Below are 288,358 nucleotides of genomic sequence, written 5' to 3'. Positions count from 1 at the left end.
CCCTCAAGCCAGTGTCTCCACTCTTCCAAGGCCAGCTTGACCGCCAGCAGCTCCCGGTCGCCGACGTCATAGTTCCGCTCTGCCCTGGACAGGCGCCGCGAAAAGAAGGCGCAGGGATGCACCTTCCCGTCCTGTTCCGACCGCTGGGACAGGACTGCCCCAACCCCTTCATTGGAGGCGTCCACCTCGACCACAAACTGCCGCAGAGGATCAGGCATCGTGAGAATGGGAGCCGTGGTGAAGCGGGTCTTGAGGTGCTGAAAGGCTGCCTCTGCCTCCGGAGTCCAGAGGAATGGCTGCTTCGTGGAGGTGAGTGCATGGAGCGGAGCCGCTATAGCACTGAAGTGTCTGATAAACCGCCTGTAAAAGTTAGCAAAGCCGAGGAACTGCTGGACTTTTTTGCGGCTATCAGGCGTGGGCCACTTGGCCACAGCGCTCACTTTAGCCGGATCCATCTGCACCCTTCCAGGGGCTACAATGAAGCCCAGGAAGGAGACGGTGTCGGCATGAAACTCACTTTTTTCTGCTTTGACATAGAGCTTATTCTCCAACAACCGTTGGAGGACCTGGGATACATGGTTTCTGTGAGTTTCTAGATCTGATGAGTAAATGAGAATGTCATCCAAATACACATACACAAACCGGTCTAAAAAATCCCGGAGCACATCATTAATCATAGTCTGGAATACAGCTGGGGCATTAGTGAGACCGAAAGGCATGACTAAGTACTCGTAGTGGCCGCTAGGAGTATTAAACCCTGTTTTCCATTCATCCCCCTCTCTGATCCTGATTAAATGATAGGCATTGCGTAAATCTAGCTTGGTAAATACCTTAGCCTGCTGCAGCTGGTCGAAAACAGACGTCATCAGGGGCAGGGGATAGCGATTTTTGACGGTGATGGCGTTTAGGGGGCTGTAGTCGATGCAGGGCCTGAGAGATCCGTCCTTTTTCCCTACAAAAAAGAATCCGGCCCCAGCTGCTGACGAGGAAGGACGAATAAGCCCCGCCCTCAATGATGACTCTATGTAATCTTTCATGGCTGCTTTCTCTGGCCCGGAGATGGAGTACAACCGGCCCTTGGGTATGGGGGAGCCAGGAATCAAGTCTATGGCGCAGTCGTAGGGCCGGTGTGGGGGAAGTGACAAGGCCTTGCTTTTGTTAAAAACCTCTCGGAGGTGGTGGTAGCAGGAAGGCACGGAGCTCAGGTCGGAGGTTTCAGAGTCTGTGGCAGAGGTGACAGAGAAGTGATTGATAGCAGTCATGTTATTCCCCTGGACCGGAACCGGTTTGCGGTGGTCCACACAATCCTTCCCCCATCCCATAATAGCCCCTGTTACCCAGTTCACGTGGGGGTTGTGTTGACATAACCAAGGGTAACCTAAAACCAGAGACTGAGAGGGTGAAGTAACTAAGTAAAGGGTCAGGAGTTCCCAATGCCCCTGGATCTGCAGATCCAGTGGTTCAGTGGCGTGAGTGATCAAAAACAGTTCTTTACCGTTGAGAGCCCTGGCTTTGATGGGACTGGCCAGGGGGTTCGATTTTAACCCCAATGTCTCCGCCAGCCCCCAGTCAATTAAGCTCTCATCGGCCCCAGAGTCTATGAGTGTCTCAATGTTCATAGTGATGGCATGGTGCGTTACCTTAACAGGCGTCAGGCTGCGCGGAGCGCGGTCCGTGGCTGGGGGTTGACTCACCTCCTGGATCTTTTTGGCCGGACAGGTAGCGACGAGGTGATTAGATTTGCCGCAGTAAAAGCAGCTGCCTTCCTGCTGGCGTCGTCGTCGCTCCTCCGGTGTCAGCCGTGTCCTGCCAAGCTGCATGGGCTCCTCTTCCCTGGTGGGGAAGGAGGGAAAACGGTGCTCAGGCGGTGAATCACGGAGAACTTGCCCCCCCGGGGCAGGAAAACACGGAGCCCTCTCCGACCTCGAACCACTGCTCCGCGGTTGCCGGAGCTCACGAACCCGGTTGTCAGTCCGGATGGCAAGCGAGATGAGTGAATCCAGGTCCGCAGGCAAATCCAGGGGCAACAGCAGCTCCTGGATATGAGTCGCCAGCCCCTTCAGGAAGACATCGTACAGGGCGGTGTTATTCCACCCACTCTCCGCCGCCAGGGTGCGAAAGCGAATAGCATAGTCGCACACCGAGCCCCGGCCCTGTGTCACTCTGCTCAACTCCCTGGCCTTTTCCCTGTCAGTCGACACAGGATCGAAAGTCATCATGAGAGCAGTTTTGAAGTCTGTAAAAGAGGAGCAAAGCGGAGAGTCTCGAGCCCACTCAGCGGCGGCCCAAGCTTTGGCTCTCCCTGTCAGGTAGGAAATCATGAATGCAATTTTCGACTTGTCTGTGATGAATGCGTGCGGGAGCTGTTCAAAATGTATAGAACAATCAATAAGGAAAGCCCTGCATTGTCCTGGTTCCCCCGAGTATCGCTCCGGGGAAGCCAACTTGATTCCCATCCCGGCCACGCCCTGGGACGCGGCCGCAGCAGGAGCTGGGGGTTCCGGCGCCGCTGATGGTGGGGCTGTCTGCCGCAGGTGGTCCGTCAGCTCCCTCACCTGGGCCGAAAGCTGGCCAAGCTGACCCACCATCGCCGTCTGGAACTCCTCCTGACGAGAGATGCGGGCTTCCTGAGCCTGTAACGTGGCCGCCCACCGGCCAGCCTCTGCTGAGTCCATACTGGCCGAAGTGTACTGTCAGGCCCGAACTCAAAACAGGACTCAGGAGCAGAGAATGACAGTGAGCAGACTTTATTTGAGTCAAGACAACCTCTATGCAGAGCAAACAAAGGGGCTATGAAACCTGATCTATGAAAATACTCAACTACTCTAGAGAAAACAAAAAACACTCCAAAGGAGGAAAATATCTCAATCACGGATCTATAAAAATTATCAAAATCAAAATCACTCACAGAGAGGAAAATCAAGAGGCTACAAAACTTTAAACTAAAGTCTCTCCGAATGGAGAAAGAGCTAACAAAGAAACAGAAAGAACAGGACAGAAACAAAAAACTCTCCTAAAAGATGGAGGCTAGACTCACTTCAACTATGAACTATATGAACTGAAAATCACTCCAAAGGGAGGCAAACCAAGAAAGCAAATTACTCAAAAGACTATAAATGCTAAACTAAACTACAGAAGTTACAACAAAAAATCACTCTGACGAGGAAGCAAGACTTACAAATACAGACTGTGGCTGTGAGCTATGATGCAGGCTTTGGTGATCGGACATAAGACGAAACACTTCGGCACAGGACAAAGGGAGACGCAGACTATTTAAACACATGAGGGTAATGGGGAACAGGTGGACACAATCAGGAATCAGGGATGACGAACAGGTGACACAAGAGGAAGGGCAAGTGATCTGAAACGAGAGGAGAGTTAGACTTTCAAAATAAAACAGGAAATGACAAGACAATAACCCAAGACAGGACGACCTCACCGCAGTGTGACAGTTTATTACCTGTGGCATTGGCCACATTGAAGAGAAAGGCTGAGTCATCCCGACATATGCTGCTGCCTTCTGGGAGAAAAAATAGAATAGGTGGAGACATTTTCAGTCATCAAGAAAACTGCTATTACCTGTTGGACTCCAGCCTGTAAATAAATCACTGAGTAATATGTTTTGAAGTGAAAGGATATCCAGCCACTGAAATCCCTCAAGTCCAGAATATCAGCATGTCTGTGTGCTCTTAAACCTAAACTGTTATTCAGAATGCACAGCTGAGGCTCAGGAGACACATTCACACTCAAACATGTATGATTTGGTGCAGCAGAACTCCGACGCATTGACTGTTTTAGACGAGACAGCTGTGCACATTCGGTGTCATCAGATAAATGTGCTGACACAGCTGCAGTCTATACCTTTTTTCCAAGCAAGCTGAGGAATAATATATTTTGAACGGGAACACAGTAAAAACTTTGTCTCACACTACGAATCACAGATGCGCTTTTACAGATATAATGTTGAACACCCACAATGGCCTTCATATCTTTTCCCTGTGCTACTGTAAGCTGGGTGAGTGACCTCCAAGAACACATCCATTCTCTGCAGATAATCTTGTGAATAGTCCTAAATGAGACACATTTAGTGATCAAGACAAATGCTGTGTCCTGATAACTGAGATCTTTGAGTACAAAATGAAGCTGTAGATGAGGCAGGTGAGAGCTGAGCCGTAAGATCTCAGGTGCCCTGAGGTGAACGTCCTGAGTCCTGAGTCGTCTGTGTCCTTTTCTGGGAGAGATGAGTCAGAATTTTAAGTTTAATGTTGACAGAATAAGAAAATCAGAAGAAATCTGAATCTCATTATCTTATCATAGTATAATAAAGCAACAGTTTTTCAGCATTAAGGGGCTATTGATATGATATATTGAATACCACGTGAAGTAAAAAAAAAAAAGCAGCAATGTGAATTACTAGAATTCAATTTAGATCATCTTGTATTATAGCATGTTTTTCTGATGAACTTCAATTGGACTCCTTGCCACGTATGTAGCTGCCTTCATGTTCATTATGCAGCCAGAGACTTACTGCTTACAGTAGAAATGGTTGTTCAAATGCCAAGTGGCACCAAGAATGTGCTGATGATCAGGAGGCAGTTTTTCATTTAAAATATTCACTTCTGCTGGGTATCATCTGACATTGAAAAGGCTGAAAGGTCTGCTGTTACATGGAAGACATGAGAAGAGAAATGTAATTAATCCCAGAGTGAGCACATGACTCACCCGCATAGAGCAACCACAAACTAATGACCAGCGATTTAAAAAATGGAGAATAAGTGTTGATGCACAAAGGGAGAGTGACTTCCACCATATTAAAATTGAATTGAGCCCACAGTGTGAGCTAATCTATTGTATTGTATGTTCCTCTTATATGCTGATGTCTACTGATGAGCTTTGAGGTTGGGTGATGGTGCTTGCTACCAGACAGATGCTTCATGGGCTGGATGAGTCAGAAACAGCTGTTTGTTAATTGGTAGCATAAACATAATGAGCATTTCTACTTTTTCTTTTTTTACTTTACATCCCTCATAATATCATACACACAGTATCAGAGCACTTAAGGTCCTCTGTGTTCCACTGGTCCACATCATGCTGTGATATATATTCACGAAAAGCAAAGAGTGGCCTAATTATATCAGCTGAAGGTCAGTTATTTCCTTCATCTCAGTTCAACTGGCGATGACACTTGTCCTGTCTCCCTTTCTCTCCCTTCAGCCTTATAGTGCTTTCCAAAACCCTGCATTTTTAGGGATTCTTGCAGACCATGGCTTTGCCTGAAATCACTCTGTACTCACAGTATAGCACTATATTTGCCTTCCTGAGTGTGAAATTAATGCAACTTTGGAGTGCCCTCAAGAATTGTCTGGCATGACAACTCTTTCCTACAGTACAACTGCATCACATTTCATTTGTGTCTATTAGAAGGTAGGGAATGAGTGTTTTTGGATTTGGCCCAAGTCATTTCACACCTATCCACCAGTTACCCCAATAGAGTGTTCTGTTGTGTAAACCTGGCCACTACCTGTGGGTTATTTGCCAGTCAGTCACCTGCCTTTTTGGCCATACTGTTGAGTAAACGCTCTGTAATTCTACCTGCTCTACTTCAGTGTCCACAAATCGGTCCCCTTCCATGTTCCTGTACTTTGACAAAATATATAGATTTTTGATGTCTGGATCATACACAAGGCTCATTTTATTGGTGTCGTTTGTATCTGCCATTATCTTGTAGGGATGCACCGATCCGCTTTTTTCACCTCCGATAGCGATACCGATATCTGAGGTTTAGTAATTGGCTGATACCGATCTGATCCAGAAAAATAGCACTGAATTACTTAACAAATGGTATTTCTCATTATGTGGAAAAGACTGACATCATTCTTTTGTGCATCAGACTTGACTTAAGCATTTTTTTCCTATTTTTTAAGCAGAGACAAGGGTCATAAATGACACATAAATTCGTACAAATAAAAACATTATTTATTTCAGCATATTTTAGTGCAGTGGCACGGTTGCGCAAGCAGGTAGTGCGTGTGCCTCACAGCAAGAAGGTTGCCGGTTCGATCCCCGGGCGGGGCCTTTCTGTGTGAAGTTTGCATGTTCTTCCCGTGCATGTGTGGGTTCTCTCCGGGCACTCCGGCTTCCTCCCACAGACCAAAAACATGCTCATTAGGTTGATTGGTGACTCTAAATTGCCCCTAGGTGTGAGTGTGAGTGTGAATGGTTGTCTGTCTTTGCATGTTGCCCTGCAGTCGGCTGGTGACCGGCTCAGGGTGTACCCCGCCTCTCGCCCGTTGAAGCTGGGATAGGCTCCAGCCCCCCTGCAACCCCGAAAGGGATAGGCGGTATAGAAAATGGATGGATGGATATTTTAGTGCAGGTGCGTGTGTGCATGTGCTGTGTCTGTAACCCCTGCCCCTCCCCCTCCTGCTCAGTGCGTACATACTGAAGCCACCACACATCATGTAGTTGACCAGTAACGTGTGGCTTGATCAGAAAAAAAGTTGAGAAAAAACAACAACAACAAAAAAAAACTAAGCAGCTCCCGTTCCGGCTCCCAGGCATGAGACGGCTTTGATCGTTCGCTTCAAAGAGCGGCTCTAGGAACAGTTTCGTCCGCAACCCACATGTCATTAATTCCTCCACCTGTTCCACTGTTACAAAAAATAGCAGCGCAACTTGGTGGGCGTCCTGGTAATTTCCCTGTGTGAGAAATACAAGGTGTGGTGTGTGAACAGGTTGAAATGCATGTCTCACGTCCAATGCATGAGGCTTGAGAGTTTTGTGGTTGTGTTATAACTTGAGGTTTTACCACCGCCCCTCAGAACATTTACTACCCAGGTATTGTAAGTAGCCGTCGAGTTTGTAGGCTGAGATAGTTTGAAAAAGTTCCAGATAACATATCCTTTCGCTCGCTTCATTTTGAAAACAATGCGGTCCACATCATGTGCGCTTCAACAGTGTGTTGCTTGCGAATGACGCCCTCCACAGCACCTATAGCATAACGTTAGACTGAATAGATTGGCCCCTATGTATCGGGCCCAATGTCACCGATATCCGATCTACAATTTTCTTCAATATCGGGACCCATACCAATATCAATATCCAATAGATCAATATATACCAATAGAAGAAACATCACCCATCACTGTAGCAAATAGTGTTGAATTTCAGTTGTGATGCTCCCTGGTAGCTGCATTAGTGACTCTGGCTGGTTAGTGGACACATGCTGGGGGAGTGGGACCACTCTGGTGGAATCTGTCATTCTCAGGTTAAAAATAAACCAAGTGGCTAGTGGCTGTATGTGCATCTGAGGAATCACACGATCCCTGCTGTGTTCCAAGACATGTAGAACTCAAGGGAATTAGCATTAGCTGTGACTAAACTGGGAAGACAAAAAAACAACAGGCTTAACTATTTTGAAATGGTGGACGTCTCATAGGGCCCTCGAGTGAAGTACTGTAATAGAAGTGCATTGTTTTATATGCAATGGTATTGGAAAGCAGGTCTCACAGTGGAAGTTACCCCACAAGTTCCCGTGGACACGTCAGGAAGCTGGATGTCTCCAGAAACTACAAGCTCTCTCTTAAAAGACTCTTTGGCCATTACTGCCCTCAGCGGAGCAAGGCGATAAGAGGAGTATGCATGAGAGTGGCTAACATGCTGTAATGATTCCTGAGGCATGATGGCAGAAAGATGGCTCCCTCAGGGGTCGTGCTACAAAACATGGATATCACATTATTGAGACAAGAGTCAGAGGAGGCTGCCGGGTAGTAAGTCCTCATCTGGGAAGAGAAGCTGGAGGAGGAAAAAGCAAGGAGGATAGAGAATGAAGTTAGACAATCCATCAACAGAGAGAGTTTGTGTTTTTGGGGGGAGGCTTTGCATGAATGTGTGTTTTATGGATGCCTATCGTCTTGGAAGAATTCAGCAACTAACTGTGGTAGGATGAGACAGAGGGAGAGAGGGTAGACGTAGAAGAGACAATTGTTAAAAAAATGACAGCAGCCATTTGTGTATGTCTGTAAGTGTGCAAATGCATGCAAACATGTGTGTTCATGTGTGTGTAAGCAAGGCAGCTTATTCTCAATGGAGAAGAAAACTCTGAGGGGAGATAGAAAGGTAGAGACAAGAGAAAACACTGCAGGTGATGGGAAATAGGTTTATGTGTGTGTGTGTGTGTGCGTGCAGGGTTGTCTATCCTCATTGGGGAAAAAAAGTGCCAGCAATGAAAGGAGAGACAAGGGACACAGAAAAAGTAGTGGAATAGTTTGGAAAGGTAGATAGAAATCAGAAGTCAGGAAGGTGTTTGTGAGAATATTTGCATGTGTGAGTGTTATGGGAGCAGCTTGGTGGTACATTAATCATATACTGTATGAAACACTTTCACAATCATGCAGTGCCTTGGTGTAATTCTAATTATCCATTTGAGGACGGCAACGACTCACCAGTTCGCTGCAGGGCTGAAATCAAAGACGACACAGAGAGAGGCAAGAGGAAGACAAAGTAATGAGGGAGTGAGGGGAAAAAAAAGCAGGCGAGAAGAAGAAGGTGAGGGACAATCTCACAAAGAAAACAATGTGTTGGTTAAATGTTAATTAACCAGAAACAGAAAAGCTGCACACAGGGCACTGCATTATGAAAGCAAGGATGAAAAAAAGGGAAGTATTTAGAAACGGGAAAATGACTGAGTGTGTTCACAACAAATACATGAAGGTGTAGAGGAAGTGAAGGCAGGAGGGAGGCTTAAGTATTAACCTATTAACGCAGCAGGTTTGTCATGCTGTAAGCCTCTTAGGAGGACCTTTCCAAGCCGAGAGGCGGTGAGAATGTCAATTTAGGCACTGTCTCGGCTGGTAATTACGCTCTATCTCTCAGCTAACTGCTTATTTTGCATGCGGATGGACGAGAAGTAGATGTTAAAAAGAAAAGATATTCAAGCAGAGGACACACAGAGGAGAGAGAGGATTCTTCCAGGCAGTCAAGACACAGTGGCTCTCTAATTGGTTGATAATATAAATGTGTAGAACAGGGGTTGTTAAACTCATCCGTGTCTGATTTTTATTCAAGGTCAGAGGTCCAGAACAATTGGCGATAACATAATAACACTTAATCAATTAACTCACGTCACATCAGTTGTGATTGGGCCAGCATGAACCCGAGGCAGAATAGGTTCAGGCAGTTAGTCAGTGTTTATTTCAGAGAGATTCTTACAACTGCTAGAAATGGAGACCCATTCTTTACCTGTGATTTAGGAGCTCATAGACAGTGTTGGGCAAGTTGTGTTCAAAATGTAATATAGTACATATCATTCGTCATTTGAGGGTAATAAGTTACTTTGCAATATCACTTTGATTTAAATAACTGCAGAATTATGACTATCACTATTAGAGCTGAACAATTTTATCGATTCTGCGATTTATATCGATATTTTGTTTCCCCAGAGAGTATCGATTTTTTATCGATTTAAAAACAAGGAAAGCGACTATTTAGACAAAAATATGGCGGTTTGCAAGCTGTGTCACACAAATGTGAAGTACTCAGGAAATACCACCAACCTGCGAGCCCACCTAAAATGTCACTACCTGTACAAGGTAATGCTAACTGAGACCGAGCCCAAGAAGCTGCGGCGCAACCCGAAACAAACCACGCTGGACAGTGACGGCGGTTGTTGCCACAAGTTCCCATCTACTTCACCGAGGTTGCAGAAAGCTACAATTTGCACTCACGGTTGAAATAAATGAAACTAATTTTCTCACCACATGTTTGATTCATTTTGTCCAGCATTTGCAAGCTGCCAGTCAGAGCCATATATTGTGTAATTGATGCTTTCAGTTAAATTTATTAAATCCAAGTCAATGGAACACTCACAAGATGTCACCAAAATCACTGTGTCCCTTTAAAATCTTTCAGAAAATGATGCAAGTATATCAAATTGTATCAAATCATATCGAATTGTATCGTGAGCTGAATATCGTGATCACATTAAAAAGTAAAAATATGGGTATATAACAAATTGACATTAGAATGAACAGGTGACCAAATAAAATGAACCATTAGCTTGAACAAGATAACAGATTTCTCCAGCTCTGAAAATTGTTGGAAACATTTGGGATAATGTAACTTAAAATATGTGATATAGGTCTCATTTGTTGATGTTATTGTGGGAATATATTAAATATTATGGAAATATTCTAACTTTTGTTAACAAAAATCTGATATGGACATCCATGCAGTCCCCTCACACTTTTCTTCAGAAACACTTTTGTACTGTTCTAATAATTATTGTAGCTTATAAATGGGCTTCTAGAGAGACTGTAGACTTTTAGTTTTGTCAATGCCACCACTTGTCCAAACCAAAACAAGTACCTAAGGTCTGAATCCAACACTGTTACTACATGATACTACATGATATATAATATAAAACCAGAGTGGTGAAAAAAGAGGTAATTTGGGGATGCCTCAGTTCCTGTTAACCTTACTCAAGCAATAATGACTACAGATCAAAAATAGTGTAAACAGAAGAGGTTGCTTATTAACCCCGATGTCACACTTTGATCCACCTTCCCACTTTCCTGCTGAAATCCCTGTCAGGTCTGCATATGCGCTCGTTCCAAAGAACACTGATGATGATATTGTACCACCAAATATAACATCACATTTACATACTGTGTTTATTTCTAATTTTATATTTGCATAATGTCTCATCTGTAATGGAATATTTGCATTCTGCTTTAGTTGAAACTGTTTCTTGCATAATTGTTTATGTGTTTTGCTGCTTCCACTGAGGAGTCATGTCAAACTGAATCTTGCTCACTATGAAATGAACCTTTTCTACTTGCCATATCTCAGAGAGCAGCTTTAATGCTTCTTGGCATAGATTCTCCCACACCTGTCAACATTGGAATTTGAAACTAAGGGAAATTTTCCAGTGCCCCATCACATATGTTCATTTGCTTCATAATATCAGGACACCAAGGGTTGGGTTAATTAATCACTACATTAAGTGATTGCATTTAGGTGGTCAGAATCCTGTTGGAGAGTGAAATGCTGTGAACATCCCTGCATTATATGAATGAAAATACAAATTCAACACAGCCTGCTTATGTATTACTTGGAGGATACACATTATGCTTCAGTTGTGATTAAGAGGTTACTCATAATAATATGGATTCAGTGATTCCTTCACTTGTACTGTACTGTATTTCCATGTACAAATATTCATGTAAATAAATCTTTATTCTATATCTATAAAAGGTTTCATGTGAATAAATGTGTAATATACAGTATTTGCTAAGGAAAAACGTATATATATGTTCAAGAAAAGATATGACTGACTTTATTTAGTTTATTATGGCGTATGAACAATGAATTTGGTTAAGATGAAACTCACTGCTCTGTCCCCAATAGCTGTAAAGGACCGTAGTCAACCCTGTAAGTGTTGTATGCACATTTAGGCAAACAGGTTCGAAACCTGGATGGTCAATCATGCCTGGAGGCCTTTCATCGAGCTGCTGCAGCCATCTTGTAACCTGTTATGCATAACATAAGGTCAGTATCTGCAGTGGCATGTTATCTACAATCATACACTGCAGTCATACTGTAAGTGCAGGTAAAGATACTGTGACCTGTGGCACCTCCTGGCAGCGTATGTTCTCAGGCTCAGACTGCATTGTTGTACAATTTCCACATGTGTACTGATACAATCAAATAATAATAATGAAAAGACAATTCATGCATGTATAAAGCTAAAGAAATAAGAAACGTTGCATACCAGCATTTTCAGCCAATAACAGCACCCCTTTTTTTTACATTTGAATGTGTGTGCTCTAGCTAGCTACTTTTCCTCATCCTGAGCTGAATGGTCAGTAGTGCTGCTCAGCAGTGTCGTCTGTGTGCTCTGCCCCGTACTTGTAAATGAGATGGAGCGCTGAAACTAAGAATCTTTTCCTGAAAGCTATTTCCAGCAAACAGCTTCAGAAACATGTTTTATGGAAATCATAGACCTATGTAACTTATTGAAAAAGCTTCATAATATGTCACCTTTAAGTCTCAAGCTCAGTATTTTTGTTTGCTTCCTGGGATCCCAAATATGATATTTTTAGTTAACTAACCAGTAATCAAATGTAAAGAATCAATTCAGATTTATCATTTTCATGTTGTAAAATATCTCTGAAGAAACACAGAAATAGCTAATGATCATTGCACCCTGTCTACCCGTGTGTGTCTGAGTTAATATTGACTCTTGAATTCTGAACAAAACAAAAAAAAATTTTGCCTAGATTTTTCTGTACATCCACGTATCTCACTCTGATGTTGTATTTGCCTTAACCTCACACTAAACCAAAAAGTTGTTTTTACTTTCACCTCATCTACACGAGATGTCTAAGAAAAGCAAGCATGATTGCAGCAAAGCACCTGCAGTCCTTTGTCAATGTATACATATGCATTCACAGTACGCCCGTTTGTGGAAACACAGTTTGGCAAAAAATTACCTGAAATGTGAAGAGATGCCACATGAACTGATAAGTGGCTGTATCATTTCCAAAGAATGGTATCTGTTCCCAGGTGTTTGAGACAGATGGTTGAAAAATGTGGCTGAAACAGCAGAAGAGCCTCTAACAATTAGTTAACCTTATGAGACAAAATTGTTTGCATTTTCTGCATTTGTGCTGATTTCACGAAACTATGAGACGATCTTGTTCCCTCTGTCCTTAATAGAGTCTGATTAGAGGTTTCTTTTTAAGACTGAAGGTTGTTCAGTACATAGTAACGTGCTCAGAGACACAATTTCATCTGGATCCCTCTGACTAATTAGATCCAACCATATTTACTTGTTAGGATGGATTCAGACTGAGTGAAGCACTGCATCTCATTCATTTCAATGAGAACTAAACTACAGGGTCGTCCAGCAAATATAATGGTTGTAAAGTTTTGCCTCAATGTTCCCAGTAGTGTGACGCATTGCACACATCCTACTGGTTAGCCTGCAGACATCAAGACATAGACAGTTAATGCTGCTGTGAAATAAACTTTCTTTTAACTTTTAACAGTTCCATCAGCCTTAAATAAATACAAGTATGGTAAGATGTACAGTGTGTTTATGCCATCTAACGTTTTGCATTTAGTCTTCTCACAAGCAACACACCCATACCACCGCAGCTCCTTGTGTTTTCTTTGATGTTATTTTGAGACTGACAGCAGTCACTCACCTCCTCTCAGCCAGTTTGCTGCCTTCTCAATGGTTACACTCACCGACCCACCCCACTCTACCCATTCTTCCTCAGCCATTCGTACAATGACATAATCAGAATAACGGGGTCGTATCAAGGATAACATGTAGAACATAGCCTCAAGTGGTGACCTTGGTGGGAGTGTGGGGGCATTTATTTTACTGCTGCACCAGCACTGTGTGACTGCGCCGGAACAGTGAAGGCTGAGTGCAGACTACACTCTGACAGTGATGCTATTTAACACAATCATCTGCCCTCAGGGCCAAAGGTCTGTCCACATTATGGTGAAGTTGTGAGCGCAGTCCAAGAGCAGTATGTGTATGTGCCCGTATTTACACACCAACATTGTGCACACATTCACATACAGAAATGTCCATTGTGTGTGAAAACACATTTATGTGTTGCATATCCACTGCCTTTTCATTCTTATCATCACTGAATGTGTTCATCTGTGCTAAGCAGCCTTATGATCACTGCTTATTCTGTGTGAAAGGACACTTCAGTTCACTGAAAAGCCGAGGTCGAGTCAGCTGGAGATGATTATTGTTGTGAGTGTCAATGGCTAAATGCTGGTTCTCTCATCTCTAAATGGTAGATGGCAGAGGAGCTAATTAGCAGAGAGGCCAAGGAATCAAGGAGGAGGGAGGAGATTTTAGAGAAAAGAGAGCGTATGGCATGAAGGAGAACCAGTGTAAAAAAGAGGGAGGATGAGTATATGGAGAGATGAACAAAAAGAAGAAAGCAGAATGGAGAAAAAGTGAGAGAAAAAGGGAAAAGAGAACAGGGAAATGTTATTTTTAGTTTACCCTTGTGAGCTTTTGTGACTCTCAGAGCTGATGCACAGGCCAAATGGTTGCTGACAAACTGTCATGCACATGTAAGAGCTCAGGAAAATATACTGTAAAAACAAACATGCATGTAAAGTTAGCTCATTTCTCACCTTCAACTATAAAAACAGCAGAGAGTCTCTGGAGACTGCACGCTTTGGTGTTTGAATTGCAATTAGAAAGAATGCTCTAATTAAAGCAGCATTGGAAGTTCTGTTGCCCTACCTGTATTTTAAGTGGGTCAGTGGGGGCTTTTTCTGCTCAGCACAACACCTAAAGAGTCTTCTGACATTTTAATTAGTTTTTCAATTAGTAGCTTGAAGGGTGTGTACCTGAGAACAAATGAAAGCATTCCAACAAAGACAGAGTAATCACATACATTAGTCACCAGGAAGCTCTTCACAGAAAATGGTCAGCAAACACACATGCCAGTTCAGTCCACACACAGTTTTAACCCTCGGTTTTAAACTGTGATGTATTCAAATTGTAATTTCACTGCCGTCAGTGTCTGTATGAGTTCATCAGCTCTGTGATATGAGCGTGATTGAATCTGACACGAGTAATCAAACATAATCTGTCTCTCTTTTGACCTGGCTTTTTTCCCCATCTCACTTAATTGCTTCCCACTCACTTCCTTCTTATGTTGTCATGTGAAAACACCAACGTCGTCAGTGTCATGGGAGTGAGGACAGTGGTCAAGTGTGACAGAAATCCACAACACTAGTTGTTCATGGGCTCAATTCACAGACTTTCTTTAAAGTTTAACACTCATGTTTTCATCTTCTGAAATTTCTATCATACCAGATGAAAAGTAACTTCATAACAATATCTGAATGTCTTCAAGCCACAGTGGCAGCATTACAAAGATAATATTATGAAAGTACTCTCCTGGTTAACAAGAGCTGAGGAGGTTGACTCTTCAAATGAGAAGTGGAGAGGAATAACACTAAAGACTCCTAAACTCACTGCAGCACTCCCTATTTGCTTTGTGTGATGTATTATACTTCATGCTGTCGTGTGTGGTTCAATGTGTGCTCAGATGTCAAATGCATGCATCACATAGAAGGCTGCTGTTTTGATCTTGATGTTCCTGATTATTATGTAGGAGATTTGGGGTTCACACTCACCTGCGGTGCTGCTCACACTGCTGTCTGGCAGGTGCTGTGTGCTTTGCACCCAGTACATTATAGTGCAAGGCTACATGACAGCTGAATGTGGTCACAGGCACAATTGACCACACAGAGCTGTGATGGTAGTTGTGGTCAGAATCTCGAACCATAGAGGTCAGCCCAACAATGTCTGTCTTCAAGAGTAGTGTCCTCTTCTACTGATGTAGCATTGGTCAAAATGAAAGAATTGGCTAGAGCTGCGACAATTAGTCGAATGATCAATTTGTCAATTGAAAGAAAATGCCTAATTGTTTCAGTCATTTTTCAAGCAAAAATGTTACATTTGCAAGTTCCAGCTTCTTAATCCCTACATATTCATATTATGTACCTTCACAGTATGGTCCAGTTTATTTCATAACTTTGTCTAGACCAAATTTTGAACCACAGATATATTTAGGACCTATAAACGGACGATTGGACGTTAAGAAACGGATGATTAATCCTTAGTGTTTTAGAGAGAAGGGAGAGTGTGTTTTTCAGGTTTTACACAACTTGTTTTTGGGAAAAAACATCTATCACACAGTATCATGTCCTACCTAATTTATTTTTGTGAATTTTGGGTTACATTAGAAAAGCCTTAAAGAATGATATTTAGGGTGTTTTCACTGCTGTCAAAAGGGGTCAGATTTGACCTGAACAGTATGTCAGGGTTAAATGTGAGGATTTGCTGCCTTTCTTTGTCATGTATGATAGTAAAAGAATGAGTCTTTGGATTTTGGACAAAAGAAATTTGAAGGCATTACTTTAGACCAAAAGAAAATACCTGTCAAACATCGAGTCCAATCGTCACAACCTGCGTTTGTTATTTAAAACCATTGACACTGTTCCTAATGCCCCACAGCCTGTCAGCTTGGAGGCATCTCTTGGAGGCATCTCTTGGAGGCGTCTCCTGAAATGTGCAGTAGCTTTCTGCACTTTTTTCACTGATAAGGTTGCTACTGCTACGCATCTCAGCTCCTGCATCTGATCCCTCTGACCCTGTCCCATTTTCTGCAGCTCTTGATAAGTTTGAGCCTGCGTCTCTGTCGTTTTTATAAGATCTGGTTGGCCATATTAAGCCGTCAGGTTCTCCCCATGACACTGTCTCTTCTCGTCTTTTTAAAGAGGTTTTCCCTAGTATAGGGCAGTCAGTTTTAGCTATCATTAACAGCAGTCTGTCTTCTTGTGTTGTTCCCCTAAGTTTTAAACATGCAGCGGTGCAGCCCCTACTTAAGAAACCTGGCCTTGATCGCAGTGTGTTGGCTAACTTTAGGCCCATCTCCAAGTTGCCTTTTATTTCTAAAATCTCTAAAAAGTTGTTAATGCTCAGTTGAAGTCTTTCCTGGATGAGCATGGTGTCCTGGAGGTCTTTCAATCCGGTTTCTGAATAGCATCGAGTCAGTTTTATTAAGAGTTTTTAACGATATCCTCTTTTTGTTGGACCTAACTGCAGCTTTTGACACTGGACCACATCACCCTAGTGGCTCAGTTACATCACCTAGTGGGCATCTGTGGTATTGCACTGGAGTGGTTTAAATCTTATCTGGCCGACAGGAGTATGAGTGTAAGCCTTGGAAAATCGGAGTCCAGCTCTGCTCCACTACTGTATGGGGTTTCACAGGGGTCGATTTTAGAGCCCCTGCTTTTCTCTCTATCTATGTATTTACTGCCTCTGGGCTCCATCCTGAGAAAGCATGGCATCTCTTTTCATTGTTATGCTGACGACAGTCAGATATATGTGCCGCTGAAAAAGAAAAATGCCTTCTCCCTCACACCACTTCTGTCATGTCTTGAAGACCTCAAAGCCTGGATGGCCGTGAACTTTTTAAATTTCAATGAGAAAAAAACGGAAGTGATGGTGTTTGGCCCCAGTGGCCCCTGTGAACCCCCTCCTGTTGACTTGGGCCCTTTGGCAGGCTATGTAAAGCCAACAGTCTCAAACTTGGGTTTTAAGGTGGACAGTGATTTTAAATTAGATTGGCAAATTAGTGCTGTAGTGAAGTCCAGCTTTTTCCAGATTAGGCAGCTGGCAAAGGTGAAGCCTTTCCTTGCACAACAGCACTCTGAAACAGTAATCCATGGAGTCAGCCAGTCCTCCCTCGCACACCTCCAGCCGGTGCAAAACACAGCCACTCGCCTCTTAATTGGAGTGCCTAAGAGGGAGCACACAACTCCCATCCTGGCCTCCCTCCACTGGCTGCCTGTGCACTGTAGGGTCCATTTTAAGATTCTTTTATTTGTTTTTAAATCTTTAAATGGTCTTGCCCTGCCTTACCTCTCTGAGCTCCTTCACCTCTACGCTCCTGCTTGGTGCCTCAGGTCAGCTGATCTGCTGCACCAGGAGGTACCGAGGTACCTTTCTCTGTGGCGTTACACATTAGACAAGCCCTGTCACTGTCCATTTTTAAAACTCGACTTAAAACCCACTTTTATTCCTTGTCTTTCAACCCCACATGAGACTCTGCTCTTGTTTTAGTTTTTTATGGTTTGCTTTTACTCATTGTTTTATTGTTTTTAATTGTTTTTAAAAACTATTTTATTTTATTCTTTTTATATTGTTTTGTCTATTTATGTACAGCACTTTGTTTCAGCTGTGGTTGTTTTTAAAGCGCTATATAAATAAAGTTGAGTTGAGAAAGTTGAGTAGGCTCTGGAAAATTGTGATGAACACTTTTCATGATTTTTTTGAAATTTTATAATTGGTTAATTATGAAAAGAATTAGCAGATTATTTGATAATGAAAATAATCGTACGTTGCAACGTTAGAAGTTGCAATTGATTTTAGGGCAGATTTTAGGGAGTGATAAAATTAGATTTAAAGCACATTTTTAAAGTGCAGCAAACGAGTGGCAGACTCACAAGACTCACATTTATGCACCTTCTGAGAGCGTTTCTATGTCGATGCCTGTGTTTAGATTAATACTAGACTGACAGGTTGAATTGCAATATTCTGTTTCAAAGTTCATAATGAAATCTATATATAAAAATGTATTAATCTGCCATCATGTTTTTGTTTTGTTTGTTTTCCATGTAAGGTATTTCATTTGGCTCTCCACTGTCTCTCTTTTTGTTTTGAATTACTTCCAGTAACTTCTTTTCTTAGTGTAGGCTAATCCTCATTAAAACAGATTGATTTGTGTTGTACTGAAGGGGAAGGTGGCATTTCCAGTGTGTGTTCGTGTAAGTTTTGTGTATGCATATGTTACTGTATGAATCATCTACAAATAAAAAGGCACATATATACTGCTCTAGTTGCTTACAGCCTACAGGTCTGTGATTGTACTATCTGTTTGTACATGGACAAGTACCCAGAAAAGCTTTTCTGAAGGTGAAAACAATCAAGATCCCATTAGGTCAGTTTGTGACACACATGCACACATAGACACTGTTTGTGTAAAGGAGTGTATCTTGTGTCACAGAAATAGACAGAGTACATTATGAAGACTGTCAGCATTATTATCCACTCGAAAACAGCCAGTCTACACTTACTTTTTCACTGCGTGTTGATGGGAACTCTGGGAACTTGTCATTTGAATTCTCAGCATTACTCAAATTAGAACAAACTTTTCCACGATAAAAGCCAGTGCACTTAGAGCGCAGTGGCTACCTCTCTGAAATACCGACGACTGCAAGTGCAAAGAAAATGTCACATAATTGAAAACTGTTTCAAAAGAAAAGTGCACTCACTGTGGTGTGTGGGTTGTTTTGAAGGCATCTGGTGTACACGTGGCAATTTCTTCACAGGAATTTAGCCATGCTTTTGCTGGATGTTAATTGCTCGGCTTAAGGCTTCAAAGGAGAGTGGCGAGAGAGACTCATTTAAAATGAAAGAACAAGGAAGAACACAAACATAAGAAGATGAAGAGGGAGAGGAGGGTGAGTGATGGTCAGGAGAACAAAGGCTGTATACAGTATTCCTGTTTGCCAGGTCCAGGAAGAGGAAGTGACTCTGCCAACTGGAGACTAGAAATATGTCTCAACTGAGTCTGCAGTTGTTCTGTATGAGTTGGAGGGAAAGTCCAGGCTGATTCTGTACCTGGTTAACTTTTACTTTGTTGAACTTTAAGACCTTGAAAACTGCAATTTGAGAGAACAACTTTAATCAAAGTCCTCTTCCTAGCTTTCAACAGATAGAGCATTTTTATTTAAACATGTTTTAATGTGCATTTTGAGGTATTGCATCAGAAAAGGTTGCTGAAAGTGGCAAAATTCAAAAGAACTTCCTCAATTTCACTGAAAAGTCACTAAAAACACTTGCTTGAAGTAGTTTTCATGTGCTTCATGCAAGAAGAAAGCTTTCTGATCCAAGATTAAGAAGCTATTTCCACAGATTATAATGTCTCTTCATCGGTCCACACAGAGCTGATGTAACCCTCCTCACATCAACGCATGAAGCAAACAAAAGTACTAGTGTCATATTAGTTTTCTACATTATATTCACCATCTTAGGTTAAACTAGCAATCTTTTAATTATGTCTTGTTGTGCCCTCTTCTTCTGCAGTGGTATTAATGGTTTTCCGATGACACTGACACTTTTTCCTGCTTTCCTCAATGAACCAACTCCTAATAATCACATAACGGCAGCATTCATTTTTCAGTCTATTTTTCAAATTTTCTCGAAATTTGGTTAAAATTTGTGCTACATTTGAATGGAAACTCAGGCAATACCACATGTTAAGCCAAAGTGCCTCAATCTCATTCTAGACCTTAACCCCATTTTCCAAAACATCTTAAAAATCCATCTGAAGATCTGTGTTCAAAAAGATGTATGTGCTGTTTGATACGTTTCTCTGTGCTCATCTCAGTTTAAGATCACAACTAGTTTGGAAGCTAACAAATCTCAAGTTTGATGTGGAAATTTACTGGATTTTTCAGAGAGAGGGTGTAGACGGGTCTTCAGGAATTTATTTAACTTTCTGTCATTATATAAAGCAGCGTAATTTCTTATTCCTTAAAAGATGTCTAGAGGTGATCTTTAAAGTGTATGGCTTGCTGGTAAAGTATATATGTAAGTTACTGCATGCTCTTCAGTACCGCAGTCATTCTCACATTTAATCCTGTCCTACTCAAAAGATGTGCACATGTGCAATAATTTTCATGTAGTTTCAGGCTTTAAATTGAAACCACAGTATGTATTGTACAAATACCAAAGAAAGAAACACAAATTAACTGCAGACCATCCTCGGGATGTGATTCAATATTGAAATAATGCGTAGTTGGCTACTTGTAATGCTAATTTTCCTTAATTTTTTTTCTTCATATGTAAATGTTTTACTTTTCTTTCACAATTTGGCATGATGCTTTTGCAAGAACGACTTAACAACGGATATCTAAAAGATTGAAAACATTTTCTCAGTTTTCACATAATATAATGTTGCCAAAACAATTCTCTGCTTCCTCAGTTTCAGCAAATCTTGACGAAAACCCAAACTTATTGTTGATATTATTGTTGTTATTTTCATAGAGTGCTTTTTGAAAATGTCTAGTGAAAATAGATTAAAATGGGCCAAACTGGACCAATAAGAAACATGTGTTGTTACATCAATTTGCCAGAAGAAGACATATTGCAAAATAGCATCCAGAAAGTATTATCCATTGCAAAGCAATGAATGCGGTGACAAATAACAGACAAAATATTGTTTCCAAACACTGCTCTTGGCACCTGTTGGTCTATTTTTTAATGAAAAACTGACATATATGAAAGGAAAGTCTCAATCCAGGTAGTAGCAAGTGAATGATGGACATTGTGGAGAGTGGCCAGAACAAACACATTTTAGCGAGAGATGGACAGACAGTGGGAAGTAAAAGATGTTTGTGTGTAGATTCTGGACATCTGTACACACGCACACACACACACACACACACACACACACACACACACACACACACACACAAATTCAGGAGGTGCTTCTCCATATGTCAGCACCCTTGGAAACTAATAACACCAAATTTCTCTCTCTTTGTGGTAAATTGTGTTAAGTTACCACATGGAGTTTGCACACTGATGTAATCGGAGGTTGAGTGCATTATACTAATACGTTCCACAATCCATCAGTGAGTTAATGTTTATCTTCTGCTTCCTGAACTTCGTATACATTGCAGTTATGTGACATTAAATTCAATCAAAAAACAGACATTTCAGAAAACACAAACGCAAAGAACATTCCAGGAAACAACTACACGTCAAGACACGGCATTTCAGGATAGTTGACAAACACAAAATTAGAAATTAAATTTCCTATTTCTTTTGCGTACCTCTCTCAGCAGTGTCCTTGCATGGATTTTAAACTGACTTTGAAAGGATGGGAGAGCAGATTGAAATCAGAAGGGCATATTTTAACCATTCATATGATGCAATTCCTGATATGCTTTAAACATATCTGGAACCCTGAAAGCACATTTGAAGGAATCTCTTATCAGAGATGGTTAAAAGGCTAATGTGCTAATAGCTGCTAACACATGCCCAGGGGCTTGTTTCAGAAGCAGATTTAATAAATGCTGAGTTTAAACCTGAACTTTTCAGTTCGAGAACAGCTGATCAGAATCAGTCCATTCAACTCTGAGTGACACTCATGTGTTGGGGATAAAAACAATCCATTGTCAAAGGAGTTGCAATAATTCACCACGATAACAGGTGAATAACAAGCTGAGTCTAAATTTCAATGCATGCCAGTGCAGTACCATGAGATCTATCTTACAAAACAGGAGAGGAGAAAGAATTCAGTAATTTAACACTATCACATTTTATTCATTCTGGTCCACTTGTTCATCATGTACCAGCCTTGAATTTACTTAATGTATTAAGAAATACTGGGATCCTACCATATTTTACAATGGGTTTTTAAATGGCCTGTATTCATTCAGCTGTAACCCGATGAGGACAAAGTGCAGGTGGAAGCAACTGAAGATGAAGATATCAAACAGATGACACTTTACTTAGGGACCTAAAGTCAAAGTCCAACCCAATAATAACAGTTTTGGGAATTTGCAGTTGAAATTGTACCATTGCGATCAGTCATAACATGATTGATTTGATCATTGATCGGTATCTGAGCCTCATACAGACTTGTTTAATTTAAACTGTGGTGATTACTACAGTGATGTACAGTAAATGTTTCAGTGCAGGGGAACTGATTGACAACCTGACAGCTGCCTTAATGTCAACATTATGACAAAGGAAAATGTATAGATCATATTCTGAGCTGAGGATGAATCCATGATGAGATTGCTTACTGTGTCTTTACATTGATGACAGATTAACTATAAAAGCGGTCATTTTAAAGATAGTCCTTCACTTATGAACAAATACCTAACCTGGATTTCAGTGTTTCTAAAGGCCGAAACTTCTGCAAATTGATGCATTCCCATATGAGCTCTGATATCGACTCTACAGTATGAATGAGGAAATGAAGCAATCAGTCAGACAGCTCCTTCAAGCTCAGGAGGAAGTTTGTTGAAAGAAACCTGGCAGACAGCAGGTTAGGTTCATAGTAACTGATCCAGAGTTTAAGTTACCTCTCTTTCTGGAATGGAAGGCCCAGAGTTCCCCTCATCTCAGGGTTAACCAACTCCAGAGTTTTCACAAAACCTGCTTTTGGAAACAGGACCTAGAGCATCACCAGTAGCCTGACAGCAAAAGAACCAATCACAGCAGTGTAGAGTTTAGAACTAATTTAATCTAGCGTCAACTCAACTCAACTTATACATGTATAAGTTGGGTTGATGCATGTATGCATTGAATAAACTTTAAATTGATTTATATCCAATCACACATCTTTCCGTCATCTGAAATGTTGCTTTTTCTGAAATGTTGTTGTGTATATATATATTTTTTAAATACTACTTCTTGATCATTAATGCTGTTTTTTTTTTTTTTTGCTACAGCACACTACATGTAATTTTCCAGTACGCCTTCCTTCCCCCTTTGTAGTTGATGAACTGAGCAGCAGCTGAATGGTGGATTACCGCCCACAGCCAAACATTTACTCTGAGTGGGACCTTGGTGTTACTGTATGCATGGCAATACAAGGGTAATTTCCCTGAAATGCTCTTACACCATGTAGATAATCAGACTTTGATTGCCAGCGATACTACCTCCCACTTCCCAACAGTCGCACTAAAAAAACAACCAATGGCATGAGCAATTATCCACAAGTATCCAACAATGAACGTGTGCTCTGAAAGCAGGTGGTTTATTGTTTAAGCAGACAAAAGGCTCAGCTTCTCATCACAGCCCAGGAAGCGAGCAGCCAGATGCAGTGCCCTGCCATGTTTTCAGGGCCATGCTTTTGTGTGCGCATTTGAGAGATAGAAAACACAAGAGAACGAGTGACATTCATTCATTCTGATGTTTATTTCGGATACTCCGCCAGCCTCAGCAGGCAACACCGCAAGATAGTTGTCAAGGTAATCAATTTACAATGCACTAATCACGGCCCTCGTAGTGGTATGCTAATGTGTATGTGGCTAAATGCACTGGTAAGTGATTCCAAAGAGCTGTGCAGGCCAACATGTCAGCGGTTGTTGCTGAGCTGTGTGTGGTAAATGGAGGTGGAATGTTTCCTGATGAATGACTGGGAGAGGCTGTGGGAGGAGGACAGCAGGCGTGATTCATTAAGGAGGCTGGCACCTTTGACCAGCTTTGCAACCGTTACAAATGTTTACCTGTGAGTTATCTCCACCGTGGCTTTCTATGCTGCGCCTGTGTTGTATCTTCTGTCCGGGCATGCATTCTCATATATACATATTTGTTTTCAGATGCATGGGCTGTAAGATTGAGAGAATTCGCAAGAGATTCTTGGTTCTCTGTTCTCTATTCACACACTGAAGAATATCCTTTGAACTTGAAGAAAGACACCTGGTCCAAATTTCTTTTACACTTCAACAGAAGTGTTAAAGTGCTAAAAAAAATTGTATTAAGAAAAGTGGATTGACTTTTTTATTCCACTGACTGACATGAATGATTTTAAAATCATAGGAAAACGTTAAACTCTAATATGCATTTAGTGTTCGTGTGTGAAGGTATGTGGGATCCTCATTGTTGTGATGTATTGAAGCCCTTCATTAATCTTAACCTCAACCAAATGGAATCCTCAGCCTTAAAACCAAGTTTGACCACGCAAGAAGCCTTTTAAAGAAGTAAAGACAGAAGAAAATGTCCTCAGTTTCCTTACATCATCAGTCACAGAGGTCATCTCAAACATAAGCTTATAAGAGCACATGAACACATAATACACGCAGACATTTTATACCTCATTTCATGATTCTCAAGATTTTTTAACGAGGAAGAACACATGATTAAACATTATTTTTTGTATAGGAACTACACTAATTTCCTTTGGCAACTTCAAAGGACGTTCTGTCCCCACGCCTTTTTTTAGAATTTCACCAAAGCCAAACAAATCTTGACAAAGCATGTCGAAAACTTGTAAAGAGGACAGTGTGCCAAAAAAGACTTTTGATGTCGTTCACATCCCTTGAGCTGTAAGCCCAAGACTCAGAAATAAATACCCCACTATATTGTCAGCTCTCAGTTGGAAACCGCCTCTTTGCTTCTGTCTGATGGCCAACTTAAGCCCCCTGATCGCTAGTTGTATAGTGAGAATGGTGATGCAGTGATAGAGACTGTATACTGCAAGAGCTGAATGTGATTGACTGCTGAAAAGGTGGCCTCAACTTTAAAACTCGAGCTGTTTTTCCCTGATTTGACAGTTTGCACAATTCTTCACATTTCTCAGTGGCCTGTAATAGTAAAACAAGCATAGAGGAAGAAAGGAAAGAAACTATTAACATTAGGGACAGTTGATCAGTATGACAGAAAAGATAGGAAATAAAAACTTGTGTTGTACTCCTGGTTAATAAATAATATCTGCAATCTGTTTCATTAGCGTCAGACTTGAAGGAAGCCATGAAATTTATTGTTGCCACCTTCTTTGATAATCTGTTATTCCACTCTTGCCTAATGCAACTTGATGAAATAGTGTAATTATTGGTGTACCTGAAACACTTGTACTGACCTTATTAAATGACTGCTCAGTATTAAATGCTGTTTCTTAGTCACTGGCATTCTGCAGTTGTGTAACAACACAATATTCCAAACCTTCTAAAAGATTATTGGTGCATGAATTGCTCCATTTACAGATAATTATTGATTGCAACATCGTGTTATTACACACAAATTTATCCCAATAAGGTCTACAGTGTGAGCTTTACAGGTTTTAAACTGAAAAAGAAACAAGAACTGATCTCTGTTCAGTTCAGTTTACAATCATTACCAAAGGAGGAAAAGCTGCATTCAATCTTCTAATGTTATCTTACTTATTTACGGATCAGCCTCAGCTTTAGCCTCTGTTGTGCCATGTCACCGGCATACAACCTTTGGACTAGAACACCGTAGTTTGAGTTCTTGTCCCGCATATGATTATGCTCAATCTTCTAAAAACACATCACAGACTTTTTCAATATTTAAAGACCATGATTTTCCCCTTACCCTTGAAGTGCTAAAACACAACTATAAAAATGCATAAGTTGCTACATGCAGATGTTTTAAGGAAAACACATGAAATGTGTTGTCAGTGATAGTAAACACTTTTGATGGTTTTGCGGCAAATTAGTAATATATTAACATAACTTCCAGGAGACAAGGTTGAATTTAGCCACTTGCAATGCATGTGGCTTTAAAGGCTAAAAAATGTGTTTCTTTCCAAGGGCAGTTGAATTTAGTCAAAGGGGAAAATCCTCCACTGCTGCTTTTTCTTTTTGTGCATTTACTTTTAGCAAATGTGTTTTATTCGTCATTATGTGAGTAATAACCTCAATAAATCCATTATGGAGTGTGTGACATTTACAATTCACATCTCTTCTCAGTGACAAGAACAGGCTCTTTGTTGAACAACAACACAAATGTGATAAAATGTCGGGTTTGGTGAAGCCAGGGTGTGGCAGTCGAGTGTGTTTGCGTTAGTGCTGAGACGTTACGCAGCCCAGTGATTTCCATTTAAATTTCCCTTTGGTCCTCTCACCGTGTCTCCTTTGACTGCTGCTGTCCCTGGTGGCTCTCCACAACAACACTTAGTGCATTTGGGAGGTCAGTGCTGTTTTAATAGCCTCTCCACACACTCACAGTCAGCTCAAGGGCTAGGTGCTGGTCCAGTGTTAACCACATTGGGCAGCGGGGTGCTGGTGATGGAAAGGCAGACTGTCCTCCAATAAATACTGAACTTCCCCAAAAGTCAAACAGCAGAATCTGACCTTCACTATATTCAAGGTTCTTACTGAACTTTACGTTCCATATCAACCAAAATTACACCCATAATATTCCCCAGAAGGGTCTACAATCCCTGTTAATGACGTCTCGGGACATGCTAACAGGAACTTTGAGGTGTTTCATATTTTTTCTTGATCTTATTTGCATGCAGCTGAATAAATACCATAACTTACAATAAGGCAATTACCCAGAAGTATTTACTCTATATGCTTGTTGTATAGCATTTGCATGAATGAGTCACAGGCAGCTGTGAAAAACTGCACATCTTTGTGGAAGAAAGCTGCTCTAAATAAACAAAATGACTGAATGAAATGGCATGGCCTCTTTGAGTGATGGCTAGTTGCTAGGTTTCAACAACCAGGCTTCATTCGGCCTACCTCAGCTCCATCCATGCTTCACCTCTTTGTACATTTTTGGATTAGCCAGGAGTTTGGCGGTGACCAGAGTCACTGACACTGAGCTTCACAATGGCCCTTTAGAAACCTGTGGATAACGTTATGGAGACTACATTCATGTTTTAAACAGTCTATGAAACAAATAAACATCATGTTTAGATTCAGGTTTTCTTAGTGCATATTAAACATATTTCCTCCCTCAAAAAATCTTTGCAAACCCAATTTATTCCCATATTTTAAATCATGCATCGTTTGTTATCTCACAGCCTTATCTTACAGCAAATGACATTGAAAACCTGCAATGACTGATTTTTAGGCCACTTCGGGGCAGCAAAAACAAGCCACAAACACAGCAATGACATTTTATTACCTTTTAATCGATATTGTGAACATGGTAGCAAACAGTTGCCCATTTACACATTCAGCAGTTATGAAGAAACATTATGATTCTGGCCATCTGCAGACTCTAGATCCAATACTCAGTCTCTTTTAGATCAAACTTGTCTCATACACATTGTAAACTGTGCTTTGTTGAATGATGTGTTCTTATGATGGCAAAATGGGGTGCGGTTTCACAGTATGAAGGATGCAGTAGGCCTTGCTTCATCCACTATCTGTATCTGTGAGCCCACACTTGTTTTTACTTTGAATGCATCCCTTCATTTCCCTGACTGGAAAGTGTGTGAAGACTGTGTGAAATGTTTATGATTGCACGGTTGTTATGTCCCATTAAATCGATTTGAAGTTACTTCCCCTTCACTCTGCTGTGTGCTGCTGATTTCCTTATGCTGTTTAGCCTTAATTCCTTGAAATATAGTAGGCGAGCAAAACACAGTCCTTTCCTTCCTCCTTTGTTCTGCTTCATGATGGCACCACTGCTACACTTAAAATTTGTGTTAGATGTAACAGATTCATGAAGTCCCTTTTTAAAAATAAATTGAACGCTTTTTAGAGAACTTGGGGAAAACAGAGGAGAGGAGAGGCCTTTGGAAATGGCGACTGTGAAGAGACATAAATGCTGGTTTGCTGCTTCTGTGGGGCTTTTATTAACTGGGCTCAAAATGTTAGACCTAATTTAGCCCCTCTGTTTGAAGAGTTTATTGTGTCCCAATCTCAGAACCCACTGGCTAACTTCTGACCATGATTTAGCCACTGGAGGCAACGGCCAGTGTTTCAGGACTTTTGGACATATGGATAATGGGTATGCAGGCCAGTGTTCCACCTCTTTTGCTGTCTACACAAACCCGCTCAAATGTGATAGCTCAATATTACTCCAAATGAATACTCCTGGTCAATACCACAAAGCGACTGCAAATGGAAATATAGAAATTTCAACAGCAAACTGGTATGACGAGTTCAATTCAAAACTTTAATTCCAGTAGGAACACATTTTCCTGATGCAAATATTGTCTTCACCATCATCAATTTTTCTGCATTAACGTTCAATTGTATGTCACAAAATACACTTTCTTTGTGCGGAATTGTTTAAGTAATGCATTGTTTTATATGAATGGAATGAAACTGATCCTGATAAAGCCGTCTTAGAAGAAAAAAATACTGAATGTGTGCTTGTTGGTGCAAGACAGGGGGAGATTCAGGCCGAATGAAGAAATGAGCTTGTGTGTGAGAGAAAAGGCTTAAGGTGATGTGGAGCGCACCCTGTAGATATTCCTAAGAATATCATGTTATATGCTATGCATGCGTTCTTCTGAAGTTGTAGAATGAGCACGAAGTCTTCTGTGTATGTTATGCAACTGGATTTCAAATTGGCTGTGATTGTAAAGCTCCTGAGATCAATGCACAGTTTTACATTGTGAAAATTGGATGGATTTGGTTGTCAATTGCAGTCCACTGCAAGTCTGATGCCTCTCACTGGTGGAAGCAGAGCAGCACAAGTCGTTCATCAGCATCTGCAGTGGACTGTACCTGAACTTGTGTTATACTGTTTTGCAATATTTCAATGCATTCACATACTTGGCCCACCTGCAACAAAATGGGATGCTGTTGTTAAATCAGATGTGTTAGTGTCCACGGTTACGCCTCTGAAGCATATGCTGTTGCTTAGCAGGTCATTTACATTAGATAAAAAAGACAGACCCCTAAAAAGCATCACTGGGACCAACTTGTGTAGACACCCTATCAGAAAACCTTCCACTCCTCTTCCTCAGCCCCTCTCTCCCTCTGATTGGCTATCTGTCTCCCATGTCCAGTTTCCCACTTCTTGTCCCTCCAAACTGTTGCATCTCTCAGGTTCACTAGCACAGACATGCTTAATGTTTAATCAGCTATATTACGACCCACTCACACATGGCTCTCTCTTTGTTCTGTGTTGTTTGTCCCTCTCCGACTCTCAGCCCTCACTACATCTCCTATCTTGGCCCCCTTGCTTCATCCCCCCCCCCGAGACCTTGTGGCTTTGAGCTGTCCATGTTTGTCAGATCCATTAAGATGAAGGCGCGGTGGAGGACAGGGGGAGCGGCCTCGACGTTTGACCCGCTTTGCCCTCCCCGTCAACAGGCGGCCGTGGCAGAGCCCTCCGGGAGGTTCTGGATGTCTGACTAGGTCCTTGTGGCGTACGCCTGCCTAGACAGTAATTGGCTGGCTTGGAGCTCTGCAACGGGGCCCTCTTCTGACAGCTGGTGGGTGGATGCTGCAAACCAATTAGAAAAACAGAGAGAAACACAGGGTGAGAGACACAGGTTCTGTGATTACACGAGAAAGTGAGAGTTGCTGAAATAGTGAAGAGACAAGAGAGCGCAGTTTGTACTTTTACCCTTCCAAGTACATGCTGGTTGACTGTCACAAGTGAGAACACATGGAGACAGTCCATATATACAATGAACACACACACACACACTTTTTTATTCTCTGCACTTCTCTCCATGGCATCAAAGTCCTTCTCGAAATATGTTATATTTTTTTCACGACAGACTTCTTCAAAAGAACACAAACAGTCTAATATGCTGGCACATAGTGAAACTTCTCACATCGAGTATACACATTTGCACACACACACATCATATTAATTTAACTTGCAAAGGGAAATTCAATACTGTACCAGCATTTACGGAAATACACACCTGTTAATACCTGGACTATATTATTAAAAGCACTGAAGAACCAATAGCACAGCAAATAATACATATATTCTATCGTTTTGAACTGATTATGTGTTTGATTAAAAAATCCAGATCTAGCTTCAACTAATTCTGATTAAAAAATAGCTCAGCTCTTCTGCAAATAGTGGAGAATTTGCTGCAATGCATACAACAAAAAATGGACTTCTGAAATGAATTTATGAACAGAAAAATGCATCAACAGATCCTAATTTCAGTTGATCATGCACGGGGAAAATTAACCCTTGGACATACATGTTACATATGTGCAAAGATATGATAATGTATGTGTGGTCACATGATAAAAAGTGAGAATTACTGCTGGAACGTGTAGAGAAGCGAGTGCAGATTTTATGCTTACTATGCTGGTAGACTGCCATCTGTAGTGAAGCACAATGACAACACACACACACACACACACACACACATGCAGTGTCGCACACATACAGTCACAAACAGTAAAGTTCTTGAGTACAGAGTGTATCCTGTCACTGAGGACCTAGTTGTACTTCAAAGTGGAGAGACATTTTGCATGGTGCAGGCACACACTGACACACACTCTCAATAAAGTTCTTCCCTGCAGACACACTGTTTTCTGTCACTGAGGACCTGAGCTGTATTTCAAGGCAGAGAAACGCTAGACTTTGTATGCCTCTGCAGACACACACACACACACACACACACACACACACACACACACAGTCATGCATTTGTCATGCATGCAATTGATTACTAAGCCCCCCTTTACTCTGTCTCTCGTCCTCTCTGATGTGTGTATTATAGATCTGAATCACTGCTTTAATCTCTTGACTAAATACATGTTTTCTCCGATTTAAAGCTCCAGTCTGCTCTGCTCGGAGAAACAAACTTTGTTCGAACACATGCTGTTGTTTTGCTTGCACACATTGTATTGTATGCCTAATACCGTGCAGCTACCTGTTTGATGAGTTCCTTTGTAATGATGATACAGACTCGAGAGCACGTTGATCTTATCAGTTTAAACCTAAGCAAACCAACCATTAGTGTTATTTCAGGATTTAGGAGCACAAGTTTTTGGGTTTTTTTGGTGACTATATTGACTATATTATTCATTGTGTCTACAGTGTATACTTTAAAGTGACAGCAGTAGATGGTGACATGCTGGTGTACTGCACTGTGGGGGACGGCAATTTGGTTCCACAAACAGGATGAAGTCCAACTGTCTTTATGAATCTCTGCCACTGCCTATTGTGCTTCAGAGGCTTGCCCCATATCAGACTAAATGTAAGTCGGACTATAAATGACAAAAGTCAAGCCCAAAGTATATTTAAAGTGTTCCGTTTTAGAAAAATCAGTGATTGACAACATCTAATACCTAAAGTGAGATTTATTTTCTCACAAGAATCATTTTAAGAACAGGTGTCACATTTTCGAATGAATTTTGGAATTAAACTCTTGCAGAAGCGTTACTGACATGTGCTTTTGGCACAGGCAGCTAGTGTTTTATAAATACCAAAGGCAACGTTTTCTGGATTTGATTTTCAGGTCTAAATTCAAAGTGTGAGAATTAGGCTCTCAGAATGTTTGGAGTGGAAAGCTGAACAGTATTCTGAAAGTTACACAACAAAGACTGTTTGTCTGGTAGATTTTACACCTTAAGGAGTCAGTTTGAAATACAACAAATTCTCTCTTTTGGGATGCATTAGTTGTAATAGTGTCAAATATTGATGCAAGTAAATATTAAGTGATAAGAAGATGAGCAGGACCACACTGCAGTTCACTGCATCACTGTTGTGTTGTAATACCTGACAGGTACCTCACTCATGAACCCAGTTTTGGGAAGTTTTCCTTCACCCAAATCCCCTGCACAACAATGTAAATTCAATATACCTGACCCAGTAGAGGTAGGACAAGTCACTGTAATGAACACACAAAGAAGAGGGCACAGTCAGATGGAGAGGGCTTAGATTGGGTTAACGAGTTAAAACAAGACAATGAGCAGTCAGATCAACACACATGCATGACTTCGGGACAAAATCAAGAAGTAAGCCTAAGGAATGAATCTTAAGGATTCACAAATAACAAAAGGAGTCAAAAGCTTGAACAAATGTGCAACAACTTAAGTTGTCACTTCATCTTTACCTGGCATTTTTTATTATTAAAACAAGTTTGAACAGAGTCCTTTTTAAAATTCAGTCAGTAAACCCCTGAAATACAGAAAGGTGAATTCCTCTTTGTGCCACTTTGGCTTTAACAGGCTTTAAGTGCCAAATGTTCAACATAAATGAACACGTAAAAATTGATTTTCAAGGAAGACAAAGAAGCACAACAAAATGGCTGTTTTTTTTCCCCCCCTTTTGACTGCAACAATAATCTCTGCTTTTAGTTGCTTTCATCATTTCTGAAGAGGGCAAAAAAAGAATACTGAGTCAGGTTTAAAAAATATAATAAAAGATTCAGATGAAGCACTCAAGGTGACCATGATTGCATAAAAGGAATTTTCGTATCCAGCTGAATAAAAAAGGCCACAGTGAGAAGCACTCAGAACTGCCATCCTTCTTTTTTCTGATCTGTGTAATTACTCTTTACTTTTAAGTTGGAGTAATGTACGCGTTTGCTGAACTTTTGTCTGTGGCAAAAACTAATGAAAAGTTTTTGCTCTTCTCTTCCACTTTGTCAACATGACTTTCAAATGCCTCTTTATAGACATAGGCTCATACAAAACCAATTGTGATGTTATCTATTTCTTATTTCTACTATTTAATTGCTTATTTTTATTAGCAATCTTCTTGAATTTAACCTATATCAATGTTGCATAACTACTAGGCAAAAAGAAAACCAACAAATCATCTCTGTTTTCACAGCCATACTGTTGCTTTAAGCAACAAGGGCAGTTCCTCCAGTATTCATACTGGTGCAATAGCATCACACTGTTAGAGCCCCAGGCGACATGAGGAAGAGGAGAAAATGGAGCCAAACAAATAAAATCCAACAAGAATTTTGAAATTTAGAATACTATGGATATGTTACTCATCCAAACATGGTTCAGAAGTCAAAATGTTTTTTTCTGTATTAATACGGAAACTGCATTGAGACGATGCATTAACTGAATACATTTACAGTAGAGCCTGCAAATCCAAGTTGAAGAGTGTGTTACAATGATTAGCAGCAACTAAATAAAAGCTTCAGTACAGCTTCTCTTCATGCTCTGCCTGAATGTCCAGTCGCACCAGAAAGTGGTACAGGGATGTTTATTGAAGTCCTAGTATCCTATGTTTCCATGGTTCCTATGTTCCCCAGATTTATTTGGCACATAGTGGGAATATGGAGAAGGGTCCTATGGTCTTAGGGTTCTTTGTTCCCAGGGTCCTGTGTTCCTCACTTCTACATATGTGCTCTCCAAGGGTTCTGTGTTCCGAAGATTTATATGGCACATACTGGGAATATGACAAAGGGTTCTTTGTTCCCAGGGTTGTAAGTTCCCAAGGCAGTACCCAGGGTTCTATGTTCCCAGGGTCTTATGCTACCCAGTTTTTCAGTTAGGGTTAGTGTTATTTGACCCAAACACAATAGGAGGGTTAACGTTAAAGAATATTGAAGTGGGGAAAATATGATCCTGGGAACATCGGCCCTTGAGTACATAGATACTCTTCCAGTTTACCTGAGTGTCCTTGCAAAATAGGTAGTGATATAGTGACTACTGGCAGGGCTAGTTTGTGGACTACTGCAGCTTGCTAACGAGCCAAACACGCTAGCACTAGACAGTCACAATAGCTCTGAGTTTGTTTATATTTTCTTTGTATTAAGCCGTTTAGTCCCCACTTGGTTTTATTCCTCAGAATTGCAGATCATTTCCTTCAATAAAGAGTTGCTACAGAGAGGAAAGAAGCGCTCCAAGCTAGCACACCCTATCTCTAATTGAACAAAAGTTCACACAGTTTATTTAAAGCACGTATTTCTCCCACATCCTGTCCCATAATAGTCTGAAAGCTCTGCCTCTTTTGAACTTGACACAAAAGATTTACCTCGTGAATCCACTGACTACAGCTTTTCCAATGAAATTAACCGATAACCATGACCTCAAGGGTTTAGTTTACCTGATTTTTCATCTTCAAGTGTTTGAACTAAAGGAGTAATAAATGTTGAATGTTGTTATGTTACATGGTTAACTAACATTTTTTATTATTATTTTCTATCAGTCCTCATAGATAAACATAAACTCAGCACCCTGTTTATTAGGAAGCTAAAACTAATGCAGTATAATACAACATGCCGGCAATCAATTTTACCGTCATGAGGAATGATCAGTCACAAACTGTTGGATTGTATTGCGTTATACTCGGGTTTGATCTTGGCCTAAACTAATTAATTTTTAATTTAAGCAACTCTTTCAGTTTTCCCCTCAGAGTTGGCCAAATGCATTCAATAATTTAAAGTGACAACGTTTTTTTATGCGGGACATACCCCAGAGCCCCAGTAGATGTACACTTTTTATCCCTAACCCGTCTGCATCCTTGGAATGTAAACGAGAGTGACAAATAATTCATAGAAAGTCCCTCATGAGCAGAACGAGCCAAAATCAGATCAGTGCTGAGAAGAAACATCCTCTTGAGTACAGCGAGGCTATCACTAAGTGTGATGATCTTCCTGGAATATGAACAGGATATCTTTCAATGCCAGGGAGGTTCCTCTTTTTACAGTCTTTGACCCACAACAAATGAGAATCCCTCTCTGTCCTCCTGGGCCCAGCATCATGAAACATGCATTTTTCTTGTTAAAGGAGCCTCTACACACCTACACAGGTGTTTTCAGCTGTTCTGATTAAACCTCTGCTCAGGCTGAAGTGGGCAGAGACATGCTGACAACTGCTCTCTGAAAATATGTGGATACCGGATGTGATAATCTTTTGGAGAAACACAATAAAATTGTGCAGAAACTGCCCTGGCAAATGACCTAAATTTAGATTTTACAGATAAATGTAATGTTGAAGATGTAATTAGGGGGCATAGATTACAGAATGCCCAAGTGACCTTTCCTCAAGCTTTATCTGAACTCCACACCAGCCATTTACAGTATACTATGTGTGCTGTGTTGAGTAGACAGTCTCATCAGTCTGCTGTGTCTCCTACCAAAAGGATTGATGATGTTCGATCTTTACATCAAGTTATGGATCAACATGAGCACAGAGGCCGTCTCTTCAACATGACATTGCATTAAGCTCTTTCTTTCCATCTTTCGTGTTCTTCCTCCCTCTTTTCTTTCTCTCTCTTGCTTTGCTAACCAATCACTCTCCTAAATTACATTCAGTGGTCCCATTATGAATGATGACAAGGCAGGGAGAGGACCTGGTCTTCAGAGCAGCTTTAATCATGGAGAAAACGCACAGAGCAATGCACTAAAACTCCAGTCATGTGCTATAGGCTCTCAGCTGTAATTATGTTAGCCACCGACTAAAGTGACAGATATTGGTGGAGCAAACCTTTCTGGCATGCAGCCGTTCGATCTCTGAACATCACGGTTTTGGTTCCAAGTATTGTTTTTTTCTGTTGTTTTAGCCACAGAAGAGACAAGCCTGTTGAGACGAAAGTGTTCAGGAGTCAGTCCATCAGTTCACCATTTTGGCCTGAACTGAAATATCTCAGCCATTCCTGGATGGATTACCGTGATATTTCTACAGATAATTCATAGTCCCCAGAGGATAAATCCTAATCTTCCCCTAAATTACTTAAATATCATCGGTAACTTACAGTAACTTACAGTCAAAGATTTTCGTGAGCTGGGGGGGGGGGGGGGGGGGGCAAAACATTTCAGTTTGTCAAATATGTAAAGTTTAAGACCATGTACCTTCTGAAGTAATTGAAACCTCTGCTTTACTTTGTGTTTTGCATGTAACTCTAAATACACTCAAACAAAGCTGCTAGTGTTGTTTTGCTTTTTCATCCATCCTGAATTAATTTGAAACTTCAAATCTGTTAAAAAAAAAAAAAAAAACATGACGTAATTTCAAAATTGCACGTGTGACAAGTAGGATATCCTCTTCTTCAACAGTGGGGGAAAAAACCTGTTATAGATAACATGGTTTTCATTTAATGCACAAGATTGACAGACCCTCCCCCTGACGTGCACTGTTCCCAGGTAATAATCTGCTTCACTCAAGTAATAAGATGGAGTAATAAGTGGAAAAAAAAAAAAAGAAGAAGAAGAAAACTTGATATATCTGTACAAAAACTTTTGTCAGGAAAAAATATAAATACTGTATTTTCAAAAACCGAGAGTGCTTGATCTTATCCAATTATTTTGTTGGTAGATGGTGCTATTTTTAAACTGATAACAAGCCTCATGCCAGCAAATCATTTTGCATTAGAAAGTGGCATTTATTTATCTGTTTGGTAGTGAAATGAAATGCTAAGCTTTTCTTTATCTTCTGCGAACGCTGACTTGATGGATGGCGATTAAAAACACTCCTTATCTCCAAGATGGTCTAAAGAAGCTACAGCTTTCCAATTAAAGGTAAAGCTTGGTATTTTCAGGCTCATTAGTCTCAGAAAGTTAGTGTCATGAGAGAGAGTGGAGTAGAAAGAAAGAGCAAGAGATGAATGCCTTTGAAACAGCAAATCTTCTCCCCCCCGTCACAACATTTTCTGTCCCGTCTCCAAACTATTTTTGTTTCCCGCCGGGACGATGTGTTCACTGTTTTCAGAGGAGGGTTTTAATTGAAAGCACTTGTCTGTAGCAACAGCAGGTATCATTTATACTGTCATGAATCAGTTTGATTGGAGGGGGGGCTGTTAAATAGTAAACTTTAATAAGCCATATGGATGAGACTTGAACAGTGTTTGTACACACACCAGACAGACAGATATTCAACATGAGGTTTCAATTTTTGGAATTTTTTTGATCCTCAGTTGTTTTAGCGCACACTCTAAAATAACTATGGCATCACTTTTACCTTCAAAATAAGTTACAGTTATGCAACTGTGTATTTATACTTTTATCCTTTAGTAATTTTCATACAGGTTGTTACTTCTGTATCAAGGTTTTCTGCTGAATTAATTCTTCTTTCTTTTGTTTCTTTCAGATGTTTATTTCTTTTTTCATCAATAATCCTGAAGTAGAATGACTTCACCTGTGACCGGCAGAGGCCTGTCCTGTACTCGCTGTGATTGGTTGATTGGTGACTGCTATAATCACACCTGCGACTGTCACCTGTTACAGAGTTGTCCTGAAAGTAGACACAATCATCTGATTGCATTTGGGTATGTAAATGTTGAGTATTACAAATTTACAAATTTAATTTGTACATTACAAGCACACTTTTACTTTTTGTGCTTAATTTAAAGTATGTTTGGTGCATGCTTTGTAATACACTATTAATATGCTAAATTTAAGTGTACTTTCATTTCACACTTAATTTGAAGTTGATTTCACTTAATATTTCCAACACATTGGTGACATAATACAGCTGTACTGCAAGTGTGTTTTGAATGCTCATGGATCATAATTTCCTCTGGTGTCAGTATGCTTAAAGTTTGTAAAAGGTTGTGCCAATTTAGCAACTACTTACACCTCAAGTATTACTTCAGCAGTACTCAAGGACTACTTAAGTACACTTAGAGTTGTCTTGCAATGACAGAAGTAGTGTTCTTTGGTGCTGATAAAGTGGCTGCAATAGAGATCTCCATATTATTGTATGAGACAGACATGATAAACACCACCTGTCAGTATCAGTACAAATTTGAAAGTGTGATACCATGTGCAAGAAACATTTTAAGCTGTTATTTTTTTCTCTCTATTAAGTGAAAAGCTAATGAAAAATGTGGAAAATAATCAAGATAGAGATGTAATAAATACATAAAAGCATAAGAATGTAGCCATAATCAGGTGGATCAGCAGCAGCCGTCGTGATGGTAATAACAGCAAAGTGGCAAACAATATGAAGTAATAACTTACGCTTATCATTTCCTCCCTCATGTTTGCCTTCCCTGCCTGAACTAAAAACTCACCTGCTGTGTTGTTACATGGAGGCCACTGCTCCTATTGGTGCAGAACAGAATCCTTCAGCAGGCACTTTATTATCAGTTATATGATGTCTACAACATGGAATTACATGGAATTATATCTTGAAATTTTAGTGCTAACAGCAATTACAACTCCCAGAGCATTCATGATGATTGACTGTAATTTGGTTCAACCTGAGGGGTCCAAGAGAAATGCCTGAAATAACTCACTATGAATGAATGTGATTCAAGGGTCTGCTCATTTAAAGGCTGATCGATACCAGGGGGGGTGAATACTACATGTAAAAGGCATACCACCTTTTTTTCAGATAGTAGTTTTGCAACTGCTAAAGTTCATGTAGATCAACATTGTGAAATAATGACAAAAAATTATAATGAATGTGTTGTCATTTAATAATGAGTGGCGAGTAAACTCCCACTGAGCACTCAGCTTGATCTTTTGGCACGTTGTTTTTTCGTCACTTCTGCATTCAGTCACTAACCATCATGCAATGCACTCAGCAAGATGGCAATCGAAACTGCACAGGTCCACATCAGTTTCAAATGAGCCTTTTTATTTAAAGTTCATTTGTATAGAGACAAGCATGTAGCATGAACCAATGCCACAGATCACAGCATTTACACCATGAGAGTTTGCAGTGCCCGTGCTCATGAATTCTATTAAACCTGCATTTTCCTTGGAGAACATTGCTGTCCGCATGTTAAAAAATGAATCAATTCAAATGAAAACGCTATTGTTGGCAGTAAAATTCTTGTTGGATCATTGTGTTCAGTTGTTTTTGACCTTATTAAAATAAATAAATGAGAACCTAAGTCCATCATAGTCCTCTACTGAGATTTAAGAGCACAACCGGGATGAACTCACAGAAGCTGCTTGACTTCTTCATTGATCAAGCCAAAATCAGTGCATTCGTTCAAGATAGTCAGCTTTTCTAAATTCTCTTTTCAAGAGGAAATGGCTTGTATATGTGATGAACTGTGAACAACATTTATCCTATTTAGCAAGTCAAAATGATTCTAATGAGTGACAGTGATTAAGTCATCAGCATGCACTAATTTGCCGAGAAAACTTAGAAAAGATTCACTATTTAATGTTAATCAAAACATCATGTTCATCACAGTAATATTGCTGCTTTAATGTTTGTTTCCGAGTTTTTTTGTTCCTAACACGAGCACCTGAAAAGGACAGAAGATTCAAAGCAACAAGAAGCGACTTGTTTTAGTTAATGTTAATTTGATCAAAAATTACTTTAATGTTCTCATAAACGCCGTGGGATCAGTGCAGGTATGTTTTTACATGTACTGCAAGGGTCTACAATACAGTGTACCCACTCACAGCTTAAAGATGATAATAGAAACCCGTTGTAGGAGCTGTGTAAGCAAAGCCCAGCACCGTTGCTTACCAGCAGGGCTACATCACTGCTGTATCCCGCCCACAGAAAGTCCATCAAAGATACAGAGGCTTTTCAAATCCACAGCAGACTCACTGTAAGATTGAAATCAAACTGTACAGAGTTAATCATTAGACTCAATTGGCTTCCTGCTGAGACGCAGACATCTGACAATCTTTGAGACTATGTTTAATTTGGAGTGTAGCTTTCTCATTAAAGGTAAAGTGTGGTATTTTCAGGCTCATTAGCTTTGAAATCTGTGCCAGAAGACAATTTTAAGTGTGTGTGCGACAAGGAAATGCTTTGAAATGCCAGTTTCTCCCTCCTGTCACATAATTTCCTCAAATTCAAAAAGTTTTCAGATTTCTTTTTTATTTTTTATTTTTTTTGTTTGTTTGTTTGTTTATTTCTGGTGATGCCTGCAGATTTTCTTTGAGAGGATTATTATATTTCAAAGTGCTTCTGTCTGATAACAGCAGGCATCTCTTTTTTCATCTCCCTGATCAGTTGATCTGAGTTCCTGTTTTGAGTGCAGACGGTAAACCATATGCAGACACTGAAGCTTTGTGTTGGAAGCTAAATATCATTTTCATATTTAAAGAGGGAAAGCCTGTTCCGGCTGCCAACTTGCACTTGCTCAGATTCTGGCTTCAACTCCACTGCTGGTGCTGCAGGGGCTTGTTTTCTCAATGTGGTCCATTATTGTAGGAAGTGATGAGGAGGCTAATGCTAAATATAATATTTATATGTACTGACTGTTCATTTATACATCACAAGTTAAAAAGACAAATTTATCCTTATATGCTTAAAAATGCGTAAATGCATATTCAGAAAACATGACTGTCTCATAACTTTCTGCAAACTATGCCCTTTCTGTGGAGCAGTTAATACTGCAGCAGAGCAGTTATATAAAGGTGGATAACTAATAAACGATCGACCAAAGTTCCACTTGATGCGAAATGTCTGATTACTGCAAATCCAGTAAAATGAGTTGACTTTCTCACCAAAGGGAGGAAAGGAAGGAAATGTTCTAGGTGAGCATGCAATGTGGCTTGTGTCCTCGAGCAGCAAATTAGCTCAGTTCATGATTGCTTGGCTCCCAGCACTACACTAGATTTTATTCAAATGCATTTAAATGGAAAAATTCTAGAAACCAAATGTTTAAAAACATAATATAAAAAAGCCAGATGAGGCATTTTGGGTGATTTGAGCAAGAGTAGGCCCCTGTTGTAGGTGTTCAGTGGATGTGGATGGAGTCATAATTTTTCTGGTCTTCTCACTCAGCCGGCCCTGTCTGACTCAGTGATGTGTGATGAGTCTGGTTGATGTTCTGTTTGACTAGCTCTCGGCAACAATGAGATTTCCTCTTATATTTCATTTTAAGCCATAAAATCACAATCTATCTCTGTCTGTAAAGAAATGGAAACAGTCACAACTAGTTGATACAAAGACTGTAATTTGTGTCAAAGTATGTGTGCACATGTGCGTGGGTGAGCAGTTGCAACAGCAAAATGCTTTCAAACAATCCTTATAATAGACTGAGTTAAGCACATGGAAGCAAAAAATACAAAAAGGAGTCTGTAACACACATGCAGTCACACACACACACGCACCAGTAGGAGGCAGTAGGCACAACCATCTGTAATCGCTCCACTTGTTAATTAATATGGTTCTGCTCTGTGCACGCCGTCCTGTGTAGCTTGCATTTATCAGCCGGAGATCCACAGCTGCTGCTGCTGCTCATGAGGTCGATTTCAGCAGGCGATCAAGACACTGAGAACATTTGTTCCTGAGCCAGCGAGCAGAAATTATGTCAGCTCTGTAATGAATACCTGTTTTTATTCCCCTTCCTCTGTTTGCAGCTAACATCTTCATTCAAATATTGTGTAATACAGACACAGAAAAAACAGAAATAAGCACATTCTTATTGCAAAAGTCTCACCTCGACGCAATATTGTTGCACATAAAGTTCAAAGATCAGGTTGTGTAGGAAGGAAAGTCTTTTTTTACAACAGGAAAGAAATGATGGAAATAACACACTTGTAAAGCAATTAGTATTACGTTGTCATGGAGAACACACAGTGTAAGTCCTTAGTGGATAAAGCAGAAGCAGTACTGGAATGATAAAGAGGTTAATAAGGGTTTATTATTTTCAAAACAAATATGTTGTGGAATAGAAATCTTTTTATATTTACTGTGTTTTCTGCATGTGCCTTATTTGTCCATTGCCTCCCTCTGCAGACTCCTTAGACTCCATTCATCTTGTGTCATCTTGTCTTCATTTTCCACAGTAGTACATAATGTTGCGCTGGTTCTGAAAATCGAAATGATCTGCTGATTAGATCGTATCCAGGCACAAAGAACGCACCCTTCAGGTATTGTCTGCCGAGTCCATCAGCATGAAATGTTTCTGCTGTAAGGGTGAAACTGCCAGACTGTCAGCATGGTATTATCTGCATATTTCAGCTTCATTTGAAGTTATCCGCATTAACAATCTATAGTTAATAACGAACTTCAGTGCACAAATGCCAAAAACATGTTTGGGTTGACTCACACAGTCTTGCCATTATAGAGCGAGCAAAAGAGACCACTAAGTCAGCAACAAACATTAGTTATTAATGATTATGATATTATTGCCAGTGCCCAGCATGGTTATGGCTGCGAGTCGTAATGGGTGTCTAAGATCTGAGCAGACTTCACGTATCTGCATGCATATGCAGTACATGTACTCAGTTATTAAAACCTCCAAAAACAGTAACGTGTTGCAAGGCAAGTGCACATCACATTCTGAGAGAATCCTTCAAAGTCAAGACTATAAACTACCGTTACCAAACTTAAACAGTTACTCCATTACAGTCCCCATTACTACACTCTCCCAATAGGCTACATCTGATAACACTGCAATGCGTTTAGGAGTCATGGATGGAGAAAGTGAGATGGTGTTCAGTGTTGCTTACTTTACTTGAAGATGAAGTCCATGTGCCTGTCCTATCAAAGATATTGATGACTGCATTGTAAAAGTCTGTCTTGGCCTTCACTTTTATGAGTCTCTCTTCTTCGCCGAGTCTTGTTGTGAGTGTAGATTTTTATGGATTTTAAGGCAGAAAAAGACTTTTCCACTGAAGTGGTGGCTGGGATGGTTATCATAGGTTCAGCAGTTTTGTTTCCTCTGGAACAGCCTTCGATCCATAACAATGAGTGAACATTGTGGGACTTCTTTTCAAATTTTTGCTTGTGCTGCATTTAGGTGTGACAGATAAGATGCAGTAACACTGCAGTTAACATTACTAAAATTAGTTACAAATATAGTGGCCAGATATCAATAGCCGTGTTCAGAATGCTTGATGGAAATGGAAGAATAAAAAAAAAAGAGAACTTTCTCAAAAATTTACTCTCACCTTGCCTTTTTCAATAGATTGTTAATGTGCTAAATGGGAGATGGAAACACCTTTGCTGAATAAGCTCTGACGTAGCGATTACTCACATGACTGATCAGCTGTTTCTTCTACAAAACCTGCAACTTCCAATCACAACTTACCCAAACGAAACAAATTCCTGCAGACCTCTCTGAGTTTTTCTCTCAGGTGGATAAGGAGGCTCAACATTCTTCTTCTTCTATTGTTTATCATAGCCATGCATAACGTAGTTTATTACCACCATCTTCTAATGAAACTGCTGCTTTGCTTTGCGTAGCTTAGTTTATTTGTTTCAAACCAGTTCATGGAAACATGCCTAATTCGCATTTTCATTGTTTTTTTATTTTTTGTAACATTTCAAAATTTGCTGCCAAATTTGCTTGACAATAGATGCAACCATGGCTAATGTGGTCAGCAAATGGTTAAGTGTTGTCATATTTTGCATGTGAATGATGCAGGGCCAAAAAGCAATGTATGGATAGAGGAGACTTACTCTTCTCCTGTCCTGAGATGTAGAATAAAAAATATATTGTTGCTGTCCACTAAGCTTTGTCAAATCAAGGCGTGACCAAAATGTTTGAGCAATTGTCACATTTTTATACAAGTGTTTGTCACCTGTCAAAAGTTTATGCTAGTTTGACTGATGTTATGTTTGTGCAGGATGTTGTCCATGAAGGGACATGTGCTGGAGAGGAAGGTCGAGGCTGGGTGGGCCAAAAAGAAATGAGTGAGCCGCAAGCAGAAAATACAAGGTGAGAGTCTTGATTTGAGTTTAGCACAAAAGAAACATGATGATGGTGATTACTGGTGATGATGCTTGCTTTCTTCAACATTTTAACTCAATTATGATGATCAGATGCCCTTTGTGCATGTTGTTCAGTAGGAATTTAAGGCCTTTCGCACTGGTGTGAGCACTGAGGCAGACGAGGCCACTGCTGCAAACTTAAAGAGGTTTGGCACCATTGATGGGGTGATGAAGCAAAGACCATCTATAAACCCTCCATACCTCATCCCCTCAGCTATGGCACCAAATCCTGCAGCAGTGGTCTCTCCTCCAGAGCAGGAAGTTAGCTCTCTTACCAGCTCCAAGAGGAAATATGAGTCAGAGCGGCTCACAGTTCTTAGAGAGCTCCAGGGAAAGAGGAGAGGAGAGGAGAGACAGAGAGGGGGAGAGGAAAGGAGAGAGGGTAGAATGAGTGGATGAAAGGCAAAGCCAGGGAGGAACAGTGAGAGAGGAAAAGTTGAGGGACAGAGGAAAGAGTATTTATTTCTGAAGGTTTATGAATAGTGAGACACTAATGATAAAACAGTGAAATGAAATGAGGACTTATGTATGTAGGCATCATACCGACAGATGGTGTGGTCTCACATTTGCACTGAGCAAATATCACTCCACATACTCATCTTGAATTACAAGAGGCAAATCTGTTTCAACTTAAATCTCAGTGAGTCAAGAGTTAATCTTTGTGCTTCTCCAAGACACGTATGACAGTATCTCTGCTCATGTCAATGTTGGGATTGTCTGGAGTCCGAAACGTCACAAATTAACCTCATTCTAAAAATAGCACATGCAAGTTTTGTCCCTTGTGAGCTGTTCACAACATAATTAGTGAGCAACCCTCAAACATAGCTGGCAACCATACTCATAGGTTTCCTCCCTTGGCATTGATGAGAGCCAGAGGGCTGGACGTATTTATCAAGCGTGAACTTTTGACTGAAGGTTCGCCGTTGCTCTTCTGCAAAGCACTATGAAATGTGTGACAATAAAGCCAATGAGGCAGGTCTTTTTTTCAGCCTAAGTGGCAGAAAATTAGGTTGAAGTGTGAGATGATTAAAACCATTGATTTTCCAACAAGTAAAATCTATCATTTTTCTTTCTCTTTGGATTTCTTAATAAGATAATTTTACTCAATAATTTATGGTTTTATTTTTCCTATCAAAATTGGTTAAATATTCAATTCAATTCTAAATATTCAATATTCTTTCAAACGACATATAGTCAGTTTTATTGAGTAAATGTTGCTATTATTTCTTTTTTTAATATTAATTCACCACATTCTGTTTTTACAGTGTGTTTTTGTGCACTTAATTGGTGAACACCACGGACAGTGAACTACCAAATAGATCACTGACAATATGTTGATTACAGTCACTTTTCACTAGTCGTGATTTATGGATAATTTATGTACCGCATGGTTTTCTCTTTGTTTGTTTTTCATGTCCTCTTTACACTGCACATTAATACGTCCACTGCTAATAAATAAAGACAAAACTTGAATTCACAGCTTTCTTTACAAAACCTGAAGTGGCTTGACCTGAGCCACATGAGCGAGACGGCAGCTGAGAGATGCTGAGAACATTTAGATGGACTATCTGACTGACTGTCCGCCAACCTGATGCCTCTGAGCAAAGCTCTTAAGGATAATATCTGTCTTTTCTCATATTCAGGGTTTTGTTTTCCTCACTTCAGAATATTTGCTGATGATCATTCTCTAAAAGCAGCAAAACAACTTCCATAGCTTTGACAGCTGCCTCAGCTGGATGGTTCATCGCAGTAAACACAAGGCAGACTCTTTAATGTTTTTCTTTTCTTTTCACATTTGTCACGTTCTGTCAATCACCTGACACCTGATCTGAGGATATAATCGTCACAAACACACTGCCAAACTTTGTTGTCACGTTCAGGTTTTTATGATAAAGCACTGCTGTTGGATGGGACGGCTCAGTCTGGCATCGCTGTGGGAGAGCAGCAGACTCTGGCTGCACTGTGGCAGCTCCCAGATCTAAGTGGATGGAAGAAAGTTGCTGTGAAAAATACTGTCGCTGAAAAAGCACATGCAGGCTAATCAAATCTCCCTTTAACTACGTCAAGGTTAACAAACAAATGAGCAATTGTCAAGCCGCGGGCGGAGATGAAAAAAGTCAGCCATCAATAAACTGCAAGGCAACAGATTCAGCAGCGCTACTGTCTTTACTTTATTCATAGTGATGGATGATAATGTGCTCTCTGAAAGTGAACTTTAAATAACGTTTGTGAGGTGTTGCATAAAACGAGTATCAACCATAGACGTCTCTGGAATCATTAGTTAAAAGTGTTGTGGCTGAATAATTTTATATTAAGATACATAACCCAGGGTTTTAGTATTATTGTGCACAGTCATTCTGCTTTATTCATACCCACCACATGACTTCATCCCAAAACTGAAATTAGATTGTGGAGAATTTTTAGAAACTGGAGATGAAATGGGTGTCCGCTAAAAGAAACAGAGCATGAAACTATAGATTGTCTTAGTAGGAAGGGTCTAAAATACACAAATGTTATCTGAAGAAGAAAGTGAACTCAACATGTTTGTTTGGAACTTTTGGTGACTAACAGTGAAAGTAACTTTTGTTTTCTTTACGGGGAAACTCCATCAGTTCCCTGCAGGTCTCAGATCAGCACCTTGGACAGCAGCCATGACACACTTGGGTGCAGAATGTTGTACTAGAACTATCAGCCGTATGAGACAGCAGGTGGATGCTATTGGATCAAGCTAAATCAGCAGGAGGCTGAAATAAATTGATTAACTTGGGTGTCTGTTGCTCACTTATTGGAAGGTTGGTGGTTCCGTCCCTGGCCTCGGGCAGTATACATGTCAAAGTATCCTTGGGCAAGATACTGAACACCACATTGCTCCTGATGCGTAATGAGCAGGCTTTGACTGGTCGTTAAATACAGTCCCTTTACCATTAAATGTTTCTGTTTTTAAAAAATACTTTGCTTTGCAGTCACTCATTAACAGAATTTGTTTCCACATGAATTCTAAGTTTCATGTAGTTTTATTAACTGAGTTGTCTCTCTCAGTCATGGAGTCCGTCCGTTTTGGACCACTTTACTCAGAGCTGAATGAGAGGAGGTCAACAGTCAATGACCCAAAGTGCCACTATTTCCAGAATTCCCTGCACTGCCTGCAAGGCTCACCTCAGGGCAAAAAAAAATACTCCTATGTTGTGTGCACTGTTAGCTGGCAAGTGAATCAATTATGGAGAGTCACTGTAAGATTCTGTTGGCAGACACGTTGGAGAGTTGGGCCTAAAAGGGAGAGAGAGATGAAAGAGAGGAGAGAGAGGAAGCTGTGGAAAACAAAGGTGAGCCCTGGCGAGAGGTGATGTGGCCTCTTCACGATGGGAAAATCTGAAGGCGGTTTCTGGAGTGATGCTTGAGTTGATCTCATTTGATGGGTCAAATTATTATGTCTAACTAACCACAACTGACAGTTTCATTAATCATTGTGCTCAGAGACGTCAGCTAAGTCCAGAAAATTGCCATATTATCTGTGTAAGAGGGCAGGGATCACTTTGACTTAATCCACCACACATCTTTAAGTAGTCTTTGGTCATCTGCAATGTGACAATGTGTCTCACTTTGTGTAATTTTGCTTTATTTGAGTGAATTTGAGGTAAATCTGATTACTGAGCTATTTACGCTGTTTGTGTTTATTTCACACAAACACCAGACATTAACTGTAGGTTGTGCAGTAAGTGTGCAGAATGCGCCTGTGCTGGTGTGACAGCTGAGCCTGAGTGATCTAAAAACTAAGAAAACTCTTTTGTTAGTATTTTCCCCCAGTTTTCGTCTTCATACTGTCATGACTGAATATTTTTGACTTGTATGGAGCAAATCTGTGTCTGTCTGTTTCCACTTGCATCTTTCCATGGACTTTGGTGTTATTGCACGACCACTCTCTGCAGCTCTGATGTTTCACTATCCTAAATATGTGCAGACAAAATGTCGTAACTTGGACTTGGACTGGTTTCTACCACACACTAATCCTGTGGTTGTAATTACTAAAACCGACCAGATGAACAGTGTGGGAGAGATAATGAGACAAGAAGGAGGATGGTAAAGTGTGTAGAAGCTTGGTACAGTACAACATGTACAGGACAAGAGGAGAGAAGAGGACAATCAGAGGAAGAGGAGGAAACGAGGGTGAACTGAGAATGGTCATATCGAGACAGCTGGGGAAAGATAGGGTGAAGTAGGGAGGAGAAAAAAATGTGATATGGAGAGAGGAGAGGAGGAACGATACCTAGAGATCAGCTGTGGGAAAAGTGAAAATGACAGGTAGAAAGAAAAGGGTAAGAAAGAGTTTACATTGCAGCTCGTATGAGAGGAAAAGGAGGAAGGTGTGTAAGAGACAGCGAGTGTGTAGTTCCCACCAGAAGCCATCCATCATTTCTGCTGTGGATTTCTCTGGGGAACACATCTTATTATAGAGGTGGATGTAATATGTGTATCATGTGTAGTACAGACTTCATTATATGCTTCCTCTACCATGTGTCAGTGTGTTGCAAAACCATCTCAGTTGATATAACGTGTCTACATAGATGGCACTGATGGTAACGTCCTTTACATTTGTTGTGCTTGGAGATGAAACTGATTCAGATTAATATTATTTATTTATTTATTTTTCTCCAGCAGCGACAGCACATTTAATTCTCCAGTCCACTGGAGCGCTCTGCTGGAGCGTCAGGCCAGGATGCCTGATACACTACATGCCTGCGATGCTGTATGTTTACATCTGACATACCCCTTCTTCTGATTTTTTTTTTTTTTCCTCTCAAATTTGAGTTGTTTGATTAGAAAACAGGAAGGGTTTAATCTGCAATGGAGTAATCTCCAAAAACTTCTCAACCTCAGAACAAGTGAGACGCCCTCGCTAAGTTTGGAGATAAAACACAAAGCAGGGAGGATGAGAGGGATGAGTCTTGCATGGCTTATGTAATAAGATGCCATTTTGCTGAGTATCCAAAATGAGCGCAGATATAGTCAGACACTTAAGAGTTTAAAAGCTCCCATGCAAATGGGTTCATCTGCACTGACATTAGCATCATCAAAAGGATAATTCTCCTCTGGAACTGGAGCATCAACGCGCAAAAGGTAATACACAAAACACAATTAGCAAAATGTGATTATAATTCCATTTTAAGACGATAAGGAAGAAAGGGACACACATGAAAGTGCACGAATCTGTTTAATCTATTTCACACGGGGTGAAATGATTCAAAGTAATTACAGTCCATATCATGAGGAAGAATATTCCTTAAGCTAAGCATATATCCTGGAGTCATTATACCAAATTACAGCACACATAAAAGAATGGAAGAGGGATATTAAATAGAAATGCATATACACATATACAGGATGGCACTTCAACCCCCCCCTCCCCCGTGGATCCAAGCCATAGGTTAAATCTATAATACCATAGAATCAACTGTAGCGTACATTTAAATGGATTTTCTCGCCTGTAAATTTGCCCTCTAAGGGTTCTGATTCACATTTAGCTTGTTAATTCTGGACACCCATCCATAGCTTTAATTAAATGGCACATTTAAAAATAAACAAAACACTGCTTAGTCTTGCCGTTTATAAATCTGGATGATTAGAGCAAAACCGGTGTGGCTAAAAAAAAAGGATTATAACAGCCCAGTGTTCATGTTGGGGAAGTTTTCTTTTAAAAGGTTTAGATACACTGGAAGAACTGCTCTCACAGTTTCATGAAGTAAAGTAAAAAAAAACAAAACAAACAAAACAGTTAAAACTACATTGAATACATCATGTCTGTAAAAATAACAAAACAAAAAACTAATTAGAATAAAAAATGTAATTTATTTGAAAAGTTCACAGATTATTCACTGTGATCATGGCTGCCATACTCAGACTTCACATGTGAGAGTTTCCTCAGAGGAGCTACTTTACTCTGCATCATGAGTCTGCTTAATTAGGACCATGGAGGTTTCTCATCAGCGTGAGAATCAAAAGGTTTTACCCGAGACCTGGGGCCCAGATGTGTAAAATATCAAATATTTATATGCACAAAAAGTAACCTATATATTATCCTCTCTGCATAAAAAACTCATTAAAACGTGATATAGTGAGTGACTAATAGAGGAACACTGTCAAAGAGAAAATGAGGAGTATTTAGTTGTCTGGTTACCAACATGCAGTGTTGAAAAAGGCACTCAGATCCATGACTTCAGTATTAATACACTGTGAAAATACTCCACTGTAAGTAAGATGTTTATGGAAGCAAGAAAATTGTAATTCTGCTGTGTAAAATTATGTATTATTTAAATGTTTCAAGAGGCTGGGGAAGTGAAAGGCTTTCTGCTGACAGTCTGCTCGTGTGCAAAGTGAACGCAGTAATGCAATGACAACAATAAATGATGTGTACTGTTTGTAATGGAATTGGTATACTAAGAGAAACAACAATGTCTGATTCATCAATGCAAGTATTTTGTCTTTGTCCGCATACAAACAGAGGCCGCTGCTGGACCCATCGGCGGCAGCAGGGGGTGGCTGTGGAGTTGGGAGGGAGAGTGGGAGAAGCATCATGAAGGTCGAGAAGAGAAATGAGTCGACCCTGATCATGATGGAACATCATCTGACCGGACGACCATCCATTACCGAAAATCCAGCGGGCCGGACTCCATGGGCTGGAGAAGGAATTGGGTGGAGTGTTTGCCGTGTGAACAGCCACCTGAACCATTCGCTGAAGCAAGTCAAGTGCTTCATTCCTGCAACACCTCCTCCTGCGACGATTTCCTCCATCCGCCTGATCCCCCACACATGCCCCTGCTGGTCCTGGAGCCCCCTGTGGCCAGCTCTGCTTGTTAGTTTTGTAAGTGTCCAGTATTGTTTATGTTTTTATTTTTAGGTTGCTAAAATGTTTATTTACATTAAACTTAAAATTAAACACAATCAGTTTGATCAGTTACAGATGATGGAGCTCTTCAGCCAGCTGATCCCTCTGCTCCCGTTCTGCTGCTGGCATATTTGGGTTCATTGACATCGGCACACGCAGTTCAGCATCACGCCTTCCTAAGTCCTGTAAAGTGTCCTCATTTATGCCCAGGAGACCATTACCGTGAGCCATGGCAATGCTATGCAATATGCTGCAAAGTATGCTCTGATCGTCAGAGGGCTGTATATGTCCTGCCTGACCTATCCAAACGTCTGAATCCCGTTTTCAGCAATCCAAACATTATGCGTTTGCCAGTAGAAAGGAGTCGTGGCTTAAGCCAGGATAATTTGTGAATACACAGGTAACCCTACGTGTTGCATTACAGATTGCCTCAGCGGTGATGGAATGGGTTTCCTTGTGGTTCATGTATATCAGACTGTTCTCTGATGGGGCATGTAGTTGCACATACATGCTGTCGCACCTAGGACCCCAAAGAACCCACATTTCACCAAAAACTTGCTGGTAAGCATCCTGGGAATTAACTGAAACCATTGGCATGTTGGACTAGGCTTGATGCAACTGTGTGTATGCCTGAAGTTACAATGCAGTGCATTTGACAGCAACAGGGAGTACACAGGGACAATTGGCATTAGTTTCCAAGTCTTCTGACAGGAGATTACAGATGTCTGCTACAGCCTGGCATGTCAAACAAAGTTTAGAGCAGCACTTGTCCTCACTGAGGGACAGGTACTTGATCCTTGGTTGGTGGATCTTCTGTCCTATCAACAACTCCATTTGAACAAATTCACTGATAGCGATTTGTGATGTTTGAGGTTTCTTCAACACCATTTTTATCAAAACGTTTAGTGAGGAAAAACAGGCCTAATTATTGTGAACTGTCATACAGTATATAAAGGAACAATTCTAACATTTGACTTGTGAGATGAATGCATTAATTCAAGTTTTTTGCATACCCAAAAAGGTGACATTTGTTTAGTGACTTGTAAAATGTCTGAGTCAACTATTCAGAGGTTCTTGTAAATCCTAAAGTATAATGAAAGCAAGCATGTTAGGAGTGCAGAGTATGAAAGCAGGTTTGAACAGCAAAAGTGGGTAAATATATAATTCTTAAAATATATAAATTAAAAATCCTCAATTATTCTTTCTAGAAACAGTTTATAGTCGCAGACAATTTGACTTTACAAAAATGAATACAGTATATAAATTAGAAAGTCACTGAACTACTCTACCACTAGGTTAATTAGAGTTTGTGTATAAATATATGCATGTGTGCACATGGGGCCATGCATATGCTTACGTGCAGTATGTGCCTTTTCTTCCTCAGGTGACTGGTTTCATTTCACACCCGTGGGAATTAACTTGACTGATTAGCCGCAGAGAATTAATCAAAGTAACAAGCCGGGGAAATCCTGGGGAGCAGCCAGACACATCCTTCATCTGGAGGACACACTTCAACGAGGTCCATGGAGACATGGAGCTGCCAAAAGGATTATCAGCTGTTTACCATATGTGTACATGTACATTCCTCAGTATACGAAAAGCCATCAGCTTATTCCCATACTTTGAAACGCCCATCCAAGGCATACCTGCAATAGGTAGGTGTAGGACCCAATTGCAGTACCACCAGTACATGCAAGTCTGACTTCAATTTCAGGCATGACAGAGACAGATAAGCCGTAGTGCGGATCCATGGATCTGCAAATGGATATCTCGTTTTCGAAGAACGGCTGGACTGGACAGGCATCTCTAGGGAGGTGCTGTAGTATCTCCCTTTAAAATGGATAAAGATGGCGAGTAAAACCAGAAGATGGCAGCAAAGCAACATTGTGGATGCCAGCTGCTGTAAACCTTGAAGAAGAAGAAGAAGAAGAAGAAGAAGAAGAAGTGGTGGTGAACAGATGGAAGAAAATGGCAGCAGGTAAGAGACTCAGTATACTGTGACAATACACAATGCAAAAGCTCTTCTTGAACCATTTAGAGTCCTTGCATGATTTTGCTTTCCCTTGAAAGCTAATAGAGCCAAGTGCTACTGGCTTTGAGTAATAAAAAAAAAAAGTAATGCAAGTTTCAACACACTGAAGGAGATGTTTTATCACTGAATTCCTTGATTTGAGGTGTCAGATTTTAGAAATGTGGCTTTTTGCCTGCGAATTTTAGTTTGTGAAAAGAAAAGCAAATTAAGCAAATTGATTAAATAGATGCAGATTAACTTTATATATAGATTTCTGTCATATCCAGTGAATCCAAAAAATGCATTTTTCCACAGCAACATAAATACAGGGTTGATCGGATTGGTAGCGCTTTCAGTGTAGTGTCTGGGCAAAACCAGAACAGATGTATCAGCATTTCCCTGGGCTCCCCACAAAAGTTATAACTTATATCAATGTTACATGATTATCATGTTTTGGACTAAATATTTTTACTGCATTGGATCATCTGGACCTTTGTCGATATTACCAGACCATTTTGTCTGAGTGTCAGTGAGAGACATCAAGAAACTGCAAAGAGTCATAGCAGTGTGAAACCACTGATACGTGATTGTATGGGACACAGAAATATTGCTGAATATTAAACTGTATGTGACTGAAAATTACCTTTATGTCACTTTGATGTTAAGGTTGACCACACAAATAGTTTTGTGTAAATTCTACCTTGATTTAATGCTGCACAAAGCTCAGAAAAAATGGGATAAAGCACATTAAAAGGTCTTTGTATAAAAATCCTGACTTTGGCGATTCCTAATGGCCGTATCAGTGAAACAAAGGGAACGACAGCAGTGCATACTAATATATCACTCAGTGATATTAGCTACAATAATCACATAAATAGTGACTGCACTCTGTTTTCATTTATGTTTCCCACAGCATCCCAACATTTTTGGAATTAAGTTGTACATATGAAAAAATACATTAGTATTGCTACAGTGTAGTTGACTGCTGGTCATCTCTAATTCAATTTGTCAGTCAGTTCTCACTGAGCAGTTTGGCTGTGTGTAAAAATGCCACTAAACAAATACTTAACAGTATTTATGTGCTTTGTTCTGCACCAAATGCGATGCAGCTGACAAATCTACACAACACATGTGGAGCAAATACTGATAAATGTGCAGTTTAAAACATTGTGCTCAGCATGTGATATGCCTGAGAGGAAGCTAACAAGCAGATCAATGCAGAAATAATGCTTTTTGATCGACTGATCAGCCATCCATCTTACGTGTAAATCCCTCTTCCGCACCTCCTCCGCCCCTCCTTTAGCATGGCTTCAGCTCGTTTCCACTCGGGCGACATGGCTTCAACCAGCGTAGGTGAGTTACAATATTTTTCCAGTTGCCACGTGATGCCTGTTGAGGAGTTCTGTGCTCCTCCCCCACTCACTTATTACAACCCCATCGATCCCAGCCTGCACTGGTTTGGTCACATGTCCACACCTTGGGGAACTGAGAGGTAACAGAGGCACATGTGTGTACACACACACACGCACACACACACAAAATGCGCTCACAGTGACATGTGTACAAGTACACAGACACAGTTTGTTCTAACAAATCTATTGATCACATACATCACATTTAACAAGTTACTCCCACTGATATAGAACAAGAGCACATCAGCAGGGAGAAACTGCAGGGTCTCTGTTGCTGTTCTGTCACCTGACTGCAGAGCTTCCATCAGTGGCCATACCCTGGTCATCGTTCAGTGTTCTGTGGATGAATAGGTGTCGAAGGAAAGAACAGGCCTTTACACTCTCAGCAGTAATACAGCCGTTACAGGCAAAACAATGGATACACAGTATAAAATCTGTAATGTCTTTTAGGCACCAATCAATCAATCAATCATACTTTATATGTATAGCACGTTTTATACACAGCAATGTAACACAAAGTGCTTTACAGAATAAAAATACACATAAACCAAAAAAACGCAAAACATTCCCATTAGGGTTGAGCCGGATACTCATTTCAGACAAGTAAAGTTACTTGGTGAACTTGTTTCGTAACGTACGCGGTCCATTTGAGAAGACAGAGCTGAAAACAGCTCATGTCGCGTCGGCAGTATCTGACACTTTCTCACTGCAGTTCAGAAAAATAAATATAATATTATAAATATTACAAATTAAGCTTTATACACTGTATATAGGCTTTTTATAGGCTTTGAATACAGTAGATCTTTTAACTGTTACATAGACACACACACACACACCTTAATCAATATTGTTTAACTTTGTGTGGAGAAAAAAAAATGCCAAGAACGTTAGGTAGTAAAAATAAATAAATAATTAAAAAAAAAAAATCACAGTTTGATCATAAATTTAAAAAAAAATTAAAAAGTTGTGTTGAGTATGACAACTCTTGTTCATGCATACTTAGTAGTTCATAATTTCCTACTGCATGCGTTGTATTCATTCATGCACTTAAAAATATTTATGTTCTGAGTTTATAAAAAAAACTTGTTCTGTAAATAGTTCCTTTACTATTGTGATCAAAAACATTGAATCTCAATTCTGAGGCTGTTCTGCAAATATTCATTCATACACTTAAGAATATTCATGTTCTGAGTTCATAAAAAACTTGTTCTGTAACTAGTTCTCTTGCTTTTGTGATCAAAAACATTGATTTGAATCTCAGTTTTAAGGCTGTTCTGTAAATAGTTTTCAAATAAACAATAAATATAGGAACTTCTGATCAATCCATATCAACTTCAGACTTAAAATAATGTACCAATTTAAGCCCCACCCATAGGCCCTGCCCACTCCTAGTACAGGTAGGGATACAGATAATTTAGATGGTTGAACAGATACAGATACAGATAGTGGTGTACTCGCCCTAATTCCCATCCTGACCACCAACATATCCATTTCCCGCACACCACCCCTGATGTACAAACATTAAATGACTATATTATATATAATACTGACTCAATAAAAATGGGAAATGCTATTATAACTTTTCATGAATCTGCACTGAGAAAACACCAGAGGAAGGATAAAATGTAAACATTTTTAATAACCAAATAAAAAGGAATAAAAGATATTTTCAAAAATCATAAAATATGACAGATAATAAGATATAGTCACTGTAAATAACAATGGAAATAATGAGAAAAAACAAACAATAAAAATAACGAGAGAATAAAATAACTAAGAGGAGATAAACCAGACATTAAACGTAGGTTATGACAAAGGAAACAATCATGAAAACGAAGATAGAATAAAAACGACAGACCAAGTAAAACAGGCTAAAACAAATGAAGGAAAAGTAAATAAATGAAATAAATATGGTTCAATGAAAAGCTAGATTGAAAAGGTAGGTCTTAAATATGCATAACCAAGAACAAAAGAGTCAAAACAAGACAACAGAACTATAAAAGATAAATGGTGTACCGTACAGTATTCTGACTACTCAAGTCAGCTCAAGGCTAATCTGCTCAGTATCGACGACATCAGCTATGACAATTACTACAACTGACAATTTGCCTGTTCTTAACAGGTCTAACTCATAACAGCAATAATGGCTCCGTTCACTTTAGGTGTGCCAACTAGCCAGCATGCGCCACTAACTTCAAAAAAGGGATACTGTACTGAAGTTTATTTTCTGGAAGTACTGTTTAATATTAAGATGTAGTATACTTAGTGTTGCACAACAGAATTTGAACTCCTTGTGTGGAAAATGTCCCGAACTGTCCTGAAGAAACTAAATCCTAGAAATTTTGGATGTTGACAGTGCATTGTTAACAAATTGCCCAGCCTGTGTGTCCTCATAGTGACTGGTAAAGACTGTAAAGGCTGTTGCACATTTCACATATTTTCTCTTGTTCCTGTATATCAGAAATGTGCTCCTTTTTTGGAAAACCACAGAAGCTCAAATGAAAGTGTAGGGGTTAATCTTTTGCCGTTATTATCAAACACTCTTGGATGGTGATCGATTGCTCCATCGAGGAAAAAAACAACTTCAAAAATGAGAGGAATTACCTCCATTACTCTCCTGCACATGACACTTATTGTTGATGGGCCCCATATTGCATTTGTCACCAGATTAGGTGGTGTGGCAACTCTTGCTCATATTGTCCAACTTTTATCTCTTCGTCTCCCCTCGAGGGCTTGATCCCAGACATTCCCTCCAACACACACTGTAAGTTTCCAGCTCAATAACTGCACTAACAACTCTCTCTGTCCCTGCACCATGACTCACTTTGTTTTATTTGCCTTTTAGCTATTGCTTGTGTTTCACTCCTGCTAACATCTGGCGGATGACAGATACGATGTTTGTTTGTCCCAAGCTGTTATCTGCTCATGTTATTTGGATTTTAATTAGCATTTTCTTTCAAAAAACAAAAACGGTATTAAGGGTGATCTGCTGTTACTCTCTCAATTAAGTCAATTTGGATAAATGAGGAGGATTCTGATAAAGGAGCATAATTTATTTTCGCTTTGGCTCTTTTCTCCTTCGTTTCAGCATCTCCTGCTAATTCTACTTCATGTAACCCCATTTTTCCAATAGTGAAGTCCATGTGTGCTTGCTCTTCTTTTAAATGAGCATTTTAATAGTGTGATTTTCATAGAACGTAGTTTCCGTCAGATAATGTGTCCTTTTCCACATATATAATCACCCCAGGTCTCATTATGTGCCTGCAAAATTTACATTTATTCTGAGTAGAGGAACTCCAGGCGAAATTTTTCCAATTATGAAGGGTTTGGCTTTTAACTTAGAGAGTAGATTGTTAAAATAGACAGTCTTCTCGGATTATATTGAGAAACCCTTAACGGATGCTTTTAACTAAACCACTTCAAAACATGACCATAGCATATATTTAATCTAACAGTGTGTGTATGAAAGGCAGGAATTGATCTCATAATCTACAAAGTATCAACCCATTGAGCATCACTTAATTTCAATTCTGCTTTGTGCTATTTTCTGGTTTGGGCCTACAGACGTGGTTGATATTTGCACAAACTGCACAAACATGTCACATGAATGTCAATGTGAATATGACAAATGCACAAATGATGCCCTGCCGATGCAACCAGAAGGCTGGTATTTGAATGCCAAGGCACACGATTGTGCGGAAATGTAAACAAAATATGCTTATCCTCCTGTCATACATTTGAAGGCACTGCACAAGCTTTCATGTTGAATGTGTGTAAATGTGAGGCCTGGTGTGAAGTTGGGTGTAATGCATAGTAGTGAAAGCTTAGCAAGCTTAAATGATGAGATCTGTTGTGCGTCTAGCTGGCTCCATAATGTAGTTTCAGTATCACACACCTAGCAACGCTGCTCCGGTGCAAACCGTCTCCTCACGACAGTCATTACTGTCTGATTGCAAAGTGAATGAAAGAATGTGTGAGCATGGCGCTTTAAGTATTAATGATTACACTGCAGTTGTCTTGATGTGGTAATAAATAAAAATAAAATCCAAGGTCCTTACAAATCCACCTAAAGAAGAAGAAACTAAATATCTAAAACCATTTTTTTCTCTCCTTCTCCTTTTCCTTTTCAACAATGGGTTCCAACAGCAGTAAAGAAAAAGCATCTGAAAATGTACCTCTGATGTGTTCTCCCAATATTCGGTTTATGATCACAAAATATGGTGAACAAACTGACCAAATTAAAATCTGGGTTCAGGAGTGTGGGTTCCCATGTGCTGGCAGTTTTAGCCTAAACCAATTAGAACACTAGAGAGTCCAACTAACAGCAAAGGAAAAAATCAGTCAAAGCAAAAGAAAAAAAGGAAAACTGTTTAAAGCAAATTGGGAAGCTTTTGATTGTTGGTTCACTGAAGCCAACATCAGGGACAGAAGACAAAAGGCAGGGAAAGCTACACTAACCTCTGCATCTTAGTGCCTCAAACAAGATCCTGATCTGGATTCGCCTCCACCCAGAAGACAGCCAGCACCAGCTGCGGACCAAGGAGGAGCAGCCGCCAGTGCTCCAGAAACAACTACAGCCACCACCAAAGCCACACCATCACGGCCTGAGAAACCAATACCTCACCCGAGAGTATTGCACACTCCTCCACGGGATGCGCACACAATAGGACAAGGCACCATTTTCAAGCGAACAGACTCCATTCCTCACTCAGGCCCCGTGTTAATTGCACTGATGGTTAAAGTAGCTGGAGTAGATGGAAACTCTCAGCTAATCTTCAGACCATGGATGTACAACAACATGAAAGAAGCTGCCAAACACCTTCCCTCTGTCCAAAATGGGGAAGATGAGTTTGCAACACAATTGGACATCTTCTGTCAACAATTCAGACCCTCGACCAATGAACTGAAGTGACTGCTCATGATCCAAAGGGGAACAAATGGACAAAAATAGCTGGAAATTCCCCTATAGAAGAGCAAAGATTGACTCACCCGACATGGGCAAATGAAGCGAACATTCAATATAGACAAGCAGTGACTGGGCTCTGTGATGGAATCAGAACAGCTTTCCCTCTAAGACTGGATATGGGGAAGATAACAGCTTGCAGACAGGAGGAGAATGAGACCGTCTGATTATCTCACTCGACTCATGGAGGTCCACAACACACACAGTGGCCTCCAAAGACCAGCTGCCATGGGGGAGACGAACCCAGTTACCCCATGGGAGGCTCACCTGCAAGACCACTTAATTAATTTAATTTATTTATTTATTTTAGGTGGAACGTTGGAAACACTGTCACCTCAAAGCTAGAAGGTCCCAGTTCGATTCCCGCTGGGGGCGTGTCCTCCACCATGCTTTCGGTGCCTGCTGCTGTGTGGAGTTTGCATGTTCTCCCTGTGTTCGCCTGGGGTATCCTCCATAAAATATACCCCCACTAAAAACATGCAAGAAGATCACCACCTGACCAATGGTGACGAAGAGAGTTGGGTACCCGGGCGCCACTGTCGGCTGGCAGCCCACCGCTCCTGGTCTGCCACGGAGGAAGGACAGACCACGGATGGGTTCAACGCGTAGAAAATAATTTCACTGGAAGCATGGCGTGTAGTGTGATGTGATAATAAAAAGTACATTTCCTCTTCTTCTCTAATGGCATGAAATCAGAAATCAGTGAGATGGTTAAACGCAACTGTCTGACATGGGACTATGGCAATCTTGAGACAGTTGAAAGACATGCCATACATGCAGTAAGATTCCTGACAGAAAAGACAAAAAAAAGTTCACAGCTGGTGGACAGATTGCAAATGGCACAGCTCACAGTGTTGGAACACCAAACCAGAGGGAGGGGGCGTGGATGCGGGCGTGGCCAAAGACATCACAACAAAGGGAGAGGGGCAGGCCATGGGGCATCTGATGTTTGTTTTACGTGTAGAATGATGGGACACTGGGCTAGACAGTGTCCGAAAAACAAGGAAGATGAGCCCGAGGCCGTGGCCAATTGACTAGGGACGGAGCAGAGGACAGTGACAGACTCATCTGGTTATGATGCAAGGACTGAGACGGCAGACCACTTTACACAGCAGATAAGTAAAAATGTATCCACTGACATGCAAAACACGGCAGAAATAGACACATACTGCAAGCAACACCTTATTTCACAAGCCATTCAACATCTGAAGTCTCCACAAAAAACTGGTGAAGAAAGAATTTCTGAAATCTACACAAAATTCACACATGAGGCATACAAGAAAATGGCAAAATACACACTCACAGTTGAGGGACAAGACATCATCTTGTTGGTAGATTCAGGTGCCACAGAATCAGTTATCATGCAGAAAGATATCAGCACAACCCCAAAACTAAGCGGCAGATATGCAAAGACAGTGGGTGCATCAGGCACTCACGTTACAGAGAAGTACACAGCCCCACTCTCATGTCAGCATAAAGTTGGGGGGAACCTTAAACATTCATTTTTGCTGTCAAAACGTCGTCCTCTGAATCTGTTAGGGAGAGATTTAATGTGTCAACTAGGCATAGTTTTGGTTTCCACTCCCCAAGGTATTGTTGTGACAAAAATTCCCCAAACAAATTCCTTTGTTGAATACGGTGGGGAGGACCTAGTGTATGCTTATCAGTGTAACGCCCTCAACTCTGTCAACAATACACTGATACAGGAGGCCAATACACTCACTATAGACACACACCCTGACATCATGACATCACAAAACCTGCACTGCACTTCTCACATCTCTCAGGGAGCAGACAGTGAGTTTGAGGAAACTTGGTATCAGGCAGATGACAACAGGGACACACTTGGGCTAGACTGGTTATACTGGACTCATAATCAATGAGATGTGTCAGTAACAGAGCCGTCGCAGGGGGGGTTCGAGGCCCTGTGCAAACTTGAAATGCGAGGCCCTGTTCTTTGACAATTGCGCATGAATAACAGTCACACGGACACAGCTATTCTAGTTCTACTGCAATACATTTTTATCAAGTAGAATAATACAGCATATTCATACACATAGTCTCAGCTATGACCTTTTGCTGTTTATTTCAAGGGGGGGGGGGATCAACTGAGCAACGAGTGGCTTTACATCAAGTCAGCTCTGTCATTTTATTTTTGGCATCTTGACATTAGGTTAGGAAGTAGGTTAGGATACTTTTCATTCATAATATTCATTACATTAGAACTATACACAACATATTTACTGCACTGTAACTCTAACAAGACGGACTCACCATGCATAAATTGTTCCGTGAACTGATCATGTCAGAGTCACTTTCCTTGCCTTCTTGGCTGCAAACTCAGCAATAAGATTTTTAAATTCCAGTGTGGATGCAGAGTCCTTTTCAGTTGATAGCAGGGCAAGTCCACACAGTCTGTCCTGTGACATGGAGGTGCGCAAATAGTTTTTAATCAGTTTCAGCTTTGAAAAGCTTCACTTGCCCGATGCCACCGTTACTGGAGAAATCAACAGGATCCTGAGCGCAGTCTCACAGTTTGGGAATGTTCCTTCAATCGCTTTGAGGTAACAAAGTGTTTTCAGTGCTGCAGTTGTTGTTCCCTTTGGGATTATCTCTCGAAGTATCTTCAACTCCGCAAAGAGGTCCAGTGCGTTTATATCCTGAGATTCAGACATGCTCAGAGCATCACTCAGTCTTGTGCACTGTCTTTGCAGGTCGGTCTCCTCCATTTCACGCAGTTTGGTCAGATCAAAAAGAAATCCAAACATGTTGCCAAACTCTTGCATTTGTTTAAAATGAGCAGGGAGAGCAGTGAGGGCCTGGTCCACTATCACATTAAAATAGTCAGTTATATACACCTGCCCAGGGTCTGGAGTATATTCACTCGCCGTGTTGCTTTAGTTACAGTTTCAGTGTCCATAGCTTTTGCAGACACAAATCCAGTGTCTCTGTATTTTTGCATAAAGTCAATCAATCCATCTAGCTGCAATAAGGTCACGTCAAGCTGCATGTCCTTTGACTGGAGTGTCTTACTGACGGTGTTCACGGCAAACAAAATATCATACCATATCACCATAGACATGATAAATTCAAAGCTTTGCATTTCATTAGCCAGCGACTTGACTTAACTTTTAATTTTGGCGTCATTACAGTCCTCTGACACTTCGAGCAAAGCATCCTTAATATCACTTGTTTGATAACGTATTGCTTTTACGCTCTCTACCCAACATTCCCACCCTGTTTCAGACAGAGGTTTAACCGTGAGATCCGGGACTTTTGCTTTGAGTATTTCCCACCGTTTAGGAGAGCCTGCAAATATGGTATAAAGTTGTTGTACAATACCAAAAAATGACATTTTGGACAGCATTTTGCCATATCTCCCAGTGTTAAATTCAGGTTGTGGCAACGGCATGGCATGAAGTAAGCCCAGGGATTGAGACACAGAATATGGGCTTGGACTCCCTGATTTTGTCCTTTCCTATTCGCCCCGTTATCATATCCTTGGCCCGACAGTCATTTATGCTCAGTCCAAGGGCCTCTACTTCCTCCAAGAGTGTATTTGATAGACCATTTCCAGTTTGGTCGTTCACTGGGATGAAGTCAATGAAATGTTCTTTTACATTCACTTCTTCTAATGATGACATGTTGACAAAACAAGGAATCAGCGACGTTTGCTCCTGATGGCTCATATCCGCTGTGCAATCAAGAAGCACAGAGAAATATTTTGCTCTCTTTGTGTCACTCACAATAGAGTTTTTGACATTTGTGGTCATAAGAGAAATTAACTCATTTTGGATCTGAGGTCCTAGATAATGTGCATGAGTTTCCTCATTTGTTATGCATCTGACATGTTCTTGCATAGTGGGAACAAATTTGGCAATCATCTCTATTAATACCAAAAAGTTACAATTGTTCTCTTCATAAAGCTCTGAATTTGTTCCTCGAAATGCCAAATTATGCTCAGACAAATACTGAACAGCTGCTAAAATGCGTGCTAAAACGTCCTGCCAGTGCGCCTTTTCTCTGTTTATCTCTCTTTGATGTGACCTTGACCGGTCATTTTTCCACAAGTAAATCCACTGTTATGGCATCCAGATGCACGGGCCAATTGCTGTGATCGTTAAGGTCCACAAGATGCGCCGATACTTCACTGCAGTGCTCTTGATAAGGCGTTTTTATTTGACTTATGAAATTCTTCCTTATTTTTAATTTTCTTCCTTTTCTCAGAACCCGATTCGTGCTTGCAAAATCGGTCGCGTTCTCTTGCAGCCGACATGTTAGCTTTCCCCCCTTCCCTCTTCAGTGAGGTCAAATGACGTAGGACAACAAAAGCCTGCTTAATTTTTTGGATTTTTTTTTTTTTTAATTTGTTTGTTTTTAATGTGACCTTGACAGAGACAGACAAAATCATATCATATACCAATGTATTTATTAAAAAGAAAAAAGAAAAAACACACAAAAAAAACCCAGCAGGATTGCAGGCACGAGGCCCCCTAGTGGCGCGAGGCCCTGTGCGGTTGCACAGTTCGCACAGTCCATGCGACGGCTCTGGTCAGTAACTCTGTCTGACCCATGTCTTCAAGATCTGTTCAGGGTACCACACTCCTACCCCCATGTTTCACTGGTCAAACCCAAAAATAAAAGGTGGAAGGACCTTGGATAAAAGCATGCAACGAGGCCTCCGGGTGGAGAAAAACATCAGATCCTGATGTGGATTTCCACCCGCACCTAAAGATGCACTGAAAAAGGTTTTCTACTGCTGTGACCGCGGTACGGACTGTTGAGCTCATTCCAGAAACAGATTTCCAAACAGCAAAAGAGGTAATAGATTTTTTTGATTCATTCTTCAGCAATGATTGAGTAAAAGAGAAGATAAATAATAAGAATTCCCATTACAGGAGTGAGAAGAAGCTGTCCATAAAAGTCTATCAGACAAACCCTGCACATTAGAAATGAATGCCATAAAAGGTGAGGCTAAGGTGTCCTGACTAAGTGTCCTATGTGACAAGTTGGGACGGATCACCAGCTGGCAATAATACACCAAGAAACATAACAGTGTGCCAGCAAAGGAAGGGAAGGAGAGGATTGCAAGCATCTGAACATGCATGTTGATAATGCAGGTTTCAATATGTTGCCTTTGCAAATGGTTTGGCTTTACAAATCTCTTCCAGGATCACTACACACCGATCCACCATCACGACCTCCACCCCCTTACTTTCCACCTGGCTACATAAACGGCGCACTCCCTCCTTACTGCACTGAACATTGGCATGGGTGTAAATCACGAGGTGTGGAATTGTCCAGTACAACTATTTTCTGATGGTAATTGGCTGTGGGCAAACTCCGCCATATCCTTGATGTTCTCTTTTAAAATGTTGCTAGAGCAAAAATATTGATACATAAAACATAAATAAAGCTGTTGGGGCAGAGACTCCTCTCAGAGGTTTTGTAATATTAGAAGTTGAGGCTTTATTGCTGAAGTTCTGTCACTGCTGCGGGTCTGACTGCAAGGCTCCTCGTGTCTGTTTAAAAAAAAGGCGTTGAAATCCCCTCTTATGGTCATTATACCTGAAATCTGCAGTCAGCCTCACTTCAAGCTTGTCTCTGTCTTTCTTTGTCTCTACCCATTCTTTTGCCCGTCTCTCTTCTCATCTCTTTATCTGTCCAGTTACATCAGCACAGTCCAACTAAGGGAAATGTTTCTTCCTTCAGTCTCATTTTTCCCTCCATCCTTCTTCCTGCTGTTTCTCCTCCTTTTTCCACGTGGCCCTGGCATCAATAATTCACAGTCCCCTGCAGAGACAACCGCCTGGTGGACTGATTAAACATGAGAGAGGGAGAAAGACAGAGAGATTGTAGAGGTGTGAGGGGGAAGCAGGGGAGCGGGATTAATGACAAGGAAGATGAATCAGTGTTTGAAACTTTGAAATGCACTAAATACAGACTGGAGATATGCAAGTGGGTAAAAATGACTATATTGTTGATGTCACAAGATATCCAAGCCATCTTTGTGTGTGTGTGCGTGTGTGTGTGTGTGTGTGTGTGTGTGTGTGTGTGTGTGTGTGTGTGTGTGTGTGTGTGTGTGTGTGTGTGTGTGTGTGTGTGTGTGTGTGTGTGTGTGTGTGTTCTTGTACTTTATGAGAATGAGTTTTAGGCCTTCAGAGTGAGAACTTCACTTTTCAGAGGCTATTTTAGGGTGCAGACTTTAGGAATAAATTTAAGGTTAGGTTAATGGGTCAGAGGTGAAGGCTACTGTTAATGTGCATCCTCTGGAGGGTACAAATGCAATCTGTGTGTGTGTGTGTGTGTGTGTGTGTGTGTGTGTGTGTGTGTGTGTGTGTGTGTGTGTGTGTGTGTGTGTGTGTGTGTGTGTGTGTGTGTGCGTGCGCGCTCAACCCAGCCATCCAGAAAGTCCAATATTGTCCCCATCACAAAGTGGGCGTGGGCAGAATAACTCAACCATCTCTGATTTACACAGCCTTGCTAATGTACTGTCGTTAGGTGAAGGAAGCATCACATTAATATTGTCTCCTCTCCTTAAATCTGCCACTTCCTCTCCTTCCCATTTGCCAGGCAGTCACCCATGAAGGGCCTTGTATCTTGAATCTTGTAGTGTTGTTCCTTTGCTGTCATTCTGTTCTCTTCTTGAGTGTGGTAACTTTTTGCTGGCGAAACCACTGTCAGACATTTCCGCATTGATTATTTTAACAATGCTGGAAATGGAAAAGATGCTGTACAAGTAGCTTATTTGTTGTAGGTCTGTGTGAGGACAACAGTTGTACAAGATATACTTTGTATATGTGGCTAAACTGCAAGAGGATTTTCTTCTATTAATATTTACAATTAATGTGTGTCCTGTCATGCATATAGGATGGTTGACATTTCGCTCACAGTTTCTGAATTTCTGTCTATACGCTTCTGGCACTAACTCGTAAGCCCGTAAGACAGTAGCTTTTACCACATCATAATTTAGGCTCTGTTCCACCGACAGAGCAGCACACACTTCCTGGGCTTTCCCAGTCAGTTTACACTGTAGCAATAAAGACCAGACATCTTTTGGCCAATTTAGGGTGGCTGCAATTTTCTTGAAGGTGTTAAAATACGAGTCTACCTCAGCTTCTCTAAATGGTGGCACGAGTGCGATGTGCCGGCTCACGTCGAAACTGTCACGGGGAGAATGGGCAGACTCTGGCAGATTAGGGGACTGTGGAGACATCCTAGGCTGACGCTCCAGCTCTAGGATTTTAACTTGGAGATGCATGGACTCGACCTCCAACTCCCGGTTCCTCACCTCCATTTCCTTGATGCGGAAAGTCAGCCGTAGCTCTTCCGCAGTCATCCCACTCACAGTGGGCGGATCAGTGGGAACGGTTGTATGGTAGGGAGCCGCTGGTGGTAACATGGTGGTTGGCAAGAACTCCTTAGGTCAAGCGCCCAGCGGCAGCTCCTCACGCTCCCCAACGTCTGTTGCCTTAATCAAACCCTTCTGCTGCAGAGCTTTCACGATCAGTTCCCTCAAGTCCGGTTTTCTGGCAGCCGACGGCACATCAACACCCAGCCACGCAGCTATTAACATCAAATCGACCACCCGACAGGCATCTAACTGAGCTAAAGTGGGATTAGCCTTAAATTCCTCCATGTTAAACTCCATAGTGTTGTGAAATTATCAACCAGACATATGGGACAAAAAATTACAAAAATACCTACCAAAAAACTCACCCGACAGAAAAAGAGATTGGCGCTCCCGGGCAAGCCCACAATTTATGTTATGCCCCAGACTAGGGGAACCAGGACACAACACAAAAGGGCTCCCCTCTTCCTCCCAGCTCCCAAGAAAGGCCAGTCACCACTTTCTGCAGTCTAACAAGGTTTTTATTTACTTAATCAAGTAGCAATGTGTCGGGGAGGGCATGACCAAAATAACAAAGAAAAGACTTCCATTTTGTTGAATCTTACCTGTCCAAAGTAAAATAAAATAAATTACAAAACTCTAATCCTCCCTAACCAAAACAGGAGAAAAATCAAGTAAACTTAAACGGCTCCCTCCCCTACAGCTACTCACCTCGTTAGGATAAGGTTAATATTATATTAATAGTATTTACAATACTCACAATAACAGGTAACGAACAAACACAAACTCAGCCACCGGCCACAGCGGCAGCAACACCATTTGACACAGCCCTCTCTTGGAAGCGGAAGGATAAGACGGTCCACCGACCTCCCCCTTAAGTAGCAGCACCGGCCAATCACGCCTCCCCACCTGTAATAAGGGCAGAGAGAGCAGAGTGCACGCACACACACACACACACACACACACACACACACACACACACACACACACACACACACACACACACACACACACACACACACACACCCTCTTGTGCCCAGGATGACACACAGCATCCAGGATACACTAAACAAATGCAACAAAACATTACAATCATAACACCTATTTCAACGGTATGACACAAAAATAATTCATGCATTTTATGAATAAATGATTGGACATCAGTTATTTCATGTTGTAGCATCCTTTCAATATATTTATACATTGACAGTGAAATCAGACTTTAAGTTTGTTTATGTTTTTTAAGCAGTCAGTGCCTCTGAAGTTGAGGGTACATTAATGTCATTAATGTTATTTTCACTTACACTTACTAACTTAAAAGTTCTAAAGGAGATTCCTCATTAACAACTAACTTGCACCATTTGTTGGCAACAGCAACTTCAGCATTAGATGGTGGGCCATGAAGTCATAGGAAATGGGGAACCACTTTAACTTTGAGGCTCATTAAAGATAGAGGAGTCACATTGTTCTTTTCCAAAATGCACTGCAGACATGGTGTTACGGGCGTTATGTGTTTGACCGCAGTTAACTAATTCATTCATTCACTGATTTTTGTTTGTTTTATGATTTGCCGCCACCCGCTGCCCTCTCCCTTTGTTATTCATTGCTTGTGGTTTTTGTTGTCATTTGTTTTTTTTGTGAGTTAAATCATTAAACAATAAACAGCGCTTTTTTTTTTGCTCTTTAACATCATGGCACCGTGTTGCTTCCCTTTATCCCTAGTTTTTTCCATCAGAGGGTTGTAACACATGGCTTCCTGGCTCTGTGACTCAGAAACAGATCTGCTGATCTGTTTTAATGACAGCAGCCAAATGACAGAGTGACCAAATGAAACGAGGCTTCAGAAGACTACATATTGTAGCTAGCTAGTTGTTAGACTGCAGGTCTTCACTTAAACTGACTCCTGCAGGGTCAGTTGTGTCAGGCTCACGTGGTTTTGTCTGGATGGGCGTGTGATGGGATGAATTGGAGCACCCTCTTCTTCCTAATTCTGATTAATGCACTTAAATATGTGATATTTATCTGACACAGTCACAACCAATTCATCTGTAATTAATATACAGAACAATTATCATTCTTTAATGAGATTTCTAACTTAGGCAGTTAATAGTTCACACAGGACCCCTAAGACTATTAAAAAGTTAATTAAAGGCTTTTAGATGTTTTAATACTTTGATATTTTAATAGTCAAATATGCTGTAGTGTAAAATGAGATTTGAATGGTTTCATGTCTCTGACCCCATAAAGACCCACAGAATCAGTCAACATACCTAAACCACTAGATAAAGGTATACTGTATCTGCATAGGGAGATGTCATATAGCTCTTAATGGATGAGGAACTTTGTCTCTTGGAGCCTGGCAGCAGCCATTAAATGTATTTCCGATCTGGAAGATTTAATGAGGGTTTAAAAACATACCACCTGCTTGGGAGGCTTGGAGACGAGGCAGTGGGATTAATATTTATCGGCGGTGCCTTGAAAGCTGTGGCAGATGATAGAAAGTTATGTTTTCATGAATCCCCCACCACCCGCTTGTTAGATTTGTAACAGTGACCATTAACAATTCAGTGGTGGCGATGACTTTGCAGCCACATACTGTACATACACACACACACACACATACACACACACACACACACACACACACACACGTGCTTCTTTTACATTGCTTGACGTGCATCTGTATTGTAAAATAGTGATGTAATAAGACATTGAGCTTACGTTCAATTGCTCACTCACTCACACACGCTGCAAAGTTGAGCAATTTACACGTCTTCTGCCACTCCAGCTTATGCTGCCGAGCCCACTTTTACATGACTGCGAGACGTCATTGCTCCTTAATGATTCCTGCCAATGCCTTAGGCTGCAGATTTATTAGTGTCATATTAGGAGGAAATGGAAAGAATTCACCCAAGGGGGCTAAACAGTTCCATTTATTTATGGACCTGTGAGAATAGTAATATACTGTATCTGACACTGAAACAGGAAATATGATCTGACGCAAGAGGCAGGTGTAGTGAGTGTTTCTCTGCATGTGTTTAATTGTAAGTCTGTGTGTATCTCCATTTTAATGTGTTTGACTGTGCTTAGAGATTCAACCATCATTGAATTTGATACACAGTTACAAAGAGAAAGTACATGCACACATTTAGATCAGACGTTCCCAACCTTATTGGCTTGTGGTCCATTAGAATGAAGCAATGTCTACTTGTGATCCCTTGTCACAGCTGTCATACTCACACCTAGTTGTGAGAAAGAGTGAAAAAATAAATACAGTTTTTGGTAGCAGATCATATTTCACTATTCCTGTAATTATTTTGTGACCCTTAAGATTTTTCTTGTCCCCCCACCTGAAAAGTCTGGATTTGGAACCACTCATTTAGATGTTTTAAATTATGGTTTCTGAGGTGAATTGAGAGAAAATATTTGTGTAATTTGCCAACAAGTTATATTTCACTATGACAAGCCAGCCATAGTAGTAGAAGTAGTTCATGTTTTTAATGATTTCATTTAATCTTTTACGCCAAGCAAATGAAGCCACACTCAATAGCTCCATTCTGAGGAAAAGGTGGCGCAACTTCAGAAAACATGAAAACACAATTCAAAAACACAAAATCCAAAGCAAATACAACAGTGGAAACATGCTGTACATCAAAAAACGTACTGCAGAAAGGCAAATCAAACACATTAACAGCAGCGGTGCTGCAAATACAGAAATGATACCTTTCAAATTGTTTTTCTTGGCTCTCTTGCACTCTCTTGGAAGCACTACACTTATATGAGGTAAGGTAGGTACAGATGAGCTCCAGTTGAATTGCAAGAATACACATAATGTATGGTTATGATTCTGACAATACCCAGTTTATTTTCAGTGACAGCACTTCTGAAAATACCAATGTTTATTTATTCCTATAATATCTGCACACGGCAACCACAGCACAGACCATGATCTTTCCCTAACATTAACCAAGTGGTGTCAGCGCCTAACATAACCATAAAAAAGTTGAGCAATGCTGTTGGCAGTACAAAGGGATAGTGCATTGCAAATACGCCTATTTTGGCAATAGACATTTTACTGATACATTCAATATCATTTTTGCAACTTGTTGGGAAACTAATTAACAATATTTCCTTACCATATTAACAAAAAATTCAGTTGGCATTATGTTTCCTTAAATAAACTGAATTTCTGGCAGGCAGGTCTTTCTACAAATGAGGCTGAAAGTGTTCACTGTCATCCTCATTAAAAGATTTATTACAATCGCCCTTATGACAGAGTTTCCACCCCACATTTGGAGCAGCTAGAAACACTTTTGCCTTTAGACCCTGTGAGACGACATATTTCACAAAGTAAGCCAACTTTCTGTGCAGGTACACAAAGGCCAGAGTACCTCTTCCTTGAACACTGACACTGGACGTAAATCACGCGCTGTAGAATTCTCAATATGACTACAGTTCAGTGAACCACATCCAGGACTTAAGCCAGCTCTTGTGTGTATTAAACATGCTTGATATTTTCACCTTGCAGATCATGTCGCTCCGATCAATAAACTTTCAGCAGACCATGTGACCACGTACATGTTGTTCAACAAATGCAACATGGCTTCTGGCAAAGAATGTTTTGAACACCTCTGATAACAGTTTTCTTTCAGTGCATACAGACATGTCATTGTTCAGCGTCATTATAGTATCTTAAATAGGGATGCACCGATCCGATACTGGTATCTGTATCGGTCCCGATATTGAAGAAAATTCTAGATCGGGTATCGTGACATTGGGCCCAATACATAGGGGCCAATCTATTTAGTCTAACGCTATGCTATAGGCGCTGTGAGCGACATCATACGCAAGCAACACACAGTGCTGAAAAGCACATGATGTTGACCACATTGTTTTCAAAATGAAGCGAGTGAAAGGATCGGCTATCTGGAACTTTTTCACACTACCTCAGCCTACAAACTCGATGACTACTTGCAATACCTGCGCATTAAATGTTCCAAGGGGCGGTGGTAAAACGTCAAGTTATGATACAACCACAAAGCTCTCACGCATTGGGCTTGAGACACATGCATTTGAACCCGTTCACATGCTCAAATGCCACACCTTGTATTTCTCAGGGAGAGAAATTACCAGGATAACGCCCACCAAGTTGTGCCGCTATTTTTTGTAACAGTGGAACAGGTAGAGGAATTAGTGATGCGTCGGTCGTGGACGCTTTTTGAAGTGAGCGATTGGAGCAGGCTCCTGCCCGGGAGCCAGAGCAGGAGCCCCTTTGTTTTTTATTGTTTTTTTCTCGACTTTTTTTCTGTTCAAGCTGGATGTGACTGGTCAACTACATGATGTGTGACGGCTTCTGTGTCTGTGCACTCAGTAGGAGGGGGAGGGGTAGGGGTTACAGACACAGATACACACACACACCTGCACTAAAATATGCTGAATTAAACAAATATTTTTATTGGTACGAATTTATGTGTCATTCATGAGATCAGACCCCCGTCCCCATTTAAAAAATAGGAAAGAAATGTTTAAGTCAAGTCTGATGGACAAAAGAATGATCACAGTCTTTTCTACACAATGAGAAATACCATTTGTTAGGTAATTCAGCGCTGTATCAGTATGGGATCAATATCGGCCGATTACTAAACCTCAGATATCGGTATCGGAGATGAAAAAAGCGGATTGGTGCATCCCTAATCTGAAAGTTACATCACTTACATGATGAACAAAGAATATGATTTCATGCTACATGACGGCGACAACTAAGTCAGAACTTTCTGATGCAATGGCAAAACATTTTTTCCTCTGAGGTTGTAAATATTGTTCCAAATGAGTAGAATTATAGGTTTTGAGGAACAATCAGAGATGAGCCCTCACAGGATGCTGTCAATGCTTCTACAAAAAACAGAGTTTATTGTCAAATAGAGACATACTGTCCCACCGGATGCTGACTGATGTGTCTGGATCAGAATAACACATTACTCAGTCCTTTTATGCCTCAACCTGAATAATTAATACTCGTTCAAAGTGACCCAATACAAATGTAAAATGTTCTAAAGTACCTAACTCTATATTGTGCTTTCAGTCCTTTGTCATGGCAGAATTTCTTCTTTACTGAGGGGTTAAAAAAAAAAGAAGTTACTCTTTTGACTTTACCCAAGTCTCCGGGCTGTAAAGTAGATGATGCCCATCTTAACCTTCTCCACCATCTTCTGTCTCCTTGTGGAGTTGTATCTCTGGACTGTTGGATGTTCACATAAAACTTTGTAAACATCAGTCAAGCTGAGGGAGAAGTGACCAAAGCTACAGCTGAAGGTCCATTTTTAGATTGTATTTGTTCTGGTTGCCCAGATGCCACCAGGAAAAGCATGATTGTAAGGTAGTTGGATTTGTAATTAGAGGTTACTCAACAGATTACATTAAGATAAACCTATAGAATGCACTGTTAAAGATTTAACTAATGGTTCACAACTTTTTTTGGCTTGCCTTACAAAAAGCAGTCGGGCCCCTTGTCATGTTTCAGATGTCTGTGAGTTTGTTATCATTTACACCAGAGAGACATTTTGTATGAAGTAGCAGTTCAGCCAATTTCTCAGATGGTTTCACTCAAATAATTGTTCAGTCATGGGGGATATTTTACTGCAGAATTAATTTTACTTTTGATACTTAAGTACATTTTGCTGCTAATATTTTTATACTCAAGTAAGACATTATTGTATTGTACTTACAGCATGTCAAAGATCTTAATATCACATCCACCTGTTTTTATTTGCTCAGTCTAGTCTGTATGCCTCCAGGCAGCAAAAACAAGTCTCCAGTCTTCCCTAATGAGATGTTATATTGTTACCATTATTCCATTATGATGTCATTGCCAGTAATTCTTCTCTACATGGAGACAGCAACTAATGGAAACTTAACAGCAGAATGCAAACCCACCAGCATAGATTGTCTGTCTCATTATGATTTCTGTTGTTCTAAATTGTGACATAAGTGTGCTCTGTTTGCAGTCCTCTCAAACATAATGTTAGATGATGATGGTGGTTCTCTGGCTGCCATTTGCTGTTGTGAGAATTTCAAGCTACCTGTTAGCATTAAGAGCAGGAAAGATAAGCACCTTACCTCCCAGCATCAAGGTTCTTCACCACTGTCAGTTTTAGGTTCAGTCTGGATGTTATAGCGACACTGCAGAGCATTCTTGGTCTCTTCCGGAAAAGCATCAAGCTTGTACAAGCACAACTGATGTACACCAGAGACACGTCTTGATATATAAATCCAGTTTTCTAAGATTTTCTTTTCCTGGAGCTAATGAGTGAGTATTTTACTTATCACTGTCCAATGAGCCATAGGGTCTGAAAAGATTTCATAAATTTGGAGTGGTCAGGATTTCTCAGCCCACAGAGAATCATGAAAACATGAATATCACCACAGTTAAAGACTTTGACCTCCTGACTGCAAAAAAACAGCCCATCCTCACCAGAAAAATGCTCGTGTAGGTTGTCTGTACAACATCTATTGTTAGGCAGCGACCTCCAGTGGCTGTAGTAGTTATGATGGGAGCAAAGGAAGAAGTCAGGTAGCATAAAGAGCAAGAAAGTCTGAATGGAGAAGATGAAGTGGATTGATGGGTCAAACAAGAATACATGACTTTCATCAAGGAGACTGCTGTTCATTTCCTGTGGGAAACCGTCATTATTGACTTAATTTAACTTACATAATCCTATTTAGGAACCTAACCCAGATATAACCCCCACACACAAAACACCACCCCATGCCCATGTGCGACGCCCTAAAATTACAAAAACCACACAGCTGCCACCAGCTCGACAAGCACGATTTTTTGAGCCCACCCACACCGTTATCCGTCACTAAAAGTGCAACGAGCCCTGCGCCCGATCGACACCAGGTGGCGCAAGACTCATCTGACGGCCACTGATTCGAGGAGGCACTGTCTTGGATGTCTGTGAATAGCCAAAGAAAGCCAGTATGCTAATTTGCTGTTGAATTGCCACACCCCCAACTAGGACCGTGAATTTCCGCTAAAACAAACCAAATTCAAATACAAATACAAAGTTTACGGTTTTAAGGCTCGCAATACTGTTATTTGAAACATTGAGTGGCTTGTTCATGATTTCAATTTACATATTCTGCAAAAAAAAACTAAAATCACTAATTTAAAAAAATAAATAAATTGATTTTTCATTGTTTACTCAACTTCCGCCGGGCCGACTTGTTACTGGATTTTTCGTGGCAGGTCACATTTGTATATAAATTATTTGATCAAAGCAATACTTTTACCTTTTGATATTGTGGTAGCAAAATTTGATTTACATGCTTTTGTGAATAATAATGGTTACTGATCTGACTGCACAAGATTATGAGGATTATCAAACAAATTAGTTTCATGCAAAAGGTGAATAATGTGAAATTTAAGCATAAATCAGATAAGTTTTTTTAATACAACTTTAAAGACACTTCCTTATTTTGTTATTGTCCTTGTGCTGCAGATAATTTAAAAAGGATTTAATGTGATTTTCAGATCTTGCACATCTGTGGTCTTATCAGAATTGTCACGTGAGAAACAGATTGTATTAAATAAACTGAATTGGTTAATCCTTGGGCTGCATGGTGGAGCAGCAGGTAGTGCGCGTGCCTCACAGCAAGAAGGTTGCTGGTTCGATCCCCGGGCGAGGCCTTTCTGTGTGAAGTTTGCATGTTCTTCCCGTGCATGCGTGGGTTCTCTCCGGGTACTGGCTTCCTCCCACAGACCAAAAACATGCTCATTAGGTTAATTGGTGACTCTAAAATTGCCCCTAAGTGTGAGCGTGAATGGTTGTCTGTGTATATATGTTGCCCTGCGATCGACTGGCGACCGGTCCAGGGTGTACCCCGCCTCTCGCCGGTTGACAGCTGGGATAGGCTCCAGCCCCCCCGCAACCCCGAAAGGGATAGGCGGTATAGAAAATGGATGGATGGATGGATGGTTAATCCTTGATTTTGATGTACAACAGCAAAAATATCTTATGGACAAACTGAATTGATGAGACTCTTTTGTGATGTGACAAGTTTGAAAAGAGTCCCAGCACATTTCTTGTGCAAGATGTCAAACACTGTATGACCTTGTTAAACATCTACTCTGTAACAGGTAAGGTTAGCAGTGCTACCTGAATGCAGAAGTCTTTCAGAGTCTTAGGTGAGGCTGGCTTGATGCTCTGCCTGGACCAAGCGACAGTTTCAGAAATTGACAGTCACACTCAGAAGCAGATCTAGGACAGACAAGGCAACAAATGTTGTCAGGCACAGAAGGCTGAGGTAATTACCAGAGTGCAGAAGAGCCGACAAAGTCAAAAGCAGGCAGGGTTAATAATGAGAAGGCAGTCCGTTGGTAATTGCTGGACAGTCTTGCATGAAAGCGAACAGTCTGGAAATGGGTGAGAGTGGGAGAGCCGTTTAAATATTGCACTGATTGAAGATGAGTCTCAGTGTGTGCTCAGGTGATTGGGCAGGTGGGCGTGGCTGAGTGCTCAAGGTTGCTGGCTTAGCAGGTGTGCAGATGAGGGAGAGAGTGGCAGCAGGTTAGGAGCTGGCAGACTGTGACACAACTTGCTTGTTGTCCATATAATAATTATTTTGGAAACCTTAATGTTCTGTTGGACCAAATAGACCCTCGGTCACACGTTGCCCAAAAGTCTCATTTAAAGGGCTCTTGCATTTTGGTAGAAGCAATCTTATTGTACTCTTGATTCTCATTTTAATTATACATCCGAGGCTATGTAAGCAGCTCTATGAGGCTAATCTTAGGCCAGTGGTGCTTTGATGTAAATGCTGATGTCACCGTGCTAACATGCTCACAATGGGAATGCTAATATCCTTATGCTATGCAAGCTACCATGTTCGCATCTGACTTTAACATGTTGCAAGATAATATTTGTGAAGTAGCACTAAAAGTACAGCAGATGTGTGTCTGGGCGTAGCTCTTACACTCAACTACTGTACATTTGCAAAAGACTGAACTCAGTATTTATATTCAGACACACTTAATATTTTTGCCAAACATATCTGGAAGCTGTAACCCTTTTAAAATACTGAAGACTGCAGTATTCGGTAAGGTCAAACAGCTGAAAGGCAAATGTTAAACTGGTTGCTCCAAGTGGTGGAAGTAGACCAAGCAAACCAAGGAATGTCAAAGCCCAGCAAAAGTTTATAAGAACATATGTGTTTGGAATGAATTCTTAATATTACATAGAGTGGTCTCTGTGACATTTCAGAAGTCCAATTATTCAATCAATTAAATAGCCTGGCACTCACAATTTGCACAATTGGAAAAAAAAGATTTATAGAAAGCTTCAATTGATGGCCTAAATGTTGAGTCATTTTCATTGTTTCTTATTTTAATTAAACGCAGGCAGAAAATCAATAGAGACTGTTAGAAAGCTGGGGATAAAAAAGTTGTTTTTGAATTAAATATAATCCTGCTGTTCCCTGTGGCTTTTTTGAGGCATCCAGTCAATGTTGGCGAAGAGTGATGTCCTCTAAATGCAGGGAAAAAGTATAATTTTATGTAATTTAATTTAAAACAGATATTGTCACAGCATAAACACAAATGGACAAAACCCAAATCCAGGGAAGGGTGGATCAGGATAGAGAGCAAGTACTGTCATGATCGGGTCACAGGTTTGGACTAATTAGTGCACAGCTACTTGGCCTCTTGTTAAAGTGTCCTTGAGAAAGACTCTGAACCCTTACAATGCTCACTCACTTAGTAAGACTGCCAAATTAGACATGGATGACACCTTAAACATTAAGCTCCACTGTGAAGCTTTTCACCATACAGCAGTGAAATGTGCTACTAGTCCTAATCTGAGCCTCCTTAGTGGGATCCTGAACCAAAAGTTGTCTCATTTTGATGAGCTGTTCTCTATGACATGATGTAATTTGACCATTACCTGCTGTAGTTTAAAATGATTGTGTAATTTGCACAAATATTTTACTTGGATATAGTGAGGGAATTTGCAAAAGACACATTCAAAAAACAGTTGTAAAAATGAATGCAGCAGAGACTGAGATATCCTAACTTTGAGCCTGTAGTATGGTTCATTCTCCAAAAATCCTAGAACTTACCCTTCCCATACTGCAGTTTAATATCTTTCGCAATACTTCACTGCCTCGGAAAAGTCCACATCTTTCAAATTTTGCATACCATACTAGCAGCTCTGTGAGGCTATACTTAGAAACATCTTATTTTAGCCTGTTAGCATGCTAATGCTTGTTAAGTAGTGCATAGGGAATAGTTAGTTTTGAAGGTATACGCTCATAAATCAGCATTTAGGGAAAATATTATTTTTGATCTGATGATGGTGCTGGGTGAAAACATCAGTGGGGCTAGAGAAAAGGTCACCAGATGCATTAATGGTCATCCTCTAGGGACAATAAACGTCAAAATTCAAAGCTAAGCAAAATTTATGCTAAGCTAGGCTAACCATATCCTGACTTACATACTTAAGGAATAGTTCAACAGTTCATGTGACCTCGGTGACCCCTAGATGTGAATGAGGACCGCCCACCAGTCAGTTAGAACTTAAGCCTCTTGGGTGAGATGCAAAGATGTATTGAGGTTAGTAACAGAGAACATTTTGGGCAATTAGACTTGAACATTTGCATTAAGCGTAGGCTCATATGAAGATAAGAGATAGGACAGGCAACCCTGGAGTCTAGACGCTGCTGGTGGTGGAAGTCGAAGACTGACAAGACTGCTTTAAATTAATGGAATAAATGTTCTTTTACCATGAAAGAAATGTGGCAGGATCCACCTGTGTATCAGCCAGGGGAGTCAGCGGAATGGCCACAAGAGGAGAAAGCATTAGATTAGAGGAAAAAAGAGAAAAAAAAACAAAAAAAACAAGACAAGATGATATATTTTTATTGAACCCAGAGGCAAACTTGAGTGTTATTTTACAGCAAATAAGTCTAAAGAGCACACACTCATCACTAGTGCTAACTAAAGGCAACCAAAACAGCACTCATGCATAATGTAGAGATGTAAAATTGCTCACCCTGACTGATAAAATGTGAAGCCCCACCCCCCACCCCTCAAGGCATTATTGAAGCCCACCTGGTGAACTGCTCTGCTCAGGCACTGCTGGGGTAGCTGGCTGGCTACCGCTGGTCTCTCCTATCTCCTCACTGCCCGCAGGGCCTTAGAGGTTCAGCAGGCCCTTGGGACAATGCTGGGAGTATCGGCAGGAGGAGGAGGTATCATGGGCCTGCTTCTGCATCTGCAGATACTTGCTCCTGGCTGGTAAACACAGAAGCCTGATGAGAAATAGACAGTAAAATAAACTGTAAACAGAAATATGCATTGATTCTTGTTTCAACAACACGTTCATTCATGTAATTTTTGGCCACTGGGCCAAACTTGGATTTTTTGGGGCCTCAAGGCATTCCTGAAGGACATCTCAAGGTCAGCAGAGATAAAGTGGATTCACCAGTCACTTGAATCAGAGGCATAAAACTCATCATTCTGCAGCATACACGCCCCCAGCACACACTCAAATTCCATACGAGATTATTTCCCTTGGGAATAATCTGCAGCATGGTGATATCTATCCATTTTCAAGCATGGAGCTAAAGAGTACTGACATATCATTTATCATGAAACAAGAAGTTGCTCATCTCCAAAAGCTACAATGAGCGGACATGAATGCAAAACAAAACTTCTGAAACGATTAACATACAGATCATGTCAGTGTAATATACTGCTTGGGTCATATGCAATTTATCTGCAAATTACTGCTTTTGAAAGCAGGCTTAAAAGTCAAGATTGTTTTGTCAGCTGACACTAGTATAGAACAGAGGGCATTTCTCAACACAATCATTCTTGAATGGATAACTAATTGGGTCTGCCAGGTACAGATTCAGGGAACCGAGAGCTTAAGGGGTTGTCCAAAACCAGGAAAGCGTCTTGTTGAGGTGTAGTCACTCAAAGTCATGCACAGTTACACACATTAGTAAGCAAAAAGCAAAAATGCTACCATCACATGTTGGGGATGATTCTCCCCTCTGTAGAAACATGTTTAGGCTTGGTTTTCCTGACTGGTGCCATGCAATGGGAAGCGGGAGACTTCAGCCCATCTTCATCAGATCTCTAGTGACTGTGCTAATTATGGTGGAAGTGAGCAGCAAAATTAGGCCAATGCGGAAGTGCCAAAAACTGCAGTTCCGTCAACCACTTGAGGCTGGCACCATAAGCGAGTCAATCTCCATACCCCCATACTAAGGTGTAAAATTATGTATAACTATGGGAATGGCTGCTTTGAGTGACAGTTTGCCACTAGCTTTCAGCAACAAGACTTCATTTGGCCACGCTCCACCTTTTTTCCCGTTTTTGTATTACTGTATCTGAGAGTTTTTCGAGTCAGGTACTGTCACTGAGCTTCATAATGGCTCTTCAGAAACCTATGACTACGTCCATGTTTTATACAGTTCATGGATGGAAGCAGTGTCTCATAATCCATCCATGTGATCAAAAATTGAAACTAGTGCCTTTCTCCTTTAAATTCTACATTACTGTCACTCTCATCCAGTCACATGAAGAGACCTGAGTCATCATGGTTTGGGTCTTTAAGGTGTGAAATAGCACTTTTAGATCACAAACGCATATCTCCTCTTCATCTCATAGTCTAAGAAGTGAACGAATCTTAGGAAGGAGAACCTGCCTCCCAATTGAATTTATTTATTAATCTGGAATTAACCAGCGACAAACTGCAGTGAACATTTACGACTTTCGCAGAGTTGACTGCGTGTATTACTGTGATTATTAATGACTCCTGAAGAGCTTTGTCCCAGTCAGCAGTTTCTGCATGTCACAGAAAAGAATGCATGTGCAATTTACTCAGGGCTTTTATCCACTCATTCATATTTACACTGATACAATACCTACATAATAACTCCTAACCACTTTCATCACAAGTGGTTTATGAAGCAGTTAGCTGGTTGATTGATTAAACATTAAAATGCTGCAATTAATTGGAAATAACTGTCAATGACTAAAAACTCTTCATTAAATGTTAACAATATCTGATTAAAATTTTAAAAATTATCATCAGATTAAAACTATTCACTACTGTTAGCCACTTCATCACAGTGTTTTTCAGACCTTGCCTGCTCCAAGATGCGCCCAAGATGTAGAAAATCTGCATTCAGGTCAAGGATTTTGTGTTGTTTTTTTTTTTTTTTACCTCAATCAGTTAACAGTGCATCATGCGCAAGTGCTAATGGTAGAGTCTCTTCTCAGATGTGTCTTTGAAAGAGTAGTTATGATGACCTTCAGAAAGGCAAGTTGTTACTTATATACTCAAAGCTTTGCAGAAAGGGTTATGAACTGCATTTCTTGGCAAACTTGCTGTGAACTGCAGTTTTGTAATCTGCTGCCTATAAACGACAGTTGTCCTTTGGATGACACTGAATATATCTACAAGCTTTCAACGCAGTCACACACACACACCTGTTAAGAGGTCTCTTCTGACAGTGCAGAGGTCTGGTCCTCTGTCTTGCACTGATCTGAAATGACATTCACTTTAAGGCAGAGATCAAAATAGATCAATCGCTGTGTCCAATGAAAGGAGTGAGAATTAACTGTTATCATACTTCTTCCCTGTATACCTTTAAAGATATTTTTAATACAATCGTGTTACCTAAAAATTCCATTATACACATAATTTCCAGTTTATTAGGTACACCCAGCTATAGCTTCACAGTTTTATTCTCCTCCATTTGCAGCAATGATTAAATCATTATATCATGATGCGAGAGTAATGCCATTTTATATAGAGAAAAACAGATTTGAATACTCACAATACAAGCCACAGGATTGAATTTTGGATAGCATGTCCACACAGCCCAGATGGCAATTTCACAATAACTCTGTGACTTTATTCCATAAAACAGTCATGACCTGACTTCCTCTCTGATTTTCAGCAACTCTGTGTACAAAGGAAAGGTGTTCCACAGCATGGCACCAGTGTAAAAAGGAGCTTCTGGCAACATTATTTACTCAAGGCACTTTACATCAGTGCATGCTGGCCCTGGTATTATAGCAATGCTGAGTGTGTACTATTGTTATCTGTGAACACAAGTATCAAGGAGCATACCCATTAATAATTCATCAACATTAACTCATCACTACCAACATTAGTTCAAGGGGACACATTTAATTATACAGAATAAGATTATTTGCATCACTTGCAGTTTGTTCTTAAATATAGTTGTCAAACCACTATACCAAGCAGAACAGGCATAGTCAAAATGATGACACAAGTTATACAGTACTTGCAGTATATACAACATAAATATAGCTGTCAAAGACTTTCTGCAAATCAGACATTCAGAATTCTTCTTAAAAATACAATGAAAAAAAATAATGAAGCCATTTCCAGATCACATGGGCACGTTCCCTTAGAAAGGTGCTGGAATAAGATCCAATTTAGTTGCTTTGTTAGTGAGCAGTTCCACTGAGATAGGACTTATCTCAAAGTTGCAATCCAAACACATAATAGAAGTATGAAAATAATTTAACTGAACAAGTTTTGCTACAATAGGAGACTCTTAATGCAATACATCTCTAAAGGTTCATAAAAGTTTGTTCATTTAGAAAGTCTTTTACAGATGCCATCAGCAGTTCAATGCCAATTCCAATCCTTCCATCTGAAGATCTGCTTGTGGATTGAATGTTAGATCACTTCTTGTAAACAAACATACCTCACCGCCATTTCTATTTCAGCCACACTAATAGAGCAACCAGTGTGTTAAGTTCCTACATCTTTAATGGAACGATCAACCCATGTCTGTCATTGACAATGGCAGCTTTTGAAATAATTGTGAGGTACTTTATCTCATCAGATTTAGGCAGCAAGCTCGTCACATTAATGTGAATAAAGTGAAGTTCACTCTGATTTAGTGGATCAAATGCTTTCCACGTGTCAAATGATCCTTTTACCAAGACATTGTCTCCTACGGGCTACAAGGATCAAACACATCCGTGGAACACATTTCCTTCAAGGGACTTTTATTGCACACCAGAGGAATGTCAGAGTCACGAATCACCAGGTCACAAGTCTTTCACTTGATGTTTCAACATTTAATATGAACAAATTCATCACAGAAATCACAAGTAAGTGCTTTAGCCTAATCCATCACCGCCTTCCCACAGCTAAGGTTATTTCATGCGTCGTTTGGGCTGAGACACCAGTGAATGCATCCGGAAGGCAATAGGTAGATAGATAGATGTGACGCCACCTGTGTCAACTTGCTGCTTGCCTCTGGATCTAATAGCCTTGCCAGAGAAGCTGGGCTAAAGTTGCACAGTGATCCAGACTTCACTGCCATACCCCTGAGCATTTGCTTTAACTCGACAGTCTTTTCCCAGAGACTCTTGGACAAAGGCACACTTACTAGGACATTGACACATAAACTAACGTTGCTGCCAGCCCTCACTGACACCTGCTGCCATCTTTAAGGCATTAGTGAGAATTTGTTGCGCTACCCAAATGAGCTGTGTGCTGGGGACACATAGAAGGAGCTCCGTATGTCCGTCCACCAACATTTTCATCTAAGAGAGAGCAACTAAATTATTAACTGTGCTGCACTACAGTAGATTTCTTTAAAATATTTGCACTGGCTAATTCATATTTGGAGTTGCTGCAGATTCTTGTGCGCTATCTTTGTGAAACGAATGAAACAGAGCTGTGGAATGAAATGGAGTATGCAGACAGATATTAAGTTTCGAAATATTTTGGTTTATAATTTACAAACTTTTTATGAGTTTTCAGTTAGTTTTTGGTGAGTGAGCAAGAAAATGAATTAAGAATGGAGAGAGAAGGGAGGAAACAACTGACAGGAGATGTGGAGGCTGGTGAAATGAGGTGGATAAATGAGGTCCTAAGAAAAAAGGTGGAGATGGTTAAGAAGTAGGATGAGATGATAATTAGATTACAATGACAATGATAGTGGATTGCAGGAGAAACAAGAGGACAGATAAAATCAACACTTTTTGTTCCTTTTGTAATTTTGTGTTTATAATTGTAAACAAAATGCAAATTCATTGATTTTTTTAACCTTAAAGCGGCATATTAGACTGACCTCTGAATTGCTGACCATATCTCCCATTTGATCAGTGAATCAAAACAGTCTGATGCTGTGCTTATGTTTCCACCGGCTCAAGAAACCAATCACGGCTTCATTGGCAGGATTAAGAATGGGGACGGCAGTGCATAGCTAGCTAGCTTGCTCCCCAGCTGCATCCATGCAATTTGGCAAAAGTCAAAAGGTTGTGGCCTGTAATTAATTGCTCGAGCTGAGTCAAAGACGTGAGAATTTAACAAATCAGCCTCTAGAAAACATATCAATTAAAAACTGGAATCACATCAACAATCCTTACAGACATTTAATACAGAGGAACAGTTCAACAGTTGCCACAACATACACACATTGTTTATTTTTACAACTCATTTGGTCTCTGATTTCTGGTCTAAATTTCAGACAAGAGAATGATTCCCACTTGCAGGTTCACTTGCTGCAAGAATTTGTCTTGTGTCAATATTTTGGCAGAAAAGCAGAGAAAACCATGAATGTGTGTACAAAACTTCATGGTAATCCATCAGATATTTGTTGAAATATTGGACCAGCCTGGACCAAAGTGGTGGACCCTCTGACCACAAAACCAATATTGGCACCCGTAGAGCCACACTGCCACCATAGCCAGAAACTATGACTGATTGGTCATTGTTTGTATTTTGCCATTTAAGATTTTGACAGTAAGTCTATTCACTAGATGTTGAGAGAAATATTTTAAAGTGCAGTGGTCCTGGAAGACAGCCGAAGATGAGATCTCAGATAAAAAACAAATACAGAGCTCTTGACATCTGGCAGACAGAAGAGACAGATACAGGAACACAAGACTTTGCCGACTTTGACTTGGGCACAAAAAGAGAGCCGGATGTAGAGTCTTATCTTGGCTAATGTGTCTAGCTCCCCTTGGCCTTCTGTGTCTGTGGGTGCTCCTTAAGAGCTGGACGAAAGACGACAGACTGGAGGAGAAATACAGAGTAGAGAGAGAGAGAATAACAGCTGAATCAGGGAGAAATGGGGCCAAAAGTGGGAGCCGCCCTCACCTAATGAAGCACCATAAATTTAATAGACAACCTCCTTTTCTCTCTTTCTTCTTTATCCTTAACTCACTCTTTCTACCAGCTGCTGCGGAAACAGCGCGTGTTCGCATACACACACACACACACACACACACACACACACACACACACACATACAGAATTGTATATTCAATAGCTGCCTTTACAGTATCAGCTTTACTGGAAATAATACTGTTCCATGGAAACATGCCAGACCAGTGGCTTCACACTCAAACACTCCGGCAAACATTAATGCCCTGTGACTGGCATGTTCTCATGCATCTGCATCTGAATAAATCCTTACACAACAATGACATCTGCTGGGCAGATGAGTGAAACTATGTTTTGCACACGAGTTGAAGAGATTGCATTTGAGCTTAAAGCTCTACTTGTTCATTTGGAGAAAATAACAAGAACAAATGAGGTTTAAGATCACATTAAGTTCTAATCAAGTCTCATATTAGGAGCATGTATAAGACAAACTCCAGTTACAGGTTTGGATGACAGCCAAAACTGTTGAAAGGGAAAAAGATAGACTCATCTTTATTTATTAACAGGATTATTATTGCTCTAGCAATCCTGAATCACCCCGTGGTTTTATTTATCTTGTGTCTGCTGCAGCTCCTAATAAATCTTGAATCTCTTTGCCTAATTCAAAATGTCTGAACCATTTTGAATGGTGCAGGTTTAAATGGTTGCAAATGAAGAAACCATGTCACTCCAGTGGAAGAATTTTTCTTAAACCCAGCCCAGGGGTCTTCATAAGGACAATGACAAAGATGTCAGTATTAGCTGTCAACAAGTCAAGCCAAGAGCTCTGAGCAGCATGAAATTTTTAAAGTCGGACGAGCCATGTCTTTTAGGCTTATAAAGAATAAAACAAGGCTGCAGAATGTCTGACAGAGAAGCATAAGGTATAGAAAAAAAATCTAAAATCACATTTAATGTACTCATGCATACGTTAAATCATTTAAAACGGCAGAGATTGATTGAGAGGAAAATCACAAGAGTTATTTATGTGATTTGACTTGTCAGTTCAATCTTCCTGATTTAACGTTTAGTAAGCTTCAATTTGTACCTCTGTAGTTTGCTGTTGCTATTATGTGGTAAAACTTTACATTTCCCCTTAAATTTAAATTCATCTCAGGTTGGGAAAGCTGCTAAAACAGGATTTTGACTATAATGGACCACTGAGTAAAAGCCAAACTAATGAAATTCATCTCGGGTTAGCAGCTTTCTAAATCCGGGTGACTCCATTTCACAATAAATCTGCTTAAAGTGTAGACAGCTCAAGTGAATAAATGCTTGTGAAATCCTTCTCTGTTAAAGAACCAAGTCTCCGTCCTTGACTGTGTGAATGTGACTCTGACTGGCTTTTGTGCTGAGCAGCTCATTTCACCAGCCTTTATCCCTTTCATTGGCCATCCTCACAAATCAGCAAATTTGGCTTTAATAACTGATGCGACACATCAGCTTAACATTAAAGGAAGTATTTCTCAGAGATTGAAAAACATAATCCCCAGTGTCTTATTGCTATTATCTGACATAAAACACATTTCAAAAAGTTTTTTTTTTTTTCTTTCAAGAACAAACAAGAGAGTTCATTGTATTGTCACTGATGTCTGTATGCTCATGGAGGGAGAATGCCCGACAGAGGTCCAACAAATGTATCTGTAATGAACTCAGGTGTGGAAATACAAAAACCTTTTTCTTTTACTTGATGTTCACGGGTAAAATGAGAAACTTACTCTGCATGCATAAAGCCATTTTAATGATTAGGTGAAATGAAAGTACAGATGTAGTTTAAAGGAAGAATTTGGGTCTTGTTTTTTATAGTTCATATGCATATCCTATCATTTGCAATAACATTTTGTTGAGATCAGAACATGGCCATATGGCTCGATGTCAAGCTATATAAACTAACCTGAATCATAAAGCTCCCATGTTGTAGAAAGTGAGATGTCTAGATTTTTTAATCATAAAGCAGGTCTAGGTGCAATATAAATACTGTGAAAGTGTCAAACCACTTAGAAACAATGAGTTTCAGACTGAGGGTGAATAAAGTTGCTGGACAGTATTGGAAAAATAATGTGTTTTTCAAAATATTAAAGCATGTAAGTGTCTTTACCCTTTAGATATATCCTTCAATTATCTATTATACTTTAACGATGAATAACTATGAGCATACAGAAAGTGCAGTAGGTCAAAGTTTAACGGGAAAGCTGACATCTAACTTTGTGATTATTGGACTCCAAGATGGCATCAATTTGTTCCAAAAAAAGTTGTTCACCCACCATGCGAAAGTTTTCTACCTTCTTATTACGTACTTTACCATTTTTTCCCCTGAACCTCGCAACTAGGCTCCCTTAGACCAGGCTAATGTAGCATGGTGCAATATGAGAATAATGCTTATTGGACCACTGGGATATCTTGTTGTACTATTGTTGACCAGAAAATATGTTATGTATCTTATTTTTTTTGTCATAGATTTATCATCTGACCTCTTCAGCCATAGTGTCTAATGCTTATCTATTTTCTTTTTACAGTCACATAGTACTCCCCATTTGTTTTCATACTTATTCTCCATTTCATTGTCTCTCTCTTGCCCACTCATGTTTTCAATCAATACACTATTCCTTCTGCCTGTTTTGCTGCCAGCCTATTTCTCTCCATCTGTCTGTCAGTCTGTTTGTTCTTCCTCTCTGTACAGTATATACCACGCTTGGCTTACTCCACTTCCATTCCTGTTGCTCTCCTCTGGCAGATTGTTGTGTTTGTCACACAAATGCTTATTGCAAACAGTTTCTTTGGAGCCAAAAATCATTGCGTTGGCTGAATTAGCCTAGACTGATGGAGTCAAGGACTGTAAACATCAAAGCTGAAAAAGATTAATACTGGTGTTAGCTTTAGCTGTGCTAGCATGCCTTCTGGTTCTCTACTAATTGAAATAACATCATCCAGTCTTGTTTATAAATTCAAGTTATTTATGGTAGATTGGGAAAAAACACTTTCATATTAGTCCCCTGTTTGTAATTGCAACTGGGATATGGAAAGTGTCTGACTCAACATTTTATTTTGGCATAAGCATGTTCTGGAAAAGAGACCAACTCCTTTAATTAGTTAAGGCAGTGTGTGTTTGTGCTCAACTGGTCGCTTTTTGTACAAGAATGATTTAAAACAGTTATAAACCGCCTCCCCCAAAAAAACAGCTGTATAGGATGTCTGTGCAAGCAGTTTATTACAGCCCATATTTTGTTTATTTTTAGGAGATCAGGTGACGTATAAGGAACGCCAAAGTCTGTGAAGGGAGGAGGTCGAGTTGGAATAATGGGTCAAACACAGGACTTTTACCCAGGACATAGCTGTTTGTGCCCCATGTGAAACCAGAAGTCAGTGTTTAACTGTTTTAACTTATGTACGTATGTTACCTTTTGTTATGTACATAAGTTAGCTATATAAGTTCAGTTACATACTTAACGTATCTTTTTCCTGAACCTAGCAAAGTAGTTTTGATGGCTTAAGTTAACAACTTAAACCATATGTTCATTATTGTTACCATGATGTAACCAAACATGACAGTTTCATAATGTTAACCATTATTTTGGTCCAATACACCTGTCACAGGTACTCTCAATGGTCGTATAGTCTGTTGTTTTGGAGAGTGGCCATATACTCTATGTAAATTTGGGGGGGTCATTGGCAAACGTCCTATTCTGACATTTAAGTATACAGTAAGGAAATGTTGTTTAGTTCTGTAGTTGGCCACAGAAAAACTGCAGCACCAGAATAACCTCCATTGATATATATCTGTGGAAACATCTAATGGACAGCAGATAAATCCCAATGCTGAAAGTGTTGTGGCTCAGAGGTTAAACATGTCCTGGACCCAATGTCTCTACTGAATGCTGAGGTGAATTCAGTATTGATCATCTCCTCTAACTCTAGAACTCTAGAAATGTCTTGACTTCCTTTAAAGTGTGTTTCTTCTCACCTTGTTTTTTTAGGCATGTATTTATCATCTGACCTCATATTTTCAACCATACTGTTTAATGCTTATCTATTTTCTTTTTACATTCACATAGTGCTTTTGTTTTGTTGTGTTTTGTTTTTTACTCATTCTCAATATCATTGTCTCTCTCTTGCCCACCCATCTTTTCAATCAATACACTATTCCTTCTGCCTGTTTTGCTGCCAGCCTATTTCTCTCCATCTGTCTGTCAGTCTGTTCTTCCTTTCTGTACAATATACACCACACTTGGCTTGCTCCACTTCCATTCCTGTTGCTCTTCTCCTGCAGATTGTTGTGTTTGTCATACAAATGCTTATCGCAAGCAGTTTCTGTAGAGCCAAAAATCATTGCATTGGCTAAATTAACCTAGATTGAGTCAAGAACTGTAAATATCAATGGACTGAAGCCCACTGAAAAAGACAAACATTGGATTTAGGTGTCCTAGTATGCCACACCAGTCCCCTGGTTGTAATTACAGCTATGATATGGGAAGTGTTTGGATTTGAGCATGTTCTGGAAAAGAGAGCCAACTCTTTTAATTAGTCTAGGCAGTGCGTGTTTTTGTGCTCAACTGGTCACTTTTTATACAATAATGAACTAAATCAGTTAAAACCAGAAAACAGAGCCAAACAGGCTATTAGCAAACTGCTACAAATATTCAGCAGGCTGCCACAATAAAAAAATAAATAAATTTATGCTATGTTTTATCTTCTTTCAATTCTGCTGACATATAATGAAAGCAACATGAACAAGTATTATTTACTAGCCCAGAATAACCAGCCCAAGTTATACCAGTTGCCTTTGTTCAGGAAGGGGAGCAAGTAGGTAGGTAGATTCCACCAAGGACCAGACAACTGGACTTGAAGACATTCTAGAAAATGTTTCATCTCTCATTCAAGAGGCTTCTTCAGTTCTCAATGACTGGTAGGGTGTCCCAGGCATTTGTCCTCTTGCAGAGTCGTTCATGCCTTTGGAGTCGTTGACCTACCCAGCATCATCTGAGTCATTAGGGTCCCAAGAGTCATGTTGTGAGCGGCTGTTAAGCTGCATGGGGAGCATTGTGAGTGGTGTTGTAGACCACCTCCTGTGATGGTCTTTCCAGTTGGTCTTTCCAGTTTGATGGAGATGGCTTCTTTCAATCTTCTTTCAACCATTGTACATTATTGTACTTAGATGAGTGTCCCTTGTTCTTAAGATGTAGGTGAACTGCTGAGTCTTGACCTGAGGTGTTGGCTCTCCTGTGTTGTGCCATGCGGGGGACTGCCACGTCGCAGCGCTTGGAACCTGGAACCACTGCCCATCAGCCCACCAGTCAGCGAGGGACAACATATTGGTGAGGACCGTCGACCGGTGCCTGCTCACGACGCACAGGTAGCCCATGACGTATTCCATGAGGGTGGCGTGTTCCGTAGCCCTCATGCCGAAAGAGGACAACATGCCTGAAAAACAAAACGAGGCGGGCGCATCAGAGAGAGAGAGAGAAAGGAAGGACGCATGGAGAAATAGAGGCATTGCACAGGGCGTCGTTGTCGCCCAGACAGAAGCTCAGCCTCTTCCGTTTGAGCTGCTCCCATCTGTGCAGCATGACCCGGATCTCCTCTGAACTGGTGTCCCTCTGGGAAAAGGCCGGTCCTTCTGACGGCGCCTAGGCCTTCTTCCTGTCCATCCTCAGGGCCTTCATCTTGAGTTTGCACGTCTCTTACGCCACGTCCCTCTCGGGCAGGGCCACATAATAGTTTTCTGCCGTACTGGGGTTGTGGCACATGGCCCGCACCACCTTCCACTTCTCGCTCTCTGCCAGGTGCCTCTCGGCCTAAGATTCAGGGAAAACAGAAAGACCGACGGTGTCCCACTGGGGTACTTGTTCCAATGGGTGTCCTGGAGGTACTTGTCGAGGCGCACCAAGCTCTTAATCCAGAGGGTCCGTGGTCCTAGGGTGGGAAAAAGAAAGATGGGTCAGACAGACGGATGTATGAGTAGATGAGAATGTGGAATCTGCTGTGGCCCTCCAGATTCCACATTCTCATCTACTCAATGTAAAGGGCCTCCCCTGTCGCTGGTGGGAAGGATCTAAGGTTTATGGTCAGAGTCAGGGGCGCATGCAAGTGCTCGTGCACCCACACACACGTACACAAACACATGCCCACACCCCAGACCCCTGACCCCTGAAATGGGCATGGGAAAATGCACGCACGCAGACACACACTCACTCACTCACACACTCCATCATTCACTCACACGCACGAAAGAAAGCAAGCAAGAAAGAAAGAAAGCAAGCAAGCACACACACACTCACTCACAGTGAAAGAAAGAAAGAGTAGTATTAAGATCATGGCACACCGATTTGCCAACCTGCTTCCTCTCCTTTTCAGAGAGGTGTTGGCCTCGAAACTCAAGACATTTAAAAAATGAAAAAAGTCTGTTGAGCATCTGTGTCTGAACACTTTTAATCAAGGTTCCCAATAAATCTATGACATCCACTCAACAGCATCTAAAATGTGTGTACACCAAATTTCGTACTTCTATCTAAAAACAAATGTCAACACATTCTCACTTCCAATTCCAGCCCCCAATCTGAGGATTCCAATTTCCAAATTCTAATGTATGGCCAAATCTCAATTTCCAAATTCTAATCTATGGCCAAATCTCAACTTCCAAATTATAATCTATGGACAGTTTCCAACATATAAAAAATTCTTACTAGAGTAGAGACACTGCTCAGGATCTTGTTGAAGTTGACAGTGCCCTTCATTCCAGCATCTGCCCAAACGAGTTGAAGGTAGTCACAGTCTTCAAAATCTGCTTGCCAAGAGTTGTGTGGAACACGTAGTCACTGCCCTGATCTTGTTTACAGCACTTGCCATTGGTCAGGTATTCAAGCCACCTGAACTCCTCATTGTTGAGGGGAAATGGAGCTTGACCAAATGAACGCAGTTTTGTGCTCATCCACCTTGGTGAATGAAATACAAAAAGTAAGTATATTTCTGAATACTGTGAAATGCTCACCTAAATGAAGATGCTAATGTTAATTTAATAATAATAATAACAATTTAATAATAAAAATATACTAACCTGAATTTGGAACCTCTTGCCATGATTTGAATTCTCATAGTTGGCCACATTTTCCTTGGTCATGTTGGTGAGTACAATGGATCTGTGTCTGCTGAGCACACACAGGTATCCCATGATGTAGCCCATGACCTTAGAATGCTCATCCTTCTGATTTCCATGGCAGGCTAAGCTTTCTGCAAAACATACAAAGATATATTTAAAAGATTACAGATTCACAAGCTACTGAAGATGGAATGCAGTGTAAATAATGACGTGTACTTACCAAGCAGTTGAAGAATTTGTTTCCTGGCAGCCATTGTTAATTCCCTTTCATGGACTGCAAGAAGCTGATCAGCTGTGAAGAGTGCAACATGCATCACAAATTTGAGGCTCCAAGTCTCAATTTATTTAGATGACAAAAAATATACTGGATACGTGTTGCAGCAGCCAAAGACAGGCGGACACCGGGACCTCATTGCAATGATTTTATTACTGTAATGGCTACTTACGTTTTCTATCTCTACAGTAGTCTGCCTGTCGTACACATCTGCTGCCGGAAAAACTACAACCTTGTTGCTAGTTTACTAGTCTACTGCTACAGTACAATACATCTGATTACCAGACGAGAAGAAGAAAACTTCTTCTATAAATTTTGGTCCTCAGCGCTTGACACACACTCACAAACACCACCTGCTGACGAAGACTGTGCAGCAAATTACCAAACTCCCGTTCTTTTAAGAAATAATCATGAACTATGAAAAAAATCTTGTAACAAAAATGAGAAAAAATGTCACTCTTAACAAAAAAAGTCCTGAAAAAAGTTACATTATCCTGAAAGTAAGATTTGTTAAAAACAGTAAAATTATCTGCAAGTGCAGTAAAAATACTCCCCTGGGGTCCCCTATAACCCCGACAAGAAAGGAATCACTCTCTGCCTAGGCACAGCTGAGGACGCCAGCAGCAAGAGACAGAGCGCTGCCACTCGAACCTTATTAATTTTGAAACAAGTTAGCCTGAAGAAGGTCCAGATAGGACTGAAACGTAGCTTTTTTCGGCTTGTTTCATTGACTTTGTTACATTTTTTGTCTTAATAAATAACGAGTGTCGTCCAAAGAAGTCTCCACTTCTCTGTCACTCTTAAGAGAACCAGCCACAAATTAGTGGTTTTTGGACTTTTCCACACACACTGTTCCTCACGCCATGCATTACTTCGACGAGGAAGACGGGTGGACTCGGGTAAGCTACCAGAGAGGCCGGCTACAGCAGCGCACTCAGCAGCCCTGGCGCTCCAACCGCCCGCCGTGAGGACCATCTCCTTACTCCCGCCGTGATCACCAGCCTCCCCCGGTGAAACCATCGTATGCCTCGGTAACCAGAGACTACTCCCGGTCAGCGAGTTCAGCGGACCCAGATATCACCACGCGGCAGCAGAAAGCTTCCCAGCGACACCGCAGCCTCTGTCGCGTAACAATGGATGCACCGTCGGCTATCAACAGAGGTTTCCCAGTCCTGCTGACAACAATCGCCGCAGGTATGACCACCACAATTACGGCGACAACGTCCAGCGACCGATGCAGAGACAGCAGCTGCTCCGCAGACCTGGCAACCGGCAGAGTGCACCCGCTTGGAATGCAGTCCAGTCACAGGACCCAAACTTCACCGATGAGGTTTGTGTTATCCATAAAATTATAAAATCGGCTCACCGTCTTATAAATGTTACGGAGGCTGATCCATCTCCAATAATTCAAAAAACAACTCAGAGTTTGGCTGGCTTTATTAAGCCAGCATCCCCCAATGATAACACGAGAATGTTATTAGAGGGAAATGCCCAAAACTGGCAATTTACTACTCTTCTCATACTACGCCAACAATATGAGGCTAGTACAGATCAAGAAATTTTTTTTTTTTTTTTCCCGACCCTGTTCCAAATCACGTCAGCCGGGGCAGGAAAAATCTGGGACACAGATTAAAAACTGAGACATTGCAGGAGGTCGAGGCTTTTTTACAGGCCAACCTTCCAGGCCGGACCCTGCTTCCCACTCCCACCAATGCCCAGAACATTGTACAGCCCAAGCCAGCTGTTCCTCCAGCGGGGCCCTCCCTCTCAGCCCTCCCACCAGCAGCCAAGCGCACCATCATCACCCAGGCGCAGGCACATACGTGCACGACTGTGGAGACACCGGCATTGGCTGCTCCACCCCCTCCATCATCTCCATCTCGTCCAGCTTTCATATGGGTCTACAATAATATCTGACCTGAGTGGAGGTGACGGCTCTTCATCCATGTTCCTGGGCTCTGAGGAGGATTCTCTCCCTCTCTCTCTTCTTCATTCTCCCTCTCTCCCCCCCCCTCCTCTCCTCCCTCTTCTCTCCCCGCTCCCAGCCCTGAACCTCAGAGACAGCAAGAAGCCAGCAGAGAGGATGAGGAGGTCGAGTGATTGGAGGAGGAGCCAAGGTCCTTTTAACCTAATACCACCATCAGGTTTGAGCCCCCCACATTAACTTACATCCCCTAGGTTTCCCAGTCCCACCTGGGATCTCCATATTCTCACCCCTGACATTACGTAAGACCAACCGGGACAATTCGACTCCTCAGGAGGACATCATTCGATCCACAGAAGAACTTGCAGTGGATATCCAGCGACGGCGAACTCTACACTCAGCATCTGTGGTATCCACATTCAAACCTAAAAGACTGAGAAGCAAACCTAAGGTATAATAAGGACATTGAATATTATCATTAGAAATATTAGTATTATAATTAGCACTATTGCTGTGATATTTATCATCATTGTCATTTTTCTTTCTCGACGCGATCCAAAATCCCTCTTTCCAAACAAGAAAGTGAAAACATTTACCTATTTTATTGTGCAACACTTTCTGTCGGTGGACAACCGCTTTCCTCTGGACCTTAGACATGAGTCTCTTCAGTTCATATAGAATTTTTGTGAAGTCTTTCTGTTTGAGCTCACTAGCCTTTTGGAATGAGTTTTCAATGTGTTTGAAGAACTTGCTCACTTGGATCAACATATTTTTGATTGTTGTAGATCCATAGCACTTCTCAAACAGGTATGTTGGCCAACTATGGAAAAAAGATTAGAAGTTACAAGTGAGTAAAGTTCCACCACCAGATTCCATATTCCAACTTTTCAAAATATCATAGATCCTAATTAGGAATTCATAGATAAGAATTTGTATTTGTTAGTATTGTGTGACAATGTCCACCTGCAACTGTGAGCAATTTGCTTCCAGCTGCTGCAACCTGGAAGCAAATTGCTCACAGTTGCATGTGGACATTGTTCATGGAACCACTCAAGACTTCATTTTGGCCACTCAAGTGCCCTCACAGGATGAATGACGAAAGCCCACTGTCACAGGACGGGGATGGATGGATGGACCCAGGCAGAGTGGTGTAAGGGAGTTGTTGACCCATAGTTAAACAAGAGCAACTGGAAGAGGACTTGTGGAACCCAGAAACAGGGGTGGAAGGAAGTAGCTGACTGATAGTTTCATAAGGGCCACTGGAGGAGGCTACGTTTTCATCATTCACATGATTCTCGACATGGGGGTGGAACATTGGTGAGTGGAATCATTTCCTGTGGGAAGATGATGATCATCACTCATTGAACCATCCAGAGAAAGGAAATTCTTCTTGCAAATATGTTGTCCACATTTGTTGCAACGGCGCGGGGGCACTTTTCTGCTGCGGTGGGATTGCTGCAGGTATTTAATAAACTCAGAAAAATATTTTATTTTCCTCATTAATAATGTATTATTTCACCCACCAGCAACTCATCCGCTATTAATCATAATGTTCATTTTTCTGGCCCGATCAGCTGATCCACAGACTGACCACAGATAATGATGGGACAAATGACTCGAGGCGTCGGAGCGTCTATCGAGCAAAAGTGGACGTGCCACATGAAGCCCCGATTTGAGGCTTGTATCGTTCTTGTGGAAATCACGTGACCGATGACAAACAAGGCCTCGGTTTGTGTGGGTGACATCACTGTCTCATTCCGAGTATCGCTTCCGTACAAAGCGGGTTCGAAATTCGTGCTTCTTTGTGGGTGTGTCTGCGTTTATGGTGGCATGGAGTGGAGTGTTTCAGGGTGTCTGTTGTGTAGAGTGAGTGCGTGTTCAGTAAATTATATAGGTAGATTATTAGTGAGTGAAATATATGATAGATAGATAGATAGATAGATAGATAGATAGATAGATAGATAGATAGATAGATAGATAGATAGATCAGTACTAGTGCCATTATCACAATTATTATTATTCATATTAGCTTCTGTTAGTTAAGGTACAATTACACCAAACCTAGCTGGAGGGCTTCTTCCTCTCTTTCTGTGGAGCCTCCAAGAAAAAGGAAGTCTTCTCCTGTCTGGGAGTATTTTGAAATGGTTGCTCACAACAAGGTATATGTCAATGATTATATGTTATTTGCACATCATCACAATATGGCCATATAATCTTAATTATTGTGTATTATTTTATGTCAAAGGTGAAATGCCTGCTGTGTCAGAAGGAGCTGACAAACAGCAACAATACATCCTCCATGCTGAGGCATTATAGAGCACTGCATGAGCATGTTCAACCTTCCAGCAGACCAGACAACAGCCAAAGTAATTAATGATCTTTTTAATCTTGTCATGTGTTTGGCACTTACAATTGACCAGTATTTCATTTTTCTCTTTAGATTCCAGTAAGCAACTGGTTGATGAGGCCCTGGTGAACATGGTCATTAAAGATATTCAACCATTTTCTATTGTGGAGGATGAGGGATTTAGGGAGCTCATCTGTGTGTTGGATCCCACCTATGTTCTCCCATCTAGAAAAGTAAGTGAATAAAGTGTTTTGTTGTTGCTCATGTAGTTTGAAATGAATAGTAACTACATTTCATTCCATCAGGCCTTGAAGCAAATGGTTGAGAAAAGATACCAAGAGGCCAAGGAGAAGGTGAAGGAACAGCTGCAAAATGCTGTAGCCGTTAGCCTCACTTCAGATATGTGGACCTCAATCAATATGGAGGCATACTTGGCAGTGACCTGTCATTACATTAATAACAATGACGAGCTCCACACAGTTTTGCTTGGAGTGCAGCACTTCCCTGAATGCCACACTGCTGACAATTTAGCTGCGGAGCACAAGAAAGTCATGGAGGAATGGGGCATAAATGGCAAGGTGAAATGCCTGGTGACCGATGGTGCAGCCAACATGGCTGCCTGTGTGCGAGCACTGAATATCAGGCATTCACTTTGCATAGCACATGTCATGAATTTAATGGTTAAAAAATCATTTGATGACGTAGCTGCCCTCAGTGACATGAGAAACAAGTGTATAATATATTTCAGAACAAGTATCACAGCAAGAGACAGCTGGTGCAAGTACAGCAACAGATGGGGAGACCAACACTGAAGTTGGTAATGGAAGTTGACACTCGCTGGAACAGCACTTTTCTGATGCTGGAGAGGCTTTTCCAGCTGAGAGAGCCAGTGGGGGCGGCCCTTGCCTCCTTGAGGACTGATCTCATGGCGCCAACTGTGTTGGAGAATGACACAGTAAAAAGACGCACTTCATGTTCTTGCCCCATTCCACCAGGCCACAGTTGAGCTTTCTGGTGAAAAGAGGGTGTCTGCTTCAAAAGTGATTCCACTGCTGAAGATGCTGAACCACACCATAATCAGCAAGTCAGAAGGCCTCATTTCAGACAGTGGAAGACAGCTGAGTGAGAACCTTCTCCAACGGGTCAATGCACATTCCTCACACGTTGAATCACAAAGTGTGATGACATTACCCACCTTATTGGACCCAAGGTTTAAAAAAACTGGGCTTCAAGGAAGACTTCAAGAGGCTATTACAAGGCTGAAATATGAATGTGCAAATATAATCAGGAACTCTGCAGCAAATTCTGCTAGTGGCACAACTTCAGCTAAGGTAGCAGCCTCTTCAGCAACAGCAACACCATCAACATCCATAACCAACAGTAAGAAGTCTGTTTCTTTGTTTTGTCAAAATTATCATTGATTGGTAGTAATGTGATTTGTTAATACCATTGTTAATGGGTTTTTTTCTTTTAACATTTATTAGATGACCTTTGGCATCTGCTGGACACAACAGTGAATCAAAGCTGAAGAAGCTCAAGTGACACAGCAGGTGCCACAGTGGAAGTGGATCGTTACTTAGCAGAGGTGAACCTCACAAGAACAGAAGACCCCCTTGCCTACTGGAGTAGACAAAAACACCAACATCCACACCATCACAAGCTGGCTCTCATGTTTTTATGTTGTCCTGCATCTTCTGAGAGATCATTGGCCTACGTGTGTCGGGGTGTTGCAGTAAACATTAATCAGAATCAGAAATCCTTTATTAATCCCCGAGGGGAAATTGTTTAAACTGGCGACCTGCACATTGTGCATTTGAGAAAAACGCGCGGGCCACACCAACACTAAACTTTGATGTCAAGTAGGGGGCCACAAAATATCTTTCATGAGTTTGAGACCCCTGATGTATGGGAACTCAAAAGTAATTAACCAATTTAGTCATCTGCATTCATGTGCATAAGTAAATTAAGCACATCCAGAAATTGTGATTTTTTTTTTTCCGCCATTTCCAGAAAGTTATGCAAAACAGTTTTTATTACTTACTAGTATTACTGTGTTTTTTAAAGACAGATATTGTTGATAATGACAATGACATACTGTCTCACTCATATTCTAACACTTTTGATCTGCCAACACCAGTAGAATATTTTTTTTTACAATTGTGTGTTACTGACTATACATTTTTATAATTTTAACAGATCTGTGATACAATCCTGGGCCATGCCAAAGACAGGTTCTCCTTCACAAGGCACCTTGTGAGTGCCATGCTGCTAGAGGGAGAGCTGTTTGACCGGCATCTGAAAACATTCCCTGAAGAGGCTCTGAATACCACCATGAGGGCATACCCTATTCTACACAAGGAGAAGCTCAGGACTGAACGAAAGTCCAGACTTCAGGGGCTGCTGCAACGCACTGGCTCTGTACCAAGTTCTATAGAGCTACAACCTCCAGGAAACCTCTGAGACTGTGGTGCTGTTGAACATCTTTGTCACCACTCAGCTGAAGCTGAGAGGTGTTTCTCCACCTTAAAGAGAATCAAGAGTTCCTGAGAAATAAAATGGAACAGGAACATCAGTGCATTGGCCATGCTTTCCATGGAGAGAGAACTTGTCAGGAACATGCCTGATATCAGTGAGAGGGTAACTGATCACTTTGCCTGCTTGAAAGAGAGGCGAGCAAAATTTCAATACAAGTGATGAGTGAGTGTGTTTATTAAATGGTGAGTTGTGTTATCTTATACTCAACAAATGTTGAATTGTAAATAGTTGTATTGATTGCATATTGCCAGCCAAATACTGTATATACTGAATATGTTCTGGAAAGATTTGATTCATTACAGTTTTGATGATAGTATATTTTGATTTGATTTAATTATTGCTATGGCATCCATGGTGCCTGTAAATTGTAGTTAACAAAGACTAACAGTGATTTCATGAACAAACTAGTAGATGACAATGTATCTGTTGATAGCCACGGTGGAAGTGTTTTATTGTGGAACCTAATTTATTGTATTTGAGACATTTAAATTGATATGCTATACAAAAATACTGTACAGTATGTACAATTCATGTCTGGTGTTGCCATCTAGTGGTTGAACAGGAAAACCAAATTAAACAATACAATGTAACACTGTAAAGTTAGCTATCTGACTTTTATTTATTATTATTTTACTCATTGAACGGGTCATCTTAGCCATCATTGCAACAGTTGCCCCCCCTGAGAAATTTGCCAGGAGCCACCACTGCTTGTTTTCTAGATGAGAAACTGGGTTGGAATCTTGGAAATCAGCCTTTTTTATTCATTCCTTGTGAAGAAACCCCTAACCTTATCGGGAATGTGACTGTGTAAACAGATTTTTGTCCCCACAACATGTGTAATACATGGGCACGCACACACACACACACACACACACACACATTCAGAAGCTGAAAACAATGATGATGTCTTGATTAAAATATAACCATTTGCTAACAATTCTGTTTAAGATTTGATCATATGAAGTGTTTTTTGAATATGAATTCTTTTCATATCTTTCCCCTGCCAGAGATATTCTGTGGTCATAGAGCTGACTCACAGCATCACCTTGCTTTCAGCTGCTTGTAATATTTGTTGCAGACAATTCAGTGTTATCCTTTTCACTGCACTTCCGTTTGTATGAACTGAAATGTAAAACAGAGAACTTTACATGAACTCTGGACACTGAAGTTGCTGACAGCTCAGTCTGAGCTTGGCATCACACTGAATACATCTCTGCCCTTTCAGAATCTCCAGTAAATAAATAATGAAGTCATTTCATGTCATGCATGAGATGAAACAATGACTTTGCATATGTTAACAGCGAGCCCATTACGTCCTGCAGACTTGGTGATGAGGCCCTCACACTGCCTGGTGTGGAAGCCAATAAAACCAAAGGGAGATGGGGTGAATAACTGTTGCTGGCGTGAATCTATCAGGGGAGACGAGTTTCAAAAAGCAGTCAGGATGAATACACAAAGGGAAAAGAGACACGGTGCAAGTTGTTGTTTATAATACTTTCATAAATTGTTGGAGTGCAACCTTGAGACGCCCCCCCTCATACATTCATCAAGTCATTCATTGATCCTAGGCTCTGCATCAAAGACCGTTCTTATTTCCATTTTTATACCATCTGGGTGAATGCCACCTGTGAAAATGAGCTGACAAGTTCACAGAGGGAGACTTTGATTGAAATGCTACCAAAGCAGTCAGCTGTTACAGTCTACCATATTAAGGCATGGGGTGTTTGAAAACAATTATGACTGGAAGGCTTACTCTTTCTGAACTATTGAACAACTTTGATTGAAAGCCCTTTGTATCAATAGTGGGCTGCCGTGCAAAGTGTCCCAAAGCCATAAAAAAAGTTTCTTGTGAGTGTTGCTGTAAAAGTAATTTCACATCTCATTCCACAGCTTCCTGTTGGTGATCATCCACTCAACTGTCAACCAATATACTGCCATGTGTGAGGCAAAACTTTAACAAGATCACTTTCAGTATATCTGTCAATTGTGGGGAATAAAGCCATGTTTTGTCCTGTCATGTCATACAAACTGACTTTCTTTCTAATTTCAGCATCTGGAGAACTTAAAAGGATTCTTTCAGTGTTGGAGAGCCTCCTTCAGGTTTTACCACTTTTACATTTTTCTTTCTTAACCTTCAGTGGCTTACATTTTGTTTCTGGACGCTATACAATCGAAGTCTAATATTCATTCTCCTATTAGCTCTGGATTGGTCTCCACTATGGCTAAGCCCTAATGAACCAGAGTCAACACAGCACTGCAGGATAGTAGCGAGACAGACTGTCAGCTTTTACAAACTGAGTCTTCTCTCAAAATTTCCAGACTACAAAACTGAGATGGAAATGAAGGGCAGCACGACGCCGAGCACAGCGACTTGTTTCTGTCGGCTACTCTGATGCCAAATGTTGACGTGTAAACTACTTCTGAACCCGACACTGAGTCGATGAACAAAGACATCACAAAGTCTTCAAGGGAAAACATGAGACACACACTGTGACAGGAGATGAGTGTGGTGCGCCGAAGTGTACTGTAACTTTGTGGAGGCTGTTAATATTCTCATAATCGTATGTGAGGTTACTGAAAAACCTCAGTAACAATGTACAGAAGAAAAAGCATGCACCAATGTTAAATTTTGTAGCTTTCAGTACTGGGCAGGTTGTGTACAGTGTGTTTATATTTTGTGAAACCAGCTGGCTGCTGTGACTGTAAGCAAGGCTGATGAAGAGTTATCTATTTCCATGGGTATGAAAAAGCAGAAACACAAATATCCTCTGCTGATGATGTGACTTTTGATGTGCTCTGAAGTGACTTTGATGTTGTACACAGCCAGCAATACCATGAACTGGGTCAAACAGCATCTAAAAGCTCTTAATATAGAATGCTTGCTGGGTAATGGCAGCATATACTCATCCAAAGGAATTGTGCAATGTTATTATGTATGGAAAAATAAAGCAAAAATGTCCTAATAGCCTCCGTTCAGCTCAATCCTGTTAAGATGCAATTTGCAGTAATCTGGCTAACAGCATCAGCTGAATGCCAAATATGAAAAGTATTACCCAAATGTCCGTTTTCTAGAACATCTTTATTTGAAAAGATTTACAACACAAACTGGCATCACTTAATTTAAATGACATCTGTTTTTTGTTTTTTTTAACCCTCAGTTTTTCTGCACAAGTTACACACATACAAAATCTGTCCCTTCCAACAAACCAAAGGAAACAATTTGTCAGGTTTTAAAAAAGCGAAAGTAAAATAGGGGGAAATAAGCTCAAAAGGGCTCAAAAGAGACCTCAACTGCCTCGAAATCAAAAACCACTGGGGTCCAGTTCAGTAACGACTTAATTAACTGCTTAACTGCTAGAAAGTGAAGCTGCTTAGTGGCCAGCAGTAAAACGCAGAAGCTGCTCCAGAGCAGCTTCTGCGTTTTACAGGTGTGACTGTGAAACCCTGAACATAAATAAGATGGCACTGAAGAGGAGCTGAAGTGATGAAGTTAAGAAAGAGCAGAAACCAACAGCAAAACAGCATCCAAGCTGCACCAAGCCACTCCCACCATCACCATGCCTTTCCATATATATGAACGTTTGATCCGTGACATGGAGAGAACGTACAAAGAAGAACAAGGGGAACTAAAGTGAATAATGAAGTTAGTGAGGGCAATGAAGCCAAACTAGAATTAGAGACAGAACACTACCTCCACCTACACGTTGGGATTTGCATGCATTATAAAACTGATTATAAAGTTAGGAAACTCATATCACATCCAAAAGTTTCTGAATAATTGTCCTTTTCAGAAGATTTTAAAAATTTTGAGTCAGGTTGTCTATGTGCTCTTTTTGCAACACGTAAAAAATGTTAAATGTTCTGTGATTCGGCCAAAATCTTATCCCACAAACCTTTTTGAGGGCAAAGGACGCCATCTGGCCGGCAATGGGGATGAAGGTGCCCAGCGGGTCTGGGCCTAAGAGTCGTATCATTCCACGTAACTTAGTCCCTGAAACGACTGTGCCCACACCCTGCCAAGAGAATTTCAGCAGTGGGTCAGATTGGTTCCTGGCCCTTCTTCCCCTTGTTACTGCTGCAGACAGTCTCCATTAGTGTGGAGCATTGAAAGTTGACTTCAGTGCAATTTTTGTCTGCGCAGAGGAGTTTCTACTAGAGTGTAAAGCTATGAAACTTCACACCTTATCATGACTTTTCACACAAAACCCACAAAGTAGTATTTCACCACTATGTCAGCTGCCACTGCTTTCACCCACAGTGAAAGGTGTCGAGGAAGTGTTCATAATGTGCTTGGTTTTATATTCTGCTCTGCTGTTAATAGCAGTAACGGTCTCTGCACTCACATTTACATGGAAGTTTTTGCCAGTGAAGGCACAGATTCAGTTCAGTGTTTTTGCTCAAAGACATTAAAGCATGGGCGGTTAGGAGCCTCTCCTTCTTATTCATTCCTTGAAGAAGCCGTGGTAAGGCTAAATGTCTGGATTTTGTCATTTATTATCCTACTTTTAATTTCTCTTTTACTTGTTTTTATGGCAAGCTTTTCAAAGTCTCTGAAGGATTTTTAATGACTGCTGTTTTTAGCAGTGGAAAGACTCACAGGACATCAGCATAAATAACCCGCAAACAACCAAGAATCCAGGAGAGACACAAGGTGAAAAACCATCGGACCATCATATCAACAGCGTGTGCACACTGAAGACACCCTGAAACACACCACCATGAACTCCGTTTATAAACTTGGAAGCGGTTACTTGAATTAAACAGCTGATATCAGGGATTTAAACCACAAACAGTGGCCCCCCATCCTTCCTCTTGGTTCAGTCAAAAAACAAGGACAAAGCCAAACACCAGGCCACCGAACAGTGAGTTTTTAACTGCTTTTATTACGGTATGAATGTCTTTTATTATTTTTTTTTATCCACAGCAACAGAGAAACACACGTGCCATAATTTTAACTTTTCTCCCACCCTCTTTAATCTCTCTTTTAACTATCTTAACCTTCATTTTTTATTCCCAGCTTGCTCTTAACATCTTTTATTTGCAGGTGGCTTCCTCCGCATCTTCCTTTTTTCCCCCATCCCCCCTCTTTTTTCAGTCAGTCTCCGTGGAGTTATTCCCATTGTATAACACCCTTGGAAAGTTTTACGATCAGCTGCATTCCCTTGCCCACCCAATCCCCAACTTCTCCAGCTCCACAGCAACATAAACATGACAATAACCCTTACTAACAGATTTTCACTACTGGCAGTTCCCCCAAAGGAGACACAAGGGGAAATGGGCACCCGCCTACCCCGTGCCAATCTGCCGGAGCACAGCCGTCAGCCCTCAAACACAAATCATACATCTCTGGAAATCCACCTACAAACAAAAAAAATATTTCTATTTACTTCAGGCCATTCACCACTCAGAAATCATTAATAAAACACTTAACAACAACATATATCCACAGGGAATGATAAAGAAAGCACATAGACTTACATCTTTTATCATTTATTACTTACTTACTTATAAGTTTGCCTGAAGAAGGTCCAATTAGGACCAAAACGTTGCATTTGTAACTCGTTACGCTGGATTTGTTACTTTTTGGAATTTCGTGTAATAAATACCAAGTGTCAATAGAAGAAGTCTCCTCTTTGTTACAGCTATGAGTATTAGCCTTTTTGACACCATAGATTAGCTGTGTTTTAAGTTTTTCATTTTTTCATTATTATACACACAATTTTCAACATCATGGACTACTCCAACAAGGAAGACAGCTGGACCCGGCTAAGTTACCGCAGAGGCCGACTGCAGTCATGGTGCTCCGATCAGCCGGCCCAAAGAGCAGACTCCTACCCCTGTCGGCACCGGCAGCCTCTGCCAATGACACACTCCTACGCCTCCGTTACCAGAGGTAATCAGCGGCCCCACGGCAACTATTCAACTTATCCTACCGGCAGCAGCGGACCCAGCTATCACCGCACTCCTGTGGCTCCAGCGAGCTTTCCAGTGGCGCCGCGCGTCCAGGCACGCAGCGGCTCGTATGGTAGAGGATGCCAGCAGGTGATCGCCGGCCTGTCCTACAACCAGCGCCTGTACATCAACCACAACAACAGCAGCAATAACTACCAGCCGTAGCAGAACCAGCAGCACGTCCACAAGCCCAATAACGGCCAGAATACACCGGCCCAGAACAGGATCCGGACTTCACACAAAAGGTCTGTATTATTCATAAAATTATCAAATCATCATCTTAAAAATGCTTAAAAATTAGGAAGACCACGCAAAACCTGGCCAGTTTCATTAAGCCAGCATCCCCTAATAACATCACACAGACGCTGCTTGAGGGCAATGCTAGAAATTGGGAACACACTGCCATGGTCATATTGTGTCAACATTATGAGGACAATATGAACAAAGACATTCAAGATCTGGCAGACTTCCCCAGCCAAGACTGGAAAGGCCCCTTCCAGGTTGCCACCGCTTGGGCCAGGAAAAATCTGGGCTGCAGATTAAAGCCTGAAACAATACAAGAGGTTGAGGCTTTTCTTGAGGCCAACCTCCTGGGACAGGCCCCCACTCACACCCAGGTCAGTCTGCAGACTCAGACAGTTGACCTCCCCTGCCCCCCCACCAGCGGTGACGCGCTCCACCGTCATCCAGGCTCAGGTGCACACATGCACGCCTCACCTCCTCTTCCGCCTTCTCGAGCCACAACCACATCTGTGTCCACCGTGACAGACCAGAGAGGGGATGACTGGTCCCCCTTCCTCCCGGTGGATGCAGAGGAGGATTCTCTCTCTCTCTCTCTCTCCTCCCCTCCCTCCCCTCCCTCCCTCCCTCCCTCTTCCCCCTCCTCCCCTTCTCCCCCTTCCCCCTCCTCCTCCTCATCCTTTCTTTACTCCTTCCAGGCCGCCACCTCCCCAGGGGGCAACATCCAAGCCCAAGCCTTAGAGGCAGCAGAGGGCCAGCAGTAGGGGGGGCAACAGTTGGCACTCCAACAGCCACCCGTCCTCCCCCACACGGCCCCTGTGTGCTCCTCCCCCACATGGCCCCTTTGTGCTCCTGGGGGATTCCGGGGATCCTGCTCTTCAACACTTCCACACAAGGACCAACTCAACCTGCAGGTATTAAACAACCACATCATGAAAAACTGTGACTTCATTCCAAAACTCCCCAGCAAAGACTTTAATACAGAAATGGACAAGGTCCACCGGACCCATCCCACAGCCTCTAAAATGTTTGACCATTGGATGCACCAGGTAAACTAGAGGTCCCTGAGAGACTGTTTTTTCAGGAGAGGTACAAAAATGTTATGATTTTAGCAAAACAGATTAACAAATGCACAGTTATCTATGTTCAGTAGAGGCCTTATATTTCCCCCCTGTCTGATGTACCCCTGTCTTGAAAACATATATACACTTTAAGCGAAGGTCTCTTCGCTTAAAGTCCTCAAGCAGGACTAGTATATGATACTGGACACGCTTGATGAAGCAATAGCGGGGGCCTCAAAACACACATCTTTGACAGTCCTTATCACCCTGACAAAATTTGGCCAAAAGGATCCAGACGGGCTGGATTGCTATATTTTGGCTGAACATGCGAAACAGATGTCTGTCCACATGGCTGTGGTCATGGCCTCTGTTGATCCCAACACCCACCTCCTCTGGTCCAGGGTGGGTATGGAAACCCTTGGAGATGCATGGGGGAGATATTACTCAGCACTCTCCATGCACGAGAGGGTTAATTACTCCTCCAGCCTCGACAGTCAATCTCCTTATTGGCACCAGAAACTGCAGGGTGTCCTGGAGGTCGTGGACATGACCTTTATTCAGTGCTATGCAGATTCACCACATCGCCATGGAAAGTGCATTCATAAGCACCCAGGAACCGGATGTCTGGCCACCTTGGGACTCATGCACCCAAACACTGACAAGATGATGAGAAACAGGGCCCAAGAGTACATGACTGAACATATGGAGGAGCTCGCTGCTCCAATGGTGGGTCAGCTCCACCTAAGAATGGAGGCAGTGATTCTCTTTGAGCGTGAGAAAGAGTTGCCGTGCATGTTTCACCCAAAGGGTGCCTTCAGGCTGGCCAGCCTGAACCACCTGCTGCTGAACAACCCGTTGGTTATCCCATTTAGGGACACTCCGGATGGAAAGGGTCTGCTGTCAGTTTCAAGGGAAGTTTTGACTTTCCTGTTGGGTCAGCTGAGGCAAAAAATTACCACTCCCACTTGGGAAAGGGAGGCTTCCTGCCATGCTGGACAACATACGAAGCAGAGCTGGCAGTTTAGCTGTTCCTGTGGGGTCACCCACTCACCCCTGAAGAGTAGGTCTGGAGTGCAAGTTTGGGGACTAGCTCAATCAACCCAAATAGCTTGACATGTCAGAAGGGCTTTTTGGGCTTGGCTCCCTTGAACAGTGCCGCCACTGGGCTGGAGCCACCACCACTCACTAACTGTACAAAAGAGCCTCTCCAGAAAATGAGGATAGAAAGGCTTTTTCCAGTGTGCAAGAGTGTCAACACTTCCTCTGCGGTCTTAGGAGCAACAATGATCAAGGCACTGCTGGGTGATCTTTTGAAAAGGAATGCCCCTATTCCTGTTGGAAGCCTGCAGAGCACAGACCCACCTGGCATGTTGAAAGGGCCCATCTCTTTTGACACGCTAATAAAAAACCTTGCAACTAAAAACTGCTTCTGGCCACTAGCTACCTTTGGAAGAGCGAGAGAGATCATTGAACAGGCTGGAAGGGATGTTGAGGAGGTCTTGTGGGCTGGCTTTGACAAGCTGAATGTCCACCATTTTTTCACCGTGACATACCGTGATATTCGGAAAAAGAGTCATCCATTGGAATGGAAGGTCATGGTGGCAGGTCCTCAGACAGGGTGAAACCCTGTCTACAGTGTGTCGCAAAGCTGCCTGTACGCAGGCTTTCTGTGTGGAAAGGGTTGTCATGGACGCGGAACTTGGAAATTTACCAGGACCACCATAGTGTATGTTGTACTTATCTATCTGTCCTGTTGATTGCATGATTGTATGTTGTACTGTGCCCTGTCTCGATGCATCTATTGTCCTGTTGATTGTATGTTGTTGTGTGACATGGCTTGGTGGCAAATGAATTTCCCCCTTGGGGATTATTAAAGTGCAATCAATCAATCAATCAAAGAAGAAAAACAAGTCCAAGCCCAAAATCACAATTTACATCACCCCACTGGGCTTTACAGTCTGTACAAAGTATGACATACTCTGTCCTTAGACCCAGCAAGCCTGAAGTGGTGTTGCATCTAGGTTTATAGCTTTTGTTCACTGTTCATCAGAAATTGTTCATTAAACTGTTGTTCACAATTACAGTTCTATTCATAACACTCAGAAAAAACATGTTGTTGTTGACATGTTTTGCAGTGATTAGTGTGTGTTCATAAGCAACTGAGAAAGTTGTTAAGTGGAGATTTATCACAGTTTGTTGTTTACTTGTGTATGTCTTTGTGTTTTTTGTACATAAGCCTGAAGTGGTATTGCATCTAGATTTTATTACTTTGAAATCACAATATCATCTTGACTTTTCATTTCACTTTCATGAAAAACATTGTGACTTTTAATAAATACAATTCATACAATTATCACTCATTATTGTTCAATTCCACATACAGAGAGGGAGGAAGAAAGAGGGACAGACAGACAGACAGGCGCTCAGTCTTTTGGCCTATCCTGCTTTTGCGACTAAGTTTGTAGTTTGCACTGTTGACCAGTAGATGGAGGCAAATGATAAGGACTGGCAGCTGGGACACACTCAGCAAGTCCTCTGGAGCAAGCGCCTAAGAGATTTATGAATAATAGAAATCAGGTAAAGCACACTAGATTAACCAGCTGTATGTGCCGTGACAGACAAAGAGACCCACCCTCTTTTGTGTTTGTTTTATTTCCTCACCTGTCAAATCTTTCTATTCTTTGACGTTTTGATTTCCAATGTTATTTCATTACTTTGTGTGTGCTTCATTTTTTAACCTTTACTGTTATTGTTATTACCTCAATCTGATTGGCCAAGAGGGTGCGTGATCAATAAGTGATGTTGTGTAGGGTGGGCTAAAACTTTCCAGAAGGAGTTGGAAGATGAAAAGGTAAGATGGGGCCCTGTCAGCTCTTCAAATAGTCAACATTTTAAGGGTATTCTGTGTGTCTGAATGCATTTTTATGTGAAATTAGACTGATTCTATTGTATTTCTGTCTGTCTTGAGATTGATTAAGAGTGATTGACAGAGTCTTTTTAGGCATTTCAACCCACTGACATGCTCACACGTCACGCCCACCAAGTTGCACCGCTATTTTTTAATAACAGTGGAATAGGTAGAGGAATTAGTAATGTGTCGGTCGCAAATTTATGTGTCATTTATCAGATCAGAGCCACCCCTCCGCCCCCTGCCAGGGAGTGTCACTGGGGACATTTAGTGTTACAAAAACATCATAGACAATGTAATGTACAGTAATGTATGTGCCCTTTATCCTCTGTTATAGGTCAACAAGCCATATGGAGAGAAACTGTGTCTTCTGCCTGCTGTGCAACAAGCCCCAACAGTCCATTTCAGCGCAACACATGAGGAAAGGGGGCAAGAAGCATCAAGAACAATTGCCTGGCAGAACTTATTTGCCAGAGAGGGCAGAGTTTGGGACTTCTCAGAGCTCGAGGAGTATTGCGAAGAGATATATATGTGTGTGTGTGTGTGTGTGTGTGTGTGTGTGTGTGTGTGTGTGTGTGTGTGTGTGTGTGTGTGTGTGTGTGTGTGTGTATGTATATATATATACACACACACACAAACACACACACACACACACACACACACACTTTGAGTGAGAGAGAAATTTGAAGAGAAATGGTTTGGTTCTTTCATGCCATGAATATAATTTGTCTGTTTACTTGTCTAACTGATTAGAAATGAACAAAGAAGACTTTATTTTATCCTTGTCACTGTGTTTGTTCTTTTCTGTTATCACATGGTCATCATTTACAGAGAAACAAAGTCCACTGAACTGACTGATATCAGTGGCCAGAGGTCTAAGGTCAGTGCAGACTGAAGAACTGATTCTGCTGAAACTGCACAAAGAAGATAGAGAGCCGGGTGGAGGAAGAGAAAGGAAAGAGGATTTAAAGAAACGTGACAGACAAACAGGAAGACACATTTCACAACGGACATGAGAGAAAAAACTGATTGAAGAAGAATTAACGAGACAGCACTTTAAGTTAAGAGGAGCTGGCCGAGCATTGCAACAACTGACTGAACATTCAACAAACTGTCGGAAGATTTCATAGAAACCTGACTGAGCATTTAGCAAACTGACTCGTGAGACAGTACTTTAACTCAACCTACTTTAAAGTTAGGTTAAAGCTGGTAGTTGTGGAGTTTTAGCCAACTGGAACAAATAGTGGATGAAATGGACGGAAACAGGAACAGTAAGACAGCATCTGGGGAATACTGAGAGAACATTTGGGCCTGCTGTTATCCTGCAAAACACTCAAGGTAAATAGTGTTTTGTTTTTTTGTTTTTTTTACTCTGACTGAACAATCAAGTTCATTTTGTTATTTGTAATAATCATGACATATTCTTAATTTATTAATGATTTTGTGAATGATTATTTAAAAATATAGAGTACAGTATACAGTAGCAGTACAAGTAGTAGTGCTAGTAGTAGCATATAAGTAGTACAGTATTAGTAGTACTATAGTAACAGTAGTAGTAGCAGTGTTGCAGTTGTAGATTAGTTGTGTAATATAGCAGCAGTTTAATATGCTATAAACAATACAATGCTTAATGTTTACACAGTTGTACGTTTTCTCAGTAAAAAATTGTTTGCTCTACTTCTCCAAGCAACTTGTTGCTTTCCCCTAAACTAGCTTTCAGTCTAACCAACACCCCCATCTACTGATGGTGTTGATAATCAAAATCAAAATCACTTCATGTACAAAACATACAGTGTTCACAGAAATTTGACTTAGTGATACAGCACAGTGAAATGATTAAAAATCAAAAGATGAAGTAAAAAGTTACAGGAATTTAAAAAAAGTTATCTGTTCGCAACTTAGGAATAATACAGAAAATAAACTGCATTATACAATATTTGCAGATATTGCACAGTCCTGGCAAATATTGTACATTTAATTTTACTGACCTTTTAAAACTTTGTTTCTGGATCTAGAGTTAGTATTTGGTCTTCATCTGCCTTTTCATCGATTACCCCATATTGGTCTTTACTGTCAGCTGGTTCAACAGCCGTGGCAGCAAGGGAGTATTATTTATGGGTGTTTAAGTTTGTGCAAATGTTTAATGTAATTTGCAGTTCTGTTGTAAAGGTGAACAACCAACCAACAACTGATCTACAGTTTTGTAAAACTCTTGGACTCGCTGACAAGAGCTGCTGATAGCCGCTGTGTGGAAACTGCAACACAGCTCATGCTAACAGGGCTAACAACTAACCTTGACTTTAGAAAAGCCTCTCTGGTTTGATATTATTATGCCCAGACATGACTGCCAAAAAAGAAAATAAATAAACAGATGACAAATGCACTTCCACTGTTAGCTGTGCCCTCTTTGACTGAGATCTCTAGCTAATAAAAAAAACTTTTTATCCTTAACAACTTTATCTCAAGCAGTAAATTAGACTTTTGCAAGGAGGAACACGGGATGGAACCCAAATGCAGAACAAACAAAAGGCAGAGCTTGTGTAATTCAATTAATGTGGTAAACAAACAAAGACTTACAGGAGGGTGAGGCTGGTGACAGTCAAAAGCAAAACGAGCGAGGTCCAAAGAAACAACCAGAACAAAAATCCAAAACTCTGAAAAAGACCAGAAAACTCACAGGGAAGGTAGGAAGGTTTGACACAGGAGGAATGATGACAATCTGGCAAATACACGGGGAAAACACCAGCCTCAGTATACTGGGGAGGGGAGGGAAGACTAACAAGGAACAGGTGAACACAGTCACACAAATAGGAAAATACAGGAAGTAAAGCCAACATGACACACAAGGTAACCCTTCAACATAAAACAGGAAATACAAAACCAAACAAACTAGATCATGGCACTTTCTCTTCTTAACTGAAATGTGGCTTTGAGCTGGCAACAAAAGTGCATGTTTATTAATCCATCTGACTGCTTTATGAATTCACTGATCTATTGGTTCATTCATTTCCTGATCAGGTTTGTTTTCAGGTCTTCAATTGATCAGGTCTTCAGAGAAAAATGGCCGTCAGCACACCAACAGACAAGTGAGTCAAAAACAACTCAAAAGAAAACAAAAGGTTTTCACTATTTAGTAATATATCGACAAATCATTATGAAGCACTAATCAGTACTTCAGAATGTTACATATGTTCACATGAACACAAGAACATTTCACTTTCCAGTCAAAGTTTGAAAATTAAAGACAAAATCTGTGATCGATCAGAGGCTGCTGTCAATCTTATTCATTGAAATTCAAAAGCAAATCAGTTATTTAAAGTTAGGTTAAAGCTGGTAGTTGTGGAGTATGCTGTTACATATTTGTTTACATCAGCAGTGAACTGGTGTCTTCTAAAAGACTGAAAGTGATGGACACAAAATTAAGTGTCTTAAAAGGGTTCATTAAAATCAATGGACTATTACAATAATGATGACCAAGACATTTTGTTTACCAAGTACTGCTATTTGATTCCTCATACTGAGATTTATCGTCTAAGGACAGGGAATTGGAGGGACTTGTCACAGATATTTATTGGTGTTTACAATAGCCAATAGCGCTGAACATGCTTTATGTCTCCTTCTCTAACTAATTGGGAACTCAGTAAAATTGCCCCATTTCTTATACACTGGCATTGCACAATTGTCAATATAATGACTAGTAGTGAATATAGTGAATTGTCAGGTTAGTGCCATGTTTTTCCAAGCTAGGACCCAAAGGACTGTACACAGACACCCAGACAGGGAGGTTTGCAATGAGCAATGTCTTTTATTCAATAAAGAATGTTACTGAAATGTGCAACAGAAGAATCAGACGATTCAACAGTAACTTGAGATGAGGCAGGAGAGGAGTCCAGAATACATTCTCACAATTGATTAATTCACACTAAGCACACTCCAAAGCAGGATGAAAATAGAATCTGAAGTAGGTGAGAAAAAAAGTCAAGCAGGCAGGAAAACAACTTGTACAGACAAGCAAACCACAGAGACTTGTGACAGCTGTTACTGTTCACAAATACTTGGTGCAGAGCTGAGGTTTAAGTACTGGAGAGGTGGTGGATAATTGGCTGATGCATCTCAGGTGCGCTCAAGTGATGAGGAGGTGCGGCCAGGTGGAGCAAATCCTGTTGATGTGCGTGACGCAGCCACACAGAGAGAGAGAGAGAGAGAGAGAGAGAGAGAGAGAGAGAGAGTCAATGATTTGATTAATGTTGTGTTGTCATAAAGATATCTTTAATAATGTCAATTTTGCATTAAAAATGACATAATGATTGAGTGCTGTCATTAAATGTCATTTAAACATTCATGAAGAGATGTTCAGGTATCATCTAATGAACACTTCTTCAAATAAAGTATTGCCCACACAAGTAAAAACACACACCACAGTCTGCTGCTCAAAGTCTTTCTGTCTTGCATGGGACCCAGACAAATCTGTGAGCTCATGTCTGATTTGCTCTGGCAGATGAGCCTGGCATCTCTCCTGTTCAGACAAATTTCCCTCTGTCCTGGTTTGAGATAAGCCACTCACAACCATTTATCTAATATGGAGCAGGTTTTATACATTGGCTTTATGTCTACGTTTGATATGATGTTCTGTGAGACAAGGGCAGTTTGAGCATGACTTGTAGGGTTCTCTTGTGAGGCAGGCCTAGCAGTAAGTAAGCTGTCACTTCTTTCACCTTATTAGTCCATCAAAATCTATTTCTGAACAAATTTGAGCTCAGAAATAAGCAACCCAGCTGCTTAATCCTCATTCATGTTATATCTACAACGCCTAATTTAAAAGTCTTCCTAGTTTCCCACAGCAAGGGCACTACTGGACTGTTGGTGTTTCAGTTTAATGAGTGAATATGTGTCCATGGTTACCATGGATGGAAGATAGCTCACTAGCAATTGAATTTTGTTGAGTGTTGAATTGGCAACATTATAACAACACCAATGCAAGCATCATAGCGGGCTAAAATTCACATTGCTCCTTCTATTAACATTAGTAGTAGCTAGCTAGCTTCCCTACAATACAATTCAGTGCAAGCTAATAAGTTTACATTTTATCTGTACCTTGGGCTGTCTTGTTCACTAGCTCAGTGCTATGTCACAGTTTCATTGCTCTGATTGGTTATAAGTCTATCCAGTTGTCTCGAGAGGCACTTTGGTCGGCACCTTTGATAACACTCAATCGAAAATGGGCTGAGAGGTTAATGATGTCAGGCTAGTTCCTGTCACGTCCACTAAAAAATTATCATTTCATTTTGAAAACATCCTCCTGCAGGTACTTTGGTGTCTGGCTGATCTTCTTCATGCTCGGTTTGGGGACGCTGCTTCCCTGGAACTTCTTCATGACTGCTACTGTGGTATGACATCACTTACTGTCTGTTGTCTATCCATCCCATCTTCTGTTCTTAACCATCTTTTATTTTGAAGGAGAAAAAATGTAAACACTGACATGTCGAGGACTAACAAAAACTGAAGACAGCTGCTGTAGAAATTGCTGGACACAAGTGTTTCATATAATATTTAGACATCATACATTGTATTACATTTTGTTCTATTATATGATATCATATTGAATTACATTAAATTAAACTGCAATTAATGGCTGTAAAACAAGACGACAAAGGCAACAAGAACCATCCTTTGGAGATCTGTAATGAATACTGAACTGTAGTTCATTTAAACTATAACTGGTGATTTACTATATGTAATCTCATGTTCACAATAACAATGAATGTTTCTACAACAAAGTATCGTGTGTATGAAAGATACATCTTCTTCCTCTGGGCAATTAAAAACATCAGTGAATGGATTACTCCATCGGATTCGAATCGGATTCGGGTCCTCAGGAGGAACCGATGGGCTAAGAGTTGAGAACCTCAGACAGGAAGTCAGAAAGTATCTAGAGATGCACCTTGCTGATTTGAGTCTGACCATAGGATTTGATAATGATATAAACAGATGAATACCATAGTCTGTCTGTCTGTGTCTTCAGTACTTCACCAGCCGCCTGAAGGACTCCACATTGGTCAATTCTTCAGCCAATCAGACAGAGATAGCAGGTGAACATCGTAGTGTTCTAGAGGCCAAATTCAACAATGTGATGACGCTATGTGCCATGCTGCCACTGCTCCTCTGCACCTGCCTCAACACCTTCCTGCACTCACTGTGAGTACTACAAAAAAACGTCAATGACGAAACAAAAACAACACACTGAAACAAACAAAGAAGAGTACTGGAGGCCAGGGTGTCTCCAGGGCTCCTTAGGGGTAGAGGTGTTTTCATCAGGGTTCAGAGAGTTGTAGAGATTGTGATGGAAAAGGTCTTTATGGTTTTCTAACTCAGCAGCCTTATGTTGTTCAGGAGGATCCAGGGACTTTGCGGTGATCCTTGAGAGGGGTGTAGTGCTAATTCAGGGGACTCACACTTTGTTGAAAGATGCAAGATTGTTTTTTAAAGGGCTTTCTGTGGCATTCTTCAGATTCAGAAGCCTTTTAGGGGTTTGCAGCTGAAAGGGTTTCAGTATTTTGGTCTCCATATTCTCTATGTAATACCTGCTGTTGTCTGAACTTCACTCTTTGATCATTAAAGTTTTCTTCTCTTTGTTTGATGTCTCGGCTCAGAGGTTATCAGACAGTCTAATCCTGATTCAGTTTGTTAGACTCTGTAAATAACTGCTTTTCTTCTTCATGTAACTCCCTTCTTCTGGTGTCAGTATTTCTCAGCGCCTGCGTGTGATGGGCAGCTTGCTCATCATCATGTTTGTCTTCACTGTCACCGCTGTCCTCGTCAAAGTACCTCTGGAACCACTGCCCTTCTTCTCCATTACAATGGTGAAGATTATCATCATCAACTGTGAGTCTGTTCATTTGTTGACTAGTCTGTTTTTATTTGTTTGTCGACAGCCTTAGGGGCAGTGCTTCATGGCAGTCTGTTGATCAGTTTATTGTTTGTTTGTTTGTTGATAGCCTTCGGGGCAGTGCTGCAGGGTAGTCTGTTTGGGATGGCTGGGTTGCTGCCAACTTCATATACAACTCCCATCATGAGTGGTCAGGGACTCGCCGGAACGTTCGCTGCCTTCGCTATGATCTGCGCCATCGCAAGTCCGCTCAATTACTCATCAATAATTCATCTGATTTAGATTTATTAAAGAAATTAGAAAAACTGTTCTCTTTACTAATGATGTAAAACATTTTGTGACTATTGAATTCAGACTTTTAAACATAACATGAAAAAAATCATTAAAAATAATGCCTTCTTTCCTCTCTTCCTTCCTTCTCTCCTTCTCTCCTTCCTTTATCCCATCCTCTCTTTTTTCCTTTCTTCCTTCCTTCCTTCCTCTCCTATAGGTGGATCGGAGCTTCAGGATGCAGCGTTTGGTTATTTCATCACAGCCTGTGCTGTCATTTTTCTGTCTGTCCTCGCCTATGTCCTGCTGCCTAAACTGGTAACTAACACACACACACAGACATACCACTCCCACAGGAAGTGACACAAGAGCCCCTAATATCCCAACACGATTGAATTACAGACTCGAATAAGATAAGATAAAACTGTATTGACCCCACACTGGAGAAATTTAGTTGTTACAGACAGCAAGAATAAAAGAGAGACATAGAAAAATAAACAAAAGACATCAACTATATACATATGTACATTATATACAAGAGTATAAGTATACTATTCTGAGGAGGATGGCTGTGTTCTCAAAGGAAAAATTTTAAATTGCACAAGTCGGATATGGATAATAAAATACAGTGTCATTCCAACGGTCTGACAGCTGTTGGAATGAAGGAGCTGCTTAAGGTCTCCAACGTCTGATATATGACAAAGTGAAAGCTGAGCTGTGATTAGCCAAGACAGCTGTGATATTAACTTTTATTTTTATTCACACTGGTAATTTTTACATGTTCATTCTGAACATGTGGACGTGTTGTATGAGTTTGTTTTCTACTTTCTTCACAGTCTGATCGGATGAAAGGTGAGGTAAACAGACCATGTTCTGATGGTTTGTGGTCTCTAATTTCTGACGGTATTTCATTTTTTGTTTATTTTCAGGAGTTTTACCAGTTTTATCAGGAGAAAAACAGGAAACAGAGATCAGACAAGGAGAACTCTGTAAATCTGATGAACAGACGTAAATAAACACACTGATCCACAACACCTGCCACACAAAAATCTTTTTTAAATTTAACACTTTGAGTTTAGTTTAGTTACGTTTAGCTTGGCAAGAAGACTGTTCTATTGAAGTAGTTCAAGTTATGTTTTGTTTTGTTTTTTTCCAGTTATACTTTTTGTGGTGTGATTCTTCTGAAGTCAAATCTTCCATTTTACTCACGTCCACTTTACTGAAGTTTTTAAATATTTGGAGTCCATTTTATAAACTGCTCTTACTTGATAAAAAGTTGTCAAAAATTTGAATACATCAATCTTCTTCTTCTTCTTCTTCTCCAGAAAGTAAAGATGAACCAGCTGATCAGAGCAGACAGCAGGACGTCTCCATGATGATAATATTTAAGAAGGTCAGATACACAACAATCACTTTTCACTGATTTATCAATAGCATCATTATGTCATCAATGAATGATGTGAGGAAAAATCTCAAACCACAAATCTGTCAGTAATCAATCAGGGGTATTGTTGAGGGACACTGTCAGTTTGTTTGATTCAAAGTGATTTGAAATGTTTCTTTGTTGCAGTGAGAGTTTAAAACGTGTAAATCTGCTAAATGATGAACAATCCTTTAAAGAGGCAGATGACACAAACAGTGTCTCTCTCTTTCTCTTCCTTTCTCACCATTATCATACACATCTATTAAACACATCTAGGCCTCCTTTTGCACTATGACCCTCCATGCTTTTCATATTTTGTTTGGTTCTATGTTGTTTTTCATTATTTACATCAGTGTTTCTCAAGTCTGGTCCTCGGGCCCCACTGCCCTGCGTGTTTAGATGTTTCCTGCTCCAACACACCTGATTCAAATGGGTGGCTCATTATCAGGCCACTGCAGAGCTTGATGACGAGCTGATCATTTGAATCAGGTGTGGAGGAGGAGGGAAACATCAGTAATATCAGTCAGGGACGGACTGGGACAAGAAATCGGCCCTATATCGGCATATTGGACCAGACCGGCCCACCACATTTGATAACGCACACAGTTTCAGTCTTTTCAGTCTCTTGAATGTGTATATCAACTGTGCAACTCTTTAAAACCACGTACCTTAAGCCATGCAATGAGTTAACTGGAATCAATGAGAGTGGACACATTAAATATTTCCAAAAAGTCTAATTTATTAACACTACAAAAAAGTACACTCCACCACTCCATCACAGCAATGGATCATTAAGCAGAATTCATCCTATTGGGTGTACCTATGTGTTTCAGGGAGGAAGAAAAAAGAAAGAATAGAGATGAGAAATGATGGATCAGATGCTAACTCTTCCAAGAGTAGTACTCAATAAACTGTGAAGTGACCCAGTCCAAAAGGATGAATGTAGCTGAACTCCTGAATGAACTTTGAACTCTGTGTATGTATGTTTGATAGATAGATAGATAGATAGATAGATAGATAGATAGATAGATAGATAGATAGATAGATAGATAGATAGATAGATAGATAGATAGATAGATAGATAGACTTAATTATTGGTCAATCTTCAAGATAAAAATAGCAGCTTAGAAACTAAAAACTTAATAGGGATGATGACACATGAATGAGGGAGAGGGCTACATACACAATGTCTTAAAAACTTGCATATACAGGTATTATAATCTAACTAGAATACAAACTAACCTGGACATAGAACATTAGCCAGAAATATGTTATTGATGTTTTATCATTATCAGATTTACCAAGGCGTTAGGTTGCTTTCCTCATGACAAGTGTTCTGAAAGCAGTCCAGCTCCCTGTTCAATGTCGCCAACAGCACCGCTGTCATCGGCCACGGGAGCTGATGAAGGCCCTGACGTGGCACACATAGCAGAATGTTTTGCGCATTTGGCAGCGTTGGCTTGAAGAGCCAGCTTCTTTTTCTCTCGCAGTTTCTCTGCACCTCCTTTTCGTTTTCTCTCCATTCTCGCAGATCCTAACACATTACGTTACCGACGTGAAAGAAGGGAAGTGTTTCATGATATGATTGGACGAGATGACATTCTCATGTCAGAGAAGAAAATAACCTATCGGCCGCAGAACTGCGTGTGTCGAGGGCCGGTCGGTGTTTACAAACAAACTCATGCGCTGACTTTTTTTTCGCCGAATGCATTACGCCACAGGGCCAAAGCGAATAACGACAATCGTTAATCGGGCCGCTGATCAACTGTCTGTATGGGCCGGTCAGACCAATATTTAAAAAAATAAAAATATATATATAAAAAAAAAAGTGGCCGACTGTCGGTATGCCAGATGGTCAGTCCGTCCCTGCCTACATATATCTGCACTTTGCGCACTTCAGGGGTGAGACACTGTGTTAAGGACACCTTATCAATACATATCATACTTATAGTCATCATCACCCCTGACAAACAGCTGGGCCAGTTTGAATTAAAGGCATGAATCAGTTTTTCAGCATCCGACCCGGGATCCGACCTGGTACCTACCCGGGTCGGTCCCGGGTAAGTTCCGGGTCGGTCCCGGCAATGTCCCGGGAAATTTCCGGGTCGGTCCCGGGTAAGTTCCGGGTCGGTCCCGGTAAAGTCCCGGGAAATTTCCGGGTCGGTCCCGGATAAGTTCCGGGTTAAATTCCCGGGACTTACCCGAGTCCGACCCGGGACCAGACCCGGATCCGACCCAGACACGCACACACTAATAATAATAATAACGACAATCCGGGCCGGGATCCGACCGGGGACACACACACACACCAATGATATTACTACTACTACTACTACTACTACTACTAATAATAATAATAATAATAATAATAATAATAATAATAATAATAACCCGGGAAGGGATCCGACCCGGGACACACACTAATAATAATAATAATAATAATAATAGTAACAACAACAACAACAACAACGACAAGCTGAGAAAGAAAGGAGTAAAGGAGTCCAGCTTAACGCAGGTTTTACTGCATGTCGCATGTCCCTGTTCAGTGTCGCCATCAACCGCTGTCATCGGCCACGGGAGCTGATGAAGGCCCTGACGTGGCAAACATAGCAGAAATTTTGCGCATCTGGCAGCGTTGGCTTCTTCTTGTCTCGCAGTTTCTCTGCACCTCCTTTTCGTTTTCTCTCAATTTTCAAAGATCCTAACAGATTGCGTTACCGACGTAAAAGAGGGGAAGTGATGATGAGATGAGTCCCGTCAAATGTCAGTGAAGAAAATAACCTATAGGCCGCAGAACTGCGTGTGTCGAGGGCCGGTCGGTGGTTATGAACAAACTCTTGCTCTGACTATTTATTTATTTATTTATTTACCGAATGCATTATGCCAAAGCGAAAGCGGTTGGTGTTTAACGATGTGATTGGGCCAGCCCAATGTCAATCGGGTCGCTGATCGATTGTCTGGTATTATGGGCTAGTCAGACCAATATTTATTTATTTATTTTTACACCAGGAAAATGCCCGCTATGCCAGATGGTCAGTCCGTCCCTGATATCAGTAATCATTTCCTTGAGTACCAACAATTCAAATCTTCCATTCAAACTAAATTAGACATGGGGGAAAACTCATGAAACTTTCCTACCGCAACATTAGATTTATTGATCATCACTTCTTCAAACAAAATCCTATCTAAAATACACAGAGTTACATCATAATCTAACAAAACAATACCCTGACCTTGAATGAAATGGGAATACCATACAAAACCAATATGCAAGGGTTAGGACTGGGTCCTTTCAAACACCCTTTCTAAAGGTCTGGGGCTGGCCCAAAGCGATCACAGCCAAGAGAGATAAGAATAAAAAAAAAACAGTTAAACACAATAAATAAATAAATAAATGAAACAAAGAGGGGAAAAAAACAAAACCCCAAAGAGGGTGGACACTTCGCAACTTCGCCCCATCACTATTAGCATTAAGATGGTATATACATATATGTGTGCATGTGCAACATGTATGTATTTTCATTTTCACCACTTTTTTTTATTTCTTCTATGAACTAACCCTCAACAACACTATAATTATGTGTGACAGGAGATACATTTACCTTTAACCATATTTATTCTTGCCAATATTTAAATTGACTATCTGTGTCAGTAACCTTTAACCTCTTCCTCCCTGCTGATTTTTGGCCTTCAGATCTGGCTCTTGGCTCTGTCAGTCTGTTTCACCTTCACTGTCACCATTGGCACATTTCCAGCCATTGCCGCTGACACCAAATCCACCCTGGCTGACGGAGGCTCCTGGGGTGAGTCGACACATCACTTCCATTTTTCAGATGAGAGATTTAGCTTTTGTATACTGATATAACCCTTCACCAGAGACTGATTGAAGTGCTAGAACCTTGTATTTGTCATATTTAGACAACATTAAAGTAAGACAAACCAACACTTTGAATCATGTTTCTTTTATTTGCTCTCAAGACCTTTTGACACTGTCAAGGCTGTAGCTGAAAGAACAAAGTTAAAATATCCGTGCATGCCATAAGACTACAAACTAAGAAGCACATCAATTGAATACAATACACATATACTCAGATCTACTCGTGCTCTAATCATGGGGCAGTGATATTATTGGTCAGTTAACTTAAGCATTTACATAGTTGGCTGCTCTTCCTGCATGTGGCAGCTGTAGCTGCTTTTAGCCTGGGTTCTGCATTTAATGTCTTTGTATTTGCCTGATATTATAGTTTGCTCTTTTTGTGTGTGCCCATGCTCATGGCTAGATTGGGAAAACCTGGGTTCACTTCCTGAGTTAATAAGTGCTGTCTTGTGACGTGTAGGTTGATTGTGTAACAGGTGTGTTTAGGACCCAAGTGTAGGACAGACAATGAGGAAACTGAGCTGACAGTGTACCGTACTAAGCAGAGAGTGACAGATTTGCTGTAATGAAATTGTTTTGGTGTACAAAATCACTGACAGACTTTGAACAGTGGGAAGTGAATCTCAGTTTTGGAGTTTGCTCTTTCACTTCCGTGAAGGAAGGAGATGTGGTTCGCCACAGGTTCCCCACGACTGGTGAAGCTTAACAGGCAAGGACTGAGGATGCTGACAGGAGAGTCTGGGAAATCAAGAAAAGGAATACGCTGAGATGATCAAACAAAGAGTTGACAAGACTGCTGAAGAATCTGGCAGTGAGCTGAGGAGAAGCTGCTCCTTAAATACCCCGGCTGATGAGGCTGATGATAACCAGGTGTGCAGGTGAGCAGGTGAGCAGGGTGTGGCTAAGGAGACTCTGGTGGCAGGTAAGAGCAGCGATGGATTGTGACAAGTTGTTTGGTTCAGTGAAGTGGTGGGACCTCACCACATGGATGAACTAAGACAGGCATATATGTAAAGCCAGAAGCCTTAACCAAGGCCTAAGTACAAAATCCAAAGCCTCATAACAAACTCAGAACCATCATGTCTTGCAAGTCATATACAAGTGTCACATTTAGTGTGAAGCCAAATCCTAGTTTCCCAGTGGATGAGACCCACTGGGACTCAGGGGATCCCCCATGACACAGCCATGACATCATCCAGGAAATAACAATCGGTACTCCCCGCCTCACCCTGCCGCTGCTGCAACATGAGCTGCTACAGGAGGTGCTCACTGAATACATTTGGATCCTCAGAAAGATCAGCTGGCAGGCGATCTTTACCTGCAGACAGAAGACACAGACTGACCATTTCTCTTTGAGCTATATCAACTCTCAGCTGTTTCCTCCACTGCCTGCAAGGATCAGCCTGCCATTAAACCACTGACAAAGAGAGATAGCAACTCAGGCCCTTGTTGTTTTTATACTTGTACTTGTTTTTGTCTTTGTTTTCTTGTTCGTTTTGTTTTCTCCTTCATGTGATCGTCTCTTGTTTTTTGTTAATCTTGCTCTTGTTGTGGTTGTAAACATCTCTCAGTTGTTTACACATTTTACTTACATTCAGGGCTGATCTCTCTCCCAGTCCAAACACGCAGTAGAGCTGATGTCCACTGACACTGATTTGGTAACTGACAATAACACCAGAACATGCTCTGCACTTTCTCATTTTAGTTGCTACAATAACATTTTAACTATTGTAAAGTAACAACTGTCCACACACTAATGAACTACGAGTTCTCTCATTCACACAAATCAGTCTGGTCAGATCTAATCAACGCTGTCGTTGATGTTTGCCACAGATCTCTTGATGTTGTTCATATGTGCAGTATATAATCAAAAGGGGGTCATTGTAAAAGATTCAGATTTTGCTGTAATCTTCAGTCTATAAGTACACCGTCCTCAGACACAGTCAACTTGTCTTAACTTCACAACTTAACAACTTGCCTCCTTAAAATCACACTATTAATAATTTCTTCAACTTGCAAACACAGATCAATTTGCTGTTAGAATAAAAATGTTTGAATTTGTTTGGTTTCTTTAACAGACCAGTACTTCATCCCAGTCAGCTGTTTCCTGCTCTTTAACTTGTGTGACTGGGCAGGCCGAAGTTTTACAGCCATTTGTATGTGGGTGAGTTTAATATCAAACATTAAACAATGAGTATTAAACATCAACCAGCTCCTGCATCGGTTTGAATGATCCACAGAGACACTAAACACACCACACACTTCCTTGTTTGTACAGTCTGCCTGCACCCAGGATGAAGGACAGACAGCAGCAAAATTATGTAACTGATCAGTTATTGTCTCTGTTTCCAGCCGGAGAAGGACAGTCTGTTACTTCCTGTGTCCATCGTGTGTCGTCTCGTCTTCGTCCCTCTCTTTATGTTGTGTAACGTTCAGCCTCGTCTTCACTTACCTGTCTTCTTCCATCATGATGGCTGGTTCATCTTGTTCATGATCCTCTTTGCCTTCAGTAACGGATACCTGGCCAGCCTCTGCATGTGCTTTGGACCAAAGTAAGAAACTGACAAGAAGTAACACATACTAAAACACAAAAACCCTACATACACATGAAACAAAACAAACTCATCAACACACCCAAACTCAGGAAACCTTCCACACACACCAAACTTTTTCCCTGAGGGGTCGTCCGAAAGGGATCAATAAAGTTCAATCTAATCTAAAACTGATTAAACACATACATTTACTTTGTAATATATTATTAGATTTTGTAATAGACTAATAATCATCTTTTTTGTTCTTCAGGAAAGTTCTTCCTCATGAAGCAGAAACAGCTGGAGCCATCATGGCTTTCTTTCTGTCTCTGGGTTTGGCTTCAGGAGCTGCCATGTCCTTCATCTTCAGAGCACTGGTTTAAGTGGGAACTACATCTTTATTACTGGTTCAACTGCAACACTGCAATGTTATTTGTGGTCTAACCGCCTGTTTACTACTGGATTAACCTGGAAGACAGATTGTTACTGGTCTGACTGGGAACAAGTGCTTTATTAAAAGAATTCTGTTCGGGAATCAGGGCTAAAGTTCCAGTCGACTGTCAAACCTTCAGATGCTGCAGCATCACTGAGTATTTCAAAATGAACCTGAGAACAAGTTGTGTAGCTCAAAATTGTGTCCTGATGGCGGTGCTACAGGAAACATCATCAGGAACATAAATATCTGAACTACACATCATATCTGTCTGTTCAAGACTGACATCATGAGGCCTCTGACAGGACTAAGACAGATGAGAACAGACACTACAGATCTGATATTTATGAACACATGTATTTACAGTATCTATAGACACAACATAATGAGTCAGACAGTTTTATCACAGCTTTATTACATTATTAAAATATAAATTATTAAAATAAAAAAAATTTCTGTGGAAACTGGAATAATTTAATTATGCCCTGGTTTACTTAGTCATTTTTACTGTTATAGTCGTTATAGCAATGATAAATGAAATACTACATAATGCAAAAATTTCCCTGAGAAACATTTTTGATCATATTCTCATGTTTCCTGTCTGCAAATAATGAATCAGCATTTTGTTTTGTCCAGATGATGTGGTGGTTTGTAAAAGTTGTTTGAGAGTTTTAACATTAACATCCCACTGTCTGATGAACTCACCTGTTGATTTTCCTGAGCTTTCATTTTTTCTTTACGGATGTTTTTTCCTTCACCATTTATTCTAAACTAATACATTGTTGAAATCTCTCTCCCTCTTCTGTTTTTCTGCATTAAAGAATCATTTTAATCAGTTTTAACATTTGTAAGAAACATGTTTTGTGTGTTTTGTCGCTAAGTGGTTACTCAAGAGGGCATTGTTGGGTCTCTGTAGATAAAAGAGTTTGGTCACAAGAGTTTGGCGACAGTGTTTCCACCGTTCCACCGTGCCATTACACCTGAAACACAGGTAAAAGAGGACTAGGCAGGTTAAAAGACAGCAAGAGGAAACTGCAGAGAACCAGGAGAGTTTAAATACTGCAGGCTTCAGGTGTAGTTGATTAGTGGATTGGCAGCAGGTGTGTAGGTGAGTTAGCGGTAAAAGGAAAAAATGTTGCCATGCCCTGATTGAAACAAACTCACACACTGAGAGAAAACAGTAGAAACATTAGGGATGATGGAGGAGTACTGCTAGACCATACCACCTTATCACACATAAAAAAATGACAGATTACTCTTATCCTACTATGTGTAAGTCATAGGATATACCTTACATACCCTATAGTCCTTCCTCTTCATCTCTGAGTAATGAAATACTGGCCAGCAAAGGAGAATAAAAGTGTATAGATAGAGTGCTATATAGGAAAATGTGAATCTGTGTATTTTGGTTGCAATACTAAGACAGTCCAGGAGTTGAATGGTCACCCTGTGGCCTACTCTGTAATAGTAACAGAATAGGAATTCAGTAGTTAAATAGTAACTACAGTATCAATTCTAAATTCCTTCCAAACATCCAGATTATACATACATACATACATACATACATACATACATACATACATACATACATACATACATACATACATACATCTTAACCGTTTGGCTGGAATAGTGTTGTGTGGCTTAGTCTGAGTCACTTCGTTTGTTTCCTATTTACCCAGCCTTTTTTTTTTTTTTTTTTTTTCCAGCACACAGATAGAATGGACAGTAGTCTCATGAGATTTCAATTTCATCTTTATTCTGGCATAAATTACTTACGAGACTGTTATTCTGACAGGCATTTACAGGAACTTGTTCTGCTGTTGTCACAGATGACTGCAATATAGATTATTTTCAAAATGAGTTCATTATAATCAGTGAAATCTTTTAATACATTTTTTGTTCAATCATGATGCTTTTACTTTGAAAGACATTACAGGGAGTTGCTCTTATTTTGACAGTGGTGTCAGATATCAGAGATAAAAATAAAAGCTGCTGAGTGCAGAATTGAATTTAAGGTGGACAGACATGTCTCTGCGTATGCTTTTATTATGTCTCTTTAACTTTGTCATGGCCGAAAACAAACTGACTTCTGTGGATTTTGAGATTTTTGGGAATGTGCAGGGTAGGTCATGTGTCACATGTCATGTGTCACATCTTACTTTACTTTGTATGCATAAAGTCATATAATGTCTAAAGTTACAGACATGTGGGGTGTTGATTTGTTTCTGTCTGTATGTAGATTACATAAAGATTCTCTTTAACATTTCTGTAGTGTTGTAAGATTAAGTGTTAAAGCTAAAAAAAATTCATGAATATATAAAAAAATATTCCTGCATACACTGACTGACAGTAAGCTGTAGATTTTATTCAGAAATGATTAATATCACCTGAACAACATCACTGCAGATTCATAGTTTCTTATTTAGAAAAGGGCTATAAAGTTTCAGAATCATGTATATATTATATCAGTTGTATATCATTATGTTTATGAGAGAGTAACCAGGTGTTTGTCTGTTTTCAGGTGTTTGCTTCAGAATGGTGAGCTTCATGTTAAACTTTGCTCCAATGTTCATAATCCATAATCATGATTCAGTGATATAATATTCTGATATAATGTCAGAATGATGAAATTTTGGGGGGGCAGAGTCATGATACTGTTTCACACTGATTCACTTCAACGTCAGAAATTTGTGTTGAAATTTTTAGTCACTTCAGATCTAAAAAAAACAACAACAAAAAAACTAATAGATGATCAATGATTGATTGATGGATGGATGAATTTTGGAATGAGAAATGATAAATGATTGGACATTCACTTAAGTTTTACTGGCTTTTATTTCTAGTAGTATTTGTGATTGTCTTAACTAGTATGTATGTTTATTATTGATTCAGGAAGTGTCAATGGGACTTAATAAAGTTAAGTAAACATGAACATGTTTTTCTGATGATGTGAATCTGTTAGTACACAGAGGATCAGGGCCGCAGTCTAGGACTCAGTGGCTGGGTGAAGAACACCAGACAAGGAACTGTGATTGGCCAAATCCAAGGACTTCCGGACAAAGTCCACGACATGTAAGTCCAAACTGTCCAATCAGAGAAGAGGGTTTAACTGCTGACAGCAAATCTGAGTGCCACCTCCACACATAGAATCTATAAACAACACAGTGAGACTAGACTAGGTGGGAAGTATTTGGCTGGTGATGTGAATTCCTGGATATTAAAGCAGAATTTCACCAATGGAAAGATAGTGTTATGATAGAACTGGTCTGTCCAAACAGTAGAAAGGAAGTAGAACATGACCAGAGAAAACATAGGTAAAGGCCTGTGGCATTCCCTTTTGCTCCAAAGGTAGAAAACCACAACAACCAGAATGCACTATGCTTGATACCTTCAGAGGCCTCCCCCAGGCTGCTCCTATTGAAAAGGCTTCAAAGGAGCTTCCAGACCAGTCCACACCAGCATCAGCACTTGCTCTGTCCCAGCCTGTACTGGCAGCCAACATTGCACAAATGCCCAGACCTTCAAAGGGAGCTCCAGTAAGCCAATTTCAAACCGGCGATGTGGGCGTCATTGACAAAGGCTGCATCCCTGATTTTCTTTAGACTCTTTCTGAAATCTTCACAATAAACCAGCAGCAGACGATCACAGTGTTCTTGAAGGTAAATAACAAGGGAGTTAGCGATGTAGCTTGGTGGTAGTCCATTAAAGGCTTTATATACAAGGAGGAGGACCTTAAAATCAGTCCTGAATGTTACAGAAAGCCAGTGCAGAACAGCTAAAATGGAACTTCATATGTGAAAGATGCTATACAAATACAGTTTGTTGTTGTTGTTGTTGTTGTTGTTGTTGTTGTTGTTGTTGTTGTTCTATGCAGTTAATGGTTGAGTTTCCATGGTGTGGAGCTGCATTCTCAATTTACAAAAAGCATTTATCAAAAGCTGTTAGGTCTCTATCAGGGAGTTTATAGGTTATTATTAGTATTTACTATTTCATAATGTAACAAGTTATACTATATAGTGTGGATTTTTTTTATTTTTTTGGTGTTGTAACATTATTATAGAAAACATAACCAATTTAATCATGATTATTTGCTGGACGGCATTAAAAACTACTTTACAAAAAACAGTCCCCTTGAAAACACCTGAGACTACCTGTTTGCACCTTCACCTTGAATGACGTGGACTCTGTTGAACCTCCTCTGAGTTAAACAGTTCATCTTTGACACAGATTATCCACATTTCTTCTTCTTCTTCTTCTTGTGTTTTTCAGGAAACTCTGGTTGAAAAGTGTTGGCAGCCCGAGCTCTCGAATTGACCGAGCTGTCTTCTCCAACGAGAGAGACATTTCTAAACTCGAAATCCACGGCTTCTCTACCCGCTACTGAACACACTCAGACAGCTCCGAGGTCACATCATCAATGACTGTCACACCTACAAAAACAGAATTTCTGTCACTGAAATAGGGCTGAAACAGTTAATTGATCGATTAGTCAGTCCACAGGTCATGTTTATGATTGACTATTGAACCCATTTATCAATAAAACTTTGACTTTCCTCTGGTATCTCCATTGTCTCAAATTGTTCTTAGTTTTAAAAACATTCATGACATTTTATCATCTGTTTGTTTAAAAAATATATATCTAAAGATTAACCCATAATGAAAGTAAAAATTTGTTGCTGCATTAAAATGTTTTGTGTTAAAGTTGTTTGTTGGTTGTGCTGAAAAACATCTAAAAGTGAAATGGAAGGGCAGTAAAAGAGACATGTTTGTAGGTTGTTGTTGGTATCACGGTATTTGGCTGTTCACTCAGTTCACTAGAATAGTCCCTGATATTTCTGTTTTTTGATCCATGTTTTGCTTTCCTGGAGCTTGCTTTTCTTTTTGGATTTTTTGAACTCAGTAGGATTTGGTTTGCCTTATTTTAGTTAAATAAATCATTTGAACAGTTTCCGCTTCAAGTCAGCATCATTGGGTTCACTTCCTTATTTTTTCAATGGTCACACATCGTAACACGGGAAGCCCTAAATTTGCAGCGTCCCACCAGCATCTAAAGAAACCTGATGCATTTAGGAGACAAGTCCTGTCGATGACGTTCAAATAGAACTACAACTTCAAATAGCCACAATGAGCAAAGTTATGTTTGTAGAAAGAGTTTATTATTGACGTTCGAGATAAATGTTTGTCTTATCTCAAGGTCCACTTACTGGCTTTTACCGGAGTTTTTAACTGCATCTCGACATTTCAGTCAGCTGTTTGCTTGGTTGTCATGGAGATTATTTCCAGTTGATGCAGTCTAGATATTGTCGCACATTTTTTTTTTATGTTTAACACTCTAAACTTTGATAATAGGATAAACATTTGATTATATTTTAGTTTAATTCAGGTATATTAGGTGTCACTCAGTTTCTGCCTCATTGTTTCCACCAGATTCTTTGTTTTCCAGGTTTCTGTTTAGGTTCAGTTTTGTGTTTGACTGTCCTGTGATTCAGTTATTATCACACTCAGTGTCATAAAGATGTTCTCATGTTTACTTCCTGTATAGGACGTTTAGTTTTATCGTGTTATTTCCACATACTGGCACTCTGAGAATGTGGCAGGTAGAAACAGATTACAGAAACAGTCCAGTACAAATATGCAAGAGGACTAAATTAAAATATGAGCTTTTCCTTGAAACAAAAGCACAAATAGGGACAGACATAATAAAACAAACCATCAGACAGCTTCACTGTTTCTTATCATTCAGGACTTTATTAAAACACTTTCAGAATAAATTCAGAGGTGAGTCACTGACAAATGGACCAATCAGAGGAGGGTGGGGAGCCACAGATGGTCACTCAGCTTTGGTCTTTTTCACAGCTCCAGGTAACCTGTCCTGAAGCCTGAAAACACACACAAATGCTCTGTTAGGAGGTTTAGTCCTTCCTGTGCAACCTCTCGCCGCAGGCTGGAGGTCAGGAAGAGTTACACAAGGAACACCCTGTCATGCGGTGTAGCACCATGTAGCTCCTAGTGATGAAAAATGATCTGATCCTGATGGATCCTGATCTGCTGTTTCACATGTTTGCTGGAGATGTCTAATGTTGCAAGTTATCAGTTATTTAGATTAACAAACTGAATTTGAACACTTTTTACTCAATCAACAACTTAGTTTAACTGAAAATATGTGAAACGTTAACTGTAGCTAACCAGCAGCTAAGCTAGCACTGTCTGGTAGTAAGGAACATGTTTTGTTTGTGTTTGTCAGTCTGTACAAACACACAAATGGAACATTTAACATATGTTCACAGTGAATCTGACATGAACTCACTTGTGCAGCATCTCCTCCACTCTTGACTGAATCAACTCGATGTAGTGATCAATCTGTGTCTGAACACCACACACACACACACACACACACACACACACACACACACACACACACACACACACACACACACACACACACACACACACACACACACACAATAAATCCTGTGTTTCCAACTTCTTATTCATTCAAGTGGAGCTGTACGTAAGATATAATCAATGTGATTTTTCAAATGTTTTTCCTTTTCTCCTGTTCAAGATCATTTTAGTATCAAAATCAATCCACAGAAACTCTCAATGCATACATACAATGCATCATAATGAAACACAACCTGCACTGGTTTTCATTAACGTTACTTAAACGTAGAATTGTACTGGTGTTAAACTAGTCTGTCTGTCCTGGTGGTGCACTCAGGTGCTGAAGTAAAGGTCAACAGAGCATTAAGCTGTCACATAGGTCTGGATTCATGTGGTATATGTTATTTTTGGACATCAACAGGAAAACAAAAACTGTTGGACAAGTGGACCAAAGGTCCTTTGTTCATGCAGGTTCTGTTAACAGGATGGTCGGAGAGAAACCAGCAGTACCTTTTTCTTCTGGTAAATCAGTGGAGTCGTGAAGAAAATGATGTCAGCTGGATGGAGAGAAGACTGTTTAGTTTCTTTGAATTGAAAATCAAATTAAATCAGTGGGTTATTAAAAAGAAGCCTCACCAAGGATCAGGATGGTGACTCCATTAAAGATGGCACCAACATAAGTCATGATCCACATGACTGCAGCCAGCTGAAACATTTAGAAAACAGATGAGACATTTAGAGAACAAACTAAAGAAACGTTTAGAGAACAGATGGAACGTTTAGAGAACAAACAGATGAAACGTTTGGAGAACAGATGAGACATTTAGAGAACAAACAGATGAAACATTTAGAGAACAGATGGAACGTTTAGAGAACAAACAGATGAAACGTTTAGAGAACAAACAGATGAAACGTTTAGAGAACAAATGGAACGTTTAGAGAACAAACATGAAATGTTTAGAGCACAGATGGAACTTGTGGGGACGGATGGAACATTTAGAGAACAAACAGATGAAACGTTTAGAGAACACACAGATGAAATGTTTAGAGAACAAACAGATGAAACGTTTAGAGAACAGATGAAACGTTTAGAGAACAAACAGATGAAATGTTTAGAGAACAGATGAAATGTTTAGAGAAGAAACAGATGAAACATTTAGAGAACAAACAGATGAAACATTTAGAGAACATATTAAACATTTAGAGAACAAACAGATGGAACATTTAGAGAACAGACAGATGAAACGTTTAGAGAACAGAATAAACATTTAGAGAACAAACAGATGAAACGTTTAGAGAACAAACAGATGAAATGTTCTGCATGCCATGCAAGAGTTCGGGTCTTAGGAGGTTAAATGACATGGTCGAACACTTCGACAACACGTCATCTGCTTTACATGCTGTTGCTCCGCTAAAGTTTAAAGAGGTCAACTGACAGAATCTCCCCATGGTTAACAACAGCAATTATATGAGATGAAGAGAATCTGTTGATCAGCTGAAAGAAAATAGAGGAAAACTGGGCTCACAGGTAGACTGTGAGGGGTCATTGTTCTGATGACCCCTCACAGTTGGGCCCAGTGTAGTCTCAGGGATATAGGGGGGATCTGACCAGTTTGATGAACCCTCACGCCACTCACATGGTATTGCAGCTCTCTTTATTTGTTTGATTTCATCATTGTGCATGCGCCGCCATCTATGTAGACTGAAATGTCTACTAGAAAGGTATCCATGCTTATTTGGTGTAGGCCATCTCTCAAGCCTATCAGACAAAGCTTTTATTGGATTTGTGAGGAGAAGCGTAAAATAATGGATGCGTGCATGCTTGAAAATAATATTGCTAAACCATCGTCTTCAAGTTGGGCTTCTCCTTGTTTGATAGTGGAGAAATCAGACAAAAGTCCTAGATTCTGTATAGAGTGTTGCAAAGTGAATAGTGTGTCTAAGCCAGATTCCTACCCACTTCCTCCCACTAAAGTCTGTGTGGGAGCTTGTGAAATATCTGCCTTTATTTTGGGGACTGGACTTTACTCCTGCACTGTGATGTGCTTTAGGCTGTGAAATGTGCCTGCAATATTTTAGTGCTTTGTGAATATAGTGTGTCTGTGTCTGTAGTGAGCGTATATTTTCATCTGTGTTAAAGGATTTTGTAGATGAATATATAAAGATGAATATATAAATTCTGTAAAGATGGTTTCAGTGCAAATGAACTCTTTCCTTAAAGAAATTAACACGAGGATGAATTTCAGTCAGACTTCAGAACAAACAGCTCTGAAACTGCTCTGACTAAAACCATCAGACTAAACTCTGATGAAAGAAGCTCTCCGTTCTGTCCTGTTGAACCTCAGAGCAGCGTTTGATACAGCTGATCACGATGTCTGAATCAACAGTCTTGATCAGTTGTTGGTCTTCGACTGAGTGTTAAGTTGGTTTTCAAACATCAAAGGCACAGAGTTGGACGTCAGTCTTGGAGATCATGTGTCTGACAAACATGACGTCTGTTTGAGGTTGCAGGGAGCTGACTGGTCCATTACTGTTGTCACATGTTGCCACTGGGTGGCGTCATTACAGAGCACAAAGTATGTTTCTATGCAGACGACGCACGACTGAACATCTGTGCTGAACCAGATGATGCTGCAGCTACAGACTCCATCACTGACCATCTCTTAATCAATAAATCAATGGATGAGAAAGAATTTAAGAAGAAGTTAAATGAAGACAAAGTGAAATCCTTCCAGTCTGCCCTGAAACAACAACAGAAATGCTGTTTGATAATCTGTGAGATGAACTCTCTGGATTAAATCTGAGCTTTCAGTCTTCAAGTCTCACATCAACAAGGTGACCAAAACTTCAAGTGTCACCTCAGAAACAGCTAAAGAATGTCCATTTATAAATCAAAAAGATGCTGAAGTGTAAAACAAATAAATGATTATTTCCCTACACTGCTTTCTGCTTTCTGCATCATGGAAGTCAAAGGGCGCTAAAAAAGAGAAAAGCGACAGAGAATCCATGAATGAAACTTGATTCCAGCTGCTCCGCAACAGCTCAGAAACATCACACAGCTGTTCTGCACTGACGAAAGAAAATGCCAGGGCCAAAGGATGATGTGGATGATTGACGCTACATTTAAGACATGGAGAGAGCAAGGTAAAAAACATGCGAGGGAACGTTCTGCGTTTGTTTCGGTGTGACATGTTCAGTGCAAATTACTACTTTTGCATCCAAAACATTTATTTTCCCCTTTGCCCCTGCTAACATATTCTCTGTAAATCTGACCTTCAGAGAGTCAACCAGGTCCTCAACCAGCAGCAGCCTCCTGGTCTGATTACTGAACCAGTTCAGGTGGATCAGAGACTGATCAGCTAGCAGTCGAACCGACTCCGAGGATACAGAGATGTCCCTCTCCAACAGAGCTCTGAAAGAGGACAGAGGTGGACAGAGGAGGTCACAGGACAGAAGAGGAGGACAGAGGACATCAGAGGAGGACAGAAGAGGTCACAGGACAGAAGAGTAGAGAAGAGGACAGAGAAGGACAGAAGAGAATTAATGTAACCTGTAACCTCAAATGTGTTTTTGCTGAATTCATTTCTCATTGGTTCAATTTGGTGTTTTGTGCATTTCTTAAAAAAAATTACTGAAATTGTATCTTTAATGAAGTTCACATTTCAGCCACTGTTTTCCGATAAGTTTTACACTAATCAAGTTTTTAAAAGTTAATAATGTTTAGATAAACAAGTCATATGTTTTACCCTCAAGGCTCATCTGCTCCCTTTTTTAGTCCAAATCTGAGCAACTGAATAAAGAACAAATTCCATTCAAAATAATATGTGTGTGTGTGTGTGTGTGTGTGTGTGTGTGTGTGTGTGTGTGTGTGTGTGTGTGTGTGTGTGTGTGTGTGTGTGTGTGTGTGTGTGTGTGTGTGTGTTACCTGAATGGATGACCTTCATTTGATTTCTGGATGGCCTGGATCACTGATTTATAAACCCTACAGACAGGAAGCAGACGGATAACATCATTTCCTGTTTCCATGGTCCCAGTTCTTTGGAGTTGTCGAGATCCTACTTCTGTGCTGTTTTCTGGTAACTTCCAGAGTTTGGTAATTAATCAGACTCATTAACACACAGCTGATGAATAAGGACTTCTTGTCATTCGTACAAATACTGAATATGTCTGCTGGTTTTATCTGATTTATACAGGATGAGCTGAGAATGAGAAACTCACACTGAGCAGCAAAGAGGAGAAATACAGTTAGAAATTAAATGAATTCATCTAAAAGCACATAGATCTAAACTTTAAAGACATTTTCTCAGCAGACTGGTGCACTGTGGGATTCACGGAGTTCTGAGGAGCAGTGTTCATCAGTTTGCTGGTATATTTAAGACGTGGACACGCCTGAAGTGTGTTTGAGATGGACTTGTTCTTCACTCTGGTTTCAGTATTTAGAGACACGATCAAACATGCAGCAGCATTGTTTTCATGCTGAACAACAGGTCCTGCTCTCATTGGCTGCCGACACATTCAGTGTACATTTCGACTGGTCACTGACAGACCAGGTGACCCACCCCCTCACCTGAAGGTGATGGTGACACAGAGGCAAGTCAGTAGCAGGTAGGACACCACACTGATGACAGACAGCGTTGCTACGGAGACAAGAACCAGCAACGACAGGCCAAATGCTGCCGCCGTCTTCTTCGGTTCCTTCCAGTGGACAAGCTGTAAGGCTGGGGGGGGGGGCAAGATTTATAGTAAACACATAATGTTCTCACAGAGACAGATAAACATATTCATCAGACACATAAAACAAGCACAGTGAAAATACATCTAATGCATGACTTTCATGAATAACAACAATCCATAAAAAGTCATTGAGCCGAGGACCCAACCAATCATCACTGAAGTAGCTCATTCTTTCAAGAACAACGTACATATTTTGGACAGGGAGGACAGATGGTTTGGAAGAGGAGGGAAGGAGGCTGTTTAAATCATATCCCTCAATAGAGGAGGAGGTCAATGACACCATTTATCCTCCACCTCCAATGCTGCCCCTCCCAGCAGATTTAACAACCATTCACAGCTGACCTCAAGTAACGACTCTGTCTGTCATTTACTGCCAATTGTTGGAGTAAACGACTGTCCGTCGACTCTAACGAGTACTAATACACAGCCAGCGACACCCAAGGTGTCTCCCAGGGTTCAGTACTTGATCCCCCGCTGTTCATCCTCTACACGTCCCCCTCTGAAACATCATCATCATCAGTATCCATGTCCATTCCCATGTCCACTGCGACACAGGCGATATCCGACCCAACATCTGCATCATCACTGCATCACTCTCTCCATCCTAACCCCTTGGAACTTCAACAAACAAAGTTGATTTTATCACTGTGGATATTGCTAAAGGCCACACGCTCCATCAGTAAAGACTCAGTATAACCAGTTTAAAGGTTTGTCCTGAACATGTCTGCGCTCAGCAGAGCAGCACTTAAAGCATGTGATACATTTAAGCATATTAAGGGTTAAAAAGTCCTGAGCTCTTCGAGTGATTAAAAACCAGCAGCAGCAATAAGAACCTTGTTACAGAAGCATAACGACCTGAATAATAACACCGAGGCAGTCAGCTGAGCAGGTTAGCTAACACCAGGACAATAGAGCTTTGTGTGTGAGCACAACTTCATCCACATGCTAACCAAGCGGCTGCAGGACAGGATGGTTCAACAGCTGGTCTATGAGCGAGCTGGAAACAGAATTTGAGACTGTATTCATCATCATACATCATTGTTTAAATGTTATTATTCAGCAGCACAAATGAACTTCACCTCCATAGTGAAAATACAAAAAGCTTGAAGTATTAAACAGTAAGTGTTGACCTGGAACACAGCCAAGCTCACCAACAGTTTGATATGTGATGTTTGTGGTTAATGACTAAAAACACGCATTCAGTTTAAATAACATCCATCAAACGATCCAACTGATGAACTGACACTGAACGCAAATACAGACACCAATCAGTGGCTCAGCTCAGCGATCAGCTGATCAGGCTGTTTCTGACCCTGGAGCAGCAGCGCTCAGCCGTCTCCTGGACAACAGAGCATCTGTCGAATGAAGACTATGACATACGGCTGAAAGACGGTGGGTTCTCATTATGCTGGCGTTCGTTTGAAGATTGAGGACAAGCTCACCTAAAGACCCATTTAGTAGACATTCTGGAGCTTTTGACTGTGTCACATGAGCTTCCCAGTTCAGTGAATGTAACCTGTGAACATGTTGAACAGGTGAGTCCTACCTGAATGTGTGAGGTCTCTGAGTGAAGAGGAGGAGGAGTTCTTGCATGATGATAATGATGAACAGTCAGAGGGGCTGCTACTGGTTGAGTCGGCCATCTTCTCCTTCGTCTTCTTCTTCTTCTGTGTGTGTGTGGAGCTGCCGTTTCTCTGCTCAGTATGACTCTCAGTCTGAGCTGCTGCTGATGGATGGATTTATGATGTCATCGCAGGGCGGGTCTTATAGAAAGGGGCGTATCCACACATCAGTCTCAGTCAACCTCACGTAACATTGAGCTGTTCAATGTGAATCCACTGTTGCATGAAAGGGTTTGAAAAGACGGACTTTGATTGTCAGCGCCGACCTATAAAAACCAAATGCCCGGCCAGTTACTTTCCTCCCACTGGTAAACAAGTTACTGAGGTTTGTGTTTGACCAATCAGAGATCTTCAACTACACCAAGAAACTGCCTGACCCATCAGATGGTTTAATGCTGCGCCCATGTCAGCGTCAGTATTTAACCATCCGAATCTGTGACGTCACAAACATGAAAATCTTCCATCTGTACCAGCAGCATGACCCCCCTGGTACAAGTGGAACCGTTCTACAGGAACCTAATTCGGGTTCTTCAGGTCGAAATGCGGCTGAAGTTCGTGTTCATGTGGTGAACATGTCAAACAACACGACTGATTGATCACTGATCTGAACACTGTGATGGATCATTTGTCTCCAGGCTGTCAAAGTATGACTGATTACTAAGTATGATCTAAAACACATAGAATCACCAGTTATTATTATTATCAGTCTGCAGTGTCTCAGTCGGGCTCAGCTGGAGCCTCACATCAGAGAAGGGTGATGTCTCAGGTGTGATAATCGTCATAGTTACCTGCTCCTCTGGCTCCGGCAGCTGCAGCGGTGACAGTCGTAGGCGTAGTGACTCTTCTCCCCACATTCATAAAATTTATCGTCAGGGTCAAACGGTTGTCTGGCGGGAGGTCGGTCAAACCGAGAGCACCGAGGACTCCCGGTGGAGAGTTCGACTCGCACGCAGCTCCCACAGACCAATCTGCAGTAATCAATACAATATATTAGAGACATGATCAGACATGAAAGAATCATTATGCTCAGATAGGCTGTTCGTTCAGTCCTACAGATTCTACAAAGTGATTCTGAGCTGAAGCCATTACTCAAAAAAAGTTCTAGATTTCAAACAGAATTCTGCAAAGTGATGATGATGATGACATCCAACACAATATAAACATATTTTATGCTACAGTGCCCTCAAGTCGATTTTACGAGGCCGTCACGTTCGATTCTTTCAAACTAAGACAGAAACTTCATCAGTCCTGAATCATCGAACACTCGTATCCGAACAGCATCAACGCTCAATTTTAACTTTTTTTAAGTCATTTTCCACTGAAGACTGAAGAGCTGCATTAATGTGTTCCAGGTCTTCAGTATAATCTTATCAGAACCAGGTGAGTACCCAGGTGTGCATTCAGGTAAATGTTTTGAATACTGACTTTCCATCTAAGCCTTGGATGGCATCGGCGGCAGCATCTCATGGATCTTGAAACTCGACAAAGGCGAAACCTGGCGGGTTCCTGGCAATCCAGACAGTTCTGAGGGGTCCATAGAGCCCAAAGGCTCGCTCCACCTCCCCTCTCCCCGACCCCAGGTTCCCCACATACACCTTAGTCTCCATGGAGGACACAGGTACTGCATCAACCAATCAGACGCCTGCTCCAGTGCTTAATTATTAATGACTCCTCTGTAAGTGAGGCTGAACAAAATAAAAGTCTTCTACAAATATTATTCAAATGTTGCCTGATACTCGGGTCCATTGTGACTCTCGAGTATAACCACACTCCATTCAAAAGTTTAAAGCTTTTGCCTCCAGATTAGACATGAAATTAAGATTCAAAACAGGAGAATTTAGTAACATAAAGCCTTTACAAAGCTAAAATTACAGGAGAAATCTATGTAGAGTGTCAAATATATCACAAATTACAAATTAATGTTTTACCATCTCTTCATTTGTTAGAGTGAGATTAACATAATATCACTTCAAAAATACAACAAAAATTTTACTGGTAAATTTGGTTTTCGAAGGTCACCTTTTGCCTTAATAAGGGTTAAACGACAAAGGCTCAGATGATCCTGAGATGATGTTTTTGCAGATTTAATGTATCATCATGTACAAATATGACATATTTTCATGGTGACAATCTTAAAGTAGCAAACAATAAAGTCAGTGTTAAACAGCAGGAGACACAAACTGATCCACTAGAACAAGTTACGAACTGCTAACTGCGGCTAACTGAGGCTAGCAGACCTGCTGCTTTCACTTATCGGAGTTTCTTTCAGGCTATGTTTACGCGTAGTAGAGTATTTCGGAAAACGGACGTTTTCAAAAATGTTGTCGTTTACATGAACCGGATAAATACGCCGTCGACCGCCATCATAACTATGCCAAACCTGTGGGCGCGAGTGTAAACATAGGTCGCTCACATGACGTTATGTATTTTCAGTCGCATGTTGTGACGTTTCGGAACCTTAAACGCCGTTTAACCCTGTTTGCACGCCAACACATCTGTCCGGTGTTTTCAGAAATCTCTACTTTGGCCGGAGTTTTTTTTTAAAATGATCGTTTTCCATGAAACAAAACAACTCTGTTTGCGTGTAAACGAGATGCCAAACCGCATGAAAACATATGCTTTTTCCCTAAATGTAAACGTAGCCTCAGTTTCAACAGTAAATTTGCTTCTAAAGTTTAACTTTTAATAATAAAAAACCAGCGCAGAGTGATCATCACTCGTCGCTGTTCGCCGCAGCTGATTGTTATTAGCTAATCAGCTGTCTGCAGTCAGCGTCACATTTCGGCTATTGTTTCCATCACGGTACCATTTAACACACCTGAAGCAGCCCAGGTCCATGCTAACAGCCCTGACCGAGCCAACCTGACAGACTGTTCGCTACCTCAGTATAACAGCTCCGGTACCGACACGTGAAAACACAGAGCAGGTGGCAGTTACCTCCTCCGTACCGACCGTGTCCCCACATCCTCACAACGAGTCCGCTCACTGAGCAACTTAGCTTAGCTGTTGGCTGGGTGACTATCACTGTAGAGGAAGTGAAGCCAGAAAAAGTTACAACAAACCACTTCCTGATAGGATTTCAAAATTGTAGCTGATTTTTTATGTCACTTTTATTTCTGAAATTTGAGGCTGACACAAAGGTATTAATACACGTTAACAGTACTTTCTTGGGACACTGTGTAATTTAATTTTTTACGTCATTGTTACTTTTTCTAATTTTATTTTCCTTTTTGATGTGATTTAAAACGTTTTTACTGAATTTCTCTCTGTTGTATTTCTTAGAAACTGTCATGAATCTTCTGCTGTCTTCGTTTATTTATTTTAGTAGTCGTTTGTTTTTGTGGTTTATTGTCGTTGTTTGCGCTTTATAAAATCAGTCAACAGGGACATGGCATTGACACGAGTGTTCTGCTATCCACCTGCAGGGGGCAACAGCGACTCACTTTAAACACTCGAGCGGGCTAGGAACCTTTATTTCTACCTCCTGTTTCCTCCGGAGGGTTTTAAAGGTCGTGCAGCGGCGGCAGGTTGCAGCGTTTGTGTTGTATTCACTAGTATCCTCGTATTGAGCCGTCAGATTGGTGGTAGCCGTGTTGACCGTGATGCAGAGCGGCTGGCCGCTATTAGGTCCGCTGCAGTGGATCCGTTACGTCAACAAACAGGTGATGGTGAAAGCGGGAAAAGAAGAACACCGTGGCTGGCTGCTGACTGTAGACCCGGTGTCCGCCAGGTGACTAAAGACACACACACACACACACACACACACACACACACACACACACATACAGATGAATGTGTGACAAACAGCGGCCGAATTTACCTGCTGAGTTTGAAACTGCAGGTGTTATTTCTGATACCGAAACTCTTCAGGTAAAGTTCCCGTGGAACTGGTGACGTAGAAGTAAAGAGATGAACAGCATCAGACCAGTTCCCCCATGTTCACACAGTGTATTGCGCTGTACACACAGCACACAGTCAGAATGTACGAAACATGTTCAGCAGCGTTCACGTGTCGGCTCGGACACACACACACACACACACACACACACACACACACACACACACACACACACACACACACACACACACACACACACACACACGTGACATCAGTTCCTGTCCTGATGGTTTTTCAGAATCATCAGTGAATCTGGATCATCAGATACTCGTTCACATGTTTTTCAGACTTGAACTCACTCACTGCGCAGAAATAGCAGCTTCTTCTTTTGAACAGAAGAATACCGTCTGATAAAACAGACTAATGAGTGTTTACATGTGGAACGTGCGGAGTCCTGATCCAGGTTTCTGATTCCTGTTCAGTCAGTAAAGTTACAAACAGAAACAAGTTTGACTTTGGTGGTACACCGTCATCGGTGGTTTGACTCTTGTTCTTAGAAAGATCAGCATGAGAAAGGAACCAGATCCTGGAGTGCAGCAGGACTGATGTGGATCCAGTTTTATTTGCTTCTCATCAGGTTTCTGCTCTTTCCTGGCTGTCGGAAACTGAAATATCTTCATGTTTCAGCTCGTCTGCAGCTTCACATTTTGTATCTTTAGGATAGTGAGCAAAAACGTAACGTGTAACGAAACGAAACGAAACGAAACGTAGAGTGTCACATTTTAGAATACAAATGAAAAAAGAGTCAGTTTTTAAGTTGCTGCTGACTTTACTGATCCAGATGTTTCAGTCTGGAAAATCCTCCAAAACAGCAGGAAGTGATGTCAAACCTCCTGCTTTGTTTTTCATGCTGCTGAGCTCTGAGACAAACTGTGATGTAGATCCAGGACTGATCTGGTCTGACGCAGTCTGTCTCTCTTGCAGTCTGGTCCTGGTGAACTTCAGGGAAGAGGGGGGAGCATCAGTGCAGGTTGTGATGGGTCATGCTGTGGAGGAGGTGCAGGTCTTGCAGGAAGCTGACGAGAAGACCACAGAGCGTCTCCAGACCTCCTTCCTGCCCGCGAGGACCGCCAGGCTGGACCTGGAGGAGCTCAGGAGGAGGAAGGAGGGTGTCCGGAGGTGGCTGGAGAAGAACCGGGTCCCAGTGTCGGAGGAGGGTGATGATCTAAGGGTGGCGGGGGTCCTGACCATCACAGCCCCATACAGACCAGAAGACTGCCTCAGTGCTAACCAGATTATCCTGGACCGCATCCAGAAACTGATCCAGATCCAATCACATCATCCTGACAATGATCCTGACATCCCTGCAGGCCTGACAACCTGTCGGGACAGTTAAATACACTGGTTTGATTCCTGCTGTCTCCTGGCCAATCAGAGCACAGCAGCAGCTGTGACTGACAGCTGGTTTGGAACCAGTTTGGAGATCCAGACAGGAAACGGGTGACGTTTTGGTTCCATGTTGTGTCTGAAGCATCGACCTGCAGGATGTTCAGCTTCTGTCCAACATCTGAAACGTGTTTGGACTTTTTCTGACTTCCTGTTTCATCACTGTGACTGTTGAAAAATAAAAGTTGAATTCACGACGTCTGCGTTTTCTCCACAAACATAAACTCTGAAATAAAACGTTTGTTTGGTTTTTCTCACATTTTATTACAACTTAAAGTCAAGATGGATCAGATTGATATCCTATCAATCTGATCTGCTGAACTACAGTCTCCATGGCAACAGTTCAACCAGTTGAATGAACTTTATTTCCAGTAAATTATAATGGAGCTGTAATCTGACCTCAGTTACCATGGAAACAGATCCCCCAGACTCACCTGGTCCTGCTCAGGTTGACAGCTGTTGACTGGAAGAACACACCAAGAGGCCCACGGAGCATGCTCAGTAGAGTCCTCCAGCCCTGGAGGTCAGGTCGACTGAAGTGGACCAAAGTGGACGGCAGTACATGAAATAAGGACAGTGCAGCATAGGTTTGTGTCGTCCAGCCAGCTCAGTGGTAGAAACATGTTTATTCCCTTGTTTTAAAGAAGGCAATCATCACGTGTGTTTACATCTTCATCAACAATCACACAGAAACATCAGGCCCACCAGAACCAGTACAGTACCTCTTTGGTTCTGGTCCAGTACCTGAAGGTCCCTGACACAGCAACAGCTCAGACCCAGAGTCCGCTTCAGTCTGTGGGGCGCTACGTTACCCACAATCCTCTCTGGGCAAGTCCCCATAGACACGAGGAAGGCCGATTGGGTCTGAGCTCACAGACAAGAAACAGACAGAAATGGAAAACTGACCACAGACGGACAAACGTTCTCCAGCGTTCTCCACAGTTCTGCAGCTGGAGGCCACAATCAGCTTGTTTTTCACAATAAGGGCACATGATTTTTGTTTTGTTTTGTCTCAGTCTGGATCAGATCAGAACGTCCTGATTGGCCGACCAGATGTTTTGTTATTTGTGTCTTTAAATCCCTTGTTTTGTTGACCCAATCAGCTGTAGTGTTAGCTTGTCTAGCCCACCTCCTCCACAATCTGTCCAATCAGCTGCCCCACCCCTTCAGGAAGTCAATCACTGTCCAATCACAGTGCAGGGGGTCCAGCAGTGTCCAGCAGGGGGGCGTGGCTCAGAGACTCCCTCTTATAGGTCTTCGGGGGCAGTTTGGGGACACCGTCTCGAGGCGGCACGGGAGGCCCGTCCAGGGGGAGGAGGGGGAGAGGTGGGGAGGGAAGGGGCATTTTTCTGGAGGCAGGGACGGGGCTGGGGGTGATGGGTGCGGGTGGAGGAAGGGGAGGTGAAGAGGAGGCAGTGGGCCCAGAGCTGATGGAGGGCGAGGAGGAGGTGGTGGCGGGAAAGAAGGCCTGAGGCAGCAGTTCACAGCGGAGGCGACCCTGAGGGGGAGGCAGGAGGTGCAGAGGAGAGCTGAGAGGCTCCCGAGGAGGTAGGGAGGGGGGGCTGTCAGGTGGAGACGACGATGATAGCGATGAGGAGTAACGAGGGGGGAGGAGCTTACAGGTGGGCTGGCGAGGGGGGACAGCAGGAGGGCTGTCCAACTTCGACATCATCTGGGGGGGGAGGGGAGGAAAAGGAGAGAGGGAGGAGAGATAGTCAGTGTGGAGGACACATGAGATGATGTGGAAGGGACCACACCTGCTCTCATTATTCATTGACATTTGCTCTTATTGGAACAGTGATGTTCTCATGTTCTGTCAGGGGATCTAAACGTTGATGGAGAACCAGACATTTATTTCTGTTTCTTCAGTGCAAAGCTTCGTCCTTTTCTGATCCTCTTTGTTTGTCCTGACAGTTACTGCAAGTTTTGTTACTGCATTACACTGTCAAACACCTTCTGTATCCATTTCAAATTAAATGCGCTCAAACATTTCAGTGGACAAAACCCCTTCATTTTCTAACAAGGCTTTTACTGTGACACATTTACAGGAACCTGACTTGTTCCATCACGATACTTCAGATGTAGATATGAACACACAAATGCTGGCAGTGATTGAAATGGAACAATAATACACTGCTCAAAAAAAATGAAGGGAACACTTGAATCACACACTGGATCATGATGAACAAATTATTCAAGTTGAAAATCTTTACTGATGTACACTGTATTATTTATGAAATGAAATGTGTGACGGTTGAAAGTGGGTGCATGTCTGGTTTTAAGTGAGTTTTAAAGAAGTTGAAAGTAGGACACTCTCTTATTGGGAGGGGTAAGCTATTCCAGAGTTTACCTCCTATTATTGACAGTACATTTTGTCCAAAAGTGTTGTGTCTATATGGTATTACACAGTCCAGTTTTACAGCGGCCCGTGTTTTACCTCCGCTTTCAAGTCTTGGGAAAAAGCCATGACGCAAAGCCATGGGTGCTGCCCCTCGATTCTCTTGACTCCAACTTGTCAATAGAGTCGATCATCAAAATCAACCAATGGGTCGCTGAGCAATTGGCCGGTGTAACTGCGCAGTTAGTTTCACGTCTCCGTCTCATTTACACATGAATGGACAGAGCGTTCACAGAGGACTCTGTTGACCAGCCCGAGTTGTTATCTTCCTGTTTCATTTGCATTTTGTCCTTTTATGAGAGCTAAGAACAACAGCAAGCAGAAAAAAGGCTGAAAAAATGTTTTCAATCTCCGTATGCTTGGACAAGTTAACGGTACTCTGCACAGATGAGCGTCTGGACACACCTGTGTTAAAACACCTGTAAAACTGCTCAGGTTCAAATTTTTAGTATGTACTCTTCCACAGTTACTCATCAGATATTACTTTACTAATTCCTAGATGAATCTGGGTACTATCCCATGATTTAAAGGTGGTTTTCACTCTAAATAGTTTTTTTTTAACTGTGTAACTGTATTTTCCTTTTTTAGGCCTACAGTGGATGGACCCCTGATACAGGCTTGCCCACCCTCTGGCCACCCCTTGTATAAAAGTCTAGTTCAGCCACTGCTGATTAAGTGTTCACTTAATTTTTTTGAGCAGTGTAGTTCACATGAATAACCCAGAATAAGGTGTTGAAAACACAATTATATTACTACACTGGTTACATTAAACAATGTAAATCTACACAAGGCCTTTATATGAGACCTGGCCTTTATTTCAGGATATATGTTAAACATGTTGGTCACCTTAGAGGGAGACGACTCAGCTGGTGCAGACTCTGGACGTCTGCGGGGAGGAACAGGAGGAGGAACTGGAACATCGTCAGCACCACGACTGAAGCTCACCATGGAGGAGACTGAGGACGACCCTGAGACAAGAGGACAACTGTTAGAATCGCACAGGTGACATGAACACACTGCACTGCTGAGCACATAAAAAATATAAACTGCACACTCAGAGGTCACTTTATTTGGAACACCTGTGTAATCTGATGTGACGCACAGGTGGGTCAGACTGTTCAGGTGTTCCTAATAAAATGGGCACTGAGTGTTCAGTGTATGTACTGTATATATAAACACAATGGGACGTGTTCAGGTTCACATTGACTGCAGCGGATTGGTCCTGTACAATATCATAAAACACACGGTGAGCCATTAGCTGATGGTTTCCATGGAGACAGACTGTTACTATGGAAACAGAGAGATGCACTGATGAGATCTATTGGATTGGTATCAGCCATGATGTCACACTTTGATAATATTATTAATAAACAAATGAAAAGAAACCTGATTACAGATCAGTGATGGAAGTTATTCTCAGGTATCACAAGAGAAACAGATCAATGCATCTGTAGTGTGATGTCAGCGATGACGCCAAGACACAGGTGAATTCAACAGACAGGTGAGTGTTGGTTAAACAGGTGAGTGTGATGCAGACGTACAGAGAGTCAGGAGGGTTAATACTAACGTGGACCGTGAGGCAAAGAGACCACAGAGAAGATACTGTCGCAGGCTGTAGAGCGAAGAGGAGAAAACACTGTGAGGAGGAGATGATGGGGGGAGGAGCAGTGACTCTGAACCCATGTTAGTTTCTCTATGAATGAAACCAACCACATAAAACACGTCCATCAGGGACCTGCAGAGGAGCTGGAAGCTAGCTGTTTGCCCTGCTGGCCAAAGTCACACAAAGACACTGATACAAGTCCTCCACGGAGATGTTGAGGGATGAGTCACGTTGGTTAACGATTCACAGCTGTCAAACCTAAATATGAGTGAACTGTGGTTTACTGTATCACAACAATAACAAGCTTTACAACATATGGATCAAATACCGGCTGTACTTGCCACCTTGCATTCTGAGACCCACCAAAATCAAATCCTGAACAGACAAGACGCCAGCCATGCTGTGAAGCAACATGAATGGATTAAGTTGAGTTTGAATGAACTGCTGATATTTCCGAACCCTCAGCACTCATGTTTGACGCACACAAAAAGAAGTTTCAGTAACGTGCATTTATGTGTATTCTTTGGAGTCTAGTTCCTCACTTCCTGAGGATTAGAGGGAACGACGATGTTGGTCAATGTCTGTTCAAAACGCTGCAAACTTCAATAGATCGTCCAAATGTCTGTGCCGTCGTGGTCATTTTTAGCCTGTTTCTACTCACATGCAGCCTCTCAGGTACATGTTTACAGCTATGAAGTATGACTAGAACTATGACTATCACATGGGAAATGAACATATAGTTCAATTGACCTGATTTCCACGTTTGCACTTTCTGAGGACACCGATGAAGCTGAAAGAACACGTGAACACACTGACGGTACCACATCTGACATTTAAAACCCCAATCTGACACACACACTGACACACAGACATGAAGAAACTGTACAGTTTCACCTTTTCACCTTCATATAAAACACGACTAATGGCAGATACAGATGTGAATGATGAGCACACGCATGCATGCGCGCACACACGCACGTGTTTACTCTAAACCCGGGTACGCTCGAAGACATGAAGAGGAAAGAGTTGGATACCTACCAGGGTGATACTCCAAGCCACTGGTTCAGGTATGTGGGAGAAATCAAGAGCCAGGAGATTGGCTCTTTTATGGATCAAATTAATTCAGTGTTCAACAGAGGAGATGAGTGGAAACCAACTACCATTTGTGGACTGTGCAATAAAGGAAGGGGAAGAAGTAAACCTTCAAGTGGAGATACACTGGAAGCCCCTAATCCTGACCAACATCTCATGTTTGACTGTCATCATCACTGGAGCAGAAACTGGAGGGATTCCAACTTTACAACATCAGGCTGAGACTGTACCCACACAAGCACAACGTCCCTGTGTCTCTTAAAGCTCTGAACACACTAAGACAGCATCCGTCCATCCAAAGGACCGAACCCCCAAAAGTCTCCAGAGCAACTTTGTTTCTGTGCAGCGAGGACTGTAAGGACTTTCATATGGAAACTAAACAGCTGCTCAGTTGACACCTGTAAAGTCCCGTGGACAGCACTCTTCACACATTTCCAACAGGAGCAACAGTTCATCGTGAGGTTCATATCCTGGACAGAGAAGACAGTGGACTGACAGAGGGGTGGAAGGTCATCCATGTCAACATGGAGCAACCCTCAACAAGAAGAAGAGGGGGTTTGAGATGCCGCCTGTCCTCAGCTTACAATGCATGGTGGTTTCCTGCAGGTGACCTTTAACAATTCTCTGCGAATAATTTATTACATGTAAGCCTGAACTTTGTCTTCTGTTTCATCCACAGAAAGTTTTACATTCATCAAAAATCTGACAGTAACACTAAGAGAGGGGTTCATGTCAGAGCTGTGAGTGGTAAGACAGTGTGTCGGTGGGCAGGGTTCAGGTCAGAGCTGTGATTGGAAGGGCAGTGTGTTAGTGGGTGGGGTTAACTTGAGAGTTGTGATTGGAACGAGAGTGTGTCGGTGGGTGGGTCTTACTGGAGTGGAAGGGGCTGCTGGGACCTTGAGGAGAGTCAAACACGCTGCCTACGTCTGTGGAGCTGGAAGCAGCGGAGGCGGGAGGCGGAGTCAGGGGGGTGCGGGGGGAGTTGGGGGCGGAGACGGCGCCCCCTTCGGCTTCGCTGTCAGGGATACGGCTGTAACTGATCTTCCTGGGCTCGTTCTGCAGCGGCGTTGGGTGTCGCATGGTGCCAGGCCTCGCCGAGGTCGGACGGATCCCCGGAGACTTCAGAGGACAGGTGTACTTCTTCACCTGGAGAGAGGAGGGAGTAAAGGGACAACAGAGGTTTGGACCTGCTTATAAAGGAACCGAACCTACAGAAAAGACAAATTAGCAGAGTCCTCCACAGATGGTGGACATGACCAAAATAATGCTGACGCTAACCGCTAACCATGTGGTAGCTTTTGACATGTTGACACATAAATGTACAGTTACTCTTCCACTGCACTGAGGAGCAGAGGCGTCAGAACGTACTGAGGTCACTGTGACGTAATCCAGCACTCAACACACAGACCCCTCTGCTAACGTCACCGGCTTTGGACAAGATCCGGTCTTAAGATGGTGTAGGATTCCTAACATGGAGGCCAGACATCTCGAGCCTAGCAGAATCAAATTTTATTCAGGCCTCTGATTTGCCAGCATGGCTTTAGAGTTTGACTTAAACTGCTGCCTGTTGGTCTGGCATGCTGTTGGCAACGCTTGTTTTGGCATTTTCAAATGGACAGAGATCTTTTTTAAACAGTGTTTTTTAAACCCCGTTTAAGAAAACCCATGTATGTGTGGACAGAGGCGTCCCGCAGCGTCGTGTGGAGACAGTAAAGGTAAAGGCAAATACACAAATGGTAATGACAGAAAAACAATTCAAGTGTTTTTGATCTGACCTGTGCTTGAGGATCGTTTCAGCTGAAGTAACTAAATCTACCTGTTAAAGCTGCAGATGTTGGTGTTTTCAGAACAACATCTGACAAATTACCATCTTATTAAGTTGCTTTTGTGTCTCACATGCAATCACAGAGTCATTTATTTCCGCATCCAGCTGCTACAGAACAACATCGTCATTCATTTGTAGATGTGTTTGTTTCAGCCAATGAACCAGAATCTCTCCGTTAGCTCTGGTACTGGTCTCCTGCACTGTCAAATGTAAATCCCATTCATTTACCCAATGACATCGATGTCATTTCATGTTGTTTCCAGGGGATTTTAAAGGAATAATTAATGGATAGATGAATGGATTATTGTATGTGTATCTGAACCCAGAAAAACTAATTCTATGACATTAAGGTAATTTCTGAGAGGCATTCATTGATAAATTGTGTTTTTTATTAAGATGATATATATTGTTGTAGAAGCTTATAGATCGCCTCATTTTACTAATGTTCAATTATTCTGATAATTTATAATTAGTCATTTAATGACTATAAACTATTGACCATATCCTGAACTGCTCTGTGAAGGTTCTCAGTCATCCAGGTCACAGTTATCCAAAAATAGTTGAATCAATGGCAACTGGACTAGAAACAAGAAAACATTTGGACTCTCATCCGAGATCTCTTCAGTGAAACCCTTTATTCATTCCCTTCACATTTCGGGTGAGAGATGAATTGTTTCCCAGTTTCAGCCAAGTCAAAGAGCCTCTAACTGGTTGAGGGGTGTAATTTTCATCTTGTCAGAGTACAGGACAGACTCAGATCAGACTCAGCTCAGCTGTCAGTGGTCCCATGGTGACACTTACAAATCGAGGTAAGGATCGGGCGTTTCGAGGTTCGATCTCCAGAGATTTGTTGAACAGATGATCAGCGAAGTCTTTCTCGGACATGTCCTCCATCGGGTTCAGGTTCTCAAAGAACTTCTGCTCCAGAAACACAGAGAATATGGTCACACTTCTGGCACAGCACCGTCAGTATAAACAGGAATTGAGCTCATCATTAGACTGACCCTGATGTCACTCTCCACTCTCAGGCAGTACGGTTGGTTCTGGTACTGTTGGATCTCTCCAGTGATTTCAGCTACTTTCCTCCGCTTGCTGAAGTTGATCAGATCTTTGCCATGTCGGCGCAGGAAGTCAGGGTTTCCCTCCTCCGTCTTCAGGATGTTGGTCAGGTAGATTCCTGACAGACACAGATACAGATACAGACACAGACACAGACACAGACACAGACACAGACACAGACACACACACACACACACACACACACACACACACACACACACACACATAGACAGAGACTCCTAATTTAACCTTTGACCCGTCATGTTTAAACCTTTAGAAAGAGTGTGTGAGAGCGTACCAAAGAACGGGACACAGGGGGGGTTGATGGAGCGCAGTTTAGCTAAGTACTTCTTGTAGTGATCTTCACTCAGCTCGTGAGCTTCCTCCAGGATTTTTCTCTGCCGACTCGGAATTTGCTGGAAACAAAAAGCAACAGCCTTGATTATTTTAGGATTCGATGATGACAGACAGTTACAGACATTTTTCTGTTCGCTGGAAATTTTTTCCCAATTTGTGGAATTACTGAGAGCATGTATTTTTTAAAGCAAATATTTTGTACCTATGACAGTCAATGAGATGGCGATGAGCTGTGGTGGTGTTGATACACCACAGCTTACACCAGCACAGTGACATCAGCACAGCAGCTCTGTGCCCTCCTGCTGGTTTTTGTTGGTTAAGAGCAAAAATAAATCAGCTGAAATGAAATCAACAGTCTCTGTGTCGTCTCAGGTGTGAGTGAAGAAGCAGAGCCGTGGACAGAGAACAGCAAAAAGAAAGCACACACCTACTTGACAGAAGACTGAAAGCATGTTTGCAGCTGATTGACAAGTGCTAACTTTTGTTTTTCTCACCACAACACATTATACTTATACAGCGCTTCGCAGGACGCTCAAAGACACTGTCAATACACAGACCTGTTGCTGCTGGGCACCCTGATAGCTCACCTGGTAGATGCCCCGTGCACTAAGAGTCCCGGGTTTGATCCCAACCCTGCACCCTTTGCTGCATATCATCCCCTCTCTCCCCCCCTTTCCTGTCTCTCTACAGCTGCTCTATCAAATACAGGCCAAACGGCCAAAACCATTCTTCAAAAAAGACGAACGTTGATGTCGTGAACATGGACTCTCTTCTGTCTGAAAATAATGATTTGATCTGCAGCTTCTTGATGATTGCTGGTCGACACGTTGATGACAAAACATGAAATCACCATCTCATCCACTGGAGTATTTCTCCAGTGCAGTTCAACATGTGACACTGGTAGTTTTCTCATAAGAATATTGGCAATAGTATTTCTATGGGCAGAAGTATTTTATTTAGGGCAGTAGTATCTTCATATCACTTAGTATTTTTAGAATCTGTACATAACATACATATACATAGTCATTCTATACTTTTTTATCTTCACCCTTGAGTGCCACTGTTTTTGCTTTTTGTAATACTTGCTGGCTGTTCCGATTTAATTTCCCCGCTGTGGGATCAATAAAGTCTTATCTTATCTTGTCTGACAACAGACATATTGTTGTTCATATTGTTAGTGTGGAGTCATTAAATAAGTTTATTCTTTTTTTGATGTTTGTGGACAAAGTATTAATGGAGACAACGTGGCTGTAAAGGTTTAAGACATTACTTTGGTTTGTGTGGAGTGACCATTGTTTTTAGTGATTTCATGACTTTCAGACCCAGACTCACTGCAGTGACAAGCTCTGACCACAGAGCAGCTGGTCTCTGTCTGGACAAGCCCAATCCTGTGGACTACAGGACCAGTCCAGGACCTGAACATCAACTTGTCTCCAGAAACAGAACCACAAGTTGTTAGGTGTTACCTCGAAGGTGTGGTCCAGCCTGTAGACCGGAGACGAGTTCATGGCACTGACCACCTCCAGAACTCCATTAAAGTTGTTGAGTTCCTGAAAAACCTGCAGGATCTCGATGATCCGTGACACGACAGCAACTCGTTCCTCCAGGTTCTCTGTTTCTACGATACATCTGCAGAGAACATGCATGCATGCATGCGAACACACACACACACACACACACACACACACACACACACACACACACACACACACACACACACACACACACACACACACACACACACACACACACACACACACACACACGCACACACGCACACACTTCAGGGCTGCTGCAGGACAGCTGACAGATTGATGATGCTGAAGTGTAGTTACAGGTGGATTGAGAGGTCTGACACGGTTTAAGGTGGATGTATGGTTGTAATAAAGGGAAATAACACATAGATGGTGCAGAGTGGTTGGAGACCCTGAGGTTAAGAAGAAAGTTGGTGGTGTGATGGATTTCAAGTTTGGATATGAAGCTTGTTGGTAAGACAGAGGTAAGACACAAGGTTGTCCTGAAGGTGGACGTGTTACTTCCTGAAGCAGAGGTCAATGTGTGACAGCTCAGACTAATCATCTGGTTGGCCTCCACCTAGAACCTCTTTCACTTCTGCTCCAGACACTGATCTGTTTCCAGATATATTTGGTGGATTGAAGAGGACCTGGATCTGAAGACTTCAGGTGACCCGGGTTACCTGTACATTTCACTCACATGGCAAACTTTTTGTTTCTCACTTATTGTAGTCTGTCATGGTTTCTGAAGAAACTTTGTGGATGTAGTAAATCTAGTCTTTTGAGTTATGTTTTTAGGAGGTTTGTTGGGTTTTATTTAAAAAAGGGTCAGGATCATTTAACCTGACCTCCAACCGCCCCCGAGTGGTGTCAGTGAGGCCTTACTTTTCGAACCACAGTGTTAGGTTGGTGGTGTGTCGGATCATCCTCAGCAAGTTGGGGGAGTGAATCTCTTTGTCCTCTTTGGTCCAGACGCTGCCAACCAGCTCAGACGGCTGCACAGCCCTGCAGGGTGAACACAGGTGAGACAGGTGTGTGAGACAGGTGTTTAAAAGGAGAGATGGGTGTATAAAAGGACAGAAAAGTGCGTGTGTGAAAGATGTGGCAGGTGTGAGATAGCTCAGGCAGGTGTGAGAAAAGTGTGTGCGATGTGTGAGTAAGGCATGAAAGACACTTGAGATAAGTGAACCACTTGAGACAGGTGTGTGACAGGTCAAAAAGGTGTGTGAGACAGGTGTGTGACAGGTCAAAAAAGGTCTGTGAGACAGGTGTGTAACAGGTCAAAAAGGTCTGTGAGACAGGTGTGTGACAGGTCAAAAAGGTCTGTGAGACAGGTGTGTAACAGGTCAAAAAGGTCTGTGAGACAGGTGTGTGACAGGTCAGTAAAGTGTGACATAGATGTGTGACAGTTGTGAGATAGGCATGGGATAAGCCTGAGACATGTGTGTGACAGGACAGACAGGCATGAGACATGTGTGTGAAAGGTCAGGCAGGTCTCTGAGACAGATGTGTGACAGTTCAGAAAGGTGTATATGATAGGTATGCCAGCTCAGACAGGTGTGAGACAGGTGTGACAGGCATGTGACATGTGAGACAGGTGTGTGAAGTGTGAGATGTGTGTGACAGTTCATTCAGATGTGTGTAACATGTGTCAAAGGTGTGTGACAGGTCAGAAAGGTTTGAGTGATGGATCAGACAGTCATGTGACAGATGTGAGACTGGTACGACAGGTGTGTGACACTTGGGAGACAGGTGGAATGTGACGGGTCAGAGAAGTGGAAACATGCTTGTGACAGGTGTGTGTGTGTGTGTGTGTGTGTGTGTGTGTGTGTGTGTGTGTGTGTGTGTGTGTGTGTGTGTGTGTGTGTGTGTGACAGGTGTGAGACAGTTGTGAGACAGTTGTGAGACAGTTGTGAGACAGGTGTCTGACAGGTGTGACCTCCTGTATGAGAAGCGTTACCTGTAGAAGTCGGACTCAAGCAGGGTGAGCTGTCGGCCGATCTCGATGGGGTGCAGCGTCATCAGGTCGAACTGCTCCGTGTTTCCTGGTTTACAGATGTGCCACTCAACCGGAGGAGGAGAGTTCTGGAAGGTGATGCTGTGACTGGGCAAGCTCACCTGAACCTGCTTCTTTCTTTGGATGATCTTAGTGATCGACTCCACCCACTTCCTCATCGCCTTGCCTGTAAAACATGACATAATTTCTTTAACACATGACATCACAAGCCCTCAAAGACTGACAGAGGTGAGACAACACAGCTGCTCCACAGACAGACAGATTTACAGTCAAACCAGCTGATTTCTGGAAGCAGGATAATCTGATCCTGGATGACTTCATCAGGTCAAACACAAGGAACATCTGCAGGATTCGTCATGCAGAGAAACATCCTGAGCAGAATTGAACATGTTGTACAACAGATCAGATGGTCCAACAGTGTTTGACTTCTTCATGTCTGTAGTACCTTTACATTTGCATTCAAATCACAGGTGGCAGGAAATGAATCAGCCAGTGAACCAGTGAGCTTGACATGCAGGACCACACAACTGACAGTGATTGACAGGTGTTCCAACAAGTGTTCTGACAGGTCCAGACCTCTGACAGAGGCGATGAACTCCTCCAGTCGTCTCAGCAGGTGAGCGTCTCTCTCAAAGTCGTAGAAGTGATGCTCCACCCAGTGGCGACACACATTCAGCACTCTGCAGAAAGAGCAGTAATCACAGGTCACATGATCAACCACATGTGAAGGTTTAAATCACTGTTACATTACACTGACGTCTTTACATTGTCAGTCTAATCAATCTTCTGTTTGTAAGGTCAACACAATTCAGTGAAACAAAGTTCTCAGAATTTTTTTTTTTTCAATATTAGAATCATTACAGAGTTCTCTCCAGGAAACATGAAGAAATGATGAAGAAAAAACACACCTGTAAAAGATAAAACCTTATGAACAACAGCAGCATTACTGCTGATGTGAACACAGATGAGCTCATTAACTGAGCTCTGCAAGACTGTCAGAGTCCAACTCGTCCACCTCATGTGTCCACCCTGAACCTGCAGCATTTTAAAACAGCTGTTTGACAGAGTTTCAGGTCCTGAAGGTTAGAAATTCATCTCGACAAACAGGAATCTTCACAGATGAGTTTAAACCAGCTGCTGTAAAACCTTCACTAAGAAACCAACCAGACAGTGATGAAATCACTGACTTCAGGCCGATATCAAACATTCATTCATCAGAGAGATTCTGGAAAAGATGGTCTCAGTGCAAATGAACTATTTCCTTAAAGAAAATAACATGAGGATGAATTTCAGTCAGACTTTAGAACAAACAGCTCTGAAACTGATCTGACTGAAACCATCAGACTAAACTCTGATGAGAGCACAAAGTATGTTTCTATGCAGACGACACACAACTGAACATCTGTGCTGAACCAGATGCTGCTGCAGCTACAGACTCCATCACTGGCCATCTCTTAATCAATAAATTAATGGATGAGAGCAAATCTCTTCAAGTTAAATGATACAAACCGAAATCCTTCGAGTCTGCCTGAAACAAAGACAGAAATGCTGTTTGATAATCTGTGAGATGAACTCTCTGGATTAAATCTGAGCTTTCAGTCTTCAAGTCTCACATCAACAAGGTGACCAAAACTTCATTTTCACCTCAGAAACAGCTGAAGAAGGACCATTTCTAAACCAACAGATGCTGAAAAACTGATCCATGCCTTTAATTCAAGCCGACTCGATGACTGCAACACTTGATTTACTGACCTCCAGAGGAAAAACACTGAGAGACTTCAGCTCATTCAAGACTCTGTAGCTCCGCTATGAACCAGAACCCAGAGCAGAGACCACATTAGGGCAGTTTCAGCTGCTCTGCACTGACTTCCTGGAACATTCAGGACTGGTTTTAAGGTCCTCCTCCTCGTGTACAACTCCCTTCTTATTTGCCTTGAAGAACACCGTGATCATCTGCTGGTTTACTGATTTTCTTTTGTCAAAGAATGAAAGTTCTGGAACAAACAACCATCAGACATCAGGAAGCAGCTCGCTGAATGTTTTTTACAGAAAGCTAAAAACTGATCTCTGAGCTTAAGCTCTCTAAGCTTAACGAGCTCTGACTTCACACTGATGCACCGCTGCACTGCTTTTAAAATGTATTTTACATGATTTTATGCTTTCTATGTAATCTCTTTTTAACTTTATTCATTAATATCATTTAGCTTTATATTCCATTTTTTGTTTTCAAGTTGGTTTTATTCTCCATCTTCTTGAACATTAATGTTCTATCCTGTCATTCTGTTTCTGAAGTGAAAAATTTGTATGCGATCTCTTTGTTGAGCTGCACCTCTTGTATGACAGGTGCTTTACAAACAATATTTATTATTAAAGTCTATTATTACAAAGTAGGAATGCAAGTACAAAAGCAAAGAAAACACTGACTATGAATGCTGAAATAAAGTAAAATCAAATGTCATTAAAACCAGCTAAACACCTCCTACATGATGAAACCTAAACTTCAGGTTTCACTATCACAAAACAACTTCAGGCTAAAATTCCTCCTAACATGCTGGGTTCTTTCTAAGGGTCACATTTAGTGAGTGTTTGTGCTGCTAACAGTCAGTCAGCTGCTGCAAGTCATGTGACTCTGAGTGGCTACAGATCCTGGTTCAGTCAGTCAGCAGTAAACCATGCCTGCGAGCCTCCAGGAGGGGGCAGAATTCTCTACCTGAGCTGGACCGGCTGAACAAACTCTTTGCGGAAGCGTTTGAGTTCAGCGCTGAGCGGCTGCTCTCCTCCCTCCATCTGGTCCGCCTCGCTCGGCCTCGGCTCCGGGATCTCAAACCTGAACAACATCACAGACCTTAGATCAGCGCTCACTTCTCACTCCATATTTAACATCTTTATATTTTGTTAATTTTTTCTACTTTGTCTGCTCTGAAGAACTTTCAATCATTTGTTTAATTCCTACAGAATGAAGCAGGTGCTTCACACACTGCCGTTTCATACTTTCATGAGGATTTTAAAGGAAGTGATCAAGAGAACCAACGCAAACCAAGCTTCATGTTTTCTTCATAATATAATATCACTAAACTGTCAGACAGTGGTGAAGGTTTCAGGTCAGGATTTTAAAGAACTCGATAACACATCACACACAAAACACAAAAACATCCCTTTGGATGTGTGAAAATGTGAGCAGGTGAAATGTTTTGACTGGTCCAGTGATGTCTTCCAGGTGAGCTCACCTCTCCATGAGCAGATCCAGCAGCTCCTGAGGTTTACAGAAAGATCTGTAGGTGGTCAGAAATGTCCGAACAAAGTTTGGATCTGAAGGAAGAAACAGACAATTCATCCAAAATTATCAGGACATTTTCAGGAAAAAAGTCCTTAATTGCAGCCTATGAGGTATCCGGCACATCAGAGTGCTAACGTCAGAGTGCTAACATCAGAGTGCCAACAAGTACTAAGAACACTCACAGAGCTACAATTTAGTGTTGGTGTTAGGTTGCCTGCCTGTCTGTCTGTCCGTCTGTCTGCCCGTCTGTCTGCCCATCTGTCTGCCCGTCTGTCTGTCTGTCTCTCTGTCTGCCTGCCTGTCAGTCGGTCTGTCTCTCTGTCTGTCTGTCTGCCCGTCTGTCAGTCGGTCTGTCTGTCCGTCTGTCTGCCTGTCTGCCGGTCTGTCTGTCTGCCTGCCTGCCTGCCTGCCTGCCTGCCTGCCTGCCTGCCTGTCTGTCTGTCTGTCTGTCTGTCTGTCGGTCTGTCTGTCTGTCTGCTTGTCTGTCTGCCTGTCTGAGAGCTCATTCTCTGGTGTGAATATCTGTGGAGGACTGTTGGTTGGACTTCACTGTAGTTAATGATTGTTTTCTTTATCAATAAATCTGCTGACTATTTAAATAATTTAATTTATCACTGTGGGGTCGAGATGTGAAGAAAACTGCCCACCTCAGTTATACGTAGCCCTCATCATGTTAAAACACCTGTTTAACGTTGCACCTTACCTGCGTACATGTGGAAGGTGAGCCTCTCGATCAGTTTTAGGACAGTTCCTGCTTTGATGATGGGGATCCCTGACTTGGACTGGACATTCTCCTCAAACACGACGTTCTCCTCAGAGTCTGGTTCAGCGAATCGGTACACCTCTGCTCCTGGGAGTCTCATCTGCTCCTCCTTCTCCTCCTGCAGCATGGCCGAATCCAGCATGCGCTCCAGCGTGCTGCGGTATTGCAGCGAGATCAGCGCCGCCATCCAGCCATTTTTCTCCTCGGCAGACTTGGCAGCGAACACCACACTGTTCCCGTCCTTCAAGATGATCTCGAAGGCATGCCGGTACTCTCCCTCCTTGTCGTCCTTGTCATTGATCTGGACTTTGCGCATGAAGAACTTTTCTTTCAGCCTGTACTCCGCGGTGGAACCGGCACCGGGCAGCCGTGGCGGGCCATGGTTGGACTTGCAGCAGATCATCAGGCCGTCGAACAGGAAAATGTGGCGCTCATGTTTTGCACCCACGCGAGTCAGCGTGCCCTCCATGATGAACTCGTTACAGCACTGGCCAATGTCCTTCCCCTCCCAGCCATCGATGTTCTTCTGGATCTCGTTCATTTTTTTGATGGCCAGGTGCTTCCCCTTCATCTGATGGCTGTAGAAACGACACGCAGACTCACTGCAGACCACAGGAGAGTGAGAGCACAGAAGAAGAAGAAGAAGAAGAAGAAGAAGAAGAAGAAGTTAATCAGGACTCCTCAGTCTGAAGTCAGGGAGAGGAAACCCATCTGAGTTCTGGCCTGAGAGGTGTTAGTGCCATGGACAGGAAAGCGTCCCATTGGACTTCTTCTGCCCTGGGTGCTACCTGTCAGAAAAAACACTTGCTCCAATAGGTGGGATTTACAGGCAGATAATACTCCGGAAAAAACCTCTGCATGTTTTTTACTTAAAGTCATGAACCATATTTTCATTTATCTTTTCATTTTCACTTCTGTTTGTGTCTCTTCTCATTTCAGTCAGACTCATCTTGGCAGAGATAAAAGATCTCAACGTGACTGCTTAATAAAGATTAAATGAAAAAATACATTTTCACCCAAAAAGACATCAATCAAAGATTACACAGTGACTACACAAACAGAAAATGATTAATCATGAAGTATCTACAGGGCTGTGCCATATAACCAAAATCTCTCATAATGTTCTGATATGCGTCATTTCCCATCCAGACACGTGTCACGCTATATCACTTTCTGTAAATTCAATGGATACAACGACCACATGGGGAGGCCTATTTCCTGTTACAGTTCAAGTTATATACTCGACAAATAAAAGGTTCTTACTCATATTTGAAAATATTCGAGTATTAATATATATATAATACAAAGAAGTAAAAAGCATGCATATTTATCAAAGAGGCTTGTGGATTTTCTAGCTGTTGTGGGGAATGTTCTGTGGCATAGTTGCGGTTTTCTGGTCCAGGTGAGACTTATCTAAACCATGTCCATCCAACATAAGCAGAACTCTTTTAGGCACGAGCTCCTGGTTTTGTCTTGGCTGGTCCTCCTGTTTGGAATTACCATGTTCTGCATCACATTCGCACACCTCCATGTTGGTTCGTTTGCTGTTGTGCATCTATGCTGTGCTGCACAACGCCAAGCATCATCCAAATGATTGCAAGAGCGTGATGTGTGACACAAGGAAACAAATGATAGAGCATAATATGAAATGATAGACTTTTTTCTATTGTCACACGATATTTACCGTCATATCGCACAGCCCCAAATCATCAGGTCAGTGAAACTACATGTGATTTTAGGCAGTTAGCACATTAATAATGCAGTCATTTACATAGTTTTTCTCATGTTATTATGGAAAGAACTAACAAGTTCATCATAACGTTCACTGGATTTATATAAATGTCTAGAAAAATAGAAAATTCACTTTCAGTATTTAATTGTTAACAAAAACTATCCAACTCAAAGTCCCCATAATATCTGAGACTGAGCTCAACTGTCAATGGATCCATCTCCATGACAACTGACAACACTTCACCCATGCTGCTGATGAAGACCATGTCTTACAGTTGAAAACAGAGGAAATGGCTTGGAGGTGGACCTTGAGTTGGAAGCGTTTTGTCGAACTTCAAAGACTTTTGTCATCACGGAGTCCCTCTGAAAGCAAACCTTTTCATTTCAGCAGAGAGCTATGGTGTTAGCCTGTTTATATTTCAGGGTGAACTGTTCCTTTATCTCATCATTGGGTTGGGTCTCTACATGTTTAGCATGACAGCACAGTGTTCTGATTGGACGACATGGGTGGGGTCTGTACAAACCAGCGAGGCCGCAGTTATGGCCAGCTCTCTCCAACTGGAAGTGAGGTCACAGCAGGAAGACCTCCAAGCTCAGCTCGGACAAACAGCCGGACTGTTACACAAAGACACATTGACATCATCATCACTGTGACATCATCACGTACAGTCACCTGCAGAACGTTTTTATAGTTATAATCAGGGCCAGTCGTCAGCTTCAAACTCATCTTCATACTGATGTTAATTCAAACTAAATGCAGACATTTCTCAGTGTCCTTTAAGGTTTGTGGTATTTAAACTTAGAGGTAACCTTAAAGGACAGGTTCAAAGTTTTTCAAGTCCGTCTTAAAACAACAGTCAGATACTCGTGTACGCTGAAATAAGTTCTTGTACTGGCTCTTTTCATACTGGAAGCTAATAGATCTCTTCATGATGTGAAAAATCTACAGCCCTCCTTCTGTGGGAAAATACACCATATTCTAAAGTTTATCTAAAGTTGATAAGCTTTGGAGATCTTCCAAAGTTAATTTGCTTTGAATTGTTTAATTAAGTATTTGTGTGTTGAAATGTGGCAGATGAACTATAACAAAAATGTGAATTTAAACACTGTAATTTTGAAAGATCTGCCCTTGATGTTTCAGATACTTTTACTTCAGTAAGGACATGAAAACTTCCTCCATCACTGATTAAAACAGAAATGAATCTGATGTGTGAAACACCTCCCGTCAAGAGTTACTGTACCATTTAAACAATCATATCATTTGAAATGCAAAGTTGACCATGTTGCATGTCCGAACAGTACAGCAGCTTGCACACAAAGTGCAATACTGCACAGACAGCTTAGTGTCAACAAGTTAGTTAAAAACAGGAAGTGTATCTTCTCAAGTTTAACTCACCTGTAGATACACCTGCTGTTCAGTGTACTGACAGGTGAGATGTTATTTCTGTGACATCAGTGTGTGTTGTGAAGCTCTAACTTTCAATAAATCAAATAAAGCCACGATGCTCATGATCTCTGATTATTTTCTGTAGATGTATTAGGAGAGAGCTCGTGCTCTCTTCACATGTGGCAGAGTCGCTCAAAACACTAATTTTTCAACGAGCTGACGAGTCTCTCAGTGTGACCTCCTGCAGCTCTAACAGCTGCAAACTGCAGTTAAATTACCATTTCACAGGTGAACAGTTACATTTCAACTCCATAAAGTAGAGGTAAACGTGTCCCTCACAGACGTTTAGAGACTCTACATGAGGATCACATGTGCCGTACCCTGTTCCTGCTCCTACACCACACTGACAGGCTGCAGCCATGCTAGCAGCTCCATAAGCTAAATGCTAAAATCAGGATGCTAACATGCTGATAGTAACAATGCTAACATGCAAATATTTAGCAGGTAAACTGTTTACCATGTTCACCAATTTAGTTTCACCATTTAACATTGGCTAATAAGCAGTAAACAGAAAGTACAACTTATACATACATGTTCTATTTCACAGTTACTAAACGCACCCCTGCATCACTTCACCTGAGATGGTACTGCAGTACCACATCAGTTAGAGTCAGGAGTAAAGTCTACTGAAGGCAGGAAGTCTACAAACTGACAGAAACTCTGCCTGGAACCTAAAAAGTGAACTTTCTGTTCCTTTACCAGCAGCCGCTCTCCTCCAGCAGCAGCAGCTCACTAATCAGTTTACAGCATAAGACCCTGAGGTATGTTAACACACTGTTTCACAACACCACATCGCCGGCCTCCATCAGCCTCCATCAGCCCCATCTACTTCTAGCAACTTGCAGCAGCCCCTAACTACCTGCATCAACCTGCAAGAGTATTCATCAGTCCCCAGCTACCTCCACCAGCCTGCAGCCACCTCCATAACTTCGCAACAGCCTCCATTCACCCACAACTCCCTCAATCGACCTGCAACAACCTCCACCAGCCCCCAACTACCTCTATCGGTCCCAAACTACTTCTATCAGCCTCCAACTACCCCAATCAACCTGTAACAGCCTCCACTAGCCTCCAACTCAACCTCTATCAACCTTTAACAGCTTCCAACAGCCTCCAACTAGCTTCATCAGTCTGTAACAACCTCCATTAACCTCCAACTACCTCTACCAACCTCCAACTACCCCCATCAACATGAAACAGCCTCCAACAACCTCCAATTAGCTTCATCATCCTGCAACAGCTTCCACTAGCCTCCAACTATCTCCATCAATCTGCAACAGCCTCCAACTACCTCCATCAACCTGCAACAGCTTTCAACTACCTCCATCAACCTGCAACAGCCTCCAACTACCTCCATCAACCTGCAAGAGTATTCATCATTCCCCAACTACCTCCATTACCCCACAACTACTTCCATAAACCTGTAACAGCCTCCACCAGCCCACAACTACCTCCATCAGTTTGCACCAGCCCCCATCTACCTTATTGTTACCATGGAACAGCCTCCATCAGCCCCCAATTACCTTCATCGGCCACCAACTACCTCAATCAACTGCCAACAACCTCCATCAACCTTCAACTACTTCTGTCAACCTGCAACAGCATCCAACAGTCCCCAACTACCAGCATAAACCTCCAATTACCTCCATCAACCTTCATCATCCTGCAACAGCCTCCAACAGCCTACAGCTACCAGAATAAACCTCCATCGACTTCCAACAGCCTCTATCAGTCTCTAACTACCTCAATCAACCTGCAACAGCCCCCAACAGCCTCCTTTCACCTCAAACAGCCCCTAACTACCTACATTAACCTGCAACAGCCTCCATCAGCCTCCAACTACCTTTGTCAACCTGCAGCAGCCTCCAAGACTCTCAATCAGCCTCCAACAGCCCCCAACTACGTTCATCAGCTTCCAATCACCTCCATTAACTGCCAACTATTTCCAACAGCCTCCACCTCAAACAGCTTCCAGACTGCAGCTCAAACAACAAGCTGCTCCTAAAACAATAAAGAAAAAAAAATTGAAGTCACCTACGTCCTCATATCCACCTCATCCAACCGTCTGTGCCCTCCAGTTTTCTTCTTCTTCTTTGGGTGATCAGAGTGTTCAAAAGTTTAAATTTTGTTAAACAAACAGCAGCAGTAGTTTTCCTCTCTGTGCTCTTTTCTTTCTACCAAACAGAGAACAATAAGCAGCAGAGCAGCACGGCACAGAAACTGACGACACTTCCCTCTTAACCCCCCACCCCACCCTCCACCCCCCTCCTGTATGACCTACGACCCCCCCACCCCAACCCCCCCACCCAACTCCTGGTCTATTTATGTCCAGAGGGAAACAAAGAGGATGGGAGGAGTCCAACAGACTGGACTAATGTGTGTTCAGCTCTGAGTGTTTCAGTCTAAACTCCGGTACATGGCTCTGTGTGTGTGTGTGTGTGTGTGTGTGTGTGTGTGTGTGTGTGTGTGTGTGTACCATTTGCCAATAGTCAATGTTCTTTGTTTTCTTAGAAAATAAATGCTGTATAAAAGCAATTCTATATATCTCTTTGTTTTCTGTCTCTTCCACTGTCAATCTCCTGAAACACCCCTAGAAATTCACTTGACGTCTAGCTCATAAAAGGACCCACAGAACCTCATTCAGAGCCTGGGAAACTCCTTAAGGACTGCTGAAACCTCCTCAAGGACTTACAAAGTTTGCTTGAGGAACCTTGGAAGGCTGGAGGGTGAAACCATTTGCCCAGCTTAGCATCAAGACTGGGGGAAAATGGGAGGTGTTAGCCTAGCCTCAGTCTGGGCTTGTCAACTGTCTCCACTGCCAGCTGCTTTTAATGTTTACAACATTTTACATTAAATGTTTGTTATTTTTAAGAGTAGAGAGGAACATGTACTGTATGTGTACAAGTGTGTATACAGGTGTGTGCAGGTGACGTACCTGAGCCTCCTCTTGGCAAGGCTCCTGGAGCAGATCCTCTCCATGCTGCTCTGCAGGTTGAGTAGAGCTGTGATGGCCTGTTTCAGACACTCTTTATCCTCCTCATCCTCACTCTTCTCCTCCAGTTGCTATGGAAACAGGGGGGTCAAGGAGGCAGGTATTCACTCTTTAACAGACTGTTGCTCAATATATACATGGAGAAAACATGTGACACACCTGAGAGGTAACATCACCTGCAGGGACAGGTGAAGTACCAAACACTGCACAAAGAAGGTTTGGAAAAAAGGATTTCAGTGGCATCACTAACTTGAACAACAAAATCAGATGATATGAAAGACCAAACCTGAACCAGGACCAGATAAACCAGGTCAGATCTATACCAGAACTGGACCAAACTGGACCTTGTTTAGCTGCTGCTAAGTCTGACTGAGCTGGTCCACACAATAAACATAATAACCATGTCAGAACCAGCACAAACCCAAAATAGGCCAGAAAAGGGGTGACTAAGCCAGGAAGAATTGGTCTACAGACGCAAAAGGAACAGGACCAGGTCTGACCCAGATCTAAGTCAAGTCCAGTAGCAGCATGTGAACAGACTCAGTAGAATATAGTAATATCTGGTCAGCGCTTGTCTGTCCTGTTCCTTCAGAGTCCAGGATCAGAATCAGATCAGGATAAACCTCCTGCCACCCACACCCCAACCCCTCAAGCCCTGAAATAATCTGCAGAACATGACTGGAGGTATTTCAGAGATTTAACCTCAACTGTGCCAAAGGAGCTGCACAGCCAGCTGCACAGCTGAAAGACCAGGCCAAGATCTACAGGACAGTGGTCAGATTTGGAACCAGCACACCAGTCTGATACTTGGACATATCATGGAGTTTGTTAAACCAGACTGCTCTACAGGGAGTGGTTTAAAGGTTACAATTACAATTACAATTAGTCATTTGGCAGACGCTTTTATCCAAAGCGACGTACATATGAATTCACACACCAATGGCGTAGCATCGGGGGCAGTTTTGGGGTTCAGTATGTTGCCCAAGGATACTTCGGCATGTGTATTGCCAAGGCCAGGGAATCGAAACACCCACCTCCTGACTAGTGGACGACCGCTCTATCTCCTGAGCCACAGTCGCCCCTAAAAGCTTAAAGTCTGCTGTTTGTGTCTGTATTAAAGGACCTATCAATCAATCTGACAGTGACTGCATCACCCAGTCAGCTGGGCTGAATTCTGGTTTTGGACCAGGCTACTCCTTGACATTTTTATCACTGACTAGTTGGAGGTAGGTGGACTGTGCTGGTCCTGGTCTACAGTGCTGGTCCTGGTCTACAGCACCGGACCTGGTCTACAGTTGGATGTTGTGACCAAGTGTGTTACAGGTGTGGCACAGCTGTTCTACAGGTGGGAACAAAATCCAAGATGGCAGCATGCACATCTCCATGTCTGCTTGTCCTATAAGATGTGTTCACTTCTAATTGTTTGATTCCTAAGTTTGAAAAGTGATTATCACTGATCTCACTCTGCCGACACTGTGTGCTTAGTTCTGTGTGTTGATAATATTTGAACATATGCTGCTTGAAACACTGTAATACGGCTGTAAAAATAACTAGAATAATACTAATTATATGTATATAGCACTTTTCAAGCTTTACAGAATTAAAAAAAAAATCAGGATGTAATTAAGTTCATAAGGCTACTAAAATTTGAGAAGTGGCTGAACGTATGCCATCTAAAAGAGGTCAGACACATTCAGAGGAAAGGAAACTGTTTATAATATGAAGCAGATGATGTGCCATGCTGTCCATTATCTCTTTCAAAGGTTTAGTGGGGAGAGGGTCAAGTGGGCGTGATGACATGTGACACAATGTTGAGGTCCTGCAGTGAAAGTCGCAAAACAATTGAGTGATTCCAGGTGAGGGGCAGGTGATGAGCGAGGAGCTATCTGTGCTCTGATGTTTATATCTCGAAGGAACTTCTCACACTCTGCTGGTGATGAGGCATGGGAGTTGTTTGTTGGGGACTGATGAGGTTACTGATTGTAGTAAGTACACGGATTATGCTAATTAGTGGAGATTAGCTGTGAAAAGTATTAGGCCTCAAGCCTCCTCCACTTAGATAGTGTAACACTAATTGAACTCTTTTATTGATTGGTAGTGCATTTGCAATGTGCTTGATTTTCACTGTATTTCTACTCTCCTGCATATTCATATAGGAGTCCAAAGGTCTTTGTTTATCCAAGGTGTTGCTCTTACTGTCGATTTCAGCTGCATTTTCAAGGCGTGACCTTGTGCAGCGTGGACAGTCGTAGTGGACAAACATTTCAGAGGTCGTTTGTGTCTGGATGGGTCAGATTGTCCGTGGCACTGTTAAAAGGGGGAAGGAATGTTCCTGCTGGGTGCTCATTAAAAACACACGAAAACACAACTTCTTTGTGTAATTTGTCTCAACAGTCTGAACCACAGTGTCAAACACAATGCACATGTGATCTGACAGTAAAAGGTCAATAAGTGTAATGTGTGGCCACGGTTGTGAGTTGGACGCTTAGTGTCTTGAACCAGGTTGTAGGATTCTGTGGTATCTTAAAATGCTTTACTGGTGTGATCTGAAGTGTCAGCAATATGGAAATTCAAGGCACCAGCAAGGAATCAAGAATAATGGAAGATAAAAGTTCTGCAAACTGTGATAAAAACAGGGGATTCACTCTTGGTTGACGACAGATGAGAAGGCACAATTCATTGAAAACATTATAACCTCATAGCTGGACAGGTCATCCATGGCAATAGTACTGTACTTAGGACTGCAACCAGAGCGCCTCCATGACCACTGATCCGTGGACAGGTAAGTGATTAAAAGTTTGTGGGACAGACCTCAATCAGCTGACTAAATTCACTGGGCTGAGGCTACATGTCAGTTAAGAACAAGGAATCTAAGCAACTTGACTTAATGCAGTCCTTTAATATGAAGGTGTTGCCTGAGAGTGACTTAAATTACCACCGCTGCTTCTTGGCCTGCCAGGCCCTGGCCAACCTGATGTAAGGGCTATATATAGGTGTTGGGATTATAATGCTGTGTCAGGCAGAGAAATGAGGTAGGGCAGTGGGTTCTTTTTTGGCTCTAGTACATCTGGGACAGTAGAGTAGTAGACAGTACCAGACCACTGGTATGTAAACCATCTCAACCATAGAAGGGGGAGGGGTTCCAAAAAAGTCAGCTCACAGACTGAGACTTTTTACTGCGTTCCTGCAGAATGTTAAAAATGGAATTTAAATCCTGTTTCAGCAACTTGGTTGCAGATATCATTTACACAGACATAAACAATTCGGTTTGTGCAGAGGAGCGGTTTTTCATGATATCTGCAATCTGTAACATCTGAGACTTCAGCTCCAAGGAAAGAGAGAGTTCTCACTGTTTTCTTCTACACGTCTCACCATCCAGTCACCAACTATTAGTGATGATATGGGGCAGGCCAATAGTGGGGCTCCACCTGAGGAAGCAGCGGGGCACGTTCAGGTGTGCCAATTCTGTGGGCAAATGGTGAAGTAACAGGACACTTTTACCCTTCCGTGAGGAAGGATGAAACTTCTTTGTTGTACAAGTGTGGTACAGTTGTTCAACAGGGTGTGCTACAGGTGTGGCACAGGTGTTATACTGGTGTTGTACTGGTGTGGCACAGCTGTGGCACAGGTGAGGCACAGGTGTGGTAATCTCACCTTGAGGATCTCGAACAGGTGCAGACAGTGGTAAACAGGAGTGAGAAGAAGTCTTGGCAGGACATATTGAACAGCCTCTTTAAATCCTTCACAGATGGACTGGGGACAAAGACAGACAGCAGCTTTAAGTATTTACAACTGATTCATTGATTCGTGGTAATAACACACAGAGAGATCAATCACTTCACTGTGATTCTAAGGAGCAGGCCTATTGATGCGCTGACTGACAGTGGCACAAACCAATCGCTTTGTGTGCCAGCCTCACCTGACTTACTGACAGTTGAGGACCTGGGCAGCTGCTGCATCTTATCAACACATGCTGAACCGGTCTGCTGCAGGTGGAGCCTTTCAGTCTCTGATGTCAGAGGCCTGTGGGCGGGGCTTACCTGAAGGTGGAATGCAGCTCCTGGTTTAGACACCTGGCCAAGGAAGTGTTCATGGAAACCAGAGCGCAGGATGTCCTGAGCGTATGTCTCATAAGGGTCAAAGGCCAACTCCTGCCAATCAAATCACACAACAGATTGAACCAGAGCTAATCAAGCAATCTCACACACACACACACAGGTACAGGTACAGACCTCAGCCAGGTCTTCAAAGCAGCTTCCCACCAGAGGATGAGGACTGCCTTCATCAGTCATCTCCACTGTGTCCTCGATCAGACCCAACAGCTTCACAGTCACCTCGTGGATATCCACGATCCGACTGAAGATACTGTCCACATCCTGACACACAGACGGACAGACAGACAGATAGGTGATCAAACAGGTGGTTGGACGATCAGGCGGGTCGTCAGGTGATCAGACAGGTGATTGGGTAACCATACATACGTGCTGAGAGAAGAGCATGGGGCTGGAGTTGAAGGGCTCTCTGAACACTTTGATGAGTAGGTTGAGCTGTCTTAGATACTGTCGACTGTCCGACATGAAGCTCCTCACCAGTTCATAGTAACTCTGCTCCTCATTGGCTGATGGCTCCTCATCCATCAGAGGGAAGCCGCTGATGTCCTCTTCATCCTGGTGGAACATATCCATCAGCACCTGCACACACAGATGAGTGAGACAGACCCATGGAAGAGCCAGGTGTGGGGGAGAGAGACATGTGAGACAAACAGAACATCTTGTCTGATATTTTATATTTGACTATAAAGAAGCAACATTAAGTGTGTTCGGCTCCATCATCCTGTGTGTGTGTGTCTGACGCAGGGTCATTTTTCCCTGACTGTAGACACTGAGTTCCTGTCAGTCTGTGACCTGGCTGCTCCTCCTCTCATTTAAAGCCCTTCTTTGGATTTTTAAGTGGATCTCCTTTTTTTCTTCTGCTCCATTTTATAAGTTCACTGTGGCATTTTGAGACTTCTGTGTTAAAATGGAGGAGGTGAAAAATGTTGCTGATCTGATAGATGCTAACATGCTAACATCAACACAGAGCCTGTTTGGGAACCAGTATGATGACAGAAACAATCAAATCACATGTTGCTGTGATGTCAGATACAGGAAGGTTCCATCGAGTCTAAGCATCTCCAAGAACAGTCTGCTGAGTTAGCTGTTGGCTGCTGCAGTTAGCTGATGCTGTTAGCTGCTGCTGTTAGCTGATGCTGTTAGCAGTTAGCTGTTAGCAGGATACTCATGGATGTATAGACTGGATCACTGTGATCCTGAAGAAAACTTAAAAATATGAAGATCATCAGTCCTGCAGTCTTCTTCTCTGGTTTCTCAGTGGATTTCTGGAGGTTTGTTCTGGATCCTCAGAGATAATGATCTCCACAGGAAGTGATGTCAATAGGAACCAGATGAACACGTGTTTCATGTCTGTGAGTTCACACCTGACTGATTCTGAGGTGGAGGAGGAGGGAGGTTTGTGACCTGGTGCCTGGCACCCCCCTGAGGAAGTTTTAGTCTCTGTCCTGCTGAGTGTTCATGTCTGTTACAGAGCAGATCCTGTAACTTCATCCTGTTGTCTTGGAAGTTTAATTAGTGAGGAGCTCAGTGACTCCACTTCACTTCCTCCTGTGCTGTTCATTCTGTCTGAATGGAGGTTTTAGCGTGTGTTAGTGTGTGTGTACCTTGTCAGCACACATGGCCACAGTGATATCCTGCTGGGAGATCTCATAGTGTCGGATGTTCCTCACGTAGTTTCCTGCCAGTTTCAGGATGTCAGCAGAGATGTACTCCAACACAGCCACCATGTAGACCGACACCTGGTGGTCAATCTTATAACCCAGCACCTCCTGACAACACAAGGCATCATGGGAAACACAGTGAGTGAGTGAGTGAGTGAGTGAGTGAGTGAGTGAGTGAGTGAGTGAGTGAGTGAGTGAGTGAGTGAGTGTTCACTGCTGCTGCTGCTGCTGCTGCCGCAGATGAAGACAGGTATACCTTGAGCAGTGGGTGGATCTTGTCGACAGGCAGAGCCAACGGGTTCCTCCTCTTCCTCTTCTCGATGGCAGCCTGAGCGTCAGCAATTGCCCACTTATCGATCGGGTGAGGAAAACTCTTCTGAACTCGCTCCTGAGAGGAACAAGGGAAGTATCAGTTAGGACAGGAACCAGAGTCACCTGGACTGAGCTTGTCTAAACATCTGGTCTAAACATCTGGACTGACCTGGTCTAAACATCTGGACTGACCTGGTCTAAAGATCTGGTACCGTCCCCTGAGAGAGCTCCTCACTCAGCCTCAATACTTCTAGCAAGGAGTCATTCTTATTGATGGTGGACAGTGAAATCAATGGGCCCAATCGTAGAGTTCAGTATCTGTTCAGATATGCTGTCGTTCTGTTTGATGTCATAAACGTCTCAGTTCAGTGAACTGTGAGCTGTACTTTCAAGAAGCCTTCAGAATGTTTGAGATCATATGTCTACCTGCACACTCAACTGTTCACATGCTGACAGTTGTTCTACTCTTTAGTTTACGTTTGTTAGCGTGCTGCTAACTTTAGCATGTCATCTATTTGATGGTCCTTAACCAGAAAAAATGTCTCAGCTTCCATCAGTTTGCGTGATTGTTGTCCAGCTTATCGAAGCAGCTGTTAACTGACAGAACTCTGCACCAATCACAGCAGCAGCAGGACGAAGCCACTGTATCCACCTTTAGTGACCTGCAGGTGGAGACACCCAGTGGATACGAGATGAACTGTGGCTCAGTATTCAGCTGTGAAAGCGCTGCAATGGTTTGTGTGATTGCTTTGCTGATGAAGGTGGAGAAAGACCCGAGTCATCCCTGGTGCTGGTGTCAGATATCTGAGTGTTAGCATCTCTTTCATTTCTGCTGTTACAGTTTTATTGTGTTGGTGGGAGACGTGATGGTCCACCTACATTTCAAGGACAAGAAACATTCTTTTGAGGACAATTATGTACTTTGGCCAGGGAAGGCTGATGGTTTGAAAGAGTGAAAGAAGCCATCAATGAACACAGGAGGTGGTGGAAGACACCACTTAAGACACCACACATGGGCGGGTGGGTCAACGACCTTGTCTCACCCAACAACACCTATTGTGCCATCAACACCATGACTCATGTGACCCTAATGACTCAAATGATGCTGGGCGGAGCTATGATCCTGCAAGAGGACAAATGCCTGGGACTTCCCACCAGTCAGTTTAGAACTGAAGAAGCCTTTGAATGAGAGGCGAAACCACATGAGAACCACAAGCAGGTCCAGTTGCCTTTGGAAGCACTTAGACATACCATGACCTGCATGAATGAGACTCTTCACAGAGGGATGGACCGCAATCATTATCATGGCACTATCCAATCTGTTGACTTCTATTAACTCTCTGTCATTCAGCGTCTGTACACGATTTCTCTGCACCATTTTCTCCTCTGCTTCAGAAACTCTTCAGCCTGGGTTAGCTGCTGGCTGGACTCTGACATCATCTCAAGTCCACAGGTGTAACTTCTCATGTGAGTGGACATCAGTAGTCTTAAAGCAACATTCAGGCGCTCACATGAAGACTGAAACAGGTGTTTCTTGCTGTTGCTCCTGCTCCTGCCAGACATTAACAGGTCTCCTTACAACGTGATTCTACTGGACGTGATGGTCCTCCTTCTGTGTGAAGATAAAGTGCATCTGAAGTCATCTTTTGTTTAAAATTCCCTCTGGATTGGCAATGGAGAGACAGAAACACAGAGTGAATGTACAGGTGTCTCTGATTGGCTGAGGACTGCTGTCACACTACCTGCAGCAAAAGTGACAGGTGTGAAGAGAATCATCCATATTTCATTGAAAGCACTTACGCTATGAAGGTGACGCTTTCTCTCCTCAGTTCTCACGTTTAGTTTGGTTCTTGTTTGGGTTCATGCTGAACTTTAACTGGAAACCATTGTACCCCCATCAACAGGGGGTGTAACACCAGGCAAGAGGGGGGCATCAGGAAACACCTGCAGGTTAGGTGACCGGTGTTCTAACTGCATGTGTTTGTCTCAGTGTGATCAACTGACTGAACATATCACCAAACAGGAAGACAGGAAGACAGGAAGACAGGAAGACAGACACACACACACACACACACACACACACACACACACACACACACACACACCTGTCTGATGAGCAGAGGGGGGTCAAAGGTCAAGGGCAGAGAGAAGGGTGGGGCTAGAGGAGCAGTCAAGGGTCACAAAGAAGAGAGGGAGGGCTCAAAGGTCACAGGGCAGAGAGAGGAGGGGTCAAAGGTCACAGAAAAGAGAGGGGAGGGGTCAGAGGTCACAGAAAAGAGTGGAGGGGTCAGAGGTCACAAGGCAGAGAGAGGAGGGGTCAATTGTCACCGAAAAGAGGGGGAGGGTTCAAAGGTCACAGAAAAGAGTGGAGGGGTCAAAGGTCACAGGGCAGAGAGAGGAGGGCTCAAAGGTCACAGAAAAGAGTGGAGGGGTCAGAGGTCACAGGGCAGAGAGAGGAGGGATCGAAGGTCACAGAAAAGAGGGGGAGGGGTCAGAGGTCTCAGAAAAGAGTGGAGGGGTCAAAGGAGGTCACAGGGCAGAGAGAGTAGGGATCAAAGGTCACAGAAAAGAGGGGGAGGGGTCAAAGGTCACAGGGCAGAGAGAGGAGGGGTCAGAAGTCACGAAGCAGAGAGAGGAGGGGTCAGAGGTCACATGGCAGAGAGAAGAGGGATCAAATGTCATAGAAAAGGGGGGTCAAAGGTCACAGAGATTAGACGGTCAAAGGGTGGGGGGGGGGGGTCAGTATGATAAAACACCAGCAATCTGTGGTATTTTACCAGAGAGCACCTCATTATCTCACTGCAGCTCCATCAGCTAGAAAGAAGAAACCAGACCAATCACATTTCAGCTTCACAGTGACATCATCAGGCAGATTACAGGTGTTTAAACTTCAGGAGCCACAATCACAAAACATTCTGAGGCTGAAAGTAGCTCCTAACTGCTGCCAGTCCAAACTCCCAAGTTTCTGCTTTAAGAGTACTTTAAAGAATGTGTTTTAGTAGTAGCAGTTGTGGTACTACTAGTAATAACAGTACTACTACTAGTAGTAGTAGTAGTAGTAATAGTAGCTGCAGGTAACATGTCAGTGTTTGTAAAAAATAAAACAAATATTTTTGACAGCGTCCTTTCATAAAGATTCACTCGGCTCACCGACACATGAAAAGGGTAAGAGTGACACCAGTCTGCAGCAGCGAGGATGTGAGGCTCACCGTCATCTCTTCAGACCACCGTTTGTCTGACTGTTCATAAAGATGCATTACATCAGCACCAGCTACAGCTGAGGGGGCCTTCACAGCCCTTTTTGGATTATCCAGTGAAATCACAGCCATGTCTGAAACCTTATGAAATCTATCCAGCTAATTCTCTATGCACCTGAATTTAATGTTGTTTGTTCCTCACACACCTGTGTATCAGGCTCGTGAATGTCTTTGTATGTCATCTGTCAAACACCTGTGGACATAACGATGCCACTCAGTGCTCATCCTTCTCTGAGCTTCTGCTCTCAGCAGCTCTGTGGATCTGAAGAAGAAGCTCTGACTCCTGGCGGTCAGATAAAATCCTGATTGATTACAGGCCATGCTGAGTTCCAGTAGTTTGTTCTCAAAATAAAAGATCCACTTATTCTACTGGGGGTAAATTTCCTATTTTAACATTAAAATGTCCTCTTTGAAAGGACATCAGCAGCTGGACACTTCACTGTTCAACTTTAAATCCACCAGTCTGATTATGTCTGTTCATTTTATCTTAGATATGATGTGTTACGACTGTTGCTGACAGATTATTGATTACTTACTTACTGTCCAACAAATAGCTTCAATTCACCACATCCTCATCTCAAACTGAACTTTTTAGTGATGACACACTGTGTGTGTGTGTGTGTGTGTGTGTGTGTGTGTGTGTGTGTGTGTGTGTGTGTGTGTGTATGTGTGTCTGCCCATTTATTACTCACGTTGTGTGGACATAAATCTGTTTACACGGTCACATTGTGGGGACTCACCTTACTTGCAGTTCCCCACAATGTAAATCATTAAATTTTAGGGTGAAGACTGGGGTAAAGGGTTAGTGTTAGGGTTAGGCAAGCAATGGTGATGATTATGCTTAGGATAAGTCTCCAGGAAATGAATGTAAGCCTATGTAATGTCCCCGCAAGTGTGTGTGTGTGTGTGTGTGTGTGTGTGTGTGTGTGTGTGTGTGTGTGTGTGTGTGTGTGTGTGTGTGTGTGCGTGTGCACATGCGTGTATGCATGTGTGTGCGTGTGCACATGCGTGTGTGTGCCTGTGTTACCTCCACATCCTGCACAGTGCGTGGTTGAGCCTGACACAGCATGCTGAGCAGCAGCAGGATCAGCTCTTCAATGTACTGCAGCGCCTCCTGCTGGGACACCAGGTTAGGATGCACCTGGTTCAGGACCTGCAGCGCACACACACACAGAGCGACATTTCAGCTGCTGCTGCTTGTTCGGTTACTTTTCCTCCAGAGCGGATGCTGACGTAATGAAGCCTGTATGCATAGGTGCTCTAAAACAGTGTCAAGCAAGATAGGAGACACTCGCCGAGCACCTCAAGACCTCTTCAAGGAGGACAAAACACGACACCTGAGCGAATAAGCTCCGGGTTAGCCAGCTGGTCAGATGGTGATGAGCTGCTAAAGTAAATGATAGGTGTAGCATATCAGTAGCATATCGATTAATTCCAGGCCTTCTGTACTGTAAATGGCATGACAAGCATTTCAGAAAATGTCATGACAAATTTACTGAGCTACAGTTATTTGGGGATCTGCTTTTTGTACATCACTTTGGATAACAGAAAAAGCATCTGCTAAATATCACAGGACTACGAGCACCCTGTCACTTCTAAACCACAGTGACTCGATATTGTCAGGCAGGATGACCACTATAAATGACACCACAGTGAACATACTGCCTGACTGAAACATGGGACTGGGTTTAAGGGCAAAGGGTTCGCTGGTAGAATGAAAGAGTTGAGATTTCATTCTGGATATTTTGTATTTCTTTCACACCACACCCAATAGGTTGTTTGCACATGACGTCACGTCACTCTTTTGTCTGAACTGCACATGGAGGGCTAGAAGTGTTTTTTCTGCATAGGAAGCATCCTGACACACACTCAGCATGCCTTGGTGGAAAATGCAAGAAATTGACCGAAAAACGTCAGAAAAAATTAGCTACTGTTTGCTATTGGTTTAAATCTATGGTGATGGGTTTAAAGTAACAGCTACGAGTAACACGACAAACGCTTGTTAAATCAGCCCAACGGTTTCACATAAAACAGCTGAATGTAAATGTCGTACTCTGTCTTGTTTCGAGATAATCCTCGTCTTCAGTGAGACCAAGACACCAAAGCTAAAGAGACTCAGAGCCCCAAAGAAACAGAGAGCATCTCAATGACCACAGATGCTGCTCACAGCAACATGACAGTCACAGCTCATGTGATGAGTAGCCAACGGGAATGAAAGGTTTGGCCCTACATACAAAGCCAAATTAAAAGAAAAAATGTCTCCATTAGTCACTTAGACACAAAAACCATAATCAGATATGCAGGTACTCACAGAACTGGAGTTTCACCCACTAACTATTACTTTCCTCTGAGGATCAACCTGATGGAAACATCTCCACAACAACTACAACTGGGAACCTCTGAGGCTGACAGTGACATTGTTATGTGTACTAATTGTTATACTTCAGACTCTTTGTGGATCAATACAAAACAGAATTCACTTCAAACCTGAAGCTCGATGAGGATCCATACCAAATCCAAACTTACATCCTGTAAGTTCTGACATTTTGATCATACTTTACTGTTAGCCTGCTGAATTTGATGTTAGCTTGTTCTGTGGCTAACGTGGCTAGCAGCATGTGTAGTAGCCCACAGTCTGAAGCTGTGTTGGAGTGTGTCATTGAGGACAGTCAGAGAAACCATGTGAACGTTTAGCCTCATGTAAAGAACCAGAGCAGCAGCTTCAATGTGGAAACCGTTTCTTCACGTAGCTTTTTGTGTCGTCTCTCGTAGCCAAAGCAAACATTAGCTCTACACTTCATACTGCAGCTCAAGCTCAGCTGGTCTGTGGTTACAGGAAAGCCTCCTCTGCTCCGTCTGTGTGTGTGTCTGTTGCTGCTGTATGGAAACGCATGGATGGACGTGTCCTGTGGGACACTGACTGTTGGACTTAGAATATAGTTCGGGTTTTCAGCCGAATAAATGCTGTTGAGATGCTGAATCCTACGGCTTGTCTAACTCTGAGAATCAACTACACTACATTTACTTATTATTCTACATTATGGGGCAGGTTACTCCTTCCAAAACACCTGTAAGTCTATACCTCATTTTCACTGGAGCCAATAAAACATCTGGTTTTTGAATCCTTTCTTCTTAACATGTGGTCCCTTACATTGCTAGTAGACTGAGAAGAGGTAGAATCATGTCTTGAGTGGAGCAGCCTTTTTATTTTATGATATAAATCCTGGGTCATATTGCCCACCCCAAGGTTTGACACAGGAGGCCCAGCAGTTTACCTCCACCTGGAACCTAAAGGAGACTCATCGGGGACAACTACATTCACAGGGAGGACACTGTTTGAAAGAGGAGTGGAGGCTACAGAGAGGGAGACGCACTAAATATCGTCCAGCGGCACAAAATGAAACTGACGCAGTCAGCAGCGCCGCTGGAGGAAATCCTGAACGCTGCACAGACCAACAGCAGCATCACGAACGCTGAGAGGTCAGAAAACTGCACTTCCTGCTGCTAATTCACAAGCAAAGCTCTTCCTGTCAAGCAGCAACAGGAACGCTGGAGCTCATCAGTATATCTGTCATTGATTGATTGATTATTGACCAACACTGAAAAGCAATGACAACAGCAAAGATCACATGACAACTTAACCTGACAGACATGAAGGACACACGTGAGATTCAAGTTGAACTAAACTTGAGCTCCTGCTCTGTGACGCAGCAGCAGGCAGTAAAAACACAGACTGTTCCTTTAAAGCCGCAGTCACACACTCCTACCTGTCTGTACTTGTCTGTGACAAACATGCAGGTGAGTTGTGTTTGAACACACTCACCTGCATGTTTCTGTTAGACCAACAACAAACGGACTTCAACCAGCTGAAGCTGCACATTGTCCTCTACTCTGACAGTTGGTTGGGACAACACACACACACACACACACACACACACACACACACACACACACACACACAGTGTGTGCACTCTCATCGTCACATTCACGCAACTCAAACACGGTGGGACAGTTAGCCATTAGCCTGTCAGCTCATTAAAGTGAATGTTCTTAGGACGACCACACTCAGGAAAATGCTACGAGGCTAACGTTAGCTAAGAGGTGGTTCGATCGACAGCCATTTAATAGACTTTATACGGATGTGTCTCTGTCTCTGTTGTTGCTGCCCAGAAGAACAGAATTTTTTAAAGAAAAGATGACCACATCTCTCTGGAAATAGGTAAAATGTGACTTAAAGAAGAAGCAGCGAGGAGGACGTGAAGCTGTTGTCAAAGGCAGCTGCTGAGCTTTCATGTGCCAGAGGTTTACAGTTCAAATGAAAGGATGGTCCATTTCTTTGATTCCAGATGGTCCAGCATCACTGACAGTCACCTGTGACGTACTGCACAACTGCATTTCCTCCTGACCTGACAGCAGCTCTTCAGTCCATCAGCAGTCGTGTTTACTACAGAGCGATATTTCATGTGGACCACAGATTCGAGTGTGAAACGCAGTCTTAAAGCGTGCTAGATGAAAACGCTCAGGATGGCAGTTTGGCTCCGTGTGGTGGGAAATGTCTCAGCAAACTGAATCCCTTTGGATTTGGGACTGTTGGTCGAACAAAACAAGACATCTAAAGACTTGGACTGACATTTTATGGACAAAACAATTAATCTATCAACTGGAACAATGATCGTCAGACTAATCAATAATGAAAATAAGCATCAGCTGCAGCCATGGCCATAGTCAGAAGTCTGACCAAGTCAGAAAGTGGTCATTGAGCAGCTAAAGCTCAGCTGTTCATGAACATCTCCATATTGATTTGGGGACAATGACATGGCTGACAGCTCGCTAGTCTTATTGTTAATCATACTGTTGAATTACATTTCCTATTTGTCGACTGCACACAGTGTTATTGATGTTGAATCTTGCTAGCTAGCATACGATTAGCTTCCTGGCTCACAGCTGAGCCACAAGGATCTATGAGCTGAGCACACTACAAATATCTGCTGAGGTCAAGTCATATCTAAGGCTTGTCCTATTTGCTGGAGTACTGAACAATGTTTCCGTTGTGTAAGTAGCTAATGGAAAGGTAACGAGTGCCACAGGTATTAGTCAAACCTTTGGGTGTTACCAGGGAAACGGAGTTCACAGAGGCAACCAGGCCTGTCCGTCCTCCATTGATCCTGATCTGGACACCTCGTCGGGCATCATCCCTCCAACATTTCAGAAAATTTCTCTGACGCTGGCAATCTGTTTGTCAGGATGGATGGCCTCGCTGTGAAATGCTGCAGCGTCTTCTTTCACGTCATCGTGACGGCCCACAACGGGCTCAGTGCTTCTCCCTGAGGTCAGAGGTCAGAAAACACACTGAGATTACAGTGTGCGACCTCAGGGGGCAGCACTGAGCAACCAACACGAGCTTAAAACTGTTTCTCTTCAGTGATGAAGAGCTGGCTGGTTTGGGTGACTGTCCACCTCTGAGAGACGGCTCTGCTCATTGTGAAACATCTCATCTCCACACGCTGATGAGACCAGGTTCATACTGACTTTAACAGATAAGACATTTCTGGATCAATCGTTGATTTATAAAATGTGGCTTGAGGTGACATCTTCAAAGGTCTCCGAAGCCCAAAAATTATTAATGTACCATCACATGGAACAAAAACAGCAGCAAATCTTCAAAACTAAGAAGCTGGAAGCAAAGGTTGTTTGTTCTTGAAAAAATGACTAAATGTGACATAAATGACTCATTGATTAATCAGCTGATCGTTGCAGCTGCCTCGCCTCCCATAAGGTTGACTACAGTCTACAACAGTCCTCCTGTAACTTATGTTATGAGCAGACCTGTCAGAATTCAAGGAGATCTACATACTGTGTATCACTGCCCTGGATCAGGCTCTCTCAGTACCTGTATGAGCCTTCAGAGACCACAAGGAAAGAAAACTGGGATGGACCTTCAGGCAACAGAAAAGAGATCTGAACCACATCTGCATCATTGAGGCCAGCGGTGGGTTGAGCTATGCACTGAACAGATTTTCTGACTGAGGACAAAGTTTGACACTGCTGCCATTTTAAGTGACAGCAGTTTTAACTGAAACAGTTCTAACGTATACGTGAATCTTCCAGCCTTTGGTGGGTGTGAAGTTCTCCATGAAGCTGCTGCCATGGACCATCGCTTTGAAAGGTGAAATAACTCAGATGATGAGGAGCACAAGCAAACACGCAGTTAGGTAACTGTCTAATGCTCAATGAGACATTTAGAACGTTCTTATATTACATTTTTCCAGTGTCAGCATCATCAGGTGTTTGTTATAACATTATAATTTTACCTGTCAAATAATAACAGAGTCCGTTAACTCCTGTGGTAGCTAATGGTTTCATCACTCATGTCTCTGCTGTCATTTTATATTTCATATCTGTAAATTAAGGTTGGATATTTATCACATATCATGATTCCTTATCCTACTTTATCTTTTTGTTGTTGTTTGCTGATTAATGTTAGCTATTTTTAGCCGTTAGCCTCTTCGCTATTAGCTGTAACGTGTTCAAAGACGACTGGGCACGCGAGACCGCAGGGCAACAACACTGCATTAAGAAAAGTGCCTTTCACTGATTGGACACAGGAAGTGAAAACGTCATTTGCTGCGACAATATTTTGGTTGGTTTGGATTTGCGAGCAGAGTCGTTCAGATGAAACTTATGTCATGGACACAGCCAGTGTCAGACTAACCGCGTCGTTCAGCCTTCAGACAGTTTTACAGCAGGCCTCTGGATCCAGAGGCTGGACGACAGCAGCAGACTGCAGCAGACCACTTCCTGTTTCCACCTGCAGTCTGCCAGTGAGTCCAAACCTACAAGGACCGCTTCAGTTTGATGTTCAGGCCTGTGTGTGTGTGTGTGTGTGTGTGTGTTTTATATTACATTTTATATACTCTAAACTGACCACAATAATCAACTGTGACCTACTGTCACCGCAGAGTCCAGACTGCTTTCTGGGAGTTAAGACCTGGGTTTAGGGTTGGAGCTGGGTCAAGGTAAGCGTTAGGGGAGTGCCCCTTCGGGGACACAGATACAAACGTGTGTGTCTGTGTGTGTGTGTACCTTTTCCAGTGAAGGCACCAGTAGGCCTCTCCATTTCGGTGCGTTCTCTTCGTTGAAGAAGTCGTACTGTAGCTGAGCCGCCTGCATGGCTGCTGCTGCCGCGGGGTCTGAGCGCCGCAGCGGGACTGACACGCACGGTTCACCGTTTACATGGACGCTGAGAGCCTGAGCCTGAGTCCAGCAGGGAGGGTGAAGCTGTGAGCCTCAGAACATCCAGCGGGGGCAGGCCGTTCCTCCAGAACAGCTGCTGTCACTGCGACCATCCTCGGCCGCCACACTGAGAGCTGGCTGCGGCCAGATGTTACACAGCTAACTGTTAGCTCCACGGCTAGCAGCTAACTGTTGGCTGTTGTTCAGTTCACCGGGATGATAGCATGGCGCCCGGGCACCCTTCCATAACAACAGTAAAAGGATACCCTGTGACGGTTAGCTAACGTTGCTGAGGTGGCTGCTTAACGTGTAGCCTGTTAGCATGTAGCCTGTCTGACTAATGTTAGCAGCGGTTAGCAGCCTGCAGATGATCCACCGCTGCTAACATTCTGACCGAACACACCGACTCTCCGGCGTGGCGGTTCGGTTAGTTTAAATCTCACTCCTCAACTATTTGTCTGTTTCTCCAGCTCTGTGCCCCGGTCGTTCTCAGACAGCAGCTCCAGACCCGGCCTCCAGACAGGCAGACAGTAAACGATATAACGGACGCTCACAGTCAACGGCTGTCGGTTGTTGTGACTCCGGCGTGCGGTACCGTAGGCTGTGCAGCTGGTGAGCATGCGCAGTGGGTTCTGACGGCAGATGGGCGGGGCCGCTAAGTGGGAGTGAGTGCTTCATGGAGACGGCGCGTGGCAGAGTGACGTCTGCTGCCCCCGGCGGCCACCAGTGGTATCGCAAGTAAAATAGAAGAAGAAGTAAAATGGAATCAGAATCAGAGTCAGAAAAGCTTTATTGCCAAGTACGGTTTGACAGATACGAGGAATTTGCTTTGGTGAGGTTGGTGCGTGACACATCTATTAAAAAGAAGCTATTAAAAAAGTAAAGGCCTTGTTAATAAGGCTGACAGCAGATGGGAAAAAACTGTTCTTGTGGCGTGAGGTTTTGGTCCTGATGGACCGCAGCCTCCTGCCAGAGGGGAGTGTCTCAGAGAGTTTACATCCGGGGTGGGATCAGCCACAATCTTTCCTGCACGCCACAGGGTCCTGGAGGCTTGTAGTTTGTGATCTGCCAGAGCCCTTTCCAGACAGACGCAGAGCTGAGAAGTGGTGTTGGAGCTTCTCAGAGTGCAGTCATTTAGCCTCTTTCACCGCCTTGCTAAACTTGTACTTCGACTCTTTGAATCTGTCTTTGTCCCCAATCCCGAAGGCCTCTTCCTTTGTCAACCTTAGCTGTCTGAGTCTGGCAGTGAACCAGGGTTTGTCATTGTTGTAACTCACCCTGGCGCGTGATGGAACACAGCAGTCCTCACAGAAGCTGATGTAGGACGTCACAGCCTCCATGTATTCATCCAAACTGTTGGTAGCAGTCCTGAACACACCCCAGTCAGTAGAGTTGAAACACGCCTGGAGATCCTCAACAGCCTCGCTGGTCCACTTCCTTGATGTCCTCACTACGGGTTTGCAGAGCTTTAGTTTCTGCCTGTATGCAGGAAGAAGAAGAAGAAGAAGAAGAAGAAGAAGAAGAAGAAGAAGAAGAAGAAGAAGAATTGGCTTGGCCAAGTAAGTGAGCACATACAAGGAACCTGACGGTTTAAAACCAGAAACCAAAAAACATTCAATAAGTAATAATCAATATATACAAGATATATACATGATGTGCCAATAAACAATACATACAATAAAATTTACGGTGTGTTGACGGTGACAGTGAGTGATGATGTACCTGTTAGAAACTATTGATTATTGGATCATAAATGTAAATTCAGAGGATGTTTTGGTGTCACTGTCTGATTGCTAACTGTTCATCCGGCTGACAGCTTGTGGGAACAAATTGTTTCTGTGTCTGGTAGTTTTGACATTCAGTGATAAGATAAGATAAGAGTTTACTGATCCCACACTGGGTAAATTTAGTCGTTACAGCTAGGAGGTTACAGAAAGCAGGCACAGTGGCATAAAGAGGTCAAAACAAAAATATTGAAGTATATAAAATACAGAATAGAAAAAAAAACTGCACATATGTACATTTGTACAGATTACTAAAAAATATTAAATGCAAAAGAATCCTACTGCCTTAAAAAAGTCTTATAAAAAAAAACCTAACTACTGACATGACGTGTTGTATTGCACTTGAGAAATATTGCAGATGCACATGTATATATACAGTTGATGAAAATACAATTGCCAATATGGATTATAAATAGTGTTCTTGCACAGTTGAGAGAAACATACAACTTACAAATTTAGAAATTGCACCAGGTGAAATGGATAAATGTGAGCAGATATGAGCATTGATCTGTAGCTGTTAACGCGCCTCAGATGAACTCTTCATTAAACTTCATTAAGTGTGTTTACTGCTTGACAGCCTAATGCTCATCTGTGGAGCAGTAACACATGTCTACAAAGGTTTTAACATCAGCAAAGAGATTCAAAAATAGCACTAACATAGCAATAGCTAAAGATAGCTAATATTAGCCAGAATTATCCACCAGAAGCTACTGGTCATACTGGACCAAAACCCTGAGTGCCCTGAAACCAAAAAGGCTGTGTTTTAGTGCTTAACATTTTCCACTTTTCACTGATAAGAGGGAAAATGTTACTGTTATTTAACACTGTGAAAATTTATGTAGTCTCACTTTGTAAGTCCACATGATTTAACTCCAGACAACACCAGTTTTAACCTGGTTTAACCAGGTGCGGTGAGTCCTTCTGGAGAAAGATTGTTGATATTGCCATCTCTCCTACTTCACGATGCAATTACGTGATGTTAGCATGCCTCATTTACTCTGGCTTCCCCATCTCCTGCTGTGCCTCCTGTTGCTGATGGGCTGGACGACTGTCCGAGCCGCTTCCTCAAATGCCATCAACAGAGCAGGCTGTGAACAGTGAAATGGACTAGTGAAAATCTCCAGAGTGACTCACCCCACCTTTACAGACCTTGAAAACAGTTTTAATCTCAAATATTTTTCTATCAAATATGTATGGGTACATGGATTCAAAGCAGAAAACAGAAATAAAACATCCTCAGTTATTGCTCATGAGGAGTTTAACACAGTGGTGACAGTGGTGTGTCAGCACATTTAGTTTGCCACATCCTGACTGGTAGCATGACAAGACATGACATCACATTTTTCCAACTAAGCCCCACCCACTTCAAACCAGGGAGAAGCTATGAGAAAAGCAAGAAATACTAAAACCTGTCCTGGTTTTCTAAATATTCAGAGACCATGTTCATGTGGAACATTCTTTATAGTGAGAAACTGGTTCACTAAACATGTTTCAGTGAACCTTATACCTCATACTATTTATATACCTCATACTGTTTATACCTCATACTGTTTATATACCTCACTGTTTATACCTCATACTGTTTATATACCTCACTGTTTATACCTCATACTGTTGAGATACCTCACTGTTTATACCTCATACTGTTGAGATACCTCATACCTTATACTGTTTAGATACCTCACACTGTTTATATACTGTACCTCATACTGTTTAGATACCTCTTACTGTTTATACCTCATATTGTTTAGATACCTCACACTGTTTATATACCTCATACTGTTTATATACCTCACTGTTTATACCTCATACTGTTGAGATACCTCATACCTTATACTGTTTAGATACCTCACACTGTTTATATACCTCTTACTTTTTATATACTGTACCTCATACTGTTTAGATACCCCATACTGTTTATACCTCATATTGTTTAGATGCCTCACACTGTTTATATACCTCATACTGTTTATACCTTATACTGTTCAGATACCTCATACTGTTCACATACCTCATACTGTTTATACCTCGTATTGTTCATACCCCATACTGTTTATATACCTCATACTGTTTATATACCTCATACCTCATACTGTTTAGATACCTCACACTGTCTATATACCTCACACTGTTTATACCTCATGCCAATTATTATATTTGGCACAATATTTTGGATATTTTGACTATTTTGCACTTGTGGTTAGATGTTAAACTGCATTTCGTTGTCTCTGAGCTGCACTCTGACAATGACAATAAAGTTGAATCTAATAAAATCCAATCTAATCTAATGTTTTATGGCCTTTAAACTGCAGCTAATAGAAAGATAGACATGTTTCATGACATTATTGATACAGCATTGAATATGCACTATGTCCATAAATATGTAACAAACAGCACATTATTGACTGCTTGTTTACTAAGCTCAGTTGGAATCAGTTGACTATAGTCATCTTATAGTATATACAGTTTGATATTGATCAGATTAAGTTGAACTAAGTCACAGATGACAGGCGGAGGAGCTCTTCAAAGATGCTGCATTCAAGGGTCTGACATATCTATCTATAGTATATCTTTACATCTACATATACTGAACATCTTAAATGAAGCAGACACTGCTGTAAGCTGCTTTAAACACTCTGCTGAGGCGTTTCCTGTCAGCTCATCACCATGTTCAGTTATCATCACAGCTGAAGCGTCTATAACTGTAGTTTCCATGATATCACGCTGACTGTAATTCACACGTCTGCAGGCTGACGGAGGCGTCGATATCAAGTCACAGCTGCTGTCTTGTGACAAACTGTGAAAATAAAACTGTTGAGCTGCTGAGTTTAACATCAGACGAACTCACAGCTAATAAAACCTCAGACATGCTGAACTGTCTACCAATACCACACTAATAATTTGATGTGTTTATTTAACTTGACATTAAAATGAAAACTTTCCACAATGAATCTGCCCAGTTGCTGTTTTATGACAAACACAGTGGCAGCTCCAAATGGACCACAGAGCAATGACAACACATTTTATTTCATTCTGTATTTAATACAAATATGAACGAATCTGTAAAACACTGCAGAAGAGAGGAGAATCAGTCTAATGATGATAATATTTTTTATTTACAGCTGAACATTAGAGTAGACACTCCAGCAGAGGGCAGCACAGGGTTTCAGGGGGTTCAGGAGGGGTGTGACGAGGTTTGGGCTTTTAGAGGGTATCACAAGGTTTTCATAGTGTATTACAGGGTTTAATAGAGTATCAGGAGTATGACAGGGTACAAGAGGGTATCAGAGGTTTTGAAGGGTAAAGGAGGGGTAGTAAGGGGTTTCAGGAGGTATAAAAGGATTTAACAGTTATGATAATAGCAATTCAGAGGGAATAGAAGGAGAATCATGGGTTATCAGGGGGTTGAGAGTAGGAAAGACATGTAGCACACACAACTTTACATACGATCACATACAAAAAATGAGTTAATGTGTTCCATCTATTAGGAATCTGTTTAAAGTTCATGCATTTTTAACATTTTGGAAAACATTTGCCCAAAACTTAAATCTCCACATGTCATCTGACACAACATTTTTTGTCACTTTGAAGTAATTTGATTGGCTGTTGCTCCTCTCCCTGTGTGCTTGAAGTCTGAATTTGGTGAAGGCATCTTGATGACGTATCTCTCCCTTATGGTAGAATATCATTATATAATCACCATCAGATGTGTTACTATGGTCTGGCCTATACAACATACCAATACCTGAGTCTGACTGTGACTGTTGACCTTAAGGAAGGCCTGAGGGCAAAACATCATCTGAATGAAAGAGAAATGCATATGGAGCTAGAGTGTGCAACACTTCTTTCCTACTCTCTAGTGTGCTTCCACTGATCACCACCTCACTACAAGCCTTGTGTGCATTACTTTTCTATTACATGGGTTATCAGGGGGTGTCAGAGGGTACAGGAGGGGTATCAGAGGGTATCAAAGGACATAGGAAAGGAGGGCTTCAGAGAGCATCAGAGAGTATTAAAGGGTGTAAGTGGGTATTAGGGGTTGTCAGAGTATAGTCGGGATAAAATATAAGAGGGCATCTGTGAGAATGAGGTCAGAGAGTGTTCAAGGATATCTGGATGTATAGGAAGGTTATAGGAGTGTTATGGCAGGGTATTGAAAGGTACAGGAGGGTTTCAGAAGATATCAGGGAATATCAAAGGGTGTTAAGGGTTTGAGAGTGTATCAGGGATTATCAGAGGTTACTAAAGGGGTATCAGGCAGTGTTTACAGGGCATAAGAAGACATCTGATTGTACTAAATGAGCTGGAAGGGGTATGAGAGGATATCAGATAACTTACTGAAAGAGGGGTATCAGGTAGTGTCAGAGGGTAATACTGGGCGTAAGAAGGTATTCAGTGGTATCAGAGAGTACATGAGGGGTATTATGGGGTATAAGAGGCTATGGGATTGGTATCAGAATGTATTTGGAGACTTTAGAATGGATTGGAGGATTTGATTTCAGTGGATGTCAGGGGAAGGATGAAGGGGTATGATGGGTTATTAGAAGATAAACTTTATAAGGGTAACTGAGATAATGAGGGGAATCAGGAGGTATTACGGGGTACAGGAAGCCTTTCAGAAGGTATCAGGAGATTATGAAAGGTATTAGTGGGTACCATAGGTACGTGTGTGTGTGTGTGTGTGTGTGTGTACATACACCCTGTTACAATCGCTGCCCCCTAGTGAGTGCCTGTCTCACTCACCAGAGGCCATTGACCCTCCCCTAACTTCCCACACCCGCCTTCCTCAAGCTACTCAGATGCCATCAGACTCTCTTGCCACTCCTGGTCCCCTGACATCCCCAGTCAGTTAACTCTTTGTCAAAGTTGTCCTGTGCCTCATGCCTTTTCTTTCAAGCTAGAACCCAAACCTGAACCCGTAACTGACCCTTTTTCTGTCTGTTTGACGTTATGCCTCATTATTTGGACTTGCTCCAAGAATCTGTTTGCCTGTTTTAGACCACCTCTCTGGTTTTGATCCTTGTCTGCCTCGTGGTCCTTTAAGCCTTTGTTGATCTGCAAAAATTCTGCCTCCATTATCTGCATTTGAACCCTATTCCTGTTGGCCCACTCGCACCAGTCATGACATTATCACGGGTTTAACAGGGTACTGGATGGCATAGGAGGGATATGATGGGGTATCAGAGGATACAGAAGGGTGTCATGATTTTAGAAGGCATCAGAGGATTTGATAGGGTTTAAGAGTGTATCAGGGAGATTGGAGAGTATAAGAAGGGTATGATGGGGTAGCGGAGTGTTTAGAGGCAATGACAGGTCTAAGGGGGTATCAGATAGATGCTGAAATCTGAGCAGAAATACCTGATGAACTACACTCCCCCGTCAACCTGTACTGTCACATAAGAGGACTTCAGAAATAGGTGAGAGTATCAGAGTAAAGACGTGGCATCCAGCCTGCTGCATTATCTGAAACTGAGCTGAAGACGAAGAAGATTTTCTGAACTCTGACTCCTAAATTCAATAAATAATTAAGCACCAAGCAGCAGCATTCAGTGCGATACATGACACATTAGTTTATACACCTGGATCACCTGTACATAACTGGACTCTCTGTGCGTGAGGACAGTTAATCTGATCTCAGACCAGTCAACTGCTGAATCAAGTTCCATGTCTGTTGACTGGTACTTTGTTTACTGAGTAAAGGGACTCTGGTTTCATCTAGTCCAGATGTTCTGTTGTAAATGCTCCACGTATTCTCCAGACGTACGTGATACTCCCCATCCAGCTTGATGCTTGAACTCCTGGTCAGAGTCAGTCTGTGGCTCAGCTCGCAGGCCGATGGCTGAATGCATTGAAACTAACAACTCATAACAACACTTCAATTCATCCATATGTTCTCTTATCGGATAGAAACACTATACTTTTATATACACATTTGTCTGTGAGAGCTGAGTGTGTGTGGATGAACTCTGCGGTCCAAACCTTCAACAGACACTGAAATGTCTCCCTATACAGGGCCGAACGTGTCATCTGTGGTGGACTTTCACAGCACAAAACATTCCTGTTGTCAGAAGCAGATCTGCTCATCCAGTGAGAACTAATGGAGATAAAGATCACCATGACCGGTCTCATCATGTTTTTGACCTCTTTGACCACACAGACACTCACTGAAATCATCATGTCTCCAGTTCGAGACTGAATTGTGTTCAGAGTTCTGCTATTTTGTTTAACAACTTTTCACAGCAGAACTAAAAGCTCTACTATCAGTAACTGTTATTAAATGATACTCAGCCCTGCTCATACTACACACTGTGTACTTTCCAACACAGTCACTGCTAATGTAATCTGTACATGTACCTGTGAAGGTAGACACTCACTTGTACTTCAGATTTGTTATTATACATGCAAAGCTTTATGACACTTCCACATATCTATATGCACCATCACTAAGAATGAACCATGAACCTGTTTCTATTTTTGACTTGGTGTATATTTTGGATTTGTACCTTATTGATGTTTTACATTTGTATATTTTATATGTCTACTTTGTACTGCAGCTACTGCATGATAATGTCTGTCATGATTAATATAAAGTTTCTTCTTAAGAGCTTTAAGTACTCAAAGCAGCTGTTGAGGACAATTCATTTTTTAGAGATTTTTCTGAATCTTAGATTTGTTTTCATTTCAAACAATATTTTAAAGTTCAGGCTGACAGATCTGCTCTGTAAGTCTGATTTATGTGATTCATTTGTCCTTCACACAGGACTGAAGTTCAGTTTAAGAAACCGCTTTTCTGTGCTGAAACAGAGGGAACTTGTAAAAATGGGTTTTGAGCTTATCTGAACCTATCGCCAATCAAGAGTTCTGTTTTGTTGAAAAGCTTAGACAGGACAGTGAATGTACTGACTGTGTTCAGATGAGGAGAAAATCATCATCAGACTTTGGCTGTTATTTTGTTCTACTGGATTGATGCAGACCTGCAGGTTTGGATCAGCAGGTTCAGGTGTGTGCTGGAGCAGTCGAATCTGATCTCAGCCTGAAGACCAGTTCCTCTATTGCTGCTCTAAGTCCTGACTGTGTTCCACATTGCTCATTCTCCATTTAACTATATTGTTTTGGTCCAGACCTCCACATCCTGCTCCTCCACACAGGAGTTCAGGAAGTAAAGCGGACAGCAGTGATGATGTCAGTGAAGATCTGAAGATCTGATCTGGACGTGACATCGCTGCTGTGGATTGAAAATGACAGACATCACGAACTAACTAAAGTGTACACTGAGCAAGAAACCTTCAGGCTGGGTGGACTTGTGTCTCAAAGACAAATCAGACATGTGGAAGACCTGGAACAGCTGCTGAGGACCTGGAGAGTGGAGCTCAGTGGGTTGTGTAATCATCTGAATCATCTTTTTTATTCTCTCATTTTGTCCTGACAGTCTGAATCCGTGATTAATGGCGGTTTTAAAATTTCTGGACTCTGGACCTGGCCAGAGGTTTTATATTTGTGATGTCAGATCAGCACAGGTGGACCTCATGGTTGCAGGTAAACAGATAAATGAAGATGTGAAAGGAGCAGCTGGCCAGTCTGTGAATGGTGACAGGTGAGATAAAGTTCACTGATGTTTAGCTGGCGATCAGTAGAATCTGAATTTACTGTCTTCTCACTGTGCCAGAATCCACATCGGCACTGATTCTGATTCTGGTTCTGCTGTAAACTCAGCATCTCTTCAGAGTGACTCTGCCTCCTTCATTGAACTTTGACCTGTGAAATCAAAATGCTCCCCAATGTCCAGCCAATCAGAGAGGGGGTGTGACTGCGCCTTCAGTAAACGCTGTTTGTTTATAGCAGAAGAAGGATGCTGACTGGCTGTGGTGGACTGGACAGTGAAAGACATTGGTGACAGTAATGTGTTTAATAAAATGCTGTTTAATCTACGACTCTGTGGCCTTCTGTTTGCCTGTTAGCATCGTAGCTTCTCTAGTTTATGCTGACCCACACTGTGTGACTGGCTGTGGTCAGACACCTGCAACCACGTCCTGCAGTGATGTCATAGTGTCCTGGTACACCTGTGCATCACTGCAGCAAGATAAGAAGTTTGACCTCTGGAAGAGACAAACTGCTAAGTGACTCTTCAAGATCTGAAGAAAAATGAAAGTACATAACAAGTTGAAGAGACGTTCTGCTGGTCTCAGATTCGACTGCTCGCTCTTGTGAAGTTACAGTCAGTGTGTGTGTGTGTGTGTGTGTGTGTGTGTGTGTGTGTGTGTGTGTGTGTGTGTGTGTGTGTGTGTGTGTGTTACATTAATGTCCACATCATAAACACCATGGCAGTCTCTCAGCAGGGGGCGCTGTGCTGCAGAGACACGCGTCTGTCTGACAAACACTTTGCTTTAGATCAACAGTGTGATTCATTGAACACATTTCAGGTGTTGACCTCCTGCAGCTTCACCTTGACCTGCCTCCAATCTGTCAATGACCTGGGCCACATAAACCTGTTGTAGCCGGCTTCAATGAACCGGTCCAACAAACATTGTCCGAGGTTTCTGTCATTAACTCCTGCTCCCTCCTGTTTGATTGACAGCTGGCGGTTCACACGGAGGACTCGCGGGCGGTTTTAGAGCGCAGGGCTCCGGCCCGGCTCAGGAAGGGGAAGGTGGTACCGAGGCAGCCGGCGGCCACGGTCAGACCCAGGCTAGCCCAGGCACAGCAGATGGACCAGCCGTAACCGTGATCCACATCAGCTGGAAGACCATAGATGAAGGGAGGGTTTCTGGAGAGGTCATAGGTCACGCTGGCTGCATACGTACACAGAGAGATGGTGCAGAAGATCCCTGAAGAGACCAGATCAGAGACCAGAGACCAGATCAGAGCATACAGTTGTTCCAGGTTACTTGTCATCACACTCTGTTGTTGAGAGTCCCAACTGTTACCAGCAGAGAGCGTCGCAGGTCTGGCATTACAGCATGCACACACACACACACACACACACACACACACACACACACACACACTCAGGTGACTTACCTGCCATGAGGAACAGCAGTCCAGAGACGTGCTGTGTTAGACTCTCCTCCCAGAAGAAGCCAACTGACGCCACAATGCTCCCACACAGAAGGACGGCCGCCGCCATGCCCAAAAACCCTGCTGTGATGCGCCGCAGATCTGAGGGAGGGGACACACACACACACACACACACACACACACACACACACATACACACACACACACACACACACACACAGATAAAGAGGGCTGCCAGTAATGGAGGAGGAAAAAGACAGTAGTGGGGTCAGGTTAGGGTTAACATTCGGGTCAGGAGTCAGGGGTTAGTTTAGGGTAAGATACCAGGAAATGAATGTGAGTCTATGTAATGTCCCCAAATATGATGAAAACTGAATATGTGTGTGTGGGTGTGTGTGTGGACTCACGCAGCAGGTGCCACTCGTCCTGTTGTATGGTCCTGGTCAAGTTCAGAGGGATATTCCTCAATCTGATTGGCTGAGAGAAGTGATACTTCACAGCTGTGCAGCGATCTGCAATACCTGCAGAGAAGAGACAGGTGAGACAGGTAAGATGCCCACATGTACAGAGTGTACCTCAACTCATAACCACACCTGCGAAGACTCATGACATCATAACTACACCTGCTGTGAATCAACCTGCAACCAAACCAGAAGAACACTCGGGCAAGTTCCTGTCATCCTCGCAAACCAAGACCAGGAAACTGAACCAGGACCAGTTGATCTGCTGATGTCGTGTTAAAAACTGGAGGGGAGGGGTTCGAAACTGTTTAAAACTGGCTGTTCACCAGGCAGGGAGGCTGTCATGAAAGGTACTACCCAGATGCATTATGGGATCTGTAGGCCCAGTGTTTTTGGATATCTCCACATGTGCTGCTCAGATTTAATACTAAATAATGTCTGGAAGAGACAGACCGAGACACTGAAGGACTGCTGCAGTAATGAAACAACACAACAACGACTGCTCAGTAAACAATCACAGACGTCCTGAAAACGAAATATGTGAAGCTTACCAGAAGATAAGATTAAATCAGCGCACACACATCCTCCATGCAGAAAGAACTAAAGACGTGTTATCAAAAATGTTCTAACACATTTACAAAATAAGATAATTTTCATCATCTGTCCAGAAAGCTGCACTTTTCCAGTTTGAGAAAGCTAACCTGTTTAAGAAAGCTAACCCTGTCATCACATCTGAAACACTTCATCTTAACACAAAATCTGCTCTGAGTAAAAACTGTCGAGACGCAAAGCAGAGAAATAAATAGATGAATAAATAACAGCACAGCTGGACGCCTGCATTAATATTTAACACCAGGATTGAACTGGTGGTGTCCATGAGGACCAGAATCCAGAGTCCGCGTCAGCCGGTCACTGTCGCTCCTCAGCTTTCAGACATCACATTTCACAATTAAAAGATAATTATCTTAAAAGATCGTTAATCCTCAAAATTTAACATCTTTGGGGGGTGCAAGGTGTTAGTTAGGGGGTCCGAGACCTGGAGAGACACCCCCCACCATGTTTTCAGACTGTTGTCACGTCTGTGTCCTCTCTTCTCAGTATTTATTGTTGCTGGCTGATCCTCCCCGCAGGGATCGATTGATCTAATCTGATCTGAGCTCAGGGTCCAGTCTAATGCACCGTAACGAGGTGTAACAGAAAGTAATGTGATTTGCAGAGTGCAATCTGATGTGTGGTCGAGTGTGTCGGGGTCCAGATCCTCTCGGCCCACCATCGCTCTGACCTCCAGGTTTCAGGTCGGCTTGCTGCCAGAGACTGCAGAGACACAAACTGCCGACGTCATGGTGACGGACTGGCATTGAATGCAGCACAGTCTCTGCTGCTTACTACAGGGCTTAGTCAGCTGGTCCCAGGTCAGGCTTTCACGTTGTAAGACCAGTCTGAAACCAGCCTGCAGAGACCATTCTGACACCAGTCCAAACGCCAGTTTGATGCCAGCCTTAAACCAGTCTGAAGTACTTCTGAAAACCAGTCTGAGACCAGTTTCAAATTAATCCCAAACCACAGACATACAGAGATCTGCTGGTGATGTAACAGCTGCACTGAGAATCCATCCATCCATCCATCCATCAATGCACCCATTGACCCATCCATCCATCCATCCATCCATCCACCCACCCATCCATCCACCCATCCATCCATCCATCCATCCATCCATCCATCCATCCATCCATCCATCCACCCATCCATCCATCCATCCATCCACCCACCCATCCATCCATCCATCCATCCATCCATCCATCCATCCATCCACCCACCCACCCACCCATCCATCCATCCATCCACCCCTCCATCCATCCACCCATCCGTCCATCCATCCATCCATCCATCAATGCTTATCCTCTGCAGGCTGTGAGGGTGAGGAGCCCATCCCGGGGTTTACCTGTGCAGGTGACCTGTTCATCACAGGCTGACACACAGAGATAAACAACCATTGACACTCAGATTCATTATACTGTATTCAACAGTACTGCAGTACTGCTGAATACACTGTAGTACTCCCTCAGTGATGTCAGAGCTCTGACTCACTAACAGGATGATGGAATTACAAACTACATACATTAAAGAATATAAACACCTCAGAATAACTCAAAATACTACAAATACTGTGAGACAGATACAGACAGCATACTGACACATGCCATACTGTATCTGTAGTGGACACAATATCCCATAATCCACCAGTGAATTACAACAATAATTTGACCACAGTATCATAACTCCTCTACAATACTGTTCTACATCTAAAGGACAGCATAGTACTACACACTGTATCTGTATATCTGTGTGTATTTGTGTATCTTTATGTATCTGTGTGTGAGCCTGTGTGTGTCTGTGTATGTATCTGTGTGTGTCTCTGTGTGTGTGTGTGTGTGTGTGTGTGTGTGTGTGTGTGTGTGTGTGTGTATCTGTGTGTGTATCTTTGTATGTAACAGTGTATCTGTGTGTGTATCTGTGTGTCTTTGTGTGTATCTGTGTGTGTCCGTGCATGCACTGATATACAAATACACACAGGTACTATACATACATCAATAACAACATTACAGGCACACAGTACAATCTACTGTACTGTGTGTGTGTGTGTGTGTGTGTGTGTGTGTGTGTGTGTGTGTGTGTGTGTGTGTGTGTGTGTGTGTGTGTGTGTGTGTGTGTGTGCAGACAGATGCAGTACACAGACGGATATAGAGTACGTGTATTTGAGGATCTGACCCCGGTCGATGAGCTTGTCGATGTCCGGGTCCAGGCTCTTGAAGTAGCACTTCCTCCACAGGCCGGAGTGCGTGGAGAACAGCGGCCTGCCGCACTCGGTCTCCAGGATGCCCATCCCCAGGATGGCCCGCCAGTTCTCCAGCAGCTCCTCCTCTCTGCTGCCCACATGGACGGGCTTCATCAGCGCCACGTCCCGCTGCCGGGCACCGCCGCTGCCGGTGTCCACAAGCGGCAGGTGATAGATGGGCATCTCACGGTTCTTCTGGTCGTTGGAGTCGGACCCGTGGCGGTCGCAGTTGTCCTTGTGTCTGCGGGTGTCGGTCTCGTACCAGTGGTCGGTGGAGATGGCGGTGACCAGCAGCAGCAGGGACAGCACGCTGAGCGCGAGACTCACCGCAGACACCGTCACCGTCACCGGCCGGGCTCTCTCCATGGTCGGGACATGGAGCGAGCCGCTCCCGGTCCCGGAGCAGGTCCCGGTGCTGGCGTCTGCTCGGTTCCCGCAGCTGTTTCCGTTACTGGGCATCTTCTGCTGCCATCCTCGCGCCCATCAGCCGTTCCCCGTCCGCTCTCGAGAGCGCGTTGTCATGCCGACTGATGGACCGTCAGAGCTGTGTTAAGGTGACGGAAGGTAACACGCGGTACCGGAAGTATGCGACGCAGGCCTTCGGAATAAAGCGCGTTCACTCTCATGAAAAACGATAACTGAGCTCAGTAAAGTCCGCGACACGTTTTACACGTTACTGAACGCTGTCACCGTTATCATGGAAACAACAGCACCAGACAACAAGGGCACACCTGTAAATATAATTTTTCCAGAGAAATTCCTGCCATAATAATGACGAAATCATTGGGATAAAAATGTTACGAAACAGAGGTGGAAACAAGAATAAATAGATCACATCGATGTCAAACACGCTCCTCGCTGGGTCTTATTGTGACACCAGAGAACGGAAATGCCGATATGATGTCAAGGCGGCTAACTTGACGGTGCGGAGCCTCCACACTGAGCTGGGTGTGGACTCTCTCCCTCTCTCTCTCCCTCTCTCTCCTGCTGTCTGTCCTTGTTTCTTTCTCTCCTCAGCCACTGTACACCAGTACTGATTACTAATAATAATCCTAATTATGTAAGGATTTACAAATATTATAATGAATGAAAAATATCAAATTAAACCATGATCATAATCTAAACATTGAATAATGATCATAAGGATTTTAATAACTAGACCAGAGACGAGACTGTTTTTTATTGATCCCAACTTGGGAAATTATTCTATTGCAGTAGCAGTTTAAACATACAGACAAGCACAAAATCTAAACAACAGAAGAATAAGAATGAGAATGAAAAACTAAGAGAAAAAGAGAAAAAATCCAAAATAAGTTAAAAATAACAAACTGTCACAGTTTGTGTTTTCTCTAATGTTTACATGTTCAGGATGTCTTTGATTCAAATTGTAATCTGTGGTTAAAAGTTAAAGGGAAAGAATACAAAACATCGCATCGATGATGATCAGTAATTTTCTCTCTTTCACATCACAGAAAACTCAACGATGAGTCGACCTATAGGAGCACCGTGCCACAATTGACAGCGTGGCAACGCAACATTAACGTGGTGGAGTCTGTTTTTTCCATGTAACACCATCACCAGCGACCTGAAATGAAAGACACACATCATCTCATGTCATCATGCATCATGCACAGGATGCTCTTCCTCAGACTGATCCAGATCAACATCTGCACCCAGTTCACCATAGAGAGGCCTCACCCCCTCCATCATTGTGTGGTACCCCACATCCTCCACCCACACCAAACACTGGACTACATCATGTGAATAGCAGAGCTCACAGGACAGGATCACGTGTTCTGCATGAAGCCGGATCAGGACCAGGAGGACACTGATAGACCATCACACCAGGACCAGCTGACACTGGAAAAGGTTTACCCTGAGACCATCACTGTCCTCAACAACCCATCCGTCATCCTCCAACCGCCCACCACACACTCGCACACACACACACGTACACGCACGCACACACACACACACACACACACACACACACACACACACACACACACTCACACACACACACACACACACACACACAGTGCAGCCTCATACCGTGGACTGTTGTACTGTGTAGTATGTGAAAATGTAGCTAAATGCTAAATGTCAGTCATATTCACTGTGTTATTCCTGTTCTGCAGACAAATACCAAACAAATATAAATGACATAAAATAGCATATTTTATTATTCGATGCTATATGTAATTCTTTTTTTTTCACTTTCTTTAGGTTTTTACCTTAAACTTAAATAGTATATGTTTGTATATTTCATATTGAAGTGATTTTGATTTTGGAATCCTTCAACGTGGACAAAACTGTGAGAAAACTTTGTTCAGTACATCAGATTTTGATTTCCAGACGGCACCTGAAGCTATCAGAGAAAAATGGCTTATTTACTTATTTAGATTTATCTTTACTGTGTGACGTCATTATAATCCTTTTATTATTGTTTTCCATCAGTCTATTTTCTAGTTTTATTTGCATGTGGATGGTTTAAATTCCCACTGCCACGGAAGGCATCTCCATTCTCTCAGCCACTGCACTGTGTTGGCCAGTGCGCATGCGCCATGTACCCGGAAGAAGCCTTGTTTAAGTTGCATTGACAACGTCTGTGTTGTGTCTGTTAGTCCCGGTTCGTCCCGGTCAGTCTGGGTCAGTGTCTCCGGCTCGGTCCGCTCTGAACAGCCGGGAAGATGAGCTGTTGTCCGGACATCTCCCGCAGGAACCCACAGGAGGATTTCCAGTTGATCCAGCGGGTTGGCAGAGGAACGTACGGTGACGTCTACAAGGTAGAGACAGCGACGTCACCGACTGTGTGCTGAGTATGTGTTAGCTTAGCAGCAGGTTAGCTCCGAAACACGGTGTGTATGTGCGTGTGTGTGTGAGTGTGCGCGCGCGCGCGCGCGTATGGTCGGCCAGTGACTCGTGTGACGTGACGTCATCTCAGGTGAAACACAGACTGAGGTTTAAGAATCAAACTTTGTTCCAGTTTTAGACCAACTTCTGTTGTTTGAGGTGAATCATATCAAACTGAACCTGCAGATAGGTGAGTCAGGTGTTCAGGACTCCACAGGCTACCTGGAGACCTCAGGTCAGAGAGCCAATGGGAACAGAGCAGGTGGTCAGGACTGATTGTGTCACTTCCTGTCCAACACACAGTACAGCTGACATTCGATCATCCAAATGAACGTTTGAATGTGGAGAAAGCGGCTGCTGCGCTCTCGATCAATACTGGAAAAATCAGAAGACTCCACGATCAGAAACATGTGACCGGAGGTTCTCCCATCCGTCCAGGATGCTGAAGTCTTCAGGATGAGGGGACACTTTGACTCTGAAATGCATGAAACCTGAAGACGAGTAAACCCCAGGACATGTCTCAGTTTGTTCTTTTGGTAAAAGAAACAATGTTTGAGCAGAACATGTCTCGTTGTGTCGGTTCTCCGTCTCACGGATGTGATTCGCCGAATGAACCCACGAGTTCAGCATGTAGAAACATTGTGTTGACGTGTTCAACATGTGAACATGTCTCCAGCTGGAAGAAACCACTTTGATGTAGGAAGAGACCCAGTCCTGATGGTGGAGGTCCAGCATCAGACTCTGGATGTGTTTGTCAGGGTTTGGAGACATCTCTGTCTCCATCAAATAAAGGTCAAGTGTCCAGACAAGCTGAGTGAAATGTGGACAGAAACATAACGTGATGTCTGTAAAACACTGAAACGCCACATCTGAGTGAAAACAGCACAAAGACATCGATCAGATGTTGAAACAGAAGTTTCAGAGTTTTGGAAAATGTTTCCCGGTGTCGAGTTTGATGCAGCGACTCGTTTGACTGACATCTTCTTCGTGACTCTGAAAGAGGAACTTTTCCTCCATTTGGCGTCATGAGCGACTTCAGCTGCTCGTCACTTCAGACTCTCCTTTGTCCTATTTTACGTTTCATAAAGCTCCAGAATGTTCCGGTCATCCACGTGCACTAATGCCCAACCACAGCGCCCCCCACGCCGTCATGGATGCTGGCTGTGCGCTCATAACGAGCCGGATGGTCCCTGTCCTCTTCGGCCTGGAGGAAAAGGCGTCCACGGTTTCCAAAAAGAATTTCAAACTGCGACTCGTCGGGACGGTTTTCCACCTCCGTCCATCTTCAGTGAGCTCAGACCAGAGGTGGCGGCGGTTCTGGTTTCCTCTTTGCGTGGAGTTCACAGACGGTGTCAGTTAAATGTTTCAGTGCTTTGCAAATCAGCACTTTCTGTTTCTATTTATATTTTACACAGAATCCAACTTTTTGCAAACAAGATGTGACATCAGAACAATGAGAAACGACAGACTGAAGAACAGCGAACAGAGCTTTGAACCACGGAACCATGATCAGACACAGAAATCACACAAATAACAATAAGAAAAATATTTTAACAGAAAAGTTTAGATTCTGCAGTTAAACTACACACACACACACACACACAGTGTGTGCGGTGTGTGTGTAGTGTATGTGTATGCGGTGTGTGTGTGTGTGTGTGTGTGTGTGTGTGTGTGTGTGTGCGCAGGAGGCAGCTCGGTGCAGGCAGTCAGTGAAGGAGCACAGATGCTTCACCGTCGTTTTGCTGCTTCTCATTGGTCGAGCAGCTCACAGAAGGTGCTACTGTGTTTGTTCATTGGTGTGTTTCAGTCAGCAGATGAGGAAGTGTGTTCTCATTGGTTCAGAGTCAGTTTCTTCCTCATTTTGTCTTCTGTCTGTCTGCAGCGGCTCTCGATGATCAGGCTGTGCTCAGTCTGTCCAGAGTCCAGGATTTCTTTAGTTCTGGATCCGTGGCAGTGGTCAGGGATTGTTGAGGAATCCAGCTCTGGTAACCATTAAGGGAAGCAGGTTCTGTGATGGAGTCCAGCGTTTGATGCCGGCCGTTGGTTGGGATGTCTGTCTGATGTCCTGGTGATGGAGTAAGAAGCTCCTCTCTCCTCGTCTCTCAGGTCGGTCAGCTCTGTTGAAGTTACCTGTGGAGCTCAGGTGTGTCCAGGTCTTTTTGGACGTGTTAATGTTGGTCTGGTTCAGATTGAGGGTGGGGGCTTGGGGCTGACAGTTTGTCAGAAGGTGGAGGTGCTGTTGAAGCTCCTCTGGTTGGAGACAGCAGCTGTTTGACTGGTGTGATGCTGGTGGCTGCAGTCTGCTGAAATGTCCACTTCACTGATGGTGAGGACAGCTGGACTCATCTTTGTGGACAGACGTCTATGTGTTGCTGGTTAATCTTTGCAATAGTTTGCTCCTCAGACCCTCGAGTCTCATGGACGCCAAAGCTTTTAGAAATGGACCAATCAGAAGAATGGTTTGGTCTGTCTGTCTGTCTTTGGTGTCGGTTCAGATGCTGATGGTGAAAAGCTGATTTGGGATCTTCTCAGTGAGGACGTGGAGTCTGCAGTTCATGATGGTCCAGAGGGTCCTCCAGATTCCACTCAGTGACTGAGGATGAATTGATCTTCGGTGGAGCCTGATTGGATGTTCAGGTCGTTCAGGTAGACTGTGGCTTCGCTCTGTTCCAACAGGAGTTAGAAAATCAAAATGGAAGAAAAGACAAAAGATAAAAGACAAAAGACAAGCTGTTAAACTACACTCACATCTCTCTCTCTGTCTCTGTCTCTCTCTCTCTCTCTGTCTCTCTCTCTCTCTCTCTCTCTCTCTCTCTCTCTCTCTCTCTCTCTGTCTGTCTCTGCCTCTGTCTGTCTCTGTCTCCCTGTCTCTGTTTCTCTGTCTGTCTCTTTGTCTGTCTCTGTCTCCCTGTCTCTGTCTCTCTGTCTGTCTCTCTCACTGGCGGTCAGGATGAGGTATGTCATGAATCCTTGGTGTCCTGGTGACTGTGGCCTCATGGGAAATCTCAGGTGACTGCGTCTCTCATCCTCACAGAGTGAAAGCTCAATGTGACGGCAGAAAAAAATGAAAGTTTGTCCATTAAGTTGATCAATAATTCAGCAGCGTCCCCGCTGGACTCTGCTGCTTCCTGTAACTCGACACCCCGCACCCCACCCCCATCCTCTGGAACCTCCCTGGTCACCCTGGAGTCTCCCACCTTGACTTTGACATCTCTGATTGGCTGTCAGGACACTGCTTCACTCTTCACAACAGAGCTGCAGCTATTGATTATGTCATCATCGATCAGTCTTCTGATCAGTTTCTCAATGAGCTGATCAATAGTCACGAACACTATTTAAATGTCTTCTTTTGTCCATAATCTGCAACCAGTGAAAGTAACAAAAATCCAGTCATTAAATACAACACAGCATGACATCACCGGCAAGAAGTTAGTCAGCCAATCACAGGCACACGAGGTCACACAGGTAGATGACAATGGGTGTGTTTCAGCTGTTTGCCTAGTGATCGTCATGACATCCTATACAATTGTGATGCAGAAAACGATGAAGATTCTCGACTGAAAGTTGACAGATTTATGATGGCGAGTGTTGGCCTCCTCCTCCTCTTTTCCTTCGACATGAATGAAAGCGCGCGGATGCTCATGTGCCGTCATTGAGCCGTGAAGGGTTGGTTCTTTAAAACTGATGTTCTGTGTCGCTACTTTATCTGTCAACTGTTTCTCAGTTGAGGAAATGTACTGTTTTGTGATATATTGTATGTTACACAAGTATGGTTGTAATGAGTTGTGTATGAGATGGGACTGAACAGCTTTTTGTTCTGATGAAGAAGATGCGACTTGATGATCACGTGATGATGATCCTCTGCTGCTGAATGTTCAACAAGCTGCTGAGTTGGTACGATGAGTCGGCCTCTTTTATCATGTAACTGTGCAGCGTTGCAGGAAGTGGAAATAAGAGACTGAACCAGTGAAGCAGGAAGCAAACACAGAGGAAGAGGAGGGAGTTTTAGGTGAAGAAGGAGATCCTCCACCGCAGAGAAACTTCTGCTGCTCTCTGACTTTTAGAGAGCTGGAAGCAGAAAGGAAGAATTAGTGTCACATTTCAACAATTTCTACTGAATTTTATTCTCACTTCAACACACTCAACAGACACAAACATTTTTGCACCAATATCACTTTTTTCAGACTCAGTACAGCTACGACCCTGACTCTGAAAACATATGGACTCAAAACATACAGAAAAACAGAATCTGGAGATCTCAAAGTAGACCTTTCTGGTTAATCCTGGAACAGAACAGTGTTCACTGGTGAGCGCTCAGACTGTCGGCGGAGAGCTCGTATCAAGACCCACAGCGACTCCTGCTCCATCAGACTTTGGCAATGGTGGAACCTCAGACTTTGGCATCAGTACGCCGAGAAGACGTCATGTTATCAGCAGACCATGACTGGTCATCAGGAACAATGTGCTGGTTAGAGCTTTGGTTGTTTTTACCGCCCGTGCGTCTCTGGACGTCCTCTTTCGCTCCTCCGGCTTTCGCTGCAGAGCTGGTTGTTGCTGCTTCCCACTGCTAGCATCAGCAGACCGCTTCAACTCTGCATTGTTTTTGGTTCTTTATGTTTTAGCAAATTATTGTTAAAGGGGCTACTTTTCAGCCCTCCTCTTGACAGTTAGCAGAGTTTGCAGTCTGTTCTACTTTGTCTTCATGACTTTTCCTGAAATACCTCCAAACTGCTGACGGAGCACCTCCTCCACCTGGTGGGGGAAGAGCTTTAAAACCACTTAGGTCACTGTGGTCTCTGTTAGTGATGTTGTGATCCAGTATTGATTATCTGCTGATACTGAGCCTGATCGTGTGTCTGACATATCGAAAAAAAAACAGCTATAGATACAAAATCTGACACCTGATTTTTCAGGGAGCTACTTAATAAAAATAGTGAAGTTCCTGATTCTGAACTATTAAACTAATCAATTTAAAGTCATCGATCCGATGCAGAGTGTGATCCATGAAACTGATGTGAGATCAGTTAGAGAGAGGACAGAGTGGATTCCCTCTTCATACTACTGGTTCTCTGGTTCGTGGGACTTCTGATGGTCCTCCAGGAGGGTCCAGGGAGTCCAGCTCAAAAGCTGGACCATGTTGAGTTCAGTAGAACGACTTTATTGCAAATGAATGAGTCAGTCAGTAGAAAAATGTGCCGTCACATCATGTGAACATGTTCAATTCAGTAAGATGTTATCATGAAATGACATGGATGAGAGAGAGATCCCGTTCCCATGGTAACAGGAAGTGACATCAGCACACACCATCCAGGTCAAATTTCTGTTAAATATTCATCATATTTCACTATATTTCATATTTCAACACCATTTATTATCCATATCGGCAACTGTATTTTTATAAACTGTATATATTGTGCATATACATGTACTGAATATTTCCTTAGTGAAATTGTTTTTTCTCAAGTGCAATACAACACATCATGTCAGTAATTTTTATGGCAGTAGGACTCTTTGGCATTTACTATTTTTTAATAATCTGTACAAATGTACATATACACAGTTGTTTTTTCTATTCTGTGTCTGGTATACCTCTATATTTTTATTTTGACCTTTTTATACCACTGTGCTTGCTTTTTGTGACCTGCTTGCTGTAACGACTACATTTCCCCAGTGTGAGATCAATAAAGTCCTATCTTATCTTATCTTATCTTATCTTATCTTATTAATTTGGCAGATACTTTTGTCCAAAGCTGCTTACATAAGCACATTAAGACTACATGAGCAAGAGCTTGATATCATTTCATGATGGTCCAGAGGATACTCCTGAAGCTGCTTCAAAATAGGATTCAAAATAGGCACAATTAAGATGTGCAGTGACTCTGCTCTAGAAGATACTATATGCAATACAGGAGATCATATCCAGTGGCTCTGCAGGAGAAGATGCACATTAACTGCAGTGGAAGATATGTCGTGACTCTGAAGTAGGGGATGTGCTGTGACTATTTGATGGAAGATGTGCAGTGACAGCAGTGGAAAATGTGCATTGACTCTGTAGTGGTAGATGTCTAGTGACTTTGTAGTGAAAGATGTGCAGTGACTCTGCAGTGAAAGATGTACAGTGACTGCAGTGAAAGAGGTGCAGTGACTGCAGTGGCAGATGTACAGTGACTTTGCAGTGAAAGATATGCAGTGACTCTGCAGTGAAAGATGTACAGTGACTCTGCAGTGAAAGAGATGCAGTGACTGCAGTAGCAGATGTCCAGTGACTCTGCAGTGAAAAATGTGCAGTGACTCTGCATTAGCAGATATGCAAAGACTAAAGTAGAAGATTAGTCTTGTAGACTACAGCTACAAGATTGCCTGTAGCTTTGATTAACGGCACAAACATTTGCTGGAACTTTTTTCATCAACACCCTCAAGTTCTGTAAGTGTCCTGTTAACTAGTATTTGTCATGAATCATCACGCAAGTTGCTAACTTTGGCTAATGTTATCTTACATCGTGCAGGTTTGTTTGGACACAGTCAACATGTAAGACAGAAGAAAAATAAGCTGAGCAAAATGGTGGCTTATAATCACCGTGTCTGCAGCAGAAATGGAAGGAACAGCATCAAGCTTTAGCTGAAGTTCTGTGATAGTGAAACAGAACTCTGGAAAAAGGTGACTGCAGGGTCCAGTTTGGCTCTGTGATTCTTGGATCATTTGGTAAAACATGAAGCTCAACATTTCTCCTTTTGTACCTTGGCAACTAAAAAGAGAACACGTCTCTGGCATCAAAATAACAATATGTAGCTACACCTGGCTTCTCACCTGATACCCCTCCCCCACAAGCTGATGGGATAGGTTCCAGAGGTGACTCAGGAAGCCCTGCTGTCATTGGTCCACTGCAGTTCAGAGGTGGAAATGCACAGCCATGGTGTTGGCAGTTTACTCAAAAGCTAACTTACTTTCTTGATAGGCCTTGCAGAATATGAAAAAACCATTTGGACATGTTTGAAAACTTGATTTTCATTGAGGGTGTCTTTAAGAGAGCTCCAGTCAAAGGTCAAAGGATTTGAAACCATGTGAAAAAGAGGACTGAAAGCAGACATTTCTGGAGGTTTCATGTATTGATGTAAGGAAGGTCACAGCCTCTTTGTTGCTCCAAACAGATCTGATGCCTTCATCTCTTCACTGGAAGTGATGGGTAGGTCACATGTTTCATGGGCATCATCATTCACTCAGTCTTTTTATGTTTGCTTGTTCCGCTCAGGTTTTTAAGAACAAGTTGAAATGTGGAGAGGAACAAAACGATGGAATCACAATTTGTTGTTGTACAGCAGCAGGTCGTCCATGTTAATCAGAGCACAGACAGGAAACTGCAGACCTGCTGAGATTCATCTCCTCAGGCTGAGAGACGACCTGCTGACGCCAGCACATACACACACAGCATGTGAACATACAGACACAACCTGCACACACACACACTCAGTCTGCAAGCACACACGCGCGCACACACACACACAATTTGCATGCACAAACACACACACTCACACACACACCACATGGAGGAGGACGTTTGATTCAGGTTATTGTGTTTAGCAGAGAAATAGATTTGTGTATCATCAGTGAAACAGTGATATGATTTCTCCTGAAAGCATCTTAAGAAATGATCCAGTGGAAGCAGGTCCAACGTAAACAGGACTGGTCCAAGGACCGACCCATGAGGGACACCACACAGCAGGAGCTGAGGAGGACACACTGAAACCATTTTACAGCTGAAACAGGGGTGAACACAGTTATGCAGCCTATTAAATCATCAATCTATCTCAATGGATTGCGTCAAAGGCAGCAGTCAGATCTGGTAGGATGAGGATGGAGGATTGACCTTCACCTTCGTCTGCACGTATAAGAATATCATCGGTTAGTCTTAGTGAAGCTGCCTCAGTGCTTCTGACTTAAGTCAGAGATTTTGTGGCCATCAATCAACTTTAGGACTTAGTCAGGATTCTGGATAAGGAGGGTAGCTTGGAGACTGGTCTGTAGTTCTCTATCTGGTCTGAGTCTAGAGGGGGTTTACAAGAAGTCTCTGACCACTGGTGATTTAAAACAGTCAGGGACACACCCAGATGTGAGAAAGCAGGCTGGGACCTCAGACAGCAAAGATGGATTTTAAGAATTTTGTAGGAATTCTATCACATGGACTAGAAGAGGGACACACATGAGCTGCAGTGTTTCTGAGGATCTGCAGGGAGACAGAAGCAAACACTCAAACACGGATGGTAAAGCAGACAGTGGAACCTGGACCTCAGACCATCGATCTGCCTACAACAAACGATCAGAACTGCTCGCAGTCAACAGATGAGATGAGGCGGAAACGGCAGGAGAAGGATTTACAAGCTGGTTAATGTGCTAAACAGGAAACTTGGGTTGTGTTTATTACTATTAATGAAACCAGAGAAGTAGGCAGCTCACACATCATTCAAAGTCATGGGTTAAACCAACCAACCAAGAGGAAGTCCAGGTGATGGGATATATTTAGATTATTGAGGATGAAAGATTTGTTAGACACGGATTGAGAGTTTAAAAGCACAGACTGGAATAATAATAGGTCTTGGCTGGACTGGATTTACTACATCAGACTGTAGTCAGATTACCTGACCGAGCAGCTAAGAACACAGCATGTGAAAGGGAGTGGTTATTTGATCTAGGCATAATCCTAACAGGAATACTGCATGAGAGATAGTCTGGACTCACTGCAGGTCAGGAGGTGAAAACATTATTGGAGTGCAAAGTCAGTTCAATGTTGGTTGATAAAAGGTGTGAACCTCTATGGGAGGGATGTTTAGGGTTTAAAAAGAGTCCTGGTTCAAAAGGTAGCAAAGTCGTCAACAAAGGGGACATCTCTGTTCCTGCAGTACCCCTTTAGCCAGATGTGGAGTTGGCATAGATGACTGAACTTCACGTCACCAAAACGAGGGACAGGGACTGGACCAGAAACAATTACTCGCTTTCCAGTGTCCACAAGGCACAGAAAGTCCACTCTAAGGATCTTTGACTGTATTTTTTCAATTATATGCCAACATGGACAACAACCAAAGAGGCAGAGTTGTGATTTTAATCAGATGCAGAGCGGTGGGTGTAATGTCCTTCAACTTGGATAGCAGACAGTTTGGCCAGAGCCACTGACAACAAGCACCGCAGGAAGGCGTCACGCCGAGGTAACAACAGAAGGCAGACAACAAGATGGAGCAGCAGCAGCAGCCAAACTGGAAGAGTATAGAATCCCCGGAGGAGGAGTGGGCAGATGGTCCAGAAGAGTGGCAGCAGGGCGGTCTGGATGTAGGAGCCAAGCAGACTCCTGGTGGCACTGGAAGCAGAGGGCGGAAGGTTCAAGGCAAGGTCTGGGGAAGCTGGGGCATCAATAACCAGCTTGAGAGCAGAAACCTGGGCAGAAGATGGATGGTGGCCCAGCAGGTGCCTCACTGGAGAGCGCAATGCCTCTGTTGGTGCTGCAGGAGTAGGCTGATGCTTCAGCTGCCTGATGTTGTCTTTTATCTGTGAGCATGCTGGCAGGCAGTGTCCACAAACAGTCATGATGAAGTTTAGCTATTTCAGTTACCAATAGCAGTAGCATCCAAGCGAAAAACAAACCTAGCGCGAGCTAAGCTAGGCAGGTGAAAGAGAAGTCACTCTAGAAAACAAAGTCCACAGTCAAGGCTTCCAGAACAAATTGGGCTAGACTAGATGCCAGTCTCATCTATGTGTCCAGTTCAGAGGTCCAGAAGTCCAGATGTTTGCAGCTGTACAGGTTAGTACAGAACTGAGATCTCTGAGGTCACACCTGGTGTTAATAAGCAAGCTCATTATCTGCATTCTGCTGTTTTGAGACCAGACTGAAAGTGCCAGCCTTTCTATCTATCAAGGGAATTTACAGCACTTTTCTTGGGTGCTCTTTACATTCCCTCGGTCCCAACAACAAAAAGCGCACAAAAACTCAACCCCATGTTGATTTTCCAGCAAGGGAAAATAACCCTCTGTACCTGGTTTACACAACCCACAAAGGAGCATACAAGGTGTCACACCTCCACCTCGGCCTGTCCTACCTCATCACTGTCATGCTACAGCTATGTATGTGGCCAGAGGGGCCCACCTCTGCACTTTAGACTTGGTCATGTTTATGCAGACAGTGACTTACAATGACCGCACTGTATTACCAGGATCCAAAAGCAGCGCTGGCCGAACCAGAAAGCCAGAGAGTCTGACTTCAGGGGCAGTTTGTTTGCAAATCAGCAAACTGATTCCCCGATGATCACGTTCGGGGTAGACAAAAAGAGGCAAGGCAAAAGAGGTGGTCAATCACAAAACTCTGTCTGGGTCGATACTGGGAAGTCCGTCCGAGAATGATTGCTGGAGAGTCTTGCATCAAGGCTATAAACAATCTGGCAATATGTGCTAGTGGGAGAGTGGCATAAGTCTTTGGCTGATTGGCAATGAGTCCCAGGTGTGTGCTCAGGTAATTGCACTGTTGGATGTGGCAGGGAGGTGAAGAATGCAGGCTGAGCAGGTGAGCAGATGAGAGTGGCAGACAGTCAAAAATATACAGTTAGTCTGGAAATATTTGGACAGTGACACAATTTTCATAATTTTCTACCTGTACACTACCACAACGGATTTGAAATTAAATAATCAAGATGAAATTGAAGTGCAGACTTTCAGCTTTAATTTGAGGGTATTTACATCAAAATTGAGGGAAGGGTTTAGGAATTGCAAACATTTTCATACATATTCCCCTAATTTCAAGGGACCTAAGGTAATTGTACAATTGAGTCAGAAGCTGTTTTTAATGAGCAGGTGTGGGCTATTCCCTTGTTATTTCATCATCAATTGAGCAGGTAAAAGGTCTCGAGTTGATTTCAGGTGTGGCATTTTCATTTGGAAGCTGTTGCTACGAATCAACAACATGCGGTTGGTGCTCTCAATGCAAGTGAACGGTGGGCTCCTTTGTTACCATTGGTCAGGTGGTGATCTTCTTGCATGTCTTTAGTGTTTTTTTTTTAAGGAGGATACCCCAGGTGAACACAGGGAGAACATACAAACTCCACACAAAAAGGTCCCTTTTTCCTCCAGCAGCAGGCACCGAAGTCATGGTGGAGAACACGGCCCCGGCGTCCACAGTGGGAATCGAACCCAGGACCTTCTAGCTGTGAGGCGACAGTGTTGCCACTGTTCTACTGTGCCACCAAGAAGACTCTCCAGGAAGTTGGTGTATCATTATCCAAGTCTACCATAAACAGAAGACCTCATGAGAGCAAATACAGAGGGTTCACCACATGGTCCAAACCATTCAGAAGCCTCAAGAATACAAAGGCCAGATTTGAGTTTGCTAGAACACATCTAAAAAAGCCAGCCCAGTTCTGGAACGGCATTCCTTGGACAGATGAAACAGATCAACTTGTACCAGAATGTTGGGAAGAGAAAAGTATGGAAAAGGCTCATGATCCAAAGCACACCACATCATCTGTAAACCAATGCTGGAGGTAGTGTAATGGCATGGGCATGCGTGGCTTCCAATGGCTCTGGGTCACTAGTGTTTATTGATGGTATGACAGAAGACGGAAGCAGCCACATGAATTCTGAAGTCTATAGAAACATTCTGTCTGCTCACATTCAGCAAAATTCAGCAAAGTTAATTGGACAGCGCTTCACAGTACAGATGGACAATCCAGGAGTTTTACAAAAGCAAAGAAGTGGAATATTCTACAATGGCCGAGTTAATCACCTGAGCTCAGTCTGATCGAGCATACATTCCACTTGATTAGGACAAAACTTAAGGCAGAAAGACCTGCAAACAAACAAATGAAGACAGCTGCAGTCAAGCATCACAAAGGAGGATACCCAGTGTCTGGTGATGTCCGTGGGTTCCAGACTTCAGGCAGTCATTGCCTCTAAAGTATTCTTGACAAAGTATTAAGAAAGAACATTTTATTTATGATTATATTCATTTGTCCAATTACTTTAGGTCCCCTGAAGGTCCCTCAATTGATGATGAAATAACAAGGGTATAGACCACACCTGCTCATTAAAACAGCTTTTGACTCAATTGTGCAATTACCTTAGGTCCCTTGAAATGAGGTGAATATGTATGAAAATGTTTGCAATTTCGATTTCATCTCAATTATTTAATTTCAAATACATTGTGGAAGCGTACAGGTCCAAAATTATGAAAATTGTGTCACTGTCCAAATATTTCCGGACCTAACTGTACAGAGAGTCACTGCATACATCCTCAAATGGAAGGTTGGAGTGGAGTGGAGGATTCTGGGATGACAGTGTTGAACACTTAGCTGAAGTCCACAAACAGGATCCTCGTATATGTTCCTGCGGAGCTGAAGTGTTGAAGGATGTAGTAGTGTCATCAATGTGTCTTCACTGTCATCAGAGTGTCATTAGAGTGTCATCTGTGTATTGGAGTGTCGGAGTGTCATCAACGTGTCAGTGCCATCAGCGTGTCGTCAGTGTCATCAGCGTGTCATCAGTGTCAGAGTGTTGTCAAGGTATTGTCATTGTGTCGTGTTGTCAGTGTGTTAGGAGATCATCAGAGTTTCATTAGTGTGTCATCAGAGTGTCAGTGTCATCAGTGTGTCGCCGGTGTCATTAGTGTATCATCAGTGTCAGAGTGTTGTCGGAGTATCGTCATTGTGTCGCTGGAGTGTTGTCAGTGTGTTAGGAGATCATCAGTTTCATTAGTGTGTCATCAGCGTGTCAACGTGTCATCAGTGTCATCAGCGTGTCGTCCGTGTCATCAAATTGTTTACATCAGATTGCTGCCTGCTGCCCTGCTCAGAGGCTTGTAGGCAGCTGCTGTCTGACAGAAAACTTCTCATCAGTGATTCAACACACACACACACACACATCTTCACTGATCAATACCTGTGTGGACTGTTTCCCACGATCCTCTGCCTTACCCCGCTCTGTGTGTCATTAGCATTGTTAGCATCAGACTGAACCACCCCCCATAAGAAGCTATTGATCGTCGTCCTGCAGCTCCATCAGCTCGTATCGACCGACAGGACGGACGCTGCTACTTCACCTTCTACAGGGTCGGGGGGGGTCAGAGGGGCCAAAGCAGGTGGGGTGGGGGTGGGGGGGTGATTATCATGAGCTGTGTTTTAATTAACGCTCAGTCAGAGTACAGCAGTGTGTTCACTCTGAGGTGTGAATATAATTGCTGTGTTGAAGTGCTGAAGTGGCAGGATGATGGAGGTCAGGACGAAAGGAGGAGGAAGAGAAGGAGGAGGAGGAGGATCGATCAGCGGCAGCCGGTCCTCCATCACGTCCTCAGATCACTACGGACAAGTTCACAGTCACCTCCTGTCCCACTGCAGAGACCAAAGACATCGGAGTAAAATGGATTGAAGAGGAGACACTTTGTGACGTCTGTTTGACGTCTGAAAACCAGTTTTAAGACGTCCTGCGTTTTCAGGTATCATGAACACGTCTTTTGATCATTGAAGTATGGAACGAAGCGATCAGATGTCAAGATAAACGTGAGACCACACTGCTAGTCACAGCACTTCCTGTTATTTCACAGTTAAAGGCAGTTTCAGGTCAATGGGCTTTATTGACACGACACTGGACAGGTGATGATGATGAGCCAGTGGTAGGGGATGAAATGGAGAAGACATTGTGCCCCCCCGCCCCCCCCCCCCCCCCCATCAGCTCTGCCCCCTCTGTCGAGTCATCACAGCCTCTTTTCTGGAAAGCTTGATTCTTCTTCTGCTGATGTGTGTGTGTGTGTGTGTGTGTGTGTGTGTGTGTGTGTGTGTGTGTGTGTGTGTGTGTGTATGCGTTTTTGTGTGAGAGTGTGTGTGTGTGTGTGTGTGTGTGTGTGTGCGTGTGTGTGTTAAACCCATTAGTCATTGAATCCAGTTGAGCTGAATGTGAATCGACTGAAACCAGTTTTATGATCATAAACACAAACATATGATCAGCTGTTTGTATGTCACAAACTGATCAGAGTCCATATTGATAATCACCCTATTGATCAGTGATTGAACTGTGTTGAACCAACACACACACTCTGCTCTGAGGGTGTGTGTGTGTGTGTGTGTGTGTGTGTGTGTGTGTGTGTGTATGCGTTTTTGTGCGAGAGTGTGTGTGTGTGTGTGTGTGTGTGTGTGTGTGTGTGTGTGTGTTAAACCCATTAGTCATTGAATCCAGTTGAGCTGAATGTGAATCGACTGAAACCAGTTTTATGATCATAAACACAAACATATGATCAGCTGTTTGTATGTCACAAACTGATCAGAGTCCATATTGATAATCACCCTATTGATCAGTGATTGAACTGTGTTGAACCAACACACACACTCTGCTCTGAGGGTGTGTGTGTGTGTGTGTGTGTGTGTGTGTGTGTGTGTGTGAGAGAGAGAGAGAGAGAGAGAGAGAGAGATCAAGTTTAAATAAACTGTGTGCATGAGCTTATAGCAGCTGCTAAACACTGAAGGTTAGTAACCGGTCTGTCTCTCTGTCTCTCTGCCTGTCTGTCTCTCTGTCTGTGTGTCTGTCTCTCTCTGTCTGTGTGTCTCTGTGTGTCTGTCTGTCTCTCTGTCTGTCTGTGTGTCTGTTAGGCGAGGAGCGTCAGCAGTGGAGAACTGACTGCCATCAAGGTCGTCAAATTGGAGCCTGGTAGGAATCAAACCAGCCACATCTTCATCATCATCATCATTATTTCACTGGCAGCATCCAGCAGGATGATTCACTGAAGCTCAGCTGACATCATGGCAGGTTCACTGCAGTCAAACTGGATGCAGTGCAGTGTGACTGTGTGTCCTTAGGTCTGTTGCATGGACTTCCTGGTTGGGGAAGTCCTGATTGGAGGTCAATGTTAGCAGATGACTGAAGCTTTTCACCTGTTTCACAGGTGCAGCCGAACATCAGTTTGATGGTAGTGATCTTCATCATCTTCATCCTCTCTTCATTAATCAGTGCAGACTGCAGCAGTCAGCAGGTGGTCCAGCCACACGTGTGTGTGTGTGTGTGTGTGTGTGTGTGTGTGTGTGTGTGTGTGTGTGTGTGTGTGTGTGTGTGTGTGTGTGTGTGTGTGTGTGTGTGTGTGTGTGTGTGTGTGTGAGTGTGAGTGTGAGTGAGTGAGAGATACATCCACCTGTGTGTACAGTGAATACTGATGAGGCGTTCTGCAGGTTAGAACATCCTGCTGAATTACTGTCTTTATGAGGACCCCCACCCCCAGGCTGCACAAACACAAACTACATCCTGGTCGGTTGTCTGCTCTCACAGTCTGAGCAGGTGAAGTCTGTCCTGAAGGTGGCGCTGCAGAAACACTGTGGAGTCAGTCACACCTGAAAGTTCATCCTCTGGAGAGCAGGAGGGTTCAGGACTGAATGAGCAGGAATCTGGGGTTTCCAGCAGCGTCTTAAGGTGGACTGGAGATGAGGCTGGTCACTGAAGGCAGTTGTTTGTCTTAAGGTGGACTGGAGGTGATGCTGGTCACTGACAGGAGTTGTTTATATTAAGGTGGACTGGAGCTGAGACTGGTCACTGACAGGACTTAATTTGTTTTAAGGTGGTTGCGTGAGGTGAGGCTGGTCACTGATGGGAGTTGTTCGTCTTAAGGTGGACTGGAGGAGAAGCTGCTCCCTGACAGTATTGATTGGTACTGATTCAGCAGCCATCTCGGTCCTGCAGGATGATAAAAATAGAATCAGTCCTCGTCGATCAGTGCAGGAATAAATGAGTCACTGTGATCAAACTGAAATCACTGCAGAGTTCAGAATCTCAGGTTTGTGCAGAAGAAAATGTGAATGATGAAGACATGTCAGTGACGACAGATGGACGGCGTCCAGCTCCACTCAAACACTGAACTCGCAGACAGTCAGACAGGAAGTTGGCTTCTTAATGTTGCTGCCAAAATTGACCGTATTTGGGAATGATTGACGAGCTGACAGTCACGGGTCGGCTTCCTGTCTTGCAGTGTCTTCCCTGTGGACAGTTTGGACGAGCTCGGTGAAGGTTCTTCTCTTCTGATGGATCGATTTGAAAACAGTCTCAGTCACTGTGGTTTTCATGGTGTCCCGTCGGAGAAATTGTGTGTTTCTCCAGAAATGTCGATGGTGTTCGTTTCAGCGGCAGAGTGAGACCTCTCCTCCATCATGATCTCACAGCAGAGCTTTGTTTTAATGAGATGTTACATAAACCTCCATGTTTTATTATTCTGATCAGCTGGAGGACAGCAGAGGCTCTAATGAGGCCTGAAGCCTCCGGCAGCAACAGAGACTCTTTGTTCTCTCTCGTCTCTCGCCGAGCGTTTATTCTTGGCTCTGACACCATGAACGACATGGACAAAATAACAGAAACAGCTTGACTGTCTGCATACTGAGCAGGTGATGATGCTGGGAGTTTACCTGCTAAACAGGTGCTGCATGTTCACATTCACTCATCACACGCACAGCTTTCATGTCTTTGAACATGTCCAGCTGAAGTTGATGTTACCATAGAGGTGACATCTGTCTGTCTGTCTGTCTGTCAGTCTGTCTGTCTGTCAAATACCCACATTTATGTTTATGTGATGTGACATAATTTTTATATTTCAGCCAGCTGGTGACCTTTGCTCCAATCACCTGTGTGTGTGTGTGTGTGTGTGTGTGTGTGCGTGCGTGCGTGCGTGCGTGCGTGCGTGCGTGCGTGCGTGCGTGCGTGCGTGCGTGCGTGCGTGTGTGTGTTAGGTGAGGACTTTGCGGTGCTGCAGCAGGAGATCCTGATGATGAAGGACTGTAAACATTCCAACATCGTGGCGTACTACGGCAGCTACCTCCGGTAACTGTTACCATGACAACATCATCAGAGCAGTGGGTGGTGGTGGTGGAGACAGCTGGTCTGATCTCCACACAGAGACTGGTACAGACCAACCAATCAGAATACGCCCACTGACGAGACACACTGAGGTTTCATCTGACCGTCTCACACTGTGCGACATGTTGCTGTTAAAGGATCATTTAGATCAATGACACTCACACCTCTGTGTGTGCGTGTGTGTGTGCATGTGTGTACGCACATGCGTGTGTGTGTGTGTGCATGTGTGTGTGTGTGTGCGTGCGTGCAGCAGAGAGAAGCTGTGGATCTGTATGGAGTTCTGTGGAGGAGGATCCCTGCAGGACATCTACCACAGTGAGACACACACTAACACACACTAACACACACACACACTATTAAGAACTGTGTTATCCGTGCGGCTGTGGCTCAGGAGGTAGAGCGCTTGTCCACCGATCAGGAGGTTGGTGGTTCGATCACTGTCAGCCGACAATGCCGAAGTATCCGTGAACCCCAAAAACAGCCTCGATGCTGCGCACATTCACGTGTACGTCTCTTTGGGTGAAAGTCTGCTGAACAACTGATCAGAATCGTTTGCTGGTCTGCGTTAACTACTGCTGTCAGAGTCGTGGGGACTCCTTGAGTTTCTCGGGGTCCAGTGCTTTGCTCAGGGGCACATTGGCAGTGCCAGTAAGTTTTGTTGCTTGGTGTCCACAGTCGTCTTCTGATGTTGTTTTGCACATTACTGCCACCAACTGTTGGTCAGTAGAACAGCGACCATCAGCAGGAATGTGAAGCAGCGTCTGTGTGCTCATGAACATTTGAGTGATACGAACCATGTGACCTGATGGTATCACTACAACACGGTCCAGGCAAACAGTCAGTCCCACTCGAGTTCCTCCGCTGGAAGACCTTCGTCCTCCTGTGGATGGTTTCATTTCTAGTCCCAGTATGTCAGTCAGAAGCTGCATCTCGTGATGGAAATGTTCTGGGAATTTTCCATGTTGGTCTCGTGTCTAACACCTGCATCATTCTTCTGTAAACATCTTGGCATGACGTGTGACCTCAGACACTTTCTTCTGAACATCTGTCCAGTGAAGTGATCATTCATCATTGTCTCACAAAGTAAAGTCAGTTGAATAAAGTGTGAACGAGCAGATTTGACCTGCTGATTCAGAGCAGCTGTCTCCCTCCTTTATTTTCTACTTTCATTCATCCAAACTGCATCAATGAACACATGAACATCCAGTCAAAGAAAGTCACAGTGAATATTTATTTCATTAAACTGATATTCATTCATTCATGACGATGATGATGATGATGATTAATGAAGACTTTGATGGTCAATTAAGTTTTGGTCTGAGGTCACCTGAGAACAGCGTTTCACAGAGAAACTGGTGTTTATGAAATGTGTCACCTCACACAGACCTCAGACCAGTTTTGATGAGATCTCTGCAGCTGAGATGATGAAGAGGAGGCTAAAGATGAAAGACCTGACTTTACATTCCTCCACTGGTTTTCTGATTTCACTGATCTACAAACAATCAAAGGCCCTTTTATGACTTCATTTTAATTCATTATTCACGAGTGATGAATTTCCTCTTTATTTACACTGGAGCTGTCATGATCGGCCTGATCCTGAACTGTGAAGCACTTTGTGACGTCGGTTTCAATGTGAGCTCTGTTAATTATTGATCATCCTTATGATGTGTGATCATGGTGACAGATATCACAGCTGACAGTGGTTTACATGTGATGACTCCATGGTACGAGCAATGAAGAGATCCACCACTGTGAGTCAGAGCAGCTGTTCTATTGGAGAACCAGTAACAGCTCGTCTTCTCTGTTGTCCTTCATCCCATCTAACGAAGGTGGAAAAGACAGAAGCATCAATACGTAAAGTGAATCGTTTCTGTCTAACCTTGGAGCTGAAATGAAGCTGAGTGAACAAACACACGGCTCTGACCTCGGGTGTTTCCCTGAATGTGGCCTTACGTCGGAACCATGGATGCAACATTATCTGAACGAGTTAACAGCCGCTCACACACAATGTTTCCTCTGCTGGTTTCTGATCAGATTTTTCTCCAGTCCCATGTCAGGGACCAACATGGTGGACTGGACACAAAAGCCGCCTGGGAGACTTTCAGGATCATCAGTTTTCAAACTGTTTTCCTTCTCAGTTGAACTTTAAAGGCCTCAAACATTTGAACTCTGTTCAGTAATGAGAGTGTTCAGTCTGAGGCGGCCATATTTAAACCTTTAACTCTCCACCCGCCCTCAGCTGTCCCTGTCACCATGACGACACCCACGCTGCCTTCATCTCCCCACTCGTTAAGGTCTGTGCTCAATAAGGCAGTGGTGGTGAGAGCCGGGGGTGTCGTCAGTGAGCATTAATGAGCGGTGAAACGGCGGCCGCTCGGCTGCTCGCCCTCATTAAACCTCACTGTCAGCGCCGAGGGCTACCAGAGGCATCACCCACCACCACAGCACCCTCCTACTGTTCTCATATAATCCTTCACCCCCCCACAGAGAGAGAGGAGGGTGAGAGCGACCACAGCCAGACTCCCTGTAGACAGATAACGATTTCAACTGCTTTAAACAACAGTTTGAATCTGAATGTCTCACAGTTCTCACAGGCACATCTGAAGCAGGCCTTTATGTTTGTGTTCATGGTTTGTCCTGTTACAGTCAGATGGAGGTGTAGCAGAGCGTTGTAGCCCCACCTCTTCCCTGCAGGTAATGGCCTCGCTGATGTCTGTGATACAGAGAGGAAATGAAGAGCAGGATAATAACTGGATGAAATCTGTTGGTCCATAACAATGAAAACATCTAACATCTTATCCTCTGTACATCAAGATTTACGTACAGGGGTGCACATGGCTTTATAGTCAGTAGCAGGTGATGGTGTTTGGTCTTCAGCCCATGCACGGTCTTAATAAACCCAATCTTCCTCACTGTCCTCCACATAGTCCTCCCCACCATCTTCCTCTTCAGCTTCCTGCATTGTAGATGATGAAGATGCTCCTCTCAGTCCCTGGTTGGGTCTCAGATTAGCGTCTTCCATCCACAGGTCAACAGCTGGTTTTGGGTCAAATGTCTCTGTGGTTGTCTTTGACAGGTGAATGATGATCAGGGCTGAGGGATGAGTCTGTGACAGACCAGATCTGGACTCTGGTTTATATTCTGTTGAGATGTAAGAATCTCCTCTCTCTTGTTGCTCTGCTCAAAGGCAGCAGAAGTGACAGTTTAACCACCTTGCAAAGGCAGAAAACCTCACCAGACCCTCTGCTTCACATCACCCAAGGCATTCAGAGGATGCCTCCTTTCCAGTCTGGGATCCAGTCCCCCTTGTCCCCATCATCATCACATTCTCCTGGGACACAACCTCAACAGCAATCACCAATCAAGGAGTTAGTTAAAGCTGCCTCACTGAAGCTCCATCACTCAGGTGTCTATCAGAAATGAAACACACCCCATGCTCTTCCTTAAATATACTGGTGATCTTCAACAGTTGGTAGCACAAAGCACAAAGACTCCGGGGAAGAAGCTAATTTAATAACACACCATGGTAGGACATGAAAGCGTGCAGATGGAGAAGGAGAGAAGTACAGAGGAGCTTGGTGTTTCTTTGGAGGTCCCCAACAGTCTAATCCTATGGCAGCATAACTAGGGGCTGGTCCAGGGCAAGCCTGAGCCAGCCCTAACTATAAGATTTATCAAAGAGGAAAGTTTTAAGCCTACTCTTAAATGTAAAGACAGTGTCTGCCTCATGGACAAAGACTGGAAGATGATTCCACAGGAGAGGAGTGTGATAGCTGAATGCTCTGGCTCCCATTCTGCTTTTGGAGACTTTAGGAACCATGGAAATATGATCTCTCTTCCTTGTTTTTGTCAGAACACGTGCTGCAGCGTTCTGGAGCAACTGGAGAATATTCACCACGAATTTGGGCAGCCTGATAGTAAAGAATTGTAATAATCCAACCTAGAAGTTACGAATGCATGGACTAGTTTTTCTGCATCGTTTTGAGACAGGATGTGCCTGATTTTTGCAATGTTACATAGGTGAAAAAAAAAAAAACAGTCCTTGAAATTTGTTTTATATGGGAGTGAAAGGACATGTCCTGATAGTCATAGCTTGTTCTGCATTTAACTTGTTTCACCATTTAGCAAGTGGGCGACTGGACTTTTCAGCTTGACTAGCTTGTTTATTAGCATTAGCCTGTGCCACATATGTGTGCCTCTTTTTGTGTTCATTAAATACTGGATGGTTGAAATCAGTTCTGTCAGTTAGATGGGGGTGTGAATGACATGTCTTGCACCACATTTCATTAGGCTCAGCATTAGCTTCAAGCTACGACACATCTTGGAGCCAAAAGTCTTTCTGCTATGGTTTGTTATGACTTTTCTTTGTAGGCGGCAGAATTTTTAATGTCTGTTGTTTTCGGACATGAGGTTCAGTGGTTCTGTGAGGATTGAAATTTAAACCCAGACATGGAGAACAGTAAATATAATGACACAGACACTGTCTTTACTGTCCTGAAGGGACGTGTGTCCCAGCACGTCCTTTCATGAGGTGAAAGGGAGCTAGTGTGATTTTACATCTGACCAAACAAAACTGATTCTGATGTTTGGTCTTTCAGTAACTGGTCCACTGACTGAGGCCCAGATCGCTTATGTTCTGCGGGAAACACTGCAGGTAACATCCAATCAGATGCTGAGATTCTCCAGGTAACATCCAGTCAAATTTTAATACAGTCTGTCCTGTGTGCTGCAGGGACTCTTCTATCTGCACAGCAGAGGAAAGATGCACAGAGATGTTAAGGTGAGCCAACAGAGGGCGATTAATGACTATTGATTAATGATTATTGATGCTATGCAGTCAACTGCCTGTTGTAAATGTTGAAATTAAAGAACACACACCTGCACAGGTGAAAGCCTCTTTAATGGTCTGTGACATGACTCTTAGAAGTGTGTTTGTTTTGTTGACCTTGAGTGGGCGGGGCCTCAGCAGCAGCAGGTAACAGTCTATGTTGTGTCTGCAGGGGGCGAACATCCTGCTGACTGATAATGGATACGTCAAATTAGGTGAGTCTCACTCGCCTCTCAGGTTTGTGATGTCATCAACAAACTCCGCCCACTGAGAGGCCCTCCCACAGTTAGAGGGGCAGGGCTTATGACTGATAAGATGATGAATGAAACCAGATTGTGATGTCCTGCTGCATATTTCCTCCAACACACACACACACACACACACAGTTGTGTTTTAGATTTACATTAATTTCCTGGAGACTTAGCCGAACCTTAACTCAACTCTTCACCCTAAAATCTAATGATTTACGTTATAGGAACCTGCATTATGTCCCCACAAGTAACGCCAGTCCCCACAATGTGACTGTCTAAACAGATTTATGTACCCACACTATGTCCACACTCTCTCTCTCTCTCTCTCGCACACACAGACACACACACACACACACACACACACACACACACACAGAGTCATCGACATAATAATAAGTTGTTTGCACATGACATCACGTCACTGTGGAATAACAAAAGACAACTCAGAAGGAGTGCAGAGAAAAGTAAGGGAGCTCCAACGAAGCGGGTTAGAGGCAGAAGACAAATATAGGGACAAAGACAGCATCAGGGATTCAGGACAATCCGGCACAGGTAGGGGAGAGCGCTCCCCTTTTATACTGTGCCTTAATCAGGATCATGCACGTCAGGTGTGCACCTGAGGAGGCGGAGCTGGCTGGCTGTAGGTGAATACCCAGCTTGACAGACAGAGGAGAACAGACAGGCAGCAGTAATACTGGGAAAAAGGAAAAAAGGACATCCCAAGACTAGAACAGGCCTGTAGGATCATAACAAAAAGTTGTTGTTCATCGGGGTAAAAAATGGAAGAAATTTACTGGAAAACACCAGAAAAAATGTCTTGATGACATTTTTTCTGCGGACGGATAACAACATTAGCGTTGTTTTAAATGTATGGTGACAGATTTAAAGTAAGAGCAGAAACATGGATCATGTTTCCTTTAACTTCATCAACAAAGTCTCCATGTTATTTTTTGTACACGCACCCAAACACAAATTTAGAGGAAAATACATAAAGAAAAATAGAATGCCCCCCCCACCGTACCTCCACACAGAAGGTGATGTAGTCCATAATGCAAGTTGTTAAACTGTCAATATCCTCCCCGTGTGGACTGCACAACACGTCCCAGTCAATGGTCCCTCAGGGCCGTGCTGGACTCTGACCTTCTTCTCACATACCTTTATTCACCAAAGGTATGAATGCAGGGAGCCTTTATTTTGAAATCTAACATCATCTGTGAATAATAATCTGGGTCAAAGAGAGACTGAAAGGACAAACTGTCCACACGTTTCCAGCTGCTCCACTCAAGTCCACCTTTCTACAAGAAACTCACCTGTTTCTGCTCATTGAACCTCAAAGCTGCAGGTTAAAGTCAACCTTTTGTCTCAGTGTGACACCTTTGCATCTCCACCGTCAGCCTGGAGCTCGGAGAAAGACCAACAACTACGACATTTACATTCATGTCCGATTAAAGACCGTTTTACTGCTGGTAAACAATGTGACGTCAGTCGATGTGTGCACGCAACTTGGCAGCAGTAAAACAAAATGGCGGTGGTACAGTCCTACTTGGAGTTGCTGTGTCCCAGAGATCGGGACTGCTACCTCAAATAATTAATTTAAGTGATGGAGAAAGACGTAGAGATCTAACATCTACACCAATAAGAAGCTGAGCACTGACTGGACAAAGAGAAAACATCTTCAATGTGACAAAGTCAATTTAAACACAACACACGTTCATGATTTGACCCTTGACACGTGGCTTTGTGTGTGTGTGTGTGTGTGTGTGTGTGTGTGTGTGTGTGTGTGTGTGTGTGTGTGTGTGTGTGTGTGTGTGTGTGTGTTGGCAGCGGACTTTGGTGTGTCAGCTCAGATCACTATGACCGTTGCAAAGAGGAAATCCTTCATCGGGACTCCATACTGGTACGACCTTGTTCCTGTTGTCTCCATGGCGACGCTGAGGTCAGCAATCTGCAGCTTCATCAGCCGCCATTTTATCTTCTTCCTCCATGTTGTGAAGAGTCACAGGATGAAGGATGATGATGAAGATGATGAAGCTGCAGCTTCATGTTTCTTCTATGTCTTATTTTCATTCCCACGACTCCGCGCCATTATTCAGTCAGCAATTGGTTGGTGGTGATTGTTTGGTGCAGCATGTCAGACTCTAGTATTGGCCGATTCCACTCAGGTGTGTGTGTTGTTGCAGGATGGCTCCAGAGGTGGCAGCGGTGGAGAGGAAGGGCGGATACAATCAGCTGTGTGATATCTGGGCGGTTGGCGTCACCGCCATTGAGCTGGCAGAGCTGCAGCCTCCGATGTTCGACCTCCACCCCATGAGGTGTGTGTGTGTGTGTGTGTGTGTGTGTGTGTGTGTGTGTGTGTGTGTGTGTGTCAGTGTTTGTGTCCACAAAGAAAACGTGAAAAGGGACAAAGGGACATGAAGTGTAAAGAGTTATTAGTCATACAGCGTCCCACCCAGAAACACCTGTGAACACACTTCTATATCATATATGTGGACTGTGTGTATTATGCTGAAAGAGCTGCTGGGTCACAGCTGGTGGAGACAGGGGGACACTAACGAGGTCTAAGATGGAGTCTGATCATCAAATCAGGACGTTTAAGGCGCAACAGCTCCCATAAACATGATCCTGATTATTTATCTGTCTGTCTCAGAGCTCTGCTGCTGATGACCAAAAGCAGCTTTCAGCCACCCAAACTGAAAGACAAGGTCAAGTGGTGAGTATCATCTGTCTGTCTGTCCCTCTGTCTGTCTGTCTCTCTATCCGTCTGTCTGTCTGTCCGTCTGTCTGTCTTTCTATCTGTCTGTCTGTCTGTCTGTCTGTCTGTCTGTCTGTCTGTCTGTCTGTCTGTCTGTCTGTCTGTTTCTCTATCTGTCCATCTGTCTGTCTCTCTATCCGTCTGTATGTCTGTCTCTCTATCCATCTGTCCCTCTGTCTGTCTGTCTGTCTGTCTGTCTGTCTGTCTGTCTGTCTGTCTGTCTGTCCCTCCGTCTGTTTGTCTGTCTGTCTGTCCCTCCGTCTGTGTCTGTCTGTCTCTCTATCTGTCTGTCTGTCTGTCTGTCTGTCTGTCTGTCTGTCTGTCTGTCTGTCTGTCTGTCTCTATATCTGTCTGTCTGTCCCCCTCTCTCTGTCTGTCTGTCCCCCTCTCTCTGTCCGTCTGTCTCTCTATCTGTCTGTCCGTCTGTCTCTCTATCTGTCTGTCCGTCCGTCTGTCACATCATGGAAACAGTGATGTAATATTTATGCACCCAATCAAGCAGTTGCTGAATTATTAACACCAACCAATCAGGTGCTGTTAATGCTCATAAAGAGAATATTCTCTTTGAATGTCAGCTGCAGCTAAAGATAGCAGAGCAGCGACGTGAGCGGCAGACTGATGGTGATTTTAGACGGACTGCAACTTTACATCAAGGTAGAGTCGGCTTCAAAACGTCAGCACCAAACGAGACCCACCGCTCACTGCTGCTGGAACAGCCAATCATTAATGACCAGTAAATCCACACTGGAGCAGTGAATTCTTCAGATCCTCATCTCGTCCCTCACTGATGTCCATCTGCACTTTGGGTCTCTGCTGTCATTTTTCTAAACGCCATCAAGTCAACATGTCGAGCGTGTGCTGTTCAGCTTTCTTAAACATAAGATCTGATAGAAAATCAAGAGTCTTTGGGTTTCGAGTGCTGGTTGAATACATCACTTTAACGATTAATCATGAAAATAATGGTCAAATGAATGATAGTGAAAATAACTGTTAGCTGCTGCCTCTCTGAAGAGTGTTTCCTCAGTGTGTGTTTTTGCCTCTGCAGGACCTCAAACTTCCACCAGTTCGTAAAAATCGCTCTGACAAAGAACCCTAAGAAACGGCCTGCGGCTGATAAGCTGCTGCAGGTAATAAACCTGTCCGTCTGCCTGCCTGCCTGCCTGCCTGCCTGCCTGCCTGCCTGTCTGTCTGTCTGCCTGCCTGCCTGCCTGTCTGTCTGTCTGTCTGTCTGTCTGTCTGTCTGTCCATCCGTCCATCTGTCTGCCTGTCCATCTGTCCATCTAAGCGAGTTGACAGCTTTTTGTCCCTCCAGCACCCGTTTGTGTCTCAGCCTCTCAGTCGGACTCTGGCCATTGAGCTGCTGGATAAAGTCAGTAACCCAGATCAGACATCCTACCAGGACCACCTGGACCACCTGGAGGAAGAAGAGACTGATACAGAGGTACCGGGGTGGCCTAACAGGCAGAGATTAGACTAGATTTTGATTTATTTGTCCCTCTGAAAGAAAATTGTTTCCACCTTCCAAGCAACCTCACAGGACACAAACACACGAATCCCACCATACACCTACTACCTTTACGTACACAAACTCAGGCACATCACAGTCTGGATGTTCTGTTCAGCTCTGTTATGGCCGAGGGGACAAAAGGTGTCAGGATCCGTCCCATCAGTAGATGAGTCTATATTATTTTTAACAGTAAGTGTTTTGTAATAAACTGTGTGAAAGTAAAGAATTCTGTTCTCAGATGATTTTACATCAGCTGTCATTCAGCAGTTCGAGCTTCATGCTCATCATTTTATTCAGCCAGCTGTTATTTTTCTCTTCAGGCAGAAGAGAAATGTTTGAAGAACTGTGACGAAACCTATAAACTCAACTAAAACACACAACATGTTTTAAATCCGTCCTCCAGTGTCTCAGCGTGTCCCTTCCATCATGTTGTTGTTGTTGTTGTTGTTGTTGTTGTTGTTGTTGTTGTGAGACACTGAAAACCAGGAGGGTCCAAATATGAGCAGCAGATGTGGAAACACCCTGATTAATCCTGAAGAAACTGCACACGTTTGTTGGTGTACATCTTTATTAGTAGATGACCGTTGTATCACCAGAGTCAAGTTGGTGTCGTCAGTCCAAGTGAACAGTGTTCAAATATTCAGTGAGGGATGGAAACACTCCTCAACCCTGACATGTACACTGATGCTGATTTGATCCACAGTCACACTGTGTGCTTCTACTGAGCCGCTGTCACGTTCTGTCACATTGGCTGATTAAATGAAGGCTAATTAAAATGTTATTTGTTCTAACATTCCTTGAATTGTTTGGATTTTACTGTAGAACAGGACACAGCTGTGCAGTGGTTAGATCAGACTCTGCTTTATTGTTGGTGTTTTCAAACTGAGACGAGTCTGAGGATGTGAGGAATCAGACGTGGTGTGATAAAGATCAGGACTGAGCTGCTGCCGTGACTCTGAAGTCTGATCGAGCTGCATGTTGGCCGACAGTCGATCCACAGGCAGCAGACGTGTACGCCCTGGAACCTGTACAATCATGTAGAAAGCTGATAACGTGCATTGCCTTTGGACACAACGCTTAGTTACCACCTTAAGGTCTATGGCAGTTAGCCATACATGCTAACATTTGCAGCTTCCATACGAGCAGATAAAAACAAAGTTTAATGGTTCCTCACACGTGTTTCAGGTTTTTGACAGTCTACAAAGATGCCACCCACCAACGTCCTGAAGTACTGATCATTGCACATCTAGAGCCCAGTGCACACCACATCAACACGTAGAGATATGGAAAGCTGACACGGCCGCTGGTGCATGGTTCCAGTTACTGAGCTCTGAATGGACAGCTGCTGTTTAACAAAGGGTCACTTATACTGAAGATTACTGATGCTGGGCGACATGTTTGTGCTGTTTCACTGTTGGTTTGGGCTTTAGTTTGAGTTTGTTTGGAGTTTGGTTTGACTTAATCTTGTTTGGCTTTGTGTTAGCTTGAAGTTGGTTTTCCCAAAAAGCACTGTCCTCGTCCTGTCATGTCTTCAGGCATAAAACAGCTTTTCCTGTTAAATTCACAGAAGGCTCTTATTGTGTAAGGTGCCGGTCTGACCGACGGAAACATGCCTCATTCTTCTGTTAAAGAGACATTCAAGATGTGTGTTTCCACATGGGCCAGCAGGAAGTCTTCCTGCAGTGCAGTGGACTGTCCCTTTAATGTAAAGTCCTCCATCTGATGAAACTCTGATGAAACTCTGATGAAACTCTGATGAAACTCTGATGGGAAAGATGTTTGAGATTCAGCTCAGATGAAACTCCGTGAGCTGCAGATTGGTATTTAGTTGAAAAAAATGTAAAATCAGAAGCTGTCACTTGAACAAAGTGATCTATTTTAGTTTGTTTTTAATTTAATTTATTAATTTGTGAAATTTATTGATATCAGGAACCATGTTGTAAACACATTAATCTGAGAAAAGAGACGATGCTTTGGAGCAGATTTAATTTCCATCTGCTGTCCCCAGGCACCTGAGAGGAAACAATAAAACTTATTGATTGACACATTAGTGATGTTTTTTAAAAGCTATCAGTTATTCAACAGAAACAGATCTCAGGTCGGGAAATGAGATGTTTCGTTAATGAACCCTTCGGCTGCACTTCTTTAAACAAGCAGAAGCTGTTCAGAAGTCTGCTGAAGCTGCTCTGCTGATGGTGATGATGGCCACGGTCACATTTAGTCTCCAAACATTTCACGTTTATCACAGATACATAAGAAAACGTGAGGTTATTAACAGTGAACACCTGCAGCTGACAGGTAAACAGAGTCTCAGTGTGTCTGTGTGTTTGACCTCGACCTGCTCTCAACCGTCCGACGGCGCTTTCATCCCGTCACATGACTGAAGGACGACTCTCAGACTCCATTTAGTATCTGCAGCTGTCACTTCACATGTCAGTTTGCTGTTTGATGTGAAGTGTCCTCTGCTGAGTGGACAAGGGCACTCTGAATAAATCATCTCTATACAGTTGAACAGCCAGTACTCTAGAAAAATATCATCTCACCACTGATACTCTAACGCCCACTTAATGAACACATACTGTATATCACACTAACCTCTGTGATGGCGGAAACTGCTTGTCATTGATGAAGCCTTTGATGTCAGAAGGCAGTGATGATGATGATGATGATGATGATGATGATGATGATGATGATGATGATGATGATGATGATGATAATAATGATGATGATGATGATGGTAATGGTGATGATGCTTACAGCTGGTTGTCCAGGTTTAGGTCAGTCAGTCTTGAGTCAGTGTTGAACAGAGCTGCTCTCAGCAGCAGGTTGTCAGAAACATCAGCTGGTTCCACCTTAAACAGAAAACATGTCAATTTCCTTTTGTTGACTCTTCATGTCCTGAAACTTCTCACCAAACACCTGACAGAGTTTCACCTCAGCAGCAGGTTCAGACGTCAGAGCTTCTGTTCTTCAGAGCAGGAACATGCTCAGTGTTTCCTCTTCTCGTGTTTCTCTTGTGACAGCAGAGAACTGAGAAGCTGCTGGAGCTTCAGCTCCAGCTCAGAGTTTTTGGTAACGTCCACCATGAAGCTCAGACCACACGGACACTTTCTGTCACTGAGCTTCACATCAGCTTCTCCTTCATCTCTGTGAATTATTCAGACAAACGGACACTTTGGACAGTTGGACTTTGTCTGCTGCTCTCAGCCCCACAGCAGCAACAAGGCTCTCCTTCACACACCTCCTCCTCTCGACTTGCCTGAGTCCTGCGTTCTGTCCTTCCAGCAGGTGGAGAAACCCGCCGACATGACAGTGTAGTCAGGCATGCTGGGCTCCAGCCATGTCACTGTGAAAGCCAGAACACAGCAGCTGCTCATGGCCCGTTGGTGTTTAATCCATGCGAGCAGCTCGTCTAGCTTGTTGTCCAAGGACTGAACATTAGCAAGCAGAGGGAGTTTGTTGCTTCTCCGTTGGGCTCTGCACGTATCCCCAGTGTGCTGGGGACAGAAGACCCAGGGGAGCATGTCGTCCACGGTGTCAAAAGTCGACTTTAAGTTCACACTGGCTGAAAGTCGCAAGAAGTGTGTGTCAATCATACTGAATATGTGACAGCACCAAGTGCACAAAAACAACCAGTATTAAAAAGTAAAACTACACTTTGCTGAGTTGACTCAGAGCTCTCGTCATTGCAGCCATCTCACAGCGCACCAGGCTTTAATGTCTCAGACTCAGGTGGACCAGGACGTGGTCAGAGTGACCCAGTGCAGCACAGGGGACAGACTGACAGACACCAGTTATTGTCTCTAATTGGACGTTGAACAGACTGTCTGTATTTGGGGGGTTTGTGGCTGAGGTTAGCTTCGCTATCGTAAACTAAGTGACGAGGGAGTGGAAAGGTTTAGCGTCGATGAACAAGGATCCAGGTGAGGAGACCAGCGTTACATCATGACGACGGCCACAGAGTCCTCCACCCTTGTGTGTCTCCATCAGCTCTAAAAAGAAGAAGCCGGCCGGCCAATCAGTTTCCAATGAAAGAAATATTCCTGTTAGCTGTGTATGAAATTGACAGCAGCAGAGCCATCGCCTTTCCCTGTCCTCCAGTGTCTCACTGCATGGACGAAGATGTAGGCACCTTTGACCAGAACGTCCAGTAGTTCCACTGAAAACACGCTAGCAGTGGGAAGTGAATCTGCTGGATCTGTTTCTCTGATGTTCCTGAGCTCTTCTCTGGTGACGGAGAAGAAGAACGTCTGTAGACTGGATTACATTCGTGACTTCCTCTCTGTCTGTCAGCAGGTTGTCTCTGTTCCTCAGAGGATCCTGTCTGGAAACACCAGAGAAGGAAAAACTCTGTCTGAGATCAACTGTAAGTTTACCTTTCTGTCTGATGATGACGATGATGATGATGATGATGATGATGATGATGATGATGATGATGATGATGATGATGATGATGATGATGATGATGATGAAGTTTAATCATCTTTTTTCTTTCAGTCGATCAGATGAAGTTTGATCCTCCTCTGAGGAAAGAGACTGAAGCTCATCATGAAGAGGTACACACACACACACACACACACACACACACACACACACACACACACACACACACACACACACACACACACACACACACACACACTCACACACACACACACTCACAGACTTACATTCATTTCTTGGAGACTTACTCGAACCTAAACCTCAGTCTTCATCGTAACTAAATGTCCCCTTTGTTGACAACTTGCTGCCTTTTGAACCAGGACTCTGCTTTTTGAACTCTAAACATCTCACTCTTGATTTAGTTTTTACTTTGGACATGTCTCTGAATTCCCTGAAACAGACTGACTTTGTCTCTGACCATCAATGTATTAGCTTTGATGCACCTTTACTACCAACTACAATAACCCAGAAACATATAATCCACTCTCTCCAGCTACTGTTCTCATCTGGCCAATTGTCCTGCTCTCTGTTTAACCCATGACTTTGAAGATGTGTGAGCTGCCTACTTCTCTGGTTTCATTAATAGTAATAAGCACAACCCAAGTTTCCTGTTTAGCACATTAAGCAGCTTGTAAATACTCCTCCTGCCATTCTCGCCTCATCTCATCTGTTGACAGTGAGCAGTTCTGATCGTTTGTTGTAGGCAGATCAATGGTCTGAGGTCCAGGTTTCCATTGTCTGCTTTACCATCCGCACCATTCAACCGTCCCACTTCACTGTTTGAGTGTTTGCTTCTGTCTCCCTGCAGATCCTCAGAAACACTGCAGCTCATGTGTGTCCCTCTTCTAGTCCAAGTGATAGAATTCCTACAAAATTCTTAAAATCCATCTTTGCTGTCTGAGGTCCCAGCCTGCTGTCTGACATCTGGGTGTGTCCCTGACTGTTTTAAATCACCAGTGATCAGAGACTTCTTGTAAACCCCCTCTAGACTCAGACCAGATAGAGAACTACAGACCAGTCTCCAAGCTACCCTCCTTATCCAGAATCCTGACCAAGTCCTAAAGTTGATTGATAGCCACAAAATCTCTGACTTTAGTCAGAAGCACTGAGGCAGCTTCACTAAGACTAACCGATGACATTCTTATACGTGCAGACGAAGGTGAAGGTCAATCCTCCATCCTCATCCTACCAGATCTGACTGCTGCCTTTGATTCCATCCATCTTGATAGATTGATGATTTAATAGGCTGCATAACTGTGTTCATCTCTGGTTCAGCTGTAAAGTGGTTTCAGTGTGTCCTCCTCAGCTCCTGCTGTGTGGTGTCCCTCAGGGGTCGGTCCTTGGACCATTCCTGTTTACATTGGACCTGCTTCCTCCAGGTCATTTCTTCAGCTGCTTTCAGGAGAAATCATATCACTGTTTCACTGATGATACACAGATCAATTTCTCTGCTTAACACAATAACCTGAACCAAACGTCCTCCTCCATAATGGCTTAGCTGCCACCAAAGGATGGATGTGTCTGAACTTCCTTCACTAAACCCTGAAAAAGAAACTCTTTTAATTGATCCTGATAACTTTTCCTCTACAGTTGGTCAGTTTATTAGTTAATTTCATTCTGATATCAAATCTACCACCAAGAATCTGTGGTCAGTTTAGGACTTTTGAGCGACATGGTTCTGAGCTCGTTCAGTCCTGTTTTCTTCAGCTGAGAGACATCACAGACGTGATCAGATGTGTGTTGTCTTCAACAGATGTTGAACTATTGATTCACACGTTCATTTTCTCCTCATTGATTATTGTAATTCAGTCAAGGTGCTCTAAAAACATTCAGAATGCAGCTGTCAGGCTGTTAATTAGAACCCGTTGACGGTTGCACATTACCCTCATTCTTACTTCCCTCCATTGGCTTCCTTCAAGATTTAGAGTAAACACCAGGATCCTGTTGACTACATATAAGCCTCTGCATGACCCCCAGTCGTATTTCTGAGCTGCTCATCACGTATTCCACTTCTCGACCTTTTATCCATCTCCAGCTCTGGAGATGCAAAACAAAAGGTGATCATGTCTTTGCTGTTTAAGCTCCAACCCTCTGGAATCATCTCCCTCATCTATCAGATCTGCTGAATCTTTGGACTTTTTCAAGCAGCATCAAAAACTTATTTTTATAGGCAAGCCTTTTTGTAGAGCTCCACTCTGGGCTTTGTTTTTTGTTGCTTTTATTGTCTGATCTGTGTTTTTTGTGCTGTGTTTTAAATTATATTGTATTTTTAACTGATGTATTTACTGATTTTTAATATTTCTGTGCGTGTGAAGCACTTTCTGTGTGCTTTGAAAAGTGCTATAGAAATAAACCATTACTTATTTACTTACAGCCATCTTCTGTCTTTCTGTGATGACTCTGCAGATTTTCTCTGTGATGACTCAGCGGGTTTTCCTCTTGATTTACAGTCTGACTCGGATCGTTTCCTGGACTGTGAGGAGGAGCTCTACTACACCGCCAAATCCAACCTGGTATTTATTCCACCTCTTACTGATACATACACAGTGATGGCTAACTGAGGTAATTATTATTAGAATTGTTATTATTACTTTATAGCTGTTAGCAATACAGCAAATTTCAGCTGCCATAAATGACTAGCAGAGGTGCGTCAGTGTCTCCATCAGAACCAGTTTATGTATATTTTAAAATGCCAAACGCTGAAATCCGGTTTCCAACAGCTTCAAAGAGAACAAAGGAAATCAAAGTGAATGAAGCTGCTGATGTGACGTTCAACTTTAGTTAGCGTGATTTTACTTGTGTCAAACAGTCAGCTGTAAAAATCCATGAAAACATGATACACAGATGTTTTTATGGAGGTGTTTCATCCAACAAACAGATTCTTACAACCAGTCCAACAAAGTCTGGATTCTGTAAAACATCAATCAAGCCAGAATCAATCATCAATAATCAAACTGTGTTCACTGACAGCAGCTTCATGTGTTTATCTCCTCCATCCATTCATGTGTTCACAAAGTGGTGAACCTGGCTCTATCCTTTATGATCAACTGAGCCTTTCCAGGATGCCCCTTTCATACCCATACCAAGTCAGCTGCAGTGTGATGGAGATGAAGATGTGGAGGTAAAGTGATGTAGATCAGTGCAGCAATGTTTTGGTCCGTTGGGACTTCCACAGTTGGAAGTTGCTGAGTCAGTGCCAGCGCTCTACTGACCAATCAGCTTCTTCCACCACATGCTGAAACCTTCCAGCTGAAGTGTGTACAGCAGGCTTTCATGGGAGTGAAGAGGAAAAGGAGGAGTAAATGAATGTGAGAGTCAGAGCAGAAAATATTCTTTTCAAGTCGGGACCCACCGACCCTCCGACCCCCCAACACCAAACCAAATCTATATCTGCTGTGTGGTGTCTCCTGCAGGAGCTGCAGATGGAGGATGAAGACGCTGCTGCAGGATCAGGATCCATCCTCAGTGGAAACAGGTGAGAGGAGGATCAGTTCTACTGCTCACACCTTTCATAGTCACCAACAGAGAGGTGATCATACATCCAATCAAACATGTTTAAAGGATGATTCATACTGTCAATGAAACATACCTTCATATGTGGATGGGGAGGAGACACTTTGATGACATACACAAGATGACATAACCACAAGATGAAAATGTGTTTCCACCTCTGATCCCATGTGATTGTGAGGGTCCTCATGCTACAGTGTGAATGTTGCCTCCTCGTTCTTCAATGAGCTGATAGTGTGAAGGTGTTCAAACACAAACTGTTTTGACAGTTTGTGTTGATTTCAGCCTCTGAGCGAGCTGGCCTCTCCTGTTCCCATAGTCTGTTTCACTTTCTGTTGCATCGACACACAGGCACAGATACCGGGTTCAAAGATGCCGCCTCACTTTGTCCAGTGGAAGCTGCTCACTGGGTGTAACTGCTGGAAAGACCTCTGCAGGCTTCCTCACACACTGCAGTTTTTGGGCCCACACATGCTCCGCACAGACTTCCTGTTTGTTCCCTGTGAACATGAAAGCGTTGAAATGATACAACTCTTCTGGACTGGAATGTTTTTGGACTGAGCGGATCAAACTGATTATGCAGAGTTCAGAGTGTTTGCTCTGCTCTGTGGATCAATTTGATCTCATGATGGTCACATGATGCTGCTGGAAGCTGCCATACTCCCTGTGACCACTGCACCAGAATCACAGAATCACCTCACAGCCCAGATCTGGAGGGGGGGTGTCCAACTGTATGTATATATAAAGACCTGCTGGTGGACATGAACCCAACAAAACATGTGAACGCTCCCTGATAAAAGGGCTGCTGAGCAATAGACACTGACGTCTGTTATTTAATGTAAAGAAGCTGAGTGCTGGCGTCGAGAGCTGCAGTGTGTTTCTCTCCTCCATCAGTATGTTTGAGTGTCGACCTCAGCTCTGTCTGAATAATTTATCACTCCCCTCAGAGGGGGGTGGAGGAAGGTGGAGGTGGGGGTGCACACAGAGCAGCGGTGGTGCTGATGAAAATTTAAACACACTGCATTTGAGCACTTTGGAATATTTGCTAACGGTGAAGAAAATGCAGCTCTGGATGGTTTTAAGTGGATGACTGATATTTCCACTGATTGTCCCGAGCTCAGGTCACCACCACGTTCTCTTCTTCTGCTGTCTCAATACACTAACCTCTGACCTTTGACCTTCAGCCTCCACACTGAGGGTAACACAACTCTGAGGCTTCTTCTCTTTGCACAAAACACAGAGAGCAGACAGGTGATGTCATCAGGCAGGTGATGTCATCAGGCAGATTATGAGGTCATCAGGCAGGTGATGTCATCAGGCAGGTGATGAGGTCATCAGGCAGGCAGGGCATGATTTGAAACTGTCAAACAGCTGCTTTAAAATGTTGCAGGTTCAGGGTGGACACATGAGGTGGACGAGTTGGACTCTGACAGTCTTGCAGAGCTCAGTTAATGTGATACAGGTGAATTTTCCCATGATTCCATCTGTTTGACAGGGTTTGTTGAGCTCGTGCTGCCTCTGATTGAGGTTGTTCTGTCGTTGAAGAAGGCTGCAGGTTCTTCACAGGTCTGTGCAGATACCTGTGGACAGGTGGGGGCAGCACTGAGCAGCTGCTCAATAGTTCCCAGCATTCTCCTCTGTAATCATCATGGGAAAGTGATCCTTTCCTGTCAGACGTGTTGCTCTGTCACAGACAGTCAGACTTCTTTGTATATATGACAGTGAACTGTGAGCCCATCTTTCAGATTGTCTTCCTCTCATGAACACTGCTATTGTTTGACCATGAGGACATTCTGTCCGTCCACCTCTTTTAACCTTTAATGGAGCAACAGTTTTAGAGCAGGTGTCATCACAGAGCAGTCAGCTGTGAGACTCTAATGATCTCATATTGCCAAACTTTTCTTCAGTCTTGTCATCCAGGAATCTCTTTTGGGCTCAAAATTCCCTTTTAGTCTTTAAGATTAGTTTGGCATCAAAAACACACGGTGAGGATCAGAAACAGGTGCTTCTACTCCTGAAACATTGTCTGTGTTTTACCCTGCTGTTATTACCAAACCAGAATGTGACCAGGCTGATGAGGCTTTATTCACATGTTGGATAAGTTCAGAGCTGTCCAGTAAATTCATGAGCTCCACAGCTTTAGGGTTCAGTCTTTCTGTTGATATGAGAGTTCAGGTCTCCACTCAGGATTGATCTGTCATGTCTGAAGATACCAAGTGTGATCATCTCTGAGAACTTCTCCAGAAACACTGAAGAATATCTTGGTGGCTGAATGAAATAACGTGCACTGATAACTCAGCTTTGAGCTTAAATCAACATATAATGATGGAGATTCACCCAGGTCAATGTCATCACACACAAACATGGCTAAAGCGCCTCCTCCTCTCCTATTCTGTCTGATAACTGATAGCTCCCTGAAAGATAAGATAAGATAAGATAAGATAACACAACACCCTCAGGTAACAGTAATCAGTGATCACAGTGATTGATTAGTATCTCTCAGACTCTGTTTGTTGTGTTTTCTTCCTTCTTTGGCTGCAAACCGTCCAATCAGGAGCCTCTTGAAGTCTGTGGAAGACAAACTTAGGCAAAGGTTAAGGCCCTCCCCCTCCTTCCACAGACAGGTGTGACATCGTTCAGATAATAAATTTAATTGATAAATAGTGTAAATGAATCTGGAGTGTAGAGGTTAATAACCCTAACCCTAACACATTCAGGTCAGAAATATTCAGGTGTTAAATATTTTCCCTCCAGGGTTCATGAGACTCACCTGGATGACGAAGCTGCAGGTGAGGATGAAGATGAAGATGAAGATAAAGATGGTGACAGCTGTGTGGAAGGACAGGAGGAATCTGACCAATCAGGTGTCTCTAATGCTTCCAATCACCAAGAGGATGATGGAGACGACAGTGACATGCAGCAGTGAGTGTGATGAAAACACCTGTTCAGGTGTTTAGACTGGCTGAGTGTGGAACAAAGAGTTAAGAGTTAAGAGGGAGGTCCTTGTGGGTTACAGTGGTGTAGCCAGGATTTTTCAACAGGGTGGACTTTTGCGAAGTAGTGTGGGCCACTATTTAAAAAAAAAAAAAAAATTTAATATAGGCAGTAGGCCTACAGCAATTGTCCCAATATTAAATAACACATGTTTTCATCACAGATCAGACAATTAATGGCAAACATGTCGGGCTATATTGATAAATACATTATACTCTATTCATCCCCGGGGGGAATTTAAGGCACAACATACATACAGGACCCCTCACCAACATGGTCAGCAGGTGGAGCTGCAGCAGCTCATGGAGGACATTCAAACCAGTTTCAGATGATATCACTCCAACCTCAGACCGTATCAAACATGGCCGCCGCTCCCACGTCACCGGCAGGCTTCTGAAGAGTCATGGTGGAGCTCAGTGACTCCGGTCATCGCCGGTCAGTGCCTGATTCCACCAAACTATGGCTTACTTCAAACATGGCCATAGAGGTGGAGTGTGGGCGGAGCTGAGGTCGAATGAAGGCTGGTTTCTGAAATCTAGCAGCAAGCTGCCACTCAAAGTGGTCATGGTCATAATTTTCCATAACTTTAAGCCTTAATATCATTTAAATGAGTGAATTGTCTAAAAGTTTATGGTTGTTTTAGACCCAGACTGTTTTGTACCAGGCTGTGTTTCTTTCTGCTCTGAAGTCGACTTTTTAACGTGGGGGTCTATGGGAAATGACTCGCTGACTCTGCACTGGGAGCAAAAATGGACGTCAGGTACAGCAAGTTGTCTCTGTGTCTCTTCAGAATAAAAGACTCGACTCTGCGGCCCAGCCCTCCTCCTGAGGCTCCTCCCCCTCAGGTGTGTCCTCTCACCTGTCCTCGATCTTTCTGTCTTTCTCTCTGTTTGGTTCATTTCTGTCAGAACCGGCATCTCATGTCTTTGCACCCACCCCTCTTCAGGATGGCCCCCCACCGTCTGACAATCACCACAGCAACCAGGACCAGGGTACCATAAAGCGTCATCCTGTGTTAGAAAGCCCTGCCCGCTCAGCCACCCAGGGTCCCCCCAGACCTCCGCCCCCCAAACTGACCCCCCACAGACTCAGCAGCCTGGGTGAGACTTTATTCTGAACCAAGAACTCTGGTCATGTCATCACTGCTCTTATTACAGCGAGCTTTGTCCAAAGTGGATTAAATATTCAGCTGTTTCAACCAGATTCTGGTTTCTTCTCAGCAGCAACTGATGCTCATGGGTATTGTAGTATTTAGACTGAAAGAAACAGTGTGTTGGGAAGACAAACCTGTGCTCACATCATCCAGCAGAATCCCGAGTTCTGAGTTCAGATTGAGAAGATCCACTAAAGGATCTTTAAGATGAGAACCAGCAGCTCCACTTCATGACTAGTGCCATTGACACATCATGGACACCTGTTTGAAACCTGCTACACGCCCTCCATACCTGCACACCTCACATGCGTCCAACTGCCTCTCCAATCTGATCTCTCTCTCTCTCTCTCTGTGCCGGCAGGGAACGTCCCATCGTCCTCTGATCTGCAGCCTCCCGCGCCCCCTGCTGTCCACAGCAGGAAAAACAAGGAGGATCCTCCAGTAAGACAAACTGTGATTCATCTTTGTGACATGAGGTGCAGCAGCAGGGAGCAGAGGTCAATCAGAAAAACACAGAAACCAGCATCGTATGATGATGATGAGGTCAACAAACAGGACGGACACATGATGAAGGCTCTGTTTCTATATCTCAGCATGACGACCAGGATCACTTTCCTCCACTGAGTCTCAGCTGTGGATGGAAACATGAATTGATCTCTCACATATCTGCTGCTTCTGCATCTGTTAGTGCTCATCACATCATTCGGCCAAACTTTATTGATCCTGTGAAGGAAATCAGGCTGCATCTACAGAAGGAAACTCGTGTTCTTTTAATTTTATTGAATGTTTTAATCTATCACATGACAGTATGAATATATTATAGTGCTGTGAAAAAGTATTTGCCCCCTTCCTGATTTCTTACTATTTTGCATATTTGTCACACTTAAATGTTTCAGATCATCACACAAATTTTGGTATTAGACAAACATAACCTGAGTAAATACAAAATGCAGTTTTTAAATAATGATTTTGTTTATTAAGGGGGCATACTTTTTCACAGCACTGTATATTCATACACATACAGATATGATAAGATGTTGACGCTTTTTAAAGCCTCTTCATGAGGTGTTATTAAAGTTCATGAGTGTCTAAAAAGTCAGAATGTAGACTTCCTCACCTGAGATTTAGTTTCATTGTCTATCATTAACTAGTGTTTTGTCTTGACTACCTGTTGCTGTTATCACAAGTCCTCATGAGTCAGACACACAGACCTCATTCTGACATCAGTTTGTTTCTTCATCAGAAACCTGTCAGCAATGGACTCCCACCCACACCCAAAGTCCACGTAAGTCCTCAACACACACACGCAGATAGGCTGTCCCGTCTGTACTTGTCAGGACCTTCAATGACGTCATGCTAACATTGCTAGTTATGCTAACATTGACGCCTTAGCGACATGAACGCTGATCTGCAAATGAAAAAAACAATCCTGCATAAAACATTAAAGAAAGTGTCTCATTTTTAACTTCATGTTGTTACGAAATCAGGTCATCTTTTACTCACTTACACACACACACACACACACACACACACACACACACACACAGTAAAACTCAGTAAAAGAAATTTTGAGCACAGGTGCCCAAACTTTTGCTTGTCACTGTATCTAATGACCACATCAGCTTCATTGATTTCTGTAAATATCTGCTTATTGAATCTGATGCAGCCACACGTTTCACAGACTGGGAAAGATGTGGAACGCTCCAAAAACACCTGTTTGGAACATTCCACAGGTAAACAGGCTCATTGGTAACAGGTGAGAGGATCATGACTGGGTATGAAGGGGCATCCTGGAAAGGCTCAGTCGATCATAGACACACACAACTGTGAGGACTTTATTGATTTCACCATGTACAACACAAAACTTCATTAAAAGATTCAGAGAATCCAGAGAAATCTATGGAACGGACAAGGCTGACATTGAATGCCCATGACCCTTGATGCCTCAGGCAGCATGACTACATATACATATGTACGTACTCTAAACATATTACAGTTCATCGCTGCATCTACAAATGCTAGTGAAGACTGTACCACCCAGAGATAAGTCAGATATCAACAACATCCAGAAACATCTCTGGACCTCTGAGATGAACTGACACACAGTGGAAAAGTGTTCTTTCAGACTGTGTTTGGCCATCATGGACATCATGGACATTGTGTCCTTTGGGCTAAAAAGGAAAGGACTAACAGCTGAAAGGCCACTGACAGACCTCAGCTACAAACCACTGCAACAGACCACTGACAAACCACTGCGACAGACCACTGACAGACCACTGCGACAGACCACTGACAGACCACTAACAGAGCACTGCGACAGACCACTGACAAACCACTGCGACAGACCACTGACAGACCACTGCGACAGACCACTGACAGACCACTGCGACAGACCACTGACAGACCACTGCGACAGACCACTGACAGACCACTGACAGACCACTGCGACAGACCACTGACAGACCACTGCGACAGACCACTGACAGACCACTGACAGACCACTGACAAGCTAGTGCGACAGACCAGTGCGACAGACTGTACATGTTGGAGAAACTGTGGGGACGATGAGGTGAATCAACGTCACATTTTTGTATCTATTTTGGGGAGTAATTTGAATAGTCGTGCAGCACGTTCTTGCGGATCCTTTTGAAATCTGTGTCATTTACTGTACATTTCTCACCCACCCCCTAACCAACCCACTGACAGTAGATAACTGCCTTGAAGATTCAGGAAGTTGGAAAGACCGACTTTCCCACTGAGACTGAGAAATGACTAGAAAGTGGTTGGTGGCTTTCCCTGCTCATCCTCACTGCTTAAAATGTTGTTTACCTTCTTAGTGCTGTATGCTCTGCCAATCATGGAGGATTGTCCACTGATGGTGCTGCTTGGTGATGCTGACCATAATCCGTGATATATGTTTGTGATGTGCTCATGTTTTTTAAAAAAATCTAAATGTCAAAAATCAAAGGCACACTCTCAGCTGTGCCTGTTTCCTCCTTGTTTTCAGATGGGAGCTTGTTTCTCAAAGGTTTTTAACGGCTGTCCTCTGAAGATTCACTCTGCTGCCTCCTGGATTCGCCCCGACACCAGCGGTATGTTCACCTCTGACCTCTGACCTCTGCCGCCTCTCTTCTCTGTGACCTCTGACCCCTGTTTTAATGCTGCTTTAATGATGCTAAGCCAGAAGGGAAGGTTTATTTTTATTCATCGTTGTACATTATGCAAGTATCCTGTTATAATTGCATTGCAATACATTTTAAGTTTAAGATTTTGAAGGACAAAAAGTGATGACGTCTCCAACTTTTGCTCTGAAGGGACTAAGCACTGAATGTTTCCTGTTTCCTGTGGCTGCAACATTCACATTGTTTTTTTTTCTTTATTTATCATCATCTGGTGTTTCATCTTTTAGTGTTTGTAGTTCCATCACTGCTTGATGTTTCTTTCAGTATTGTCTTTATTAGTATTTTAATATTTCTGAGTACTTCCTCAGTCTGTCAGTATTTAGCGTTCCTGTCAGTACTGCAGTATTTCCAAGTATTGTCTCAGTCTGTCAGCACTACTTGTGTGTATTCAGATCAGTACCTGATATTCGGAGCTGAGGAGGGGATTTACACTCTGAACCTGAACGAGCTTCATGAAAACTGTATGGAACAGGTGAGAGACAGCAAACTCAACATTATTTCACTTTAATCAACCACGAGTCCTCACCCGGTCCACTGGAGCCACCTGACCCACCTGATTCAGACTAAGCTGTTTCTAAAACCCGAACCCTAACCCTCAAACAGCAGATGTGTGACTCGTGTGTGAACATGTCAGACGACTTCAAGACACATTTGTCTGCAGTTTGTGAGCGACGATCATTTGCATCGTCTGCAGGAGATGCTGCCAGGGTCTGACTCGGGCTACAGGGGTCATGAGAGGCCAACCTCTGAGGCAGCAACTCTAATAACCAATCTTGAAAATTAACTTCTCAAACTTTGACAATTTAGACCACACAACAATTAGCTTTGCTGCCAGGACAAATAATACTGGTGAAAACGTCAAGCAGCAATGAACTTGCACCTTTGTTCACATTGTGGGGTGCGGCAGCCCCAACCCTCCTACTGGACACTGACCACTTGACCCGGCTCTGAGTTTTCATTTGTTTTGCATAGAGTCCAGCGTCACTACCCGTGTTCACTATGTGGTGCCAGAGGACATCCATATTATAAATATAGACAACATGGAAGTGAAATGACAGTTGCACGGACTGTATAAAATACGGATGCAGTCTCCATGATGTCACCCTCGGGTTTCTGAAGAGTCACTGTGAAGCTCAGTGACAAACTACCAGCAAAGAGGTGGAGTTTGGGTGGAGCTCAGGTGGGCATAAATGGTAAATGCAGAAAAGCAAAAAGGGACCCCCAGGTTAGCAACCAAGGATTTAAAGGAAGCAACTCAGGGAGTGAGACAGATTTCATTAGGACAACTGCTCAGGGTTTGAGGGAGCTCTGGCACCAGATTCAGGATCTCATGTAGCTCTTAGTCCAGACCAGGACTCTGCAGCAGAGTTCAGTTCAGGATCTGAGGCTGGTTGGTTTGTATCTGCTGGACTTTGTCCACAGTAGATGAATGACTTTGTGTCTGTAGCTGTTTCCTCGCAGGTGCACCTGGGTCTATGTGATGAACAACACTCTGATCTCCATCTCAGGTCAGTCAACATGTTAGAATCATGACGCAAGTTAAGTTTATTTTTATTGCTTATCATTTCCTCTTCATTGTCCATCGAATCTTATTTTTCTGTCACTTCAACAAAGAGTGAGAGAGCAAAGTGATGATCTTATAGTCTACATATGATCAGGTCATGACTGCACAATTAAAAGAAAAAGAAGTTTCAAAAAGTTCATTTAATGTTGAATAAGTGGATTTCATGATCATTCCAAAATGGAAACAGAAGTTAAAAAACTTGAAAAATGTGAATTAATTGAATGTTCAAGAAAAAGAAAAACATCCTTAATGCACTGAAAAAAGGAAATTAATTTCTTTGTTATAATTCACTTTTTTTATGTGGGTTAACTGAGCCCTGTGTCCTGTTTGCAGGTAAAGCCTCTCATCTGTACTGCCACAGTCTGGTCGGCCTATTCGAACAGGCTCGACACAAACAGAAGCTGACCGTCTCGATCTCGACTCATCGTCTGCCCGACCGCATCCTGCCACGGTCAGTTGCTCCACACGTTAAAAACATGAAACATGTTAAAACATTTAACATGCTAAACACATCCAACACACCAAAAACATCCTAAAAACACCCAACCCTCAAAAAATGTTCAACGTCCAAAGGAAGGCACCCAAGAGGATTTTAATCAGAGGCCTGAACAATCTCAGGTGGCTCCTTGGCTGTGGCTCTACTCCAGGCCTCTTGTCTGTACTCCTCAGCCGCTCTAAGGCTGACCCCAGCCACCCTGCAGACGAAATTCATTTCAACCTCTTGTATCCAGTCTCATTCCCACAGTGCTGCTGACGCTGCACCAATCTGCCAGACCATCTCACTCTCCATCCTACCCTCACTCCTGAACAGGACACCAACATATTTCTTTAACTCGGGGCAGTAACTCACTCCCAAAGCAGAGGGACCAATCCACTGGTTTCCAGAACCACAGCCTCAGACTTGGAGGTGTGGATTCTCAACCTTTCCTCAGCTCGTTCAGAAGATTATAGTGAGGTCCCCAAAATCTCCTCCCTCTAGCTGCAACTTGAGATCCTGTCTATGAATATCACAGTTACAACCCTGGCAGAGTCCAACACCCACTGAAAAAGTATTTGATTTTGTGCTGAGAATATGGACACAGCTCTCACTTTGGTCACATGAGGACAGGGTGGCTTGTAGCAACTGCCCAGGTACCCCAAACTCATTGAGGACACAGTTGTAAGCCTTATCCACATCTTCAAAACATGACTGGATGGACAGACTCCGATGATGCGAATTGGTGTGAATTGCACCAATGACCAACATAAATAAAATGTTAAATGCCGAGCTGAAGTCCACAGACAGGATCTGTGCATATGTCCCTGGGGAGGTGTTGCAGGATGTAGCTCAGTTCCATGTTGACTGCATCCTCCACCCACCTGTTTTCTTGGTAGGTAAACAGCAAGGGGGTCCAGCAGGGGGGCGGTGATATCCTTAAGGTCAGTCAGCACCAGTCTGTCAAAGGCTTTAATGACCACAAACATCAGGGTGACGGGCCCGTAGTCATTTAATCCTGAGGTACAGGATTTCTTGGGTATTTGGATGATTGTAGAGCGTCTGACGTACGAGGGGACTTCACGCAGGTCCGGTGATCTGTTGAAGATGTACATGAAGACGTGGAACAGCTGGTCAACACAGACTTACAGACTGAATGGTGACACGCCATCTGGACCTGGTGCTTTCCTGATCTTCTCTCTCTGGAAGAGCTGACCCACACAGGGATGAGGGGTTGTCTTGTAGCTCCTCTTCACTACTCTGATCTTCTTTGTCACCGTGTGTTTCTGGCCTGGTTCTACAGGATTCTGGCCCTGCTTCGGTAGGCCTCTTCCATAGTCTGACAAAGCTGCCTGAGTTTTTCTTTAAACCAGGTTTGTTGTTGTATGTGCAGAAGGTTAAGTCTACACACACACATCCTCACAAAAACTGATTTAAGATGTCACATTGTTTGTAGCTGCATCATAAACACTCGAGAGAAGGCCTGTAATTCCAGCTTAATGTTGGTAGCATTGTCATTGTGATCATGTTAGCATTTATCTTGAAGCACCCGCGTGTCTCAGTACAGCCTCACAGATGCAGGATACAACACGTTATGACGTGGAACATTTCCTGTTTTTAAATAGATGTGCCATTGATCAGTTATTTGATAGTGATGTTGAATATTCAGCATAGCTGGAGATCATTCACAGTGACCTGTCTGGATGAACGTGGTTTTAACGTGGCTGGTTTCTCTATGGTTGACATCGTTGTCATGGTGACATTAACTGATGCAGAGTGTTGTACACGTTAACGTCAAGCCAGAGGGTTTACTATCAGCTCCTGAACCACAGATACAGAATGTGTTTCTTTTCTCTGGACACAACAACTCGTGTAAATGTAGCTGAAAGAAAATGAGTCAGAAATAAATACGGACGAATTGTCTGAGCCTCGTTTTCATGCTGGTCCAATTAGAAGAGATTTGACGTTAATTAATGATTAAATATTATTTTGTTAACACTGATGGTTCCAGGCCCCTGACCTGGAATAAAAATCAGATGCAGACCTTTGAGTATTAACTTTGAGAACCTCTGCTGTCGACACTTTGTCTGATGATCAATTCAGAAACAGCAGAGGGGAACAACAGATGCTGTTTCCCTCTCCTGAAGCATTATGGGTACTGATTAGTTATTCTTTTGGAAATACGAAAATGTTTTTACATGTTTGACCTCAGTTTTGTGTACATCATGTCAGCTCAAATCTCAGATTTAGTGACGTCACAAGTCAAATGTTTCTCGTCAGCATTGTTTCTGTCACAGTAACGACTTCTAACAGCCCACTCACCCTGTCTCATGTGTTCAGACTCCGTCCTGATTGTCTTTTGTCCTTTATATTTTTGTCCTCAGGAGGTTTTCCATCTCCAATAAGATTCCCGACACTAAAGGCTGTCTGAAATGCTGCATAGGTGAGTCAGACACCGTTTCCTATCAATCACCACAGACTCTGGACTGAGCTGACTTGTCTCATCTGAGGATGACACAGACAGAAACTGATCATCATACTTGTTGTTAATTAGTTTGAAGTCCTATAGAACTGGTCTGTGGTGTGTAGACCAGTGGTTCCCAACCTGAGGGCTGCGGATGAAAAATCATTTACTACCAGGCCAATAGGAAACTAATACAAGCCAATGTACATTTTTGTGTGGTAAAACCAGATAAGAGCAGGCACAGCTAAGAGAGGAAGCTCCATTCAGCCCACATTGAATATTTCATGAATCTGTGAGATTAACAGGCCGAAGTTCAGTTGGACCCAGATTTCAGGGAACAGTCTGGTCCATGTGATGGCAGAGGTCATGGGTGTTGAATTAAAGCAGCAATTCCTAACAAGGCCTACTCAGACTGAGGAGTGGCTCAGCTCATTCAAACAGACAGAAACTGTAACTGGTATATGCACATATTTGTCAGTAAACTAAATACACACAGTACTACAAACTGGCCACCAAAAAATGTCAGTCAGCTGTAACACCTGAACACCACCTGGCAGTTAATGAGTCCATCTCAGACTGACAGGGCCCATATGTCATAGTGACTGGCTCCCTCTTTAATACTCAAGTTACACTTGCTTGTATTAGGATTTAAATATTTGGGAATTAATGTTACCCGTTCGTTCTCTGGTCTGTTTGACAGAAATTTTACTCCCCTGATAAATAATCTGAAATGCACCCTTCAGAAGTGGAGTGTTCTGAACCTATCCTTAGCAGGCAAAATTGCATGTATTAAAATGAACATATTGCCGAGATTTTTATATCTCTTTCAGAGTATTCCTGTCTTCCTTCCAAAGTCATTCTTCAGACTAGTTGATAAACTGTTGTCTTCATTTTTGTGGGGTAACAAACATCCTAGAATTCGTAAGGTATTCCTTCAGAGGCACAAAACAGAGGGGGGTATGGCTCTGCTCAATCTGATGTATTATTATTGGGCAGCAAACCAACAAAGAATAGTTTATTGGATCCAAAGACCAGATGCTGATTGGCGCCAACCAGAAATTAATGCGTGTTTATCTTCATCACTCCCTGCATACCTCGAAGCTCCCCCTCTCTCCTAAACAATACTCCTCATGTCCTATTGTAATCTCCACCTTAAAAATTTGGTCCCAATTTACACAAAATTTCAATCTAATGGACTTCTCTTTTTATAGCCCTGTTTGCAATAATCATTTCTTTCTCCCAGCCAGATTAGATCCTGTATTTCTCCAGTGGTAGAGGGCAGGATTAAGTAAATTCAGCGATCTCTACATAGATGGAACTTTTGCTACATTTGATTCTCTTTCCACCAAATTTAATTTACAGCTAACCTGTTGGAGTCCCAGGGGAGGGTATATCAATAACAAATAAAATAAAAAATGTGCTTGCTTTTTCAACTCTCCTTGCCCGGAGAAGAATCCTGTTGGAGTGGAAATCAGCACATCCACCCAAAACTTCCTCCTGGATAAAAGACCTGATTTTATTCCTTAAGCTAGAAAAGATAAAATATTGCATTAGAGAGGCGACCCAAAAATTCCATGATACATGGGCCCCTCTACTATCTTATTTTGAGAAGCTCGAAGTCCTCCCACAAAACTGAAAATCAAACAGGAATAAATCCTGTTGTGTTGTGCTTGTGCTTGTACCTGCTTGGAGACTCAGGGACCTCAGAAAGCCTGTGCAGTGATATTCACAGAATGCAAATAGCCTACTTATATTATATTGTATATTGTGTGTGTGTGTGTGTGTGTGTGTGTGTGTGTGTATATATTTTTTTATTTTTTTTGCTGTTTTTATTGCTATTGTTTTAACCTTGTATATTTCCATTCTGGTAGTGTGCTTTTTGGCATTAGACACTTGTCTGATCCAACCAGACTCCCCTCCCCTCCCCTTGCAGTTAGACACTTGTAATGACTCTTTCCTCTTTCTACAGTGAGAAACCCCTACACAGGTCATAAGTACCTGGGTGGAGCCTTCCAATCAGGTGTGGTCCTGCTGGAGTGGGTGGAGCCAATGCAGAAGTTCATGCTGATCAAGGTAAGAAAACAGTGGGTATGTAGTTCTGACGTATGAATCTGTTCAAGAGCTCAGGAGCATTTTACTTTAGACACAGGATGAAGAACTCAGTGAAGAACTGCTGCTCCTTCACACTTGAACAGAGTCAGTTGTAGTCAGTTGGTCAGGATCCTCCTGGATGTTCTGGGACAGACCTAGAACATGCTGGAGGAATTATATGTCCCATCAGGCCTGAGAACACCTCAGAGTCCTCCTGGAGGAGGCAAGGGAGAGGAACATCTGGGCTACCTGACTTGGTCTGCTGCCACCATGTCCCAGACCTGGACAAACTGCAGAAAACAAATCTATAGAAGTCATGTATCTTCCAGGATGATGCCTAAAAATGCCACATCCAGTTTGACTGGCTATTTTAGTGGGCCAAAAAGGTGTGTCTTTACTAAGTCATGCATACAGTCATACAACCATATTTGATCCTGACCCTGACCAGTACCAGCAATAATTCTTCCTTTGACACCGAAGCAGATTCTTAGAAATGTCAGAAATATTTATGAAACAACATATATCTTGCTGAGGTTTAATTTGCTTGAATGAATTGTATCAGCACCCTCTTGGAGACTGACCTGCAATACTATTATGAGTATGATGGTACAGACTTTGAGAATCAGGCCCAGTGATAACTCTTTACATGTGTCTATCTTCACCAGAATGTGGACTTCCAGCCTCCATGTCCTCTGGAGGTTTTGGAGCTGTTGGTTGTCCCAGAGCAGCCGTACCCTCTGATCTGTGTTGGCCTGAACAAAGGAACTGAACCCAACCAGCCCATCAGCTTCCAGACCCTTGACCCCAACTCATCCTGTCCCACCCCCCCCGATACAGGTACAACTCCTCCTGACTCAGGTGTAATTCCTCCCAACTCAGGTACAACTCCTCCTGACTCAGGTACAACTCTACCTGACTCAGATACGACTCCTTCCAATTCAGGCACAACTTCCCCTGACTTAGCTACTTACCAACACAGGTATGAGTCCTCCCGACACAGATACGAGTCCTCATGACTCAGGTACAACTCCTCCTAACTCAGGTGGTGGTGGCACAGTGGCTCGGCGGTAACACTGTCGCCTCACAGCTAGAAGGTCCCGGTTCGAATCCTTTTGAACCTTTGATGCCTGCTGCTCGAGGAAAAATAAGGGCCTTTCTGTGTGTTTGCATGTTCTCCCTGTGTTCACCTGGGGTATCCTCCATAAAAATACCCCCACTAAAAACATGCAAGAAGATCACCACCTGACCAATGGTGACAAATGAGAGTTGGGTACCCGGGTGCTGGTCGACTGGTAGCCCACCGCTCCTGGTCTGCCATGAAGGAAGGACTGACCATGGATGGGTCAAAAAGCGGGAAAGAATTTTGCAATTGCATGGCGTGTGCAGATTCCCCCCTCAACTATGCATGTTGTGTGTAGTGTGATGAATAAAGGAATTGTTCTTCTTCTAGAACTTCTGGTGACTCAGGTATCATTGCTCCCAGCTAAGGTACAACTCCTCCCAACTTAGTTACAACTCCCCCTGACTCAGGTACAGCTCTTGCCAAAGTTTTCTGTGTACCAGCCTAAACTTTTGGTCTTCTTGTAGAAAACCCTCAGACTTGTGTCATCCACATCACTCAGCTGGAGAGAGACACTGTCCTAGTCTGTCTGGACCGTAAGTTCATGAAAATAGAGATTTTGTTAAATGAATATAAATTATATTTAATTATTGTACTGATAGAAATCTTATATTGAGGGTTGCAACTAGTGTTGATCTTGTCAGCCGTTTTTTTTGTTTAGTCACAGTTCTGTGTCAGATTAGTTTTTATCATATAGAGTAAATCTTGTTTTATTCATCAAGTTTTGGTTGATTGAAAGTCTGCTCATTTTAGTCTTATCTTAGTCAAAGAATTAACTGTTTTAGTCTAGTTTTAGCAAATGAAAACATTTTAGTCTTTTTTAGTCATTAAATTATGCTAAACATTTCAGTCATTCTAGTTGAGCTAACACCATGATTTTTGTCGTTCTGTCAAACTTATTTTGCAAGTTTTTAGTTAAGTTTTTATTTTTTAGAATACAGTTTAGTCTCGTTTTTTTTCTTCAACAATATTGTACGTTCATATAGTTGCAGTAGTGACATTTTTGCCATCTTGTAATTGTCTGGAAAAAAAGGTTGTTGACGAACATCTTTCGTGATCATTTTCAACAATGAAATTAAATCTAGATATAACAGTGTGTCAGAGATGGCCTGAGCTCTTCTTTCTGCTTCCTATAGGCTGCATAAAAATAGTAAACCTTCAGGGGAATCTGAAATCCAGCAAGAAGTTGTCAGCTGAGCTCACCTTCAACTTCCAGATTGAGGCAATTGGTAAACCGCCTTAAATCTGCCTCAGACAACCTTACATATGCATTTTAGTTCCTCAAAAAACACCTCAGACCACATTAAAAACCACCTGAGCCCTCCTCTCCTGGTGTGTTGGATGTTGACCTTCTTCTCCTCATCTTCCTCAGTGTGCTTACAGGACAGTGTTTTGGCCTTCTGGAGACATGGCATGCAGGGGCGGAGCTTTAGATCTAACAAGGTAATAATCATCCAGTCGAAGGGCAGAAACATATCCACCTCACTGCTGTGTCATGACAACTGATTTTTTGGTCTTTCCACAGATCACTCAAGAGATCAGTGACATCAGCAGGATGTTCCGCCTGCTGGGCTCAGACAGGTGAGACACCCATCTGTTCACCTGTCTGTTCACCTGTCTGTTTAGCTGTCTGTCAGCTCACCTGTCTTCCTGCCTGCAGGGTGGTGGTTCTGGAGAGCAGAGCAACAGACAACCCGACTGAACACAGTAACCTGTATATTCTTGCCGGACATGAAAACAGCTACTGAGAGCAGCACTAAACCAGACAGTTAAAACCAGGACCAGACCATTTAAAACAAGGACTAAACCAAGACCAAGCCAGTTAAAATGATGATTAAACCAGGACCAAACCATTTAAAACAAGGACTAAACCCTGACCAAACTAGTTAAAACAAAGACTAAAGCAGGATCAAACCAGGACTAAAGCATTTGAAACTGTTAAAACCAGGAATAAAAAAGGATCAAACCAGTTCAGTCTGGGACTAAACCAGTTAAAATGGTTATAACCAGGACCAAACAAGGACCAGAACTGAACCAGGACCAAACCAATATCAAACCAAGTCAAATGAAGCGCTAAACCAGGAGTGCTCCAGTCACTAGTCTGGTCTTGTATGCATGTGGTCCTGAGCCAGATTGGTTCTGCTGCCTTACCATCACAGTTCTCAAGACCCAGGACCAAACAAGACCCTGTAATGGTCACTCGCCAGTCACTCCTCAGTGTGTCCGCCATTTTGTCGACAACTCAAATAATCCTCAATGCAACAGTGGCAGTACACAACAAACAATGAGCACAATTCAAGTGCCAACTACCATCATGAATTGCAGTTGACCTGAGCAGTGTCTGACTCTGAGTGAGTGAACAAGTTAAGAGCCCACAGCAGGACTGGACCAGGGCGCATGAAGCAGGACTGGACTGAGAACTAGCTCAGCACGGTTCAGATAACTCACGCCGGACCCAGAAACCAGTTCTCTGTGGACTATTAATGGATCCGTTAATTGAAACCCTGAAGTCACTGTTTGAGGAATCAGTGAAGTTTATCAGAAGTCAGTCTGTCAGAACTGTAAATAGATTTTTTTAATTGAATTTTATACTGTGCTTATACATTATAAGTGGCCTTCATGTAACATGTAATGTGATGGTAATAATCACATTCAGTTTGGCAGCAGAGACGATGGGATGATCTGAAGTTTAGTGACCGCAGAGTGACATCTTCAAAGATCCAAATATCTTGGACCCAGTCTGGAAGAGACCCGTGGAAACCCAGCTGAATCTGAAGATACCAGATCGAAAATATATACCTGAAGACACACGAAGCCCAGTGAGTCTGCTGAGAACTGAACTTGCCACTGACTTTGTATTTCTAGAGAGAAACTGGACGTGTTCTTTGTTCTAGACTGACTGCTGTGACCTGCAAATCAAGGGTCACGTGACCAACAGAGAAAGCTGCTAAAAGAAAACAGGGTGAAGCTGTTCATCAACCAGCTGACTTGTAGTAAGCTAGCCACCCTCCAAAATATGACATTATTTCCATCACGAATATTCATACAAACAAACTTTTTCTGTCTATTACAATTCTGTGACACAGTTTGGCCTCACATTCTTTATAGAAGCTACAATCTGCAGAACAAAGTGTCGTCTGTGGTATTGATGAAGCTCCAGAGAATCATCAGCTGAACCTGCAGCTCCGTCAGCTGAACCTGCAGCTCCATCAGCTTTACAGTGATGTTCATTGTTTACACCACCTGCAAACAGCAGACAGACTCAGTCAGAGACCAGCTGGTGGACATTTAGCATTTAGCAGCTACAGAGCAGATATGTCCCTCAGGAGCTGAAGGAGACCAAAACCAGAGCCAAATGAGAGAGAAGACTGGACTGACGTCCATCGGGAGACACAAACAGGACATCAGTCGTCATGTAGATAAGAATCGTTGTGTTTTCGTTACCTTAGAATGAGTCTTTATGTCTTCAGAGGGAGCAGCTCCTACTTCTTGTTGGCCGTGTTGTACCTGAGTTCACCAGCAGGAGGCATGAGTGATGAATGCAGCATCTCTCAGGAAACTTTTAACTCTCCACTGTTTTCTGATTGATCAGGTGATCAGAAGCTAGGAACTCACCCGTAATTACTGATTATCATCAGTTAAAGTCAGAGATTTGAGCTTTAACGGTTCAGTTTGTTCCTAACAGAAATCTGCCATCAGACTTCAGGACTTCAGGTTTTACATTTATTAAATGATTTTTATGTTGATACTGGAAAATACTCTTTTTTAATTATCAGCACTGTCAGTTTAAATCATTGAATTAAAGCTTTTGTCCACCACTTCCTCAAGTTCATTTTATTCATACAGCCCTGATAACATTTTCTTTTCCTAGAGGAAAAAGGAGGAAACAGAGGAAGCGTGAAGACGAGGAGATGATGTCATACGTAGGCTAAGATCAGACTAACAACTGTCAATTACAATTTGGAAAATCAGAATAGCACGATTAGTACGATAAATTGTAAAAATGTATAAAGAACTTTGATCCAGGAAGACGCTGGCTTCCGTTTTCACAGCGGTGGATTGTTACTGTAGTTGTTTGGGGTTTTCAACGTCTCAATAAAATGCCTCCTGCTGAAGAAGAAAGCAGGTTTTTTTCATTTCTTACAAATTAAAAATCATTTCTGACAGCTTCATTCAAACATTTACAACTTTATTTTGACTTCTGTTCATAAAAAAAGACTCCAATAACCTGGAGTCATTTACCTTGTGTAATAATAAGAAGTGTTTTCAATCCAGATTCTTCAAACCTTCTTTTCTTCGATAATACTGGTTTCCACATAAAGTGGCCATTTCTTAAAAAACCTAAATAAAACTTACATCAAAGGGCCACTGCCAAAAGAAACCAAATGCCCTCCCAAAACAAACAAACCATGGTTCCTGCATGATTCCACAGGCCCACCCAGGTGCATGCTGGTCCTACACCTGCGATCCTACCTTTATAACCTCACGCCACATGAAAAATCAGAAAAAGATATTGTGGACATAAGACTCAAAATAAAAATCTTCATGAATCAGAATTTTGACATTTTTACTGTTTGATTTTTGCTGATTTGTTGAAAAACGTTAGTGTTTTTTTATATTGTAACAATGCAACAGGATGTGCAGGCTTTGATTTTGAAGTATCGGCAGCGCGCAGTCCACCGGAAGCAGGGAAGAAGACGCAGGGTTGTGTGAGGATTGACGGGCGGGTTCAGCAGCCTCTTAGCCGACAGGTGCGACCAGAACCAGGTGAGATAATCACCTTCTAGATGACTGTCGGTTCCAGTCTGGACCCAGTCTTGATCTGGTCTGGACCCGATCTGTAGATACGTGCTAACTGCTAATTTGGTGCAGAGAGGCAGCTCTATGCTAATCATGCTAACTTCAGTGTGCTAAGTGAACCTGGTCCAGTTCTGGTCCCTGTTGTATCTGAACCGGATCCTCTGTGGTTCTGTTAGTCCAGCTGGCAGCTGTGTTTGAACCGAGCCGATCTGAAAAGGGTCAGCTGCCTGTGGTCGTGTGTTTGGACCGGCACCCGCGTTGACCTACTTTCCCCCCGCTGACAGACTGAGGTGAAGTTGGACGATTTAATTTTTTTTTTTTTTTCTCAAAAGCTTCCCTGTCACGTGACTTACAATCCAAATCAGATATTCTTACTACACTGGACAAATAAGACACATCTCATCATGGAGTATTTTAGTGCCTGTCTTATTCTATATTTACACTTATGTTTATACATGTGTACGCCTTCCATGTCACGTGACCCCGTGACTCCAGACCAATGTAGGACAAACCGGAAACGTCACTGAGGTACTTTGAAAAGTGACGTTACATTAGTCACCTTCACCAAATGTTTATGTTCAGGAAGACAAGCCAGTGAGACAGATGGACTCAATGGGACAACTGTAAAAGGTGGACAAAATACTAAATAGTCCATGATGGGATGTGTCTTATTTGTCCAGTGTAGTAATAATACAATTCAATATGCCTTTATTGTCCCGCAAGGGGAAATTCCAATATTTGATATATCTGTCACATGACGTGGAAGCTATTGGGGGGAAAAAAACCTGCGACCTGGAGTGAATATCTGTCCAACGTCCAACTTCATGCAAACATCACCTTGGTCTGATGGCTTGGCGGTCTGGAACCAGACCTGAACCGTTGACACAGAGGACTGGACAGTCACGTGTGTTGAGGTTCCAGATGAAGTCAAAGCGATACAGTGATCCGCATCAGTCTGGGTTCAGAGAGACATGCAGGATTCAGCTGAAATGACTTCTTTGATCCAGACTATTGAGTTTTTTATTCTTATTCTTTATTCTTCTTTTATTCTTATATCTGCTTCTTTGTTTCACTTCAGTCTCATCAAAATAAAATAAATACAGACCACAGGAGTGTGACTGCTTTTCAGATGACCATGTGAGGCGTCAATCAGTCTGATTGATCATCAGTAACAAATAAATGAAGATGAGGTCACTTCCTCCCTCAGTGGACAAGAGGACAGATCAATGATTGAAACAGGGGTCTGTCAATAGTTCAAAAATCCCTTTATAGAGACAGACAGACTAGATTTCCATTTATTTGTCTGTCTGCAGGGCTGCACGGTGGCGCAGCAGGTAGTGCGCGTGCCTCACAGCATGAAGGTCGCTGGTTCGATTCCCGGGTCAGGTCTTTCTGTACGAAGTTTGCATGTTCTTCCCGTGCATGTGTGGGTTCTCTCCGGGCACTCCGACCAAAAACATGCTCATTAGGTTGATTGGTGACTCTAAATTGCCCCTAGGTGTGAGTGTGAGGCGACCGGTGTACCCCGCCTCCCGCCTGTTGACTGTAGATGATTGTCCTGCACCACCGCCTGAGATGGGAGATGGAGTCATGATAGCTCATTGTTGAGCAGTGTTGTCGGAGTGTTTTAGGTTTGTGATGATGGGTGAGGAGCTGACACAGTCATTGGTGTAGAGGTTTAAGAAAGAAAGAAATCCTTTATTAGTCACAATTTAACACAACATTCGAAGTTAGTTAAACTGCACTCGCCATGCATATGTGAAATTTTTTCTCCACCTTTAACCCATCCTGGTCAGTCCTTCCTCCACGGCAGACCTGGAGTGGTGGGCTGCCAGCCAACCGGCACCCGGGGACCAGTTCATTTTGTCGTCACCATTGGTCAGGTGGTGATCTTCTTGCTTGTTTTTAGTGGGGGTATTTTATGGAGGATACCCCAGGTGAGCACAGGGAGAACATGCAAACTCCACAGAGAAAGGAGTTCACACAGAAAGGCCCCTTTCCTCGAGCAGCAGGCACTGGTGGCATGGTGGACGACACGCCACCAGTGCCCACAGCGGGATTCGAACCGGGACCTTCTAGCTGTGAGGCGACAGTGTTACCACCTGTGCCACCATCATTCATCAGTTCTGTGTTGTTGAACACATACTGTGTATCACACTGACCTCTGCGATGGCTAGACTGCTTCTATTTGAGGAGGCGCCTGACATCAGATGGTTATTATGATGATGATGATGATGATGATGACAATGATGATGCTGGTTGTCCAGGTTTGGGTCAGTCAGTCTTGAGTCCATGTTGAGCAGAGCTGCTCTCAGCAGCAACTCGTTGCTTTGCAGCTCAGTGGTTTCATCTAGTCGAGCTGGTTCCACCTTAAACAGGAAACATTTACAGACATCAAACAGCTTTTCCTGACAAAAAGACTCCATCCACAACACGCGTCAGACCTGCAGAGTCAGCTGATCAACAGCTGAAACTATTGATCGATCAGGAAGACTGCATTGATCCCACAGCTGTGAAATGTTGTAACAGACAGCATAAATAAGAAGATGTACAAAAAGAGTTATTGACAATAAAAAAGGATTCAAAATAAAATTGACTATCTGTCTTTCCATTACACAAATGTAGTGTCGCCTTGAAGGATGGATCACTTTCAGAGTGTAAACTTTGAGTTGCAGATGATCAAATTGTATGTTATTGGACCATCGCACAGTAGAAAATATATAACACAGTACAAAAATATGTAGACACAGTAAAAAATGTAGAACCTCAGGCTTTTTAACAGGTGGAGACAACTTTGGCCCTCCTGTACAAGACGTCTGCGCTGGTTGGTATTTGTCCTCGTTCACAGTCCTGGTGTCCAAACCCTGGATGTTCACAAGTCTATCACCGTCTCCTTCGTCTTGCTGGTGTTTATGGGTTAGGGACTGGTGTGGACTGCAGGTGGTTCAGTCCACACCAGTCCACAAAGCTGGTTATGACCTCCCTGTATTCCAGTCCATTCCCCTATGACACACGTCCAACGACAGCTGGAGAACTTGACAGGTGTGTCTCTGTGTCTCTGTCACAGGAACAGCGAATACTCCCGTCCCCTCTCAGTGGACGTCATTGCTCTGCAGGTCAAAGGTTGTCTCCTCCTCCAGCAGCGATGGCTCTGATCTCTCTAGAAGACCTTGACGGATTGGACGACGAGCAGCTGGACGACGACATCGCCGACAACCCCGAACCAATGGACGAAGACGAACGGCTGCTGGCTCACTGGCAGGCGGTCGCCAGCACCCACCAGGTGTCAGTTCCTCCAGGTGAGGGGGCGCCAACTCGACTTTATGTTGTTGTTGTTGTTGTTGCTGCACCTTTTGTTAGCGCCGTCTTTGTGTCCTCTGTCTTTTTTCATGTGCCTTAAACGCTGTTTTCTGAAAAGGGCAGCCCACCACAAGCTGTGTTCAACCAGTGTGTGTGTGTGTGTGTGTGTGTGTGTGTGTGTGTGTGTGTGTGTGTGTGTGTGTGTGTGTGTGTGTGTGTGTGTGTGTGTGTGTGTGTTACAGAAATGGCCGGACCCATACACGAAATGACCCACAACAGCCAACAGAGGGAGCCCCTGCCCTTTGCTCCGGTGTCCTGCCATGAGAAGGTAAAGACCTCCAGAGTATTCTTTATCATGGTTACCATGGCAACCGAGGCCAACTACTACAACAGCTACTGACCAAGAATCCTGAAATCACTAGTCATCTTTCCTACAGGATCGTGACAGGGACAAAAGAGAGAAGTAACAGAGAAACAGATCCAGTGTTGGTTTTTATCAGTAGAATCTAAATGCAGCGTCTTTAAATGTCCCACTGTCCGTCTCAGTCAGTGTCTCTTTTATTGTCCCCCCCCCCCATAGATGGGGGAGGTGCTGTATGAGGAGCGGGTGTACCCGGCAGGAAACTGGGCCTGTGTGACCAGAGGAGAAGATCTGTACGAGCAGAGCATCTCAATGGCCTTCATGAAGCTGATGCGCTTCATCTGTAAAGAAAACTCTGCAGGTCAGACTCCACCCACTCACAGCTCACAGCTCATCCGAAAGTCACATGACTTTGACCCGCAGCGCATAACACACTGACCCAACCAATGAACATCAAAGGCAACATACATCACATCAACCTTAAAAAGCATGTGACACAAACACGGGTCATGTGATCAGTATGGATTACCTGGTGTTGATCATGTACAGGTAGATACCTGGGGATGACTGTGCCAGTGGTCAGTAACATCCACATGATGGAGGATGGAAACACCTTTGAGAAAGACGTCCAGACGGCCTTTTTCCTGCCCGCTGAGTTTCAGACCAACCCCCCACGACCCTCCGACCCCGACATCACCATTGTCCACAGGGAGGCAATCCGAGTCATCGTCAGGTAAGGAGGTCCTTATCATCACTCACAGGTGTGTATTGAGCTCGACCGTCTGCTTCGGTCCGTTACTGAACCCACATCAGAGTTTTAACCTTTATATGACTGACTGAATGCTCACCTTTAACGTGACGCTCAGACTGTGTGTCAGTGTGTTGATGATGTTCTGCTCTCTGATTGGCTGTCAGGACGTTCTTTGGGACGACCACAGAGGAGACGGTGACCCGTCAGATCGGCCTGCTTTGGGAGATTCTCGGCGTCACTGACGAACTCTGCAGAGACAACTACATGGTCGCTGTGTACGAGAACCCTGGCGTACCCCGCCGCCGGAACGAGATCTGGTTCATCAGACGCAATCCGTAGACGCCTTCCCATCATCCTCGGCTCCTTCCCCTCCTCCTCCGGTTGGCTGGTTTGTTATCTGCTCTGTGACACAGTTCCTGTAGCTGAGTTTGATCTGGCCAATCAGAGCAGGTTTATGTTTGTAAGCCCTGCCCCTCTGCCCCTCCTCTATCACTAACTGACATCCCATTGGTTCACACTTTTAAATGTTCCCGAGTCACATCAACAGGAAACGCATCCCTTTATTTTGTCAAGCTTCAGTCCTGACTGATCTGACCAATCAGATGTTCTGTAAAAATGAGGGTGAACATGTCAGAGTTGAGCAGTCTTCAGGTGAAGGTCATCTTGTGTTTCCCCGCACTCTGCCCAGAAAAAGGAAGTTATTTCATGTTTTTGATTCAGATAATCAATGAGTATTGATCTGATCGATGAACGGTTCGTTGTGTGATAACATGTTAAATATGGTGAATTATTTGAAGTCCAGCGGTGTTTCTATTGGTCGACCGAACACGTTTAAAGTTGACCTCTGACCTGCAAACAGGAAACGTGGACAGAAATGTCATGTGACCTTTAGCATGCAAGGTTGTCAGTAGCTGAATCTCATCAGTCTGATCCCAGATCTGATGGTGGACATGGACCAGATAGAGCTAATGCTAACCATGCTAATGGGGCTTTCTACATGTTCACACATTAATACATTCAAGAGAACGTGCTGCATTCAGTGGATGTAACGATATCAGTAACATGGTGTGAAAACACCTCGATACCACGAGACGATATTTACTGCGATATTTTTTAAAAATGCCCTTTATTGATTAGTGTGTACAGCATTTTTATTCATATAAAATTAGTCTTTAGCTTAAAGTTCTTCTGCTTTCCTTCTCTGATAAAGTCCAATGAAAGCAGCAGTCGAGACGTCAGTGGAGGAGAAAATGTCCTGAATGACTGATCCAGGTTCAGTTTCAGAGCAGAACCGATGCAGCAATTCAAAGAGCAGTTCCATCAGGTGAACACGTCCAGGATCAGTCTATATGCTGGGAGGTTTAACGGTCTCTGTGGAGTCCAGCGTGTGATTGGACGAGAGGCTGCGTCTGTAGGACCAAATCTTTCATTCCCATTGGCTGCTCATCACATGGTTACTGAGACACTCTCTGCTTCTTTGGTCCAGAGCTGCTGTCCCTGAGCCACTGAAGTGTGTCTTCGGTGGACTTGAACACTTTGGCTTCAGCGTGTCCCTTACCTCTGAAATCCATCATGGACCACAGGGGACAGCTTTGAGTCTCTGTCTTTATGTCCACGATGCATGGTGTTGTCGGGAGATGGAGCTCCAGGAGCTTCTTCAGCCTCCTTTGGTCTGGATGAAGCTTTGCTGCTGGTGTGATCTGAGCTTTTCTGATGTTTGATGTGTTTCCTGTGGCGTCGCTGACGTTGTCCGACGGTGTTTGCAGGTCGTTTTGTGGTTGTCAGGTTTTTTTTCTTCATCATCAGTTCTTGAAACAGGAAAACTGAAATGTTTCCACACATCAGCTCTAAAAGTCGATGGATCACCTTGTTCATCCATCATTTTCTCATTGGGTTTGTTTTTAGCAGCAACTTGGCTCACCCGCAAAGGATGATGGGAGTCTGTCCTCTTGACTACTATGACTTTGCCCTCTGCTGTCCAAATAAAAACAATAGTTTCAGGACAGGTAGTAAACGACCATGACGACCACGACTACAACGGCCTCGAGCCTTTTTTCTATCGTGATGTCATGAGAGGTCACGGCTATGTAATCCAACACAGACCCACCGCCTACAAGCCAGGTTGAACAACACCTGACCAGACGTCTAGTGGCAGGTAGCTGACAGGTAATAGCTTTTTTCAGGCTTCTGATTGGCTAACGTGGCTTTTATGGTTGGGGTCATGTCGCCCCCTGTTGGTTTGCTGTTGACAGAGCTTCGATCGTGTTTTCGTTTGGACGGAGATTTTTTGCACTTGCGTACGTGTGGATTAGACATCGGCTCCAGATCATTAGGAACACCTGTGCTGACAGCTGCCCATGTTTTTTTTGTCCTCCTGCTTCACGTACACGAGGTGGTCAGAAAATTAGGAACCCCCCTCGATCCCGGTTGCGGGAAGGAGGATATGGCGCCTTTAACGTGACCAAATGAAACGTTACCTTCAGTGTTCTTACAGGCTGTGTGTTATCAGTGGAAAACTGGCGAAATGTTAATTCAGCGTGAAGTGAAATCTGAGTCGGATGTTCTGATTGACACAAGTCTGAAGCACAAAGGTTGGAAACAGTGTTTAAATCCACAATGAACACGTTCTATCTGGTCCGTTTCACCGCTGTCGTAGAGAACAGCTCGTCACCTGGACCTGGACCTGCTCCGGAGTCCTGATGAGATTCAGCTGCTGCAGTATCAGGGCAGACGGACTGTCGGGGCTCGTTTGTAGACCGTTTGAAGGTTTCAGTGTGTTCTGTCCTCCAGCTGTTTTAATATCAGCAGCATGTTAAACTGATTTTAATCGTTTTTCTGAATTTTGTGTCAAATCATTTTTTTAAAAAGCTTTGTGATTTTTGCTGCTTGTTAGTTGAATTTAATGCTTCCTGTTCATTTTCACTGTAAAACATGTTTTTTTCCTTCTGTTCCAACATTTGTGCATAAAATCTTCAAATAAAATCTGATTTAAAGAAGCAGCTTTGATGGTCCAGCACATAGAAAAGATTTCATTTTTAGAAATATTTACTGCTCACACACACGTGTTGGGCTCAGGTCAGGTGACTGGAGTTTAGTCCTGAACGTTCCCAATGTCCATTCAGATCAGACAAATAAGCAAACGGCCGACGAAGCACTGCAGATGTGGCATCTACAACGCGAGACAGTTCAGACAAACGAGGACAAACGGATGTGGGACCAAAACAACTTTATTTACAAAAACAAGTCTTAAGTCGTTTTCACCTCAACAGTCAAATTAAGAAATACACCCTAAAACTATAAAAAAAACGAAAAACAAAGACAGGAAGCAGAAGTAAAAGGGGCAGGGCTCCAATGTGACATCATACAGGTTCCATCAGATCAGGTCAGCAACTGCAGAGACAAAACAAACAGGTCAGTGCGGCAGGGGCCAATCACAGGAGCCCTGCTCTGGCTGGCTAACATCTACTAGCTCTTCATTTTAGCTAACACTTTTGCTAACTCGTTAGCTACAGTCACCTCACCTGTAAATTTACAGGTATTCATTGTGAACAGAAGCTCTGGTTGAAATTTTATTTCAACGATCATCTGATGATCAAAATGGCTCCAGATTCATTTTCTGTCTATTGGCTGATTGATTAACAGACTCGGCCTCTGGAGGCTATGCTATCGCAGGAGCTAACACACCGGGTCAGCTACTTCACTGCTTTGGTCCTTTAAACAACCTTGTGTTTCCATGGTAAGAGGAGTCCTACTGAGGACGGACCGTGAACCAAACTATTTTTTCAGCGGCGAAGAAAATAAGATCAAATCTGGGAAACGTTGGGTCGGTGCCTAATGAGGAGTCCGAAAGCGCCGCAATCACAGCTCGTATTTCACAAAAACTGACTCCTGTGAACAGGTGGAACGGCGAGACGAAGGCAAAGATTTCTAGAAGCAGAAAGCTCGTCAAAATAACACTCATTCTGCCTCATTCTAATTGTTTCTTACTGTTTTTGTTCTGAGCAGTGACATCAGAAGCAGTCGGCGTGTGATTAGTCGACTCATACCGTTCATGGGCATCTCGTCGATCTGGGTGGAGTAGTACTGCTCAATGTCCCGCAGGATCCTGATGTCATCGTTCTTCACAAAGTTGATGGCCACACCTTTACGACCATAACGACCGGACCGACCAATCCTGAAGGAGGTCAGAGGTCATGTCAGGCCATTACACAGTTTCCAAAAACATTCTGCAGCACCCCGAAATTCACCCCGAAAACAAGAGTTTGAATTTCTTCAATAATTAAAGGACATGTCAAACAGCATATACATGCCCCGCCCCATCAATGATACACCACTAAAGGATGGAAACAAAAGGGTTTCTTTCATTTCTGTCAATTTTAAATCTTTGATTTTGATCAGAAGAACCACGTGTTGAGCAGCAGCTGTGAGGAAGGCATTCCTCCAGGTGAGGCATACCTGTGGATGTAGAGCTCTCTGTTGTTTGGCAGGTCATAGTTGATGATCAGAGAAACTTGAGGGACATCTAAACCTCGAGCCCAAACATCCGTAGAGATCAAGACGCGACTGAAAACAGACAGAACGACATCAACATTTGTGTCACATCTTCAGAAAAGGTCAAGTGAGTCTGGTCCTGGTCCTGGTCTATGTACCTGGCTCCTGATCTGAACTCCTTCATGATGGACTCCCTCTCTTTCTGAGGCATGTCTCCATGCATCGAGGACACTGTGAAGTTGGCCTCCCTCATCTTCTCTGTCAGCCAGTCCACCTGAAACACACACACACACACACAGACTGAACCTCCCAGCATGCTCTGCTGCTGCAGGCCCTGATCGCTCAGATCCTGTTTGTTTCATACAGAGCTGCGACGATCCATCCATTTATTGATCATCGATCATTGTGATGGTCAATCAATCAAAAAATAAATAAAAATCAACAATCCTCTTAAACTGTTTGTCACCGTTTTACTGAATATTTGAAACAACTGATCACTCATTGATCATTAAAGAGCGTGTGTGTGTATGCGTGTATGTGTGTGCTGACCTTTCTCTTGGTGTTGCAGAAGATGACGGCCTGTGTGATGGTCAGAGTGTCGTACAGATCACACAGAGTGTCAAACTTCCACTCTTCTCTCTCCACGGCCACAAAGAACTGCTTTATGCCCTCCAGAGTCAACTCATCACTGAGGACAAGAGACAGACAGACAGACAGACAGACAGACAGACAGACAGACAGACAGACAGACAGACAGACAGACAGACAGACAGACAGACAGACACGGAGAGAGAGACAAAGACAGACAGAAAGAGAGAGAGACAGACAGACAGAAAGAGAGACTGTTAGTGATGAACTTTCTGGATCTGAAGATGTCTCACTGTGGACACTTTGTATCTCTTCCTGGATGTCATTGGCTGTTCTGGACTGACCGTTTGACCAGGATGCGGATGGGGTCCGTCATGAACTTGTTGGTCATCTCCAGGATCTCGTGAGGCAGTGTGGCGCTGATCAGAACCACCTGTGTGGCCGGAGGCAGGTAACGGTACACATCGTAGATCTGCTCCTTAAACCCTGAAGAGACACCAGTGAATCGATGTGACGGAGCTGACACTCAATCTGTGTTCACATTTTTTTGTCCAGTTTCCCCAGAGTTAAGCTCAGTAGCACCACCCCTACAGAGACGCTTTCTCCAGGTGTGTTAGTCTCCAGGTGACACACCTGCACACGCTCACATCTCACCTTTGTTGAGCATCTCATCAGCTTCGTCCAGAACCAGCATCTTGATGGCTCTCGTCCTCAGACTTCTGCGACGAATCATATCTGCAGAAAAACAACCACAGACAAAGCTCAGCTTTTTATTGGCTGCCTGTCTCACATGTTTTCCATTGTGCTTTCTGACATTTTAATAAGTGAATGATTGACTGATCAAAAGACAGCCCATCATAATCCAGTGTCATCGTGATTTACTGCTGCTGCTCACTTCACGACCGCCTGTGCTTTATGACATCTTCAGATGAAGATGATGTTAATGAGTGGAGGTCTGACCTCCTGTCAGTCTGCTCTCTGGACCAGCACTCACACCTGCAGCGTGAGCTCCTGGATGTGAAGGTTCACCAGAAGTTGTCTCTGTGGACCAGCACTCACACCAACAGCGTGACCTCCTGGACGTGGAGGTTCACCTGAAGTTGTCTCTGTGGTCCAGAAACGTCTCCTTTTAAAGTGCTGAAGTCCAGTCAGACACAGACGTGACCTGACTGCTGCTTCCACTCATATTTCAGCAGGTCTGATTGGACAGATTAGACTCTTTCCTCGTCTGCTCCGTCGTCCCTTTCTCTTTGTCAGAATGATTTTTATCTGCCGTGTTTCACAGGAAGTCTTCTGTTCTCCGTCTGTCCTCTTTCCCACAGAGCCGTCAGCTGAACGCAGTCATGAGCGACACAATACACACTGAAAGAGTCTGATGCTGACTCGTGTTCAGACTTGCTTAGTGTCCTCTGTGGACATCCTCCTCTGTCTTCTCATGGCTGAAGACGCCTGGTTGGCAGTGAGTGACGCAGAGCCATCAGGTGTTCTACCATCAACCAAAGTTACATAATGTAAAGACAGGTGTTGAGGGGAAGGACATGATGTGTCGGTGTCCCACCAGAAAGACGCTGGCACTCTGCTGGACTGTTAAAGCACAGCCGACTCCCTCGTGGCGGACAGCAGGTGTTTTACTGTGACGCTAACAGCCTAAGAAGCCTAAGAAGGAGAAGCCTGGACGAAGCAGAATGTCATTTACTCCAGGTTCTAGGAGAGCAGGCGCATCTTTAAATTCCACACGCCGTTTCTGGGTTTTCCTCCAGTCAGGGACAGTTTCCTGCTGTGTGTGTGACGGTGTGTGTGCAGTGCCTCCTGTTTGCGACAGTGATTATACTCACCAAACACTCGTCCTGGTGTTCCAGCCACCACGTGCTGACCATAGTCCAGTTTCCTGATGTCCTCCCCCACGTTGGTCCCTCCAATGCAGGCATGACACTGGACATTCATGTAGTCTCCCAGAGCCAGCAGCACCTGAGCACACAGAACAGGGAGGCAGCCAATAAGAAACCGGCACACAGCACTCCCTGCACAGATGATTGGCTGGGTGGGACGGCGTGAGCGGGCTTACCTTCTGAATCTGTCCAGCCAGCTCTCTGGTTGGAGCGAGGATCAGAGCCTGGGTCTCCCTCACCTGCAGAGAGCAAGCACATCACAGCATGTAAACTCTGTACTGTTTCTCAATACACGGACACCCTCATTGTTGTCGTGATGTGTATCACACTGCTGAATGGACTTCCTGTCAGCCAAGAAGAAACAGCATCTCATGTTGGTCATCTCTAGAAGCTGCCACGCTTCAAACACAGGACAGATCCAGGACCTACAGGACAGGATTCAAGACCTACAGGACAGATCCAGGACCTACAGGACAGGGTCCAAGATCTACAGGACTGATCCAGGACCTACAGGACAGGGTCCAGGACATATGGGACTGATCCAGGACCTACAGAACCTCAGATATTCCTCATGTACTCAGTAATGTGGACTCAGGTACTCTGCAGCTTTTAAAGGGGATGGACTGCAAACTGTCCTCAAACTAGAGTCCAACACCCTGCTTGAAGATTTCAAAGCTTCACTGACTTGTTTCATGATTCTTGTTACCATCTTTCTTAATTCTCTGTTCATTGTGTTCTTTCTGTTTCCTGATTGTGTTCTTGGGTGTCTTTCTTGTTCTCTTGTTCTCTCTAAAAGAGTGCTTAATCTCAATGAGGCTGCCTGACAAAATAAAGATTAAATTCAATTTTAAAACCTAGTTGAATGCTAGTTGCTAGTTGAATCTTGAATGCATTTTTCATATCAAATGTTTCTGTGTTTGTCATTTAAATCATTTTCATATCAGCTGATGCTTATGTTCTTTTATCAACATGCTTACTGGCTCAACATTTCTCTTTGTAATCTGTATTTTTCACTCGTCTTTATCTGAATTTCACTCCACATTATTGTGATTGTGACAAATTAAACCTTTCAATCCTGAATTCTGTGTCAGGGCAGTTTGAGCGTCAGTGTCCATCCTGCTGACACAAAGGTCGAGTCTTTGGGTTCCTACAACAGTTCCTGGATTCTAGAACTGTTTCTGCTTTCCAGCACACTCACCTGGATGTCGAGACACTGCAGCACCGAAACACAGAAGGTGGCTGTCTTTCCTGTTCCAGACTGAGACCTGAACAGATCAGAGACCAGCTGTTAGAGGACATTACGGGTCTTTACACAACGTTACGAATCTTTACAGCATGTCAAATCAGAGTTTTTACTGGGCAATGACGTCTCTGCCTTTGATGATCTGTTTGATGGCCCTCTGCTGGATGGCCGATGGCTTCTCAAAACCTGAAGGAAAAAACAAACCCAGTCAATGAACCAGTTGTGAGCACTTCACATTTCAGTCTCCATGTCCCTCTCATTTGCAGTCAGTCAGAGGTCACTAGTCTCCCAGGACCAGTTGACTTGAGGTGTTTCAGCATCCTGCTTTAGATGCTTTTGATCTTCAGGTGAGAAAAGTCAGCAGATCTAAACAACTGTGTGTCTGCTCTGATTAAACAAGATCTGAAATCAACACCGGACATGACGGAAGTCTAAAACTTAAAGACCAGACTGGTTCCTGCTGTAACGAACGTCAATGCAAACGATAACAATAGAGATCAACGAGTAAACAATAAAGAAGCAGAGTTCACATCATCATCAGACGAGGTCGAGTATTTTCATTATTTACTGCAAATCGACCGACATCAAAAACTCTTTAATCATTTTCATTAATCTGCAAACCACGTAACAGAAGGCCGTGTTTTCATCCAGCGGGTAACCGTTTCCCTGCTGCCGTAAACTGACTCACTGCCGTCAATGCGGTCCTAACAGTGAAGACCACAGCTTAAACATACGATGAGTTAACTCAACATTGAAGTTTGAGATCGGCACAGAAAGACTTCAGCTGTGTTTCACCACACAGAGACGAAGAAAGTTAGAGGCGGTAAACTGCGCAGCAAGCCGACTTGGAGGGAGTGCGGATGGCTAATGCTAATGCTAACCGAACTGCGCTGAATATTTTATTAACTTCCTATACACATTTTAATGCTTATACCACATAACATAAACATGAACTAAACAATGCCAATATTTAGGTTAACATGCGTTCTCTAAAAAGAAGAAGAGTGAGAAAAGAACCACGGTAATGAACAGTTAGCTGTAGCATTCCCCGGAGGCCGCGGGATCCTCGGCCTACCGTAGGCGTAGATGCCGCGTAGCAGGTCCTCTCGGAGGCCCATCGTGTCGAAGGTGGGGGTGACGTCCACCTCCTCGCTGGTCTCAAATTCCACCTTGGTCATGTCCTCTTCCCTCAAGAGCCTCTTCCTGCCCTGCGCCCCGGCAGCAGCCATTTTCCTCAGATGTCTTTATTCAGCTAAAACTCACAGAGTATCCGTTAAAACTCGAACGTCCTCGGCGCCTCTCAGCGAACTGCTAACCGTTAACACGGGGAAAAGAAAGACCGCCGCATGTGTCGCGCGGATGACGTAACAAAAAGCGACGACGTTACCTACGTCACGTCTCTGAAGCGCACAGATACATGTGGGTCCTGTTTGTTTGACATCTATCTCTGGATGTAGTACACCTATGTATGAGGTATATACATATCTGTATGCAGTACATCCATGTATGAAGTATATATATATCTGTATGCAGTACAGCTATGTATGAGGTATATACATATCTGTATGCAGTACATCCATGTATGAAGTATATATATCTGTATGCAGTACACCTATGTACAGTATGAAGTATATATATCTGTATGCAGTACATCTATGTATGAAGTATATATATATGTGTGTGTGTGTGTGTGTGTGTGTGTGTGTGTGTGTGTGTGTGTGTGTGTGTGTGTGTGTGTGAAGTATACATATTTTTGTATGAAGTATACATATCTGTATGCAGTATAGTTTTCTGTTGGATGTTCTGTAATCAAAGTGTGATTTTTGACAAGAGGTGTAAAAAATAGAGGAAGAGAAGAAGACAGGGTCAGTGGTCAGCGGCTCTCAGTCATATTCTACAGATTCATTCTTCTTCACTGATGTAAAAGCTGCAGCTGAACTTCAGCTTTTAGCTCTGGAGACAGAAACAGATGAAGTGTAGCAGTTCACTCGTCTCTCAGGTACAGTACTTCATCTGAGTACAGGCTAACGCAGGGCCCGTCTACACGACAAGGCTCCCAGGACCGAGTAAACCTGCAGGAGTATTGTGAAGCTCTTACTAAATTCAGCTTTCAGATTCAGTTTGTTCCCAAACAGACTTAGAGTTAATAAAGTTCACATGAACTCATCAGCTTAGTGACCCTCGGGCCCCGGGAAAGATGCCTGATTGGCTCAACATCACAATGACACACGTCCTCTCCAAAAGTCTTTTAATTGACTGATTATTGAATGAGTTCTCCAGCTCAGTTCAGAAGAAACAAGCTGCTGCTAACAAACATGAACCGATGACATGTACATGAATAACATGAGGCCAGACCGCTGAGGAATGACCTGCTTCAGTTTGTGACTTCAAGGTCAAAAAGTCTAAAAAAATACAGTTCAGTTTATAAAAGACGTCCTCAGACAAGGTCCTGAAGATCCACCTCAAACAGAACACCTGCAGACTGAGGCTGAGTCCAGATCAGGATGAAAACACTCATCAGTTCATCTTCGAGTCGTTGGTCTTCTGGTGCCTGAATGAGTCAGTTTTCATATGGCCGAATGTCCTCAAACACAGCAACAGTAAGCGCTGAAGGACGTGTACACACATACGTGTACACACTCACTCACACACGCACGCACACACAGTTCATACTTTACGTACTGATGTTCACAGTAGAAACATATCTGTTGTCCTCTGATAAACATCAACTGATCATTATTGATCTGATAAAAGCATTTTAGCTGATAATTATTCTAAATCATGTTCTTCAAAACTAAACTGTTCAGTCTCTACATTTTCACTTTGCTGTCCTTTCTCACATTTGTGCAAGATCAAAGTCACTCGTTACCAAAACCATTAATGTCAATGGACCACTGGTCACTGAGTCGACATCAGCACATTTACATGTCAAAATCCAAGTTTTCCACGACCAGGAAGTGATGTCACACACGTCCCTTTGCCTTTGTTTTAATTTCTCTCTGTTTGTTTCCCAACATGAAGTCTGCTCTCAAGCGTCTCCACGTCAGGCTTCCTGTCTGCAGGCTGAGCGGCAAGCAGGAACGACGGCTCGTACAGATGAAGTTCTTCAGTGAACTGTCCCTTTACGGAGCGTCTTCTGTGACCCAACACCTCACACGTTTTTGGCAACGGCTGTTTTTTAAACCACAAAGTGAAAAAAAAAAACAAGCAGAAACAAACATTCATAAGACAAATACTGCCCCCCCCCATGTCTGATGACATCACCGTCTCTGAAGTTATTTAGAGAGCTGTTATGAATTTGAGACTTCAGGAATAAAAAGAACTTGTTCTCATGAAACTCAGTCTCCTCCAGGTGCTTCACCTGTGTCTACACTCGTAAACAGGAAACTGATCGCATCATCACAACAACCCAACAGGAACTGAGAAGAAAAAATGTGTTGCCAGTCTTTGATGTCAACCACAGGGTCCAGGTGTGTGTGTGTGTGTGTGTGTGTGTGTGTGTGTGTGTGTGTGTGTGTGTGTGTGTGTGTGTGTGTGTGTGTGTGTGTGTGCGCATGTGTGTGTGTGTGTGTGTGAGAGAGAGACAGAGACAGAGAGAGAAAGACAGTCACGTGATGGTCAGTCATCTTTTGATTGGTGGACGTCCAGACTGACGACCTGCAGCTCCGTCAGGTTACTGCTGCTGCTCTGCTGACTGATCACCATCTGAACAAGAAGCACAGACAACAGGAGTCACTGCAGGAGCTGCTCGTGGAGTATCAGCAGTATCAGGAGTATCAGTATCAACAGTATGAGCATCAATATCAGTAGCATCAGTAGTATCACTATCAGCAGTATGAGTATCAATATCAGTAGCATCAGTAGTATCAGTATCAGTATCAACAGTATCAGTATCAGTATCAGCAGTATCAGTAATAGTATGAGTATCAGTAGGATCAGCAGTAGTATCAGCAGTATTATCAGTAGTATCAGCAGTAGTATCAGTAGTATCAGCAATAGTATCAGCAGTAGTATCAGTAATATCAGCAATAGTATCAGCGGTAGTATCAGTATCAGTGTTCAGTTACTGGGTGGAGCTGGACTGCAGAAACTGGGATCTGAGCAGCGACTGGAGGAAGCGAGGTGAGGAAGACCTGCGGCAGGGAGCCTGAAAGACATAAACAACAACAAGTGTCACCAACAACAAGTGTACACATATAGTAATGACAACAACAGCAAGTGACAATAATAATCATAACAATGTAATCATGGTTGTTGTAACCATAGAAACAGGGTCATACCAGGGTCATGTGATTGGGTGTGGCCCGTCGGGGGGAAGGTGTTGAGGACGGTGAGGCTGCCATCGCCCAGTGAGGGCGTTGGTGCCGCATACATCACCGTGTGACCGCTGGGGTACATCATGTGACCTGCCACCGAGGATGACGAGGAGGACAGGGAGGAAGAGGAGGAAGAGGAGGAGGAGACGACGGAGGTAGGAAGACTGGCTGCAGGGAGGAAGAGACAGATTCGACCAATCAGTTTCAGATGATCCAATCAGAACAGTTCCACCTGCGTGCAGGAGGACTTTAGAGATCTACTGGAGCACCAGCAGGTCTCTGAGGTCTCATCAGGGTTTGTTTCAGGACTGGAACCTGAAGGAGACTCTAGCTCTTAAACTTGGAGTGAAGGAGGCGGCGTGGCCGGCTGCCTCACTGTGTGGGCAGTTCTAAATTCAGTTTTCTGCTGTGGTACCCAGAGCTCCGTCACCAGAGAAGAACTCAGGAACATCAGAGGAACAGATCCAGCAGATTCACTTCCCACTGCTTGCGTGTTTTCAGTGGAACTATTGGACGTTCTGTTCAAAGGTGCCTTCATCTTGGGGTGCCCCTATAGCTCAGCTGGTAGGGTGTGCTCCACATGTATCGAGGCTGTCCTCTGGCCACAAACCCCCCAAACAGACAGTCTGTTCAACGTCCCACCAGAGACAATAAACAGTGTCTGTCAGTCCATCCCCTGCGCTGCACTGGGTCACTCTGACCATGTCCTGGTCCACCTGTGTCTGAGACATTAAAGCCTGTAAACCTGTTGTGAGGACATCAGTGAACAGTGAAGCTGTGGAGGATCTTCAGGCCTGCTTGGACTGGACTGACTGGGGTGTTTTCAGGACTGCTACCGACAGGACTCTGAGAAACTACGCACCAATATCAACAAACGATCATGCTTCTGTCTGGAAGAGGTTCAGGCAGACCACCAAGTGCAAACCTGAAGCCCCCAACTCCATTAACACCTGTGTCTGGCCAATGAACTGAATGAGTTCTACTGTCACTTTGAAAGACAATGGGACAGTCCTGACCCCATCCCCGTGACTCCTGGAGACATATCACCTACCATCCTGCTTCAAGACCTCCACCATCATCCCTGGCCCCCAAAAACCACAGACCACATGTCTGCATACCCAACACTAGGCCCTGGTTCCCCTGCAGTTGACACACAGAGCCAACAGGACCGAGACCTCACACCACATAAACAAGTTTTTTCTCATCGTTCTTTGGCTCCGAGGGTGATTGTCTTGTTTCTCTTTATGTATTCTATGTCAGTACTCACAGCTGTCAAGCTAACATGTTAGCACGATGACATTTTAGCCATACTTGGTGGGTGCTGTTGTCATTTGGGACCAACTGATTGCTGGAGGAGGTGGAGCTGTGTTCTTACCTGCGGAGGAGGTGGGGTTGTGGATGTCTGAGCTGCTCTGATTGGTGGAGGTCTGCTGACTGCTGGGCTGCACTTGGAAGGTCTGTAGCTGCTGAGAGACTCCGCCTCCTGATGAACACACAGGTCAACCGCATGACATTGTCAGTCATTATCAATGAGCATATACATGAATGTATTGGCTGTATTCCATTGTCTTTGGCCTCCATCATGTTAACCAGACAGAACACTGAGGACGATCACCATAACGCTAAGTTAGAATCAAGCAGTGCACGACACGGGCAGTGACCACATGCAGACCACCTGTAGTACACTCTCGTGTCCAGCTGATGGTGTGTGCACATTCATTAGTTGATATATGGTCTTTGACCACATGTATGACCTTGTTGCTTTGCTGGCTTTAACCATCATTGCTAGACTACGGCCCTGCAAGGCGTTCAGAAAGAAAGAAGAGTTTTCCAACTCCAGTACTCTGGCGTTGGCGGTTCCAGTCCTCCGCGTTGCGAATGATACTCATGTTTTACAGAGTTTGACTTTGCCACTCTTGTTTGGGTTGAAAAAACAACTTCTAATGTTGTTAAGCGTCAAGACAGAGGCGGTCAGCCCATCCACAGCGAGCTAGCTTAAAGCTAATGTCCATACAGTCGCTGCTGAATCAACATGAGCCGACGAGCAATCAAACTCAATCATTTTCAAACTTCAGTTTCATTATCAAAGTTCAGCTGTTCTGCTCATTAACTGCTGTTATTTATCTCCACAGCATCTCTGACCTCATGCTACAGAAACCTGATCCCAGATCAGCTCCACACAAGTGCTGATATCAGATCAGCAGATAGAGCAGAGGAGTATAACGATTCATCTCCACTGCTTGACTCCATCATGTGACGTAGCCCATGTTGATGCTTCTTTCTCGAGTCTACGTAATAAACACACTTTGTTCTGCATGACTGTTGCTAATATCTGCTCACATGATCATTCATCTGATGCAGGTTCTCAGCTGTATGTTTCCCTCAGCTGTGCAGTAACACTGTTTATCATCCACACTGACACAGTATCTTCAGAAACTGCACATATTGTACTTATACACTGACCAAATACAACATGTCATCGGTTAGTTTTTCTCATAAGAATATTCGTAACAGTACTTTTTTATGGCATTTTGACCTCTTTGTGCTGCTGTGTTTGCTCTTTGTAGAGGACAACACACGCACACACACGCACGCACACACACACACACACACACAGGGCAGGGGGTGTGGCCTCGTGCTGACCTGACAGCGACACGGTGGCGGGGAGGCGGAGCAGCGTGGTCGGCTGTGTGGGCGGAGCGTGCAGCGTGGCAGTAGGGCCGGGGGCCACGGGGCCCTGAATGGCCAGCGGCTGGCCCTGCAGCTGGCTGAGAGGGATGGTGTGTGTGCCAGGGGGCAGCTGGGCACCTATGGACAGGTGAGGGAGGGGGGCGGAGTCAGAGAAAGGTTAGCTATTAACAAACTGAACACAAACTGAAAGCTGCGAGGTGAGTAAGAACTTCTAGGTGTCTTCATGTCTTCACACCACTTAAAGAAGCTGCATGGGCAAAAGCATGTGGACGTGACAGTGTAACATGAAACATGGTCTTCTCTTATCTTGTCTTGTCTTATGGTCACTGATATGCTGCTCACAGACTGGGTTCAGTTGTTCCATCAGAGGTTTGTACTACGCAGCAGGTTCAAAGCAGTCAGACTGAACCTGGACCAGTCAGAGAGGACGGTATCAGACCAGGTTGTCCTCTTCAGCTCTGTGAGCTCATATTAAAGGAGCATTTGGTTCCCCATCCCCATCTTCAGCACTAACTGACCATTCACTTCACTGTTGGTCTCCAGTAGGTTGTTTTAATGGAGACTGATGAAGAGAAGCAGCTCAGTTCCTGTAAATGAGAGTTCATCTACAGTGTAGTCTTAATGAGCTCTCAGAGCCTCCACTTTATTTCAGACGGAGCCGTTTAGAGCTGATCTCAACCAGGTGAGCTGTGCAGCATCAGATACCAGGGAAACCTAACTAGGTTAGAGACACTAGGTGTACCCTCTGACCTCTGACCCTGACCCTCTGACCTCTGACCCTATCCTGATCCCGAGGCCCCCTCAGCTGTTGAACCTGCTGCACAGTTTTACTCCATCAGAGCATCAGTGAGTTCTGGAAACATCACTTCTTTAAAAAGTCCAGTCGAGTTAATGAATTCATTTATTGATCAACAGGATCAGACTGATATCAGCTGTGATCAGACATGACAAGTCAATGACAGATACACTGAACACACCCGATGTTCAAAAGGACAAAAACCACAGAGGGGACGAAAAGAAGACAAGACAGACAGACACACACACACACACACACACACAGAGACAGACAGGCAGAGAGAGACAGACAGAGAGAGAGAAAGAGTGAGAGAGACAGACAGACAGAGAGGGACAGGCAGAGACAGACAGAGAGAGAGACAGACACAGAGAGAGAGAGAGACAGACAGATAGAGAGAGAGACAGACAGACAGAAACAGGCAGAGGCAGGCAGACAGACAGACAGACAGACAGACAGACAGACAGAGACAAACAGACAGACGGAGAGAGAGAGGGACAGAGACCGACAGAGAGAGACAGAGAGTGACGGACAGAGAGAGACAGAAACAAACAGACAGGCAGAGACAGACAGCAGGAGAAGGACAGGTCAGAGGAAGCCCCACCCTCCTACCTGACATCAAGGTGAAGCCTCCTGGAAGCACAACACCAGCCGATGTCTTCAGCACTGTCCCGTTGGTGGTGGAGGAGGGCTGCCAGGAGGGGGCGCTGGTCTGCACCTGCATGGACACTGAGGAGGAGGAGGACGACGACGACGAAGAAGAGGAGGATGAGGGTGTGGACTGTGTGGTGCCAGGCAGGCTGGACACAGTGAACGCCGGCTTGATCAGATCCTGCAGGGAGAGACAAGACAGGAAGGGCGAAGCTAAGACACAACAGAACGACACAACACCTTAGTCTGTCCCTCTCCACCTGCACGCTCTCACGTCCTACCAAGGACCGTTACAAACTGAGCTTGTCCCCAGAGTCTGTGTGCTTTGTCTTCTCGCAGGTTCCCGTGGACGTGGCTGAACCTGGACTGTGGATTACAGCTCCGTCTCCTGCCGTGGACCTGCCTGACATCCACTGCTACTATGAGTCATACTTCAACTATTACTACATCCACAGTGCTGTACTTCGTTCATATACTGTCTGTGCCCAGTGCGTACATACACCACACACAAGTACATCATGTGTGTATATACTACCATATATGTACTACATACATACATAAACATACATGTTGTCTTCAGTCTTGGTCTCCAGATGTTGGCATCAGTCTTTGTCACCAAATGTTGTCATCAGTCTTTGTCTCCAGATGTTGTCTTCAGTCTTTGTCTCCAGATGCTGTCGTCAGTCTTTGTCTCCAGATGTTGTCTTCAGGTATTCAGGGATACAACCATACCACTAAGCTGTCCTGTCCTCCACACCTCACTGTCTGTGAATGGGGCATTACCTTGGCCACCTCTGCGCAGCTGTCGGCCTCAGACACCTGGTAAGTGAGGTCGGTCTCCTCGAAGCCTGTGGCGCTCATCCTCTGGTCGGATGAAGGGTCTGAGCGAGGCGGGGAGTCTGGTGAGTTGAGGCAGGTCTGGATCAGAGCTTTGCCGGTCTCAGAGGTTATCATTGGCTGCAGCTTCCTGGTGGCAAAGGTGTACACGTGACCTGTCTCACTGGCAACCAGCAGCAACACCTGAGTACCGGTCAACGTGGACAACTCGTATGCCTGCAGGGGACAGAGCAGATTAATGAACACTACAGATGTGACGAGCTGCGCTGTCATTCCTTAATGATAAACCACGGAGGTGGACCTCCATCATTGAGTGAGCTAGCTGATAAAGTTTACAGACCACAGGTCAGCTGTGGAGATTCAGACTGAAGGCTTAAATCGGACTGAATTCGGCCTTAAGGAAGAAAACAAGTGAATGACGGTGTTCTTTGAATGAAATTTAAGATGGGACGCGGCCGTCAGAGAGCGGAGAGGAGGCGGCTAATGTGTTCACTTTCATGTTAATCTTTAGTTAATATACAAGGAACATGTCATCACATATCAATAAAAAGTACAAAATCTGCCTCTGAAATGTCATGGAACCGAGATAGAACGTAGCAGAAAATGGAATTACTTGTTTGGTTGACCCTCAGAGGGTCTGGTTGAGGATGGAGAATCAGTGATCAATGATGCCCTGCCTCATGCTGACTCTCAGGTGGTTTCAGCTCAGCAGCTTCACACAGAAGCCAATCAGCAGCAATAAGCCATCAATACGCCGTGATTAACATAATTCCTTGTGTTAACATCAGGTCAGTGCAGAGCCAAAGCGGGCCGGAAGTGCTCTGTGCTGAGGCTCACCTCTGCTGTGGTTACCTGTCAGGAACTTTTCCCTCCACTCACCTTCTTCATGATGCCGGTCTTCCTCTTGCTGAAAGTTGTGTACCGCCTCAGTTTGTTGTCTATGAACTCCATCTTGATCTTGACTCTTCCTCTGGTTTTCTTGCCGGGTTTGGCTCCTGGCATGCCGGGGCTGACCCCGCCGTAACCCCCGCTCAATCCTCCAGAGGTGGGAGCCGACTGATGGCCGACCTCCCTCTCGCTCCTCTCTCGCTTCACGCCTCTTCTGTCCCCACCTGAACCCGCCGTGTCTTCGTCATCGCCGGAGTCAGAGTCCTGGTCAGAGCCGCTGTAAATTACCTCGGTAACGTGGCCGTATTCTCTGTCGTCAAACTGGCCTCCGTCGGTCTCGGAGGCTGTATTCGGTCCCGGTCCGGCCGTGTTCACTGTGAGGCTGCTGATCCCAGTTCCGTTGCCCGCTCGCCCGGTTCCGGTTCGGGTGCCCATTCCGGTGCCGCTCCCCGCCAGCATTCCACTCTGGATTCCCCCCCGTCCTGGGCCTGAAAGCCTCCTCACTCAGCGGTTCAGAACTCCCGTGTTGGCGCTCTCAGCAGAGACAGTCCCCCGGTGCCCCGAGCTCCCAGTCCCGCAGCACTTAGCTAAAAGCACCTTTAGCTGCACAGCTAACTGAGCTAGCTAACGAGCTAACGACAGTCAGCGGTTACTTTAGCAACAAGTCAAGCTATCTGTCCATCTAGAAACTCCGTCAATCACCACGAGCTGAGGCAGAGCAGCCGGAGGAAGTCAGAGGGAAAACCAGAAAACATTTTCTCCATAAAATATTATCCAGTTTCAACAAAATCAGTGCATAAAGTTATAAAGTTGTGTTTTTGAACAGTGGTCTGTGAGAGCCGGCCCCCACAAACACTTCATTCCACATAAGGAAGTGACGACGAGCACCCGACGATATCCGCCCGCTGCAGAATATAGTTCTACATAGAGCACGCATTATATTAACACTCCTTCCGTAAAATATCACAGTTTTCACCAGAAACACTGCACTTAAATATTATACACGGCTTAATATAGAAAATGTCTAAAGTTAACGAATATCTGCGCATTGATATTAAATAAGACGTGTTGTTTCCGACGTGCATGGGAACTACTTTCCTCCATATAAAGAAACGCCTTGCCTTTTATGGCGCTGCTTCTTCCTTATTTGGTCAATCATTTGCCTTGCGCAGGAGTTGACACTGAAAAACTTAATACACGCGCAGAGAGGAAAAATGAGGAGCGGAACCGTAAGGAGGTGTAATCATACGAGACAGGAGACCCAGTCAGCGCCGTCACGTCGGGTTTGTTCAGGCTCGCGAAGCTGCCTGCTGGAGCTCTGTGGACGGATGATTGTCCTACAGACAGGCGGCTCCGACAGGCGGCTGAGCGGCACAGAGCACACCTGAGGATGAGTTACCACCTGCCCCCGGCACACCGGCAAAGAAAACTCAGTAACTAGTAAATGTTCACATCTGAGAAGCTGGAAAAGTTAAAATCAGTAATCAGTAATCAGTTTTATTGTCAAATAACTAATTTCAGCTCAGAAGATAAGATAAAATTTTATTGATCCCACACGAGGAATAGTTTTTACAGACGGTAAGAATAAGAAGGAGACTTAAAAAAAAGAACAAAATAGACAAAAAGGCAAAAAATAAAATCAACTAAATACGCACATTATACACAAAAATAGTTTAAACGCAGTATTATACTACACTGCACTATTGCACGGTAGAAAAATACGTAATGCAAAAGATATGTCATATTGTAAAAGATATTTGCACAGAGGCCATGGATATTAGCAAATGTTAACCCAAATATCAGAGTACTGCAAAAAAAAAAAAAAAAAAAAAAAAAAAGCCTCACTGGATATAAAATATACAGTATGCACACACGCACCATTCATTCATTTAGCCATCTCCGCTGATGGAAGGTAACTAGCCTAAGTACATTTATTTGTGTACTGTACTTGAGTCTTTATGTTTTGTCCTACTTTGAACTTCTTTTCCACGAAACTGACTATACAAGTTTCAAAACATAAAGAATTGATCAAATATGAGGCATCTTGATGTGCTTCAATATAATGATCAGATAATATATTAATGGAACACTGATCGGGTAATAAACTTTGCATAATGAATAATAATTTTGCTGTAGATGCTTCTGTTATTACTTAAGAAAAAATGCATGCATTTTGAATTTTTTTCTAGTTTTACAATTTTACTTTTTTTATTTGAAATCTTATCTTAATATTTCACAGTAATATAATCATTGTACAACAGCATGCAGTGATGAGGAAGTACTCAGACCCTTTCCTGCAGTGAAAGTACAAATACCACACTGTACAAATACTCTGTTACAAGTCAAAGTCCTGCATTAAATGTTACTGCGGTAAAAGTATGTGAATATGATCATGAAAATGTACTTCAAGTATTAAAGTAAAAGTACTGCATGCAGTAAAGTGTCCCCTGTGTCTGTTGTCTACGCTCTGCCCAGGAACGGTGCCTGGTGCTCCCACCGCCAAAAACCCCTAAGTCTCTAGTTAGACTCTTTTTGTCTGTGGTTCCCAGGTGGTGGAACGAGTTGCGAAACTCCATTCGTTCTGCAGAGTCTCTTGCGATCTTTAGAGAAAGACGAAAGACCAAGTTTTGACCACCTTGTTCTTTAATTAAAAAAAAAAAAAAAAAACCTCTATCGACTCTATGCACTTTTTGCACTACTCCGTAGCATTGTCTTGTAGCACCTATGTCCAGTTGGACCAGAAAGTTGCGTTAGGGCACTTGTTCTTGTTGTTCTCCCTCATCTAGAATCTTGCTTCTGTTGTATGAAAATCTCATATGTCACTTTGGATAAAAGTGTCTGCCAAATGACAAATTGTAATTGTAATTGTTGTCCTCTCGTCTCTGGTCTCTTTAGATTATTGTGTCCCCTGTGTCTGTTGTCCTCGTGTCTCTGGTCTCTTTAGATCATTGTGTCCCCTGTGTCTGTTGTCCTCTTGTCTCTGGTCTCTTTAGATTATTGTGTCTCCTCATTCAAGTCTCAGCAGGATGTTCCTGTTGGAGTTGGTTGAGGTGGAGCTCATTTTAACTGTTTTGTGTTGGACTGAAACTAATGATTCTTTTCATTCTGGATCAATCTGCTGATCATTTTCTCCATTGATCAATCAATCGTTTGCTTTGGAAACATTTTGAAAATCATGAGAAATGTGGTCACAATGAGCCCAAAGTGACACCTTCACCATGTTTGTTTGGTCAAACCAACCGTCCAAAGCGCCACATTATTCCAAACACATTGAGATCATTGAGATCATTGAGAAGATGAGAAGATCAAACATCACATGATTCCACAGCAGAGATCAATGAAACCAGTCATTGTCTGTCAATCACTGACTGATGAATCCTTCCAGCTGTGTAAAGTGTTTGGTTGTTTAATTTCTAACTTTTTTGCAATCACGGTTATAAGTGAAGTACAAGTACCTCCAAACTGTACAAGTGGTACAAGTACCACACACACACACACACACACACACACACACACACACACACACACACACACACACACACAGTCGGTGAAGGTCTGAGAGTTCTTGTTGCTGATCGATGAAGACTATGTTTCAGAAAAAGAAGAAAAACCACAATCCAAAAATATTCCTTCACTAATAAAAGTTCAGTATTGAAAATGTTTCTTAGTAAAACTGTGTAGTGTGATTAGTAAAAAGTACTTTGATTTTTTTAAAGTGAAGGTACTCATTGTACAAAAACTGCTCCTGTGAGTGTTTTACTGTAGTATCTGTCTGAGGTCGAGGTGGTTTGAACTACTCTATGTACTGCATGGTAGTCCTATCTGTAACAATACTTCATACTTTATGTTCTGGACCTGTGTAGTAACTCCAGCTGTCAGACAAATACAGTGTAGTAGAAGAAATACTCAAAAGTAAGGTAAGACTTTATTGATCCCACACTGCAGAAATTAAGTCGTTACAGCCAGCAAGTATTACAAAAGTAAAGTACAAATACTTCTAAACTGTACTGAATCCATCCATCCATCCATCCATCCATCCATCCATCCATTTTCTATACTGCGTATCCCTTTTGGGGTTGCGGGGGGTGCTGGAGCCTATCCCAGCCGTCAACGGGCAAGAGGCGGGGTACACACTGGACCGGCTGCCAGTCGATCGCAGATCAGAATTAACAGTATTGATATATTCTAATCATTACTCATCAGTAGATATCAGTGGTTGCAGTCTACAGATCGGCCACATGGAGGCACCTCAACACTCAGTTCTCTGCTCCCACAGCTTCACACAAACTTTCCAGGAGTCCCTGGAAGACATTCAGAGACCCCCTGAAACATTACTGGAAGCTCCTGGAGGGCCTCTGGAAACTTCCAGGATGTCTTTTAAAGTTTTCTCGGACACCTGAAAAGGACATGTCCTTGAATCATTTCCAAAGACTAGAATGTGGATCCTCCTGAAGACCATTTTAAAACTCTCATTATCTCTGTATGGACACAAGAAACCACTAAAGACCCCCAACATCCCCTCAAGACTCCCAGGATCACTGGAACTGGATCCTGGATCCTCCCAGGATCACTGGAACCCTGGAATGAACCAGCAGAACCAGGAAGAAGTGAAAAACTGCACAATATAAATGTTACTGTCAACGGTTGGTTCAGCTTTAGTTCAGTCTGGTTTAGATTTACACACACACACACACACACACACACACACACACACACACACACACACACACACACACACACACACACACAGCTGTCAGTATAATGTTGAACAGGCTTCTAACATTCTGACGACATGATGTGGAAACACTGATGCTGGATCCACTGAGGCTGGTTAGGTAACAGCACACACACACACACACACACACACACACACACACACACACACACACACACACACACACACACACACACACACACACAGTGTTGTAGTGTTGCTTGGTAACCAGCAGTGTATCATTACATCACAGGTGGACTTGATGCAAACAGGAAACAGGACACAGCTGTTTGGAGTTTGTCTCCACATTTACTGGATCTCTGCACAAGTTTCATCCCTTTTGACAGAAAAAGTACCTTTACTGTAGTTTAAGGAGTAATGTAAAAAGTATTATTAGAAAAATGCACTTAAAGTATCAAAAGTAGAAGCAGTCATTGTGCAGAGACCATGTCAGTGCTTTATTATATATTGGTGGTTTATTACTTCTGATGTATTGAAGTATAAGCAGTACTTTAGTGTTGTAGCTATCACTAACTACTTCTCATAGTGTTTCATCTTCTACTTTGTAAAGGTATTGAATCATTTGGATGTCAGATCTTAAAGGTGGGGCACACCTGTTGTCCTCCAGCTTAACTGATAGCTCCATTGTTCTCATCACAGCTCCACCCAGCTTCCACCTGACTAGAGGTCTGCTCAGCCTCACTTGTGTCGGGGTGGAGGGACTTCCTCCTGTAAAGTACGAATTCACTGATCACAGTTATGAGCTCTGGAAGTGCGCTAACATTTAACAGCGTTTCAGATCACCAACATGGAGCATTTTTTAAGAACACTTTCTAAAGTTCAGATTTTCCAAAACTCCAGTGTCTGTGTAATTGTGTCCATGTAAAAACGGAGCGTCCTGGCATCCTGCAAAATGAATCCATTCAACGGGTTCTTACCACATACTACTATGAGAAACAGTATTACTATGTAGTACATGCTGCATACGGCATTCACCGTTAGGATGTAGCTGACTGTACCTTTAAACAGCTTGGAAAAATTCCAGAAAATGATGTCATGGCTTTAGAAGCTTTGTATTTTAAGATAAGATAAGACAAACATAAAACAACTGTGCATATGAACATTTGAACAGATTATGAAAAAATTGCCTCTTTGCTCGACTTCAGAGGAAAATCAAACAAAATCAGCCAAGAGCTCAGAAAAACCTTGTGGACCTCCACAAGCCCAGCCGTGAAGCTCTGGAAGGCAGCACCATGTTAACTTGCTGCAGGAGGGACTGCTGAAAATGATGTGGTTGTATAGAAGCAACATCTCAACCCATCAGCCACTAAGCTTGGCTCTTCCAAAAAGACTGTGACCCCAAGCGAAATGGTTTCAGGACAACAAAGTGAAGTGTCTGCAAACCTCTGACCTGCTGAGATAAACCTTTGTCTCTTCTGTGAGTCTGACATCTCGCCCTCATAAACTGAAGTGTTGGTCTGAACTGACCTCAGATGTTTTCAGGATTATATGTCGGGAGCTGTGACAAACCGACTGTCAATGTCTTTGGCTAAGGTGTCCGAAATCGTCACTCTCAGCTGTGAACAGAAGGAATTGAAATGAAATTCTGAACACACCGCAATTATTAATTACTGCTGGCCACTCCGAATCAAGCGATTCAGTGCTCATAGGCTTCTAACACACAGTTTAAAGTGATGAATATAATAAATGGCTTCAATGTGAAGATGGAACATAACTTAAGTATGAATATAGATACCCCAAAATTTAGATTTCATCAATATAAATTTAGATATTTTTTATCATAAACTGCATGTTTTGGAGAACACCTAGATGTACCAACAGAGAAAATACTCTGTAATCTTGTTCTCAGTCTTTACTGAACTTGGACCAGTTTAAGGCTTCATGCTGTGCTCTTATTAAATATTCAGGCAGAAAAAAACCTTGTCCCTCAGCGTGTTCAGACGTCTACTCAAAGCCAGCAGCACGTTCAGTGATTTTGACCGCTGGAGGTAAAAGTTCAGATTGTTCCTTTCAGAAGAGACCAGAACCACGAAGGACTGGACGAGGTTCACGAGCAGCTCTCAGTTCACTCTGGGTCTGTCTATGTTCTACATCTACGGAGAGATCAAACTGAGGCAGGTGGTCTGAAGCTCTTTATTCTGCTTCATCCTCATGACGTGGACCATCGTTCAGCATGCTTTTCTGTGAATAAACAGCCGTGTGTACCTGGTCAGCATCACCATGGTAACCTGTGCCAACCAACCTCAACTCTCCAATGTTTGCAATAATTACAGTAATTATAACACTGATCACATAACATGTCCTGGACATGCATCAAGAAGATAAAGAGGACAAAATTTTAATAGTTAATGTGAACAGTTTCAGTTTGGGGTGGTGGGATACTTCACCTCATTCTATGAACAAAACCTCACACACTCACTGAGCGTACTCAGTATGTTAGCGTGGTTAGCTGTTTACACAGAGGAGTCAACTGTCACAGGGGTCAGAGGTCAAACAGACTTCAAAACATGAAGGCAGGAAACTGAGTGAAGAACAGAGTTTAGTCACTGAAACAAAGTCATGTTGTAGAATCACACGTTTTATTGTGTCTGTGACTAAAAGAACGTGAAACAGCAAAAACACACCTGGACTCTCTAAAGTCACCTGTCGCATCTGTCAGCTGGCACTGACGCCCATCAACACTTTGACCTCATGAAAATACAGCTGCTGCTCTGACAGCGGAGGAGACATAAGGACATCCCTGCAGAGCTGAAACCTGACTGGACCAAGTCCTCATGACATCATCAGCAGGTGAGTTCAGTGTGAGAAACCAGAAAAGAGGTGTCGGAGTTTCCTCTCATTGTTTCTATCTGATGGACAGAATCCACATGAAAATTAATATACTTTCACGATGAGTCCAAACCTTAATGTGAGATGTTTCTGATTAGATTCTGACCAACGAGGATGAACCATGTGGACAATCTAATCAGAGATCTACAATTTAATTTAGCCTCTAGAATGTGAATTGCAGAGATTTAGATTTCCATTTGAATTCTGACCCGTTAAAGATGTCGTTGATGTAGTTTTGTCATAATCTCAATCGATCTTAAATGATTTAATTGTTATCTTTTTGGATATCTCAAACTAAGACATTATTTCAGCTGCGTCAGTAGCTTCCTCTCATCGTCTCATCTGAATTTCATCTGTTGCTAAACTCTTGAAATGAAACGTGGAAATGAGGCTTAAAGGTTTGAAGTCAGGTGTTTTGATCTGGAGCCATTTTTCTGGAAAACGCACGATTTTATAGCAAAGACGGACAAAACAGTTACTCAAATCAGACATGTTAAAAGAAACATATTAATGTTTAGGTCCTTGAAAGTGTCCTTGAAAGCGTCCTTGGAACAGATTTTAGAAAGCATAAGGTCCAACGATGATGGTGAGGCGGAGCAGGGAGCTGGATCGATAACTAAGAGCCGAGTTCTGCGTCACCATCTCCAGGTCCAGGACATGCTCTCTGGGACCAATCAGAGGACGTGTCATCACGAGCATGGCGCTGACATTACTGGATCGCTGCAACAAGAACAACCAATCAACATCAAGACATCCAAAAAAGAGATGACATGACATGAGATCATAGATTTGATTGAATATGAACTAATATTAAGGTCATTCTCGTCCAGAAGTTCATGTCTAATGCAACACGCAGGAAGAGACTCAAGGTTAAAGGCTGCGAGGGCAGCATCGCAACGTAACCACGACAGAAATATCTGCTGACCTTTTCACAACAAAGACAAGACTGAAGTAAATAAATGAACCTCCGAAAAGTCTAACAATGAAGAAAAGTTTTACAGTCTTCATCAACAAATCAAGCCGAACATAATGTGAAAGAGGTAGAAATGAACAAGTGAACTTAATGTTTAATTCAAAGCGACAGATTGTAGCTCCTGATTGGTCTAACAGTTTCTTCCAGCAGCCAATAGTATCTGTTGGTCAGAAGTCTTCTGATCTGCTGCTCTGTGGTTAAGAAGCATCTGACGCTCAGCGACGTCGTGTCAGTTATCTGATGATCTCTGGACTAAACTCATGGACAAGCCACCGAGCCGAACATTAGATTTACAGGAGAGTCATTCAGACACAATAAGAGGAAATAAATGAGGAAAGATTATTTGGAATAAAAAGGGGAGTGAAGGATATTTAGATGAATTTAGACTGAGATTAAGTGAGGAGAGTTGAGAAGAAAATGGGACGAGATTACACGACACGAGAATGAAATAAGCCGCCAATGGTCGAGATTAAATACAATTAAATGTCGTTAAGTGTGATTAGACGGGATGAGCCAATGAGAAGAGATCAGAAGACACCACATAAAACGTTGTGATGAGGTTACACTCACTAAGATGAGCTGTGATGAGATGAGTTTCACTGACATCCAATCAGAGTAAAGGAAGATTGCGGCTCACCCTGAGGAAGAACTGTCCCTCCTCGTTGCCGGCTTTGATCCTGAACGTGTTGTGCATGTTGGGGAAGACGCTGGTGGCCTGAATCTGGAAGATGTCCGCCGGCACAGAGCGCTCCGATGTGATGCTCATGTACTTATAGACGATGGAGGGAGGAAGTCCTCTGCATGCGCTCGGAGACTGACAGCTGCAGCGCCTGAGGACATATCAGTTAGTGATGATTCGGCAGGACAGTCCACAATGAGCTGAGACAGAACTGCACTGTCTGTCCAGATACTGCAGACACAGGGTCACAACTTTCAGAGCCCAAGAGAGCACTGCGATCACAGGTTGACCTTTTCTAATCAAACATTTTTCATTGGTTCTGTGGGGTCACCTGGTTCCTGGTTGTTGTCATGCTGGTAATTTTCTGTTTGTTGCTATATGTTAGCAAGTGGCTGCTATGGTGTCAATTAGTTAGGTTGCTATGTCATGAAGCGGTGAGTCCAGCAGCCATGTTGCAGCGTTTGTTCCCAATAGAGAAAGTCATGAAGCATTCATGGCGAAACCCTTTTCTAACATGCTGGACAGCCGATAGAACACTGCAGCATTTCTCCCCTGAGAGGACGTCTCAGAGGACACTTCATCACGCTTTGTCTACTACAGGGGACTCCAACAGTGTTTTTTTTTTGTTTTTTTTTTTCAAACATGGGGGTGAACCTGATCAGGAGATCACAATGCTGAAGGTCTAAACAAACAGGAAACTTTGAAGATACTGTAAAGTGCTGAACATCATCTACACACTTTATTCTCCCAAAGAGTTCTCAATCTGAAACCCTCAAACCCTTCATCACAGTCTTCCAGGTGTGTAAAGAAGCCTGTGTTAGTCTCACCCCTCTCCGGTCTGTACGTAGGGATCCTGGCAGGGGTTTCTGGGATAGCACCGGTAACCTCCAAAGTAGTTCCAGCACACCTGATTCTCACTGCAGTTTGGTCCGGTTTCACACTCGTTAACATCTGTGAACAGAGCCAGAAAGTGTACATCAGAACCAGAACTTCTGCTCTGGTTCTCCATCAGATCATTTCAGAGAAGCGGGTCTGATCACGTCACTTCTGCAGGAGCATGAACTGTTCCTTTAAAATCATGTTGAGTAAGGAAATCAGGAAGCCATCAAATCAACCAGGAGCAGCTGATGCAAGAATGAACGTCCACTCTTAAATCTCACATGTGAACCTGTCCCTGAAGACAACATCAGCCTCTGTAGTTAACTCCCTGATAATCAAATTGTTGACATTGACAGTGATGGATTATCTGTCTGCAGGTGAGATGGTCCCACCTGTTACCAGGTTCTTCAAATTTAGTTTACTGTGTTCAGAATCAGAATCAGCTTTAGAGGGTTTTCACATACAGCTATGAAAATATAAAAGAAAAATAAAAGCAAGTAACTCTTAAGTTATGAGGCAGACATACAAAACAGAAAACTGACAATAAAACAGGAAAAAAATGACGGATGTGCAGACATGTGGTCCGTGGTTTTTGGGGGACAGGGATGATGGTGGAGGTCTTGAAGCAGGCTGGTAGGTGGTATGTCTCCAGGAGTCACGGGGATGGGGTCAGGACTGTCCCATTGTCTTTCAAGGTTTATCGTTGGTGGTCTGCCTGAGCCTCTTCCAGACAGAAGCAGGGTTGTTTGTTGATATTGGTGTGTAGTTTCTCAGACTCCAGACTGTTAGTAGCAGTCCTGAAAACATCCCAGTCAGTCCAGTCCAAGCAGGCCTGAAGATCCTCCACAGCTTCACTGTTCACTGATGTCCTCACAACAGGTTTACAGGCTTTAATGTCTCAGACTCAGGTGGACCAGGACGTGGTCAGAGTGACCCAGTGCAGCATGGGGGACGGACTGACAGACACCGTCTATTGTCTTTGGTGGGACGTTGAACAAACTGTCTGTGTTTGGGGGGTTTGCGGCTGAGGTTAGCTTGATGAGCTGATGAGACGAGAGCAGTAGGAAATAAATCCACTGGATTTGTTCCTCTAATGAGCTCCAGGTACCACTGCAGACACCTGAATTTAGGAACACACCAACACACCGAGGCAGCCGTCCACAGCGCCTCCTTGAGGACAGAACAGTGTTTGAGGACTTCAGTCTGCTCTGATGATGCAAACAGACTCTGCAGCTTCACCTACACTGAAAACCATTAAACTGACAACGGGTCACATGTTATCAACAGGAAGAGAGTGTGTATGCATGTGTGTGTGTGTTTAAATATGTGTGTCAGGCTGGGGGCATGTACCTTGGCACATGCGTGTTCCCTGCAGCTGGTACCCTTCAGGACAGACACAGCTGTAGGAGCCAGGTTGGTTGACGCACTGCCACTGACACATGTATGAGGACAGCAGGCACTCGTCCACATCTGATGAACAACAGACAAACAACAGACAACAACAGCATTCATAAAGGTTAGTGTCACATCCACGGACACAGGGTGAGGGGCTCAGCAATGCATTATGTTCATGAGGGTCCTCACGAGTGTACAAGTACAAACGTGTCTATGTTTGTGTAAATACATGTACTTCTTGCACATATTTTTTTTATAGCTCTGGCTCTCTGAAGAACTGCTGTTAATACTTGAACCACAGCTCCACAGCTTCAAAGGGCTGTTTGAAAGTTCAGACTTGGTTTTAAGGGTCAGGTTAGAATGAGGTTTTGTTTGAGGTTAAAGGTTGAGGTTAGTTATTTAGTTGTGGAGGTTAAAGTTGGGGCAAAGGGCTGCTCAACGCATGATGTCAATGAAGGCCCTCACAAGTATAGAAGTACGTGTGTGTGTGTGTGTGTGTGTGTGTGTGTGTGTGTGTGTGTGTGTGTGTGTGTGTGTGTGTGTGCATGCGTGTGTGCGCGCTCTCAGACCCTGGCAGCTCAGCTGGTCTGGAGTCAGCTCGTAACCCTGTTCACACTGACACATGAAGGAGCCCGGCAGGTTGTAGCACAGGTGTTGGCAGGGGCTGCTGGGAACGCACTCATTCACGTCTGGAACAAGCATCAAAAATATGTTATTCCACCTTAACCTAAGTTCAACTTAGACACACAAATCAGTCCACCTTACACTTATTAATTTGAGCCGACTTTAAACATCAGTCCAACTGAACATCAGAGTGGCAGCACGATCAAAACGTGTCTGACTGCTTTCCTCCAGAGGTCCAGTTTTTTTTACTGTTAAAGTGCTGTAATTGTAGATTTTTCTGTATTTATTGACAATGTTAGCTGACGACAGTGTCTGTCATCTGTTCTGTTGTTGGGACGTGAGCATAGCCTCTGTGACAGTAACTAAATTTCATATCCTTGCCAATGTACCCTATAAGCTAATATTAGAGCTAGCCTTAGCTAACATGACAACTGCCCAGCAACCGTAGCTAATCTGACTTATCCATGACAAAAATTTGGAGCCGACCAGCCAATTACACTGGACTTATACGATTCTTACACATTTTACTTTCTCTACTTGTTTGTGATTGCTCTTAAATGTCGTTTGTTGCTCTCTAGCTGCTCCCCAGTTGCTTTAGTTGCTCTGGAGTTGTTCTTCATACTGTGTAGTTTCTGCAATTACTTTGTAGTTATTTTTCAGTTGCTCTGTAGTTAATGCAGCACTCTGTAGTTACTTTGTGCTTGGTGTTAATCTACAGCACAGCGTGGCTCAAGTTTAGGCTGTCTTCCACTTTGTCGATGAAGAGTCCATCATGGTACGTTTGTTTTGACATGATGTCGTGCTGTAACTGGCTGTCCAGTAGATGGCAGTATAAACATGCATGTTAGTGTTAGTGTTAGCATTGTTCTCTCACCTCTGCAGTAGTTGAACTCATCTGGGGTGAATCCAATTGGACACTGGACGGAGGTCAGCCTGGTCTGGCCACTGACCTGGTCAGTGCCTCGGACGCTGCCCTGGTTGCTGGTGGTCTGGTGGTTGCCACGGTGACTGGGCACCACGGGCAGGTGGATGAAGTGTGGAGGGGGGGGCCGGGTCGTGGTGGTGGGGTCCTCCTCTCCATTACTGATGATGATCTGGGCGTTCTGTGGCAGACAGAAGTATCCACCGTAGTGGTTGATGCAGCTCATTCCTCCTTTGCAGGCATCTGGCAGCGTCTCGCACTCATTGATGTCTGGGTAATGTAGTCCAACAACATTTAGCAACATTAGCAACATTTTACAGCTTTTAGAAGCTTTAACAGAGTTTAAAAAGATCTGATGGAGTTGAAGTTTCTTTCTGACTTATTTGTCTCTAAAATCATTTTGATGTTTTTCTCTGTTCTGGTTCTTTTATTGATTGTTATTGATCTAAAATCAGTGATCAGTGTTGTACAACTGTGTTGACTCGTCTGTAGTCATGGAAACACTAAGTATGATGCGGCTCTCACCTTTACATTCTTGTTCTTCCGTGTTGAACTCATAGCCCTCTGTACACTGTCAGAGAAAATCAGGTTATTGATCCGTCAGTTCTCGATCAGGTGACTTTGATCTAACAAATGAAGTGGAGCTGGACTCATCTGACACACACATCATCATCACAATCACCAGAGTTTCTACGACAGAAGCTGCTGATATGACTCCTTCAGACATATTTACGTGTTCAGAGT

The 288,358-nt window shown here is 42.9% G+C and overlaps 11 protein-coding genes and 1 long non-coding RNA gene across 22 annotated transcripts in view; 5 read left to right on the top strand and 7 right to left on the bottom strand.

Annotated features, from left to right (window-relative positions):
- Positions 1 to 91,484: 91,484 nt before the first annotated feature.
- LOC139338936 (uncharacterized) lies at positions 91,485 to 94,425 on the bottom strand. Its single transcript, XR_011602642.1, has 3 exons — positions 94,301 to 94,425; positions 91,727 to 91,798; positions 91,485 to 91,637 (listed from the first exon to the last, which is right to left on the bottom strand). It is a non-coding gene; the product is annotated as an uncharacterized lncRNA (long non-coding RNA).
- A 15,346-nt stretch (positions 94,426 to 109,771) lies between these two features.
- Positions 109,772 to 124,591, top strand: LOC139343823 (equilibrative nucleoside transporter 1-like). The gene is made up of 13 exons (XM_070981646.1): positions 109,772 to 110,085; positions 111,766 to 111,833; positions 114,053 to 114,134; positions 114,770 to 114,942; positions 115,490 to 115,629; positions 115,743 to 115,877; positions 116,124 to 116,221; positions 116,833 to 116,911; positions 117,229 to 117,296; positions 121,021 to 121,129; positions 123,282 to 123,367; positions 123,556 to 123,755; positions 124,006 to 124,591. Exons 2-13 carry the CDS (start codon positions 111,808 to 111,810, stop codon positions 124,115 to 124,117), a joined length of 1,308 nt encoding a protein of 435 aa, XP_070837747.1. The 5' UTR covers positions 109,772 to 110,085; positions 111,766 to 111,807; the 3' UTR covers positions 124,118 to 124,591.
- Positions 124,592 to 125,981: 1,390 nt separating this feature from the next.
- Positions 125,982 to 128,554, top strand: LOC139346740 (acylphosphatase-2-like). Its single transcript, XM_070985994.1, has 4 exons — positions 125,982 to 126,292; positions 126,692 to 126,708; positions 127,133 to 127,242; positions 128,440 to 128,554. The coding sequence occupies exons 1-4, from the start codon at positions 126,196 to 126,198 to the stop codon at positions 128,552 to 128,554; spliced, it is 339 nt and encodes a 112-aa protein (XP_070842095.1). The 5' UTR covers positions 125,982 to 126,195.
- Positions 128,555 to 129,891: 1,337 nt separating this feature from the next.
- On the bottom strand, positions 129,892 to 139,933 carry LOC139346118 (reticulon-3-B-like). Of its 2 annotated transcripts, none has more exons than XM_070985045.1 (10): positions 138,336 to 139,933; positions 137,699 to 137,878; positions 136,835 to 137,051; positions 135,122 to 135,272; positions 134,480 to 134,536; positions 133,828 to 133,966; positions 131,191 to 131,260; positions 131,065 to 131,111; positions 130,478 to 130,536; positions 129,892 to 130,049 (listed from the first exon to the last, which is right to left on the bottom strand). In XM_070985045.1, exons 3-10 carry the CDS (start codon positions 136,929 to 136,931, stop codon positions 130,001 to 130,003), a joined length of 669 nt encoding a protein of 222 aa, XP_070841146.1. In that variant the 5' UTR covers positions 136,932 to 137,051; positions 137,699 to 137,878; positions 138,336 to 139,933; the 3' UTR covers positions 129,892 to 130,000. The 2 variants fall into 2 exon arrangements, with proteins under 2 accessions (XP_070841146.1, XP_070841155.1); XM_070985054.1 differs by having other exon boundaries at positions 139,848 to 139,930.
- A 489-nt stretch (positions 139,934 to 140,422) lies between these two features.
- gemin6 (gem (nuclear organelle) associated protein 6) lies at positions 140,423 to 142,792 on the top strand. Its single transcript, XM_070985065.1, has 2 exons — positions 140,423 to 140,640; positions 141,733 to 142,792. The coding sequence occupies exons 1-2, from the start codon at positions 140,513 to 140,515 to the stop codon at positions 142,142 to 142,144; spliced, it is 540 nt and encodes a 179-aa protein (XP_070841166.1). The 5' UTR covers positions 140,423 to 140,512; the 3' UTR covers positions 142,145 to 142,792.
- A 458-nt stretch (positions 142,793 to 143,250) lies between these two features.
- Positions 143,251 to 181,478, bottom strand: LOC139346068 (son of sevenless homolog 1-like). 2 transcript variants are annotated; one of them, XM_070984974.1, is made up of 23 exons: positions 180,695 to 181,478; positions 174,639 to 174,764; positions 170,299 to 170,430; positions 169,986 to 170,150; positions 168,751 to 168,960; positions 168,502 to 168,645; positions 168,310 to 168,420; positions 167,924 to 168,022; positions 164,213 to 164,340; positions 158,040 to 158,701; positions 157,287 to 157,368; positions 156,770 to 156,886; positions 154,636 to 154,739; positions 154,003 to 154,225; positions 152,928 to 153,047; positions 151,995 to 152,157; positions 150,470 to 150,587; positions 150,117 to 150,289; positions 149,914 to 150,030; positions 148,160 to 148,433; positions 146,160 to 146,204; positions 145,439 to 145,560; positions 143,251 to 143,866 (listed from the first exon to the last, which is right to left on the bottom strand). In XM_070984974.1, exons 1-23 carry the CDS (start codon positions 180,779 to 180,781, stop codon positions 143,384 to 143,386), a joined length of 4,005 nt encoding a protein of 1,334 aa, XP_070841075.1. In that variant the 5' UTR covers positions 180,782 to 181,478; the 3' UTR covers positions 143,251 to 143,383. The 2 variants fall into 2 exon arrangements, with proteins under 2 accessions (XP_070841075.1, XP_070841080.1); XM_070984979.1 differs by lacking the exon at positions 146,160 to 146,204 and having other exon boundaries at positions 180,695 to 181,449.
- A 4,889-nt stretch (positions 181,479 to 186,367) lies between these two features.
- tmem178a (transmembrane protein 178a) lies at positions 186,368 to 195,480 on the bottom strand. Its single transcript, XM_070972713.1, has 4 exons — positions 194,874 to 195,480; positions 192,051 to 192,164; positions 191,647 to 191,784; positions 186,368 to 191,453 (listed from the first exon to the last, which is right to left on the bottom strand). The coding sequence occupies exons 1-4, from the start codon at positions 195,397 to 195,399 to the stop codon at positions 191,212 to 191,214; spliced, it is 1,020 nt and encodes a 339-aa protein (XP_070828814.1). The 5' UTR covers positions 195,400 to 195,480; the 3' UTR covers positions 186,368 to 191,211.
- Positions 195,481 to 197,490: 2,010 nt separating this feature from the next.
- On the top strand, positions 197,491 to 251,533 carry LOC139337856 (mitogen-activated protein kinase kinase kinase kinase 3-like). Of its 6 annotated transcripts, XM_070972662.1 has the most exons (34): positions 197,491 to 197,726; positions 212,404 to 212,461; positions 214,519 to 214,609; positions 214,896 to 214,960; positions 219,244 to 219,299; positions 219,378 to 219,425; positions 219,646 to 219,688; positions 221,549 to 221,621; positions 221,905 to 222,036; positions 222,372 to 222,434; positions 223,522 to 223,603; positions 223,789 to 223,917; positions 228,277 to 228,349; positions 228,481 to 228,539; positions 230,877 to 230,939; positions 231,840 to 231,901; positions 234,491 to 234,529; positions 234,691 to 234,858; positions 235,721 to 235,775; positions 235,877 to 236,030; positions 236,445 to 236,524; positions 237,327 to 237,368; positions 239,091 to 239,175; positions 239,658 to 239,737; positions 240,713 to 240,773; positions 241,163 to 241,280; positions 243,689 to 243,747; positions 245,738 to 245,841; positions 246,525 to 246,696; positions 247,447 to 247,515; positions 248,116 to 248,208; positions 248,352 to 248,422; positions 248,505 to 248,560; positions 248,640 to 251,533. In XM_070972662.1, exons 1-34 carry the CDS (start codon positions 197,631 to 197,633, stop codon positions 248,725 to 248,727), a joined length of 2,787 nt encoding a protein of 928 aa, XP_070828763.1. In that variant the 5' UTR covers positions 197,491 to 197,630; the 3' UTR covers positions 248,728 to 251,533. The 6 variants fall into 6 exon arrangements, with proteins under 6 accessions (XP_070828763.1, XP_070828791.1, XP_070828754.1 ...); XM_070972690.1 differs by lacking the exon at positions 234,491 to 234,529 and having other exon boundaries at positions 228,280 to 228,349; XM_070972653.1 differs by lacking the exon at positions 234,491 to 234,529 and having other exon boundaries at positions 228,280 to 228,349; positions 239,493 to 239,737.
- Positions 251,534 to 251,645: 112 nt separating this feature from the next.
- Positions 251,646 to 259,489, top strand: soul4 (heme-binding protein soul4). 2 transcript variants are annotated; one of them, XM_070985030.1, is made up of 6 exons: positions 251,646 to 251,730; positions 254,847 to 255,078; positions 255,322 to 255,407; positions 255,660 to 255,801; positions 255,990 to 256,173; positions 256,356 to 259,206. In XM_070985030.1, exons 2-6 carry the CDS (start codon positions 254,925 to 254,927, stop codon positions 256,528 to 256,530), a joined length of 741 nt encoding a protein of 246 aa, XP_070841131.1. In that variant the 5' UTR covers positions 251,646 to 251,730; positions 254,847 to 254,924; the 3' UTR covers positions 256,531 to 259,206. The 2 variants fall into 2 exon arrangements, with proteins under 2 accessions (XP_070841131.1, XP_070841120.1); XM_070985019.1 differs by having other exon boundaries at positions 251,651 to 251,746; positions 256,356 to 259,489.
- On the bottom strand, positions 259,403 to 265,771 carry eif4a3 (eukaryotic translation initiation factor 4A3). The gene is made up of 12 exons (XM_070985007.1): positions 265,478 to 265,771; positions 264,516 to 264,588; positions 264,358 to 264,424; positions 263,336 to 263,398; positions 263,106 to 263,238; positions 261,925 to 262,005; positions 261,615 to 261,756; positions 261,232 to 261,370; positions 260,841 to 260,956; positions 260,647 to 260,754; positions 260,238 to 260,365; positions 259,403 to 259,581 (listed from the first exon to the last, which is right to left on the bottom strand). Exons 1-12 carry the CDS (start codon positions 265,629 to 265,631, stop codon positions 259,565 to 259,567), a joined length of 1,221 nt encoding a protein of 406 aa, XP_070841108.1. The 5' UTR covers positions 265,632 to 265,771; the 3' UTR covers positions 259,403 to 259,564.
- Positions 265,772 to 266,634: 863 nt separating this feature from the next.
- Positions 266,635 to 275,446, bottom strand: LOC139346086 (serum response factor-like). 2 transcript variants are annotated; one of them, XM_070984989.1, is made up of 8 exons: positions 274,570 to 275,446; positions 273,637 to 273,906; positions 272,815 to 273,034; positions 271,362 to 271,526; positions 270,094 to 270,201; positions 268,683 to 268,886; positions 268,470 to 268,549; positions 266,635 to 268,107 (listed from the first exon to the last, which is right to left on the bottom strand). In XM_070984989.1, exons 1-8 carry the CDS (start codon positions 275,035 to 275,037, stop codon positions 268,021 to 268,023), a joined length of 1,602 nt encoding a protein of 533 aa, XP_070841090.1. In that variant the 5' UTR covers positions 275,038 to 275,446; the 3' UTR covers positions 266,635 to 268,020. The 2 variants fall into 2 exon arrangements, with proteins under 2 accessions (XP_070841090.1, XP_070841097.1); XM_070984996.1 differs by lacking the exon at positions 271,362 to 271,526 and having other exon boundaries at positions 274,570 to 275,169.
- Positions 275,447 to 281,871: 6,425 nt separating this feature from the next.
- Positions 281,872 to 288,358, bottom strand: part of LOC139343280 (EGF-containing fibulin-like extracellular matrix protein 1) — a 9,990-nt gene continuing 3,503 nt past the window's right edge. The window contains exons 3-9 of one of the 2 annotated variants that reach the window (XM_070980812.1): positions 288,140 to 288,185; positions 287,567 to 287,884; positions 286,638 to 286,757; positions 286,024 to 286,143; positions 284,622 to 284,745; positions 283,753 to 283,945; positions 281,872 to 282,862 (exon numbers count right to left, since the gene is read on the bottom strand). In XM_070980812.1, coding sequence (XP_070836913.1) covers positions 282,701 to 282,862; positions 283,753 to 283,945; positions 284,622 to 284,745; positions 286,024 to 286,143; positions 286,638 to 286,757; positions 287,567 to 287,884; positions 288,140 to 288,185 — 1,083 coding nt within the window. In that variant the 3' untranslated portion in view covers positions 281,872 to 282,700. The remainder of the gene's footprint in view (positions 282,863 to 283,752; positions 283,946 to 284,621; positions 284,746 to 286,023; positions 286,144 to 286,637; positions 286,758 to 287,566; positions 287,885 to 288,139; positions 288,186 to 288,358) is intronic. The other variant, XM_070980820.1, reaches the window with a different exon arrangement.

The sequence above is a fragment of the Chaetodon trifascialis genome, chromosome 2 (genome assembly GCF_039877785.1).
Source record: "Chaetodon trifascialis isolate fChaTrf1 chromosome 2, fChaTrf1.hap1, whole genome shotgun sequence".
In the NCBI taxonomy this organism is placed as follows: domain Eukaryota; kingdom Metazoa; phylum Chordata; class Actinopteri; order Chaetodontiformes; family Chaetodontidae; genus Chaetodon; species Chaetodon trifascialis.
This window is presented reverse-complemented; position numbering and strand designations above follow the sequence as displayed.

Excerpts from the sequence above, each read along its gene's own strand:
- soul4 (XM_070985019.1), top strand. The coding sequence starts at position 254,925 with ATGGCTCTGATCTCTCTAGAAGACCTTGACGGATTGGACGACGAGCAG. Across the intron at positions 255,079-255,321 it reads CCAGGTGTCAGTTCCTCCAG|AAATGGCCGGACCCATACAC; the intron begins GTGAGGGGGCGC and ends TGTGTGTTACAG. Across the intron at positions 255,408-255,659 it reads CGGTGTCCTGCCATGAGAAG|ATGGGGGAGGTGCTGTATGA; the intron begins GTAAAGACCTCC and ends CCCCCCCCATAG.
- LOC139343823 (XM_070981646.1), top strand. The coding sequence starts at position 111,808 with ATGGCCGTCAGCACACCAACAGACAA. Across the intron at positions 115,630-115,742 it reads GAAGATTATCATCATCAACT|CCTTCGGGGCAGTGCTGCAG; the intron begins GTGAGTCTGTTC and ends GTTTGTTGATAG. Across the intron at positions 116,912-117,228 it reads TGTAAATCTGATGAACAGAC|AAAGTAAAGATGAACCAGCT; the intron begins GTAAATAAACAC and ends CTTCTTCTCCAG.
- LOC139337856 (XM_070972653.1), top strand. The coding sequence starts at position 197,631 with ATGAGCTGTTGTCCGGACATCTCCCGCAGGAACCCACAGGAGGATTTC. Across the intron at positions 219,689-221,548 it reads TAATGGATACGTCAAATTAG|CGGACTTTGGTGTGTCAGCT; the intron begins GTGAGTCTCACT and ends GTGTGTTGGCAG. Across the intron at positions 236,031-236,444 it reads CCACAGACTCAGCAGCCTGG|GGAACGTCCCATCGTCCTCT; the intron begins GTGAGACTTTAT and ends CTGTGCCGGCAG.
- LOC139346068 (XM_070984974.1), bottom strand. The coding sequence starts at position 180,781 with ATGCAGGCGGCTCAGCTACAGTACGACTTCTTCAACGAAGAGAACGCA. Across the intron at positions 164,341-167,923 it reads ACCTGTTCGAGATCCTCAAG|CAACTGGAGGAGAAGAGTGA; the intron begins GTGAGATTACCA and ends CTGTTTCCATAG. Across the intron at positions 150,290-150,469 it reads CCCCTGTGTCCCGTTCTTTG|GAATCTACCTGACCAACATC; the intron begins GTACGCTCTCAC and ends TGTGTCTGTCAG.
- tmem178a (XM_070972713.1), bottom strand. The coding sequence starts at position 195,399 with ATGCCCAGTAACGGAAACAGCTGCGGGAACCGAGCAGACGCCAGCACC. Across the intron at positions 192,165-194,873 it reads CGACAAGCTCATCGACCGGG|GTATTGCAGATCGCTGCACA; the intron begins GTCAGATCCTCA and ends TCTTCTCTGCAG. Across the intron at positions 191,454-191,646 it reads ACTGCTGTTCCTCATGGCAG|GGATCTTCTGCACCATCTCT; the intron begins GTAAGTCACCTG and ends TGGTCTCTTCAG.
- eif4a3 (XM_070985007.1), bottom strand. The coding sequence starts at position 265,631 with ATGGCTGCTGCCGGGGCGCAGGGCAGGAAGAGGCTCTTGAGGGAAGAG. Across the intron at positions 262,006-263,105 it reads AACACCAGGACGAGTGTTTG|ATATGATTCGTCGCAGAAGT; the intron begins GTGAGTATAATC and ends GTTTTTCTGCAG. Across the intron at positions 261,757-261,924 it reads TGATGAGATGCTCAACAAAG|GGTTTAAGGAGCAGATCTAC; the intron begins GTGAGATGTGAG and ends GTGTCTCTTCAG.
- gemin6 (XM_070985065.1), top strand. The coding sequence starts at position 140,513 with ATGCAGAGCGGCTGGCCGCTATTAGGTCCGCTGCAGTGGATCCGTTAC. Across the intron at positions 140,641-141,732 it reads GTAGACCCGGTGTCCGCCAG|TCTGGTCCTGGTGAACTTCA; the intron begins GTGACTAAAGAC and ends TCTCTCTTGCAG.
- LOC139346118 (XM_070985045.1), bottom strand. The coding sequence starts at position 136,931 with ATGGCCGACTCAACCAGTAGCAGCCCCTCTGACTGTTCATCATTATCA. Across the intron at positions 134,537-135,121 it reads TGTGTCACCATCACCTTCAG|GGTTTATAAATCAGTGATCC; the intron begins GTGAGGGGGTGG and ends TCCTGTCTGTAG. Across the intron at positions 133,967-134,479 it reads AATGAAGGTCATCCATTCAG|AGCTCTGTTGGAGAGGGACA; the intron begins GTAACACACACA and ends GTCCTCTTTCAG.
- LOC139346740 (XM_070985994.1), top strand. The coding sequence starts at position 126,196 with ATGTCTCTGCGTATGCTTTTATTATGTCTCTTTAACTTTGTCATGGCC. Across the intron at positions 127,243-128,439 it reads CCGGACAAAGTCCACGACAT|GAAACTCTGGTTGAAAAGTG; the intron begins GTAAGTCCAAAC and ends TGTGTTTTTCAG.
- LOC139346086 (XM_070984989.1), bottom strand. The coding sequence starts at position 275,037 with ATGCTGGCGGGGAGCGGCACCGGAATGGGCACCCGAACCGGAACCGGG. Across the intron at positions 273,907-274,569 it reads AGACCGGCATCATGAAGAAG|GCATACGAGTTGTCCACGTT; the intron begins GTGAGTGGAGGG and ends TGTCCCCTGCAG. Across the intron at positions 268,550-268,682 it reads CACCCAATCACATGACCCTG|GCTCCCTGCCGCAGGTCTTC; the intron begins GTATGACCCTGT and ends TATGTCTTTCAG.